Here is a 288,358-nt window from a genome sequence, read left to right on the forward strand (position 1 = left end):
TCTTGTCTGGAAGCTCCCTTTGCTTTCTGGTAACCCCTCTTAATGCTATGATTACTGTAACCTCTCGAAACAAATCTCTCCTGCATGTCCGCCGCACACACATCGAAATCCACCTCATCAGAGCAAATGCGTCTAAGACGTAGAAATTGTCCTGTGGGTACTGCGCTCATTGTAGATCTTGTGTGCGCAGACGAGGCATGCAGGAGAGAATTGACCGAGGTCTCCTTCCTGAATATGGTCGTGCTCACCTCCCCATCCTCACGAATTGAAATCTTGATGTCCAAGAAATCAATGCTTTGTAAGTGATGTTTATAGGTGAGGTTGATGTTATAGTCATTCACGTTCAAGGAGGAGATAAATTCCTCTAGCTCGGGGACCGACCCATCCCAGATAATCAGGATGTCGTCGATATAACGAAGCCAGCACTGCGCATGGGCTGCGGATGGGCTGCACCCTCCAATACAAGCCCATCTACCAACCGCAGGACGTTCGAAGTGTCTCTGACATAGGAGGGTAACGTCTCAACTAGTGGATGTAAATAGTATTCAATAAACTTACATGTCATATTGCACAGCCCTCCAATGCCAGAGACAATCGGACGACCCGGCGGAGTCAGTGGGTTTTTATGAATTTTCGGTAATAAATAGAAGGTGGGGATAACCGGTGCCTTGACGAGGAGGCCCTCCAACACCTTTTTGGTAATGACACCCCTATATCAAGGGCATCCTCGAGAACACCGGCAAGTTCGATTGAAAAAGAGGTCATGGGGTTAGAGTGGAGTCGCTCATAGTATGATTTATTGCGCAATTGGTGCATCACCTCTTTTTCATACATATCCGATGGCCAAATAACGACGTTTCCCCCCTTATCAGCCGGCTTGATAACAACCCCCTTTAAATCCCGCAACTCCCGAAGGGCCTCCCTTTGTTTAAAGGAGAGGTTAAATCTGGAATTGTGGGTATTCAGTTTCTCAAGGTCTCTAAGGACCAGTGTATTGAAGATTTCTACTTGGGGACATATCGATAAGGGGGAAAATATCGCTGACCTCGGGTATACATGCTGTGGGAATTTACCTTTGCTACTAGAGTTCGACTCTTCTTCCAATTCCTCCAAAGTCAGCAATGCCTCTGCCTCAATCTGGGAAGAAGATGTAGGGGTAGAGGTAGAAATAGTCGGACGTCTAGTATGCAGCTTGTGTAGTATCAGTTTCCGAAGGAACAGGCTTAGATCCTTGGCTATAGTAAAAGAGTCAAAGTTAGAGCTAGGAACAAAGGTTAGGCCAAGTATCAGTACCTCAATCTGAGGTCTAGTTAGAATCAAATTTGACAAATTAATTACCTCCAACTGATTCGCCTTCTGTTTAGGACGAGGTGACAATTGGCCTTTTCTAGATGTATCTCTAAATCCCTTGCTCTTAATTGACCTAGCTCTGGTCAAGGGTCTGTTTCCACCTTCTTCACTGCCTGATGGATCTTCATCAAGGGAGGATAATGATGATGCTGGGGGACCTAATGGTACCAGTTCAGCAGGTAAAGTTTTTCTCTTTTTTCCAACATTACCTCTCCATCAATATACTTGTCCATTCCTAAAATCAGCAATGTCCCTCTGATATTTTTTAGTTTTAGTTTCAACTATCTCCTTCTCCCATTTGGCAAATTCTCGATCCAACATCTCTGTCATCTTAGTCTGTTCCTCTTGCGAGAGCTGTGAGGAGAGCGTTTCTTGAATCTTTCCGATCTCAGATTCAATATCAATAATCGACTTCTCATTATGATTAGTGTTGAGCGAGCACTAAAATGCTCGGGTGCTCGAAGCTCAGGCCGAGTTCGCCGTGATACTCGGGTGCTCGACCCGAGCAACGAGCCCAATGTTAGTCTATGGGAGACTCGAGCATTTTTGCGGTGGCACCCCCGGCAGTCTTTTAAAAGCCTAACAAGTGCCCAAAACGATAGTGACAGTGCTCAAATGACATGGGGACAGCATGGGGATCGCCCCAGGAAGCATTTCTGACCCCCAGGTCACTGCTGTCAACAACGTGGTCAGAGGTATTAAGCCACTTTTACAGGCTCACAATAAAACGAAAGTGAAACTTTTTTCCTGTGAAATATGTTAAGGAACATCCTTTCCAGGGAAAAGACTTGTGTATAAGTTAAAATAAATGACCAAAAACAAAAATACTCCTCCACACCTTCGACTATTTTCACAAGTAGCATTTTTTATGCGTTTTTGCACTTTTGTATTGCTTTCAACTATGACAAATGCATTCACCGGGAAATGTCATTTTAACATTTTACAACCTTATCTGGCCATGTGCTGTGTGACACATGCATAAAGTGCTGAAAAGACATGGGAACAGCATGGGGAAGACCCCTGGAAGCATCTCTGACTCCCAGGTCACTGTCTAAAAGTGTGCCCATCATAAGTGATCCTTGCTGCATCAGAAGATGCAGACTTGCAACTATCCCCATGCAAGTTCTAGTCCCAGGGCAGTGTTCAATTGTACCTCCCCCATTCCTTGCAATACAAGCGCAAGTATGCAGCCTGCCACCCACCCACCCCCAGGCTGCAATACCATACTGCTTGCTTGCTTGAACTTGAAATTGGGCCTTTTAGGCATGTGGAGGCGGAATCTGGCCACCACGTCATGGCTGTGTTGGCGGCCTGGAATCCATACTCAGTCCCCAGCTGCCCAGCAGCCGGGTGTCCATACTCAGTCCCCAGCCGCCCCGCGGCCGAGTGTCCACAGGGTCCCCAGCCGCCTGGGGGCAGTCGGGTGTCCATAAACGGTCCCCAGCCGCCCCCATTTCTCCTTGGAACATCCCCCCACACACTTTTCTTAGCCCGGCCTGCTTTAGGCAGCATTGGACGAGCCCACCAGAGAACCAGACTCCTCCGGTGGGCCCTGACTTCTCCATCGGTGGAGTTGAGAGTGCCAAGGTGAGGAGCATGATGATGATGACAGAAGTTAGCATCTGCTATGTTTTCTTTTAATGCAAGTGTAAGTGTGCAGCCTGCCACCCACCCACCCCCAGACTGCAATTCATACTGCTAGCTTGCACTTGAAATGGGGCCTTTTAGTTTAGAGGAGGCCGAAGCTGGCCACTACCTCATGGCTGTTTCGGCAGCGAGGTATCCATACTCAGTCCCCAGCCGCCCCTATTTGTCCTGGTGTGCCTTATACATAAGATTAAGCGCGTATACCAAAACATTACCTGTGCCCTCCCCAGTGCATTTAGTGGGAAGGAGAGCCTATTCCGCTGTAGTGTGTGCATGCCAAACCCCTGTTCATGGTACATGCGAAGATGCCTCCCACCTTGCACCTGTCGTTGCAGACTTGCAACTATCCCCATTCAAGTCCTTGTCCCAGGGCAGTGTTCAATTGTACCTCTCCCATTCCTTGCAATGCAAGCGCAAGTATGCAGCCTGCCACCCACCCACCCCCAGGCTGCAATACCATACTGCTTGCTTGCTTGCACTTTAAATTGGGCCTTTTAGGCATGTGGAGGCGGAATCTGGCCACCACGCCATGGCTGTGTCGGCGGCCTGGTATCCATACTCAGTCCCCAGCCGCCTGGTGGCCGGGTGTCCCCGCTTGCTCCCCAGCCTCCAGGGGGTGGCCGGGTGTCCATACTCGGTCCCCAGCCACCCCTATTTGTACCGGTAACCTTTCCCACACTTTTCTTAGCCTGGCCTGCTTTAGGGCAGCATTGGCCGAGCCCACCGGACTATCAGACTCCTCCGGTGGGCCCTGGCTTCTCCATCAGGGGAGTTGAGAGTGCCAAGGTGAGGAGCATGATGAGGATGATAGAAGTTAGCATCTGCTTTGTTTTGTTGTAATGCAAGCGCATGTATGTAGTAGCGGCTAGGCCTGAGGTGGTCAGCGTTTTGGCGCATATCCTACCTCCTCCGAGGATTGCTGGATGTTTTCCTGCTACTATCCAAGTTCTATGACTCCCGTTAAAACAAAGCTTCAGGTGATAAATGATGGATGAGGTAGTGGCAAAGGAGAAAGAGCAGGAGGAACAGGGACCATTCACATCAATATCAGGCCAGTCAACCAGATATGTCTTGTAGGATATGTTTCTGTAACAAAAGGAGCGGTTCGGCTACACAGTTATAGGGCATACAGTGAGTGCAATGCCTACCAAAAATTTCGAGGCACTCCAATGCCCCTTGGAAATTACATGGAGGTCAGAGGGCGTTAACTAAACCTTTTTTTCCATTTATAGCAACTGGGTCTCCTGTGCACTGTTGGCCTAAGCAGTGAATGGAATGCTTACCAAAAATTATGAGGTATTGCAATGCCCCTTACAAGAGCCATGTGTGGCACCCCAGGGGTCTGGTCACCACAGTAATAGAGATTACGTCGGAGAGCAAGTGGGAGGTTTCCTGGTCAGGATCCCTTAAACATGCAACATCCTCCTGCCCCAGTCCTGGGAGGGGAGAATTCTGCCCTTATAAACTGGATCTGGGGTGGGGTTCAGTGAGTCAGAGAACAGTCAGAGTCAGAGTGAGAGCAAGGGAAAGTAACAGCAAGGAGCTCTGTAGGAGCTAGGAGCTAAAGACGAGGGGCTGGAAGCTGAGCAGAGCTCGCCCTAGCAGAAGACAATAGGAACCGGACACAGGAGTCCGAAGCTGTGAGGACTTATATATCCAGCAGCAGAAACCAGCCGGCAGGGGATTTCAGGTCCTCTGGCCATAGAAGCCCGGAGGCTCAGTCACAAGCAAGGGACCAGCACCGCCGTCGTGGAGCGGAGGCTAACAGTGTGGAAGTGAGGTTCAAAGGACCCCAACCCTTTGCTTATCCCTTGCCAAATTAACTTATTCAAGTGTATACGTGAAGCTTTGATATCGGACAGACAGAGTCAGATACTGAACTTCTCTTGAAGAGAAATGGCGCAGGAAAGATGTGTTTATTATTCCAGCATAACATATATATGTTCAGTATGGAGGAAGGGCCCAATAGGGTGTCACCCTGAGGCAATTGAGCAATCACAGTGGTCTCTGGCCCATGGTATAGATAAGTCTCATTATGTTGTCCTATTGGGTTAAATGTTTCCTCCCCAGATATTCTCCTCATTCCTCAGGATATTCTCTTGGGTGGTGTCATGTTGAATCCTTTGTCTCGTCTCCTTCTTGTAAACAATTTGAAAGTCCACCTCTATAACCAGCTCCAACTAATCCTTTCAGGATATTTATATAGTGACACACGAGTACAGATATCTGATATATATATATCAAGGTTTTAATAATATATATTAAAGTGAGGGTATATATGACTAAATGATATCCAATATAACAGATATATGCAAAACAAGATTCATAACATATAACAGAATATAAGTATAGATATTTAGTATACATCAGAGTTTCATATAATGTTTTTTAGTAGATTTTAGAATCTTATCTTTAACAGTCCCCCCTAAAAACATTTTTGAAACCCTTCATCAGACCCCCTCTCTGCTTAGCACTTGTAGAAATACATAGCAAAAATGTCACACAAAAGAATCTAGAGGTTACATTTAATAATATAAATTCTAGATATAAGTAAATGAATACTGCTTTCACACCTCCCTTCTCCTCTGGCAGTGGGTGAACGCTCCAGCCGAAGTGCAAACACACAGACCTGACCACGTACTTCTCCGCCCCTAGTGGGAGGAGCCAGCCGAGGCCGGATTCCCCAGACAAGCCTATCCGCTACACTGCCGGATGGACACCAACACACAAACTACCACAAACAAGGGAACTATACAGCTGCCACAATCAAGTGTTAAGGCCCCTTCACACACAACAAGATTGCCATCGAAATCGCTACTGCGTGACGGGGCCTTTAGACTTATTACTTAAGACTGACTGTTTAATCTGGATTGTTGTCAAAGATTCTTCCGTCCAGTTATTAGTTTCCTCATCAGTCATTACCATTATAGGATCCACAGTTTTTATATTAATTTCCGTATACAAGGAACAACACAACATGCCATCATCGCTAATATAATCATTATTACAAAAATTGCCATCCCCACCTGAACTAACCTGCCAGCCACTCATCCATGAGAAATACTGGTCCCATGGATCCTTGATCCCTGAATTTTCTTTAAGTTCTTCTGATAAACTAGTAAGTTTCTTTAGAGCAATTGTTACTTTGCCTGTAGGGTCAACATTATCTGGAATATAGGTACAACAAGAGTCCCCGAACATCTTACATACGCCCCCTTCTTTCCTGAGTAATTGTTACCTGGGACTCGGGATTCTGAACGCTCACAAAAACAATGCAGTAAAGGATATACAGTCTGATGGCTGTGCTGGTGCTGGGGTCCTCTTTCAATGTGAAGCGTGGATCCAAGTGGCCTTCCCTTCGACTTTGACTGATGTAGGTGTCACCAAGATCACTTGGAATGGGCCCTCGTATCTGAGAGGACTTCCGGACGTGCTTTTTAACGACCACCCAGTCTCCAGGTTTGATTGAGTGAGTATGCTCGTCACTGTCAGGATCTGGGATGGAAGACAAGACTGCAGCATGTGTTATTGCAAGTTCTTTGGACAATTGTATTACATAGTTAACAATAGTATCACTACCTGCAACCATCTCTTGGGGGAAATACCCTCCCAACCTTGGGGCTCCTCCAAACAAAATCTCATAGGGAGTCAGTTTGTGTTGGCCTGTCAGGGTGTTTCTGATTGAGTACAGGGCAATGGGAAGACCGTCTGGCCAGGGAATTTGTGTCTCCTGATTAATCTTCAACAATTTGGACTTTAAAGTACCATTCAGTCTCTCAACCATCCCACTACTTTTGGGATTGTAAGGCGTATGAAAACCTAAGCTAGTTCCTACCATACTCCACAGATCCCTGTAGAGTTGGGCCGTGAATGCTGGTCCCTGGTCACTTTCTACTACTTCTGGTACCTCAGATCTACACACAACCTCTGTCATCAGTTTCTTAGCTAGCTGTGGTGCAGGTTGTCATTTTAGTGACTGGGTAGGCTTCAGGCCAGCCTGAAAACATATCCACTATTACCAGAACATATTCATATTTCCCTACTTTGGGCATCTGAATATGGTCAACTTGGATTCTCTGAAATGGGTATAGTGGTTTTGCCAGATGTTTTGGTGGAGTCTTCTCTGTTTTTCCTGGATTGCAAGTTGCACAGATCAAGCAGGCCTTTGTGTATCGCAGAATGGGTGTTGATATTCCAGGTGCCAAGTATAATTTGTTTATCTTTTGGAACATCTGATCTTTTCCCAAGTATGTGGCTCCATGAGCCCATGAGATTGCCGCTGAGTATAGTGTTCGTGGAAGGCATACTCTTGGACCTAACATCCATAGGCCATACTTGTCCTGCTTGGCTCCCGACTTCTTCCACTCTTCTTTTTCTTCTGCTCCAGCTTCTGCCTGATGTTTGTATAGTAAGGTCCATGGTGGTGTTATATGTTCATTCTCATTCTGATCTTGGATTTGTCTGACTTCTTGTCATAACCATTGGTTGGGCTTGGATTTGTTGTTCCTGCCGTGACACTTCTGCTGTCTCTTTCCCTAGGCACCACTGAAGGGCCGTGTCCTTGGCTGCTTCATCCTCATAATGATTACCCAGGGCTTCTTCTGTATCCAAGCGTCTGGGTGCTCGGACTTTGATTACAGCTACTTCTTCTGGCAACTTCAATGCCTCCAAAAGGTCTTTTACAAGACTTGCGTGTTTGATGGGTGTCCCGGTGGCTGTAAGAAATCCTCTGTTCTTCCACAGATAACAGAAATCATGTGCCACACCAAAGGATAGTTCGAATCCGTATAGATATTAATCTTCTTGCCCTCCCCTGCCTTGCAAGCCTCTGTGAGTGCAACTAGCTCCACCTCCTAAGCTGACATGGACGGGGGCAATGGGCCTATTGAGACAGGCTGGTCCATTGTGACTACTGCGTAGCCCGTGTGGAATCTTCCTGCTTATCAGCAAACCTAGAGCCATCCGTCCACATCTGGAGGTCTGGATTGGGGAGGGGCTCTTCTTGGATCTTCAAATTATGTTGTACTTCTGACATCATCTGTTCAAAGCAATCATGCTCAAGAAGATCTATATTCGGGCCGTCTGGGTCAAAATCATGGGGCCTGAGATTAACGGGAGGAGAATTGTCCACATCATCCCCCCTGGAAAGAGGCAGCAGAGTGGCAGGGTGAGTACTGTACATCTGTGGAGAGTGATGTTCTCAGGAAGCAAAAGGGAACACTCAAGACGGACATGTCTTTGCGCAGATAGGAATCTTGGCTGTGTCTGAGCAAGGATAGCCTTGAGGTCGTGAGGAGCCATAACACGGGTTTCATGTCCAAGGATCACATCAGCCGTCTTGTCAAGAAGCAAGTGTGCAGACTGAACAGCTCTAAGACATGAGGGGCGGCTCTGGCAACAGGATCAAGCCTTGCTGAGTAGTAGGCAACGGGTCTCATGCTGCCTCCATGTTTCTGGGCGAGAACTCCAGAGGCATGTCCCTTGACTTTGCGTACAAACAGGTAGAAGGGCTTGATATAAACAGGTATGCCCAAGGCTGGGGCAGATACGATGGCTTCTTTTAGCATCTCAAAGGAGTCATACATCTGGCTGGGTATGTTATGACCATAGGCGATAAGATTACCTTCTCTTAAGACATCATGGGATAATCTTCTTCATCTGTAGTTAACATGGCAGTGACTGCTTTCTTCTGCTTTAATAGACACAAGAGAAGACAAATCTTGCCACGTAGCTGAGTATGTCTTCTGAAAAGCCAAAACTGCACGGTAGAAAGGCATGAGTTGTTTCTCAGGGTCTGGCAATTGGTTGCAGAGTGTCATGGCCTGAGTCGGTGTGAATTTTACATACATGATAGGTTCTGGTTTGCCAAGAGCAGGTGGTGGCGTGATAGGCTTAAGGGTTAAATTAGATGGTGGTCTAGGTAGGCCTGGCAGCAACTTTTCTTCATCCACATCATTTTTAATTGGTACTGGTGTGATGGGAGTCACATGTGTTTGACAAGCATCTTTCATTGCCCTTGTAGTGTCAATCTGTTTACTGACTAGACATATCTCGGTTAGATGGCAGGAAGGCTTAGAGGCCTCTTCTATCACTGTCTGTACTAGCTCCCTTGCACATGCTCTGACTGGGTATCCAAAGATACCGGAGCTAATTAAAGGAAGTGCTATAGTCTTAATGCCAGCAGTCTTGTTTGCAATGTCTAATGCTGCGTGTACAGTCTGGCACAAGATCCGTGCACTATTATCAGGATAGGAAGGGTCATAGATGGGCCCCACTGCATGAATAATAGTGTTACAGGGTAAATCGCCTGATTCTGTAACTGTGACCATTGCTGGCTGGAAAGGACCATGTCGTCATACAATATTATCACTTTCCCTTTGAATACTGTCTCCCCCTGCCATGACAATATCTCTAGCCAGGCCACCCCTGTGCTGCAGGTGGCTATTGGTAGCATTCACTATAGCATCCACCCGCTGAGTGACCATGTTCCCTACACCCACAGAGATTAGTACCCCAGCCCCTGTCTGACACTGGGTAATCATTTTCTCAAAAATAGGATCCCAGTCCTCTAGGGGGCCTGACACAAAGCTGCCATTATCTACATGTTGATATGATGGGGCAACAGATGGAGCCCCTTCACCTGACTGAGGGACAGGTGATGTAAGCGCTGGGAACAGGTGGGGTGTAATATTGTCCTTGCATAGTCACAACCGGATATATAGAAACTGGTGGAGAAACAAATTGGGCATTAGGCTTTGGAATATCTGTCATCTCATTGTTATCAGGCCTTCCGGGTGGAGTTAGATGGCCGCCACAGGAAGTACCTGTGGGTGGGACTTCCTTTGAGTCACGCATTCCAAAGGTGGGAGGGCACCTGGGTGGCGTGTCTGTCTGGGAGCAGTCAAGAGAAGGCGCTGTGGCTACAAAGTCAGTGGGGAGGGGGGATGGTCTATGAACTCCACAATGTAAACCATTGTCCCCAGAGTCTAAAGTTTGCACATCACTCCTAGAACATGTCCACCCCCTGAGGCCAGTTTTCAAAGCAACATTAAAAACATGGCGCTTAACATGCATGTAATATACATCATCATTATCATCTGTTCTCTCTTCCTCTTCCCATCCCTCTTTTGCTAAGTCATTTGCCATAGCCGCAGATAATAAACCTGTTTCCTCTAGTTTACCCCCTTTTTTTTTTTCTCTTTAAAGCTATTTTCCACAGCCCCTGCTGAAGCCTTCCCCTCCTATTCATTCCTACAATGTCCATTAACTGTTTAACCCTAGCAACATGCTTAATCCCTTCCCTGTTGGCCGGCCACCAGTGTGTGAGCCGTATAGCTGTTATTCGACACCAACTTTCTTTGTAAACAGTCTCAAGAATTTCTGCATGGCTGACGAACGTTGACACAATACAAACAGAAAGACGGACCAGACAAAGTGAATTCTTGTGTCAGTATGACTCAATGAAACAGAATAATCTCCTTATAATAACCGCAGATACTAGCTGGCCAGCCTAGCTTCTGTTTCCTACCCTCGTACGTTCTATCTTCCAAGAACAGAACGTTTTTTTTAGGGAGCGATACAGAACTGCAAAAATTCTTTTTTTTTTTTTTTTTTTAAACCTTCCTCACATCATCCCCCCTACGTTCTCTCAAGAACAGGAGGTATATGGAGATGCAATGTGGGATTACATCCAGGAGAATACTCCGTTCACAAGTCACACACGACAGCCCATCCACTAAGTCAGTCTCAAACACAAACAAATTAGAATAAGCAAAGGTTACAGTGGATTGGAATGTGAGTGGGTTTTGATAACACCAGCAGGATCACACCTACCCCCACTTAAGGATTACCACAACAGACCGACTCGTGCCCTCTGCTAATCTATGAACGACTGGAAACACAAGCAAGTCTGTAATTACAGTGTAATTAACTAGACTTACCGTGTAAGCGGGGTGATCAAGCCCATCCAGTCATCCACGATCCACAGCTGGACACCTTCATTCGGTCTGCCCTGGTGTGGTGCCCCACGTTGGTTGCACCAATTGTGGAAGTGAGGTTCAAAGGACCCCAACCCTTTGCTTATCCCTTGCCAAATTAACTTATTCAAGTGTATACGTGAAGCTTTGATATCGGACAGACAGAGTCAGATACTGAACTTCTCTTGAAGAGAAATGGCGCAGGAAAGATGTGTTTATTATTCCAGCATAACATATATATGTTCAGTATGGAGGAAGGGCCCAATAGGGTGTCACCCTGAGGCAATTGAGCAATCACAGTGGTCTCTGGCCCGTGGTATAGATAAGTCTCATTATGTTGTCCTATTGGGTTAAATGTTTCCTCCCCAGATATTCTCCTCATTCCTCAGGATATTCTCTTGGGAGGTGTCATGTTGAATCCTTTGTCTCGTCTCCTTCTTGTAAACAATTTGAAAGTCCACCTCTATAACCAGCTCCAACTAATCCTTTCAGGATATTTATATAGTGACACACGAGTACAGATATCTGATATATATATATCAAGGTTTTAATAATATATATTAAAGTGAGGGTATATATGACTAAATGATATCCAATATAACAGATATATGCAAAACAAGATTCATAACATATAACAGAATATAAGTATAGATATTTAGTATACATCAGAGTTTCATATAATGTTTTTTAGTAGATTTTAGAATCTTATCTTTAACAACAGAAGGCCCCAAGTCACCAGCCATACGGGTGAGCACTACACGGTACACTCAGGGACGTGGGCTACTTCTACCCGCTTACAGCAAGGTAGCCAGGAAGAGTGCAGACAGACGGGGAGGCCTACAACTCCACCTGGCCAGGGGACCTCCTGCTTGCTCACAGACTGACCAGGCCTCTTATGCTAGCCAGTACTCCCGGGAGGGTCTACCTTATAATCATCAGTAAAGACCCTGAACTGCACTGCAAAGACTCTGAGTCATTCCTGCTGCGCTCGTGCACCATCACCCCCATCATCCACACTCACTGCCCTGAGGCTATACTCCTCCCGAGGGGAGTTATCCCATTTTATGCTGCGCACACAACACCAGCCTCAGCGGTCTGCCTCGCAGCGGTGGTACTCCCTGACCGCAATCCATGGGTGGCGCAGTCGGACAATTAACCTCAAAACCTAAGAAAGATTGCCACTGGTTTGACCAGCCTGAGCCACGGGATCGGGTCACCGCCACGGAGACTACACACCCCAGAGACCCGGCACCGGGTATCCCACACACGTGTACACACGGCCCAGGGGGCGCGTCACATGCAGTACAGCATATTACAAACATAAGTCCCATTATTGGGGAGTGGGTGTCCCATAGTATTTGCTTATGCCTTGCAAGCAAAAGCTGCCAAAAATTAGGACGGAGCAACTTGCAATGCCCCTTACAAGAGCCATGCAGTACAGCATATTACAAACATAAGTCCCATTATTGGGGAGTAGGTCTCCCATAGTATTTGCTTATGCTTTCCCAGCAAAAGCTGCCAAAAATTAGGACGGAGCAACTTGCAATGCCCCTTACAAGAGCCATGCAGTACAGCATATTACAAACATAAGTCCCATTATTGGGGAGTGGGTCTCCCATAGTATTTGCTTATGCTTTCCCAGCAAAAGCTGCCAAAAATTAGGATGGAGCAACTTGCAATGCCCCTTACAAGAGCCATGCAGTACAGCATATTACAAACATAAGTCCCATTATTGGGGAGTGGGTGTCCCATGGTATTTGCTTATGCTTTCCCAGCAAAAGCTGCCAAAAATTAGGACGGAGGAACTTGCAATGCTGGCACCCTGGTGGTATAGTGGTGGTGGAGGCTGAGGATAAGGAGAAGAAGATTAAACAGCCGAAACGAGGAAGCGTATACCCATGTGTGGGTGTGAAGCGGTGCATGTGAATACACCTCCCGAAATAACACAGTGGATTTGACTTTATGTTACTCTGCTGTCATTTGGTGGTGATGAGAAGTCTGGCCCAATCCAGCCCTTGTTCATTTTGATAAGGGTCAGCATGTCAGCATTGTCAGTTGACAGGCGAGTGCGCTTATCAGTTATAATTCCCCCAGCGGCACTAAAAACACGCTCCGATAACACGCTAGCGGCAGGGCAGGCCAGGACCTCCAAGGCGTACAGAGCGAGTTCATTCCAAGTGTCCAGCTTGGATACCCAATAATTAAAAGACACAGAGGAATCACGGAGGACGCTGGTACGATCGGCAAGGTACTCCCTCACCATCTTTTGAAACTTTCCACTCCTTGTGAGAGTACCCCGCGCCTCAGGGCCTGTAAGCTGGGCGGGTGTCAGAAAACTGTCCCAGAACGTTGACAGTGTTCCCCTGCCTCTGCTGGATTGGAGTTGCATCTCTCTCGCCTGTACGCCTTGGTTGGGCAACGAACTGTGACCTCTGCCGCTAGCGTGTTCAGATGGGAATTTTTTTAAGAGTTCTGCAGCAAGGGCCTTCTGGTATTACCCCATTTTTGTAGACCTCTCCACCTCAGGAATAAGAGAGTGAAAGTTCTCCTTGTAGCGGGGGTCTACAAGTATCACCAACCAGTAATGACTGTCACCCAACATTTTGACAACGCGAGGGTCACGGTTAAGGCAGCGTAACATAAAGTCAGCCATGCGTGCCAGACTGGTAACGGGCAAGATTTCCGTGTCCTCACCAAGATGACGACTGACCATGCTCTCCTCCTCCTCCTCCTCTTCCTCCTCCCCCCTGTCCTCAGGCCACCCACGCTGAACCGACGGTATGACACTTGTACAGGTACTACCATCTACAACGCATGATAGCAGCTCCTGTTCTTCCTCCTCCTCCTCTCCCTCATTGTCCCCCAATGCACGTTGGGATGAGATGAGGCTGGGCTGTGTGTAATCGCCCGCTATGGCTTCTTGATCCATCTCATCATACTCTGGCTACAATGCCTCCTCTTTAATTCTCTGCAGAGAGCGTTGCAAAAGACAGACAAGTGGGATGCTGACACTAATGATGGCGTCTTCGCCACTCACCATCTTGGTGGCCTCCTCAAAGTTTGTCAGGATGGTACATATGTCAGACATCCAGGTCCACTCCTGAGGTCTTATGTGTGGAGTCTGACCTGAATATCGACGGCCTTGTTGCAGCTGGTACTCCACAACTGCTCTCTTCTGCTCACAATTCCTTTGCAACATGTGGAGGGTAGAGTTCCAACGTGTGGGGACATCACACACCAGTCGGTGTGCCGGAAACTGCAAACGCTGCTGCAACACAGCAAGGGCGGCGGAAGCTGTAGCCGACTTGCGAAAATGAGCTGACAGGCGGCGTACTTTCACGAGCAGATCTGGCAACTCGGGGTACGATTTAAGAAACCGCTGAACCACAAGGTTAAGCACATGAGCCAGGCATGGTACGTGTGTGATCTCACCTCGCCTCAGAGCCGCCACCAGGTTACGGCCATTGTCACACACGACCATGCCGGGATGTAGGTTCAGCGGTCTCAGCCACAGATCTGCCTGCTCTTTCACAGCTGTCCACAACTCACAAGCAGTGTGAGGTTTATCACCTAAGCTTATGAGTTTCAGCACAGCCTGTTGCCGCTTGGTGGAGGCAGTACTGCAATGCTTCCAGCTTGTAACTGATGTGGTGATATCTGAGATGGAGGCTGAACATGAGGAGGAGGAGGAGGATGCGCAGGAGCTGTACACTGTGGGGGCAACTCTGACTGACATAGGACCCGCAATCCTCGGTGTGGGGAGGATGTGTTCCGTCCCAAGGTCCGACTGGGTCCCGGCTTCCACTATGTTTACCCAGTGTGCCGTCAGAGAGATGTACCGTCCCTGGCCACAAGCACTTGTCCACGTGTCCGTTGTCAGGTGGACTCTCCCAGTAACTGCGTTGTTGATGGCACGGCAGATGCTTTGGGACACGTGCTTGTGTAGTGCGGGGATGGCACACCGGGCAAAATAGTGTCGGCTGGGGACCGAGTACCGAGGGACGGCCACCGCCATAAGATTGCGGAAGGATTCCGTCTCCACCAGCCTAAAAGGCAGCATTTCCAATGCAAGCAGTCGTGAAATGTGCGAATTTAGGACTGTGGCCTGTGGGGCGTTAGCTGCGAATTTCCGCTTTCGTTCAAAGGTCTGGGATATGGACAATTGAACGCTGCGGTGGGACGTGGACGTGGACGTTGATGCTGTTTCTTGAGAAACTGCCATAACAAGTGAAGACTGAGAGGAGGGGGCATCTTTACATGCAGTATGGACAGGGGATTGCCTTGCACACACAACAGGGGGTTCTATTGCACGCACAACAGCGGAAGAAGCAGTGGTGACACCCGCTGACACTGGTCGTGGACCCTGGGTTTCGCCCCACAAAGTCGGGTGCTTTGCTGCCATGTGCCTGATCATACTGGTGGTGGTCAGGCTGGTAGTTTTGTCACCCCTGCTGATGCTGGCATGGCAGGTGGAACATATGGCCTTTTTGGGGTTATCAGCAGAGTCTTTAAAAAAATTCCAGACTCTGGAAGACCTACCGCTTGTACTGGCAACGTCCCTCGTGTTGGTGTTACGGGGAACGGTTGCCTGCCTTCTGTCTGCGGCCACCACACTGCTTCTTCCTGCCTGTTGGGGTACTCTGCCTCCCTCCCCCTGTGTGCTGCTGGCCTCACTCTGCATGTCCTCCTTCCACGTTGGGTCAGTTACTAGATCATCCACCACCTCCTCCTCTTCCACTTGCGCACCACGATCCTCCTCCTCACTTCCTGGCAATTGTGTCCCGTCATCGTCCACCTCTTGTGACAGATTGCCAACGTCGACTTCCTGTGGCCGTGGCTGTTCAAATATTTGGGCATCGCAACATGGGATCTCCTCTTCCACCACTTCAAGCGTATCAGGCGAGGGGCCCAAATATGGAAATGGATCAGTGAACAGCTTTTCAGAGTGTCCAAGTGTGGGATCACTTGCTGTCTGACGACACTCGGCATGGTGGGAGGAAGGAGCATCAGGGTGAGGAGGAGTATGCGGTCGAGACTCACGGCTACTAAGAGTTGACCGTGTGGAAGACAGACCGGAGGTGGTGGTGCCCAGGTAACTGGAAGTATTGTCTGCTATCCAATTAATAACCTGTTCACACTGATCAGTTCTCAATACTGGTGTTGTTCTGTGCTTCCCTAGTAATTCGGTCAAGAAGTGGGAGCGAGAAGATGTGGCTGTTGGTTGTGGCACATTTTCACCTTGGCCATGGCCCCGTCCTCTGCACGAACCATCACCAGAACGTCCACTTCCACGTCCCTTGCCACGCGCCTTGCCCATTGTAAATGAAGTAAAATAGCTTACACTTGCACTATCAATGGAAAAAGGGTAATAAAGAGTAGATTAGAACCGTGGAAGAGGAAAACCACAGTTATTGTTTACTGGGGTATACCACACTTTTTTAAATAGAGATATTTGCGGCTGAACAGTGAGCGACACACTCAAACTGCTTTTTTTTTAGATACCAAAGGCCCAAAACTGGATAGTACAGCGATTTGACCCGTGGAACTGCGAAACCACACTGGGATGTCGGGCCTACACAAAACTATTTTCAACAGATATATTTTTGTGTCACAACAGTCAGGAGACACTACTGTTTTTCTTTACAGAAAAAACGACCAAAACCTGAATAATAGAGATTTTTTACCGTGGAACAGCAAAAGCACACTTCTGTCTCTCTGGCCTACACCAGACTATTTTCAACAGATATATTTGTGTCTGAAAAATCAGGGAGACACTATTATTATTTTTATACAGCAAAAAATGCCAAAAACAGGATAATAGAGATGTTTTACCGTGGAACATCAAAACCACAGTAATAATTTACTGGTGTATACCAGGCTTTTTAAAATATATATATATTTGCGGCTGAACAGTGAGCGACACACTCAAACTGTTTTTTTTTAGATACAAATGGCCCAAAAGTGGATAATACAGAGGTTTGTACCGTGGAACTGCAAAACCACACTTGTATTTCTCGGGCCTACACCAGACTATTTTCAACAGATATATTTGTGTCTGAAAAATCAGGGAGACACTATTTTTTTTTTTTTTACAGCAAAAAATGCAAAAAGCAGGAGAATAGAGATTTTTTACAGTGGAACAGCAAAAGCACACTTCTGTCTCTCTGGCCTACACCAGACTATTTTCAACAGTTATATTTGTGTCTGAAAAATCAGGGAGACACTATTATTATTTTTATACAGCAAAAAATGCCAAAAACAGGATAATAGAGATGTTTTACTGTGGAACATCAAAACCACAGTAATAATTTACTGGTGTATACCAGGCTTTTTAAAATATATATATATTTGCGACTGAACAGTGAGCGACACACTTAAACTGTTTTTTTTAGATACAAATGGCCCAAAAGTGGATAATACAGAGGTTTGTACCGTGGAACTGCAAAACCACACTTGTATTTCTCGGGCCTACACCAGACTATTTTCAACAGATATATTTGTGTCTGAAAAATCAGGGAGACACTATTTTTTTTTTTTTTACAGCAAAAAATGCAAAAAGCAGGATAATAGAGATTTTTTACCGTGGAACAGCAAAAGCACACTTCTGTCTCTCTGGCCTACACCAGACTATTTTCAACAGATATATTTGTGTCTGAAAAATCAGGGAGACACTTATTATTTTTATACAGCAAAAAATGCCAAAAACAGGATAATAGAGATGTTTTACCGTGGAACATCAAAACCACAGTAATAATTTACTGGTGTACACCAGGCTTTTTAAAATATATATATATTTGCGGCTGAACAGTGAGCGACACACTCAAACTTTTTTTTTAGATACAAATGGCCCATAGAACTGCAAAACCACACTTCTATTTCTCTGGCCTACACCAGACTATTTTCAACAGATATATTTGTGTCTGAAAAATCAGAGGCACACTTTTTTTTTGGGGGGGGGGGTGGGGGGGGGCACCAAAAGGTTAATAAGATGGGTATTTGTACATTGTGAAGGAGGTAAAAAAAAAGAGCATTTAGATAAAAAAAAAGGATTTTTCCTGGCCCCCGGGACCTGGAGCTAAGTCCAGCAATTTCAGCAACAGGAGCAGCACACAGGACTGTAATGCAGCGTTTGCTGGTATAACCACTGCGTCTCCTATACAGCCTGCCTGCCTGATATACCTGGGATGGATATTAGTCCTGAGAAGGACTGTTTGTTTGATCTGGCAGCCTTTACAGACCCTACACTAACTATTTTGCAGGATATATCTCTCCCTAAATCAGCAGCGCTGTCCCTACACTGTCTGATCCGGAGCAACTGTGTCCAAGATGGCGGCGCCCGGTTTTAAATACTCGAGGTGACGCTGTGCGGCCAGCCAATCACTGTAATGCCCACAAACAACATGGCTGTGGCATTACAGTGACTGGCTGGCAATCCCTGCATGTTCATTGGCTCTGTAAAGAGCGCCAAACATGCAGGGCGGAGACCCGAGCTCCCGCCCGAGTAACCCGGAAATGCTCGGTGCTCGCCGAACACTAATTATGATCAATTAGAAGACCCATAAAGCTAAGGGAGCAGGTAAGCGCCACTGTTTCCCAAGCTAATTTAAAATCCTCCTCCACAACATTGAATGAAGGAAATACCTGGATGCGTAACCCCCGGGTTACTAACCCCCTTTCGATATATCTCTGCATGAAGGCCTTATTCCACCACAACCGCATCTTTTGGTGTAGCAGGGCTTTCATATTGTCAATCTGTTCTGCCGCCATCCTCTTATCAGCTGTCGAAATGTTGTGGCAACCAAAAAAATGTAATTCTGGCGTTGCGATTTTTTTCTCATTACGCCGTTTACCGATAGTATTAATCCTTTTTATGTATTAATAGATGGGGCAATTCTGAATGCGGTGATATCAAATATGTGTATATTTGATTTTTTTTTTGTTTTAGTTTGAATGGGGCGAAAGGGGGGTGATTTAAACTTAATTTTTTTTAACTTTTTTAATATATATATATTTTTTTTTAAATTCACTTTTTACATGCTTCAATAATCTCAATGGAAGACTAGAAGCTGCGATCATCAGATCAGCAAAAATGCTCACTGGCTACAAGAGCCGACCGCTGGGCGGCAATGACAACTGCAGGGGTCTCCTGCAGACCCCAGGTTGTCATGCCAACCCATCGGTGACCCACGATAATGTGACACGGGCGCCAATGGGCGAGACTTATGATGTTCTTCTGCCGCGGCCATGTTAAATGCTGCTGTCAGAGATTCACAGCGGCATTTAACATGTTAACAGCCGCGGGTTTATAGCGATTCCTCCCGCGGCAGTTAGGGGCACATGACATCTGTACAGATCAGCTATCATGTTCCGGGTGCGGGCTCAGCGCTGGAGCCCGGATCAAAAGGGAGAGACCTGACCTGTGCCGTATAGGTACAGCACATATCGGAAAGGGGTTAAGGGTAGGTTTACACCTGCATATAAAAAAAAATCTTTCAGCATTTCCTCTAGAAAAGTGGGACAATTTTTTTTTTATCGCTTCATTGGGGGACACAGGACCATGGGGTGTATGCTGTTATCGCTAGAAGGTTGACACTAGGCAAAAAAAGAAAATAGCCCCTCCTCCGCAGTATACACCCGCCTACAGGCACCAACCTCACCAGTTTAAGCTTAGTGTCTGTAGGATGTAGACCTGGATCCTAACAGATCCAACCCTGTTGTGTGTTATTAACCCTTGTTCTTTATTTTTCAAATACAGCTCTTCAGGGTTAACAGGGAACACAGCATCCCCTGTTATCCCCATTCTCAAGCGACCGATAGAGCAGTGTGGCATCCCCCACATCGCCCACTCTCGGACCCGCTGGGCAGGACCTATCCCCTGTCACCTTCAGGTGTCTCAGGGTGATTCCCTGTGGCCAGTCCTTGCCTATTCCCCACCCCAGCCCCCTCCTCGAAGCGGCCTGGGAGGGAGACGGTGGTCCCTGTGGGTGACCTTCCCCCAGATTCTGGGGTCGACACCGTCTCCTGCACTGTACAGTACCGGTCAGTGCGGGAAGAAGGAAGAGCCAGGATCCCCCCTATCCAGGAGGACCTCCTGTGACCATCCTCAGAAGGGAAGAGGAAGAAGAGGTATCGGAACCTCAAACAAAGGTACAATCACTCCCACTCCTGCTGCCTTACAACTGCAGCCCCCAGGCCCAGAACACTGGATATGGACACACAACGCTTACTTACAGCAGCGCTTCCCTGGACATGCCCCCTCTCCTCGCATCTTCATGGCGTTCCCCGCAACATGGTGTTCCCCACAGGCTCCCCCCCTTCCTCCTTCTCTTTTTTGAGTGGCAATTCTGCCCGCGCTTTCTCCGTCGGGGGACGTCTCAGGTGGGGCGTTCCTCTTACCGGTGGGTATAAGCCCCCTCCGACAATCGGCCAATCAGGGCCAAGGAGCAATGTGATGCGTCCGCCACGCCCACAGTTCTCCCGGGGACCTATCAGCAGCTGGGTTCTTAAGCCCGCCCGCATTCCTTCCACCTATCAGAGCCTCGGCTCCCCTAAGTCACTCAGGATAGCACACTCTGCTCCTGCCCCGCCCCTCTATGCTGTTCTCTGTTCCTGGCTCCGGCGGCACCTCTCTGCCTGCCAGCTTCAGCACCGCACCTCCTACAGCTGCTCCCTTCAGCCTCAGCTCCGGAGTTTCCGACGGGGCATACTGGACTGTGGATATTCCTAGACTGGGTAGGCTCTGCCCTGGCACCGACACACACCTGTCCTACCCACAGGCTCCTCTGCAGTATTCCTGGTTAGGCACATATGCCCAAACCCAGGGTGCTTCCTGTCCGTCCCGCTCACACAGTCACATACTACGCCTGTGCTCTTTGCAGTACTAAGTGGCCCATGGGTCTGACAATGGCTTTCTGCTCGACCTGCAAGCCTCCCACCATGCTGGCTCCCCAAGACCCCCCTGCCGCCCAGAACGAAGTAACTCTCCCTCCTCCGGAGTGGGCTGTTGCTATGACCTCACCAAGGTATCTCAATCTCTGGTGCAGGTCCTAGAACGCTTGCCTATATTATCCACGGCCACCAGTGCTCCGAACGTTCCAACGGACGATTCGCAGGCACCTCTGCCCTCTCCAAGGGCAGACTGAGAGCACGTTCTCAGAAACAGACTCACACAAGTTCGTCTTCCAGCTCTCCAGACTCCAAAATGCTCCATGCATCTCACACTTCTTCCCCAGAGGTCACTCCGGGATCTGACACGGCATCAGATTCTGACTCTGGATCCGACACGGACCAATATTCTAAGATCCAGGACATGGTTGACAGCCTTATATCGGCCGTCAATAAGTCCCTGCATGTTAAAGAGGACGAGAGCCCTTCTCAGGACTACTCTGTTTCCTTCAAGAGAATTAATCGCCCGGCTCGCACCTTTTCTAACCATACAGTATTCGACGGTGTCTTTCAGAAACAGTGAGAGCATCCAGAAAAGCGCTTCACTGGAAAGAAACAGTTAGACATGCTATACCCGTTTAACCACGATCTTGTCAGCAAATGGACGGAGTCCCCATCTGTGGATCCTCCTGTCTCTTGTCTCTCGGCCAAGACGGTGCTGTCTCTCTCAGACGGTTCCTCCCTCAAGGACACTACGGATAGACAGGTTGAGGCCTTTGCTAAGTCAGCCTTCAAGGCTGCTGGCACCTCCCTTTGTCCTTCCTTCGCCTCAACTTGGGTATCAAAAGCAGTCTCCGCATGGGCCAAACAGCTTAGGCAGGGCATCCTAACGGGGGCTTCCCCGGATGATCTGGCTGACCTAGCGGATCAGATCGCCCACGCAGGGAAATATCTGCTCACGGCGTCCCTTGACGCCGCTGCCTGTTCAGCCCGCATCTCTAGCAATATCATAGCTATACGTAGAATTCTTTGGCTGAAGGCTTGGAACGCCGACCCGGCCTCCAAACAATCACTAACAAATCTCCCTTTTCAAGGCTCCAGGCTGTTTGGGTCTAAGTTAGACCAGACCATTTCTGATGCCACTGGGGGCAATAGCACCTCCCTTTCCCAGCCGAGTCCTAAACGCCCCTTTCCTAAGAGACGTTCCTTTCAGTTCCGGTCCTTTCGTCAGTTCGCTCAACCGGGCCCCTCCTCTCAAAGGGATCGTACCCCAGCACAGCGAGAGAGACGTAAGCCTACCTTTAGGCCCACTCCCAACTGTCGCCCAAAGAGTCTCTCTTCCAAGCCCTCTGGATTCCAATCACAATCTAACAGATTTTCCTCAGCATGACGGGTCAATCCCACATGGGACTTCTCCCAGGGTGGGCGGTCGTCTACTTCTGTTCCGAGGCTCTTGGGTATCGGCAATAGAAGACGCCTGGGTCAAGGAGATTGTGACCTCCAGCTACAAGATAGAATTCAACGCCATGCCAGGAACGCTATTTCTCAGGTCCCGCCCCCCACATCCATCTCTGCTTCCCGGTTTCCTTCAGGCCATTGCCTCCCTTCTGCGCTCAGGAGTCATAGTTCCAGTCCCCCTTCAGGAAAGGTTTTCCATTTTTTACTCCAATCTTTTCGTTGTTCCAAAAAAGGATGGCTCACTACGTCCGATTCTGGACCTCAAACAACTAAACCGACAGGTACGCGTACAGCACTTCAGAATGGAGTCCCTCAGGTCCGTAATCGCCTCGATGGAAGCCGAGGAATATCTATGTTCAGTGGACATTCAGGATCCGTATCTTCACATCCCAATCCGCGCACCACATCAGAAGTTCCTTCGATTTGCCTTCCAGAACGCACATTACCAGTTCACTTCTCTCCCCTTCGGGCTTGCCTCCGCCCCGAGGGTTTTCACGAAGGTAATGGCAACGGTCATGGCCATTCTACGAGCCAGGGGGATTGTAATTATCCCCTACCTTCACGACCTATTAATCAAGGGTCCCACGTTCAGGGACTGTCTCCACAGTCTCCAGATCACCTTGAACATGCTCTCTCGGTTAGGCTGGCTGATCAACACAGACAAATCCTCCCTGGTCCCATCTCAACGCATAACCTTTCTAGGGATGCAGTTCGACAGGACCCATGCCCGGGTCCTTATCCCGAAGGAAAAGATAAACTCTCTCCGTCGGGGATCCACCTTCTTTCCGACCCAAGTCCACACTCTCTTCGCCTATGCATGAGTGTCTTAGGAAAAATGGTGGCAGCTATGGAAGCAGTGCCGTTTGCCCAGTTCCATACCCGGCCTCTTCAACTGGCCCTTCTGTCGGTATGGGACAAGAACCCGTCGTCTCTAGATCGACGCATCAGGTTACCTCTTCATGTGAGGTCATTAACATGGTGGACTCGCCCCTCTTCCTTCAGACCCGGGAGGTCATTGCTACCGCTTCGCTGGTAGGTGGTCACGACCGATGCCAGCCTCATTGGCTGGGGGGCAGTCTTCCTTCACCACATGGTGCAGGGCCGCTGGAGTCCTCACGAAGTCTCCCTACTGATCAATATCTTGGAGATAAGGGCAATTTACCTGGTGTTGCGTCACTGGCAGGATATTCTTGCAGGGTTCCCAGTCCGCGTACAATCGGACAACGCCACGGCTGTGGCATACATGAACCATCAGGGAGGAACGCGCAGCAAGTCCGTCTTGAAAGAGGTGGCAAGAGTGCTAGTTTGGGCCGAGAATACAGTTCTGGCAATCTCAGCAGTCCACATTCCGGGGGTCGACAATTGGGCGGCCGACTTCCTCAGTCGACAGGGCCTTGCCTCAGGAGAATGGTCTCTCCATCCTGAGGTGTTCCATCAGATTTGCTTACGATGGGGCATGCCGGACATCGACCTCATGGCGTCTCGGTTAAACCACAAGGTTCCATCCTTTGTAGCCCGGTCCCGCGTTCCCCTTGCGATCACTCAAGACGCACTAGTCATATCATGGTCTCAGTTTCAGCTGCCCTATCTTTTTCCCCCTCTACCATTGATCCCTCGAGTCGTAAAAAAGATCAAGACAGAAGGAGTACCGGTAATTCTAGTAGCCCCGGATTGGCCGAGACGCGTCTGGTACGCAGATCTAGTAAACCTGCTCGTCAACTCCCCCTGGAGAATACCAGACCGTCCGGACCTCCTCTCTCAGGGCCTATTCTTCATCAGAGTTCTCTGAATTTAATGGCATGGCCATTGAGGCCGCAGTGTTGAGGAAGGCGGGTTTTGCGGACAACGTCATTCAGACCCTAATTAGTGCCAGAAAACCCCCAACCTCGCGCATATACCACAGAACCTGGAGAGCCTTTTTTTGTCACTGCGAGACAGATCTGCTAGCTCCCATGTCCTTTTCGTTACCGGTCATTTTGGCCTTTCTTCAGTCTGGTCTGGAAGCAGGACTCTCTCTAAGCACTCTCAAAGGCCAAGTTTCGGCCTTGTCCATTCTATTCCAACGTAATTTGGCTTTCCGTCCTCAGGTCGAGTCGTTTCTACAAGGGGTGGCTCACCTGGCGCCGTCTTATCGCCCCCCGGTGGATCCATGGGATCTTAATATGGTCCTAAGCGTCCTCCAACAGACCCCATTTGAACCCATTCAGGACATCTCAGCCTCTCTTCTCTCCTGGAAGGTGGCTTTTCTGGTGGCTGTTACCTCTATTAGGAGTGTTGCAGAGCTCGCAGCCCTCTCATGTCGGTCATCCTTTCTGGTCTTCCATCAAGACAAGGTAGTGCTCAGGCCGGTACCTTCCTTTCTGCCGAAAGTAGTCTCCTCTTTCCACATTAATGAGGACATTGTTTTGCCTTCCTTCTGCCCAGCCCCAGTGCACCCACGGGAGAAATCCCTGCAGAAACTGGATCTGGTCAGAGCTTTACGTGTGTACCTTTCTAGAACGGCTTCCCTTCGGCATTCGGACGCCGTGTTTGTCATCCCTGAAGGGCGTTGCAAGGGCCTTCCTGCTTCCAAGTCAACCATCACCGGTTGGATACACTCGACCATTTTGGAGTTATATCGCGTCTCGGACAAACCTCCCCCTCCGGGGGTAAGGGCTCACTCCACCCAGGTAGTGGGTGCCTCGTGGGCTGTTCGCCATCAGGCTTCAGCTTCTCATATCTGTAAGGTCGCAACCTGGTCTTCACTCCACACCTTTTCAAGGTTTTACAGGGTCCACGCTTATTCCTCGGCTGATGCCAGTCTTGGATGGAAGGTTCTGCAGGTGGCGGTTGCCCGCAGTCAGACCTAATCTGTGGCTATCTTTTGTTCTCCCACCCTAGGGACTGCTTTTGGACGTCCCATGGTCCTGTGTCCCCCAATGAAGCGATAAAGATAGAGGGATTTTTGGTACTTACCGTAAAATCTCTTTCTTGGAGCCTTCATTGGGGGGACACAGCACCCACCCTGATTTTGGGCATATGTCCAGTTGGCCCTGTTGGGCATCTAATTTAGTTTTCACGGTTGTGCCCCTTTGGGCATTTCATAGTTAATTATTTTATGTTCCTCCTACTGCTTTAGCCATTAACTAGTGAGCTTGGTGCCTGTAGGCGGGTGTATACTGCGGAGGAGGAGCGATTTTCTTTTGCCTAGTGTCAACCTCCTAGCGACAACAGCATACACCATGGTCCTGTGTCCCCCAATGAAGGCTCCAAGAGATTTTACGGTGAGTACCAAAAATCCCTCTTTTTCTCACTTGTCATCCATATAGAATGTTTTTTCCAGCAGCTATTAAATCATTTACAGGACCATATAGTGTCCTATGAGACAGAATTGGAATGTATCCGTAAAAATCGAAATGCTGGACTGTGGCTCTGTATGGAATCTGATTTTTTTTTTTTCTCTCACCCCTACACTTGGATGGGTGAATTTCATCCATACATTTATTTTTTTTCACTTACGGAAGCAAAGCTGCAATATTTTAATAATGAAAAATAACATTTTATAGGTTTTCTAGAATCCACAAAGCCGAATTAATGCAGCCGAGAGATAAGCGTCCTCTCAATTCAGTGACTAATGCTCTTCAGGAACAATTTTGTCTGGAAGGATCCGGTGACAGGTGAACACGCCGCCATATAATGGAGATGAATGAGTAATAGATGAGACCCCACCAGCAATGCGCTTCATTCAGACATGGATTTTCTCTTTCTTATTTCCATCTGAATCCAATGTCACATAGGCAATAAGGATTAGGTAAAGTGCAAAAACTTGTACAAAAAATGTAAAAAAAAAAAAATCTGCTTCATCATCTGCAGTCCAATGGCGCTCAGCTAATCCATTGCCATTAGTTTGTGAGGATCTTGCTCTACAGAAATGTAAGACGACCATGGTCTCCAACACTGATAAACCCATGTGATGGCAGAACTTGTTTAACCCCTGTGTGATGTCATTGCAACGTGTCGATGGGCTTTTATGACAGCTGAGACCTGGCCTTTATAGAAGATACTCAGTTTACTAATATAGTGCAATACAAGCAAGCAATCACAAGTTTAATTAGTCCCTACTGGGAAAAAATATATTTTTAAAAATAGAAAAATATATATAATAGTATCACACTTTTTTTCCTGCAAACCTAAAATAATGATATAGAAAAAAAAGAACATTTATTATTGTAGCATACATAATCCAAATAAAATATAAAAATATTTATTCCATACGTTGAACCCCAATAAAGGGGGAAAAAAAGGAGATTTTTGTGTACTCACCGTAAAATCTCTTTCTCTTAGCCTCTAATTGGGGGACACAGGACCATGGGTGTTATGCTGCTGTCCACTAGGAGGCGACACTATGCATAATCTGAAAAAGAGTAACATTGGCTCCTCCTCTGCAGTATACACCCCTGGACGGCATCTGCCATCTTCAGTTTTGTGCAAAAGCAGTAGGAGGAACGTAACATGGATAACATAATCATGCCTATAAGAAGGCAACTATGTACGAGCTCAAGAAAAAATCAATATGAGAACTCAACGTAACAACGGCCCGGAACGGGCAACAGGGTGGGAGTTGTGTCCCCCAATTAGAGGCTAAGAGAAAGAAATTTTACGGTGAGTACACAAAAATCTCCTTTACTCTGTCGCCTCATTGGGGGGCACAGGACCATGGGACGTCCCAAAGCAGTCCCTGGGTGGGAAGCAATGGACGAATATTGTGTAGACAGGCCCCTATAATTGAGCACTGCTGCCTGCATGATACGTCTACCCAGGCTCGCATCTGCCGAGGACTGGGTATGAACCCTGTAGTGCTTGGTAAACGTGCGTAGACTAGTCCAGGTGGCTGCCTTACACACTTGTTGCACCGAGGCCTGGTGCCGAAGGGCCCAGGAGGCCCCTACCGCACATGTAGAGTGTGCCGTAATACCTGCTGGAAGAGGAGAATTTTTGAGGTAGTAGGCCTCTTGTATGGTGGATTTGATCCACCTGGCAAGGGTAGCTTTGGAAGCTGGTAGACCCTTGCGGCCGCCTTCCAGAAGAAGGAAAAGAGAATGAGACTTACGGAAGGGCGCAGTCCTAGACACAAGGATACGTAATGCCCTGACAAGGTCAAGCGTATGCAGAGCCTTTTCCACTCTATGAACCGGGGCCGGACAGAGGGATGGCAGTGAAATTTCCTCATTGAGGTGGAAGTTGGACACAACCTTCGGAAGGAAGGATGGAACCGTATGGAGAACTACCTTGTCCTGGTAAAAAGCCAGGAAGGGTTGTCTGCAGGAGAGTGCTGTGAGTTCAGACACCCTGCATAGCGAGGTGATTGCCACTAGGAAAAAACACTTTCTGGGATAGAAGGCGGAGTGAGACTTCCCTAGGGGGTTCAAAAGGTGTTTCCTGCAATGCTGTCAGCACCAGGTTGAGATCCCACGTTTCTAGTAGTCGTCTGTAGGGGGGAACCAATCAGGAAACCCCCTGAAGAAATGTCTTTACTTGCGGCTTGTTAGCAATGCGCGTCTGAAAAAGCACAGAGAGAGCTGACACCTGGCTCTTAAGGGAGGCCAGGGATAGTCTGGCCTCCAGACCTGATTTGAGAAACCCAAGTACTCTGGGGAGAGAATAAGGGAATAGGGTCTGGTCACGAGAATCGCATCAGGTAAAGAAAGCTTTCCAGGTACGGTAATAAATCTTTGCAGAGTTTGGCTTTCGTGCTCTGATCATGGTTGCAATGACGTCAGGCGAGAACCCTGACTGGGTTAAAACCCAGATCTCAATGGCCATGCCGTCAAATTGAGGGCCCCTGAGTTCTGGTTGAAGAACGGGCCTTGTGACAGAAGATCTGGGCGGTCGGGGAGACGCCAGGGGACGTCTGCTGTAAGCTGCACGATGTCGGCGTACCACGTACGTCTGGGCCAGTCTGGTGCGATGAGGATGGTTGGAACTCCCTCTTGCTTGATCTTCCTCACCACTCTGGATATCAGGGGAAGAGGTGGAAAGATGTACAGGAGCTGGAACTGAGTCCAGTCTTGAACCAGGGCGTCCGCTCCCAGCGACCGCGGGTCGTGTGTTCTAGCCATGAAGTTGGAGACTTTGGCATTGAAGTGGGATGCCATTAGGTCCACGTCCGGAGTCCCCCAGCGATGGCAGATCTGGTGAAGAACTTCGGGATGGAGAGACCACTCTCCCAAGTCCATTCCTTGCCGGCTGAGGAAGTCTGCTTCCTAGTTGTCCACACCTGGAATGTGGACCGCAGAGAGAACCGAACCTGTGTCTTCCGCCCAGTGGAGAATATGTGTCACTTCTCGCATCGCATGGGCACTGCGGGTCCCCCCTTGGTGATTTACATATGCCACAGCCGTGGCATTGTCTGACTGTACTCTGATGTGAGAGGCTGTCAGTAAGTGATGGAAGGCTCTCAACGACAGGAGAATGGCACGAATTTCCAAGATGTTGATGGGCATGATCGCTTCTGTTGGGGACCACTTGCCCTTTGTTAGTGAGGTTGGCTTGAGCCACCAGTGCAGGGACCTCCTGGTTGACGACGTCAACTGAAACTCCCTGTCAAGAGAAAAAGGATTCCTGTCCCATGACTTGAGGATGGCTGGGACCGCTTCTATTGCCGCCACCATTCTGCCAAGGACTCTCATGGCAAACCGGAGGGCCGAGGGGGTTTGCGAAGTAGGGTGCGGACTCCTATGCAGAGAAGCAGTGCTTTGTCCTTGGGGAGGAGTACTAGACCCTTGAGGGTGTTGAATAACATTCCCAAGAAGGTCAGAGACTGACTCAGTGTTGGTGATGACTTTTTTAAGTTGACTAACCAGCCTAGGCAACTCAGAATGTCGATTGTGATGGAGACGCTGATTTCGCAGTCCTTGAAGGTGGGAGCCTTGATGAGGAGATCGTCCAGATATGGAATGACTATTATGCCTCTGGAGTGCAGGACGTCCATGGTGACTGCCATGACTTTGGTAAAACACTCTGGGAGCCGTGGTGAGTCCGAACGGGAGAGCCACGAACTGGTAGTGTTCCTGGTCGATTGCGAACCTGAGAAATCTCTGATGAGCGGGCGCAATTGGTATATGTAGGTATGCGTCTTGAATGTCTATGGAAGCGAGAAATTCTACCTTCTCCATGGACGCAATGATGGACCGAAGGGGCTCCATGCGGAAGTGACGTACCCGTACATATTTGTTGAGCTGTTTTAGGTCCAATATGGGCTGTACGCTGCCTCCTTTTTTTGGGGACTACGAATAAATTTGAGTAGAACCCTTGGAAGCGCTCGGCCGTGGGGACCGAGACTATGACTCCTGCTTGAAGAAGCGAGGAGACCGCGTGGTGGAAGGCAAGTGCCTTGGCTGGCGGTTTTGGGGGGAACAGACAAAGAATCCGTTTGGCGGGTTGGAAGTGAACTCTATCTTGTATCCTGAAGACACTAGTTCCCTGACCCACCTGTCCTCTGTAATAGGCAGCCAGACTTGGTGAAAGAGTGAAAGACGGCCGCCTATAGGTGGGGTGTCTTCCGGAGTTCGTGAGTCATGATGAGGAGGAAATGCGAGATTTTCCTCCTTTAAATTTTGACTGGCCTGCCCTTGATTGCCAGGTCTTGTCCGACTTTTGCGTCGACCTCGAATTGTCCCTGCGTGGAGCACGGTTGTTATTCTGTGCTGGTCACGAGATGGACCAGCCGGAAGAGTTCCGAAAGGATCGGAATCGTGCTTGATTGCGCTTTTTGTAAGTGTGTTTGGGCTTCAGTTGGGGGAGAGAGGTACTCTTACCCCCGATGGCGTTGGATATCATTGTGTCCAACTGTTCACCGAAAAGCCGACCACTGAGGTACGGGAGGTGTGTGAGGGACTTCTTTGAAGCTGCATTTGCTTTCCATTCCCGCAGCCAGAGGATACGCCGAATCGTGACGGCGTTTGATGCTATTCCCGCTGCACTCCTTGCAGAATCCAGAGCTGCATGGAGCATGTAATCTGCCACAACTGCTATTTGGGCCGCTTGGTCCGACAGTTCAGGAGTAGATGCTTGTAGGCCAGTTTGTAAATTTTGGGCTCAGGCCAAGATTGCCTTGGCAGCCCAAACTGAGGCGAACGCGGGAGCTAGGGAGGCCCCTGCGGCCTCGAAAATTGGACGAGCCATGCGTTCCACCTGCCGGTCTGCTGTGTCCCTGAGGGTTGAGCTATCTGGCAGTGAAAGGAGTGTCTGTGCTGCTAGTCTGGAGACTGGGGGATCCACTTCAGGTGCATCTGTCCACTGTTTGGTGACCTCCTGTGGAAAGGGGTACCGCGCCTCCAGATATTTGCTTTTCTCAGGTTGTGAGAACTGCTTTTCAAGGATCGCATTAAACTCTGGGTGGTCAAAGAAGACCTTAGGCGGTTTCAGGACTCCTTCAAAGGAAATCTTATGTCCTGGTGTCTCCAGGGGTGGATCGGAGATGTCCAGCACCCGATGAATGGATGAGATTAGATCATCAACTAGCACTGTATTGGCAGGGGGAATAGGGATTAGGGACCCTTCGGTTTCCTTGTCTGAATCACAGATGTCTTCCGAATCCTGTGCATCACTAAGGCGTCTCCTGCTGGGAGAACCGGAGCGGAGGCCTTCTCTGGTCAGGGATGGCTGTGGGGATCTACATTGTCTGTCCCTGTCAGGGGACGGTCTAGATGAGCTGGGAGTACAGTGTCTCTCACTGGAAGGGGACGACCGTGTGGTATGGGATGACGCAGATGAACGTGACCTGTGGGTCCGCTTGCGTCCTGATCTAGACATGGATGTGCCCGTGCCATCATGTCCCCGAGTGGAACTCTCCCTTTGCTGAGTAGTGTTCATAGCCGAGGCATGAGTCTGCAGAGCCTGAAGCAATGTGGATGTGAGGTTATCTATAGACTGCGTCATAGATTGCGACATCTGAGTGACCCATTCCGGTGTGGTATTAGGCACGAAGTATTGGCAAGGGCTTTATGGGGCTCTGGCACAGCAGTCTGCATGCAGTCCTGGCAGTGTGGATTCGTGCTGCCACTAGGGAGAGTATTACTGCAGGCTGTACAGATTGCATAATAGCAATCCTGCCTGGTTCTCTTGGACTTTGAGCCCGGCATAGTATACAGGGGTGGCTATGCAGAGGGGGCCAGCAATGCATAGAAGCTTATAGGATTCACAGCCGAGTGAGAGACTCCAGCTGTGATCTTACCCCACCCTTGTGCCTTTTAAGTCCAGCGCCGTAGATCCACGATCCTGTGCCCCCCGGAGACTAGCTGCCGACCGGTAACTGAAGGGTTAACGATCCTTCAGCAGATAATGGACGCCAGAGTGCGGAGAAGAAGGTGGGCGGAGCGCTGAAAAGGGCGGCAGTATGCTGGAAAGCGCGCCCTTTCAGTTCGTCTCCGCCCCTTCTATGACACTGTATAGTGTCATATTTGTCATCTGGGGGGCGGAGAATGGGTGGCGGCTTCAGCTAGGCCAGAGCCGCAGTGTAAATTTATGGCCTATGAACCAGACCCCCCCCCCCCCCGGTTTTAACGGCAGGGAAGGCGGTGGGGGTATCAGCGTAAGGGGGGGCCCTTAAAGGGTCCCCCTGAGGCACCATAGCGCTAGTGCCAGCAGAGACAGGGCAGGGAAGGCCTGTGTCTCTGTATGCCTTGTCTGCCTGCACTGGCCCCTGGCCCCAACAGGAGTCTGCAGCAGGGCTGGGATTCCTGGAAGTTGGTGCAGAGCATCAGCTACTAGGAGCTGCAGATTGCTGCCTGCACAGGCCCTACCTGAGGTGTCTCAAACTAAACCCCCTGAGGGGGATTAGGGAGGGTGCTGCTGTCACCATTAGGGGGCTGTAATCCTCGCCTCGACCTCAACCCAGAGACCAAAAGGAATTGGGGAAGGAGGGGGTCTCGACTTTGGACCAACACCCGAGGGGTTGGGGAAGGAGCGACATGGTAAGGAGACGTCTCAACCTCAACTGTGCACCCCTAAAAGGGGGCAGAGGAAGGAGCCATGCCGGGAGTCTCGCCGGAGACCCACTTATCTTCGTCTGTAATTCCGTCGGAAAAAAAAAAAAAAAAAAAAAAAAAAAAAAAAAAAAAAAAAAAAATCGGGAAAAAATGGGAGTAAAAATCTTTAGGTGTGCCTCCTTGCTACACTAAGCAAAAATTGAAGATGGCTGACGCCATCCAGGGGTGTATACTGCAGAGGAGGAGCCACCGTTAATCTTTTTCAGATTAAGCATAGTGTCGCCTCCTAGTGGACAGCAGCATAACACCCATGGTCCTGTGTCCCCCAATGAGACGACAGAGTAAAATGTAAACCTCAAAATGTTAATTAAAAACGATAGTCTGTACTAAAAAAACAAGTCCTGATACAACAAAAAATAAAAGAAGTTATGAGAATATGGTAACTAAAGTCAATTTTTTTTTGCTTGCAATTTTTTCAATAAAAAAAAAAAAATAGAAATATGTCCAGAATGTAACAATGTTAGATTTTTTTTTTTTTTTTTATCCCTACCGGTTAAGCTAGCGTAACTAGATAATCTCTCTAAAATCAGCCCACCCTCCCAAACAAAAACACCAAAACAATAATTGTCTAGTATAACAAGCCATAGGATGATGACCTGGGCCAAGTTGCAATATCAATTTGTGGATAAGAGCTTCACTGTTTCTGGTGGTAGCAAAGGTGGGATTTGGGGTGAAACCCTTTAAGTGCCTTCATTTCAGATATCCCCTTTAAACAGGAGCTGCATAAAACAATACAACAGTCCCTTGTCTGGAAAAGCATATGGCCACTGCCAGCTCTTCCACCTTCCAGTGCCTCATTCTTCTGCCCTTTCCGGGCTCAGCAGTTTTCAGACATTCTGTCTCCTCCTGATGAGTTTTCTAATACAATGATCTGGCAACATGATTCCTCAGGTCAGTACAATTACATTACTATTTTTTTTTTGGGGGGGGCATATGACATTTTTATATCTTTTTTAGTGGAGGGGAGCTGCAGTGACAAAACATCGGCAATTCTGAAGTTTCAATTTTTTTTCTTTATGTCATTCACCATATAGGTTATATCATTTTATATCATCATAGATCAGATGTTTACAGACACGGTGATACCAAAAATTATTTTGGATTGAGAAAAGGGGGTGGTGGGCGATTTAAATCCGCTTCAGTTTCAATTTTTAAAAAACTTTTTACTTTCTTCCTCTAGAGGACTTGAACTTGTGATCATTTGATTCCTTATACTAAATATTGCAATATACAACAAAAATCTCCTATGAAAATCAGGCTGTGTTTCATGGGAAAACAAACACGACGACAGGATCCTTCAACCCATAAGCAAGTCCACCGGTGCCGTACCACTTAAATCCCGCTGCTAGCTCCAATTGCTTCTGTGGCAGATGCCAGCTGTATAACACAGCTGGTACCTACCTTCTATGGTGCAGGTTCATCTCCTGGCGCTAACCTGAATCCCCTTCATTTTTAGGAAGACTCAGTCTACAAAAACAGAGGGGCAATAGCTCAGGTCACCTATACATTACTGGATAGATTTGCAGTTATGGTTCCATTTCAGAACACAACATACATTTTCCAAGGTTTTATTCAATACAACAAACATCAAGTCTGGTTAAATACAATAAAACGCATCCCATGAAAATAACGATGCAAGGATCTTCTCTTCTCATAGTTCTTAAACCAGTCTCCCTGCTCCTCATGAGAGGGATGACGATGCTTCTTATATTTTCCTGAATAGTTATCACCACTCAGTCTGATAAACTCTAACATAAATGGTCTGTCCATGGGCAGAAGGTGGGCACACAGGGCACCGGATCTGCCATTACAGGCAGTAGACGGCACAGTCCATGTAGCGCTGTGAAGATGATGGGTGCGGTGATCTCACGCTCTCCTGGAGTTTTTCTTTTTCTTCCCGCTCATGGCTCCTCTCTGTGCAGCTTTCACCAGACCTTTGAATTGTCCTTGCATCTTCGCCTTTTTCCTGCAGAAGACAAAACAGTGTTACAGCGCCTCGTACATTATAGTAACTGCTTCCAACGCAGCTATAAATCCGGCCGCGCAGCGCAGCCGAGCAGGAAACCGGCCGCGCAGCGCAGCCGAGCAGGAAACCGGCCGCGCAGCGCAGCCGAGCAGGAAACCGGCCGCGCAGCGCAGCCGAGCAGGAAACCGGCCGCGCAGCGCAGCCGAGCAGGAAACCGGCCGCGCAGCGCAGTCAGGAGGCTGGATTTGCCCTGCAACTGGCTCATATACCAGCTCAAGGTAAAGGTAAAATCATATTTAAAAGAAATGTATTTAATTGTTGGTATAGACTAAGAAGATCTGTACATTTGGTTCATTTATAGCTTCCAGCGCTACTCTGCTGGTATTGCATAGGTTTTACTGAGCCATCGATGGGCTCACACGGCAGGCCAGCCACTGAGGAGAACATGAACATTACAAGAATACCCTAGAAATGGCAGTGCCATTATATTGTAACACGTGTCTTACCTGCGGTTGAGCTTGGACTTGTTTAGGGGTATGTAGGCATATGGGTCGTGTTTGCCTTTCTGTGTTATGTCACCTTTTCCTTTCTGGAAAGAGAAAAACAAGGTGAGAACTACTACTCTCAACCTGCACACTAAAGCAATGATCAGAGAACTATAAAAGTTACAGTCAACCACTGAGGGTCGCTTATAAAAGGGCCCATGCGTTTACATCCATCAGCAGCTTTGTGTTAATGTTTTACCTTGGACTTGTAAGGCACGCCGAACTCAGGTCTTTTGGAAACAGGTCTATGTATTCCTTTGCCTCCAGCTGTCAAAAGAAAATAAAACAGACAATTTATTACAATGGCTGACAATGTAATAAGATTGAATGACAACACGCGACAAGCCATAATGGCTGATAATTGCATTAGCTGCACCCGCTAAACCATAAACCTGTAATGCAATGAAGGTCCGGGACGAGAATGTTAAATCTCGCAGAACGTGTCTGCAGCATGACTTGTGTTATCAATGGGTTCTGCAGAGCATGAAATTCAATGTTTCCTGCAGTAAACGTATCCCGTCTAATACCCACGATGTCTTCCACATAACTGACCGGTGATGTAGGTCTGCAGGGATCTCCCAAGAGAAAATGGGAAAACTTAACCACCGATAGAGAAGAAATGAAGGCAATGGTGTCTATAACCGTAGTCTGCAACCTGCAACCGTCTGCACATTGTGAAACTTCGTCCATGTAATGTTAGGAGCAGAGTTGAGCAAAACTATTCGGGAAAACTCTGATCCATCAGTCACATTGATAGTCTGTGGCTGCCACTCCAGACCTCCTACCTGTTGCATCCTTGGACTGACTTATGAGACGAGGCTCTGGGGTTTCGCCAGTTAGGAGGAGGTTTCCAGGGCTCTGGCCTTGCAGCCACGGACTACAGACGTGGCCACTGGACCAGGGCCCGGCAACATTTTTTGCTCAATTCTAGTATAGTTTTGCAACAGCAGCAGAACCACAGGTTGCAAACCAAGATGGTGGAAAGTAATGGAGGCCAGTCTATGATCATATTCAAGGAAAAAATGGACATTGCAAAGGTCAACTGGTCACTGGCCCCTATTAATAAGACAACGGTCACAAGTGTGACTAGCTGGTACACATCTGCAGCTCATTAATTAATTTTCAATCCCAACGAACTGCACTTTGCCGTACAGAGGGCCACTACTAAACCATATATTACATTTTTATTTTTGCAATGAGTCTCTACGGTGGAAGAATGTAAGCCATCCCTTGACCCATCCTCTCTGACTAGCTATCACCCAATATCACTCCTCCCCTTTGCCTCAAAACTTCCAGAACAACATGTCCACTTTCAACTGTCCTCCCACCTCTCCTCCTGCTCTCTCTTTGACCACCTCCAATCTGGCTTCCGACCGCACCAGTCTACAGAAACTGCCCTGACTAAAGTCACCAACGACATACTAACTGCCAAATCCAAGCGACACTACTCTGTCCTCCTCCTCCTGGACCTGTCATCTGCCTTTGACACAGTGGACCATTCCCTCTAACTACAGACTCTTCTCTTGGCATCACAGACTTGGCCCCATCTTGGATCTCCTCATAGCTGATACACAGGACATTCAGCGTCTCCCACTCACGCACCACCTCCTCATCTCGCCCCCTATCTGTCGGTGTCCCCCAAGGCTCAGTTCTAGGACCCCTGCTCTTCTCCATCTACACTTTCAGCCTGGGACAGCTCATAGAGTCTCACGGTTTTCATTATCACCTTTATGCTGATGACACACAGATCTACCTCTCTGGACCGGATATCACCTCCTTACTAACCAAAATCCCACAATGTCGGTCCGCTATCTCATCCTTCTTCTCTGACAGATTTCTAAAACTAAAACATGGATAAAACAGAACTCATCGTCTTTCCGCCATCTCATTCACCACCCCCCCCCCCCCCCCCCCCACACACACACACACACACACACTTGACCTATCTATTAACGTCAATGGCTGCCCACTCTCCCCAGTCCCACAAGCTCGCTGCCTTGGGGTAACCCTGGACTCTGATCTCTCCTTCAAACCACATATCCAAGCCCTTTCCACTTCCTGCCGACTCCAACTCAAAAATATCTCCCGGATCCGCACATTCCTCAACCACAAATCTGCAAAAACACAAGTGCACGCCCTCATCATCTCCCGCCTCGACTACTGCAACCTCCTGCTCTGTGGCCTCCCTTTCATCACTCTCACAGCCCTCCAATCTATCCTAAACTCTGCTGCCCGACTAATCCACCTGTCCCCCCGCTATTCCCCGGCCTCTCCTCTCTGTCAATCCCTTCACTGGCCCCCATTGCCCAGAGATTCCAGTTCAAAGCCCTAACCCTGGCATACAAAGCCATCCAAAACCTGTCTCCCCCATACATCTGTGACCTAGTCTCCCGGTACATACCTACACGCAACCTCCGATCCTCACAAGATCTCCTGCTCTACTCCCCTCTTATCTCCTCCTCCCACAATCGCATATAAGATTTCTCCCATGCATCCCCCCCTACTCTGGAACTCTCTACCCCAACACATCAGACTCTTGCTGACCGTGGAAACCTTCAAAAGGAACCTGAAGACCCACCTCTTCCGACAAGCCTACAACCTGCAGTAACCACCGCTCCACCATACCGCTGCACGACCAGCTCTGCCCTCACCTACTGTATCCTCACCCATCCCTCGTAGACTGTGAGCCCTCGCGGGCAGGGTCCTCGCTCCTCCTGTACCAGTCGCCGTCACGTTTTATTCAAGATCATTATAATTGTTCTTGTATGTATACCCCCTTTCTCACATGTAAAGCGCCATGGAATAAATGGTGCTATAATAATAAATAATAACAGCATCCATTCAGACTATGGCCTCTGCCAGTGTTCAGATGCTCTCTGTGCACTTAGCCTCTCATGTGCTGATACATTGTAACAAAACCGTACATAAAAGAACAAAAGTATGATGCATTTATATTGTGCTTACAATGTGTTGTCTAGACTGGAGAGAAATGTAGCAAGCCCCCAGCTGTGAGAAGCATTAGGTCTAAGACTTCAAGCACAGATTTTGGAACTGGCAAGAAGCAGGAATATTGATCTCATCGGTCGGTGCAGTGGAAGACAATCTTCTGATTAGAATTTTTCAACACCAAAAAATGACAAAGCCCATGATCCTAGAGTTTTAGAAAAACGAATGCTTTTTTCTAGAAACCACTTCACCCCGAACCATGGGTTGTGTTTGGTATTACAACTAAGCCTTATGGCTCATGCACAGACTGGTCATGGGTCTCCCGACCCCAGCATGACAACTTCATATTTCTAAGAGGCTGTCACACTCGGGTCGGGAGACTCACGGGCCGTCCGTGCATTGCGGTCCGTGATCGGAGCGAGATTTACCCATGTCTGCATGAGCCTTTACTGCAGCCAACGGTGCTGAGCTGCAATTCCACAAGCCACGGTCAATAGTGGCACTGCTTCCGAAAGAAAGTAGCCATGTTCGTCTAATCCCGGAACAATCTCTTTAATGTCATTTCCTCAGTCCTAAGAGCACCCTGATGCATTTACACCCGTGTACCAGGAGCGAGCAGAGATCTTCTAGGTCCGTGCACTTATTACTAGCAGCGTCTTACCTTTATATTGTGACGTCTTCTCTCCAGCCTCGTCGTCGTCATCATCGTTACCTTGCCGGAATCTCCTCTTCTGGGCTTTTTTCTGTGAAACAGACAGAAGTCAACGAGCATTCCAGTATCTCCGGGGTATAATGAATGTCTATTGCAATGTAAACATAACAAGCGATCAAAACATCGTATCTACACTAAAATGGTATCCGTAAAAACGCCAACTCACAATGCAGAAAACAATCCTGCACAGCTTCATTGCTGGAAAAATGAAAAAAGTCATGGTTCTCAGAAAATGGCAAACTTTTTTTTTTTAGCAAAGTACTATTTTGTTTTAACCATAGTTTCATCTTGCCACAATCGTACGGACATGGAGAATCATATTGCCAGGTAATTTTTACCATACACTGCATGCTAAAAATGAATAATGGTGCATTTTTTTACCATGTTATCTCACTTGGAATCCCACCCCCCCCCCATTTTTCAGTACATATTATAGTAAAATTAATAGTGCTATTAGAAAGTACAACTCATTCTGCAAAAAAAAAAAAAAAAAAAAGCCCTTGTACGGCTGGGTCAACAACAGGCGAATAACCATTTTACGGCTTTTGGAAGAAAGGGAGTAAAAAAAAAAGTGCAAGAAAAAAACAAAACTAAAATTGCCAGGTCTTGAAGGGGTTAATAATACCCCTATTAGGGCATAAAGAAACTCCCAAGAACCCCCCTGCCCTTTGCAACGTCTGGGAGTTTAGTTCTGCATTCGTTGGCGTTCACTGCACAATACTATCTTTCTATTTTTACATGGATCATATAAAGTAGGACGCCTCATGGACTGGCACAAGGACATACTACTATGTACGGCCATACAAACTTACAGTGCGTAGTCCGACTTCTTGCATTAGATCTGCCATCTCTTCATCCACACCTGTCACAATTAAGACAAAAGACTTTTTGAGACATGGAGGGAGGAGGGGGACGCAGCTGCAGGATCTCTCCCAGGGTTTGATACTCTGTGCTGTGACAAAGCAGGAGGTATCTAACGGCACAGGTCTGACATCTCAGCAGAAATGGGAGAGAAAATGAACATGTGCATATACAAGGGTCGCCAGAGTAAAGGGAAAAAGACCCCTAATATGCAGAATATTCAGCACATTTATGGATGAGTTACATTTAATATCTGCTGTGTACTAAATTAACCTCAATTAGTTAATTACAAAGTCGACCCCCAAAAAAAACACATTTTTTTTAGTATTGCAATGTGACCAGCTTGGGGAGACATCTGCTTGGCAGCTCAGCTTACAGACCATTTGCCCGTTCTGATCTGTAGATGACTAAGCGTCCATATACTTTCATAGGTCGTATGGGTACGGGTTCATATGCATGGGACAATGCCCCTTACAGCTAGGACACAGGATCACTGCTTATCCTTGAAGAAACAAGTGGATCTTGTGATTGCTGCATCTTATAAAAGTCCATTTTTCTATTCACTGCATAGCCCTCACGGAGTACTATGTAATCGGCGAAATAGAAGACAGATGTGGTAATTAACCACTTCTGTCTTCTTCCCCTGGTTCTCTAGCTGTATCTGACAGCCGTGGACCGGTCTTGCTAGTTTACAGTAGCTTTTTAACCCAGTGTCGTAAATTAACAATGAGGTTAATTAGTAAGATCCCTGCCCCCTCCCTCCGAATCATTATCTTTATTAGCGGTGTAGACATTTTGTAATCCACTGTCTAGTCTAGAAATGTCTCTTTTACTCTTGTATGTATCTGAATAACACAAGTGCAGCACTTACCTTTAGGCTTCTCCTCTTCAGCGTCGTCGTCTTTGATAATGAGGCGGCCATCTGCAGTCACTTTGAAGTCGTGGCTCTTCTTCGAGCTCTTCAGCCCGGGTTTGGTGGCTGTGATGTGAAAAGATGAGACAATACATAAAGTATTCTGTGCACAGGAGTTCAGAAAGGTTAACGCAGTTCAAGACTTTCATACAGGATGGATCGGTAAGTGATAAATCATTCGGTGTAGTTACATGGCTACACAACTTTTTAACTACATTACATCCATTGGTAAAAAATGAACCTCTTCCAGACATCTGCCTTAAATTTATGGGGAGACTACGTAGCTAACCAAGCCCACTCCATGTGCACAGTACAGACCAAAAGTTTGGACACACCTTCTCATTTAAAGAAATTTCTGTATTTTCATGACTATGAAAATTGTACATTCACACTGAAGGCATCAAAACTATGAATTAACACATGTGGAATTATATACTTAACAAAAAAGTGTCAAACAACTGAAAATATGTCTTATATTCTAGGTTCTTCAAAGTAGCCACCTTTTGCTTTGATGACTGTTTTGCACACTCTTGGCATTCTCTTGATGAGCTTCTAGAGGTAGTCACCGAAAATGGTCTTCCAACAATCTTGAAGGAGTTCCCAGAGATGCTTAGCACTTGTTGGCCCTTTTGCCTTCACTCTGCGGTCCAGCTCACCCCAAACCATCTCGATTGGGTTCAGGTCTGGTGACTGTGGAGGCCAGGTCATATGGCGTAGCACCCCATCATTCTCCTTCTTGGTCAAATAGCCCTTACACAGCCTGGAGGTGTGTTTGGGGTCATTGTCCTGTTGAAAAATAAATGATGGTCCAACTAAACGCATACTGGATGGAATAGCATGCCGCTGCAAGATGCTGTGGTAGCCATGCTGGTTCAGTATGCCTTCAATTTTGCATAAATCCCCAACAGTGTAGCCAGCAAAGCCCCCCCACACCATCACACCTCCTCCTCCATGCTTCACGGTGGGAACCAGGCATGTAGAGTCCATCCGTTCACCTTTTCTGCGTCGCACAAAGACACGGTGGGTGGAACCAAAGATCTCAAATTTGGACTCATCAGACCAAAGCACAGATTTCCACTGGTCTAATGTCCATTCCTTGTGTTCTTTAGCCCAAACAAGTCTCTTCTGCTTGTTGCCTGTCCTTAGCAGTGGTTTCCTAGCAGCTATTTTACCATGAAGGCCTGCTGCACAAAGTCTCCTCTTAACAGTTGTTGTAGAGATGTGTCTGCTGCTAGAACTCTGTGTGGCATTGACCTGGTCTCTAATCTTAGCTGCTGTTAACCTGCGATTTCTGAGGCTGGTGACTCGGATAAACTTATCCTCAGAAGCAGAGGTGACTCTTGGTCTTCCTTTCCTGGGGCGGTCCTTATGTAAGCCAGTTTCTTTGCACACTCTTGGCATTCTCTTGATGAGCTTCAAGAGGTAGTCACCGGAAATGGTTTTCACTTCACAGGTGTGCCCTGTCAGGTTTAATAAGTGGGATTTCTTGCCTTATAAATGGGGTTGGGACCATCAGTTGTGTTGTGCAGAAGTCTGGTGGATACACAGATGATAGTCCTACTGAATAGACTGTTAGAATTTGTATCATGGCAAGAAAAAAGCAGCCAAGTAAAGAAAAACGTGTGGCCATCATTACTTTAAGAAATGAAGGTCAATCAGTCCGAAAAATTGGGCAAACTTTGAAAGTGTCCCCAAGTGCAGTTGCAAAAAACATCAAGCGCTACAAAGAAACTGGCTCACATGAGAACCGCCCCAGGAAAGGAAAACTAAGAGTCACCTCTGCTTCTGAGGATAAGTTTATCCGAGTCACCAGCCTCAGAAATCGCAGGTTAACAGCAGCTCAGATTAGAGACCAGGTCAATGCCACACAGAGTTCTAGCAGCAGACACATCTCTACAACAACTGTTAAGAGGAGACTTTGTGCAGCAGGCCTTCATGGTAAAATAGCTGCTAGGAAACCACTGCTAAGGACAGGGAACAAGCAGAAGAGACTTGTTTGGGCTAAAGAACACAAGGAATGGACATTAGACCAGTGGAAATCTGTGCTTTGGTCTGATGAGTCCAAATTTGAGATCTTTGGTTCCAATCACCGTGTCTTTGTGCGACACAGAAAAGGTGAACGGATGGACTCTACATGCCTGGTTCCCACCGTGAAGCATGGAGGAGGAGGTGTGATGGTGTGGGGGTGCTTTGCTGGTGACACTGTTGGGGATTTATTCAAAATTGAAGGCATACTGAACCAGCATGGCTACCACAGCATCTTGCAGCGGCATGCTATTCCATCCGGTTTCCGTTTAGTTGGAACATCATTTATTTTTCAACAGGACAATGACCCCAAACACACCTCCAGGCTGTGTAAGGGCTATTTGACCAAGAAGGAGAGTGATGGGGGGCTACGCCAGATGACCTGGCCTCCACAGTCACCAGACCTGAACCCAATCGAGATGGTTTGGGGTGAGCTGGACCACAGAGTGAAGGCAAAAGGGCCAACAAGTGCTAAGCATCTCTGGGAACTCCTTCAAGATTGTTGGAAGACCATTTTCGGTGACTACCTCTTGAAGCTCATCAAGAGAATGCCAAGAGTGTGCAAAGCAGTCATCAAAGCAAAAGGTGGCTACTTTGAAGAACCTAGAATATAAGACATATTTTCAGTTGTTTCACACTTTTTTGTTATGTATATAATTCCACATGTGTTAATTCATAGTTTTGATGCCTTTAGTGTGAATGTACAAGGTTGAGATGTGCTGGTTGTTCACACACTTAGTTGGGCATAGTCTCATTTCGCAGGTACAGACCGCAGCGACAACCACCCCACAGGTTATTCCCAATATGTAACGCACCTAGCACTCGCTGAGCAGCGTTCGGATCAAGGAAATTCAGCGGCTCGTCTCTTTCTCCTTCCTTCAGCCAGGCTTGGCTCATCTGCCGGACTTGTTTCTTCTGCTTCCTTGTTGGCTTCTCATCCTCTTCTCCTTCCTCCTCATCTGTATCTGCCAAGACGTCTTCTATGCTGAAAATAAAAATCCCAGAAGAAAAGTTACAGCCTCCTAAGTTGCGGCGTAAAATATACAATTTATTTTTTTGAATGCAAATATTTTGACATTTGCTTCCGCTCATCGCTCCTCCGTGATGGCCAGAGAGCTGTACAGATCTGCACTGGATCTCTATGGAAATGCCTGCAGTCCCCACTATAGGGAGCCTAGGAGAGCATATTAAACAAGAGTCAGTCATCTCCAAATTCTAACTAAGTCACGTACACAGGTATGTAGGAGAGCAAACCCTATAAAAATAAGTGGTTTAAAAATGGTTCAATATACCAAGATACCTCCTCAGTTTGCATACTGAGCACTTAGTCATATCCTAATTGACAGTGACTCATAGCCTGAAATCTGCAGCTGCGATCACACGGTGTTATCTTCGGCTCCTGTCTGCAGCACAATAAAAGAGCAGAAGCTGCAGACAGGAACCAGCAATTTAAGCATGAATCGACACTGCAGAAACCCAGCCGCGTGCTGCTCACATAGGGTTACTGGTTGCTATCGCTGGCTCCTGTCCACGGCTGCTACTTGGTACTGTACTACAGACAGGAGCCAAAGATTAGAGGCTCCTGTCTACGGCTGCCACTTGGTACTATACTGCAGACAGGAGCCAAAGATTAGAGTCAGCAATGACAATGCTCAGCATGCAGATTGAGGCAACGCAAATGTACATTAAGCCTTTGCGCATGCCAAGTGTGCGATGAAGTATTCATGATGTCGCAGAGGCTTTGTAAAGGCCAGAAGCACCCAGGATGCTTGGGTTTGAGTGCCGGTAGAGGAAGTTCGCAAGACCTTTGCTTGGTAGCCACAGAGAACAGAATTGGAAGCCAGGATCAGAGTCCTGTGAATCTTAATGCTCATTAAACCTTTTATTACTCACTCGTCTCCCTTGTGCTTTGTACCCTCCTCGTCATCCTCATCACCCTCTGATGCTGCCTGTTTTAGGGATTTTCGCTTCTTGTTTTTAGCCTCAGCCTTCCGGATGTTGACCAGAACTTTGTGATAATCCACAGGAAGCATGTCCTTCACTAAATCAAACCTGGAAGTACAAAAAAAAATGATCGTGAATGCACCAAAAATAACCAAAGGCCTAACATACCAGAAAACAACCAAAGACTCAATAGAAAGTTGATCTTTATAAGCCTTCTCTCCCGTTCTAGGTCTTCAGTCTCGGAGAAAAGCAAAGCCTGACTGATCATGTGTCCCGTTGTTTCAGCTGTGGGGACTTCAGTGTCTGAACCCCCACGATCAAAACTTGTCGAAAATCTTCTAAAAGTGCAGTTACACTTTCAGCCTATTCCTTACCATACACAGCCTCATGACCTCAGCTTACCCAAATTTGCGGATGAACTTTGTGAAGATGTTCTTCAGCTTCACACGGAAATGACGCCGCACGTCCTGGTTTATACTGCCGATGGCTTCCATCTACAGGTTTAAATAAAATAAATGATTAGTTAATAAACATTTATCGGAGGGCGACATATCAGGGCCGAGCACCAGTATTACAGGTGTAGTACCACCACTGTACAGAATGTGAAATCAGTTTATCTACTTATTGAAATCGTCCAATAACTCCCTACACAAGATCTGAAAGATGAAGAAGGTCCACGCTGCGGGTCCCTTTTAGTCTCAGGTGGGAATCAAGTGATTCACTTAAGTAGAAAGATTTCTCGCTTTCAAAAGGGAATAAGCGTGGGTGGGACTTATCTTACCTAGTTCTTCTGGTGGACATGTTTTTGACTAATCTGTCAGAAGAATGTAAGCACGGGTGGGGCTTAAATAGCCTTGTTCTTGTAGTAGAGGTAGGCGAGGCTCTTCTGTCAGGAGGATATAAGCATGGGTGGGGCTTAGCCTAGTTCTTCAGGTGGTTAGAGGTGTGGATTATCACTATCAGGGGGAAATAAGCATGGGGGGCTTAGTTCTTCAGGTGGTTAGAGGTGTGGATTATCACTGTCAGGAGGATATAAGCATGAGTGGGGCTTAGCTTAGTTCTTTGGGTTGATAGGTGTGGATTATCACTGAAAGAAGGGTATAAGCATGTGTGGGGCTTTGCTTGCTTAGTTCTTCAGGAGTATATATCTGTGACTTATCTGTGAGAAGGTTATACACATGGATGGGACTTAGTTCTTTTGGTGGATAAGTGTCGATTATCACTGTCAGGAGGATATAAGCATGGGTGGGGCTTAGCCTAGTTCTTCGGTAGAGGTGAGGCTCATCACTGTCAGGAGGATATAAGCATGGGTGGGGCTTAGCCTAGTTCTTCGGTAGAGGTGAGGCTCATCACAGTCAGGAGGATATAAGCATGGGTGGGGCTTAGCCTAGTTCTTCAGGTAGAGGTGAGGCTTATCACAGTCAGGAGGATATAAGCATGGGTGGGGCTTAGCCTAGTTCTTCAGGTAGAGGTGAGGCTTATCACAGTCAGGAGGATATAAACATGGGTGGGGCTTAGCCTAGTTCTTCAGGTAGAGGTGAGGCTTATCACAGTCAGGAGGATATAAGCATGGGTGGGGCTTAGCCTAGTTCTTCAGGTAGAGGTGAGGCTTATCACAGTCAGGAGGATATAAGCATGGGTGGGGCTTAGCCTAGTTCTTCAGGTAGAGGTGAGGCTTATCACAGTCAGGAGGATATAAGCATGGGTGGGGCTTAGCCTAGTTCTTCAGGTAGAGGTGAGGCTTATCACTGTCAGGAGGATATAAGCATGGGTGGGGCTTAGCCTAGTTCTTCGGTAGAGGTGAGGCTTATCACTGTCAGGAGGATATAAGCATGGGTGGGGCTTAGCCTAGTTCTTCAGGTAGAGGTGAGGCTTATCACTGTCAGGAGGATATAAGCATGGGTGGGGCTTAGCCTAGTTCTTCAGGTAGAGGTGAGGCTTATCACTGTCAGGAGGATATAAGCATGGGTGGGGCTTAGCCTAGTTCTTCGGTAGAGGTGTGGCTTATCACTGTCAGGAGGATATAAGCATGGGTGGGGCTTAACCTAGTTCTTCAGGTAGAGGTGCGGCTTATCACTGTCAGGAGCATATAAGCATGGGTGGGGCTTAGCCTAGTTCTTCAGGTGGTTGCAGGTGTGGATTATCACGGTCAGGAGGATATAAGCATGGGTGGGGCTTAGCCTAGTTCTTCGGTAGAGGTGAGGCTTATCACTGTCAGGAGGATATAAGCATGGGTGGGGCTTAGCCTAGTTCTTCGGTAGAGGTGAGGCTTATCACTGTCAGGAGGATATAAGCATGGGTGGGGCTTAGCCTAGTTCTTCGGTAGAGGTGAGGCTTATCACTGTCAGGAGGATATAAGCATGGGTGGAGCTTAGCCTAGTTCTTCAGGTAGAGGTGCGGCTTATCACGGTCAGGAGGATATAAGCATGGGTGGGGCTTAGCCTAGTTCTTCAGGTAGGAGGTGAGGCTTATCACGGTCAGGAGGATATAAGCATGGGTGGGGCTTAGCCTAGTTCTTCAGGTAGGAGGTGAGGCTTATCACGGTCAGGAGGATATAAGCATAGGTGGGGCTTAGCCTAGTTCTTCAGGTAGAGGTGTGGATTATCACTGTCAGAAGGATATAAGCATGGGTGGAGCTTAGCTTAGTTCTTCAGGTAGAGGTGTGGATTATCACTGTCAGAAGGATATAAGCATGGGTGGGGCTTAGCCTAGTTCTTCAGGTAGAGGTGCGGCTTATCACTGTCAGGAGGATATAAGCATGGGTGGGGCTTAGCCTAGTTCTTCAGGTAGAGGTGTGGCTTATCACTGTTAGGAGGATATAAGCATGGGTGGGGCTTAGCCTAGTTCTTCAGGTAGAGGTGTGGCTTATCACTGTCAGGAGGATATAAGCATGGGTGGGGCTTAGCCTAGTTCTTCAGGTAGAGGTGTGGCTTATCACTGTCAGGAGGATATAAGCATGGGTGGGGCTTAGCCTAGTTCTTCAGGTAGAGGTGCGGCTTATCACTGTCAGGAGGATATAAGCATGGGTGGGGCTTAGCCTAGTTCTTCGGTAGAGGTGCGGCTTATCACTGTCAGGAGGATATAAGCATGGGTGGGGCTTAGCCTAGTTCTTCGGTAGAGGTGAGGCTCATCACTGTCAGGAGGATATAAGCATGGGTGGGGCTTAGCCTAGTTCTTCGTTAGAGGTGAGGCTCATCACTGTCAGGAGGATATAAGCATGGGTGGGGCTTAGCCTAGTTCTTCGGTAGAGGTGAGGCTCATCACTGTCAGGAGGATATAAGCATGGGTGGGGCTTAGCTCGCCTATTTCTTGTTCCTAGTGGAGACAGGAGTAACTTATCACGGTGAAAAGGTGCTTACACTGCTTTGTTCTACATTATAAACGTCTCTGGGGGTAAAAAGTAGAAGATGTAGCCGGCTAAGAGGCTGTCACTTATTACAAGTTTTGAATATTGTTTATTTTTTTTTAATTCTTTTATAAAAAGGTCAGATTTTTTATTTTTTTTTGCTTAGAATGAAAATTACCAGAGCAAGTTATTTTCATATAAGATTGCAGCTTTGAAGCATGAATAATTGTGACTAACTCTAGACTAAAATACAGACTGTAATTCAAGAGTAGGGCACACACCTTTACCTTTTCACAGTGATTGGAATGGGGTCATACATGAAAAGAAGAAAAAAAAGGTGGTTGTTTTTTCCTAGAACGACTGCCACATCTGTCCTGGTGTTGCAACTTATCCCCATTCAAGTGAGTATAACTGAATTGTAATACCAGACATGTCCATGGACAAGAGTGGCGCTGTTTCTGGGTGAACAGCAGACACTTCACCTAATGCTGGACATCCCCTTTAAATATCATGTCACGTTCTGCACTACAATATGACTTACCATCATCTGCAGGTGTCTGGAGAGAACCTTCAGGTCCATGACAAAGATGATGACTTTAATAAAGCCCAGAGCCGCCTTCACGACCTCCCTCGTTTTAGAGCTTAACAAGAGGCAGACGTTCTGCAGCAACTGCTCAATCACCTCCAGCCCCATGTGATCTGTAAAAATGAGGTGCAAATTCATTGACTTATTCAGGGGGTTCTCTCCGCCCACCCACCTCCATTCTCTCAGCGCTAGAGCTTGCAGGAGGGAGGAGAAGGGGTGTTGTAGGCAGATGTGCAGTGGAGAGGGGGGGAATTATTTACAGTCTCAAGGAGGGCAGAGAAAGACGACATATGAAAAAGTGAAGACAGCAGCACCCTGGATACACAGAGCTCATATCCAGCCTATATTACAGAGAGGGATACTCCCACAAGAACAAAAAGACTGAAATCTAGATCAAGTATGCAAACTCAAGGGGTCTGAAAGTGAATGGAGGAATGAAGATTGCAGACAATTTTATAAAGGGGCTTGCTTCTGTTTAATTTGATGTGATATAGTTTGTTTGTTTTTTATAATGTACACTACACGGGTAAAAATGTTAGATGTACAGCACAGATCAGTCCAATTTCAGCAATACTAGTTATGTGCACTCCATTTTTTTGATATAATGAAGCATTATATCAAGGGGCATGCAATCACTTGATCACTGATAGTTTTACTCTTACACTGTAACGTAGAATAACAGACAGGGGCCTATCTGTACGCTTCATTTGTATTGCAAGATACACAGAGGGGAGGCAGAGGGAGCAGGGTCCCCAGTAGGGGAGGCAGAGGGAGCAGGGTCCCCAGTAGGGGAGGCAGAGGGAGCAGGGTCCCCAGTAGGGGAGGCAGAGGGAGCAGGGTCCCCAGTAGGGGAGGCAGAGGGAGCAGGGTCCCCAGTAGGGGAGGCAGAGGGAGCAGGGTCCCCAGTAGGGGAGGCAGAGGGAGCAGGGTCCCCAGTAGGGGAGGCAGAGGGAGCAGGGTCCCCAGTAGGGGAGGCAGAGGGAGCAGGGTCCCCAGTAGGGGAGGCAGAGGGAGCAGGGTCCCCAGTAGGGGAGGCAGAGGGAGCTGTCTCCCTCTGTCCAACTGTTCAGCTGCCAGGGTCACTATTGTGCAGAGCATCAGAGGGATTAAACACCTGGGATCAGAGTCACCTCTGATCCCAGCTATTGAAGAAGAATCTCAGCTGTAATAAAACATCTACCTCTGAATTCAAACAGCAGTCTTGTGAGTGTGAGGACTGTGCAGGTAATCATGGTGACTGAACCAGTCAGCCCAGCATAGACGACCGTTAGGTACTGGTCCAGGGCCCCTGCAAGAAGAAAGCAAGATGTAAATAAGAAAATCCACACTCAGTGCCCCATAATAATCTGCCAGGTTTAGATGAGGATCCTGATGTTACATTATAAACTCTGTGTCGTGAGATGTCCATTCGAATATCACATCTCCTCCGTTACAACAAACTGCAAAATAAGCAGCATTTTTGCTGAAAACTGCAAGCTACTAACGCTCTAGTGATTAGCTAGGTGTAGTCATACATGGCCATAAGAGATCGCTTACCTGAGGGATCACTGACGAAGCGCAGGAAGGCGTGCCCTATCTCCGCCAGGAGGGTATAAGCGTTCTTCCTTGCTCCCACAGAGGCTTCCTTAGTACAAATCATCACCTTATGTAAAAAATAATTAAAATGCATTAGATCCATGGTTTATTTATTGTAAAGCCCAACCTCTATAATAATGCACGGGCCGTCATTTACTGGTCTGCATAAAGGAAGGAAGGAAGGAAGGAAGGAAATGGCAGTGGATGCATCGCTGCATAAGCAGACAGTCACAACCAGTATAGGCGTTGTAATGGCAAACAATATATCAGTCATTGCAATAGCAAAGCCAGCCCCCTTCTGTGTCATCGCTGATGCATAGATAGACATGGGGACTGGCTTAGCCATTGACATTAGCGGCCAGTCTCCTTCACACAATGCAAGAATGATGTGCTGATAAGAAAAGAGCACAGGGTTGGAAAAAAAATATTCTAAATGTATTAAAACACATCTTAAGGTATTTTTTGTAACAACAAAAAAAATCCCTTTTAACAATTTTGTGGAGGAGAATGACAAAAGAGCACGTCAGAGTCAATTTATGCATTACTGCATTTCAAGGAAGAATGAAAGAGGAACGGGCCCCAATGCAGAATTCTAAGAAAAGATGCTTCAGAATTCATGTATTTACTAAAACAGAAAAAAAAAAAGTCAACTGATGCTCTTTATGGATCTTTTCCAAGAAAGCAGGAAACTCAATGCCAGCCAATTAAGTCAAACGGACACTTCTACAGGACCACGACCCGCGATAAAGACAGCAGAAAAGTCTTATGATGTGGTCGACCCTGTGGGTACGATGTACAATAAAGCTGCTGCAATAATACAAGTAGCGTGACCCCCTACCTCCGGGATAATAGATGTCATGAACTCTTCATGGTCGGCCGTGAGCTGCTTGACAATGTGTATCAGGCACTTCAGACGCGGCTGCAAAACAAGAGGGGGAAAAAAAAAAGCAAAAGTTAAAAGAAGAGTCACATTCCCTGCTGGGTTGATCTCCATTATTAACTCTCGTTTTAAGTATACAGGACCAAAGCTGAGCGCTGCAAACATTCAACTCCTGACAGGAATCAGAAATAATTGCAACTGGTTCTTATATTCCGGTAGTAAACGTTCTCAATTATTGCATCGCGAGTGACAGCCGTAATAAGCCGCCGGCAAGAAATGGCTGTCAAGGAGCCGCAGACCGAAGGATAAAAGACTAATTTACATCCCATTCTTCTCAAATTAAGTCCCGAAGTTTAAAAAGGAAAAAACTAAGACAAGTGTAGTCATAGAAGTGATGCGAGGATCAGAAGAGGTCCACGTCCCCATCACCGGCCACAGATGTGAGTGGATGATCGGCAGCGAAAAATTCTCCAGGTCCAGCACTGTGGCGCAGCGCAGGATAAGTGTTTTGCACCCCGCGACCCGAGTCCCCTCCCCTGGTCCGGTGTTAACCCTTATCCCCCCTGGCACATATGTTGTGATTTAAGAAAATACTGATGTAATTAGTTTGCCCTCTAGTTTTTCCTGCTTCTTGTTGAATATACCTATATTGCTATTATACATTGTTCTAGTTCTCTTTTATTACAATGTTGCGCTTTTTTTATTTTAATAACCTTTAACTCCTTCACAACCGATGACCCATATTTACATCGGCCGTGTCCCTGTCTTTGATTCGGGCTCACACGCATTTTTTTCCCAGCACTTGATGGCTGATTTAATCAGCCATCATGTGCCTCTAACAGCGGTGGGTGGATTTGAGATCCACCCGCGGCTGTTGACAAGTTAAATCTCGCTGTCAATCACTGACAACAGCATTTAAAACACGCAGATAGGACGCCATCGATCATCGGCGCCCCCACAAGATCGTGGGGCGCCGATGGGTTGTCATGACATCCGGGGATCCGTTGAAGACCCCCATGCCTGTCATCACAATCCTAATATGAATGCCATAGGAGACCATTATTTTTGTCATACGTAGAAGAGCTGATGCACGTGTGATCAATCACAGCTTCAAGGGAATCAATATAAAGTAAAAAAAAAAAAAAAAAAAAAAAAAAAAGTTTTAAAAAATATTAACAAAGTGAAAAAAAAAAAGACAAAAGTTCACATCACCACTCTTTTGCCCAATAAAAAAAAAAAAAAAAACATTTGGTTTTGCAGAGTTCAGAAATGTCCGATCTATAAAAATATTAATCGGCAAACTGCGTAACGAGAAAAAAAAAAATCAAAGCGTCAAAATTATTTGGTCACAGCAACATTGCAATAAAATAAAAAATGAACATAAACTAACCCAATATGGTATCCGTAAAAATGTCAGCTCAGGGTGCAAAAAATAAGCCCTCACCCAGTGCCTGAAAAATTAAAATGCTATGTGTCTCGGAAAATGGGCACATAAGAGGAAAAAATTTGGGGGGCAAATTTCAGATTTTTTTGACCTGGAGAATCATATTACCAGTTTTACCATATATTAAACATGGTAGATAAAAAAAAAATTGTGGAATTGCACATTTTTTTGCAATTTCACCGCACTTGGAATTTTTTTCCCTGTTTTCCAGTACACTATGTGGTAAAATCAATGGTGTCATTCAAAAGTACAACTCGTCTCGCAAAAAACAAGCCCTCACACGGCCATATTGATGAAAAAAAAAAAATATGGAACCATGACCGCTGCAGACGATCAGTGCCGTCAATAGGCTGCAGTGTTCACGTTATAAATGTTTGCGTTTTGTGTGTAAGCGGCAGAGTAAGGGCCGCTGCAGACGGCCATATTATTGGTCCGAATGCGATCCGACAAAACATCGGATTGCACCCGGACCAATGTTATTCTATGGGGCCGTGCACATGTTTAATTATTTCCTCAGACAATTTGTCCAAGGGAAAAAAAAAAATGCTGCATGTCCGAGTTTGATCCGATGGGCTCCACGACTACAGTCTGTCTCTCTCACCCTTTTGGCCGGGGATGAGGCACTTTTCAGTGATCCCAAGAGAGTTTTCTTCAGCTCCTCCAAGTTGTTATTCACAAAGGCCACACACGGAGGCCTCTCCCCTCCGCAGATCTCCTCCAGGATACGGTACGCCTTCTTCTGCACACTGTGGTTTTTCTCCTGATGAAATAAAATGAAAAATGAGCGTTGTTTTTTTTTGTTTGTTTTTTTTGCAATCCTAATTTACTTCTAAATGTTAAAAACTTTTTGCTGCTCAATTAAAGTTTACAAATCGCTGATGGCAAGTAGAGATAAAAATGGTAAGGACCTAAAAGCAAGGGATAATAAAATGAAAAAGTTGCCAACTTCTAATTATACACTACTCAAAAAAAAATAAAGGGAACACTTAAACAACAGAATATAACTCCAAGTAAATCAAACTTCTGTGAAATCAAACTGTCCACTTAGGAAGCAACACTGATTGACAATCAATTTCACATGCTGTTGTGCAAATTGAATAGACAATAGATGGAAATTATTGTCAATTATCAAGACACCCTCAATAAAGGAGTGGTTCTGCAGGTGGGGACCACAGACCACATCTCAGTACCAATGCTTTCTGGCTGATGTTTTGGTCACTTTTGAATGTTGGTTGTGCTTTCACACTCGTGGTAGCATGAGACGGACTCCACAACCCACAGAAGTTGCTCAGGTAGTACAGCTCATCAAGGATGGCACATCAATGCGAGCTGTGGCAAGAAGGTTTGCTGTGTCTGTCAGCGTAGTGTCCAGGGGCTGGAGGCGCTACCAGGAAACAGGCCAGTACACCAGGAGACGAGGAGGGGGCCGTAGGAGGGTAACAACCCAGCAGCAGGACCGCTACCTCCACCTTTGTGCAAGGAGGAACAGGAGGAGCACAGCCAGAGCCCTGCAAAATGACCTCCAGCAGGCCACAAATGTGCATGTATCTGCACAAATGGTTAGAAACCGACTCCATGAGGGTGGTATGAGGGCCCGACATCCACAGACGGGAGTTGTGCTCACAGCCCAACACCGTGCAGGACGCTTGGCATTTGCCACAGAACACCAGGATTGGCAAAGTCGCCACTGGTGCCCTGTGCTCTTCACAGATGAAAGCAGGTTCACACTGAGCACATGTGACAGAGGTGACAGAGTCTGGAGACGCCGTGGAGAGCGATCTGCTGCCTGCAACATCCTTCAGCATGACCGGTTTGGCAGTGGGTCAGTAATGGTGTGGGGTGGCATTTCTTTGGAGGGCCGCACAGCCCTCCATGTGCTCGCCAGAGGTAGCCTGACTGCCATTAGGTACCGAGATGAGATCCTCAGACCCCTTGTGAGACCATATGCTGGTGCGGTTGGCCCTGGGTTCCTCCTAATGCAGGACAATGCCAGACCTCATGTGGCTGGAGTGTGTCAGCAGTTCCTGCAAGATGAAGGCATTGAAGCTATGGACTGGCCCGCCCGTTCCCCAGGCCTGAATCCGATTGAGCACATCTGGGACATCATGTCTCGCTCCATCCACCAACGTCACATTGCACCACAGACTGTCCAGGAGTTGGCGGATGCTTTAGTCCAGGTCTGGGAGGAGATCCCACAGGAGACCATCCGCAACCTCATCAGGAGCATGCCCAGGCGTTGTAGGGAGGTCATACAGGCACGTAGAATAAATTTGATGATTTGTGTGTGATTTTGTTGTCAGCACATTCAACTTTGTACAGAACAAAGTATTCAATGAGAATATTTCATTCATTCAGATCTAGGATGTGTTATTTCAGTGTTCCCTTTATTTTTTTGAGCAGTGTATAATTTGCTTTAGTTAAAATTAGAAAATATCTTTTAACCCTTTCCCAAGATACGACATACATGCAATTAACACGTCGTCAGGTGCGGGTGTATGGAGCGGACCCAGGTGCTGAGCCTGCAAGCACATACGGCAGGCGATGCCTGTGCTATACAGTCGCCACCTGCCTATAATAATAGTAGCGATTAGAGCTGTTCAATCACTGAAGAAATAGCTGTCAAAATAAATCATGAGGCCATCAGCACGACGGTACGCTGCTGTGTGCACGGAGACAAATACATAGCAGGGTGTCTGCCCAACAGGACAGCATAAACCAAGTGCGACTCCCCCCCTAAATACATAATGACGTCTCACTGACCTCAAGAAATGGTAAGATAGTCTGATACACCCTGGTCATGGATGGCTCATCGGCATACGGCGCCATTGCAGTAATGAGATCCAGCACATAGAGCCTGGAAAAAAAACAAAGGAAGACAAAAAGTTCTCAAAGAAGTATCAGCAAAATTTTATTTCCACTCTTTCGGAGTGGCTCCCCGAAATCGCCGTTTGCCTATAATAAAGGGTATAATACCCCCATAATCCCAATAACTCACTTCTCGTTGTCCGCCTTCTCTGACACCTTGGCGCTGGCTTTTGATAATAAATCGCAGACGAGCTGTAAATGAAGAAAATAAATTAAAAAAAATAGAAAAATATGCGAGCGAAAAAAAATCCCTTGTGCAACTGGTATGGCAGAAGATAGACCGAGCAATGAATGAATGAATGAATGAATACTTTACCTGTTGGTCTGTTAAAGTCAGATAAGCCCGGATAGTTTCCATCACAGGAAACTTCTGCGCGGCGCCCTCTCCTGGCTCAGGCGCTTTCATGTAGACGTTGAACAATATAGGAAGGTAATTCTTGGCTAATCGGCTCACTTCTGCTTTATCGGCCTCTGCGCAAAGAGTAAAAATTAATATTAACTCAAGCAGCGGTTTGTTATTCTGTTGCCTTAATCCCGGGGGATTAGTCGGGGGGCGATTACAGCTTATTCGGTTCTGCTCTACATGACAATATGGATCAGGCAGCGGAGGAGTCGATTGTGGAGCTCTTCCATTCATTTCATGTAAAGATGAAGTCGGCTGTGACAATGCAGGAAAAATAAGAGGGAAGGAGGACGGTTTTTGGCGAGGTTGGTGATGATGCGCTTGAACTTTATAAATTTTCCAGATCTGGACACAAAAACCTTTCTTACAATCCCATGCATACGGCAGGCCAGCATTACAGAAAGCTCGTGATGGGATTTAACCCCTTGCAGAAATTTTCTTTTTTGCCTTCCCCTTCTTTCAAACAAAAAAGCAATTCACCAGCTTGTTGGTTTTTTTTTTTTTGGGGGGGGGGGGGGGGGGTCTATTTTTACAAAGCTTGTTTTGCTGTGTAACTTTGTTCAGAACACTTAATATATTATATTATATAGTTTTTACTACGGAAACAAATTATATATAGAGAGATATATCTATGTAGAGGGGGGGACGAGCGAGGGGGGGGGACGAGCGAGAGAGAGCGAGGGGGGGGGACGAGCGATAGAGAGCGAGGGGGGGGACGAGCGAGAGAGAGCGAGGGGGGGGGACGAGCGAGAGAGAGCGAGGGGGGGGGACGAGCGAGAGAGAGCGAGGGGGGGGGGACGAGCGAGAGAGAGCGAGGGGGGGGGGGACGAGCGAGAGAGAGCGAGGGGGGGGACGAGCGAGAGAGAGCGAGGGGGGGGGACGAGCGAGAGAGAGCGAGGGGGGGGGACGAGCGAGAGAGAGCGAGGGGGGGGGACGAGCGAGAGAGAGCGAGGGGGGGGGACGAGCGAGAGAGAGCGAGGGGGGGGGGACGAGCGAGAGAGAGCGAGGGGGGGGGACGAGCGAGAGAGAGCGAGGGGGGGGGGGACGAGCGAGAGAGAGCGAGGGGGGGGGACGAGCGAGAGAGAGCGAGGGGGGGGGACGAGCGAGGGGGGGGACGAGCGAGAGAGAGCGAGGGGGGGGGACGAGCGAGAGAGAGCGAGGGGGGGGGACGAGCGAGAGAGAGCGAGGGGGGGGACGAGCGAGAGAGAGCGAGGGGGGGGGGGACGAGCGAGAGAGAGCGAGGGGGGGGGACGAGCGAGAGAGAGCGAGGGGGGGGGACGAGCGAGAGAGAGCGAGGGGGGGGACGAGCGAGAGAGAGCGAGGGGGGGGACGAGCGAGAGAGAGCGAGGGGGGGGGGACGAGCGAGAGAGAGCGAGGGGGGGGACGAGCGAGAGAGAGCGAGGGGGGGGGACGAGCGAGAGAGAGCGAGGGGGGGGGACGAGCGAGAGAGAGCGAGGGGGGGGGGACGAGCGAGAGAGAGCGAGGGGGGGGGGGACGAGCGAGAGGGGGGGGGACGAGCGAGAGAGAGCGAGGGGGGGGGGACGAGCGAGAGAGAGCGAGGGGGGGGGACGAGCGAGAGAGAGCGAGGGGGGGGGGACGAGCGAGAGAGAGCGAGGGGGGGGGGGACGAGCGAGAGAGAGCGAGGGGGGGGACGAGCGAGAGGGGGGGGACGAGCGAGAGAGAGCGAGGGGGGGGGGACGAGCGAGAGAGAGCGAGGGGGGGGGACGAGCGAGAGAGAGCGAGGGAGGGAGGGACGAGCGAGAGAGAGCGAGGGAGAGCGAGGGAGGGACGAGCGAGAGAGAGCGAGGGAGGGAGGGACGAGCGAGAGAGAGCGAGGGAGGGAGGGACGAGCGAGAGAGAGCGAGGGAGGGAGGGACGAGCGAGAGAGAGCGAGGGAGGGAGGGACGAGCGAGAGAGAGCGAGGGAGGGAGGGACGAGCGAGAGAGAGCGAGGGAGGGACGAGCGAGAGAGAGCGAGGGGGGGGGACGAGCGAGAGAGAGCGAGGGGGGGGGACGAGCGAGAGAGAGCGAGGGGGGGGACGAGCGAGAGAGAGCGAGGGGGGGGGGACGAGCGAGAGAGAGCGAGGGGGGGGGCGATCGAGAGAGAGCGAGGGGGGGGGACGAGCGAGAGAGAGCGAGGGAGGGAGGGACGAGCGAGAGAGAGCGAGGGAGAGCGAGGGAGGGAGGGACGAGCGAGAGAGAGCGAGGGAGGGAGGGACGAGCGAGAGAGAGCGAGGGAGGGAGGGACGAGCGAGAGAGAGCGAGGGAGGGAGGGACGAGCGAGAGAGAGCGAGGGAGGGAGGGACGAGCGAGAGAGAGCGAGGGAGGGAGGGACGAGCGAGAGAGAGCGAGGGAGGGAGGGACGAGCGAGAGAGAGCGAGGGAGGGAGGGACGAGCGAGAGAGAGCGAGGGAGGGAGGGACGAGCGAGAGAGAGCGAGGGAGGGAGGGACGAGCGAGAGAGAGCGAGGGAGGGAGGGACGAGCGAGAGAGAGCGAGGGAGGGAGGGACGAGCGAGAGAGAGCGAGGGGGGGGGACGAGCGAGAGAGAGCGAGGGGGGGGGGGACGAGCGAGAGAGAGCGAGGGGGGGGGACGAGCGAGAGAGAGCGAGGGGGGGGGACGAGCGAGAGGGAGCGAGGGGGGGGGGACGAGCGAGAGGGGGGGGGACGAGCGAGAGAGAGCGAGGGGGGGGGACGAGCGAGAGAGAGCGAGGGGGGGGGGACGAGCGAGAGAGAGCGAGGGGGGGGGACGAGCGAGAGAGAGCGAGGGGGGGGGGACGAGCGAGAGAGAGCGAGGGGGGGGGGACGAGCGAGAGAGAGCGAGGGGGGGGGACGAGCGAGAGAGAGCGAGGGGGGGGGGGACGAGCGAGGGGGGGGGGGGACGAGCGAGAGAGAGCGAGGGGGGGGGACGAGCGAGAGAGAGCGAGGGGGGGGGACGAGCGAGAGAGAGCGAGGGAGGGAGGGACGAGCGAGAGAGAGCGAGGGAGAGCGAGGGAGGGAGGGACGAGCGAGAGAGAGCGAGGGAGGGAGGGACGAGCGAGAGAGAGCGAGGGAGGGAGGGACGAGCGAGAGAGAGCGAGGGAGGGAGGGACGAGCGAGAGAGAGCGAGGGAGGGAGGGACGAGCGAGAGAGAGCGAGGGAGGGAGGGACGAGCGAGAGAGAGCGAGGGAGGGAGGGACGAGCGAGCGAGAGCGAGGGAGGGAGGGACGAGCGAGCGAGAGCGAGGGAGGGAGGGACGAGCGAGCGAGAGCGAGGGAGGGAGGGACGAGCGAGCGAGAGCGAGGGAGGGAGGGACGAGCGAGCGAGAGCGAGGGAGGGAGGGACGAGCGAGCGAGAGCGAGGGAGGGAGGGACGAGCGAGCGAGAGCGAGGGAGGGAGGGACGAGCGAGCGAGAGCGAGGGAGGGAGGGACGAGCGAGCGAGAGCGAGGGAGGGAGGGACGAGCGAGAGCGAGGGAGGGAGGGACGAGCGAGAGCGAGGGAGGGAGGGACGAGCGAGCGCGAGCGAGGGAGGGAGGGACGAGCGAGCGCGAGCGAGGGAGGGAGGGACGAGCGAGCGAGAGCGAGGGAGGGAGGGACGAGCGAGCGAGAGCGAGGGAGGGAGGGACGAGCGAGCGAGAGCGAGGGAGGGAGGGACGAGCGAGCGAGAGCGAGGGAGGGAGGGACGAGCGAGCGAGAGCGAGGGAGGGAGGGACGAGCGAGCGAGAGCGAGGGAGGGAGGGACGAGCGAGCGAGAGCGAGGGAGGGAGGGACGAGCGAGCGAGAGCGAGGGAGGGAGGGACGAGCGAGCGAGAGCGAGGGAGGGAGGGACGAGCGAGCGAGAGCGAGGGAGGGAGGGACGAGCGAGCGAGAGCGAGGGAGGGAGGGACGAGCGAGCGAGAGCGAGGGAGGGAGGGACGAGCGAGCGCGAGCGAGGGAGGGAGGGACGAGCGAGAGCGAGCGAGGGAGGGACGAGCGAGAGCGAGCGAGGGAGGGAGGGACGAGCGAGAGCGAGCGAGGGAGGGAGGGACGAGCGAGAGCGAGCGAGGGAGGGAGGGACGAGCGAGAGCGAGCGAGGGAGGGAGGGACGAGCGAGAGCGAGCGAGGGAGGGAGGGACGAGCGAGAGCGAGCGAGGGAGGGAGGGACGAGCGAGGGAGAGCGAGGGAGGGACGAGCGAGAGAGAGCGAGGGAGGGACGAGCGAGAGAGAGCGAGGGAGGGACGAGCGAGAGAGAGCGAGGGAGGGACGAGCGAGAGAGAGCGAGGGAGGGACGAGCGAGAGAGAGCGAGGGAGGGACGAGCGAGAGAGAGCGAGGGAGGGACGAGCGAGAGAGGGACGAGCGAGAGAGGGACGAGCGAGAGAGGGACGAGCGAGAGAGGGACGAGCGAGAGAGGGACGAGCGAGAGAGGGACGAGCGAGAGAGGGACGAGCGAGAGAGGGACGAGCGAGAGAGGGACGAGCGAGAGAGGGACGAGCGAGAGAGGGACGAGCGAGAGAGGGACGAGCGAGAGAGGGACGAGCGAGAGAGGGACGAGCGAGAGAGGGACGAGCGAGAGAGGGACGAGCGAGAGAGGGACGAGCGAGAGCGAGGGAGGGACGAGCGAGAGCGAGGGAGGGACGAGCGAGAGCGAGGGAGGGACGAGCGAGAGCGAGGGAGGGACGAGCGAGAGCGAGGGAGGGACGAGCGAGAGCGAGGGAGGGACGAGCGAGAGCGAGGGAGGGACGAGCGAGAGCGAGGGAGGGACGAGCGAGAGCGAGACGAGCGAGAGCGAGGGAGGGACGAGCGAGAGCGAGACGAGCGAGAGCGAGGGAGGGACGAGCGAGAGCGAGGGAGGGACGAGCGAGAGCGAGGGAGGGACGAGCGAGAGCGAGGGAGGGACGAGCGAGAGCGAGGGAGGGACGAGCGAGAGCGAGGGAGGGACGAGCGAGAGCGAGGGAGGGACGAGCGAGAGCGAGGGAGGGACGAGCGAGAGCGAGGGAGGGAACGTAGACTCACCGCAAACTAAAAGCAAGGAGTAATACGGGGTGAGCGAGAATGGCGATAGAACAAATAGTCGCCATGATGGAAACTTATTGAATGCCAGTCATGCTTGACAGTCATTTAGGAAATTAAACTGTTGCGATCAAAGCTAAATGCCCCACCAACCGGTCCATTGCAAAAGCTCCGGTGGTCCCACCTGCTTCACATCCTTTGTTAATTAGCGTGCGAAGAGCTTGACAGGCGGTGAGACGGAGGTCCGGCCGGTCTAAGATGATCATTCCCAAAGTCTTTGCAATGTTCTTGAAACAAGCGGCCACATCGGTGGGTTTGGTGCAGAAACCAGGCAACATGGTCCAGATCTGAAATATACAGACATGCTCCAATGTTAACGTTACGTTAGCAAAGTCTGGTAGTGCAGGTCTCACCCATGAGATGGGGCCACACCTTGCTCGCATTAGAGATGCAGCCGTGCATGAATGGTAATCAATTAACTTCTATGGGAATTACAAAAATAGCCAATCAAAGGTGTCAAATGTCAGATGGCGACAGCACTTTACACCCTCAAAAACATTTAGGAGGCTGGGAGAGGGAGGGGGCTCCCTCTCCCTTCGTGTCGGCGCCACTGCGACGTCATCGCGAGGGCCCGATCATTGCAATCATGACGACCTCCGTGTCTGCCAGCTACAGCAAGCCTGTTAGACCATGCTGAGAGCATGGTCTAAGAGGCTTCTGTCAGTAAAGCACTAGACAGGTATAAAGCATTGCAGTGCCAATGCATTATACCAGCGATCAGAGTGATTTATGTTAAAGTTCCATAGTGTGACTCAGTAAAAAACTAAAGAAAAGTTTTTAAAAAAATTGTAAAAATATATTTAAAAAAATAAAACCAAAATATACAAAATGAAAAACATTACAACCAATAAATAGGTATATTTATGTAAAAAGACACTAAAATAAGCTTTAATCGTCTGTAGGTTAAAAATGCTCATTACACCCCTAGATGAATTTTTCAAAAGGTCTAGTTTCCAAAATGGTGCCACTTGTGGGGTGTTTCCACTGTTTAGGCACATTAGGGGCTCTGCAAATGCGACATGACATCTGCTATCTATTCCAGCCAATTTTGTATCCCAAAAGTCAAATGGTGCTCCTTCCCTTCCGAGCCCTGCTGTGCGCTCAAACTGTAGTTTTCCCCCACATATGGGGTATCAGGAGAAATTGCACAACAAATTTTGGCATCCATTTTCTCCACTTACCTTCAAGAAAATGCTACATTTTGGGCAAAAGCAACAACATTTTTGTGGGAAAAAGTAAAATGTTAATTTTTTCCTTCCACATTGCTTCAGTTCTTGTGAAGCACGTGAAGGGTTAATAAACTTCTTGAATGTGGTTTTGAGAACCTTGAGGGGTGCAGTTTTTAGAATTGTGTCACTTTTGGGTATTTTTTGCCATAGAGACCCCCCTCAAAGTCACTTCAAGTGTGATGTGGTCCCTAAAAAAAAAATGGTTTTGTAAATTTTGTTGAAAAAATGAGACTCTGCTTATAACTTCCTAACCAAAAAAAAAATGTTTAAAAAATGATGCAGATGTAAAGTAAACATGTAAGAAATGTTATTTGTTATTATGGTTTAAGGGCATAAAAATGAAGCTTGAAAATTGGGAAATTTTCAACATTTTTGCCAAATTTCTAATCGTAAATTTAGATATTTTGCGTTTATTTGTGAAAATTAACACGAAGTACAATATGTTACGAAAATACAAGCACCTCATAAATTGAAAAATTTGGCCTGGTCAGGAAGGTGAAAACTGGTTCGGGAGGGGGGGGCGGGTTTATTATGTGGGAAAAGTAATTCTAAAGCGATACCAAACCTGCATGGCTTTTTTGTGTGAGACATTTAGCACCCACATTCAGTGTATGGGCATTGAGTGACCCAGGATATAACTTACTTGCCACTGAAGTGTCTCATAGATCTTGGCCTCCAGACTTCTCCCGGCCTCAGCGAAGTCACTGGCTATGAAAAGAAAAAAGAAAAAAAAAAGTTCAACAGTGAACGCGCATCAGGGTAGGTCCCCAATTTTATAACTTTATGAAAAATATTTTAATATAAATATATACTATTAATATAATATATTAATGATATTAAATTATATTAATAGAATATATACATATTTTAATAGATAAATAGTTTAAAATATAAATATTTATATATGTCACATTCACACAGGATGCTGAACCTCTACAATGCAACACCTGTATTTCGGCTCCCTCCTCCAAGCATTACCTGATTAAAAAGGCTGAAGTGGAGACTTCACATCTTTCCATTGCATGCAGGGAGGAGAGGCGCTGCGAATATCTGGGATATATTTGATACGACATGTTCACAATTCTTGCAAGCCTTGTTCAAGACCTTGCGGGCAGCCATTGACCTCATCGGCAGCGCTGCCTACTAGTGATGAGCGAGCGTGCTCATTTAACCCTTTCACTGAGCACACACGGGTGCTTGCCGAGTATCTTCGGAGTGTTCGTATATTATGTTCGAGTCCCCACGTCTGCATGATTTACAGCTTTAAGACAGCCTGAACACGTGTGAGGATTCCCTAACAAACAGGCAATCCCTACATGTGTTAAGCCTTTCTTACAGCTGTAAATATTGCAGACGCAGGGACTGGAATATAATATACGAGCACGACGAAGGTACTCGGCAAGTACCCGAGCATGCTTGGCGAAAGAGTTAAACGAGCACGCTCGCTTATCACTACTGCCTACCTCTTATGCAGAAGTGCAGCATAGCCCCCCTCCTTTAAGTATTTTCCACACATTTTCTTAATTTCCACTGACTTTTTATTAATTACTCCAAGTAAGGACGCTGGACATCCATACTCTTACCAGTCACTGACAGCAAGCGGAGGGCTTAAATATAGGAATTGCTTGACATAAAATATATTAGAGAGATGCAAAACTTCTCCCTATTCATTGATTATATACACATAAAAAATAGGAGGTAAAGACATTAGAGTCACCTCGCTTCTTTAGCTTTTCAGCCAGGGGCAAGAAATATCTGGTGAAGAAATCCAGCTCTGTGTTCTTCACGTAGTCCCGGATGACGGGCACCAGCCAACTGCGCGGGAAGTCGGAGATGTCCCTGAAAGAAGAAGACGCCAATAAACACCAGGATCCCTCAGCAGACAACGCGCCCCAGACCATATCCGACGCTTACTCTGTGCCGTCAATCTGCAGCGGGACGGCTCTCAGCACCACCTCGGGGCCCATGTTCTCCACCGCCGCTCCCACGGCACGGTCCAGCTCTGCGGTGTGAAGGAAGTGAGCCGATATCCGCAGGTCAGCAAGCGTCTGCAGACACTGCAATGGACGAGGGTCCGAGGATCACAGAGAGCACAGGAGAAGCCACATCGCACCGCCGCCATCATCCACTCCATATATACATTACCTTCTTCATAATGGGGTGGCAGAAGTTCCCCGCGGCCTCAAAAAAGCTCTGTAAGACCTGGAGGACGAAGACCCAGGAGGCATGGAACTTGTAGGAGAGGCCTTCTTCTACAAACCTGCAAAGAGGAGCATAAAACATGAGACTAGTAACATACGCTGGTACCGGAGGATACAGTCATGGCTACGGTTATCCTACAAGTAATGACCAGCCTCGTATCAAAGGAGAACTGCAGCACAGAGGGAGTAAGGAAAGTCACTTATTTAAGCTGCAAGTGGGGAATCCTGGCAATAAACTGAGGGGCCTTGGCCGGCAATTAGCGGACGTTGTGACTCGTGCTGAAAGGATTAGTTGGCCTTTAGATTGCAGCGGTTCCTTACGCTGGGGGGTATGGGGTCTGGCAGTATCCCCCCCCATTAGACCCACCACCTTTATCAGGTAGTTGCTGCCACAGCCAATCCCCCCTGAAGCGGTGCCAATCCAGTGCAGCGTGTAACGAGGGTCGGCCAGCGAGTAATAAGCAGTCGGGCCGTCCTCTTCACTCACTGCTCTAGTCACGCACCAACATGGAAACACTGACCGGAAAGCTCAGCGGCAACGACCCAAAGATGGAGCAGAGGATTATGGAACTGGGGCTAATGACAGGTAGTAACACTGGAGCTATAATCATCTTCCACAGTTCACGACAAGGCAGATTTTCTTAGTTTTTTTTTTTCATACGTGCCGTCTTACAACTCTGAATTGTTTTCTCCTTCAGTATATTCAAATAATTTTTCCCTCTTTTCATGATACCTGGTTTGTTTTTTAAAGACTGAAAAATTGTGTTTCCTTTTCAGAAGCAATTAATTTTATTTGATATATTTAGATTTTTTTTTTTGTTGGGTGCAGAGCTAGAAACAGCTATTCAGACTGGTGTTAGCTTAACCATTGGGGGGGGGGGGCGCATTTCAATATAAAGAAAAGAAAAAATATATAACATATATATTATATTTAGTAGATATATATATTATATTTAGTAGATATATATATATATATATATATATATATATATATAGATTTTTTTTTTTTACTGCGGATTTTCCCTGTTACTGGGTTCTGGTACATTGTCCACAGTTACAGGGTAAATTCAGTCTCATGGCTGCACAGCAGAGCTGATCAGGGTCTGCTAAGACACAGCAGCTCCTCCTCCTCTCTCTCAGCACCCAGCAATCACACGATCATTGGGTCTGTAGAAAGACGACTAATACTAATCTGTATACACAGCGCTCGTGTAGTGCTGTGTATACAGCTATGGTAATTGCCCTGCTCTGGCGGCTCGCCTGCTCAGCAATGACTTTTTAAAACATCCTTGTGTAGTCATATGTGGACTCGCCCGATATTTTACAACATTAGGAGGTCCGTAAGTAGTTAAAGATCATTTAGTCCCCCATCTATGACTTCTGTCAATGAACTGCAGCATTGTTTATTCACATTCAGAAAATGAAAGAGGTGCGTGGTCACCTGGCTCGGCGCTCTCCCTTGCAACAAGCCATACACCAGCATTACAATAGCTTTCTGGGGTGACTCACTTAAACATTTTACAGATGTGACCAGCAGGTCCGGTGACTGAAGCGGGAGGGACGGTCCCAATCTCTGCAATGTGGGGCGCGACACATTCTGTAAGAAGAGACTGGGGAAAAAGGCAGAGAAGTCCGATAAAAAGCAAAAATCATTAAGATTTGCAATTAAACAGTTAACACAATCCGGCCTGTAGCATCCCGGAGTAACGGATCAGTGCAAACCTTTAATGTGCGAGCGGCTGCAGAGACCACCTGTGTGTGCGGGGACAGGAGGCAAGTCATGGATGTAGAGAAGAGCCGAGGGAGGTGACCAAGGCACAAGTCACTCTGCAATCTGCAAGCACAAATACTATGTCACTGCAGAGTAAGAGACCAGCAGGGCGGACACAGATTAACGGCCAATAGTCGTTTCTGTTCTATTTTTTTTTTCAGGTGCAATAACTTATTTTTCCATGGTAATAGCCGTATAGGAGCTTGTTTTTCGCATTTTTTTAAAAAATGTACAGAAAAACAGAGGAAAAAAGTGCAATAAAATAGTGGGGATTAAAAGACAACTGTGAGGGTCGTGATGACATTCCACTCGTCCTCCAGTCACTCCAAATTCAAACTATGAGCATGGGTCAACCATTCAAAGAATGAGTCAGACAACAAGCTGGCTCAAACTCAGAGCACGCTCAAAAGACTACTACAGACAACGTTCTCAGCAATGTTCTGTGTTTATTCCTACATACACAAACCTAAATACACTACATAATGGGGAGGGGAAAGGGGTTGTCCGGGGCGGGGTAAGCCATGAAAGTCCAGTGTCTGGCCACTCCTGATTGGTCCACATCTCCTTATCTCAGTCTCTGGGCAGATATTGCAGCCGTCAGCTTATAATCTTGTTTCGTTTCTCTGAAATAAGTCTTGGCAACACTGGAACTGTCTTAGTTTAAGTTTCGATTTGAGTAATACGTAGCAAGGAAAGCTTATTGTTATAAGACACAAAATGGTGGTTAGTACATTAGCAAAAAAGCGTATAAAAGTTACAAAAGTATAAAAGTTACAAAAATATATATTCTCTTTTACCCCGACACAACAACACAATTCTGTCATTTATACTTTGGGTTTCATTCCTACACCGTTCATTGTGCTGTAAAATGACCTGGATTCTTCAGGAAAAATACAAATAAACCACATTGCAGGATGGGTGTAACTTGCATGCGACTCGTCTCCTTTTTTCACAGCCGTCTCACATCTCTGCAATAGTCACACACTGCCTGCACCAGTGTTTTAGGCCGTGCAGTTTTCCGGGGTTGCTGTCGAGGGACCGAGGTCGAACGTGTCGGCTCTTTTGGTATCCACTTATGATCACAGCCGTATCAAAAGCACGAGGCCTGAGAAATAAGACGTGTCCGCCATCTACTGGTGAAATACTGTGCTGCAGGACATCAGTGCTCATATAGCCATAGGAATAAAACTTTTTTTTTAATGTGTTCCTTACCGGGACAAATTTATGTGAGCTTGTTCCATGACAGCAAACCAGGCCAGCATGGGCTGCAGGTCGTTCTCATTAGGAAGATAGTCGTACAGCGCCTGTCAGAAAAGTAGCAAGACTATACCAAGGCTGCAGGAAAATGACAAATGGGAGGAGAGATGGTGGATTTATACTCACAGTGATGATCTGGGCATTGAGCTCCACAGTCAGAGCTTGAGTATTTGGGTTGCAGTTGAAGAGGGCATGAAAGGCTTGCATGGCACAGGCAGTGATCATCTGCAGAGGGGAGGAAGTACATCTGCAGTTTAGAGACCATTCATTACAGTAGGAGAAAGATGACAGCGCCATCTAGTGGTGGCCGCACTGTGAGCAGAGTACATCCCATTAACAAGCAAGGAGCTGCAGTAATGGGTAGTCGCCTGATGAACGGGCTGACCAGGGTTTACAAGGGTTTACCAATCATAAAGTGATGACATATTGGTAGGACATAGCAATAGGGTCCATACTCTGGTATGGTCACGAATCCTAAGAATAAAGGGGACTCAGCACAGGTGTAGTACCAAGTCCTCTCCTAACTTTTCTCTACACCCTTGTGTGGCCATGTCACAGTGCAGGAGAAGCAGCGCTCTATCAGGATATAGATATATATATATTTTTATTATTTTTTTTGCAATATTTACATAGGTGTATAGAGGCCCATTTCCAACAACCACAATTCCAGTGTTTTAATGGTACATTGTGTTTGCTAACTGTGTAAGAAGCTAATGGATGTTTAGAAAACCCTAGAAAACTCTTGCAAAAGTATGTTAGCCCAACGTAAAACGGTTTGGCTGATTTGAGAAGCTATAACATTGACCTTCCTTTGAGCTAGTTGAGAATCTGGATCATTACATTTGTTTGTTGTATGAAACTCTCAAAATGGCCAGAAAAAGAGAACTTTCATGTGAAACTCGACAGTCTATTCTTGTTCTTAGAAATTAAGGCTATTCCATGCGAGAAATTGCCAAGAAACTGAAGATTTCCTACAACGGTGTGTACTACTCTCTTCAGAGGAGAGCACAAACAGGCTCTAACCAGAGTAGAAAGAGAAGTGGGAGCCCCGCTGCACAACTGAGCAACAAGACAAGTACATTAGAGTCTCTAGTCTGAGAAATCGACTCCTCACAGCTCCTCAATTGGCAGCTTCATTAAATAGTACATGCAAAACGCCAGTGTCAACGTCTACAGTGAAGAGGCGACTCCGGGATGCTGGCCTTCAGGGCAAAGTGGCAAAGAAAAAGCCATATCTGATCTGAGACTGGCTAATAAAAGGAAAAGATTAATATGGGCAAAAGATCACGGACATTGGACAGAGGAAGATTGGGAAAAAGTTTTATGGACAGACGAATCAAAGTTTGAGGTGTTTGGATCACACAAAAGAACATTTGTGAGACGCCGAACAACTGAAAAGATGCTGGAAGAGTGCCTGACGCCATCTGTCAAGCATGGTGGAGGTAATGTGAGGGTCTGGGGTTGCTTTGGCGCTGGTAAAGTGGGAGATTTGTACAAGGTAAATGGGATTTTGAATAAGGAAGGCTATCACTCCATATTGCAGCGCCATGTCATACCATGTGGACAGCGCTTGATTGGAGCCAATTTCATCCTACAACAGGACAATGACCCAAAGCACACCTCCAAATTATGCATGAACTATTTAGGGAAGAAGCAAGCAGCTGGTATTCTATCTGTAATGGAGTGGCCAGCGCCGTCTCCAGATCTCAACCCCATTGAGCTGTTGCGGGAGCAGTTGGACCATATGGTACGCAAAAAGTGCCCATCAAGCCAATCCAACTTGTGCAGGGGCTTCAGGAAGAATGGGGGGAAATGTCTCAAGATTACCTCAGCAACGTTTGAAGGAGAAAATTATTCTAATAAAAATCATTATTTATAACCTTGTCAATGTCTGGACTATATTTTCTAATCTTGCAACTCATTTGATAAATAAAAGTATGAGTTTTCATGGAAAACACAAAATTGTCTGGGTGACCCCAAACTTTTGAACGGTAGTGTAGATATCGATATCGAGATATATTATATATACACCCTTATTATCAGTGCCAGGCACCCACAATAACATATCTTGCAACGAAATCTCCAGAGGAATGGTATCACCCAGTTGTCATTTCACTCATGCATTTCCAGGAGGAATAATAGAGCAATTGCTCCACAGTGGCCATTTCATAGGTAATGCAAGTATACAACAACAACAAAAAAAAAAACTAGAAAGTGGATAAGCTCCTCTTCATAATCTCCCTACCAAGAATAAAAAAATAAAAAAATAAAAAGACTCCTAGTTTCTCGTGGCTGACACCTCCATATTATACATACTCACCACGTGGCTTAAGGTCATGACTTTCAGCAAAGTCTCACAACAGGACTTCACCAAACCGACAGGAAAACATGGCAGCACTTCCTTCAGCAGTGACAGCATGTGCAGGGTGGTGGTGGCTTCTTTGCTGCCTATGCACAGCATGGAAATAAGAGGAAATAAAAATGGGTTAGGATTTATTCAGTAATGAGAGTCAGGAGGGCGGCGTCCCCCCGTCCCCCCCCAGAGTCAGGAGGGCGGCGCCCCCCCCCCCCCCCCCAGAGTCAGGAGGGCGGCGCGCCCATCCCCCCCCAGAGTCAGGAGGGCGGTGTCCCCCCCCTCCCCCCATCCCCAGAGTCAGGAGGGCGGCGTCCCCCCCCTCCCCCCATCCCCAGAGTCAGGAGGGCGGCATCCCCCCCCCCCCCCCGTCCCCAGAGTCAGGAGGGCGGTGTGTCCCCCCGTTCCCAGAGTCAGGAGGGCGGTGTCCCCCCCATCCCCAGAGTCAGGAGGGCGGTGTCCCCCCCATCCCCAGAGTCAGGAGGGCGGTGTCCCCCCCCCCCCCCCGTCCCCAGAGTCAGGAGGGCGGCATCCCCCCCGTCCCCAGAGTCAGGAGGGCGGTGTGTCCCCCCGTTCCCAGAGTCAGGAGGGCGGTGTCCCCCCCATCCCCAGAGTCAGGAGGGCGGCGTCCCCCTCCAGATCTCTTACCTCCAGACTTCTCAATTTCCTGAATACAGAATTTAGCTGTGGACGGTGCAGCTGGATGGTGAGTGGGGGGTGAATCAGAAAACATGAACTCGCTGCCTTTTAAGATGGAGCACACAGCGAGCTGCGCTGCCTTGCGAATCTAATAAATGGAAGTAAAACAAGAACTTAGTACATTTCTGAATCCCCCTCTCCCAATATAGTAGAGCTCCGTGTATGGATCCATTATCTTACCTTCGGTTTTGCATGGACAGTGAAGCTTAATATCCCGTGGTAAACCTGCAGGGTGGATGGGTAACTCCACACGGAGAGGTCCTGTTTGCGCAGCAGTACCGCCAGGCAGGAGATAATCTGCAATAAAGACATTACATTTCTAGGAGGCTTTGCAGCAAATGGAGAAATTATTTTAAAGATACAATAATTAAAAAAAAAAAAAAAAACGTTAGCGTCAGAAATCGATAGCGCACATAATCGTCACGGTGTGCTGAACGGCACTGCGCCACCTGCAACAAGGGAGAGCGCACTGATTTTTAACCCCTACCTGCGGTATGATGAACTATTAAAAGTCCAATCAAAATATAAAATGATTTAACCCATAAGTTAAACACCGTGAAGTAAAACAAAAAAAAAAACAATGCCAGAATTACAAATTATCCATCATTGCATTTTCTTAAAAATTACAAAAAAAAATTAGCTTGTCATGCAAAAAAAAAAACAGGCTACAGAAAAGAGATCACAGTAAGGAGCGCTCACCCATCTAACAGCAGAGACGCTGCCTTTATTTGCTTGTGACGCCAAGATGTCCATAAGGGCCTTCGAAGTACAGGACCTGGCACCCTATAAAAAAACAAAAAAAAAAACAAGACCAATGTAATATTATTACATATATTTTTTATTTTTATTAATAAAATAAAAATGTATCTATGCATATATCCATCTATCTATATAGTAATAATGAGGTGCAATGCATTAGCCGACCCCATAGATTTAAGGATAAACCCACTGACCTCTTCATAACCAGATTGAGCAGGTAGGCGACTGCGGCCAAAGACTCGGAGGACTCCACTGCCTCGAGGGTCGTCATCTAGGAGCAAACAGCGGCTTAAATGTTAATTATTTGCATTACAGAATCCACAACAGAATAAATCATCAGCAAGATGTGGGAAAGAGACTCCTTTTAGCCCCTAAAAATATAATAAGGGCAATAATGAGTTAAGCTGAAAAGTAGTTGGAGGGACAGAGGTCACAGATGTTGGTGGTCTCTGCCTTCACAAGGTACAGTACAGACCAAAAGTTTGGACACATCTTCTCATTTAAAGATTTTTCTGTATTTTCATGACTATGAAAATTGTACATTCACACTGAAGGCATCAAAACTATGAATTAACACATGTGGAATTATATACTTAACAAAAAAGTGTGAAACAACTGAAAATATGTCTTATATTCTAGGTTCTTCAAAGTAGCCACCTTTTGCTTTGATGACTGCTTTGCACACTCTTGGCATTCTCTTGATGAGCTTCAAGAGGTAGTCACCGGAAATAGTCTTCCAACAATCTTGAAGGAGTTCCCAGAGATGCTTAGCACTTGTTGGCCCTTTTGCCTTCACTCTGCGGTCCAGCTCACCCCAAACCATCTCGATTGGGTTCAGGTCTGGTGACTGTGGAGGCCAGGTCATCTGGTGTAGCACCCCATCACTCTCCTTCTTGGTCAAATAGCCCTTACACAGCCTGGAGGTGTGTTTGGGGTCATTGTCCTGTTGAAAAATAAATGATGGTCCAACTAAACGCAAACCGGATGGAATAGCATGCCGCTGCAAGATGCTGTGGTAGCCATGCTGGTTCAGTATGCCTTCAATTTTGAATAAATCCCCAACAGTGTCACCAGCAAAGCACCCCCACACCATCACACCTCCTCCTCCATGCTTCACGGTGGGAACCAGGCATGTAGAGTCCATCCGTTCACCTTTTCTGTGTCGCACAAAGACACGGTGGTTGGAACCAAAGATCTCAAATTTGGACTCATCAGACCAAAGCACAGATTTCCACTGGTCTAATGTCCATTCCTTGTGTTCTTTAGCCCAAACAAGTCTCTTCTGCTTGTTGCCTGTCCTTAGCAGTGGTTTCAAACAAGTCTCTTCTGCTTGTTGCCTGTCCTTAGCAGTGGTTTCCTAGCAGCTATTTTACCATGAAGGCCTGCTGCACAAAGTCTCCTCTTAACAGTTGTTGAAGAGATGTGTTTGCTGCTAGAACTCTGTGTGGCATTGATCTGGTCTCTAATCTGAGCTGCTGTTAACCTGCGATTTCTGAGGCTGGTGACTCGGATAAACTTATCCTCAGAAGCAGAGGTGACTCTTGGTCTTCCTTTCCTGGGGCGGTCTTCATGTGAGTCAGTTTCTTTGTAGCGCTTGATGTTTTTTGCAACTGCACTTGGGGACACTTTCAAAGTTTTCCCAAGTTTTCGCACTGACTGACCTTCATTTCTTAAAGTAATGATGGCCACTCGTTTTTCTCTACTTAGCTGTTTTTTTCTTGCCATAATACAAATTCTAACAGTCTATTCAGTAGGACTATCAGCTGTGTATCCACCTGACTTCTGCACAACACAACTGATGGTCCCAACCCCATTTATAAGGCAAGAAATCCCACTTATTAAACCAGACAGGGCACACCTGTGAAGTGAAAACCATTTCCGGTGACTACCTCTTGAAGCTCATCAAGAGAATGCCAAGAGTGTGCAAAGCAGTCATCAAAGCAAAAGGTGGCTACTTTGAAGAACCTAGAATATAAGACATATTTTCAGTTGTTTCACACTTTTTTGTTAAGTATATAATTCCACATGTGTTAATTCATAGTTTTGATGCCTTCAGTGTGAATGTACAATTTTCATAGTCATTAAAATACAGAAAAATCTTTAAATGAGAAGGTGTGTCCAAACTTTTGGTCTGTACTGTATATACTAAATTTGAGCCAAAAGATTTGGAGACCCCCGGTCCTTCCTTTCTCCAGAGGAAAGATTCAGTCTTGCGCAACCCTGGAATTTAGTCTTGGATGATTATGAAGATGCATTAGACCAGAGGTCCCCAACCGCCGGTCCGCGGACCAGGACCGGGCCCGTTGGGGTTTTTCAGCCGGTCCGCGGGGAGAGGGGGCCCCTCCAGCCTCCAGCAGGGCCGCCATCAGGGCATGACTGCCCTGACTCCAGTATGGGGCCCGGCCGGTAGGAGCCCCCTCGGAGCCCCCCTCTTGTGCGTCTCTCTCCTCATGGGGCCCCCGGCCGCATGCTAAGCGCCGGGTCCGGGACATCTTAGCGCTGCGCTGCTGCGGCAGCACCTTCATGATTCCCCCGACTTCCGGTCATGTGACGGCGCCGTCACATGGCCGGAAGTCAGGAGAACCTGGTGTCAGCGATTTGGACGAGCGCCAGGATTCTGCAGGGATCGCATGGGGGTAAGTATAACAAGTTTTATTTTTTTTTAAATACAATTAACTAGGAGTGGGGGGAATGGGAGATGCACATGGGGGGAGGGGAGAGATGAGAGATGCACATGGGGGGAGGGGAGAGATGAGAGATGCACATGGGGGGAGGGGAGAGATGAGAGATGCACATGGGGGGAGGGGAGAGATGAGAGATGCACATGGGGGGAGGGGAGAGATGAGAGATGCACATGGGGGGAGGGGAGAGATGAGAGATGCACATGGGGGGGAGGGGAGAGATGAGAGATGCACATGGGAGGGAGGGGAGAGATGAGAGATGCACATGGGAGGGAGGGGAGAGATGAGAGATGCACATGGGGGGAGGGGAGAGATGAGAGATGCACGGGGGGGTGAGAGATGCACGGGGGGTGAGAGATGCACGGGGGGTGGATGAGAGATGCACGGGGGGTGGATGAGAGATGCACGGGGGGTGGATGAGAGATGCACGGGGGGTGGATGAGAGATGCACGGGGGGTGGATGAGAGATGCACGGGGGGTGGATGAGAGATGCACGGGGGGTGGATGAGAGATGCACGGGGGGTGGATGAGAGATGCACGGGGGGTGGATGAGAGATGCACGGGGGGTGGATGAGAGATGCACGGGGGGTGGATGAGAGATGCACGGGGGGTGGATGAGAGATGCACGGGGGGTGGATGAGAGATGCACGGGGGGTGGATGAGAGATGCACGGGGGGTGGATGAGAGATGCACGGGGGGTGGATGAGAGATGCACGGGGGGTGGATGAGAGATGCACGGGGGGTGGATGAGAGATGCACGGGGGGTGGATGAGAGATGCACGGGGGGTGGATGAGAGATGCACGGGGGGTGGATGAGAGATGCACGGGGGGTGGATGAGAGATGCACGGGGGGTGGATGAGAGATGCACGGGGGGTGGATGAGAGATGCACGGGGGGTGGATGAGAGATGCACGGGGGGTGGATGAGAGATGCACGGGGGGTGGATGAGAGATGCACGGGGGGTGGATGAGAGATGCACGGGGGGTGGATGAGAGATGCACGGGGGGTGGATGAGAGATGCACGGGGGGTGGATGAGAGATGCACGGGGGGTGGATGAGAGATGCACGGGGGGTGGATGAGAGATGCACGGGGGGTGGATGAGAGATGCACGGGGGGTGGATGAGAGATGCACGGGGGGTGGATGAGAGATGCACGGGGGGTGGATGAGAGATGCACGGGGGGTGGATGAGAGATGCACGGGGGGTGGATGAGAGATGCACGGGGGGTGGATGAGAGATGCACGGGGGGTGGATGAGAGATGCACGGGGGGTGGATGAGAGATGCACGGGGGGTGGATGAGAGATGCACGGGGGGTGGATGAGAGATGCACGGGGGGTGGATGAGAGATGCACGGGGGGGGGATGAGAGATGCACGGGGGGGGGATGAGAGATGCACGGGGGGGGGATGAGAGATGCACGGGGGGGGATGAGAGATGCACGGGGGGGGATGAGAGATGCACGGGGGGGGATGAGAGATGCACGGGGGGGGATGAGAGATGCACGGGGGGTGGATGAGAGATGCACGGGGGGTGGATGAGAGATGCACGGGGGGTGGATGAGAGATGCACGGGGGGTGGATGAGAGATGCACGGGGGGTGGATGAGAGATGCACGGGGGGTGGATGAGAGATGCACGGGGGGTGGATGAGAGATGCACGGGGGGTGGATGAGAGATGCACGGGGGGTGGATGAGAGATGCACGGGGGGTGGATGAGAGATGCACGGGGGGTGGATGAGAGATGCACGGGGGGTGGATGAGAGATGCACGGGGGGTGGATGAGAGATGCACGGGGGGTGGATGAGAGATGCACGGGGGGTGGATGAGAGATGCACGGGGGGTGGATGAGAGATGCACGGGGGGTGGATGAGAGATGCACGGGGGGTGGATGAGAGATGCACGGGGGGTGGATGAGAGATGCACGGGGGGTGGATGAGAGATGCACGGGGGGTGGATGAGAGATGCACGGGGGGTGGATGAGAGATGCACGGGGGGTGGATGAGAGATGCACGGGGGGTGGATGAGAGATGCACGGGGGGTGGATGAGAGATGCACGGGGGGTGGATGAGAGATGCACGGGGGGTGGATGAGAGATGCACGGGGGGTGGATGAGAGATGCACGGGGGGTGGATGAGAGATGCACGGGGGGTGGATGAGAGATGCACGGGGGGTGGATGAGAGATGCACGGGGGGTGGATGAGAGATGCACGGGGGGTGGATGAGAGATGCACGGGGGGTGGATGAGAGATGCACGGGGGGTGGATGAGAGATGCACGGAGGGGGATGAGAGATGCACGGGGGTGAGCTGCACATGGGGGGGTGAGAGATGCACATGGGGGGGGTTATGTTTACATAACTTTGTTGCCTTATGAAGGGCGGGGGTGGCCCCCAAAAATTTCTTGCACAGGGGCCCACTACAGTCTGTGTCCGCCCCTGGGATGAAGTAAATGCAGCTGAACAGCAGCTGTCAGGACAGCTGCCCTGTCCTGCTGCAGGGCGTGATGGGGCCTCAGTGATGCGGCTCCTGGCACAGCACATTATGTGGGGCTCCTGGCGGGGACCTGGTCTACACTATATGATAAGTATGCACTAAACTCCAAATCCCTCCATTACCCCGCCCCCATATGACCAAAGCCCCGCCCACCCCACCCCCTCCTTGCTGGGCCATGGAAAAATGATCTTGCTTCAAGCCGGTCCCTGGTGCAAAAAAGGTTGGGGACCACTGCATTAGACGACAGCAGAGGATCGGTTACAAGTCCTCATTGCAGAGCTGCACCTTTCCACCCTACAGACGAAGGAGAAACGCTCACCAGGGCTGCAAAGTATTCTGTCTCCGTCTCATTTCCTCCCTGGGATCGGATCACTTCAGTCACAGCCGCCAGCACAGCGCAGATCTGAAAAATATAAAAAAAAATAAGAAATTAATAAAAATTCATCCTTAGAAGCTTCAGATGTCTGCACACAAGTTTTATAGATAATTTTCTTCTTAAAACAAAGAAACGTTCTAGATAGTCTTCATGAGACAAGTCCTGGCTGTGATGTTGTACCTCCTTCATACAGCTGGCTGTTCTGCTGACTGACAGCGGATGGCACCTGGCTGCATCTTCCCTGAATCATCATGGGTGTAGTATCTTACATATTGCTCTATACAAGGCATAATAAAGACACCCATGTGTTTAAGGCCTTAAAGGATAAAGACACTTTCAGAAGCTTTTTTTTCACTTTTTAATTCAATGCATGACCTTTTTGGCTTGCAGTAATATTTTGCAATTTGGTTTTATCAAAACTTTTGCACCGTTCGCCTTTTGTACACTCTGTTTTCACAAGGAATTAACTGAGAATCTGTCAGTGAGCTCATTCTGATAGCAGAATCTCTCATCTGTAAACAGTTATCTTCCTTCTTCTGAGCTCCTGCCCATTTATATCTGCATAAAAGCTGCACACTTTCCTGCACTGTGACACTGTAACAAACCGGACACAGCTCAGGCCGACAGAGAAGGGTCTAGACTGCATGCAAGTGTTGCAGACCCTCAGACGTATTAGGCTTTTGGTTGGGCTCAGAGCCTGGTCTTGGGTGCCACCCCAACCTCTAATATATAGGAAAATGAGAAGAGCTGTCCTAGAGGAGACAATCAGCATTTCCAAATCCATCTGTCCCCCAATCTGGCTCAGTAATAAAGTGATCCGCCAGGAATCTAGTGGGACTCGCTCACCTCTTTATGAGCCGCTGAGTTGGACTCCCAGTATCTCTGCACTTTGCCAAAGGTGACATTGGTGCAGTCGGACAAGCCGCTGAGGAAGGTGGCCCCCGACTTTTCAGTCACCGCCATGTCAGCGTCCTCCTCCATCTCTTCTTCAGGCTTTTTCTGTACGGTGAGTGACCCGGACTGGAGATCATTGTGGAGCTTCAGGGCGTCTACAGTCAGGTCACTTTTACCTGGAGCACGGGGAGGAAAGAAGGACAGGGTGAGGCCATATATATTATACTACTATAGAGCAGGACAGGGTGAGGCCAATATTATAATATTATATATATATATATATATATATATATATATATATATATATATATATATATATATATATATATCTGTGAAAAAGTGTTTGCCCCCTTACTGATTTCTTATTCTTTTGCATGTTTGTCACTTAAATGTTTCAGATCACAAAATAAATGTAAATATTAGACAAAAATAACACAAGTAAACACAAAATGCAGTTTTTAAATGAAGGTCTTTATTATTAAGGGAAAAAGAAATCCAAACCTACAGGGCCCTGTGTGAAAAAGTGATTGTCCCCTAAACCTAATAACTAGTTGGGCCGCACTTAGCAGCTACAACTGCAATCAAGCGTTTGCGATAACTGGCAATGAGTCTTCTACAACGCTCTGGAGCAATTTTGGACGCTCATCTTTGCAGAATTGTTGTAATTCAGTTACATTAGAGGGTTTACAAGCATGAACCGCCTTTGTAAGGTCCTGCCACAGCATCTCAATCAGATTAAGGTCAGGACATTGACCAGGCCACTCAATTTTGTTTTTCTTAAGCCATTCAGAGGTGGACTTGCATTTTCACACAGGGCCCTGTAGGTTTGGATTTCTTTTTCCCTTAATAAAAACCTTCATTTAAAAACTGGATTTTGTGATTACTTTTGTTATCTTTATCTAATATTTACATTTGTTTTGTGATCTGAAACATTTAAGTGTGACAAACATGCAAAAGAATAAGAAATCAGGAAAGGGGCAAACACTTTTTCACACCACTTTATTACACTACTACACAGCCAGGGGCATTTATGTAAAAGCTAGCTTATTGCTCTAAAAATATATAGATAAAAAAATTGGTCGGATCTTTCCTTCAGCGCCTCCGCAGACCCATGTGTCTCCATGATCGCAGACTATAAAGACGCTTCTCTACTAGTGTTAAATACATTTGTATCAGCGCAAACAGATCAGCAGCAGAAATGTCTGGTAGTTTGCTACAATGTATCAGTCTGGAGTCCACGCTATCTCAGCTCACAGAGCATTGTCTGTGTGCCTGAAACGCGTCGGCTTTTTTCATGGCTGTTGGAATCTCAATTTATTTTGGCCATTACAATTTTTAAGTAACTTTTTTTTTTAAGGATTCACTTGCTGGATTTTTTTGTTTTCTCGGTTTGGCACTACAAGTATTCCGTGCAGTCCGAATCCTTATCTCCCGGATGACCCGACCTTGCTCTTTTTCTTGCTACTTGAACACCATCCCACCACAAAACGGAACGAGTGCAGGTGTATGCAATGGGCTCTTGAGCTGACCGGCTGCACACACGGCAGGGTCCGCCTGACGACTCAAAGATGGAACGAATAAAAACTGCAGCTCGCTATTAAAAAAAAAGAAAAAAAAAACACAAGCCCTCACACAGCTCCATCGATGGAAAAATAAAAAATTATGAGTCTTGGATAAAGGTTGACACAAACCAACATTTATTTTTTAGTTTAGTATTAGAATATTTAAAAATAAAATTCTAATCACCTTCTTTTCTCCCATTTGAAAAGCCAAACATATGACATTGCAGGGAACGTAAAAGTATGATCCACTGAGATATAAAATCCACATCCCCCTATAAGGTTAATGTCGTAAAAAAAAACAAAAACTACACCCGAGGAAGCCACAGAGTGGCCACGATACACATGGGGATCACTCATGCTCTCCCCACGTTTCCGTGGGTTTCCTCCGGGTTCTCAGGTTTCTTCCCACACTCCAAAGACATGCTGATAGGGAATGTAGATTGTGAGCCCCAATGGGGACAGTGATGATAATGTCTGTAAAGTGCGGTGGAATTAGTGGCGCTATATAAGTGAGCAAAATACATTCTCATTAACCCTTTAACGGTCTATGTACGTACTTGCTTGATCCCAACGTTAGTGATGCCCTCAGTTACATGTTGCACATACCCCAAAATAAATGCTGCCAATCAAAAGGTACAACAAAAAAATCCTGGCACTGAACTCAGCGAAAACACAAAGTGAGATAACGCCAGGATTGTATCATTTTTACCTCACTTTGACTTTCTTATCCATTTTCTAGGATCCAATTAAAAACTACAGCTCATCCCACAAAAACAAGCCCCGATACGGCTGCATTATAGGGGGGAAAAGATGTCCGCTTATTTAAAGAGGCTGTCAACTCTTTTAACATGGAAATATAGAAGTAGACAGCGCCCATTGGAGAGAATAACAGTGCAGAGGATCAACGTCACAGAGACCCCGGATAATACAGGGGTGGTCCTGAGTCAGATGCCCCCCGCACACACCGGAGAGCCTTATAGCGTGCCGATCACCAGGAGTGGATAGCAGTGCATGTATACAGGGGTGGTCCTGAGTCAGAGGCCCCCCGCACATACCGGAGAGCCTTATAGAGTGCCGATCACCAGGAGTGGATAGCAGTGCATGTATACAGGGGTGGTCCTGAGTCAGAGGCCCCGCGCACACACCGGAGAGCCTTATAGAGTGCCGATCACCAGGAGTAGACAGCAATGCATGTAGACAGCAGTGGTCCTGAGTCAGATGCCCCCCGCACACACCGGAGAGCCTTATAGAGTGCCAATCACCAGGAGTGGACAGCAGTGCATGTATACAAGGGTGGTCATGAGTCAGATGACCCCCGCACACACCGGAGAGCCTTATAGAGTGCCGGTCACCAGGAGTAGACAGCAGTGCATGTATACAGGGGTGGTCCTGAGTCAGAGGCCCCCCGCACACACCGGAGAGCCTTATAGAGAAATGATCACCAGGAGTAGACAGCAGGCATGTATACAGGGGTGGTCCTGAGTCAGAAGCCCCCCGCACACACTGGAGAGCCTTACAGAGTGCAGATCACCAGGAGTAGACAGCAGTGCATGTATGTATACAGGGGTGGTCCTGAGTCAGAGGCCCCCCGGACACACTGGAGAGCCTTACAGAGTGCAGATCACCAGGAGTAGACAGCAGGGCATGTATACAGGGGTTGTCCTGAGTCAGAGGCCCCCCGCACACACCGGAGAGCCTTATAGAGTGCCGGTCACCAGGAGTGGACAGCAGGGCATGTATACAGGGATGGTCCTGAGTCAGAGGCCCCCCGCACACACCGGAGAGCCTTATAGAGTGCCGGTCACCAGGAGTGGACAGCAGTGCATGTATACAGGGGTTGTCCTGAGTCAGAGGCCCCCCGCACACACCGGCGGGCCTTATAGAGTGCGGGTCACCAGGAGTGGACAGCAGTGCATGTATACAGGGGTTGTCCTGAGTCAGAGGCCCCCCGCACACACCGGCGGGCCTTATAGAGTGCGGGTCACCAGGAGTGGACAGCAGTGCATGTATACAGGGGTGGTCCTGAGTCAGAGGCCCCCCGCACACACTGGAGAGCCTTATAGAGTGCCGATCACCAGGAGTAGACAGCAGGGCATGTATACAGGGGTGGTCCTGAGTCAGAGGCCCCCCGCACACACCGGAGAGCCTTATAGAGTGCCGGTCACCAGGAGTGGACAGCAGGGCATGTATACAGGGGTGGTCCTGAGTCAGAGGCCCCCCGCACACACCAGCAGGCCTTATAGAGTGCCGGTCAGCAGGAGTAGACAGCAGTGCATGTATACAGGGGTGGTCCTGAGTCAGAGGCCCCCCGCACACACTGGAGAGCCTTACAGAGTGCAGATCACCAGGAGTAGACAGCAGGGCATGTATACAGGGGTGGTCCTGAGTCAGAGGCCCCCCGCACATACTGGAGAGCCTTATAGAGTGCCGGTCACCAGGAGTGGACAGCAGGGCATGTATACAGGGGTGGTCCTGAGTCAGAGGCCCCCCGCACACACTGGAGAGCCTTATAGAGTGCCGGTCACCAGGAGTGGACAGCAGGGCATGTATACAGGGGTGGTCCTGAGTCAGAGGCCCCCCGCACACACCGGAGAGCCTTATAGAGTGCCGGTCACCAGGAGTGGACAGCAGGGCATGTATACAGGGGTGGTCCTGAGTCAGAGGCCCCCCGCACACACCGGAGAGCCTTATAGAGTGCCGGTCACCAGGAGTGGACAGCAGGGCATGTATACAGGGGTGGTCCTGAGTCAGAGGCCCCCCGCACACACCGGAGAGCCTTATAGAGTGCCGGTCACCAGGAGTGGACAGCAGGGCATGTATACACGGGTGGTCCTGAGTCAGAGGCCCCCCGCACACACCGGAGAGCCTTATAGAGTGCCGGTCACCAGGAGTGGACAGCAGGGCATGTATACAGGGGTGGTCCTGAGTCAGAGGCCCCCCGCACACACCGGAGAGCCTTATAGAGTGCCGGTCACCAGGAGTGGACAGCAGGGCATGTATACAGGGGTGGTCCTGAGTCAGAGGCCCCCCCGCACACACCGGAGAGCCTTATAGAGTGCCGGTCACCAGGAGTGGACAGCAGTGCATGTATACAGGGGTTGTCCTGAGTCAGAGGCCCCCCGCACACACCGGCGGGCCTTATAGAGTGCGGGTCACCAGGAGTGGACAGCAGTGCATGTATACAGGGGTGGTCCTGAGTCAGAGGCCCCCCGCACACACCGGAGAGCCTTATAGAGTGCCGGTCACCAGGAGTGGACAGCAGTGCATGTATACAGGGGTGGTCCTGAGTCAGAGGCCCCCCGCACACACCGGAGAGCCTTATAGAGTGCCGGTCACCAGGAGTGGACAGCAGGGCATGTATACAGGGGTTGTCCTGAGTCAGAGGCCCCCCGCACACACCGGAGAGCCTTATAGAGTGCCGGTCACCAGGAGTGGACAGCATGGCATGTATACAGGGATGGTCCTGAGTCAGAGGCCCCCCCGCACACACCGGAGAGCCTTATAGAGTGCGGGTCACCAGGAGTGGACAGCAGTGCATGTATACAGGGGTTGTCCTGAGTCAGAGGCCCCCCGCACACACCGGCGGGCCTTATAGAGTGCGGGTCACCAGGAGTGGACAGCAGTGCATGTATACAGGGGTGGTCCTGAGTCAGAGGCCCCCCGCACACACTGGAGAGCCTTATAGAGTGCCGGTCACCAGGAGTGGACAGCAGGGCATGTATACAGGGGTTGTCCTGAGTCAGAGGCCCCCCGCACACACCGGCGGGCCTTATAGAGTGCCGGTCACCAGGAGTGGACAGCAGTGCATGTATACAGGGGTTGTCCTGAGTCAGAGGCCCCCCGCACACACTGGAGAGCCTTATAGAGTGCCGGTCACCAGGAGTGGACAGCAGGGCATGTATACAGGGGTGGTCCTGAGTCAGAGGCCCCCCGCACACACTGGAGAGCCTTATAGAGTGCCGGTCACCAGGAGTGGACAGCAGTGCATGTATACAGGGGTGGTCCTGAGTCAGAGGCCCCCCGCACACACTGGAGAGCCTTACAGAGTGCAGATCACCAGGAGTGGACAGCAGGGCATGTATACAGGGGTTGTCCTGAGTCAGAGGCCCCCCGCACACACTGGAGAGCCTTATAGAGTGCCGGTCACCAGGAGTGGACAGCAGGGCATGTATACAGGGGTGGTCCTGAGTCAGAGGCCCCCCGCACACACTGGAGAGCCTTATAGAGTGCCGGTCACCAGGAGTGGACAGCAGTGCATGTATACAGGGGTGGTCCTGAGTCAGAGGCCCCCCGCACACACCGGAGAGCCTTATAGAGTGCCGGTCACCAGGAGTGGACAGCAGGGCATGTTTCCAGTCGCTGACAGCGAGCAGAGAACTTGGGATCAATGGAAAGATTGAAACCAGTAAAGAGAAACACAACTTCCTGTAAAGTTTTGGTAAATCCATTTAAGGAACCCTTTAAGTCAGGTGATGAGCGCCAGAGCTCGCCGACCCCCCCAGCACTGCAGCCGCTCACCTGAGGGCCGGCTGAAGAACCTGCTCCTCGCCGCCTCCCGGTGCCGCTTGGCCTGAGGGTTGGAGTCGCTGCTGTGTCCCTTCTTCCAGCGCTTCACCTTCCCGGCGGTCCCGGAGCGGAGCTTCCCCGACTTCCCCATGATCCGTGATGTCTTCGCTTCCACGCTGAATCCACGTGCGGCCTCCAACACACGCCGGCCACTTCCGCCCACAGCTGCGAGCACAGCGCTCTATGGTGCGGCCGCTTCCGGTTGAGCAGATTACCGCGCACTGCCCTCTGGTGGCGAGTGCGATACTGCAGGCAGGAGACATCCCGAGAGATTCTGCAAGAACCAGGAGTGGGATGGATCAATTATTTTTTTCAATTTTAATTTTCTTTACTTTTTTTCTTTGCACTTTTTCCAATAGTCTTTTTATTTTTCCATCCATATAGCCATACAAGGACTTAAGTTTTGTGTTTTTTTTTTGGCAGGAGTTTACCATATCATGTAATAAAAATGGGAAAAAAAATCCAAGTGGATTGAAATGGTGAAAAAACTCCTTGGCTTTTTGTTGGTGGTTTGTTTTTACAGATCCGCTTTAAAGAAACTAACTCATATTGACTGTGCACCGAGGCTTTGTTCACATTGAGAGTTTTTTTTATTGACATTTTGGAGCAGACTCTGAGCTGAAACTTTTCAGATCTCAAAACTCTTCCAAAACTTTGAGTTTCTGCTTAGTTTCTACTCCAAAAAAACTTTAAAAAAAAATCCATATGCACATGGCCAGTTTCTACTCCAAATACTTGGTAAGGCCTTGTTCACACATTGCGTTTTTTAAATGCAAATTTTAAGCTGCGTTTTACAGTAACAGCAAAGGCTTTGAGATCCCAGAAATCTCCTGCACACACGTAGATTTTTCTTCCTGACTGTTTTGTAGACTGCAGCATGTCACTTCTTTCAGCATTTTTCACCCATAGAAAGCAATGAGTGAGTGCAAAAATGCAGCAAAAAAACGCAGGTATCAGGTGTCGCTGCTTTATTGGTGCAAAAACCTGAGTAAGCTGAATCATGTTTTTTTTATGCACTAAACTTTATCAGCAAGCACAAGAGACAAATATAGCCTGACAAAAATGCAGCAAAAACTCATCAAAACCTTCTTTTTTGGAAGCAACTTCTTTGCTGCCAAAAGAGCTGTTTTTTCCTGCAGAAAAAAAAAAAACACAACTTGTGAACATAGCCTAAAAAGACTCCTTGTGCCTGATGTTTTTGTGCCCTTATTAAAAAAATGCATTTTACCCAAACATTTATACTGGTATTTTTCACACATTTTATACCTGCATTTTTTTTTCCAGACCTTTTTTTTTTTTTTTTTTTTACTTATCTAGATATCTATGGAAAAATTGCATAAAAAGATCCCTCAGTGTCACCTGAAAAAATGCTGCATGTGTATAGCTTTCTATTTTAAGTTCCAGTATAAAAAAAAAAAAGAACAAACAAGCTGTGTGCAAATACATATTTTGGCCTAAAAAGTGCAGTGAAAACAGCAGCGGATTTGGTGTTTTTTTTTTGTTGCTGTAGAATTTTAATATTACCAGTCATGTGATTCCTAGATCCTGGAATTCCATGATTCTTCTTACAACGACAGGATTTGTAATGTCAAAATTGCTACAAAAAATTGCACCAAGAAAGGAAAGATAGGGCGCGTTCAGACGTCAGAGCAAATCCGTCAGAGATTGGATCGCGATGCACGGACTGGCCGCGGGTTTCCCGATCCGAGCGTGACAGCTTCATGTGTTTCTATGAGGCTGACACACTCAGGTCAGGAGACGCATGACCAGTTTTGCATTGTGTTCCAATCTCGGACTGATTGGCATGGACGTCTGAACGCACCCTGACAGTAAAGGGTTATTCTCGTGTTATTTTATGGGTAAAATTGCAAAGTGTTTGTAAAAATAAGCAACTTTGTGATTTCCTTGTCATTAGAAATCATTGACGTTCTCAAGAATGGAAGGATTTTAAGTTGTAATGTGTACTGGTTATTGTCTAGGTTACCGGCCACCTCTGCAGCCTATCAGCGGTGGCCAAACAATCTTTTCTATTGAGCTTGTAAGCACTACCCTGATGCTGGCAGAGATCGCCGGAGCATGCTGTTAGCTACCATTTCTGCCAGCTTTGGCGCCCCTGCGCTTCTTCGATGGCAGCATCAGGGATCACACAACTTGGGCCGGTTGCTAAACAATGTCAGTGGTCTGAACTGTCAATCAAGCAGGAGGCTGGGAGCAGTGAGCTGCTCAACAAGATGCTGGGACGACCCCTTCAATTCATGAATTTTGCAACAATGGAGGTCTGGGGAAAACGAAATAAATAAAAGATAAATAAATAATAAATAATGGCACAATCAGCCACTTGCAAACAATTACACTTAAAGAATGCTGCAACATGGGGTGAAAAAAACACAAGAAAAAAAAGCAAAAAGGTCAGTTTTTCATGCTTTTTTTTTAGAACAATGTGCGCAGAAATGGTAAAACCTCTTCTTACAGTTTTGCTATTTTAAAGCGCTGTTCTCACTTGTCATCTTCAGCAGCGCACTGTTCCTCTGCCTCTCGGCTTCTTGCATGCAATGGTTACTGCGCTCCTGATGATTGACAGTTCAGACCAGTCGCATGGTTACGCCGCTGACCTGAACCATGCGATCTCCTAAGCTGCAGCAGCATCGGAGAAGCAGAGTTACACTAAAGTTGGATCATGCTCTCTAGTGATGAGCCTGGCTTTAGATCAGTGCTCTATTGCAAAAAGCCTGCAAGCACTGAGCATGCTCGGCCACTGCTGCTAAACTACTAAGGTGGCCGGTAACCTACACAACAGAAATTCCTTCATTCCTGAGAACAGAGAGGATTTTTGCAAAACTAATGTGGCAAAGATACTCGTTTTTACAAACACTTTACAATTGTAACCATTATTGATGTCGACAAGATCCCTTTATGTGTAAAGTTACTTTGAAATAAAACTTAAAAGGATTCCACATTCATTATGAGATCTGACACGAGGCGCGAATGTGGGGCTAATGTAACAGTTTGTTTTGTCAATAACATTTTATTTATTTTCTTTTATTTATTCAATGCGTCATAATATTTATTAGGACTTTTCAACTTTTTCATTTAATATTTTCTAGTTTAAAAAGTGTCCACGCTGGCGCCTCCGGCAAACATCACTGGCAACAGAGGGATTTATAGTTGTGTACAGTCTATTCATGAAAGTCTCCAGAAAGCAAACACGGAGGAATTACAGAACCTTACCTCTCTCGCTTTGTGCTTTTTTTCCGTTCGCATCCATTTTTGAAGTGGGAAACAATAGCGCTTTTGCTTCTGACTTTGGAGATGTATGCAAAAAAAAAATGCTCAAAGTCTAAAGTTGCATGTTTTGGACTCTGTTTAATAACTGGCACCTGTGGCTCTATCAGGTGAACGTCCGAATCCTATCTTTTAGTGGGAAACCCTGACAAAATTGCAAACATTTGGATGAAACAGGGTGTGAACGTACCCTCAAAAAGAGTCACCCCAAAGCTTAAATTGAATTATAGGGACTGGCGGACACAGACAGGAGAGGCCCCTGTGCAAGAACAATATATGGGCCCTTTGCCATCCAGTAGCTCAGAATAATGCACAATTCCACCTGCTTTGGAGGTACTAACCTCCTGGACCTCTGTGCGGCTGCACCAACAGTTTGTCCGTTCCTGCATATAGTGCACTTAGCACCTATAAAAATCATATTTGTTGTGTAGATTTTTAGTTATTTACTTTTATACAAAAACAGTTTTATTAGATATATACACGAGAGGGCTCCGGTGTACCCTTGGTGTGGCAAAGGGCTCAGTGTACCATCCTCCTCCCCTTCCCTTCTGGTGATTGACAGCGCTCGCTTTGGAGCGCTGCATGATCTAAATCCTTAGCCCTGGATGCACTGACACTGTAGGGACCAAGAACAGACACAGTGTCAGTGTGTGTAGGAGAGTAATTATCCCTCTCCTGTGTGTAGCGGGCACTCTCTGCACAAAGAATCTTCAAAGCAATGGGCTTTCAATCAATTAACTGCAGCAATGGAGTCCTGGGTTCATATCCGACAAAGGGCAACATCTGCAAGGAGTTTGTATGTTCTCCCCGTGTTTGTGTGGGTTTTCTCCGGGTTCTCCGGTTTCCTTCCACATTCCAAAGACATAGTGATAGGGAATGTAGATTGTGAACCCCAATGGGGACAGTGATGACAATATCTGTAAAGACGCTGAACTAATGGCGCTATAAAAGCAAAGCATAATAAATAAATAGCACTATACATACAATATCTGAATTATCATACTACTGTGTAGGATTATTATTTTTTACTTAAATGCATGTATTTGTGGCTATATATCATTCTTTCTACTGCTACATCTTATGTGGGTTGTGTATGGAAGGAGCGGGCTCAGGAGATGAGCCTGCACAGCACCCATTAGTTACACAGCCGGCATCTGCCTCTAACAGCAGTGATTGGAGCTAAGCTAAGCCCTGATCGCTGCTGTTAACCCCTTTAATGCCGCAGTCAATCTCTGACACTGGCATTGAAGGTACGCATGCGGGGGGGTGGGGGGGGCACCGTTCCATGCACCCATTGCCCCTCTACATGATTGCTGGGTGCTGATGTGTTGCCACTTCCGTGATAGTCTGGGCTTCATAAGTAAAAATATTTTTTACCCCTTCATGACATGGCAATTTTTTCCCTTTTTTTCAATTTCCGTTTTTCCTCCCCTTCTGCTAAGAGCCATAACTTTTTTATTTTTCTGTCAATATGGCCGCATGAAAGCTTGTGCGGGACGAGTTGTACTTTTGAACGACATCATTCATTCTGCCACATAGTGTACTGGAAAAAGAGAAAAGAATTCCAAGTGCGTTGAAATTGCAAACAAAAAAAAAATTGTTTTTGAAACCATCTTCCAAGACCCGAAATGTTTTCATTTTTTGGAATACGGGGGCTTATTTTTTGCTTACTGATCTGACAATTTTAATCATATCATTTTGAGTTAGATATGATGCAATTGCATTTTATTGCAAATAAAAATGTACGTTATTAGTCGTGAAAGGGTTAAAGATAAAACAAATCGAATCCCCCCCCCCCCCCTGTTTTCTCTTTTTATTAATAAAGAAAAAATTAAACATATTTGGTATCGCTACGTCCATAAAAGCCATAAAGCAAAAAAAAATCAAAGTGCCAGAATTTGGGGGTTTTGGTCGCCTTACCTCGACCCAAAAATACAATAAAAAGTTATCACAATGTCCTATATGCTCCAAAATGGTTTCAATACAAACTACATCGTGCAAAAACAAACCCCATCACCAGAAAAGTAAAAGCGCTTACTGGTCTCAGAAAACGGCGACACAAACCAATTTTTTTTTTTACAAATTTCTAAACTTTTTTTTCACTACTTAGGTAAATAAAAAATATCCAAGTTTGTTATCACCGTCCTTGTAGTGACCTGGAGAATTACGCTGCCATTGTTACGGTGAAAGAAATGATGGAAAAACAAAACCCCCTAAAAAAAACCAATGTCCAGCACATGGTAATATGAATAGAGTCATTCAAAACTACAACTCATCCTGCAAAAAAAAAAAAAAACCCTCGTACGGCTATCTCGATGGAATAAAAAAATAGATTGTTTTCATGTGCATTTGTTTTGTTTTTCTGCGTTTTTTTATGCAAATTAAAAGCTGCATTTTACAATTCCAGCAAAAGAGTTTCCGCCTTGTTTTTTTTTTTTCACCCAGAGAAAGCAATGAAAAATTAGCAAAAAAAAAAAAAAATATGCAATGGCCTTTTTGAAGCCTTTTTGGTGAATAAAACTGACTTTATTAAACATGTACTGTAGAAAAATCACACATGTAATCCTCACCCGGAAAAAAAAAATCATTGCAAAAAAACAAAAACAAAGTGACAAAAACACAGCAAAAAAGCAAGTTTTGGCTGCAGAAATAATAATAATAATAATAATAATAATAATAATAAAAAAAATAGAAAAAAAAACGTAGCAAAAAACGTTCATAGCCTGAGATGTGAGACCTGATGAGGCAGGTATGCTTTCTTTGAAAATCCATTTAAGATAATCCTAAAATTAAAGTGAGCATTATACTACAATAATATAATTATATATATATATGTACTGTATATATACCTTTATATATATATATATATATATATATATATATATATATACATATATACAGTATTTATATATATGTATATACTGTATATATATATATATATATATATATATATATATATATATATATACATATATATATATTATAATGCTCACTTTAATTTTAGGGTTATGCAGCCATTCTGATGAAGATTTTTTTTTCATAGTAAGTACACCAGCCTAATCAGGTATAACATGCCTATAGTAATGTATGCAGTTTGTATTGTGAAATCTGGTGACGGGTCCGATCTAAGTCTTAGGTTATCTCTATAAAAATGTAGGTAAATCACATTATAATATTATAGCGCTCACTTTAATTTTAGGGTTATGCAGCCATTCTGATGAAGATTTGTTCATAGTAAGTACACCAGCCTCATCAGGTGTAACATGCCTATAGTAATGTATGCAGTTTGTATTGTGAAATCTGGTGACGGGTCCGATCTAAGCCTTAGATTATCTCTATAAAAATGTAGGTTTTATGTATGAAATCCGCCGTGCAAGAAATATTTCTAATGGTTGGTAACCGGATTATTACAGACTCTTAAAGGCAAAGCTTCTGGAGACGTCTGGACCAGCCCACAAACAAGACCTGGGTAACACTTGGCTTCTCAAAGCCTCCTGAGGACTAGTCAGCTGTTCTGCCCTCTGCTTGTTGTAGCTACCATCTCCAGGAGCCATTCATTATGCTGTGACAGAGATGAAGCCTTTGTTATAGCAGGGACCTAAACATAAACAGCAACCTGCATCCAATGTCGCCTGCACAGAGCAACATCCCACCATCATCCATATAGGAGCAGCCTGCAATGTCCTACGTGCTGGAGGTGGAGGTCCTACAAGGGGTCCGCAATGGCCGTGACCCTGGCAGCTGTGACAGCAGCTTAGATGAGGGTCTCAGCTTCTCTCCAGATCTGGGGCTGTCCCCCATAACCTGCCTCTCTGGAAACATGGGGCATCTGCACTGTGAGGACAGGTAACACTGATACAACATTGTAATGTAATATGTTGTATTATTATGTAACGGATGATTGTGTTTTGTTTTGTTTTTATTTATCTGATTTTACATAAACATTGTAATATTTAATAAAATAACAAAAAAATATATAATTTTTCAAATTAAATCAATGATGCTATTTACTGACTCTGCCGTCCTGGTATGGGGGGCGCTCTAACCCTGGGGAAATTGCATCTTATATTTATTTATTTTATTATTTAACAGCCTTCTGCTTGATCTCGAGCCAATGGCGACTTGATGGATGAACGATCTGTAGGAAGATCGCTCTTGTGCAGCCTAGATAGGTCCACCAGGGTCTTCTCCGACGTAGTTAGGTTGCTGGTCTTCCTCTTCGCCTTGTTCCTTCTATTCTTCAGACCATGATGTCCTTCTCACTATTAATCCGGTGACAGACCTTTTTGTCTGAGGAATCCATTGATTTAAATGTGATCCACTTGCAACCCCTCCCCCCTTCCTCTAAAATAGGCAGGAGTTGTCTTCTTCTTAGTGGGAAAGTTGGGTGACTTTCAACCAATCCCCTTGCAACAATTTCGGTTATTACCTAACTTGAAAAATCTATGACCAAAACCGTTCTGGGATATATCCTGCAAACCCATTACTACTGGATAGTAAATCAGATTTTATATTCAGGGCTCAAGGAAAGTTGGGTGACAACCAGTATGGTGGCCAGCAGACCTCCTAATCTGGTTGTCACCCAGTTTTCCTTCCCCATAATGAAGTGATATATCTCATATTTCCTTATCGCAGTATAACTAATCATTTTGACCATTCAGGACTTAAGAAAAGATGTCACCCAGCTTTCCTAGACTCCTGAATAATTTATCTTCCTAGCTAAAAAGCAATTTAGCACACAGTCCCTTATTGCTGTCATTATTACTATTTAGGACTTAAGGACAGATGGCTGACAACCAATATGGTCGCCATCAGAACTCCTAATTTGGTTGTCACCCAGCTTTCCTAGACCCCTGAAAGACATATTTTCCTGTTATGATGCAATATAGCACACAGTCCTTTGTTACTGTCCTTTTTATTATTCAGGGCATAAGGAAAGATGGCTGACAACCAATATGGTCGCCATCAGAACTCCTAATTTGGTTGTCACCCAGCTTTCCTACACTCCTGAATGACATATCTTCCTAGATATGAACTAATATAGAACATATTCCCACATTATTGTCATTGTTATTTTACTATTCAGGATATAAAGAAAGTTGGGTGACAACCAATATGATCAGCAGCAGAATTAATCTGGTTGACCCCAGTTTTTCTTATTACAGAATAACTAATAATTTTGACCATTTAGGACTGAAGTAAAGATGTCACCCAGCTTTACTAGACACCTGAAATAATTATCTTCCTAGTTATGAATCAATGTAGCACACATTTCTTTATTACTGTCATTTTTAATGTTTAGGATATATGGATAGATGGCTGACAACCAATATGGTCGCCATCAGAACTCCTAATCTGGTTGTCACCCAGCTTTCCTAGACTCCTGAATGACATCTTTTCCTGTTATGATGCAATATAGCACACAGTCCTTTGTTACTGTCATTTTTATTAGGGCATAAGAAAAGATGTCTGACAACCAATATGGTCGCCATCAGAACTCCTAATCCGGTTGTCACCCAGCTTTTCTTCTGAATGACATATTAGCCTGGATATTAAGGGAAACATTCACATTCCCTTATTACTGTATATCTTATCTTTTTTTTATGTTCGCGACTTAAGAAAAAGATGGTTGACAGCCAATATGGTCGGAATTGGAACTCCTGATAGTGTTGCCACACAGCTTTCCTAGTATCCTGAATGGCCTGGTTATACAGTAATATATCCTGATATATCCCACATTCCTTTATTATTGTAAAAATATTTTTTTTTTAGTTTCAGACTCAAAAAAAAGAATAAGGTCACCATTAGAACTCTTAATGTGGCTGTCACTCAGCTTTCCCAGGCTCCTGAATGGCAAATATGTCAGACCCTTTATTAATGCATAACTAAGGGGAAAGGAAAACTGAATGACACCCCTCTGTGAGCCGCAGTGATATGTATTGGCTGCCACCAAACTTTTCCAGAAGAATTGAGGATGACTTCAAAACTTTTATTTACTTCTATTTTCTTTTTCTATTACTTTGGTGGAATGTTTCCAGCATGTTGCTTTTGATTTACAATGAATTCTGTCCGGATACATCTTGTGGTTTCACGCCTGAGTTACCTGCTGTAGGAATGGTTGTCACTCGGTTTGGGTCTAACCCACAACAATACTCTGGTAATTTCCTTTGTTATCTTTTCTCAGTCTGACACCAAGGAGAAAGCTGAAATTATCCCCGGACTCCCAAGATGCAAGCCCCATGGCGACACCAAGCTTACGAGAGCCTGCCATGGGAACTGCTGGACTCTCAGGTCAGCCGCATCACTCCCACACAAAGCCGGCTGATGAAACCCCAGTGACTGCCGCCACACACTGTCACCAGGCACCGCGGAGCCCAGCAACAGCCGAAAACACAAATCCAGTACCAGGGCTATGGGGAAATCAGCATGCACTGCTCTGCCCTTCACTAACATAGTCATAAATATTAACCTAAATCCATGTATTTGGTGCTAAAAATCATTTTTACAATTGGGTTTCATTAAAAATGTTGCACCGTTTGGCTTTTACAGGCTCTTGGTTTCCCGGCACATTCAACTTTGATGTGGTCAGTGGTCATATATCAGCTAGAGGAGCTCAGAATAAGACTGATAAAAGAGTGACAAACTCTCCAGTCATAACAAGCTCACTGAAGGATTCTCAGTTAACTCATTCTAAAAATTGTGCACCATTTTGCTTTTACAGGCTCTTTGTTTCTATTGCACATTCAACTTTTATGTGGTCAGGGAGCTCAGAAAAAGACAGATGCTGTCTTTCAGTCTTTTGAGTGTGGGAGGAAACTGGAGAACCTGGAGAAAGCCCATGCAAACATGGGGAGAACATACAAACTGCTTGCAGATGTTGTCCTTGGTGGGATTTGAACCCAGGACCCCAGTGCTGCAAGGCTGCAGTGCTAACCACTGAGCCACTGTGCTGCCCTTAAAACAGAGGGGATAAAAGAGTAATAAACTCTCCAATCTTAACAAGCTCTCTGATGGATCCTCAGTTAACTCATTCTGCAGCCAGCAATAGATGTTACAACACAGAAACTATGGAAGGGAAATTATGCAATAAGGACGTAATGCCAAAAATGATTTTTAGCCCCAAATACACATGGATTTAAGCAAAGAAAGAAGATTGTCCCCAAAGATGAACACCCCCTTTAATATTTCCTTGCTATACATTCTTCATGGAATCTTGTTTACTTGTTTTCTACCCTTTTTTGTCAGCATGGTTGTACATGGGCAGGCAAGATAAATGTCGGCCATACCTGTCGATTTCAGCAGGATCAGAGGACCACGTCCATCTGTATTGCCGTCTGCACTGTCTATTTGTGGCTGTAGAATGAGTTATCTAGGAATCTGTCAGTGAGCTCATTCTGACAGAGAGTTTGTAACACTTTTTTCTGTCCCATCTCAGCTAATTTATGATCACATAAAAGTTCCGCTCAACTTTGATGTGGTCTGTGGAGCTAAATAAAAAGAGAGGAGCTCAAGAAAAAGACAAATAAAAGAGTTACAAACTTTCTGTCAAAAAAAAGAGCTCACTGACAGATTCTGCAGAAATGTGCAGGGAAAAAAAACAACCTAAACTGTAAAAGCCAAACAGTGCAAACATTTTGAATGAAATTCAATTGCAAAAATAATTTTTAGCCCAAAGTATAAATGTATTTAATAATAATAAAAAAAAAAATGCCCCCAAATCACCGGCATTTGAAAACCACTGATAGCACTCATATGCAAAAAAAATGGATGTGTGAATGAGCCCTAATGTAAATAATTAACTGTATAACGAAATGTTATGTAACTTTCTAATTAACTTTCATTTGTTCGGAGATCTCTGCTTGCTGTGAGAAGCAATAGTTGTATCTGTTTAGAGTTGCAGAATCCACACAGAACTAGTGCTTGTTGTATCCAGTCCAGAGGATCCTCAGTAATATAATACATCAGCAGCGCAAATCCCTAAACTGCTTAGGGGAGTTTTTCATTTCTTGAAGCTTTCCTTGAAAAGTTTTTGAAGTCTTTTGGAAGAGTTTTCGTTTCCTGAACTTTTTTTTTTGATTGGACAGTGCCTAGTTCGGAGCAGATCTATTAGGATCCGCTTCTAAGCAATGACATGCACTTTCTTTTTTTTTTTTCTTCATCAGGTTTTACCAAATCTCTTTAGGAAAAAAAAAAAAACGCTCAAAAAAAATCCTCATCTGAACAGCAAAGTGGATTTTCCATAGAAATGATTAGAAGAGTTTTCCAAGCTGGATTTGGGAAAGGATCCGCTCAGAAAAAGTCTTCCGAAAACTTCATGTGAACATAGCCTTAGAGAACTATTTGTGGGCTCTGTGTAATGCTTAACTTCCCCTGTGGTGGCGCTGTGGGACAAATGAACGGTTGATGTCAGGTTTTCTTAAAGACTTTTGCATTATTTTTTTTTTTTTTTTACTGCGCAGGAAAACCCAGCATCACTTTTCAGCAGGTCTCCAAAAATGTCTATCCTGCCACCGTATAATGATCGATACCTTTATGTGTCTATAAAATCCCATTAATGATCATCATAACGTCCGTATCCAACAGTTTCAGGTCTCATCCTCTATAAACTGCCATGTTGTTGTCGTGCACTGTTACTAAGTTGTAGGTAAACTGCATTAACTTCTATGGAGGTGCTTGGACTTTAGTAACAGCCGACAGCCGGACGCTAGTGATGGCGCGATCTGTGGTCCCATGGGTTATAATCTCATGCAGGAAACATCAATAAGGTCAGGATTAAATCTGGTGAGACATTATATGGCATTATATAAGGGATTTTTGAGTCATAGCATAAGACTCTCTTCGAGCACTGCAAATATTTTCATCTAAGGCCGGTCGGACCGAGATCGGAACGCAGGGCACGGACTGGCTGGCGGCTCTCGCAACAACTGCATAGAAATACATGAAGCTGTCACGCTCGGACCGAGAGAGCCGCCAGCCAGTCCGATTTATACGGCGGTCTGACTGCGCCCTAAACAATGTCCTCCCCCATCAGGAGCAGCTTCAGATGTACATAAAGCATTGCTGCCCCCTTGGCATCGCGCCATCATCATGTAGGGACTATTTCCAGGGTTACATATATTTTATGACATATTTCAATATAATTAGCACAAATGCATAATATATATAATTTTTAATATTATGTTGCAGATTTATCAAGTGAATTAACTCCGGTGTTAAAACCACGAGTCTGTAATACAAGGTGAGAGAGAGAGCGAGACACCCGCTGTATGTGGAGATACCAGGATTTAATGGGAACCGCAACTTTTTTAGCCTATTTTTTCTTAAAAGGTGCTGGAATAAAAACATCAGCTGAAGACTGCTCGTCTTAATGAAGTTTCAGTTGGCATAAGATACCCCAGATTCATTAGGAGGTGTTTGCCTCTCGATAAATTTGGCGTAGCTTTAGGTGTTCAGCGTCAGGGACTGGAGCTGATTTCTGTCGACCACGCTCAGAAACGTTCCCTTTTGGCTAAGACCCACCTAGTTTTCAAGAAGCTGGCGGAGCTGGCCAAACGTTGCAACTGTGAGAATTTTGGGGAAAACTGATGAATCGGGGCCATCGTGTAACAAACAGATATCTAGAAAACGTGATTCTGCTATAACAGCACGAAGACGACACCATCTGCTGATCTGATCCTTGTGCTCGCCTCCTATAGCAGAATAAGCTCAGAAATGCAGCACTCAACTTGTTTCCACCGGACAACCCCCTTATCACCTATCTAAATTGATCGTGGGACCAACTGCTGGTCCGACCACTGGGACCAGTACCAATGGACAGAACGAGGAACTTTTCTCCCCATTAGAATGGAGGAGGAGTACATTCTCGACCTGTGCTCCATTCATTCTGCATGGGGCCGCCGGGTGCTGCATTCAGCATTTTAGTCAGCCCCAAAGAGAAAGAATGGAGCTGCAGTCGGGCGTCTGAATTCCCGCTCCAATCTAACTAGAAAAAAAAGTGCTCCGTAGGGGAGTTAATCGGTGCGAGTCCTAGACATCGTACACCCACCAATCAATAAGTTATCACCAATCCTTTGGATAGGTGATAACTTGTTTTCAACGGAGAACCCCTTTAAATTAAATATAGTCCATGCCGTAATTTCTCACGAAAGCCACAATATGTTTGATGATATAATGTTGCGATCAGAGACGAAATGAACACTATTTTGGCCTCCATTGGGTAAATAAGCTTGGAGTGTATGCCAGGAGCTTTCCAGAGTAAAGTGATATGAACAGGGTCTAAAGCCCCCCAAACACATTTTACTAATATCCTTCGAAGCCGCTGATATTGACAGGATCAGCCGATGGTCTAATTTGTATGAAGCCCCCGACTGTTGATTATTGGAGGAAGATAAGGATCCGGTGTTTCTGATTTTGGACTGCTGATCCTTTTGCTATCCGAGAGATAAGCTGAAGCTCCCCCCATAGAGAACACTGGAGCGATTGGTCGATCGAGTGCTCCTGTGGATGGGAGAGTTGATCGAGTTAGCTCCCGGTTGAACAGTCGGACCGCTATATAAAGTGTATGGGGGCTTAACTCTCCGATAAAGGGAGACAGCAAGATATTCCTGAATCAGAAAGTCAGATTTTGCCAGTAGTCTACCATGTAGGTCAATATATTTGTATTTTATTATAATTCCCCATTTTTTATTTTGCAGTCATTCTTCTTCTCCATCGAGCATCTACAAGCCAGTGAGTGTCCTAGGTCCAGTTTCTGTGTATCGGCGCCTTGTGTTTCATAGCACAGGAGGACTCATCAATGTTATCTTCAAGTTTCTTTATCAAATAATTTTTATCTTTTTTTCATATCTAGAAAAAGGCGTCAAGAAAAGTGAATGTAAGAGAACAGGAGAACGCACGTCGTAAAGACACTAGAAAGGTACAGACTGCCCTTCAATCATCAGGATCGGTCAGTGCGTGGCCAAGATCGGTGGGGTCAGACCTTCACGGATTATTTTTTTCCCTTCTGTTTATCCAGAAAAGATCTCGCCTGAAGCTTTTAGACTTGTTCCAAAGCCCAGAACTTCTGAGTGGTCACCAGGGTCAGAGACTGGAAACAGACAAGAAACAAGAAGACGGAGAAAGGGAGACAGAGAATATACAATGCTCTGAGAGCAAGAGGGGATCGGTAACATAACAGTGTATTAGTATTGGTCTGAGCCCTCTCTGATGGCCAAAGTTACTTTACACTTTATTGCAAATTCGGTTTATTGACAAACTTTTACATACTTTCTGCTTTTTGCAGAAAACTTTGTGATCCCGGGAAAGAAAACTTTATTGTTTCCGATAACATGTGAACCTTTTCTGTACTTTTCTCTTTAGATGGCTGACGTCAGTCCGACGTTTAAGGATGCCGAAGAGGAAAGCGACGACCTCATAGGAGATTTCTCCAAAGTACGTGATAAACTCTTCGGTGTCGTCAATTGTGAAAAAAATGCTAAATAATTGGGAAGTATTGCAGGATATATCGGAGAGCTGTATCATCATATATTCAGTATTTAGTAAGTCATCAAAATAACAGAAAATATTCCCATTGTAGGCATTTATGCCATAGCGTGTATATACGGTACACGATAGGAGCGGGTCCCGGGAGTGGAGCATTGGGCGCCCTGCGACCCTCATCTGCCAATTCACAGCCTTTTATGGTACAGTAAAATGGTTTCCAAGGGATAGGTGATAACTTGCCGATTGCTGGGGATTTAACAGCTGAGACCCCCACAGATCCCAAGAGCATGAATGCCCCGAGTGGTGGCCACATGTGTGCACAGGCGCGTCATTCATTGTCTATGGATGTGCAGGAGACAGTGATCATCAATGTCCGGAAGCCCCAAGGAATAGAGCAGTGACTGCGCTCTTGGCATCAGTAGGGGATCCAGTAAAACCCCTTTAACTGGAAATCCAATAACTGTCTGAACAATGAGGTGTCCACTCCTACCACCAATCCTTAGAATGGTCCTCCTCCTCCATTTCTCTTCATATTCACAGTCGCTGACTAGTCGGTTGTACAGAGGCACTCCATACACCGCCATATAGTGTTTCCGTACAGAAATATTATCCCCTAGTAGCATTTCCATTTTTCTGCAAGGTCATCAATGAAAATAATGGAAGTGCCAGACCCCTTACATGCTGGACCCACGCAGAGCTCGAAGGGACAGATTGTCTATAATGGGGGTCCATCATTTTATGTAAAGTAACAATGAACAGTCAGAAACGATCATCTTGTAAATGGCTCTTATAAAAGTTACTAAACACAAGTGAATGTATCTTTCGCAGCCTCACATCCTACCGGTAGAAAGGGGCAATCACCAGGACCTGAAATATATCACTTGTAACACAGTAAGTAGCTGCAATAAAGTATCAAATCTTTTTAAAAGGGAGTTATTCACATTCACTGCTATGGCTAGAAGGGAAAAAAAAATTGGACCTGCCGACCATAGTCGGTGTGAATCGGTTTGTACGACCCGGTTCATTGCCCGTGACGGCAATCAGTGGCGGGAGAAGAGAAATGCCTTTACCTGACGGCATTGTGACTTCTCCTATGATCAACCGGATTGGTGCGATGTAATTTTTACGGCATGATGCACAAGTCGCACCAAAAGAAGATTTAGGTACAAGGCGGCTCTCCCGCTCCAGTCCAGTGTCGTGATCAATGGTCCGGGCTGTGCAAATCGATTTGCTCCAATACTGCCACTAAGCCTTTTAGTTTGACAACCTATGGAATAGTATACCGCCATATAGTCCCTGAATGCTGGTGCTGTAAAGTGTCCAAATAAGTAATACACCCAATACCCTGATAGTGCCCTGCGTACAGCATCCATAAGTTTCATCCGGTCCACAGACACTACGTACATTGTCCTGGCGTGCCATTCCCCATGTAGTGGAAAATAACGCTGCACTTTACCCACATAAATGTGACATACATACATTGGCACAGTGACGCTATAAAGGTGGCAAAACTAGTATTGTCTTATTGACATTACTAGCGCTACAAAAGTAATAGTTCATGTCTCCAGCAGGTCCGACTAGTTGTTGGCTTCTTTGGGAATTGGGTACGGAACATTGTTATTATGTACCAGGTTGTAGTTGCGAGGGAAAAGCTGCCAACTAACCCCACATAAAAGGCTAAAACTGGCAGATTTTTCTCACATTTGCAATATTAATTTTTGTTGTTTTTCTCGAGCAAAAACAGAACAACAAAAATGATGGAAGTGCTGGATCCTTCACATGACGGACATTGCAGCACAATTGTGCAAAAAATGTTGTGAAGTTTAAAAAAGTTACAGATGATGAATTATACAGAAATATCAGGATAATGAAATCCAAAAGAAAAGGAAAACAGTCGAAACAAATACAATTAGCTTAAAAAGGAACAAATAGGAGCAAATTAAGAAAAAAGTAATTATTTTAGGACCATTTTGCAGTGCAGAAGCAATGATGAATCTGCCCCTTAAAATATCTTCATATTCTGTATTCCCGGGGATTTATCTATCTCCTGATGCTTTATACTCAGCTAGCGCACCTGCTCGGCGGAGGATATCAGGGCGATGTACAGACGTACCTTCTAGTGGACTGCCGCTATCCATATGAATACACTGGAGGACACATCAAGGTATGACGCTCTATGGACCCACTGACATTGTGTATGTACCATGTGTTTAAAGAGGTATTCCCAAAAAATTAAGTTATCCCTTATCCATTGATTACTTGCTAATCGTTGGGGGTCTGACCACTGGGACCTTCACCGATCCCAAAAAGGCGGCTTTGGAACCACAAGAATGAGGCTCCGCAACCCCATGGTGTTTGGAGCAGAGGTCTCTGCTCCATTGCTTATAGGACTGACAGAAAGAACCGAGCGCAGTGCTCAGCAGATCCGAGCATGCACATCTCCGCTACATTCACAATGGGGCTAAGGAGCCTCGTTCTCAGGGTGCCACAGCCCCATTTCTCATGATGGCTGAGGGTCCTTCAAATGCACAAAGCCTAAGAATGAAGGAGCTGCAGTGCTGCAACTGTGCAGAGAATTGCATGTAGCCCAATTTAACGGACTGCTGTGACCACCTTCATTCTTATGATCAACGGTGGTCCTGCAGATCACACCCCAGTGATCGTTAAGCTACGACATATCCTAGCGATATTCTATCACTTACTGACGTGGGTAAAGCCACTTTATGTTGGGTCAATAATGGAGGCGCAAGTGGAATGTCCACTGTGGTCTGCTTGTGTCTTAGTAATAGTCATTCACTCGGATCTTTGTGAATATTACCACATTTTATAGTGAAGCTGATCATACACGGAAGGAAAGAATAACTTCTCTTTGCTTTTAACAGGGGGCCCTGAACTTCTATAGAGAAGACCAAATTTCAGAGCATTTTCTTCAGAGCCCATCCTTTGCCCCTGGCCGAAGAGTAGTCATCTTCCACTGCGAATTCTCCTCTGAAAGAGCTCCAAAACTGTGCGTAGAAACGATTTATGCATTTATCATCCGTATCATTTAAGAAAACATACACTATGGTGAAGTGCAGCCGGGGAGGAAGGATTAACAAGCTTCTCCGTCCTTATCCACTTCCCACCATGGCAAATTTTCTATTTTTATACTTTCGTCTTTTCCTCTTCTTCTTCCAAAAACTTTTTTTTTTATATTTCCGTTGACGCAGCCGTATAAGAGCTTGTATTTTTACAGTTTTGAGTAATGTTCATTTTATCGTTGTAACAAAAGAAAAACAACGCTAAAGAAAAAAAACAATCGATACACCAGAATTGCAATTTTTTTTATCAACGTGCCTCCCCTAAAAAAAGTAATAAAAAGGTATCTGGTCAATGTATGTCCTCAAAATGGAACAAATAAAAAAATCAACTTGCCAAGCAACAAGCAAACTCCATTACCGCTCCATTGATGGAAAAATAAAAAAGTTATGAGTCTCAGAAAATGGCAACAATTTTTGTTTTTGCAAAGTTCTACATTTTTTAAAACCACTGAAATAATAACAATAAAATATATATTTTTAGTATCACCGTAATCGTACCAACTGGAAGATTTCATGTTGCTGGATAATTTTTAACGCACATTGAATGACGTAAACACTAAATCGGAAAAACTACAGTGCAATTTCTGTTTTTCGTCATTTCAAACCACTTTGAAATTATTCCTGAAAAGTACAGTATATGGGAAAATGAATGGTGTCAGCCAAAGCAATAACAAAATCTCATAAAAAAAAAGTTTTGGAAGAAGGAAAGGAAAACACGAAAGCACAAAAAAAAAAAAAATTTGGCTCAAATGAGAAGGGGCTAAAGTGCTTGTCTAGGGGGTACATTAGCAAAATATTCTGAATTGTTAACTTGTATTTTGAAAACTTTTCTTTTCTTTCAATCAAGATGTCGGATTTTCAGAAACCTGGACAGAAAAGCGAACCGGTATCCTCACCTGTACTACCCCGAACTCTATCTGTTACAGGGAGGATATAAGGAATTCTACGAAACATTCAAAGTGAGTATTTCATTTTATTTAGAGAAAAAGTTAGCATATAGTTAGCTTTATTCACCAAAAATGCATTGTTTGCGGGGGTTTTTTTCAGCGTTTTTCCACTTTCTCGTTGTTTTTGATGGTGAAAAAAATGCTGCAAAAACGCTGAAAGAATTAACATTCAGCAGATTTAAAAAAGCAGCAGTTTTCCAAATCAGTCAGGAAAAACAGTAATCGTGTGCATGAGATTTCTGAAATTTCCAGCTTTTGCTGGTTCTGTAAAAATTGTAATAAAAGCAAATTTTAATTTGCATTTAAAAAATGCAGCAAAAATGCAAGTGTGAACATAGCCTAAGACGCAGTGGGTTTTCTGCAAGCAAATCCGCAGATTTAAATCCACAGCATTTATGCCATGTGTGGAACTTAAGTTTAACCTTTTAAGGACCCTGGGGTTTTTCCGTTTTTGTATTTTCGTTTTTTGCTCCCCTTGTTCCCAGAGCCATAGCGTTTTTATTTCTTGGTCAATATGACCATGTGAGGGTTTATTTTTTGCGGGATGAGTTGTACTTTTGAACGACATTGCTTGTTTTACCATATCGTGTACGGAAAACAGGAAAAAAAATCCAAGTGCGGAGAAATTGCAAAAAAAGTGCAATACCACTACACAGATGTTTTTTTTTTATTTTCTTTTACCAAAGTCACTGAATGCTAAAACTGACCTGCCATTATTATTCTCCAGGTCCTTCCGAGTTCGTAGATACCAAACATGTATAGGTTCTTTTTTATTTAAGTGGTGAAAAAAAAAAAAAAAGGTGCCATTTTCCAAGACCCGTAGCGTCTCCATTTTTCGGGATCTGGGGCCTAGTGAGTGCTTATTTTTTGCGCACCGAGCTGAAGTTTTTATTGATACTATTTTGGGGTAGATCCGATGTTTTGATCGCCCGTTATTGCATTTTATTGCAATGTTGCGGCGACCAAAAAACGTAATTCTGGAGTTTAGAATTTTTTTCTTGTTGCGCCGTTTACCGATCGGATTAATTCTTTTATTATATTGATAGATCGGACGATTCTGAACGTGGCAATACCAAATATGTGTATGTGGGTTTTTTTTTTATTACTTTATTTTGAATGGGGCGAAAGGGGGTGATTTAAATGTTTATATTTATTTTTTTTTTTATATTTTTAAAAACTTTTTTTTACACTTTTTGCTTGGTTCTATAGTCTCCATAGGAGACTAGAAGCCACACTTGTCTGATCAGCTCTGCTACATAGAGATGATGAGCAGATCACCTCTATGTAGCAGAAATGCTCCTGTGCTATGAGCGCCGACCACTAGGTCATCCATCCCCCCGGTAAGCTACCTTCAGATTATAAAATGCACCCCCATTTTCCTCCAAAATTTTTTTGGGAAAAAAGTGCATCTTAAATATCGTATTTTTTTAATTATATCAGTAATTTATGCTTTTTTTTTTTTTCTTCCAGTGCCTGTGTGAGCCTCAAGGTTACGTCAAAATGGTTCACAAGGATTTCCGAGACCAATTAAAAAAATATCAAAAAAAGAAAAAGAATTTATCCGGACAAAGGATCCGAAAAGAACTTTTTAAGCCGCTGACCTCGAGTAAAAGCTTCAGTCCTGTTACGACACAAAGTGCTGAAATTGTAGAGCTCTAACTCTAAAACGACTGAACGGACGTCCAGCAACAGAAATCATGGCCACCTACCAACCAAGGAAAACAAGGCAATACCATGAGACTGTAAATGGTGAGGTCACTAGTCCTAGAGACAGGTCAAAAAATACAGGAGGGGGATGGGCACAGATACCCCCACAATAACTGGAACAAAAAAGCCATAGTGACCACCACCTTCCATGAACCATTCGCGGCGTCCTTCAGAAGAGGCATCGTAAAACCATTTTAATCTGTTCTTCACCAGTTCTGAAAAATTTCTCATACCATAGAAATAATTTATTGGCTCCTATTGGACTCCCTTGGCTTCAATAAGAAAAGATGAAGAAATCAGGCCATTACAAAGTCGAGCAGAACTCGGCAGTCCCTTTCTTCCAGTCTTCGGTGGAGGCAAAACCAAACTGCTCAAAGCCACCACTGATAAGAAGCTCGGACTCGTCTGCGTAACCTAAAGCCTTTGCAGCGTCCATGGTCATCTTTCATGTATTCGCTCAAGATCAATATACAGATAATAAAGTTCAACGTTTCGCCATCTTCTCAAAACTGAGACTTTTTCAGGTGCTTTTCTGATGGAAAAGACTCAGCTGTGACCCGGAGTCAAAACATTGCACTTTATGTTCTGTATGCTGCGGGTGAGCTAATACATCCAAGAAGATGATCCTTGGTACAGTGTAGGATTTATGGGATTATATGGGATTGAGGACACAACATTTTTCACTTTCATCCGTTGGGAGTTAGTGCCCTCCTGCGCATAATTAAATAAATCTCTGTAACCTGTAATTTGTTTATTACATTGGGACAGCAGAGAATAAAGGACGAGATGCTCAGCTCAGAGATATAAAGTTATCAGTGATCTCCTTCAGTGTTTTCATGTATTAAGTTGTGTTTCCCATGTCAGGACTTCTAGAGAAAGCCTGAGAGTCCTGCTTCCTTCCCCACTCATAGAGAAAGCCTGTGAGTCCTGCTTCCTCCCCCACTCATAGAGAAAGCCTGTGAGTCCTGCTTCCTCCCCCCACTCAGAGAAAGCCTGTGAGTCCTGCTTCTTACATCCACTCATATAGAAAGCATGTGAGTCCTGCTTCTACATCCACTTATCAAGCCTGTGAGTCCTGCTTCTCCCACCCACTCATAGAGAAAGCCTGTGAGTCCTGCTTCTTACATCCACTCATAGAGAAAGCTAATAAGTCCTGCTTCCTCCCCCCACTCCTAGAGAAAGCCTGCGAGTCCTGCTTCTTACATCCACTCATATAGAAAGCATGCGAGTCCTGCTGCCTCCACCCACTCATAGAGAAAGCCTGTGAGTCCTGCTTCCAGCACCCACTCATATAGAAAGCCTGTGAGTCCTGCTGCCTCCAAGCACTCATAGAGAAAGCCTGTAAGTCCTGCTTACTCGACCCACTCATAAAGAAAGCCTGTGAGTCCTGCTTACTCCACCCACTCATATAGAAAGCCTATGTGAGTCCTGCTTCCTGCACCCACTCATAGAGAAAGCCTGTGAATAATGCTTCCCCCACTCATTCATAGAGAAAGCCTGTGAGTCCTCCTTCTCCATCCACTCAGAGAAATCCTGTGAGTCCTGCTTCCCCCACCCACTCATATTGAAAGCCTGTGAGTCCTGGTTCCCCCACCCACTCATATAGAAAGCCTGTGAGTCCTGCTTCCCCCACCCATTGATAGAGAAAGCCTGTGAGTCCTGCTTCTCCATCCACTCATAGAGAAAGCCTGTGAGTCCTGCTTCTCGATCCACTCATATAGAAAGCCTGTGAGTCCTGGTTCCCCCACCCACCCATATAGAAAGCCTGTTAGTCCTGGTTCCCCCACCCACTCATAGGGAAGGCCTGTGAGTCCTGCTTCTTACATCTACTCATAGAGAAAGCCTGTGAGTCCTGCTTCTCCATCCATTCATAGAGAAAGCCGGAGTCCAGCTTCCTGCACCCACTCATAGAGAAAGCCTGTGAGTCCTGCTTCTCCATCCACTCATAGAGAAAGCCTGAGTCCTGCTTCTCCGTCCACTCATATAGAAAGCCTGTGAGTCCTGCTGCCTCCACCCACTCATAGAGAAAGCCTGTAAGTCCTGCTTCCTGCACCCACTCATATAGAAAGCCTGTAAGTCCTGCTTCCTGCACCCACTCATATAGAAAGCCTGTGAGTCCTGCTTCCCCCACCCATTCATAGAGAAAGCCTGAGCCTGTGAGTCCTGCTGCCTCCACCCACTAATAAAGAAAGCCTGTGAGTCCTGGTTCCCCCACCCACTCATAGAAAGCCTGTTAGTCCTGCTTCTCCCACCCACTCATAGAGAAAGCCTGTGAGTCCTGCTTCTTACATCCACTCATAGAGAAAGCCTGTGAGTCCTGTTTCCTGCACCCACTCATAGAGAAAGCCTGTGAGTCCTGCTTCTCCATCCACTCATAGAGAAAGCCTGTGAGTCTTGCTTCTCCATCCTCTCATATAGAAAGCCTGTGAGACCTGCTGCCTCCACCCACTCATAGAGAAAGCCTGTGAGTCCTGGTTCCTGCATCCACTCATATAGAAAGCCTGTGAGTCCTGCTTCCCCCACCCATTCATAGAGAAAGCCTGTGAGTCCTGCTTCTCCATCCACTCATAGAGAAAGCCTGTGAGTCCTGGTTCCCCCACCCACTCATATAGAAAGCCTGTGAGTCCTGCTGCCTCCACCCACTCATATAGAAAGCCTGTGAGTCCTGCTGCCTCCATCCACTAATAGAGAAAGCCTGTGAGTCCTGGTTCCCCCACCCATTCATAGAGAAAGCCTGTTAGTCCTGCTTCCCCAACCCACTCATAGAGAAAGCCTGTGAGTCCTGGTTCCCCCACCCACGCATAGAGAAAGCCTGTGAGTCCTGCTTCTTACATTCACTCATAGAGAAAGCCTGAGTCCTGCTTATCCATCCATTCATAGAAAAAGCCTGTGAGTCCTGCTTCCTGCACCCACTCATAGAGAAAGCCTGTGAGTCCTGCTTTTCCATCCACTCATAAAGCCGGTGAGTCCTGCTTCTCCGTCCACTCCTATAGAAAGCCTGTGAGTCCTGCTGCCTCCACCCACTCATAGAGAAAGCTTGTAAGTCCTGCTTCCTGCACCCACTCATATAGAAAGCCTGTGAGTCCTGCTTCCCCCCCACCCACTCATAGAGAAAGCCTGTGAGTCCTGCTTCCCCCACCCACTCATATAGAAAGCCTGTGAGTCCTGCTGCCTCCACCCACTAATAGAGAAAGCCTGTGAGTCCTGGTTCCCCCACCCACTCATATACAAAGCCTGTTAGTCCTGCTTCCCCCACCCACTCATATAGAAAGCCTGTGAGTCCTGCTTCCCCCACCCACTCATAGAGAAAGCCTGTGAGTCCTGCTTCTTACATCCACTCATAGAGAAAGCCTGTGAGTCCTGCTTCTCCATCCACTCATAGAGAAAGCCTGTGAGTCCTGCTTCCTGCACCCACTCATAGAGAAAGCCTGTGAGTCCTGCTTCCCCTACCCATTCATAGAGAAAGCCTGTGAGTCCTGCTTCTCCGTCCACTCATAGAGAAAGCCTGTGAGTCCTGCTTCTCCGCCCACTCATAGAGAAAGCCTGTGAGTCCTGCTTCCCCCACCCATTCATAGAGAAAGCCTGTGAGTCCTGCTTCTCCATCCACTCATAGAGAAAGCCTGTGAGTCCTGGTTCCCCCACCCACTCATATAGAAAGCCTGTGAGTCCTGCTGCCTCCACCCACTAATAGAGAAAGTCTGTGAGTCCTGCTTCCCCCATCCACTCATAGAGAAAGCCTGTGAGTCCTGCTTCTTACATCCACTCATAGAGAAAGCCTGTGAGTCCTGCTTCTCCATCCACTCATAGAGAAAGCCTGTGAGTCCTGCTTCCTGCACCCACTCATAGAGAAAGCATGTGAGTCCTGCTTCCCCCATCCATTCATAGAGAAAGCCTGTGAGTACTGCTTCTCCGTCCACTCATAGAGAAAGCCTGTGAGTCCTGCTTCTCCGCCCACTCATAGAGAAAGCCTGTGAGTCCTGCTCCCCCCACCCATTCATAGAGAAAGCCTGTGAGTCCTGCTTCTCCATCCACTCATAGAGAAAGCCTGTGAGTCCTGGTTCCCCCACCCACTCATATAGAAAGCCTGTGAGTCCTGCTGCCTCCACCCACTAATAGAGAAAGCCTGTGAGTCCTGGTTCCCCCACCCACTCATAGAGAAAGCCTGTTAGTCCTGCTTCCCCTACCCACTCATAGAGAAAGCCTGTGAGTCCTGGTTCCCCCACCCACTCATAGAGAAAGCCTGTGAGTCCTGCTTCTTACATCCACTCATAGAGAAAGCCTGTGAGTCCTGCTTCTCCATCCACTCATAGAGAAAGCCTGTGAGTCCTGCATCCACACATATAGAAAGCCTGTCAGTCCTGCTTCTCCATCCACTCATAGAGAAAGCCTGTGAGTTCTGCTTCTCCATCCACTCATAGAGAAAGCCTGTGAGTCCTGCTGCCTCCACGCACTCATAGAGAAAGCCTGTAAGTCCTGCTTCCTGCACCCACTCATATAGAAAGCCTGTGAGTCCTGCTTCCCCCACCCATTCATAGAGAAAGCCTGTAAGTCCTGCTTCTCCATCCACTCATAGAGAAAGCCTGAGTCCTGCTTCCCCCACCAATTCATAGAGAAAGCCTGTGAGTCCTGCTTCTCCATCCACTCATAGAGAAAGCCTGTGAGTCCTGCTTCTCCATCCACTCATAAAGAAAGCCTGTGAGTCCTGCTTCTCCACCCCCTCATAGAGAAAGCTTGAGTCCTGGTTCCCCCACCCACTCATAGAGAAAGCCTGTGAGTCCTGCTTCTCCATCCACTCATAGAGAAAGCCTGTGAGTCCTGCTGCCTCCACTCACTCATATAGAAAGCCTGTGAGTCCTGCTGCCTCCTCCCACTCATAAAGTCTGAGAAAATTATCTTTTTTTGCATATGATTAATTAATATAGCTAGAGATTAATATATTCAAGTGGAATTTAATACAACTCAGATTTTACAAAAATCCACATTTGCCAAGGAGACCTCAGAGAATAATAAGGGGAATTAAATTTGCAGAGAATAACTTCTTCGCAAATCAAGTTTCCTGGGAAAACCAGCACGAACAGACAAATGTGAATTGTGTCTGATCCACTCAGATCTAATCATAACATCGCCATGGAAATCCAGTCTTCGTCCATCCCGTCCTCACTAACTCCCCCCGGCAACCTATTCACGTCTCCCCTCCAGCATCTGCACAACATGAATCCTTTGGTCACATAATCTCCCTCTGACTGAACCAACCCCATTGCTGAAGGTCACGTCGCCTCGCTGCTGAGACGTGCTTTACGTGCAGACAGCACAAGCTCGGACAACGCCCAGCAGCGTCGAAGTCACTACCTGATGCCACGGCGGCCATCTTTACTAAGGGCAACCTTCCCAACTTTGTACCCCTTATGGTCACTTAATTCTATTCGCCCTCATATAACCATCATAAAAATTATTATTCGGCGTTCGTTAAACAGAGCGGTCAACACAACTCTAACTTCTTTTCTACTCATCTTATAATCACTTTCCCAAAATAAATATGGTCAATAAGGTATTGTGCCCGGTTATAGTCTGGCATCGAATACTACGCATGTGTACAAACACACGCAGGCGCACTTGAGTCTGAGAAAGCACGAACGTGCTGGGGAGGTTCTCGAATGACGTCACTTTTCCACGCCCACTTCTTCTCCGGCTGTGAATGCGCAGGCGCAGTTAGCACTAAGTTCCGCAGTCTGACAGCAGCCGGCAAGAAGAGAAAGAAATGGCAGCTTATAAAATCGTCCTTATCCGTCATGGTGAGAGCACCTGGAACCAGGAGAACAGATTCTCCGGCTGGTATGATGCTGACCTCAGCGAGACAGGAGTGGAAGAGGCCAAGAGGGGCGGCCAAGCTCTGCGAGGTACTGTCCCTTTAAGTGGGTGTACGTGCAGATGAATGGGGCACATGTAATAAAGCATTAGGGCAGTTTTTTTCCATACAGTTATGGGTTAATTTCACATTGTTTACTAAATGACAGGATAATTATAGACAATTAGATGTTTATTATGGCTGCAACAATTTTTTGGGTGCTTAATATAAAAAAAAATATTATAAATATATATTAATAATAATAATATTTTTGCATGGCAGAATATTGCCTCCCCATGTATTGGTGCACCCTGCCTGCACCCTGTGTATCTGCAGTCTCCATGGTGCCCTGATCTCCTCTGTAATGTGACCCTGCAGTCTGCACTCACTGAATGGCCTCCAATATATCAGTCACCTATAGCTATAGAGGAGGCATCAGAGAGCAGCCATACTGCCAAGGACGCGGAGCACGGTCACAGTGATGCAGCCAGCAGTGTCATAGAGGGGGGGGGGCGTTATTATGGCATCCCCTTTAATTAAGGTGCAGGACCCTCCCTTTGTTATGTAGTGCTGGATGCTGGGGGAAAAAGCCCACTGAATGATGGATGGCAATGGAATATAAATCACCCATAGAGGCCGCAGCCACATAGTGCAGAGCACATTACCCTATAGGCGGTGAGCCTAGAATACAGGTCACCTATGGGTTTTTGAAGCTGGATGCACTCTCATTTGGGTGATGAAAAATATATATATCTGTACTATAGCATAATAATATTCTTATATATATTAAAAATATATTATATTTTTCTAAATCTCCATCTTTCCGGTTCTCAGTGCTTGATGGTGGCTACCACTGTTTTCAATTTCCTTATATTTATGATGAAAACATAGTGTTGGTGTGTGTGGTTTTTTTTTTTTTTTTTTTTTTAAAAAGGTGATCTTCACACAGGCCAGATACGCTGCAGATCTTCTTTGGTGCAATTGTTAGTTTAGGCCCTGTGTCGCTGCCACGTCGCAGTGTAATGCATAATGGGGTCATTTTGTTGCCCACAAGATTCCTGCAAGAAAATAAGTCCAAACCAGTTGGCTTTGTGTTTGTTGCGGATCACCGTGCAGCACATTCACCTGCGATGCGGCAGCGACACGGAGCCACATGATCCCTGTGGAGGTGAGCGTGGCCGTGCAGCCTCAGGCTGGGTGTTTGAGGACCAGGAACAGTGCCTGTAAGGACTGTCAGTCTGCTAACAGATGGCCGGACCCCCTCCGCTCCAGCATTGGTGGGCTGCTATGGATGGACCATTCTGGAAGAAGCCTTTCATCCGTCCCTGTGATGAACGGTGATGGAGGAGGTCTGGCTCCGTGCATTGATAGTGATGCCTCGTGATCGGGGGTCCATACAGACCCAGGATTTCTATCTTGCTCATTTCCTGGCAGTGCAACCTCGTTATTACGTCTCCTTCCTATTTCCTATGAGTGGTGAAATGCTCCATCCTCCGTATGAAGGGGGCGAAGAAGAAGATGATTCATTTTCCTTCCCGGCATCGCTCGCTCTCGATCTTCCGGCCCGTGTGCGGGGAATGAATCATCAGATGCTGAGTCTCAGGGAGAGGAGTAAATGGTGCGATCACGAGGGAGCGCAGCGCCAAGTCTGACCGGGGCCAAATGAATATTGATTAATCATAAATACAAGTTATATAATTCTTTTCAGCTGGTTGTGGCCCCCTATTACCTCCCAGCGCTCATCCAGACCCCATAACAACATCTGCACTGGGGCTCATTCACACCACTCTACAGCAGCCAAATTCTCATCTGTATTGTGTCCGACTGCAGCTCTACGGACCGGATGGAATAGCCTTGTCCTCTATGCCTTTTAATGCTCTCTGTTCAGGTCACAAGGCCCATAGTTGCATTGGGGCTTGTTTACACGTTGCATTTTTGATGCCTTTTCTTTTTTTTTTCCAGAAAACTCCAGTGTAAGTTTTGAATATCTTTGGTACAATTATTATTTTTTTTTTTGTGCTGAGTCATTTTGATCTCACTTGAGGCAGAACTTCAGTAAAAAAAAACACTGAAAGAAGCAACATGCTACGGTTTAAAAAATTAAAAAAGGGAAGAAATGCAACGTGTGAATGAGATGTTAGAAATCTCACTCTGGGCCTCTGAACGCCAAATCTATCCAGTTATGGAGCTGTATATCCCCCTCATACAGATCACTGGGTAGGGAAAGCTGGATGACGCCCCCCTTTGGTAGCAGCCGTGTTGATTGACCTCCAGTTTTTCCAGAAACTGATATAACGAAGAGGACTACTATTAATATAACATCTGGGCCGCAACTTATGATCCTGACATGCAGCATCTGACAGCTCAGATAAGAGCGGCCGCTGCGCTAAAAATAGTACGCTGCTCGGCTCTGCTGCGTCCCCGCACCTCTCGTCTGCGCTGCTCGGCTCTGCTGCGTCCCCGCACCTCTCGTCTGCGCTGCTCGGCTCTGCTGCGTCCCCGCACCTCTCGTCTGCGCTGCTCGGCTCTGCTGCGTCCCCGCACCTCTCGTCTGCGCTGCTCGGCTCTGCTGCGTCCCCGCTCCTCTCGTCTGCGCTCCTCGGCTCTGCTGCGTCCCCGCTCCTCTCGTCTGCGCTCCTCGGCTCTGCTGCGTCCCCGCTCCTCTCGTCTGCGCTCCTCGGCTCTGCTGCGTCCCCGCTCCTCTCGTCTGCGCTCCTCGGCTCTGCTGCGTCCCCGCTCCGCTGTCTGCCCTGCCGCTCAGGATGTTTGACCTTTGTCTTGTTTTCAACCCTTTGCTCTGTAGGAATGAAAAATGCCATCCGGGACTGAATGTGGGTGAACCTGTAAGGGGGGGAATAATCTGTAATTATAGAAATGTGGACTTGTAGCATCACAGGGAATTATTCAAAATATAGCATCGCTTTCACCTTGCAGCAACTATTCCTTTAAGCATTATGTAAATTGAGTCTATGGGCCCCACTGATCATTTACAGCTTCTTTTTTTTGTCTTTGTCTTATGGTACTTTTTCTTTTTTGCACCAAATTCTTTAAAATAAAATAAAAATACTAAATAAATTAAAAAAAAATTAAAAAAACGAGGAAAAATGTCAATGCAAACGATTTAGCCTTGAAATTTATGAAACTTGCAAGTGATCATCACATTTTTTTAATTTTTTTTTTTTTATTTGCAGTCATGTAAAGTTGCGTGCAATTTCATGTAACGTTCCCTAAATATGAATTCATTATGTAATATAAGACTTCATGCTACTTTATGTGCACGTCCCATTTCATCGGCCATGACAGCGGTCTGTGGCCCCTGGATGGGAGCTCTGAGATCCGCTCCTCACCTGGCGGAGTCCGCGGCTCTTCTTTTGATTAGCGAGCCTGGAGTGCCTTCACATCTGCGTCACACCCCAACGATGACGTCGCGCCAGGCCGGCTAATCAAAGGAAAAGCCGCGGAGGCCGTGATGCAAGAGGTGGACGCAGATTACCGCCGTGGCCGGTGGAATGGGACGACCGAATCAATTCGCACCAACTTGAACTGCAATCTAAGTTGTCGGCGTTTGTGAAGTTCTTCTCTTTGCGCTGCAGAAAAATTGGAAGCATAAATTGACCTGGAACGCAAATTTTCTTCTTAAAATGCAGGCAGCCCCCGCTTCTGCTGAGCACAGAATGACCACTAATGAACGATCATCGTTCTCGGCAGCACAGGTCCTGTTTACACAGAACGATGTGCTGCCGAGAGCCATGATTTTTTTAAGCATGCAGAAAAAATTTTCACCCAATAAACCAATGTTTTGCTTGTCCGTCACTGAAGCAGCACCCCTTAGTTATAAATCTATTAAATGTCTCCTCCTCGCTCTGGTGCTTGACAGATGCCGGCTATCAGTTCGATATCTGCTTCACGTCTGTGCAGAAGAGGGCCATCCGCACCTTGTGGCACGCACTGGACTGCACCGACCAGATGTGGGTGAAGGTGGTGAGGACCTGGCGGCTCAACGAGAGGCACTACGGCGGCCTGACCGGACTCAACAAAGCCGAGACGGCGGCCAAACACGGAGAGGAGCAAGTGAAGATCTGGAGACGGTCATATGATATCCCTCCACCACCCATGAATCCGGACCACGATTTCTATAATGTCATAAGCAAGGTAAGAGGTGGGGGGGGGATGTAGCCAGAATGATAAGTGCCATTAATGTCTCCGGGATCAACCTTGCATACGGCGGCTCAGGCTGGACCGCAGACCGCCTTGTGTTTGTTACCACTCTCAATACTAATTATATTCTTTCTTTTTTTTTTTTTTTTTTCTTTTTTTCCTTTTCACCTCAGGATCGTCGCTATGCTGACTTGACAGAAGACCAACTACCGAAGTGTGAGAGTCTAAAGGACACCATCGCCAGAGCTCTGCCATTCTGGAATGATGAAATCGTCCCAACCATCAAGGAAGGGAAAAGGGTCCTGATCGTAGCTCATGGGAACAGCCTTAGAGGAATCGTCAAGCACCTTGAAGGTACGAGTATAGAAACTCAGAAATGGTGGATGTATTCCAGAAATCCTGTTCTGTGTAGAAGGTTCATCAGAGACAGGATTACAATGACAGATCCAGCATTCACAAAAGATGTCACAGCTCACCTCCTCCTCCTCCTGTACAATGACTGATAACACCTCTATATAGAGTAGATAACAGGATCCACCATTCACAATAGGTGATATCACAGCTCACCTCCTCCCTCTCTGCACAGATCAGAGCATGCTTAGTGAATCTCTCCTGCAGAGGACAATGGTTTCCTATATTCATGAGGCTGCTGAAGAGAATATAAAGTATTAGTCTAGTGCGAAACCCTGTGGCCACGGGGAATTCCAGGATTTTTTTTTTTACTAATCTGCAAAATAAAAATATCACAATTGTTTAAAAAAATGCATTCAACCTAAGAATCTGATTTAAGCAATGTGATATGGTGACATCTCAGTCACTATAGTGTGTATTAGAAATAGTGATGCTTCGGACCCCTCCCTCCCCCTTTAGACATGTGACGACCTATGTAACTGATGAGTCCTCCACATCTTTGGTGGGAAAAGCCCTTTTTATTGAACCTGTGAGTCGTCGTCGTTCTGCTTCCGGCGAACATCAAACCTATAGATGCAGTGTTAGTTGTTTCTAGCAAATCCGCCAGAGTTGCTGAGCTCAGAGCTTTCCCAGCATCAGCGAGAGGTAAATGGGGCCGACTCAGACCTATAGCACCAGGGGTTTGTTTAGCGTTTTTTCTGCTGTGTGCACACAGACACGGAGTGGTATAGGTGGAGTGTTATAGTGTCTCCTTTTATTTAGATAGGAGAATATGGGGATTCTGCGTGTTCTCGGCCACAGCTCCTTCATGCACTAGGAGACACAGCCCGTGTCTGCGCCACCTAGTAGCACCGCCTCCTAGTGCACATGTATGAGCCGCCTGCAGCATGGATCATGACCTCTCCGTGCTGCCATATACAAGCAAAACCTGCTATAGTAGGTACTTGGGAGAAAAAATTATTATTGCGTGCTCACCTCTATAGTCACTTGTGCAATCCATTGAACGCACATGTCTAGTCTGGGGAGAAATAGCTAAGCTGCATTTTCCAATTCTCTTGTCTTCAGAGCTGTAATTTCCCAGCATTGCTTGCCTTGTTCAGTGCAAGAATTGTGCTTTACATGAAGTGCTGTTAAGTGATCACATATTGGAAAGACTCACAGGACCCGAATCATTGTATTTTTCATTTTTTACATTTTTTTTTTTTGTGCGATTTACTCTCCAATTCATGGGTTTTTGATTTGCGACAAATTCAGCAAAGGATCTGCTCCTTTTTTAAAGTCGTAATTTTTTTTTGTTCAGTTGATTCTCCGTTTGTCAATAGGGCTCTTCCATAATAAAAAATTTTATATACACATACACACTACTCAAAAAATAAAGGGAACACTCAAATAACACATCCTAGATCTGAATGAATGAAATATTCTCATTGAATTCTTTGTTCTGTACAAAGTTGAATGTGCTGACAACAAAATCACACAAAAATCATCAATGGAAATCAAATTTATTAACCAATGGAGGCCTGGATTTGGAGTCACCCCCAAAATTAAAGTGGTAAAGCACACTACAGGATGATCCAACTTTGATGTAATGTCCTTAAAACAAGTCAAAATGAGGCTGAGTATTGTGTGTGGCCTCCACGTGCCTGTATGACCTCCTTACAACGCCTGGGCATGCTCCTGATGAGGCTGAGTATTGTGTGTGGCCTCCACGTGCCTGTATGACCTCCCTACAACGCCTGGGCATGCTCCTGATGAGGCTGAGTATTGTGTGTGGCCTCCACGTGCCTATATGACCTCCCTACAACGCCTGGGCATGCTCCTGATGAGGTTGTGGATGGTCTCCTGTGGGATCTCCTCCCAGACCTGGACTAAAGCATCCGGCAACTCCTGGACAGTCTGTGGTGCAACGTGACGTTGGTGGATGGAGCGAGACATGATGTCCCAGATGTGCTCAATCGGATTCCGGTCTGGGGAACGGGCGGCCAGTCCATAGCTTCAATGCCTTCATCTTGCAGGACCTGCTGACACACTCCAGCCACATGAGGTCTGGCATTGTCCTGTATTAGGAGGAACCCAGGGCCAACCGCACCAGCATATGGTCTCACAAGGGGTCTGAGGATCGCATCTCGGTACCTAATGGCAGTCAGGCTACCTCTGGCGAGCACATGGAGGGCTGTGCGGCCCTCCAAAGAAATGCCACCCCACGCCATTACTGACCCACTGCCAAACCGGTCATGCTGAAGGATGTTGCAGGCAGCAGATCGCTCTCCACGGCGTCTCCAGACTCTGTCACGTCTGTCACATGTGCTCAGTGTGAACCTGCTTTCATCTGTGAAGAGCACAGGGCACCAGTGGCGACTTTGCCAATCCTGGTGTTCTGTGACAAATATCTTAACTAAACCTCCGGCACTAATGAATGAAGAAACAACTGTATATCATATTAAAAAAATGTTTGTTTAATTCCAAAGAGTGACCATAATGAGATAATAACCAAGGAACATTTTGTTTCGGCTAATAACCTTGATAAAGGCAATCTGTGTCAATAAAAAATATAAATACTACATTTAATATGGTCACACAAATAATAAAGCCATACATATATAATTTTGTAACATACATAAAGCTCACATGCAAGGTTGTCAAGTAGTAGGTCACTTGTTTCAAATATAGGTGGTCATATTCAAGCGCAAATTGTATCTATAATCGTAATGTTGCTCAATAAGAAAAACATCCAATGCCATATAAAAAAAAAAAGGGGGGGTGGGGGAGAAGGCAAACCCAGAATTCCAAAGGTATTCATTCCAGAACGGCCAAGAGATAGAATACATAGTGAAATATATAAGAGGTCATACATATGCCCCAAAGGTAAAAGGAAAAAGAGAAACTGGAATCCTCAGAGATTATCAGACAGAGTGTAAAACTATGTAACTTACTTAGTAGAATCCAAAAACCAGGCAATGTGAACTGAGGTCTAAGATGGTAGACATGCAAGAAATAGGAGCATGTTCACACTAGCAAAAAAGAAACAAAACCTACAAAAGACAAAAATATATCTCATACCCTACCATCATTATATATAAATGTAAAGCAAAGTTGCATAATAAATATAGGGTACTTAGTGAACTATTTTTGATCAAAAAAAGTATACAGGCCGTCCCACCAGCGGCAAGGTGACCCTAATTGGGACGGTACCTATACTGCCTATATTAAAAACCTTACTGTATATCAAAGTTGAAGCAATGCATATAAAAGGGTAGACAAATAGGACCGGGTCCCAACTCCAGACCACCCAGGCCCGTAGTAAGCTACATATATACCAGTCAGCTCAACAAAGGGAATGCCACACCCTTAAATTGCACAGAATGCAAACAAGACAAAAAAACAGGCAATGTGAACTGAGGTCTAAGATGGTAGACATGCAAGAAATAGGAGCATGTTCACACTAGCAAAAAAGAAACAAAACCTACAAAAGACAAAAGACAAAAATATATCTCATACCCTACCATCATTATATATAAATGTAAAGCAAAGTTGCATAATAAATATAGGGTACTTAGTGAACTATTTTTGATCAAAAAAAGTATACAAGCCGTCCCACCAGCGGCAAGGTGACCCTAAATTGGGACGGTACCTATACTGCCTATATTAAAAACCTTACTGTATATCAAAGTTGAAGCAATGCATATAAAAGGGTAGACAAATAGGACCGGGTCCCAACTCCAGACCACCCAGGCCCGTGGTAAGCTACATATATACCAATGTGAACTGAGGTCTAAGATGGTACCCTATATTTATTATGCAACTTTGCTTTACATTTATATATAATGATGGTAGGGTATGAGATATATTTTTGTCTTTTGTAGGTTTAGTAGAATCCAGTAGTCCCACCCGGGTATGTCCATGTGGCATAACAAAGTGTCAGTGCGCCGGTGTAAGCACATGGGCGAGATGTCCCATTATATATGCGTCAGAACAGGAAGAGGTACCGCCGTGGATGAAGGATGCGGTGCAGTCTGCGTTCCACCGCCGACCGGATGTGACGTGCTGGTATCATACTGGAAAAGAGGGGTGAGTTGCGTTCCACCGTGCGCATGCGCAGTAACCCCAAAGTTTGCTATGTGCAAACTGAGACTTGGGACAGGGAGACTACATGCATAGATATATAAAGAGGTAAGTAAGGTGAAAATAAACTGTCCAGGAGCATCCATCAGCCAGAAAGCATTGGTACTGAGATGTGGTCTGTGGTCCCCACCTGCAGAACCACTCCTTTATTGAGGGTGTCTTGATAATTGCCAATAATTTCCATCTATTGTCTATTCCATTTGCACAACAGCATGTGAAATTGATTGTCAATCAGTGTTGCTTCCTAAGTGGACAGTTTGATTTCACAGCAGTTTGATTTACTTGGAGTTATATTCTGTTGTTTAAATGTTCCCTTTATTTTTTTGAGCAGTGTGTGTATGTGTGTGTAAACTCCCCATTGACATAAACGTCAGAGAATGTAATAATATATTATATTATTAAAAAATATATATAATTTTTTTTTTTTTTGCAATATTTGCAACATTTTGTAGAATATAAGACTTTTCGCTTTACAAAGATGCAAAAAAAAGCCATTGGGCAAAATTCATGAAATGCATGCACCATACCATAGAGTTTGGCACAACAAAACCGCAACAGGTACAAGAAGATCAATAAAATAAAGTGACTATAAAAAAACAAAACAAAGGTAATTTATGAATCAGGGTCATTGTTTGTCCCCCCCCCACCCCTATCACAACGAGTGCTATTTCAGCGGCACTTGATGGGTTCACATTACAACCCATTGAGCACCGGTTGTGTCCGATGTGCATCAAAGCCATCACTGCTTCAAAAGGAAACCATAAGTAAGCCGAGAGCTGAGCTTAATGTGGCTCTGCACAGAAAAAGAAAATCTGCATCAAATAGAGAAAACAGCCGCACAACGGAGCTCATTAGTTACAGGGACTGAAGCGCGTCGTCACGTGTAGTATCGGGGAGTTGGGGTTGTGCTTGCTGACTGTTTCCATTTCTAGCCACCACTATAAATCTACTATTGTGTAGAATATACCCAATAAATATATTTCCTGTTTATACTTTTTTTATTCCCCTTACTTTTGTTCCCAGGGATGTCAGAGGAAGCCATCATGGAGCTGAATCTTCCCACCGGGATTCCCATCGTGTACGAGCTTGATAAGAACCTGAAGCCTATAAAAGCCATGCAGTTTCTAGGAGATGAAGAAACGGTGCGCAAAGCCATGGAGGCCGTCGCCGCCCAGGGAAAAGCCAAGAAATAATTTGTCCTTCGCTGCCGACTGCGTCATCCATCCCATTTTTTTTTTTCTTTTTTTAAGTTTACTTTTAAAGCCGACACTTGACAGATTCAACAATACGTCTGTTGTGTAACTGTGCACCTCCCCTAACAAACCCGTTCACTTCTCCAGCACCAACGGTCGTGCAGCTGGAGTAGACTTTAGTGCATTCCACATTCTGTACAATAGCAGCGTTATCTGAATAGTTAGGATGTTCGGGGGCCGCACGTCGGCCCGTAGTCCGGTCGCACACCTCCAGGTAGTCGTTCCTCCCTGTAGTCATCTGTTTACGGCACTTATTGTCCTGCGCTCTCATGTATGTGTTCGTTAATTTTCCAGGTTTCTATCACTTCTTATTCCAGTGCACGTCCAATATTCCTTCATGAAGCCATTACTGTCCGTAGCGTCATTTCCAAACCTCTTGAGACATTTGCGCCAAAATGCAGGAGCTCGTCTCTGTCCTTGTCATTCCAACGTCAGCATGTGTGGTGCAAATCGGTAGATAGAAGCTTGTGAGTCGCCCTCTGCTTCCTTTGCAGTACTTTCTTGTTCTTAAGGGGATATCCTCATCGTACAATATTACGGTATAACGCTATAATGTTATGTAGGGGGTCCGACCCCTTGGAACGTACCGATCCCGAGAACCAGGATGCAAATGCTAACTCTACCACACTTCCATTCCAGTGATCCTTCACAACTCCAGTGCTGCAGCTCCTTTATTTTTAGGGTCGTGGGGGTCAGATTATCTTTAAGGGGTTGCCCATCTTTTTTAGGGGTACCCCCCTCATACTTAAATTCATCTCTTGGTGGCAAAAAATCATTTTTGAATTTCATTAAAAATTTGCACCATTTGCCTTCTACAATGTCTGTGTTGCACTGACTATTACTGGCTGCAGAAGGAGTTGCCTGAGAAACGGTTAGTAAGCTCAGTCTAACGAGAGTTTGTTACTCTTTATATGTCTTTGAGCTGATTTTATGATCACAAGTCTCATCAAAGTTGAAAAGTGACGGAAGCTAAGAACCTGTAAAAGCAAAATGGTGCAAAATTGTTAATGACTTTTGGGCCCAAATACATGAATTTAAGTAAAAGTAAAAAATTGTTAACAGAGATGGACAACCCCTTTTTAAGTCACGGCTATTACTGTCATGCCATTTTAACTATTTCTAGGCAAGATGGCGGCAGTTAAAAGTTGCCCAATTTTTCCAGGTTCCTGAATGGTGGAGCTGCCATATTATGTAGCGATACATGCCCAGCTCCCATGTTCCTACACAGGTAAGTAGATTTGCTGTTCAGGACCCTAGAAAAGCTGAGTGACTATGTAGTGGGATGATATTTGCTGTGTATACCCACTGAGAATTGGCGGAAAGGAGCATTAACGGTTAGGGCTTTCACTTCTGCTTATAGCGGACCAGTCCTCTGCTGCTGCACATCCCAGATGGTAATGATGTCGGCCATTGTTGGACACGTGGCCCGTATTTTAGGTTTCCTGTGCCCCCCTGCATTAGCGGTATCGTGCATCCCTATACTGTGGCGATGTAGTGTGCATTAGGGTAGAGATCAGTGCTCTCTACCCTACAGTGCAGCCGGGTACCTGTACTTGTTTTACGGTCACTTTTCCTCCTTTTTTTTGTAGAGATATCTATTATTTAAACCATTACAATAAAGGAGTGATGTGCAATGAGACCGGCCTCGTCGTCGTGCTTTTATCCTTGCCTTTTTTTTTCTTTTTTTTACATTTTTGGCATGTCAAAGAATTAGAGAGTTCCGTGCAGTGATGCGGTCTGCTGTCCTGTTTATAGCTCCAGCTGTTCTTTGCTATGCTAGGAACTGTCTGTCAGCACATAAAATGACTGATCAAACCAAGCACAGGTGCTTGTTGCACCCTTGTGGTGGCCAAACCTTTCACTGCACCTTCTCTTACTTTTCCATCTATCCTCCCTCCTTCTCCTACTCTTGTAAAATTAGAGCTGTCAATCAAAGAAGAGGAGGGCGGAGATAGATGCAAAACAAGCAGGTGCGAGGTTGCACTGAACTGTCTGGCCACGACAAGGGTGCAGCGAGCACCTGTGCTTGGTTTGTAAAGTCATTCTATAACGGAGTTTTATGGCTCTGCTCATATCCACCTCAGGAGGTGGATAAAATGTCATTTACTCATAACTTCAAGGGCATATACATGGTACATGCCGCCCGCTCCCGCATCCTGAGATCTACGTGTAAAGATGACTTCCTCCGCGATATGGATGGGAGCGGCGCAGGACGGCCCATTTAAACCCGGATCAATGGTGGAAGCAAAGCTCCACTGAAAGATGCCGCTAGGCACAGATATAGGGGGCTTCAAAAGTAGCTGAGAGACTACCTTATATTTGAGTTAAAAGGGTAATTTCTTCTTTTTCCATTCATTTCTGAGAAAGCAAGGTGGGGCACATATCTACGTTCCCACATCCATGGGGAAAAATATTCCCTGCTGTGAGCTTCCCAGACAAAAGCTGATTAAATTATTTAAAGGGGATATTTGACCATTAGATGATAAAATGGCAGCAAATGCAGTGATCATGTGCTGCTGGTGGTCTGTGAACGATCCAGGCCCTTAGCCGTACAACATACAATATCCATAACTTTAAATTGCAACTGTCATTTTAGAAGAATGTGCAATGGAATGTCCGTGTGTTCCGCTAGCTCCTCCCCCTCCACTCTCCATAGAATGTTATAAGCACAGTAATGGAAAGGTCTGTCTCCACTGCATACAGATTTTACCCATGACTTGAGAAAGGTCGATCAGTCCAAGCGGATAAAGAAGTAGATTTCTCTGATAAGATATATGACAAAGTTTCTTATTTTCACGTGTACTATTAATTTATGAAATAAAAATGACCCTTAATGTTTAATCTAAAATTGGTGTTACTGTTAAGTGAAAGCCTGCTGACGGCTCATAAAAGGATTCCCATCTGTTTTGTAAGGAACTAGGATAATGGAGAACCCAATAAATACAGTAAATAATCCACTACAGGATCTGCAGTTCTGGGAGTACTACACTGATGAATTATGTAAATCCCCAGACATTTTTATTATTATTATACATATTCCCTATACAGTAACTAAGTTGCAATACACCAAATTTGTAATAAAAAAAAAAAAAAAAAAAATCTATGGGTAGCATACTGGTCTTTTTTCCCTCACTAAAGATGGCTGCCGTCGGTCTACAGAACTCTCACAGGTGATTGGCTCGTCCACTTTCTAAGACGTCCAATCGCCAGCAGGCATGTTACGACACCACGCGATATTGTATCGTCCAATCAGAGCCTGAGTTCCTCCTGCGTGTCAAATACCACGTGGTTCTGATGGCGCCGGCTCGGTGCTGTGTTCCCGGTGAGTACAGGAGAGGAAAACAGCTGGTAATGAGCGGAGGCTTCTGTCACCGGCCCCCTGCAGCGTCATGTGCGGTGAGGGGGTGAGAAGGCTCCTAATGGACGGCGCTTGTATAATATACGGCTCTGTGTTGTAATTACATTGCTTAGACGTTTAGTTCCACATGGATTTTTTTTATCTTGCTATTATGTGGGCTAAATACTTGGGATGTGTTCACACGGTGCAGATACGCTGCAGGTTTTGAGTTCTCCATTCTCCAGGGGTGGAATTTGCACAGAAATTTGACCCAGCGCAAGAGAAACACGAACGAGGACCCCAGTAGCTGTGACCGGCGGAGCTCTGCAGTCCTGTGCATCATACTTTCTTTTTTTTTTTCACCATTTTATCGCATTTTTTTTTTCTGTTTTTTTTCACTACGTTATATAGTAAAATGAACGATGTTATTAAAAACTGCATCTCATTCTGCAAAAAAAAAAACAAGCCCCTTTTACTGCTGTCAGTGGGGGGGGGGGGGGAGTTCTGGCTCTAGGAAAAGTAGGAGAAAAAATATACATTTGAAAAAAGAAATTGTGAGGGGGTTGTCAGCGTTGCATTTTTATTTTTTTTCTATCATAAAATAATGGAGGTATACGCAGCAGTGGTTGCCGCTGTGCAGGTGTCACGGAACTGATTGTTCAGGTGACAAGAATGGCCCGTCATTAAAAATAAAATATCTAGATCAGTCACAGGACCACTGCCGCCAGTCACAAGCTTAAAGAAGCACTCCTCCTCCCATCAAAGTTTTTATCCTCTTAATATAATAGTCATGTTATATAGCACTGTGTACTTACAAGTGCTCATTTTGTCTTTCTACACAGTTAATTCTTCTCTTTTCTCTGCTCTATGTAGAAACAGGAAGTCTCCTGTCCCTGCATTTATCATCCCCCTCTTCACCTCCTGACCCAGCTGCTCCCTCCTCCTCCTGCCAGGGACTTCTGCAGTGACTCATGACTCCTACAGGGAAAATTGACCTCCTGTTTCTACATATAGCTTAGAAGGATTCAGCTAGTCACGTGATATCATAGACCTAATGGAAAAGAGAAGAATTCGCTGGGTAGAAGGACAAAATCAGCAATTGTAAGCGCACAGTGCTGTATAATATGATGACTGCAAGATATTAAGAGGATAAAAGCTTTGATGGGAGGAGGAGGAGTGCTTCTTTAAGTGGCATTTTGCCATCCTGACAGTGCAGTCTGCTCTGGATCCACGCAAGTGACAGGAGCCATTTGTGCCGCCTGACGTCTCAGTATTAAATATCAAAAGCTGAACCTATAAGATCCTCACTTTGGTCTTGTGAAATCTGTGCCAGTCCCCACTATGGCAGCGTTCTATATCCACATGTACTGATCTTGTATGTGCTCACGTTCCAGGGGAGCGTCTGTGCAGCTTGGAGGAATGTACTCCTGGATACGGGACTTACTGCAAACACGGCTATGTCTTCTCCTCGCTGTCCGGATATGTGGTGAAGAAGAGCGACAACGGTCTGGTGAGGAGCGTTCACACCTTTTAGTTTATTGACCTACGAGATGTAATGCCGGCGACGTGAAGACAAACCGCGTGTCCTCTGCACGTCAAAGCATTCTGCTTTGCTCTTTTCTATATTGCTTTGATGTAAAGCTAAAGTTTTCTAGAACTTTGCAGACTATAATTATGAGAAGAATTGTTACAGGGTTACAATATCGATGGCCAATCCTCATCATCATAGTATTTGCAATGAATAAAAACACAACCAACTTTGCAGTTTTTCCTTTTATTAAAATTCCGCACTTTTCCTAAGAATAAAAATCCCTCCAATCTTAAAGTTTCCAGCTCGTTGCCACCTCTGCAGTCTTATCAGAGGTGGCCGGTTTCCTGGGCAAGGACAGCGACCCTTGCAAGCTGTTTGCTATACAGCTCACAAATTCTGATCTGGACCCTGCCCTCTGCCGATGCTGTGGAGCTTGCGCTACCATGCTGGTGGTCCGGATTGTCGGTCATCTATAACTGGCATATAAAGTCGTTCCCCCACCAGTGATGTGTGTTCTCTTTGTGTAGATGCCGGTGATCTCTGTCGTGAGGGACACAGACTCCCATCTTCTGCCTGATGTGTGCTCCATAGTGACTTGTAAGGTGAGTAATTCTTCCCCTCTGCCATGTTATGTGTATAAAGACCACTCCTGATCGTGTTGCTCTTAGGGCGTATGGTTGTGGACCCCCCACTCTCCAGAGATCCTCGAGCAAAAACTGGCTCTCATTTTTGGACCTGGCCCATCCATGCATTTCAGTAGCTTTTATATACACTGCTCAAAAAAATAAAGGGAACACTTAAACAACAGAATATAACTCCAAGTAAATCAAACTGCTGTGAAATCAAACTGTCCACTTAGGAAGTAACACTGATTGACAATCAATTTCACATGCTGTTGTGCAAATGGAATAGACAATAGATGGAAATTATTGGCAATTATCAAGACACCCTCAATAAAGGAGTGGTTCTGCAGGTGGGGACCACGGACCACATCTCAGTACCAATGCTTTCTGGCTGATGTTTTGGTCACTTTTGAATGTTGGTTGTGCTTTCACACTCGTGGTAGCATGAGATGGACTCTACAACCCACAGAAGATGCTCAGGTAGTGCAGCTCATCCAGGATGGCACATCAATGCGAGCTGTGGCAAGAAGGTTTGCTGTGTCTGTCAGCGTAGTGTCCAGAGCATGGAGCAGATACCAGGAGACATGGAGGGGGCCGTAGGAGGGCAACAACCCAGCAGCAGGACCGCTACCTCCGACTTTGTGCAAGGAGGTACAGGAGGAGCACTGCAAAATGACCTCCAGCAGGCCACAAATGTGCACGTGTCTGCACAAACGGTTAGAAACCGACTCCATGAGGGTGGTATGAGGGCCTGACGTCCACAGATGGGGTTTGTGCTCACAGCCCAACACCGTGCAGGACGCTTGGCATTTGCCACAGAACACCAGGATTGGCAAAGTTGCCACTGGCGCCCTGTGCTCTTCACAGATGAAAGCAGGTTCACACTGAGCACATGTGACAGACGTGACAGAGTCTGGAGACGCCGTGGAGAGCGATCTGCTGCCTGCAACATCCTTCAGCATGACCGGTTTGGCAGTGGGTCAGTAATGGCGTGGGGTGGCATTTCTTTGGAGGGCCGCACAGCCCTCCATGTGCTCGCCAGAGGTAGCCTGACTGCCATTAGGTACCGAGATGAGATCCTCAGACCCCTTGTGAGACCATATGCTGGTGCGGTTGGCCCTGGGTTCCTCCTAATGCAGGACAATGCCAGACCTCATGTGGCTGGAGTGTGTCAGCAGTTCCTGCAAGATGAAGGCATTGAAGCTATGGACTGGCCCGCCCGTTCCCCAGACCTGAATTCGATTGAGCACATCTGGGACATCATATCTAGCTCCATCCACCAACGTCACGTTGCACCACAGACTGTCCAGGAGTTGGCGGATGCTTTAGTCCAGGTTTGGGAGGAGATCCCACAGGAGACCATCCGCCACCTCATCAGGAGCATGCCCAGGCGTTGTAGGGAGGTCATACAGGCACGTGGAGGCCACACACAACACTGAGCCTCATTTTGACTCGTTTTAAGGATATTACATCAAAGTTGGATCAGCCTGTAGTGTGTTTTTCCTCTTTAATTTTGGGGGTGACTCCAAATCCAGGCCTCCATTGGTTAATAAATTTGATTTCCATTGATGATTTTTGTGTGATTTTGTTGTCAGCACATTCAACTTTGTACAGAACAAAGTATTCAAGGAGAATATTTCATTCATTCAAATCTAGGATGTGTTATCTGAGCGTTCCCGTTATTTTTTTGAGCAGTGTATATACCGTAAATAGATTTCAATTTTTCTCACCTTACAGTATTCTTTCTTCAGGGTGGTCCACCCCATAGCCTTAGTTTTTTTTAAAACAACCTGCTTTACCCACCCTCCCTGTTTCCATTGCTGAGTCTCCACCACTGCTCCCTTTTATTGTCTGCAGAGCTGACGTCACTTTGACAGCACTGCAGCCAATCAGTGATATCATCAACTTTTCCTGAATCGCTGGCATAAGCAGATGCACTCAGTGATTGGCTGCAGTGCTGTCAACAAGGTTTTTATGAAACTGGAAAACTCCTTTAATCGTCCGGCTTAACCTATTCTGCTGCGGTCAGACAGGCTGAGAGAGGTGGGCGCATGGCTGCAACTTGTGGGGGCTCGGGAGACAGGAGTCCTGGCGCCGCTGTGAACCGCGTTGCTGGCTGGAGGAAGAGACTGAGCAGAGGGCGAGAATCCCCCCTTTCTGCTTTAATAAAATTGCTGGATCTGGTCTTGGGGGGGGGGGGGGGATGACACGGTTGGAAACTTTTTGTCACTAGGGGGCACTTGGTTTGAAACTCTGTCATTCATTATTTTTCTGCTTATAATTGCAGGTGATGAGTATTAATCCAAGGTTTGCTAAGGTCCAGATTATGTACATCGGCGCGGCAGCCCTCAAAAACACATTTAGAGGCACGATCAGGTAAGACATACTTGCGTATAAGCCACCATAGGGGTCCTGAAAACGATGGACCCCCCCCCCCACACACACATTGATTGCTGTTGTTGCTAAATTGGTGTGACACAAAGTGGGTAAATGACCACTTACCTTATACCCCATGTTCCATGATATTATTACCTGGGGCTTCTGGTAGTCAGTGACTGAGACATCTAGTGACTCGGGGATTAGGGGCTCCACAATATGAGAGAGGTTTGGATGCAAGATGATTCCACCAATCATGTAAGCTTGTGGGGTTTCATTGTTTTAATTCTTTATATAGGAAAGAAGACATCAGAGCAACCGAGAAAGATAAGGTAATGCACAAACCTAGTCTTCACTGACGCACATTGGGATTAGCTACCGAAAACGATTTATGATTAGGAGTCTCGGAAATATGACCGGCGTCCATTGTTTTCCCTTTGACGCAGTCGCCGAAGGTCATGGAAGCAGAGTCTGAAGGCGCTCATCGCTGGCACCTCGCTCCTCCTATGGAGCTGATCCCGATGCTTCATAAGACAACGGAATTTTCACTTTACACTGCGATACTAAAGTATAAAGTACAAGCGATCAGACGGAACTGAAAAAAAAAAAAAATATAGAAGTTTAAGACCCCCCCCCCCCCCCTCCACCTTCCTTTCCCAATTTAAAAATACATTTTTCAATTAAATATATTTTTGGATGTCTTTTCTGATCTATCAAGATATAAAATGATTTAACTTGTATATTACAAATGAAAAAAATGCCAGAATTTTTTTATTTATTTTCTTTTGGTCCGTGGACTTCACTCAGAAATTAAGGGAATAGCTATTAAAGCTTCTTGCAGACCCCAAAATTATATCAATAAAAACTACAACTCAGCGCAGAAGAAACAATCTGTCACACAGCTCCATCACTGGAAAAATAAAAAAGTTCTGGACTTGCGAAAATGACGGCACAAATCAAATTTGTACAACATAAAACACACAGGATTCCACCATTTTTTTATTTTTTTTTTATCATTTTAGCCCATCTGCTTTTTTTTGTTTGTTTTCTTTTTTTTTTTATGCTTTTATTCTTTTTTTTTATTGGGGGATTCTGTTCTGTTTTTTCCTGCTATTTTTTTCTGGGAGATGGGGAGGAGGGGTTCTGTTTTTTTTTTTGTTTGTTTGTTTTTTTTGTACATTATTCGGTGAAATGAATGTCTTTCAAAACTATAACTTGTGCTTCAATAAAAAAAAAACAGCCCTCATTTGACTGTACAGATAAAAGCGTAAAAAGGGGAGTTTTAAAAATGGAAGCAGAAAAATGAAAAATTGCCTTTTTGGGAAGGAATTGAGTATTGATGAGATGTTCTGTGGGTTACATTAGAACATGAATTGTTACCTGGTGATAAAAACTTTCCTTTCTATATTCTTTGTTTTTAACTTTTTGCTTTTCTTTTGCAGGTTGAAGTGTACAAAAGTTTTCGTCCAGGAGACATAGTTGTAGCAAGAGTTGTATCCTTTTTTATAGAAATATATAAAATTGACAGCATCTCCTTAGTTCTCCCCATGAGTATGAGAAAGGTGCTGGTCCCCAATAATTATTATTTTTATTCTTTTAGCACAGCTTTGTTACTGGTCACGTCCGATCACCCGACTGACAAGTTTGTTGAGTGTGATGTGTTTTGTATACCGGTTTAGAAATCCGTGTTCTTGGAAGCACATTACTGCGTGCTGCCGAGAGCACTGATATTCCATCCATCGGATTGGCAATCATTCAGTGCACTTGGGATGTTCGTCGGACGATCGGCTTGGCGTGTCTGTGATTGGCAGTCGTGCCGTGTAATGCAGCATTTGCCGGCGCTTCCTTACATCACACCCAGATATCTCTAGGAGACGCCCAGTCCAATTATCTGCTGACGACGGCGGAGAATGAGTTAGGAGTGGTGGTTGCACATAGTGAAGCCGGTGAGTGGAAATATGTCATGGACATCCTTGCACCAGCATGCGCTGTGTATTCACCCTGCCCGCCCATGTACAGAGGAAAGCGGCAGCTAAGATCCTATGCGAAATGTACCACAGGGATTGTCCACCTTTTGGTGATACATTTCTTTTTTTTTTTTGCTTAAATGCAGATTTATTGGGGGTTAAAAATCTTTTTTTTTAGAATTGAGTCCCTTTAAAAAATGTTGCACCGTTTGCCTTCTATAGCCTCCGCGCTTCACTGTACTGCTGGCTGCAGAAGGAGTTAACTGAGGAACCATAAGTGAGCTCAGAGTTTCTAACTATGTTGCATTTTTCTTTCTGAGCCCCTCTCAGTTGATTTACAACCACATCTAATATGCAGGGAAGCAAAGAGCCTGTAAAAGTCAAACGATGCAGAATTTTTTATGAAAACCCAATTGCAAAAAAAAATGTATTTCAGGCTACAAAAAAATATATTTTTTTGTAGCCTGAAATACATGCATTTAAGTGAGAAGTAAAAAAAAAAAAAACGTTTTAAACGCACTGTTTTGAGGCTTTTTTTCCCACTTGTAGCTGTCATGGGTGTGTCGCCACGAAGATCGTCGCGACTACACAGCCTGACTTCTCGCAGCTGAGTTTTTGGTGCTTTGTGTTTTTTGGTTGTGAGGGAGTTAATTCTCTCTCTCTGTGCTTGAGGAGGCTCAGCCTCGCCCAGCTGCAGTTAATGCTGCAGTATTGGGATTCCTTCAAATACCTGCTGGTCTGTTAGGGAAGTTGTCGGTGAAAGCATTTCTTGCAGACCTTCAGAGTGGATCGTTGTTTGGTGGAGTTCGGAGCGAGGAGTATGCGGTGTGGTTTGTTCCCATCCTCCCTTTATCATTTATCTCCTAACCTGTTGTTGTTCCCTCTGTAATTGTGGTGTTAGTTTTTGTATGCAAGGTGGTTTTTGGTTTTCCCCTTGTACTGTCTCGTTTGTCTAGTACTGTGTTTTGGGCATTTTCTATCCTGTTCCCCATTGTTGTGATCGGGGTCCTTCTCAGGACTAGATTACTTAGGTTCAGGGATATTCAGGAGTTTAGGGTTACGCTGGTGGCCTGGACCTCTGTACCATTAACAGTACCTCCAGGTTGAGGGATTAGTCAGGGCCCCGTCTAGGGTCAGCTCAGGCCCCTGACCCCCCTGTACGCTGAGACAGCGTGACAGTAGCATATTTTAAGCATGAGGTTTTCTCATAGACTTTTCTACAGAAAAAATACACGTGCCAATTAAAAGAAAGGGAAAAAATGCTTAAAATTCTGTTTACAAGTTGCAAAAACAATGTGTATGAATAAGACCAGTTTTTAAAATGTAAATTCCTTACTTTTCCAGGGGCGACCATGGTGCCGATCAGCTGGTGTGAGATGCAATGTCCGAAGACTCACATGAAGGAGCCTCGGAAAGTGGCCCGAGTGCAGCCCGAGTTTCTCCAGACATAATAAAATTACTGTGTGCTTGTGTCTCACTGATTGGTCAGTTACAATATATTTACCACCATGTGGTTACATTAAAGAGGCGAGTCACTTTTTTTTTTTAACTTTTAATTTTCTTAAATTTTTTATTTCATCGCCTGTAGAATTTCCTACTTTTCGTATACACATTAAATTGTTTTATGCCTTTTTAACCTCGTTTTCCTTTTGTACTTTTATAGAGTTGGCAATTAAACAGTGTTATACGGCCTCCATTATCTGATCAATGTGAACACTGCCAATCACAAAAATCTACGGCGAGCAGAGCTCGGGAGGCCGTTTCGGCTGCGCGCTTGTTTTTCAACAAGGCAAGCGCAGTCTTCAAGTTTAGTCATGGCCGACTTCTTGTTCTTTTACAATCTTTTCAGTAGTTTCCTTTTTACATTTTGCTAAAAGGTACGAACCCATATATAAAGGGATGGGGTTTTCCTATTGAAAATTTTACTAAAAAAAAATGCATTCAGCATGCAGAATCTGCAATGTAGTATTTGTGCAGCAGTTACAATTATAATACTTTGGGAAGAATGGTGTAAAGTAAGAAGAATGCTTTCATAAATAAAAGTTTAATAGTTTGCATTTTGTTAATTGATAAAAGTGAATGAAATATAAATCCCATCAATATATGGCGCCACCCGTCGCCTTGATCACTTCTAGTCACTTGTACACAGTTTTTGAAAGAATTTAGCAGTAGGTTGTTCCAAACATCTTGGAGGACTGACCCCAGATCTCCTGTGTATAAGGCTTGTGCGGATCCTTCTGTCTCTCCATGTGATCCCAGATTGACTGGATGATGTGAGATCAGGACAACATGGGGCCGGATCATCACTTCCAGGACTCCTCGTTCTCAATGACATTGGCTGGATGTTTGGAGTAGTTGTCCAGCTGCAAAATAAATTTGGAGCCAATCAAACGCCTCTCTGATGATATTACATGATGGATGAGTATCTGCCTGTATTTCTCAGGACCATAGTCACAGTGATCGTACCTCTATGTAGTGTGACTATTTATGACACTGCATTGTAGGTAAAAGCCTGTATAGACGGAGTCAACTTATAAAATTTGAACTGCCGGCAGCTACCACTAGAGGGAGCTCATTACACACTTATTAGAGTTAAAAGTGCACCTAAACTTTGTGGTCCCTTTAATTCTCTGCAGATCAGTGGGGGTCTGGATTTTGAGATCCCCATGATTGCTCATGAGGCAGAAGAGCCTGAGCAGAGTACAGATGCAGTGTGCAGGCAGGAGGAGAGCTTGTTGACTGCTGGGGTCCGTCTGATCAGCGTAACGGGGGGGCTTTTATCCCTGTTAGAATGAAGCAGTAGTGTGCATGCTCAAGTTCCCCTCCGTTTTTTTTTTGTTCATTCCTATGGAGCTTCCTAATAGAGAATGAATGGAGAATTGGTCAGGCATCTATATGCCCACTCCATTCTGGTGGGCATAAAGGTGTCCCATCGATGATAACAATTCCTTGTTCTGCCGATCAGTGTGCAGCCCAGTGGTCAGACCGCCACCAATGTGTAAGTGATCGCCTCTCTGGTGGATAGCCGATAAAGGGGTTGTCCAGTAAAAACAAGTTAAGGGCTTAAAAGATGTAAAATAATGCACCAAAGTTTGTAAAGTAGCAAGTTGTGTGCGGCTCGCTTTTTAGGTCATCATTTTTGCAGCACAGTGGCTCAGTGGTTAGCACTGGATGGTGGCTCGGTGGTTATCACTGCAGCTTTGCAGCACTGGGGTCCTGGGTTCAAATTCCACCAAGGACAACATCTGTAAGGAGTTTGTGTGGTTCCCCTTATTTGCTTGGGTTTCCTCCCACTCTCCAAAGACTGATAGGGAATGTAGATTGTGAGCCCCAATGGGGACAGTGATGATAATGTCTGTTAAGTGCTGTGGAATGGCGCTATATAAGTAAAATAAATATTTGTGGTTATTACTATGGCAATCGAGAAATTTCCAGCGACCGACAAACATTCCATAAGGGGTTTTTGTACTTCTCGGTCAACTTATGGATCAAGGAGCCAAATTGCAATAAAGGCCAGTGTGGGTGGGTGCAGGAGCTGCCCTGACATTGAATATATTCTGGTCCATAGAATAATGGTGCTAACTCGGCCATGTCTGCTGGCTGTAATGGGTCGATGGCACACACAGACCGAATACATGTAAGAATCCCTATCGGATCTGCAGGATTGACTCCTAATATGTTTTATATCACATAGTCCTGTAAATGTTTACACCGACCGATTAACCGGACCCCCTAATGTGCCCACTGCAACTGCAGATTCTCAATGACATCCTCCATTAAGTCCGGGGAGAACAAAAGGATCGACGGCTGAAATTCCAATAGTCGGATCCTCTCCCCTGACATAATCGAGAGGACCCCATATGCATTAAAGGGTCGACTTTAGACTCTTCCGTCCAGGTAGAGACCGACCCTAGAATAGTCTAAAACTGACATGTAAGGGTCTCGCGTCTACGCGTTTCAGGCTATGGAGCTCTTAGTCCTGACTGCTCCACAGCTTGAGACATGTAGACCCGTGTCCTTTTTATCTCCCTCCTCTATGTCACCCCTTCTTCCACTTTATTGATATGTTTTTGCAAAAAAAGTTTTTGAATAGTTTTTCATTAAAAGTCATGTTTTAAACTTCTAATCCTTGGTGGATGCAGGAACCCTCTGGGTTTCTTTTTTCTCTGCTACTGCCCAGCTGCCGGTCTGGAGTCCGTGCACCGCACTCTTCATATGGAGGCCTCCAACCATCTGCACTTGGTGAGCTGAATATTTCCTTTTCACCCATAAGAGAAGACCAATACAACTAAAGGCCTGTGGTCGCTCGGGGTACTGTTTTTTTTGCACCTTTTGGGTGCATTTTTTTTTTATATTATATGCATGCATTTTAGGTGAAAAATAATTTTTGCAATTTGGTTTAATTAAAAATGTTGCACCGTTTAACCTTGTTTCCTGACACACTCAGCACTGATGTAGTCTATGGTCATAAATCAGCTCAGAAAAGGACATAAAAGAGTGACAAACATCCCTGTCATGGCAAGCTCACTGACCGATTCTCAGTCAACTCTTAAGTCCGTAGCCAACAATAGATCGTGAAGCACAGAGGTTACGGAAGACGAACAATGCAAATTTTCTAATGAAACCATATTGCAAAAATGAATTTTAGCCCCAAATACATGGATTTAAGTGAAGAAAAAAAAAAGTTCCCAAAAGTCCCCAATCCCTATAATAAGTTATGGCTCTTGGGAGTTGGTTATTTATATACCACCTATTTTATATAGGTTTCTGGGTCAGCAAACGTAAACTACCCAAATTTGATTCCCATATAATGCTATAGTCAGTAATCAGCTTCTGTTCTCTGGTAGCAGCAGCCTTCTGAAAGGTTTCCATTCTGCGCATGCGTACTATAGATCATAAGCCATGAAGCGCATGCGTTGCCTATAGCGACTTAATACCGGCTTTCACTGGGCATGCGTAGTAATGTCACCGAGTTGCCGGGTTGTTGTGCGCATGCTCGGTAGGCATGGCTCCGGCCGATGTCGGGTAAAATCGCTGTGACATCCGGTTCTTGTAGGTGCCCGGGAGTCAGAATGACGGGAGCGAGGTGGAGACCATGAGCAGCCGGGCAGGTGAGGAGCGGGCACCGGGGAAAACATGGAGGAGGCGACTCTGCGTCACCGGCAACATTCTACCATTCTCCCACACAATGTAACCGCGGAGGCCGGTAACTCCTGCACTGCCGGACGGATTTATATTGGTTTCTCTTTCGTTTTTTTTTCCTCTCTTTCTTTCAACAAAGAGACAAAACTTTTATATATATATATTTTCACTTTGCCATATGAGGTTTTTTTTATTTTTTTTTACAGCTTGTTTTGTTTTACACCGTTCATATCACTATAATGTGCTGGAAAAAAAAAATTCTAATTGTGGAGAAATGGTTAAAAACAATGATGTAATTCCGCCATTTTTTTGTGGGTTTTTAAGCCGCTCATTGTGCAGGTAAAAGTGACCCAATTCTCCACTTGTATATTTTATTATTTTAGTTGTTAAAAGTTTAGAAATTTTTAAATAAATCAATGAATAATTTTCTCCTTCACACTTTGCTTTGGTCACAGAATGCTCCTTTGCAGCAATTCCAGCATTGCAGACCTTTGGCTTCTAGCTGGTAATTTGCTGAGGTAATCTTGAGACTTTTCCCCCCATGCTTCCTGAAGCCCCTCCACAACTTGGATTGGCTTGATGGGCACTTTTTGTGCACCATACGGTCATGCTGCTCCCACAACAGCTCAATGGGGTTGAGATCTGGTGACGGCGCTGGCCACTCCATTACAGATAGAATACCAGCTGCCTGCTTCTTCCCTAAATAGTTCATGCATAATTTGGAGGTGTGCTTTGGATCATTGTCCTGTTGTAGGATGAAATTGGCTCCAATCAAGCGCTGTCCACAGGGTATGGCATGGCGCTGCAATATGGAGTGATAGCCTTCCTTATTCAAAATCCCATTTACCTTGTACAAATCTCCCACTTTACCAGCACCAAAGCAACCCCAGACCATCACATTACCTCCACCATGCTTGACAGATGGCGTCAGGCACTCTTCCAGCATCTTTTCAGTTGTTCTGCGTCTCTGTAATCCAAACACCTCAAACTTTGATTAATCTGTCCATAAAAGTTTTTCCCAATCTTCCTCTGTCCAATGTCTGTGTTCTTTTGCCCATATTAATCTTTTCCTTTTATTAGTCAGTCTCAGATATGGCTTTTTCTTTGCCACTTTTCCCTGAAGGTCAGCATCCCGGAGTCGCCTCTTCACTGTAGACGTTGACACTGGCGTTTTGCGTGTACTATTTAATGAAGCTGCCAGTTGAGGAGCTGTGAGGCGTCGATTTCTCAGACTAGAGACTCTAATGTACTTGTCTTGTTGCTCAGTTGTGCAGCGCGGCCTCCCACTTCTCTTTCTACTCTGGTTAGAGCCTGTTTGTGCTCTCCTCTGAAGAGAGTAGTACACACCGTTGTAGGAAATCTTCAGTTTCTTGGCAATCTCTCGCATGGAATAGCCTTAATTTCTAAGAACAAGAATAGACTGTCGAGTTTCACATGAAAGTTCTCTTTTTCTGGCCATTTTGAGAGTTTCGTAGAATAAACAAATGTAATGCTCCAGATTCTCAACTAGCTCAAAGGAAGGTCAATTTTATAGCTTCACTAATCAGCCAAACCATTTTCAGCTGGGCTAACATACTTGTGCAAGGGTTTTCTAGGGTTTTCTAAACATCCATTAGTCTTCTTACACAGTTAGCAAACACAATGTACCATTAAAACACTGGAGTGGTGGTTGTTGGAAATGGGCCTCTATACACCTATGTAGATATTGCAATAAAAACAAGACGTTTGCAGCTAGAATAGTCATTTACCACGTTATCAATGTATAGAGTGTATTTCTGATTCATTTAATGTTAGCTTCATTGGAAAAAAATGTGCTTTTCTTTCAAAAACTAATGAAATTTCTAAATGACCCCAAACTTTTGAACGGTAGTGTATATATTTATTTCTTTTTTTTAATTACTGTTTCATGTTGATTTGATGTCCCCAGGTAATGAACAGTGGGAATGAGAAACATCCGGCGCCTTTTCTTGAGGTGCCTTCGCCTGGGACACAGAAGGAAATTCACGTATGTGAACCTGCTGACGGACTCTCTGCGTTACAGCCGCCTCTGCCTCGTGTCCTTGGCCTATAACTCCTTCACAAACAGCGATGTCGTCATAGAGTCTCTCTTTGAGCCAATTTATTGGTTGGTGGATCATGTGACGAGATGGTTTGGCATCGTAAGTGTTTCTTTCCCGTATACCTCCAAACACCTTTTTGTTTTATTTATTTTCCATTATTTTTTTCTCTCGTTTTTATTATTATTATTTATTATATTTTTTTTTAGGTATTTGTGGCTCTGGTGATCTTACTGACCAGCTCCATTGTACTGATCGTGTACATCTGCCTCCTTCCTCTTATACTCCAAACATACTCCATCGCCTGGATCTGCTGGCACGTCGCCTATGGCCACTGGAATCTCATCCTGATAGTGTTTCACTATTACAAGGCGATCACCACCCCCCCTGGATATCCTCCGCAGGTAGCCTTCTTTTGCAAGATACACATGCGCGTCTGCTGCTTCATTCAGGCTGGTCACAAGTTCCCTGTACTAGCAATCAATTGGGGTCTCAGTGGTGGGACCCCCAATGATCTAGTAGTTATCACTTGTTCTCATTGGACTACCCCTATATTAAAGGGTTTGTATCAATGGGATAGGGGATAACTTATTGATCTCTAGGGGTCTGACCATTGAGACCCCCATGAATCGGCAGACGTCAAGCATGTGTCCCTCTGCTCCATTCATTCTCTGCCAATTTTTTTTTTCAGTTCTGTAAAAAACTAATGGGGTGGAGGTGTACATGCTCAACCTCCGCTCCATTCAGACAAGTCTCTGAACATCGGTGGGGGTCCCAGAAGTCGGACCCCAGGAATTAGAGATGAGTATATAAATTTGCAGGAACCTCGTCCTAGCTGCTGGTATCCCCGGCTCCTCTTCTGATTAATGGGCTGCACAACATCACATCTGGCTCACAAGTCAGAGGAGGTATCGGGGATTCCTGCAGATGGAGGAGGTTCATAGGGATCCCATCCGGTGACCACGGACTGCGAACATGACTCCTGGACTTGGAATTCGCTCATCTATACTTGGGATCAATAGGTAATAGAAGAAAACTAAATATAACTCACCTATGGTATCCTGAGGACGTTTCTAGATGTAGAAGAGTCCAGCTCAATGAACCGTGAATATTTTATTCACATGAAGTTCTCAAAGAGTTACATGACGCGCGGCATCGACGCGTTTCAGGTGACTGCGCACCTTTAATCATTCGTTGAGCTGGACTCTCCTACTTTGTAATCAATAAGTTATCCCTGATCTTATCTACAGGGAATAACTTACACTTGGAACAGCTCCCATTAACTATTGTCAATTGCAGGTTTCCCATTTTTTTTTTTTCACTTTTATTTTATGCAACTTGTTCTTGCCATGAGGAATGTATGAAACAATGGCAAAATAATAGATTTTATCCTGTGCCCCGTTTCATTTTTCATAGAATCAATGTATTTCCTTCATTTTGAGGGATTTAAAATTCCTGCTGTTTGTGTTCATCAGGCTCAGAAGAATATCCCATCGGTGTCGGTTTGCCGGAAATGCATCGCTCCAAAACCCGCTCGGACGCATCACTGTAGCATTTGTAATAAGTATGTAATAAGGGGTTGTTGTTTTTTTTTTGTTTTTTTTTGTGGGTTGATGGAAATTTTGGGTACAACAATCCTTTTTAAAAGATAAAGGAGTCATCCAGTGTTATAAATTAGGGCCCCCCTTCTATTGGCCAAAAACTAAGTCTGAGTGTATCGACAAGGCCGTGCATTTCATGGTCTTCCATTTCTTTAAATATATAGGTGGCCACTTTTTTTTCTTTTTTAAATCTGCATTTCTGGTCGCAGTGATCGGACTAAGCTGCACTGAAAGCTAGTCAGGTGGTCCTTAGTATTGATTACACTGATCCCCTACATGTGCATTGATTGGGATCAAAGTGCCAGGTCTCTGATACAAGGGTATTCCAACCACAGGCAGTTATTGCATATACAATGTGTAGGCTACTTGATACATGTTTATTGTTTTTTTTTTTTTTTTTTTTCTGGCCCTCATAATATCCCAGAACCGTCGGTCAGTGCAAAAAGTTACTCCATAAGTGTCTATGGTTGGAGTTCCCCTTTGTGAAGTCTTTTTGCAACAGAAGCCAATTCTGTCCACACTTTACATCACTATTGAGGTTCCTATATGATTTCCCTACATTAGGTTTACCACTGCACACATCTGTATTCATTTTACTTTGCACAACGACTTTTAAGAGTTATTCCAAATATAGAAAGTTATGTCCTATATATAGGATAGGGGATAACTAGCAGACTGCTGGGGGTCTGATAGTTGGGATCCTCAGGGGTGGGGGTAGAGGGGGCTTTCGAAAGCTGGGAACCCCTGGGGGAAGGGGTCCTTGTAGGGTCTGATATCTATTTGGGATCCTCAGCAATCTGGAGAAATGTACTTGTCTCGCCTCGGCAGTCCCATAAACAATGAATGGAGCGGAGGTTGAGCATTTGCACCTACTGCGTTCAGGACGAGGCTTCAGAGCCCCTTTCTTGGGAACACTGGGGTCCGATCAGTCAGCAAGTTATTCCCTATCCTATGGAATAATGGGAATAACCCTTTGACACTGAATTCCCCATATGTGACATGTAAGCTGTGTCTCCTCTATATAATTACTCGGTCAGTCCTCTTCAGTCCCTCTTCTGCCCCATAAACATTTTTTAGATCGGAGAGAAGTGTCGTCCTCCATAAATAGTTATTATGGCGTCCTAGTAATAGCGCACTATGGGATCTTTCACTAGAAATTCTTTTTACTTGGCTGCGAAATAGAATAACCTCATTTTTATGTTCGGTCATCAGTAAATGTGATCTACGTTCAGCTTGTCCATGATGGTAAATCATCATTTAATCACCTTTTCTTCACAGATGCATTTTGAAAATGGATCACCATTGCCGTATCCTTTGTGAATAATTTGAGTGGGTTGTTATTTGCAAAAGGTAAATCACAGTGTGGTATAAAGACCCCCATGGATCACTAAGCTGCACTGCCCAGGGCTCTCTCCCCTCCATGCATGAAAATCTTCAGTTTTGGAGGAGCGCAGCGCTCGACTGAGCATGTCTGTGTCTTGGGTGGAGGTCTCTGCACCCGGACCCCCTCCGAGCAAACATCTAACACATCACCATAACATGTCAAAGTGCAGTTACTCTTTAATCCATGTAGAAGTGAAAAGTTCTAAAACTTTTTAATTTTACTATTCAATTTTGCACCATTTTCAAGATCTCTGCTTACTGGGGGTGAATCAATACTCTTATGTGTTCTGACATATGATAAGCATTCTGTATTTCTGATTGTTTTTTTTACTCTGGAATCCTTGAAGAAGTTGCATTGGCACTGTAGGTATGTCATGCAAACACTGCAGCCAAACGGCAGTCGTTGATCAGCTGCAGCGCTCACATGACATAATGTCAATTAGTGGACAACCCCTTTAAAAAAACAAAGGAGTGTCGTCTTATGCTTTGGATATATTGTTCTTTAACATGATCCTGTTGTAGCCTGGCTCAATAACTGTGTGGGGCACCACAACCATCGCTACTTCTTCTCCTTCTGCCTCTTTATGACCTTGGGTTGTATCTACTGTAGTATCAGCAGCCGCGTCATGTTCCGGGAAGCCTACGCCGCCATAGAGGTGAGAACTGCTCTCTCTTTCCCATAATTGACTTAAATATGAGCGTCTCTATGGGATAATATATGCCCTGGTATCTGATATAGTGTTTGATGTGGAGGCTACTCTTCCCAGAATGCAAAAAACAAAAGCATCCTGTGTAGACACTGAAAAAGCAGGGGGTGCTGGTGATAATGCTGATCTGATGAGAACGATCTGTATGCTTAAGATCGTTACAGGTAGTTACTTGTCAACCCCCGCTGACTAGTTTGCAGGTGATTCAGTGGGTGTTCTTACTCTATAAGAAAATCTTGTAAACTCTTCATAAAGTGGTTGCACGCGGTGTCTGATCTCATAATTGGAGAAGATGATAAGAAAAAAAAGATGCTGAGGTTGAGGCGATGATTTCCTGCACTATTTTAGTGTAAAAAAAAGTTTCTTAACTAATATTAGGACTCACAGGAAAAACTACACATAAAAGGAGCAAGTCGTCCTCCACGCCCCTACCCAGTTTTGAGAGCCTGTGGGTAGTCTTCCACACCCCTGTCCAGTCTCCAGAGCTTGTGGGTCATCCTCCATGCCGCTGCCCAGTTTTTTTTTCTAGCGCCTGTGGGTGATCGCCTTCCATCCCCCTGCTCTGTTTTGAGCGCCCACAGGTTTCCCTCCACACCCCTGCCCACTTTTTTCGCGTCTGCGGGTCGTCTTCCATGCCCCTGCCCACTTTTTTGTGTATGCAGGTAGTCTTCCACGCCCGTCCACTCTTTTTGCGTATGCGGGTCGTCTTCTATGCCCCTGCCCAGTTTTGCGCGTCTGCAGGGTCTTCTTCCACGCCCCTGCCCAGTTGTTTTGCGCATATGCGGGTCGTCTTCCATGCCCCTGCCCAGTTGATTTGCGGGTCGTCTTCCACGCCCCTACCCAGTTGTTTTGCGCGTCTGTGGGTTGTCTTCCCCGCCCCTGCCCAGTTGTTTTGCGCGTCTGCGGGTCGTCTTCCACGCCCCTGCCCAGTTGTTTTGCGCGTCTGCGGGTCGTTTTCCCCGCCCCTGCCCAGTTGTTTTGCGCGTCTGCGGGTCGTCCTTCGTGCCCTGCCCACTTTTGAGCTCTACATCCCCGTTATATACCCATTTCCAACCCCCCTCCTTCCGTTAAGAGAGAGCCTGTGAGTCCTCCTCCACCCTCACACCCACTTTGAGAGCCTGTGAGTCCTATTCTTTCCACCATTGCTGTGTGTATTGAGGCTGTTGGTCACTCTAGGCAGGATAAAGGACTCTCAAGCTGTCAAGAGTTTCTTTTTAATCAGTAGCCTCTTGTGTCTCTTAGGGGTATCCTTTATTCCCTCCTCTTCCTCTCTGTCCTTCCTCGTATTTCCGTTGTTCTGGGGTTCTGCAGAGCGTTGCTCAGTCCACTGGGCGGTAATTGTGGTCCTGTTTCCCTCCTATTAGACAATGAAGCACCAGGAGGCGGAGAGGCTCCAGCTTGCAGGCAATGAGGTGGGCTAAGTGGCTACCTATGTGTGTGACTAACGCGGCCTCACGTCCTGCTGATCACGCACGACTCCACTGTTCTCTGTTTCCATAACCACGCGGCTCGTGGGAACGTCCTGTTTGTGTATTGTCCGTCTCTGCTCTTCTGGTGTGGAAAGCCATAATGTGACTAACCAGTGTACGGTGTCAGATATTGCTGCAGGAGTCTGTACTATACAAGGACACGGGACGTGAATCTGTCACTAGACTAACAATACAGGCTGCATACAGTATATCATAGACCTGATGAAGCGGTTGTACTTACTTTGTTTTTCAATGTCAGAATGGCTGTGTAATCCTGATGTTATGATGAGCATTTTGTAAGTGCGCGATCTCACGAATCCAAGTTTATTCAGTCTCCATTCACCCAGCCTGACTGCTGTAGGTTGTACTGAGCAGTCTGAGATCTCAGCAGGGAGGAGGGACACTAAGCAGCTTTCAGACTAGATGGATAGAGATGAAATAGGGAAGAGGGACACGGGAGCTGCCTAGATGATCAAACATTGATGAGTGTGAACTTATAAAAAGGATTATACAGCCACTCTTGCATGGATTGTCACAGTAAGTTCACCTGCCCCATCAAACTTTAAATATCTATTTAATATTGCATACAGTTTAATAATTGCATTTGTATAGATTTTTCAACATATGCATATTCACAGATAGGTGAAGATATTCCCTACATTCACACTTTGCGCTTTTCCAATGTCACGTTAAAAGCACATTGGGCCCAATTCATCATTTACGTCACTTTTCTTTTCTTTTTTTTGCCATCTGGTGTTCGTTGTTGTTTTTTGTGCCAAATTCCTCAAAACGGTGCATGTGGTTCATGAGTTTAGTGTAAAATTAAAAATGCACTTTCTTTCTATCAATCGTATTTGCGTGTTTTTTTTTTTTTTTTTTTTTTAATTTGACAAAAATGTAGCAACTTTTTTTTAAAGTTGCAATTGATGAATCCGCCCAAAAACATTGGGGAAACCCCATCCGCAAGGAGAATGATCCCCCCCCCCCCAAAAAAAAAATAAAACCGAAAAAGAAACACACAAAGGGTGAACGCATATAAAATAGACTTTAAAAAAGGCAGAAATAAAAAGCATAAGGCACAAACTGAAAAAGAGGTGAAAAGCACCCAAAACTAGGTGAAAAAGACACAAGTACAGTAATGAATCCCAGCCATTGTCTTTGCAGTTGAAGTTTCTGCAAAAAAAAAACAAAACAATTTGGCTTTTACAATTTTTAAATACAGTGAAAGAAAAATTGCACCATGAGCGCAGCTGTAGGATGAGTTAGAAGTTCACTAAACACAGAATATGCACAAAAAAAAACTGTAAAAAATATCCCCGCACTTTATCTCTTATTAGGTCTCATATTGCAATTAAAATTGAGAAATCTATAAATCTTCAGGAGCTCGGGGTCCGGCAGCCGGAGCCCCCCTCCTCTGCTCTGTTTGCAGGAGATAGATTGCTAAACCTCACTTAGTGCCGGGCCAGCAGATTAACCCCTGCATTCTCTGCGGGGTTTCTACAAAACTGATCTTATTCAGTAAAATTCTGGGACGACTAGAATTTAGGTTTATTTGCACATTTATTTTTAGGTTTCATGTTCCTCTAATAGAGAGAAGTTCTTCATTTCAGACCCTCCACAATTGGCTATAGCAGATACGAAAATGACATCTCTTGTACTGGTGGACCCAGCATGTCCGTGCATTAAGCAGAGAGCCGACTCATTTCAGTTAGTCCTGTGTAATATATTTTTTCTCCAGTGGAGGCACTGCAGGAGCATTAAACACTTACTACAAGGTGTCATTACAGATTACTGGTGATCAGCTGCAGAACAGCTTGTGAGAAGCTTATAGTTAGCCGTCCCTTATGCCAAAAAAAAGAATGTTCAAAGCGGAAAACCCCGATTTTTAAAGGTTCTGTCTTTGGATTGAACCCCTTTAAATAATTGTATAGGCATAGTTCCAGCCTGTCTAAAATGCAGTGAAACTATGTATGTGTATTTTTATGTTTTTATCATTTCTTTCTTTCAGACGTACAGTGAGACGCCACCTCCAGCCTTCACTTTCCGGGAGAGAGTTTTTCACAAGTGCATCATATACCTCTGGGTGCTTTGCAGGTACGATGTTTGCAGCCTCCCTCCTGATTTTCAATACTTGGCCCTGTTGTCACTGGATGTATAGAGCGGGCGCCGGGCTGTGCTGGGGGTCCACCGGGCTGTGCTGCGGAGCTGGGGGGCCGCCGGGCTGTGCTGCGGAGCTGGGGGGCCGCCGGGCTGTGCTGCGGAGCTGGGGGGCCGCCGGGCTGTGCTGCGGAGCTGGGGGGCCGCCGGGCTGTGCTGCGGAGCTGGGGGGCCGCCGGGCTGTGCTGCGGAGCTGGGGGGCCGCCGGGCTGTGCCGCTGGGCATCTAACTGCTGAGAATGGATTTAGGATTGCAACAGTTGAACCCCTTGGATGTCACTATCAATTAGACCCTGGGGGACCTAAGAAAATGATAAATAAAATAATTAAAAAATATATATAAAAGTTCGAATTATCCTCCCACTTTTTTTGCCAGAATTGTAACTAAATCCCCCCCCCCCCCCCCCAAAAGAAAAAAATATATTACAGATTGTGTATCTCCACATGTCACTGTCCAAACTAATAGATATTGTAATATTTATCCCAACCATGAAACGCCAAAATGAGGGAAAAAAAGCAGAATTGCTGTTTTTTTTTGGTAACTTTCTCCAAAAAAAGAATAAAAAGTGATCAAAAAGCCACATGGACCTCAGAATGGTAATGATACAAGCTGTAGTTTTTATCACATAAAAAAACAAAACTGTTTGTAAAATACGATCGACTGAAAGATATTAAAGTTACAGCTCTTGGAAGGGAAAGAGGAAAAATGTAAACCAAAAAGTGGCCCACTGGGACTCTGTCGCCCTACGGCCTGCATTAACCTGGAGCCGTCCCTGGTATAAGCTCTTCGTGTAACACTGGTGGGCTTGTGCTTATACAAAGTAACCAGTCTGAACAAGCAGAGCTGCAGTGTAAATCATAGGGGTGAGAAGGAGGTGGATTTCAGACCGCAGTAGCCAGTGCAGATAAACTGTTAGCGGATCTGTCCAGTCTCCTAACTCTTTTTTAGTTATACTAAATGTGTTTACTGATACTAGTTTACTTTTTGCAGTTCCTCTGTTATTCCTCCTGGCAATGCAAAAAATGTACTCCCCCCCCCCCCCCCCCCCCCCCCCTGATTAGAAAAAGTGTCTGTTTGGACGAGCCCAAAGACAAGGGGAAATGGACGATCTGTAGGAGATTGGATTAATTCCTGCTATTGGCATTTTGCAGCTCTGTTGCGGTGGCACTCGGTGCCCTCACGCTCTGGCACGCCATGCTCATCACCCGAGGAGAGACCAGCATAGAGAGACACATTAACAAGAAGGAGAGAAAGAGACTGCTGGATAAAGGGAAGGTACGTGACATCCACATTGACATTTTGTTATCTACACTATATGATTAAATAAAGACTGCAGGCAATTAGTGCGGGGTCTACAGTGGCGACTGTGGGGGTCTGCAGCGGTGGGTGCATACACAACATCTCAAGGAACGACCCCATATGCACAAAAAATCTCAAACAAAAAATATATATATTTTCCTGCACTGGTTACAACTAATGTTTTATTTCCTTTTGCAGATATTTCACAATCCGTACAGCTACGGCCGCTTCAGCAACTGGAGACTTTTCTTTGGGGTTGAATCTCAATTGTAAGTTCTCATCAGATCTAATAACCAAAGCGAAGCCATTTTTTTTTTTCCTTAAAGGCATGCATTTAAGGTTATATAATCGTTTTGCAATTGGGTTCCATTCATTTTGGACAGTTTAGCTTTTTACAGGTCTTTATGCTTCAGTTTACTTTCCTAGCGGCAAAATGAGCTAACTGAGAATCTGTCAGTGAACTCATTCTAGGGTTTATAGCTTTTATCTTCTCATGGGATCTTGTATGCTGATTTCTGGTCACACCACAGATGAGCTGTGGTCACAAATCAGCTTAGGAGAGATAAGAGCTATAAACCTCCCTGCAGTGAGCTCACTGATGGATCCCAGTTAACTCATTCTGCAACCAGCAGTGTAAAGTGAAGCATAGAGCCCTGGATAAGCTAAAATTCCCAAAGCTTTTATTAAAACTCAAATGCAGAAATGTTTTTAACCCAAAATACATGCGTTTAAATAAAGTATATGGTCGTCATTGGTGGGTTGTTTTTTTTTTTTTGTTTTTTTTTTGTAAAAAAAACAAACAGCAAAAATACATTGTTCTCTTGATATAACAAGTATATAATGCAATATCTGGACATTTTTATTTATTTTTTTTATCTCAGGCAATGGATCACTCGTGTTCTCCTCCCGTCTGCTCACCCGGCTTACGGAGACGGTTTGACATGGAGCGCTCCACATTGGATCCCCATGAAACACACATCTGTCCTTGCAATCTAGAGAGAAAACGTTTCCCCCGGGGGGACGGTGCAATGCATCACCGGACACTTTGTAATGTCGATACGATTGTGTTTGTGTTACACCAGCAAAAAAAAAAAAGTAACATGACCGACAGGAGGAGGCTTCATCACCCGTCCTGTACTGCGTAGACCAGGTCATCACCCGATAATGTCATTAGAAAGGGAAAAAAATAAGAAAAAAAAATCTTATTCCAGTAGGAGGTTAAAAAAAATGGCTATTTTTGTTCCACAAACAGCACCCCCTGATGGCTGTGCCTGGTATTGCACTATTATAATGAATAGGGCTGAGCTGCAATGCTAGACGCAGCCTGTGAATAAAAGTGGCGCTGTTTGTGAAAGAAAGCTGTTATGGCTGTCTAATCTTAAAACAACCTGACAAGATGCCGTCTCTGACCCTGTGATATCTGACAGAGATAGCTGAAAGTGCCACTAACCTTAAAGGGCTTGTCCAGTTCTGCTCACTTACACGTCAGGGCATGAGTGGCATTAATGACAACCTGTTTAAGGCTTTAGACAATTTTTCTTTGTTGAAACAGTTCCTCAGCGTCGTCATGCTTCACTTTATTCAGCAGCAGAATTTAGCAGCAAGTGTTCTATTTGGCTACAGCTCCCCCCGCAGGTGAAATGAAGCATTACACATTGCAATACACATTGCAATTAATGAGCTGTGCCTATGGGGCACAAATGTGCTGGGTCCTCCAGCATGAAGAGTTTATAGCAGAGCACTGACCCTATATTACTGAAGGATTTCTTAATTGGGTTTTCTGACTCATTGACTCCCCTTAAAGGGGTTGTCTAGAATTAGAGAAATATGTCCACCTTCTTCTGAGGTTGTGTGTGGCATTGCAGCTAAGGTCAATTAAATAATGCAATACCAGACACAACCTGTAGGGCGGCGCTGTGTTTTTTTGAAAGAAGGTAGACATGTTTTTCTCATTCTGGGGAATCCCTTTAAAAATGCTAGTGCAACTTTGAACAGTCTTGAGACTCCTGCATTTGCTGGAATTTTGTAATAGTGAGTACCTGATTATTAGTAAAAGAGGATTCATTAACCATCCACCGTTCATTGCAAGTCAATAATTTAGTTTGGAGCGATCAAGGTTTGTTAAAGGGATTATAAGATTTAAGTAAACAGCGCCACTTTTGTGCATAGGCTGGGTCTGTTATTGCAGTTTATATGAACAGGGTACAGCTTCAATGCAATGCCAGGCAGAACCTATGAATAACAGTGGCGCTGTTTCTGTAAAATACCTTTTTTCTTTTTAAATATTTAAGGACAAGATTATGGTGCTATGGACGTCACTCATCATTCTCTTAGTTGTAAAATCCCCGTCACTAATGGTTAGTAATCAAACTGAAGTATTAGACCTGACACTAAAATTACTGCCATAGTTTTAATTTTTTTTTTTTTTTTTTTTTTTTTTAGATGATTATGTAGATTTTAATGTAACACTTTTCATAATAATTCCCCACCTGTGGAAAATCTGAATATTCTGTCCCAGTCTGCACAGCAAAGCTGAGCTAAACAAATCCGGAGACGTCAGGTCATTGTATGAGCGCTCTAGTAACCAGTGAGACAAACACGATTCGTTATTTTTCTAACCTTCGCAGTAACGTTGATATATTTTTAATGTTACTATGTATTTTTTATATATATACATTCCTGAAAATATGGCACATGCCGTTAAAATCTGCTGCCATCTTTAGTGTATTAAGGTTGACTGTCTGGATTATTTTGGTGACAAAGTGTGAACAATTAGCCATCCCAGATTATCAGATTGCTCTCAGAACATGCTTCGGCTAGTAGTGCTGAGCGCCGCTCTCTGAGTGTGACCCCCGGCCGCTCTCTGAGTGTGACCCCCGGCCGCTCTCTGAGTGTGACCCCCGGCCGCTCTCAGGAATCCTTCTATTTTACTTTGCTCTCATTAATCACGAGCAGATCTTGGTAACTTCTTCCACCATTACTGTTTGGTATGGATCTCTGGGTGTGCCGATTGTGGAATACTGATATGATTTATTTATTAAAAATCTTCTATAAAACTCCTCAGAATGTGTGTTTTCTCTAATAACCCCCCACGACAGCACACAGGAGGATGTAACCCCACCCTAATAGGGACAGGAAATACGAAGAGGTTTAAATAGCCCGTCCCACATCCTCCCTCCAGTGTTATTTCCTGTCCCTATCAGGGATGAAGAGATCATCCCCGGTGTGCTGGGCCGGCGACAGGCACTGGGGGAAAGCTACTAGCCGGGCAGCGAAGGATCGAGCGGTTTTACCTCTCCTCCTCAGGGCGCTGCTCCCGTCTCCTCCGGATTCGGGACCCCCGCCTGCAGTCCGCGCTCTCGGGCAAGGTCTGCAGGATCTTCTGACCGGAGGCCTCTCTCTCCCATAAAAGGAGCCCTGGACAGGAAGACATCTACAGGTAGGACAAAACCATGTCTGTTGAAGCTTCTCGCTCTGCGTCTGTAGAGCCCAGCGCCGGTCCGGTCCCAGTAAGTATGGCACTGGTAGTCCATCTCCCAGATGCAGGAAATAGTGATTATAGCTCCCCTCCCCTTCTCCCTTCTTGTAGGAGGACAAGGAACCTGCATCTGGAGAAAAAGTTAAACCGTCCCGCAGATGTCCCATCTGTACAAAAAAACTATCGTCCTCCCATAGAAAGCCCCTATGCAAGGACTGTACGGAGAAGATTATCAGGCAGGAACAACCTTCCTTAATGGAGGAGATAAAGGGGATTGTACGTCAGGAGATCAAATCCTCCTTAGCCTCGGTCACTCTCCCTACGCCCTCACCTAGTCATGGTTCTACATCTACTCCTTCAGCAGCCAAAAAGAGGAAGATTAGCCCACCAGAGGGAGGGGAGGAAGACTCTCAAGAGGAGATGTATATCTCAGAAGATCTTCTAGAGGAAGGTGAACTAAGTCCAACTCCTGATAACTCCCAACCAGAGAGACATTACTTTCCATCAGATAGCTTGGAGGAACTCCTCAGGGCTGTAAGGAGAACTATGGAGGTCGAGGAAGAAAAAGTTCCCCAAACAGTACAGGATCAGATGTTTGGGGGGCTACATTCCAGGAAAAAATTTGTTTCCTATACACCAGAGTATTAGGGACTTTAGTCTTAGAGGAGTGGGCACCTCCAGAAAAGAGATTAAATACCCCTACGGAGTTAAGGGATAGATTTCCTGTAGACAATGATACGGCAGAATGCTGGTCTGAAATCCCAAGAGTGGATATCCAAATTTCACTAGTAGCAAAGAAAACCACACTGCCCTTTGAAGATTCCTCTCAATTAAAAGACCCCTTGGAACGCAAAATGGAGGGACTACTCAGAAAATCCTGGGAGACCTCGGCAACACTATTAAGCACCAACGCAGTCTCTACGGGCGTAGCTCGATCAATGGCTAGTTGGCTAGATCAACTGGAGGAACACCTAGTTTCGGGCACCCCCAGAGAAGACATCTTGGCATCCCCTACCGCTTCTACAGAAAGCTACGGGGTTTTTAGCAGACGCCTCTGCAGAATCCGTGAGAGTGGCGGCAAGAGCATCTGGGCTATCAAACTCTGTAAGAAGGGCCCTATGGTTGACATCCTGGAACGGCGACGTGGCATCTGACGCGCCCCCTGGGCTGTTGGGTACCCGGTGCCGGGCGGTAGATGCTGGGGGAATGTCACAGTGGCGGTGACCCGGTCCGTGACCCAGGGCGGTCAATAAAAGGGGTTATGTATAGGGGATTTATAGAGTTCGTGACGCCACCTGTGGAATGCGGCTAAAGGGAGCCGCCGCTGCGGAGCAGTCCTCTGAAGCTGGTGTTACCGCAGCAGGGATGGTGTGGCTCTCCACAGGAAGAGCTAGCTCCAGGGCAGTGTAGATGATGTTGCAGGTTGTGCTGGGCGTTGTAGTGCAGGGGTTGATGGCGCAGCAAGAAACACAGAGACAAGGAAGTGCAGTCCCAGGGTCTTTACTGGTGCTGATTAAACAAGCCAGGGCTAGAGTACTGGCTAGAAGTGGAAGTCCGGGCAGCCTGGAAGCAAGTAAAGAAGTTGGAGGCCTTCCCTTTCCACTAAACTCTTTGGCCCTGCTGCTTGTAGCGGTGCGGTGACCCTCGTCCCCCGAGTGGGCGTTTCTGTGCTCACCCGTATGGCAGGCAGCTCGGGCCTTGCTGGCGCGTCACTCCCTCGTGGCGGTGCTGGACCCTGCGGTGCTGCTGAGCCTCCGGGCGTCTGATGGGGCCAGGAGACCGGCCGTCTCCTGCCCTCCAGTTTCTACTGCTGGGCCTTTCGGTGCCCCACAGCCTCGGACTCCGGTGTCCGGTTCTTCTGTGCTGTACTTCTGGGGTGAGCTGCCGCGCTGCTCCAGTCCCCAGCTCCTCTCTTCAACTCCTCACAATAAGACTAACCCCACCCCCAGATCCCAGTTGCCAAGGGGAGGAGCTCCCCTTGCTGGTCTGGAGCCAGGAAAGTGTTGCTTGTTTAGTATACCTGACTAGGGGATCCCTGCTTGCTTCCAGGCATGGCATTACCTCTTTTGAGGGAGGCAATGCCACTGTGGCAACCGGACCCCTGGGGCGCCACACATCAAAAATTAAGTTGTGTTCCATCCCCTTTAAGGGGAAATACATGTTCGGGCTAGCCCTAGATGATCTTCTAGAGAAGGCCTCAGACAAGAAGGTCCTCCCGGAACCTAGGAATTTGAGGAAAAGGCCTTTTCGTCCCTCCCAAGAGCAGACCCCTCAATATAGGGGTAAAGGGAAAACAGGACGATGGAGCTACCCAAAAGGTAGAGGAAGCAAAAGTCTTTTTCTCTCCCAAAATCAACGTCCGAACAGACCATGACGTCAGGACAGATTTTCTCAATCGGTGGAAAGAAATTTGCTCAGAACCATGGGTCCTGAGGGTTGTCGAGTTCGGAGTAAAAATAAATTTCTCCTCCTATCCTCCAGAGAGGATAAAGTTAACACCGCTCGCTTCTCAGAGTCATCAGGCCACCCTGATGTCCGGTCTTACAGACCTATTGTCCTCAGGGGTGATATCCCTGGTTCCTACAAGAGAGATAGGCACAGGGCATTATTCCAGACTCTTCCTAATAAAAAAACCAATGGCTCACACAGAGTTATAATCAATCTAAGGCCACTGAATCAGTATAGCCACTACCAACGATTCAAGATGGAATCAATCAGGTCGACGGTCCCCCTGGTAGGACAGGACCATGTCATGGCCACAATCGACCTCCAGGATGCATATTACCACATCCCCATACATCCACTTTAGAGGAGGTTCCTAAGATTCGCAGTGGCTCAAGGGGAACAAATAGTGGACTATCAATTCATTGTTCTCACATTTGGAATTTCACCAGCCCCGCAAATATTTACAAATTCATGGCAGAAGTCATGGCTTATATCACGGGTCAGAACATTTCAGTAGCACCGTACCTCAACGACCTGCTATTAATCGGGCCCTCAGCACCAATACTCCGAGAACATCTACAGTTGACCACTCAGATCCTAACGTCTTTGGGCTGGTTAGTGAACCACAAAAAATCGGATATGGTTCCCTCCATGACAAAAACATTTCTAGGAGTACTATTGGATTCCCACAGCCAGATGTCATTCCTGCCCAAACAAAAACAGGTCATGATAAAAGCAAAGGTCAGTATCCTAAGGAGCAGAAGATCAGTATCATTAAGAGATGCCATGTCGGTCCTCGGGTCTATGACATCCTGTATTCAGATGGTGGCCTGGGCTCAGGCACATAGCCGAACATTACAGACCAACATCCTTACGAATTGGGACGGATCCCCACGGTCTCTGAACAGGAGAATCCCTATACCACCACGTGTAAGGACATCTCTATTCTGGTGGCTGAACGTAAAGAATCTGAACAGAGGAGTGCCATGGATCCAGAATCCGCTGGTTAACAATAAAGGTGGATGCCAGCGAGAAGGGATGGGGAGCCATGGTCTCCCAAGAGCTATTCCAGGGTATATGGACCAAAGAGGTGAGCCAGCGCTCATCAAATTTCAGAGAACTAAAAGCCGTAGAGGAAGTCCTCAGAGCAGCAGAGCCTCTGGTCCAGAAATCTCACATTCAGATATTTTCAGACAATATCACCACGGTAGCCCACCTTCGTCATCAAGGGGGCACAAGATACGAAAGCTTAAAAGCAATCTCAGAGAGAATAGTTTCCTGGGCTGAAGAACATCTTCTATCCTTGTCGGCTCTTCATATCAAAGGTTCAGTCAATGTCCAGGCCAACTTCTTAAGCAGAACAAAGATTCATCCAGGAGAGTGGAGCCTAAACCCAGACGTCTTCCAGATGTTAGTCGAGAGATGGGGCTATCCAGAGGAAGATCTCTTCGCCGGACACTAGAACGCGAAAGTACCTCAATATTTCTCCCTGGATCCAAACGTCCCTTGCCTACACCTAACTGCCTGGCTTCTTAATTCCTGATATTAAAAACAAGAGGCCTTTCAGAGAAGGTCATCAAAACTCTCCAGAAGAGCAGGAAACCTGTAACGAACACCATTAACCATAAGATCTGGAAAACCTTCTTAAGGTGGTGTGCACCCACTCGCCCAGACCCTCATAGGGCTGATGTGGCTCAGATTCTAGATTTTTTTACAAGAAGGTCTGGACAAAGGTCTCAGACCTAGTACTCTTAAGGTCCAGGTAGCGGCGTTAAGTTCATACTTCGATCAAAGACTAGCGGAACATCAGTTGGTGAGAAGATTTATGACAGTAGCCACCCGCATCCACCCTAGAGTAACAGACTTGGTTCCCCCCTGGGACCTTAACATTGTTCTGAAAGGGTTAACCCTTCCACGAGCCCTTATCAGCCATAAGACTGGACCTTCTGACCTGGAAAACGGCTTTCCTGGTGGCAATAACTACAGCCAGAGAGTGTGTGAACTACAGGTCCTTTTGGTCAACGAACCCTACCTGAGAATCCTGGAAGATCGTCCAAATTGACCCTTCATTTCTACCTAAGGTGGTCTCAAATCTTTTTGTGACAACCCAAAAGACAAAAAAGAAATGGAATTCCACACTCTGGATGTTCGGAGAATAGTACTGCACTATCTTCAGAAAACAGAAGAAGGAAGGAAAGACAAGAACCTATTTGTCCATACACAAGGTCCAAACAGAGGAAAGAAAGCAGCAAAATCCACAATAGCCAACTGGATGAAGAGGGCGATTACGGAGGCTTACCAGATCCAGGATCTACCTCCTCCAGCAAAGCTCAAGGCCCATTCTACAAGGACGTTATCTGTCTCCTGGGCTGAAAAAGCCAGTGCATCCATCGAACAGATTTGAAGAGTTGCTACATGGTCCTCAATTCATACTTTCTCCAAACACTACAGACTAGACCTAATGTCTGTTGGAGATTTAGCCTTCGGAAGGAAGGTCCTTCAGACTATTGTCCCTCCCTAGTATATCTTTGGTATAGCTCCTGTGTGCTGTCGTGGAGGGTTATTAGAGAAAATAGAATTAGACTTACAGGTAATTCGGTTTCTAATAACCCACCACGACAGCACGGGTAATTCCCTCCCCCTCGCTTATTGTTTCTATGACAGCTGGATCAGTAGAAATATAAAAATTAATTTGAAGCATCTATACTCTTGTGGTCCTCTGTAATAACACCGGAGGGAGGATGTGGGGGGGCTATTTAAACCTCTTCGTATTTCCTGTGCCTGGGGGGGGGGTTACATCCTCCAGTGTGCTGTCGTGGTGGGTTATTAGAAATCGAATTACCGGTAAGTCTAATTCTATTTTTTTTCTGACTGATTTATCTGTTGGGTTAATAAGTATTCAGTGTAGGCTTTCCCTTAACTACCGATGTTATATTCAATAAGTTGGTAAGTCCCATAGCAATGGTTCCCGTTAATCAGATGCTGGAATAGTCCTATTTGGTAAGTGCAAGTTCAGCCTCTAGTGTGGCAACTTGGACTAGCAATTAAGAAATTAAATAGTGCAATACTCTGTGGAGTCGCTAGATCTGTTCTGTAGGTCAGAAATACCAGATCCATAATGGAAATAGAATACCCTATAGAGATGAGTGAACCCAAACTTTCCATAACAGACAGTTATTGTCCGGTGCGAAAACTTCTCCTGGAATTCAAGTGCAAAGTTTGAAGTTCCGAGGGAAGTCCGTTGCAGAGAGAGAGAATGTTTTTTATTTTCCAGCTCCAAAGTTTCAGTGTGGTTCGGGCTCTGGTACCCGAACCGAACTTTAGAGTAAAGTTCAGGTCGGGAACCAGAACCCGAACTTCCACGAGTCCACTCATCTCTTATACCCTACAGACTGCCATGTTACCTTTTGATTTGGAGCTGGCACCATTGCATTTAGCTACTTATTAAAAAATAAATGTGATCTACAATATAGATGTCTGGCATCAATCTCGGCTGTCCAAACAGGGGCATATCCTATAAGGTTGTGGGACTATACGGTGGCTTTGGCTCTGGTTCCTATTATACAACCAAAGTATGCTATATTATAGTGTAATACAAGTGAACGTTGTTACATTGCACCTCCCGAGGGTACTGCAACCGCGACAGGCAAATCGGAAAAAATCCAACGGGGTCAGATATTTTACAGTCCCCTCTACAACCCCATTCAATTGTATTGTGCTGCAATGTAGCAGCAACACCTAGCAAACTCTGGTCATGCAACAAGAGGATTTTTGGTACTAACCGTAAAATCTTTCTTGTAACCTTCATTGGGGGGGGGGGGGGACACTGCTGCCCATAAGGAGACTGACACTAAGGAATATATTCTTTTAAGAAAGATTTTGGCTTCTCTCCACAGCAGGCAACATCCACCTACTGGCACTAAGGTACTTAGTGAGAAAACAGTAGGATAAGCCACATCAGAGAAAAACAAAACCATGTCCAAACGAGGACACCTACAAGGGTGAATGCTGTGCCCCCAAAGAAGGGTAATAAAAAGATATTACAGCCCCAAAAATCCTCTTATTCTTGGGTGCCTCGATGGGCAACAGAAGAAACCATGAGTGGTCCTAAAGCAGTCCCAGGGGTGGGAAACAAAAGAACACCAGAACAAAAGGTAAAAGGTTGGGAAAACCGATCCCACGGGCTGCAACCTGGACGACCACCAATGCACCGGTGTTCTACCCGGACTCGCGGCAGCCGACATGAAGGAATGTGTAACGGGTCTGGGAGGCGGAACCTCTGAGCTACTATACAAGGGGGCGGTCCTTGTAAGGGAGCGGGTGGCAATCAGGGATGACGGGCAGGCAGTCACAGCAGGTGACCGGGACAGTCTCTGAGTGGACGGGCTGGAGGTCACGGCAAGTGACCGGGGCAGTCTCTGGAAGAACGGGCAGGAGGTCACGGCAAGTGACCGGGGCAGTCTCTGGAAGAACGGGCAGGGAGTTACGGCAAGTGACCGGGGCAGTCTCTGGATGAACGGGCAGGGAGTTACGGCAAGTGACCGGGGCAGTCTCTGGGTAAAGGGTAGGTACGACCTGTGATGGCAGAGCCTCCGGGTAGGCTAGCAGGCAGATGGTAGATGTGTGCTCCCAGGTGAGCAAGCGAGAGTCTCTGGAATGGTAGGTGGTCACAGCACGTGACGGCGAAGCCTCCAGGTAGGCTAGCAGGCAGGTAACAGGTGGGCGCTCCCAGGTGAGCGGGCAGGAGTCTCTGGAAAGGCAGATGGTCACAGCACGTGACGGCGGAGCCTCCAGGTAGGCTAGCAGGCAGGTAACAGGTGTGCGCTCCCAGGTGAGCGGGCAGGAGTCTCTGAAAAGGCAGATGGTCACAGCACGTGACGGCGGAGCCTCCAGGTAGGCTAGCAGGCAGGTAACAGGTGTGCGCTCCCAGGTGAGCGGGCAAGCTGGTCCATAGACAGACTGACAGGAGTTGGAAGGCAGACCGTCGGACCTCAGGCTAGCAGGCAGGTGACTGGATATCAGGCAGGACAAAGGCAGCAAGCTGGCAGGAATCTGGCAGGTAACTGGCAACGGGACCTGAGGGCTGAAGCACAGGTGAGACACAGGTGCAAACAACATTGCTCGGGCACCTCCATTTTGGAGGAGGTGCCCTTTATATGGGAGGTCCTCCGGCAATTGGCCGGGGACTCCTTAGGACGGCGCGTGCGGTCCCTTTAAGAGAGGGGGAGCACGCGCGCGCGCGCCCTAAGCACACTGCCGGGGAAGGAGCGCGCGCCGGAAGCAGCGGGGAGAGCAGCGCTGGAGGACGCCGCGCCAGGAGCGGGGAGGTGAGAGGGACGGCGTCTCTGCCTAGAACGGGGCAGAGACGCCGATGCTATAGTACCCCCCCCTTTAGGCCCCCTCTTTTTTAGGCCAGAAAGAAATTTTTCAAGGAGAAGCGGGGCGTTGATGTTCTCCCTGGGTTCCCAAGTTCTCTCCTCAGGACCAACCCCTTCCAATCTACCAGAAAAAAGGTTTTTCCTCTTACCCTCTTGGAGGCCAGAATACTCTCTACCTCAAAGATGTCATCAGCGGAAACCGGAGCAGAAGGGGCACCTGGATTTTTGGAAAAAGAGTTAGACAACGGGTTTGAGGAGAGATACGTGGAAGGAGTTGGGGATCCGTAGGGTGGCCGGGAGTTTTAATTTGTAGGCCACAGGGTTAATTTGCCTGAGGACTTCGAAGGGGCCGATGAATCGAGGACCCAACTTGTAGGAGGGTATTTTGAGCCGCACATGTTTGGATGAGAGCCAAACCTTGTCTCCCGGACGGAATTGGGGCGGATCCAGACGTCTCTTATCAGCATATCTCTTCATCCGCTCAGAGGAGAGAAGAAGAGCGGACCTGGTGCTCTCCCAAATAGTAGAAAATTCGCTGACAAGAGACTCCGCAGCAGGGTTGTCCACAGAAACGGAGACAGGAAGTGGAATCCGGGGATGTTGGCCACCAACTATAAAGAACGGGGATTTGGAAGAGGACTCGCTCTCATGGTTGTTATAAGAGAACTCGGCCCACGGTAGAAGATCCACCCAGTCCGAGTGGTGAGCATCCACGAAGTGCCGGAGGTAGCTGGACAAGATCTGATTGATCCGCTCCACTTGACCATTGGACTGAGGGTGGTAAGCGGAGGAGAAATCCAGGGTAATGTCCAGCAGCTTACAAGTGGCTCTCCAGAAACGAGAGGTGAACTGAACCCCACGATCCGACACGATGTGGAGGGGCAGACCATGGAGACGGAAGATGTGGCGGATAAAGTCTTTAGCCAACTCGGGTGCAGACGGAAGACCAGGCAGGGGAATGAAGTGGGCCATCTTAGAAAAACGGTCAGCGACAACCCAAATGACGGTACAACCGGCAGAAACTGGAAGGTCGGTGATAAAGTCCATAGCGATGTGTTGCCAAGGAGCAGCAGGTACGGGAAGGGGCAGGAGATGGCCGGCAGGTAGATGTCGGGGAACTTTGTTACGAGCACAGGATGAACAGGCCGCGACGAAGTCTACCACGTCCTTACGTAGGGTAGGCCACCAGTAATGCCGGGCAATAAGTTGAAAGGTCTTTTTTTGGCCAGCATGGCCAGCTAGTTTAGAAGAATGTCCCCAGCGAAGAACCCTCTCCCGATCTGGCACAGCTATGAACGTCTTACCGGGTGGAAGACGAGTTAGATCCAAGGGAGCCACATTCATCACCTTGGAGGAGTCGATGATGTGCGTAGGTTCCTCCTCTTGATCGGAGGACAGGAAAGACCGAGACAAGGCATCAGCTTTGACGTTCTTGTCCGCCGGACGGAAATGAAGAGTGAAGTCGAAGCGGGCAAAAAACAACGACCACCGGGCCTGGCGAGGATTGAGCCTCTGGGCGTTTTGGAGATATGCCAGGTTTTTGTGATCCGTGTAGATAATTACCGGGTAGAGAGCCCCTTCAAGCAGATAGCGCCACTCTCCTAGTGCCAATTTGATGGCTAGCAATTCCCGGTCTCCAATGGAGTAGTTGCGCTCCGACGAGGAGAAGATTTTGGAGAAGAAGCCGCACGTTACCATTCTCCCGGTAGAAGACTTCTGGGTGAGCACCGCTCCGGCTCCGGAGGAGGAAGCATCAACCTCCAGGTAGAATTGTTTATTACAGTCCGGACGGTGCAGGACGGGAGCAGAGGCGAAGGCTTTCTTTAGGGAAAGGAAGGCCTCCTCGGCTTCAGGCGACCATATCCTGGGGTTAGCCCCCTTACGGGTAAGTGCAGATATGGGAGCAGTCCGAGACGAGAAGTGTGGGATGAAAAGACGATAATAATTAGCGAAGCCCAGGAATCGCTGTATCGCCTTCAAACCTTCAGGACGAGGCCATTTTAGAACGGAAGAGAGCTTCTCGGGATCCATTTGCAGACCTGTTTGGGAGATGACATAGCCCAAGAACGGAAGGGAGGTCTGATCGAAGAGGCACTTCTCGTATTTGGCGTAAAGGTGGTTCTGCCGAAGCCTAAGCAGGACCTGACGAACATCCCTCCGGTGTGTGGGGAGATCCGGAGAGAAGACCAAGATATCGTCCAGGTATACCACTACGCAGGAGTACAGGAGGTCACGGAAGATGTCATTGACTAGTTCCTGAAAGACCGCGGGAGCATTACAGAGACCGAAGGGCATCACAAGGTACTCGTAGTGACCGTCCCGGGTATTGAATGCCGTCTTCCACTCGTCTCCTTGACGGATACGGACCAGATTATACGCTCCTCGAAGATCCAGCTTGGAGAAGATCCTGGCGCCCTTGAGCCGGTCAAACAATTCGGAGATGAGTGGCAGGGGATATTTGTTTTTTACCGTAATGAGATTGAGTCCTCTGTAGTCAATACAGGGACGTAGCGAGCCGTCTTTCTTTTTGACAAAGAAGAATCCGGCTCCAGCCGGGGAGGTAGATTTTCGGATAAATCCCCTAGCCAGATTCTCTTCAATGTACTCAGACATGGCTCGGGTCTCGGCTGCAGATAACGGGTAGATACGCCCACTGGGAGGAGTGGTGCCAGGTACCAGGTCGATCGGGCAATCGTATGGCCTATGGGGCGGCAACGTCTCAGCTTCCTTCTTACCGAAGACGTCCGCATAGGGCCAGTAGGGAGCCGGGAGACCAGGTAAATTAGCTGGAGTAGGCTGAGGGCGAAGTGGACGGACCGGAACCAGGCAGGTCCTATGGCAGTCAGGACCCCATCGGAGTACTTCACCGGACCGCCAGTTCAATACGGGTTCATGTGTCTGGAGCCAAGGTAGACCTAGCAACAAGGAGTGAGAAAGTCCGGACAGCACATGGAATGAGATCTCCTCAGAGTGCAGCATTCCCACCTGTAGGGTTATAGGTTCGGTGACGAGCAGGATGGTCTCCGAGAGAAGTCTTCCATCCACGGAAGCAACTGACAATGGCTCCGCCAGGGACTTGGTGGGAATATGGTATCTCTCTACCAGAGACTGGGCGATGAGATTTCCAGCAGCTCCAGAATCCAGATGGGCGAGTTCGAAGAGACGGTTTTCTCCCCAAGCAATAGAGACCGGTAAGGTCAGAGACGGAGAGGACTTACTTTTGTCTAGGACGACCTCTCCGAGTGGTCCTAGACACTGGCGTTTCCCAGCTTTTCCGGGCAGGAACGGATGAAGTGCTTCTTACTGCCACAATAGAAACAGCTTCCCTCGGCTCGGCGAGATTCTTGGCGAGAACCGACCATCTTGGTCTGGTCGACCTGCATAGGCTCAGGAGAGACGGAGGGAGTGACGGGTTGCTGAAAAGTAGGAGCTAGGCGTGGAAACCTCCTCTCACGGGTGACCTCTTTGGCACGCTCCTGGAACCGCAGGTCAATCCGGGTGGCAAGAGCTATCAGGTCATCGAGGGTGGTAGGAATGTCCCGACCGGCAAGTTCATCTTTAATACGGCCGGACAGACCCTCCCAGAAGACTGAAACCAGAGCGTCATTATCCCAGGCCAGCTCCGAGGCAAGGGTACGGAACCTTATGGCATATTGGCCCACGGTGAGGCTTCCCTGACGGAGGCGTAGCAGTGACGATGCGGATGAGGTCTTCCGTCCGGGTTCGTCGAAGACTTTCCGGAAGGCCGTGAGAAAGGCAGGCAAGTTGGACACCAGGGGGTCTCCTCTCTCCCATAGAGGATTTAGCCAGGCCAGAGCCTCTCCGGTGAGATGGGACATGATGAAGGCAATTTTGGCCCGGTCGGAGTTAAACTGGTGGGACAGGAGTTCAAAGTGCAGGGTGCACTGATTTATGAAGCCCCGAGCCTGAGCGGAGTCGCCTCCGAAGCGAGGAGGTGCAGAAAGCCGGGGTCCGGGGTAGGATACCATAGTGTTGGACAGTGGAGCTGTCGGATTGCGAATCATGGCGCTGGCGGAGGTTGCTGGCGGAGCAGTCAGAGTGTCCAGGCGAGAATTGACATTCCGCAGGTGACCCAGGATGGACTCCTGTTGGGACCTCTGGCGGGACAGTTCATGACACAGGTCCGAGAGCGAGGGAGCTTGGGTGCCACCGGGTTCCATGGCCCGAGCAAACTGTAACGGGTCTGGGAGGCGGAACCTCTGAGCTACTATACAAGGGGGCGGTCCTTGTAAGGGAGCGGGTGGCAATCAGGGATGACGGGCAGGCAGTCACAGCAGGTGACCGGGACAGTCTCTGAGTGGACGGGCTGGAGGTCACGGCAAGTGACCGGGGCAGTCTGTGGAAGAACGGGCAGGAGGTCACGGCAAGTGACCGGGGCAGTCTCTGGAAGAACGGGCAGGGAGTTACGGCAAGTGACCGGGGCAGTCTCTGGATGAACGGGCAGAGAGTTACGGCAAGTGACCGGGGCAGTCTCTGAGTAAAGGGTAGGTACGACCTGTGATGGCAGAGCCTCCGGGTAGGCTAGCAGGCAGATGGTAGATGTGTGCTCCCAGGTGAGCAAGCGAGAGTCTCTGGAATGGTAGGTGGTCACAGCACGTGACGGCGAAGCCTCCAGGTAGGCTAGCAGGCAGGTAACAGGTGGGCGCTCCCAGGTGAGCGGGCAGGAGTCTCTGGAAAGGCAGATGGTCACAGCACGTGACGGCGGAGCCTCCAGGTAGGCTAGCAGGCAGGTAACAGGTGTGCGCTCCCAGGTGAGCGGGCAGGAGTCTCTGAAAAGGCAGATGGTCACAGCACGTGACGGCGGAGCCTCCAGGTAGGCTAGCAGGCAGGTAACAGGTGTGCGCTCCCAGGTGAGCGGGCAAGCTGGTCCATAGACAGACTGACAGGAGTTGGAAGGCAGACCGTCGGACCTCAGGCTAGCAGGCAGGTGACTGGATATCAGGCAGGACAAAGGCAGCAAGCTGGCAGGAATCTGGCAGGTAACTGGCAACGGGACCTGAGGGCTGAAGCACAGGTGAGACACAGGTGCAAACAACATTGCTCGGGCACCTCCATTTTGGAGGAGGTGCCCTTTATATGGGAGGTCCTCCGGCAATTGGCCGGGGACTCCTTAGGACGGCGCGCGCGGTCCCTTTAAGAGAGGGGGAGCACGCGCGCGCGCGCCCTAAGCACACTGCCGGGGAAGGAGCGCGCGCCGGAAGCAGCGGGGAGAGCAGCGCTGGAGGACGCCGCGCCAGGAGCGGGGAGGTGAGAGGGACGGCGTCTCTGCCTAGAACGGGGCAGAGACGCCGATGCTACAGAATGAACTGTAAAATTTTGAGAACGTGTGAATGGATGACCAAGTTGCAGTCTTACAGAGCTACAGACTAGAAGATTCATATGGCGATCAGTCCAGAAAGCTGCCCCAACACTCTGTGGGGTGAGCCTTAACCCCCCCCCCCCCCCCTCCAGCAGAGGCACTCTGTCCTTAGCCCAATACGCTACTGAATGGCAGAACGTATCTGGCGAGCAATGGAAGCTTTAGAGGCAGAGAGAAGTCTACGAGTGACTATTGGGACACAATGAGGCTGTTACTGACAGGTGAACCACATCCTGAAGGAAGAACCTGATTTTAGGCCTGGAAGTCAGATTCTTTTGAAAAGGAATAGGCAGGGCTGAAAACTGACCACTGAGAGAACAGACTCCAAACTTGACTGCAAGAAGGTGAGGAGATCAAGGAGAGAGAATATCGGTGCGACACGGTTACATACCAATGAAAAAGGGGGCTTCCACGTACAAATACATGACGAGGAAGGTTTCTGTTCTCTAATCAAAGTCTGGATGACCTGATGAAGCCTGAAGTCCTCATAACTGTGGCTTCAGCAGCTATGCTGATAAAGTGTGCGCCGTGAATTTGGGGAGGATCTTGGAAATTAGATGTGGATGAACCAGCAGTCTCCTGGAGCAACGGCGACCGACGAGATTGATTACTTTTGTATATAGGATCCTCTGGGCCAGTCCAGTCCCACGAGGAAGATGGGAACACCTTTTGACTATGTAGCAAATGGGCAAAGGAAGGAACAGAAAAGGAAAAAAGAAGAGTTATTGGTGAGTGATCGTAGAAGGTCGCAAACATAGGACACAAACTGAGACGTCCATGATTCAGTCTGAATGCCATCAGGTCGATGCCTCGAGTGCTCAACCAGAGACAAATCTGATGGAAAACATCAAGCGGAGGGGAAAAAGAAAAGCAAAAGATAAAATAGACCATAGGCAGAGACAGGTCTGGGCCTCAGGCTCCTGTCTGCCTCCTACATGACACTAAGCTAAACGGAGTAGTCATACTTTGTTGGGGAGGAGCCGACTTCTTTAACCATATTTCTTGGTATCTGCAGCAAACAGCCATGGTCTCCTGCATCTCCCTCCCAACCCCCCAGGTGTTGCATGGGGTTTAGGTCCAGGCTCTGTGCGACCAATCACTTTCTTCCACCAAACTGTTCCCACAAAGCTGAAGCTACAATTGTCCACAATGTTTCGTGCTGAAGAATTAAGATTTCCCTTCACTGGAGCTGAGGGTCCGTGGCCGCCCCCTGATAACAGCCCATAGCATTATCCTCCTCCACCATCTGTACACTGCACAATGCAGTCAGTGGGTAACGTCCTCCTGGAATCACCAAACCCAGACTCCTCCATCAGACGCAGATAGAGAAGTGTGATCCGTCACTGCACAGAACACGTCTCCTCCAGAGTCCAGTGGTGGCGGCTTTACACCACTCCATTGGCACTCAGCATTGTGCTTGGTGATGTACAGCTGCACGCAGCTGCTCTGCTACGAAGCTCCTGGTGGGGGCGCAGTGTTTGTGCTGATACCAGAGGAGGTCTGGTGACTTTTCTGCCCTCTGCTCCTCAGCACTCGGCCCCCCACTCTGTAACATTATGGGGTCTCCACTTCGTGGCTGAATTGCTGTGGTTCTTTCCTCTTCCAAGTATTCTACCATTACCTATGAGTGGTATTATTGAAGATTGAAGAAATGTCATGTGAGCTTTTTACCCCCAACTATTCAGCCATGTTAGTGAAGGCAGACGGCATGGCGAGTGGCTGAAAGTTATACATTAGGGGCGAATGTTCTACACCGGGGAAATGAAACCGAATGAGCACCTGGACTGGATAAAATATGTGGCCCAGTACTTCTGTCCATATTGTGTGTGGGTAATGAGCATGCAGTGATTAGGGTAAGGTCATTGTACAGGAGGAGGAGGAGGTGAGCTGTAACATCACCTATTTTGAATGGTGGATCCTGTGTTATCTACTGTATATAGAGGTGTTATTAGTCATTGTAATTCTGTTTGATAAAAGTGAGACTGCTGAAAAGTCTTCTGTACAGAACAGGAAGTGTGAGTCTAGTATAAGGCTTAGTGGTTGGTGTGAAAATTACTTGTTTTTTTATATGGACTGGGATATATATATATTTTTTTTAAGATCATAGTTACTACAGTTGAAAAAAAACTGTCAATGTCAATGACTGCCTACTGGATATGTCAAGTCAGCAGTTTTCCTCATGACTGTGGAGCCTGACTAACAGAGCTTTTTAAATGCTTAGGAAGCCTTTGCAGGTGTGTTTTGTTATTATTCTAATTTACTGAGATAATGACTTTTGTGTTTTCATTGTCTGTAAGCCATAATCATCAACATTAACAGAAATAAACACTTGAATTAGATCACTGTCTGTAATGACTCTATATAATATAGGAGTTTCACTTTTTGGATTGAAGAAATGAAATAAATTAACTTTTTGATGATATTCTAATTTAGTGAGATGTGACTGTATAAAGAGATGAACAAATCGATTTTGTGGGACCCTGCTCAGTATTCCGTGGCCTCATAGTTGCCGGAATCCACGGTTCCACTTCTGATTATCCGGCCTGGCACAATGTGCACACGTCACGCTGCAATAATCACATTGCACCAGGCCGGCAAAGAGGAGCCGCAAATGCCGGCAGGTAGGAGGCGGTTATCAGGGCTCCCGTCCAGCGGACCCCATAATACCGACCTGACCGCTGCACCGAGGTCCTGTGAATCGATAAAGAAAAAACAATGGCAAAATTGGCGTTATTTTCCGGTCACTACACCTCCTCCAAAAATGCAACATGAAGCAATTAAAACTTTGTAGCCCAAAATGGTAGAATTTTTTTTCCACTACTAAAATTAATTTTTTTCTTTAAATTGCTCTGATCTGGAGAATAATGTTGTCGGCTCATTTTCACCGCTCAATGAACACTATAAAAATGAAACTCTTCCTCAAAAATTGTGGAATATTTTGTTATTTCTTCACGATTTTACTGCATTTGGAGTTTTACATTCCCAATTTTTCAGGGTAACATGAACGGTCTCATTAAAAAATACAACTTGTCCATCACCCGGCCGTCATCTCCTTACCGATGGGAGCTCCGTCATCAGGACTTGCTTTGGCAGACAGTTCAGCACGTGGGACAAGGCTTTCAGGCAATTGGGTTTGTCGTCTGTATGAAATAGAATTTGCAGAAAGTTAATCATCTGCCGCGACGTGTAATCTGAAGCACGGCGTGCAGACGTCACCTCCTCTAGCAGCATGGAAACCTTGCATCAGTTTGGGAACGTTCTCGGTGAAGAGTCTCTGGCCGAACATGATGCGGATGTCGGCATGACACGCTTTGTTAAGGATATCCGGGGAATCGGAGACCAGAAGAGAGAACATGTCTGCAGCCAGGGGTCCGAGATCTCTGTCCGACAGCAAGCCGATCATCTGCAAAGCAACCATGTTAATTTTACTCACTTATATAGCACCATTAATTCCACAGCACTTTACAGACATCAGCATCACTGTCTTCATGGGGGCTCGCACTCTAAATTCCCTATCCGTTTGTCTTTAGTGCACGGGAGAACGGGGACGACGGAGACGACAGGGGGACAACAGAGGGACGATAGCGGGACGACGGGAACGGCAGATGGATGATGGGGACGGCAGATGGATGACAGATGGACGACAGAGGGACGACAGATGGACGACGGGGACAACAGCGGGATGACAGAGGGATGACAGATGGATGAAAGAGGGATGACAGATGGATGAAAGAGGGATGACAGATGGACGACAGGGGGACAACAGCGGGATGACAGAGGGACGACAGATGGATGTGTGACACCCCAGGGGTCTGGTTGCCACAGTGATAGAGATATTACGTCTGAGAGCAGGTGGGAGGTCTCTTGGTCAGGGATCCTATGCATGCCACACCTCCTGCCCAGTCCTGGGAGGGGAAGAACTTCCCCTATATAAACCTAGGGCTGAGGCAGGGTTAGTGAGTAGAGAAGAAGTAGAGACAGAGAAAAGAAGCAAATATAGGAACAGAACATCAGGAGCTCTGTGGGAGCAGTGTTACAAGGAGTCAGGGGCTGGCAGCTGCAGAGCTCGCCCTGACTGAGAAGATTTCTTACCGGACCCGGAGTCCGAGGCTGTGGGGACTAATCTTTACCCAGCAGCAGAATCCGTCAGGCAGGGGATTCCAGGTCCTCTGGCCAAGAAACCCGAAGGCACGGTCACACGCATGGGACCAGCACCGCCGTCGTGGAGCGGAAGCTACTAGAAGGCCCCGAGTCACCGGCCATACGGGTGAGCACCACACGGTACACTGAGGGACGTGGGCTACTTATACCCGCCTCTAGCAAGGTAGCCAGAAGAGTACAGTTAGTTTGGGAGGCCTACAACTCCGCCTGGCCAGGGGAGATCCCATCTGCTCAAGGACTGACCAGGCCCCAATCGCTAGCCAGTACTCCGGGAGGGTCTATCTTTGTCACCAGTAAAGACCCTGAACTACACCGTACCGTCTCCGAGTGGTTCCTGCTACCCCCATCATCCACGTCGGCTGCCCTGAGGCCATACCCCTCCCGTTGGGGGTTATACTATCACGCTGCACAATCCTACCACCGGCCTCAGCGGTCTGCCCTGCAGCAGCAGCTCCTTAGCTGTACTCAACGGGTGGCGTAGTCGTCCAACATCTACCGCTGATACATCGCCGCTCAGTTTGACTCCCTGGGCACGGACCGGGTCACCGCCACGAGACTACAACCCTCAACAGATCCGGCTCCGGGTAAGCTCCCGCGTGCGCAACGCAGCGCGACACAGGCCCAGGGGCGCGTCAACTTTTGGCGTAGTCGGCAGGATTTCGTGCCCGCAACCACCGGGTACTGCGTGCCTGAAAAAGACTGTTCAAACTTACCTGTGGTGAAGATTCCCGCCATCCGGCGCCATCTTCAGCCTTCTTCCCGCCATCGGTGAAGATTCCCGCCATCCGGCGCCATTTTCAGCCTTCTTCCCGCCTTCCGTGGAGTTTTCCCGCCGTTGGACGCCATCTTGAAGACGTCGCGCGGGAAGAAGAGGGGCGTGGACTCCGAAAGCGCGCGAGAACTGAAGCCCCGCCTCACGTCCGGACGTCGCGTAAGGTCCTGGAAGGAGCCCAGCAGACGCCGACGTCACAGGAGCGCGACGGAAGGTCCTCAACCCTGACGATCTACTGCGGAGCCGCGGCCTACGGAAGAGGATCATCGCAAGGTAGGCCACGGTCCACTAGGGGGGAGAAGGATGTCGGATACGGAGGAGAGCTTCACTGCCTCAACCCCCGCCAGCGCCACCGCTGCTGCAGTCATGCCTTTCACCATGCCCTATATCCCGGGAGCGGCCTGGCTACCCCAGTACTCAGGGGAGTCACATACCCTAAATGACTTCAGAGAAAGGCTGGATAGCCTCTTCCAGGTGTACCCCCTCACAGAAGAGCAAAAAGTGAGCATCCTGGTGGCCCAATTAACTGGGGCAGCCCGAAGGGAGGTAAAGTCCTGGCCACCTGGGGGGAGGACTGTCGCAGGGATACTAACCCGGCTGAGGGACACCTTTGATACCCGCACCTCAGCCGAGATCAAGCTTAGATTCTACGGGTGCAAGCAGCGAGCATACGAGAGTATAAGGGACTATGCCCTGAACCTACAAGAGGCCCTGAGAGCCATTAAGCAGACCGACCCTGACGGCGTGGGAGACGAGGACAGGCTGTTGACTGAACAATTTATAGAGGGTTTATATTGCAATGCCCACCGAACCCAGTTGCGGGCAATGGCCTTACAGGACCCTCATCTGGGATTTGCACAGTTCAAGGACAGAGCCATCCGGGTGCTCCGAGAACCGGCACCAGGTGGCGTTGTGACCCACAGACACCCCACTACCACTTACCACCAGGAGGCGGCACCCTTGTCGGCAGGGCCTGTGGGAGCTGATGCGCAGGCTTTGAACAATGACCCGGCTCCAGACCTGCACCATCAGGTCCAAGAGCTAGCTAAAAGCGTTGCTGCGCTAACCCGAACTGTGCAGTCTTTACAGGTTTCCACTCCAGGGAAGATCCAGCTGGCATCCGGACCGGAGGACATCCCGTGGCGTCGACCAAGGAGGACCCCACCGGCCAGAGGGAGACCCAGCGACCGATACAACGAGGACGGACGACCCATCTGCCGCCGCTGCAATCAACCCGGACATATGGCAAGGTACTGTCCTTTAAACTGGCACAACCTGGGGTAGAGGGCCAACCCCCAGGAAAAAGATCACCAGGCCCATCGAACTGGCGCGACAAATATGTGGGAGGACGTCCAGTCTTACCCGTGGTACTGGATGGCATTCCTATGAGTGCCCTACTGGACACCGGGTCACAGGTCACCACCATCCCGTACGTGCTCTTCAAGCAGTACTGGAATGACTCGGATATTACCCGCTACCCTGACGACGACTTGAGTATCATCGCCAGCAATGGTCAGCCCGTGCCACAGATTGGATTTAAAGAGGTGACCATTAAAATCGGTAGAGTCGAACTGGCAGCACAGGGACTGATCATTGTAGACATTGACAAACACGAGAGTCACCCAAAGATAACTCTAGGAACTAATGTAATTGAAAATTGTCTTGCAGAGGTGATTTTCCTTTTACAGCAGGTTGCCAAGAACGCCAGCTCCGGCGAGCAGCGAGTGCTCCAAAAAGAGATCCGGGCACTGATGCGACGGCAACAGGTGGAACTCTCCGGCGGTGAGATTGGTAGCGTGAGAATGTGTGACCCTTTCCCTATTGCCATGCCCCCAAAAAGTGAAATGATGATTTGGTGCCGGGTAGCTATTGGTCTGAGAGGTAGAGATTACCAGGCAATGGTAGAACCAGTTTACTCAGACAGTAGGCCCACCATCTTGACAGCACGGGGGGTGGTTAATGTACGCCATGGGAGGGTGCCCGTTCGCATAATCAATATCGGGAAGAGGGAAGTGTACCTGCCCCGGTATGCCACGCTAGCCAAATTATATACCATTAACCAAAATGCTATACAATCTGTGGAACCCTTGCCTCCATCTCACCCGGAGGAAGGTAACGGCTCTAAGAAAACAATGGAGGACTGGTGTCAGCAACTACATTTGGGTACTGACTCCACTCCCTCACACCAGAAACAGGGAGTCTATCGGGTGGTTCAAGAGTACGAGAGAGTGTTTAGTAAACACCCGTTAGACTTCGGGCGAGTCAAGGGGGTAGAACACCACATCCCCACGGGAGACCATCCTCCCATAAAAGAGAGGTATCGACCCGTACCCCCTGCACACTACCAACACGCCAAGGGGATGCTTAGAGACATGAAGGAGGCTGGGGTGATCAGGGATAGCTGTAGCCCCTGGGCAGCTCCACTAGTCTTAGTCAAAAAGAAAGACAACACCATGAGGATGTGTGTAGATTACCGGAAAATCAACCGTATCACACACAAGGATGCGTACCCCTTACCAAGGATAGAGGAGTCTTTGGCTGCTTTAAGATCTGCTAACTTCTTCTCTACCTTGGATCTCACTAGTGGGTACTGGCAGGTTCCTGTAGCAGAGGCGGACCGGGAGAAGACCGCATTCACCACCCCGATGGGACTTAGCGAGTTTACCTGTATGCCGTTCGGACTCTGCAACGCACCAGGAACCTTCCAACGATTAATGGAGTGCTGTCTGGGCCACAGAAACTTCGAGACGGTCCTGTTGTACCTGGACGATGTCATCGTATATTCTAAGACTTATGAGGACCACCTGAAACACCTGGCGGAAGTGTTCGAAGCTCTGGCAAGCTACAGCCTAAAGGTGAAACCCTCCAAGTGTCACCTCCTGAAACCAAAGGTGCAGTACCTGGGACACGTGGTGAGCGCTGACGGAGTGGCTCCCGACCCTGATAAGATCACCGCAATTAAGGAATGGCCAAGTCCCTCCAGTGTAAAGGAAGTGCGGCAGTTCCTCGGGTTGGTAGGCTACTACCGCAGGTTCATCCCCGGTTTCACCAAAAAGGCAGCTCCTATGCAGGACCTCCTGATAGGCCAGTCCCGGAAGGCCAAGAACCAGAAGCCGCCCTTCAGATGGGAGAAGTTGGAAGAAGAGTCCTTCCGCCAGCTGAAGATGGCCCTCACGGGGGATGAAATCCTGGCGTACCCGGATTACAGCCAGCCCTTTATCCTCTACACCGACGCAAGTAACATCGGGCTAGGAGCCGTGCTGTCCCAGATCCAGCAGGGGAAAGAGCGAGTAATCGCTTACGCCAGCCGAAAACTGCGACCCACCGAAAGAAACCCTGAGAATTACAGCTCATTTAAGCTAGAGTTCCTGGCAGTGGTGTGGGCAGTCACCGAACGCTTTAAGCACTACCTCGCTTCTTCCCGGTTCATCGTGTACACGGATAACAACCCGTTGACACACCTGGACACGGCAAGACTCGGTGCCCTAGAGCAGAGATGGATGGCCCGCCTGTCCAACTACGAGTTCACCATCAAATACCGGGCAGGACGCTCCAATACCAACGCGGACGCCCTGTCCAGGATGCCAAACCTACCGGACGTAGGAGAAGATCCAGAGGGACTGGAAGAAGTCGAACTCCCCGCGTTTCACCGTCATGGGACTATCCAGTATTCCCATCGGGTAAGGAGTAAGCAAGGCGCTACGCTTAACCCCTTACCTCACTACAACTGGGCGGAAACGCAAGACAGTGACCCTGCCGTCCGGCTGGTGAAGGAGATGCTGACTCGGCCAGAGGCTCGCCTTGACCCAGACGCTCCGAAGGAAGCCAAGCAACTGTGGGCAGAAAAGAGTAGACTGTTCCTTTACAAGGGGAAGTTGTGCCGCAGGATGGTTAACTCCCGGACGCATGAACTAATCTGGCAAGTAGTGGTGCCACGACGAGACGCAGCCATGGTGATGGAGGCATACCACGATGGAGCTGGGCATTTCGGATGGAAGAAGCTGGAGTTCCTGCTGCGCGGGCGGTTCCATTGGGTAGGCATGAGGGGAACCATCGAGAGGTGGTGCAGAGACTGTGGCCCGTGCAACCTGAGGAGGAAGGACCGTGCCAGCCAGAAGACTCCCCTGCAGTCCATCGTCACCCGGCAGCCGTTGGAACTGGTAGCCTTGGATCATGTAAAACTGACCCCAAGCAGAAGTGGCTACGTCTACGCACTAACCATCGTGGATCACTACTCCCGGTTCTTGGTTGTCGTCCCCGTCAAGGACTTAACAGCTCGAACAGCAGCTAGAGCCTTCCAGCAGCATTTCTGCCGTCCACACGGGTACCCGGACCAAGTGTTGACAGACCAGGGACCTGCCTTTGAAGCGGAGGTCTTCCAAGAATTCTGCACTCTGTATGGCTGCCGGAAGATAAGGACGACACCCTATCATCCGCAAACTAATGGACTTTGTGAGAAAATGAACCAGGTGGTGATAGACCTTCTGAAAACATTGCCCCTGGAAGAACGCAGTCTGTGGCCTGAGAGGCTGCCCGACCTAGTGGACCTATACAACCACATCCCGGTAGGTTCCACCAACTGTACCCCGGCTTACCTGATGAGGGCAAGACCTGGGAAGCTACCTGTTTCATAGTTTATAAGGCCGAAAAAAGACAATCGTCCATCCAGTTCAGCCTATTTCTTGTGCACTGCAGCTATTCCGCAGCGTTGATCCAGGGGAAGGCAACAAAAAAACATGCGGTATAGGCCAATTTACATCATTGAGGAAAAATTCACTTCCCGACACCAATCTGGCAGTCAGATTAAATCCCTGGATTAATTAACTAAGCATAAGATGTAATTTTATTGTTCTCAAGAAAGGCGTCCAGGCCTCTCTTGAACTCGTTAAGTGAGTTGGACATCACCACTTCCTCTCCCAGAGAGTTCCAGAGTCTCACGGCTCTGACCGTAAAGAATCCCCTTCTATGCTGGTGCAGGAACCTCCTTTCCTCCAGACGCATAGTGTGCCCTCTCGTCTTTGTCACCATCCTTGGTATAAACAGGTCATGGGAGAGATCTCTGTACTGCCCCCTGATGTATTTATACATGTTTATGAGGTCTCCCCTAAGCCTTCTCTTTTCCAACGTAAATAGGCCTAATTTTGACAACCTCTCTGGGTATTCTAGTCCCTCCATTCCCTTTATTACCTTAGTCGCCCTCCTTTGTACCCTCTCTAGCTCCAATATGTCTTTCCTGAGCACCGGAGCCCAGAACTGTGCACAATATTCTAAGTGCGGCCTTACCAGCGCTTTATACAGAGGAAGAACAATGTTCTCATCACATGCTCCTATTCCTCTTCTGATGCATGCCATGACTCTATTTGCCTTCGCAGCTGCTGCCTGACACTGGGCACTCCAATTTAATTTGCTATTAACCAAGACGCCCAGGTCCTTCTCCATGTCAGATTTCCCCAACGGTTTCCCATTTAATATGTATGGGTGACTGCTGTTTTTCTTTCCCATGTGCATGACCTTACATTTATCGGCATTGAACCCCATTTGCCATTTTTTGGCCCAACTCCCCAATTTATCTAAATCCTCCTGTAGCTGTGCCCTATCCTCATCTGTATTAACTACTTTACAAAGTTTAGTATCTGTTATGTTCTGCTACCAGAGCTAAGGAAAGAGAGGAGATCTGTCCCTACTATAGGACTCAGCTGAATCCCTACGATGTAACAGGGAACCTGATCCTGCGATCAGACCTGCTAAAGTCCTAATCTAGTCTGTACGAAGACCTATAGATGTGGGGAGGGAATCCCTACAAGTACTAAGGACTGGGAGGAATATGGGACACCTCCTAACAGAAATAGTAGCAGAAAGACGAACAAACAAAATAGATTGAACATAGAGGTCCGTAGACCAAGCAAACTAACAGAGTTAGATACAGAGCACAGGCTAGCTAGAAAGTAGATATACAATGAAGTCCAGCAAAGCCAGAAGGGCGGAGCAGGATTAAATAGGCCAACAAGGTCATGTGACCAGCAAAGGAAAAAAAACCTAACAGCAAGGTTCTAACAGTACCCCCCCTTCTAAGAGGATCCTCCGGATCCCCTAGGACCAGGCTTATCAGGAAATCTCCTGTGAAACGCTCTGATAAGTCTGGACGCGGAAACATCATCTGACCTCACCCAAGAGTTATCCTCGGGTCCGAAACCTTTCCAGGCCACAAGATACTGCAAACTACCTCTATACCGTCTAGAGTCAAGGATGCGAGAAATTTCATATTCCCCGTCCTCCACCACCGGAGGAACAGAGGCAGAGGCGTCACCATCCGACACAACAGCTTTTTTTAACAGAGAGACATGAAAGACTGGATTAATTCTCCAGGAGGTAGGAACCTCCAACCTAACAGCAGATTGGTTGACAACCTGAAGCACCTTAAAGGGCCCTACAAACTTGGGACCCAATTTCTTAGAAGGAATCCTCAACCGCAGATTCCTAGAGGACAACCAAACCATGTCACCAACAGCGAACAAAACCTCCTGTCGTTTCCTATCAAAGTAGTCTTTAGATTTTCTGTTGGCCTCCTGAAGATTACCACACACATCCGTCCAAACTCTTTCCAAATCACCGGAAAAATTCTCCTCCTCAGGCACGGCAGATCCCAACTTGGAGAACGACCCAAACGACGGATGTCTCCCAGAACAACAAAAAAAAGGCGAACAACCAGCAGAAGAAGATGTATGATTGTTCAGAGCAAATTCGGCAAGTGGCAGAAACTCAGACCACCCCTCTTGATTGTCTGCCACAAAACAACGCAAGAACTGCTCAACATCCTGGTTTTTCCTTTCTGTCTGGCCATTAGATTCAGGATGATATCCGGACGAAAACGACAAATGAATTCCCAACCTGTCACAAAAGGCACGCCAAAAACGAGCCACGAACTGAGGACCCCTATCAGAAACAATGTCAGTAGGAACGCCATGAAGTCTGACAATTTCCTTGACAAAGGCCTTAGCGAGAGTTTTAGCGCAGGGCAGTTTGACGAAGGGAACCAAGTGACACATCTTGCTAAAACGGTCCACGACCACCCAGATGACAGAAAATCCCTCAGAGGGGGGAAGGTCAGTTATAAAGTCCATAGCCAAATGTGTCCAAGGAGCACTGGGGACCTCCAAAGGACAAAGCAACCCCGCAGCAGGAGTATGTGAGGACTTAGATCTAGCACATATAGTACATTGGCGCACCCACTTAATGACTTCCTTCTGCCATCCAGGCCACCAAAAACTGCGACCCACCAGTCTCTTGGTCTCAGAGATTCCGGGATGACCTGCCAACCGAGATTCGTGACACTCAACAAACAAATCTCTCCTAAAGGTCCCAGGCACAAACAACCTCCCATGAGGAGTGTTAGATGGGGCATTCTCCTGAGCTTTAAGAATCTCATCTTCCAAAACGGAGTCTAAAGCAGCTATCACAACACCTTCTTGTAAAATGTTTTCCTCTTTCTCAGCACCGACTATGGGAGAAAAACTGCGAGACAAGGCATCCGCCTTAACATTCTTAGTACCAGGGATGTAAGTAACGGAGAAATTAAACCGCGAGAAAAACAGTGCCCACCTAGCCTGACGGGCATTCAGGCGCTTGGCAGCGTCAAGATATATCAGATTTTTATGATCCGTAAGAACCTGAACAGGAAATTCCGCACCTTCCAAGAAGTGGCGCCAGTGTTCAAATGCGAGTTTAATAGCCAATAATTCCCGATTACCAATATCGTAATTCAATTCAGTCTCCGAAAATTTTTTTGAAAAAAAAGCACAGGGATGTAATCCATCCCCGTTATCCTGAGACAATACTGCGCCAACCCCCACAGAGGAAGCATCAACCTCAACCAAAAACGGCCTAGTAACATCAGGCTGCATAAGGATGGGAGCAGAGGTGAACCTCTCCTTGAGATACACAAAAGCTTCAATGGCCTCAGAAGACCACTGAACCGCATCAGCCCCTTTCCTGGTGAGATCAGTCAGAGGTTTGACAATACTAGAAAAATTTTTTATGAATTTTCTATAGTAATTGGCGAAACCCAAAAACCTCTGTATCGATTTCAAACCAATAGGCCTAGGCCATTCCTGCACAGCCTGAACCTTAACCGGATCCATCTCAAAACCTTTGCTGGAGATAATGTAGCCCAAAAAACTAATTCTCTGTACAGCGAACTCACATTTCTCCAGCTTAGCAAAAAGCGAATTGTCCATTAATAACTGTAATACCTCACGCACGCTCCGCCAATGAGACTCCAGATCTGGCGAATAAATCAAAATGTCATCCAAATACACAACCACATTTTTACCGATCAAAGGTCTAAGGATGTCATTAATCAGATTTTGAAAAAATGCAGGAGCATTAGTAAGACCAAAAGGCATAACCAGATTCTCAAAATGACCCACAGGAGTGTTAAAAGCAGTCTTCCATTCATCACCCTCCTTCATGCGCAACAGATTGTATGCCCCCTTAAGGTCAATTTTAGAGAACCACTTGGCCCCCAATAACTGGTTAAACAGATCAGGAATCAATGGCAGTGGGTAAGGATTGTGTACCGTAATTTTGTTAATCTCACGAAAATCCAGACAAGGACGTAAACCGCCGTCCTTTTTTTTTACAAAAAAAAATCCAACCGCCACAGGAGACTTAGAGGGCCTAATGTGACCGGCGGCCAAACTTGTTTGTATGTATTCCTCCAAAGCCTTCCTCTCAGGAATAGTAAGGTTAAATAAACGACTTTTAGGAAGAGTCGCTCCAGGGACAAATTCAATAGAACAATCATAGTCTCTATGGGGAGGCAAAACCTGCGATTCCTTCTCAGAAAAAACTCTCCAAAAATCCTGAATAGGAACAGGCAATTCTCCCCTATCCAAAGCTGCAATACGCCCGTTACAACACTTGTCATAACATTTATGGCTCCAGGATTTAATTTCACTGGTAGACCAATCCAGTACAGGATTGTGAAATTTTAACCAGGGCAAACCCAATATTACTGGAGAAGGCAAGTTATTCAACACTACCAAATCCAATTTCTCATGGTGAACACCATTAATAGTGAGAGGAAATTCACTGACCTTGAGAGTAATATTCTTCAAAGGGGAGCCATCCACAGAAACCACAGCAATGGGGGATGATAAAGGTTCAGGTTTTAAATTGAGTTTTTCCACGAATCCCCCATCAATTACATTCAGTGTAGACCCGCAATCAACAAACACCCGAAATTCCATCAATTTTTCCTGAGCAATCGTGGAAGCAGCTAAAAATATACCCTTGGAATTTAAACAGGCAATACGGGCGTGACTGACCATTTTTTTTTCTTTCTTCATACGAAGCTCACAGCCTTTAATCAAATGACCAGATTTTCCGCAATAGTAACACAAGCCTTCCGAAAAACGACGGTCTTTTTCTTGAGAGCGAGGTGCCCCCGATCCAATCTCCATCGGTTCACCACTGTTAGTACACACATTATCATAACCAGAAACTGACATAGCAGAGGATTTGCTCTCATTAACCCTAGCACGCAGTCTTCTATCCACCCGTATAGCTAATTGCATAGCCTGTTGCAAATCCTCAGGTGTAGGATAAGCAATTAGCAGGTCTTTAACCCTTTCACTGAGCCCAGCAAGAAATAGACTTTTCAGAGCAGAATCGTTCCACCCTGTTTGAGTGGACCAACGACGAAAATGTGTACAATATTTTTCAACATTACCCGATCCTTGTTTTAGACGTCTCAACTCAGTCTCAGCTGATGCCACACGGTCAGGATCATCATATAATAGTCCTAAAGCAGAAAAAAAAACTATCCACTGATCTGAAGCATGTATCACTAGGTTGCAAAGAAAAGGCCCACTCCTGAGGCTCTTTGCGCAAAAGTGACATTATGAACCCTACGCGCTGGGATTCATCCCCAGAGGACTTGGGTCTCAAACGAAAATACAATAAGCAAGCATTTTTAAATGAAAAAAATTCTCGATGTTCACCAAAAAATAAATCCGGCAAACATACCTTAGGCTCCAAGAAATATGCTCCAGGACAGTTACTCACGTGCTGACGGAGCTCGGCCACTTCCAGAGAGAGTCCCTGCAGGTGTTTAGCCAAATCCTGAACCGACACCATGATGGAACAAAAAAAATCTTTCCTTAGAGAATTTGCAGGCTGGACTTACTGTTATGTTCTGCTACCAGAGCTAAGGAAAGAGAGGAGATCTGTCCCTACTATAGGACTCAGCTGAATCCCTACGATGTAACAGGGAACCTGATCCTGCGATCAGACCTGCTAAAGTCCTAATCTAGTCTGTACGAAGACCTATAGATGTGGGGAGGGAATCCCTACAAGTACTAAGGACTGGGAGGAATATGGGACACCTCCTAACAGAAATAGTAGCAGAAAGACGAACAAACAAAATAGATTGAACATAGAGGTCCGTAGACCAAGCAAACTAACAGAGTTAGATACAGAGCACAGGCTAGCTAGAAAGTAGATATACAATGAAGTCCAGCAAAGCCAGAAGGGCGGAGCAGGATTAAATAGGCCAACAAGGTCATGTGACCAGCAAAGGAAAAAAAACCTAACAGCAAGGTTCTAACAGTATCATCTGCAAATATTGCTATTTTACTGTTGACCTGGAGATGGGAGTCCTGACACCCGAGGACACTTCACCAGAAGCAGACTGGGACACAGAGAGGCAGCAGCAGTACCGGAAAGTACAGGAGAGCGTGGAGCGAAGTCTCTGTCAAGCTAGGGAAAGACAAGAGAAAACTTACAACCAGTGTGCTCCCGCTGTTCCCCTGGTACCCGGAGAGCAGGTCTTGAAGAGGAAAAGGCGGCTCCACAAGTTGGACGACCAGTGGGAGAAGGACCCGTACATCGTACTGCCCTCAAGCCACGACAACCCAAAGGTCTGTACCATCAGTAAAGACGGAGGGGAAACCACAACCATTGTATCCCGGGATCACCTGAAGAAGTGTCCCGAACAGCTACGGAACCCTGAAGAGGAACAAGAAGACCCTCGACCCGTAGAGGAAAGGGAAGATATGGTTAGTACTGTGCTCGGAGACTTCCCTCGGTCTTGGACTCAAGTCAATGGCGCAGTTGTGGTACCCGTACTCACCTTCCTCCAACCAGCATCCCAAGCACCTACGGAGCAACAGCTAGAGCTGGAAGAACAGCCGGTCCAGGAGGCAGAAGACCCCACACCAGCAGACCAGGAGGATCAACCCTCTGCTTATAGTGAACCTGCCATGCCTCTAGTGAGCCAAAGGGCCCGTGGACAGCTGCCCAGTTTACCCTTGACAGTTCCTACACCCTGTAGTTCGGGGCTAGACAGTCAGCTCCGTAGGTCCACTAGGGCCACTAGAGGCCAGTTACCCGCACGATGGAGGATTTGAAGTGTATAAGTTGTTTTATTTATGGTTACCTGTTTTTCTTGTTGCTTGTAAATAATTATGTGTTTCTAGTTATTTTTAGGCGTCCTTGGTGGATTTACCGGGAATCCTTGTACAATTAGTTGGAGCGTAACCCAGGATGGACTAAAAGACTGATAAGGACTCGGGGCAGGACAGACCCCTACCTGGTTACGTCTCCCTGTTTTGGTGAAATGGACACCTTTGTTTTCTTCAAAACTGCACCCGGTTGCGGACACGCCGTAACCATCTTTATGTGTTTTTCTTATTGTATTATTATTGTTTATACCTTGTTATGTTTTTTCTAAAAATATGTTTAGTCCCGGAGTACTAAAGTTCACTAGGGGGGAATGTGACACCCCAGGGGTCTGGTTGCCACAGTGATAGAGATATTACGTCTGAGAGCAGGTGGGAGGTCTCTTGGTCAGGGATCCTATGCATGCCACACCTCCTGCCCAGTCCTGGGAGGGGAAGAACTTCCCCTATATAAACCTAGGGCTGAGGCAGGGTTAGGGAGTAGAGAAGAAGTAGAGACAGAGAAAAGAAGCAAATATAGGAACAGAACATCAGGAGCTCTGTGGGAGCAGTGTTACAAGGAGTCAGGGGCTGGCAGCTGCAGAGCTCGCCGTGACTGAGAAGATTTCTTACCGGACCCGGAGTCCGAGGCTGTGGGGACTAATCTTTACCCAGCAGCAGAATCCGTCAGGCAGGGGATTCCAGGTCCTCTGGCCAAGAAATCCGAAGGCACGGTCACACGCATGGGACCAGCACCGCCGTCGTGGAGCGGAAGCTACTAGAAGGCCCCGAGTCACCGGCCATACGGGTGAGCACCACACGGTACACTGAGGGACGTGGGCTACTTATACCCGCCTCTAGCAAGGTAGCCAGAAGAGTACAGTTAGTTTGGGAGGCCTACAACTCCGCCTGGCCAGGGGAGATCCCATCTGCTCAAGGACTGACCAGGCCCCAATCGCTAGCCAGTACTCCGGGAGGGTCTATCTTTGTCACCAGTAAAGACCCTGAACTACACCGTACCGTCTCCGAGTGGTTCCTGCTACCCCCATCATCCACGTCGGCTGCCCTGAGGCCATACCCCTCCCGTTGGGGGTTATACTATCACGCTGCATAATCCTACCACCGGCCTCAGCGGTCTGCCCTGCAGCAGCAGCTCCTTAGCTGTACTCAACGGGTGGCGTAGTCGTCCAACATCTACCGCTGATACATCGCCGCTCAGTTTGACTCCCTGGGCACGGACCGGGTCACCGCCACGAGACTACAACCCTCAACAGATCCGGCTCCGGGTAAGCTCCCGCGTGCGCAATGCAGCACGACACAGGCCCAGGGGCGCGTCAGATGAAAGAGGGATGACAGATGGACGACAGCGGGACGACGGGAACGGCAGATGGATGATGGGGACGGCAGAGGGATGACAGATGGACGACGGGGACAACAGAGGGACGACAGATGGATGAAAGAGGGATGGCAGATGGACGACGGGGACGGCAGATGGACGACAGGGGGACAACAGCGGGATGACAGAGGGACGACAGATGGACGGCAGATGGACGACGGGGACAACAGCGGGATGACAGAGGGACGACGGGGACAACAGCGGGATGACAGAGGGACGACAGATGGATGAAAGAGGGATGACAGATGGACGACGGGGACGACAGATGGATGACAGCGGGACGACAGAGGGACGACTGGGACGACAGATGGATGACAGCGGGACGCGACAGGGGGACGACAGAGGGACAACAGCAGGAGGACAGCGAGGAAACACGTTACAAGACAACGGGTCTTGTATAACGTCAAACAAATTACTTGATATGCAAATACAAGGACAAGTCTACCAGTATCCAGAGAGTTACAGTGAAGGTTTTTAGTAGTCGGTCAGAGATGCTTGAAAACACAAGATACATAGTATATAATTTTGATTATTCCCAACAGGGAAAGAGGTGTTAGAGATGGGGATCCTGCGTCACGCAGGTGGATTTAGGATTTGCATGAGATCTCAGAGGTGAAGTTTCAACTAGGACAGACTCACAGGTATGTCTCAATAGGATCCTAGTTTATTATTAGACATACTGGGTTTTTATAGGATCTTGTAAGGGATAAGGTTACGTAAAACAACATATGGTACTTGGCAGACACTTAGGTCAAACACAATTACTTGTCAAACTATTATCAGTTTACTATGATGGATGATGAAGGAGATGTCCGTTCTCACAAATAAAACTGTATGAAACTGTCAAACCTTGGCTAACCACTTGTCCTTGGGAGGAATCCTAAAATACCATTGATAGAACATTTAGGGAGTTTTTCCTTGAATTGATATTTCCAAGAAGGGAATGTGACTTGGACTTGGACACAGATGATAATTATAGGACAATTTTTAAGTATGTATAAAGGCAGTGGCGTACCGCCAATGGCCGTGACTGCTATGGGGCCCATGAGCTGGGAGACTCGATGTCAGTGCCTGCATCGGGCCCCCCCGCACAGCCAGCAGTGCCCCCCACCCACATTCAACTGTACCGGCAGACGCTGATAAAGATGAAGGCATCATTCCCCTTCTGTGTCTGACGCAGCGGCGCAATGACGTCACTTCATCACATCACACTGGGTCAGGCAGTGGAGCTGAGGAGACGCGCTGCAGAGACCGAAGCAGTGGGGGAACGAGGAGCGGTAAGTATTTATTTGTTTAAATGTGGTGCCCATATTACTGGAGGACTGTGGCTGCACTATGCCCTATGGGGGCCGCATTGTTCTGTATGTAGGACCATGGGGGTGCATTGTACATTTTATTGCATGGAGGACCATGGGGGGTACATTTTATTGCATGGAGGATCATGGGGGTACATTTTATTGCATGGAGGACCATTGGAGGTGCATTATACTATATGGAAGGCTATGTGGGGCCATTATAATAGTTGGAGGGTTATGTGGGACCATTATACTGTATGCAAGCAATTATACAGTGTAAAGGTTTGTGTGGTGTTAAAGGACGAGGTTTTCCCTCCAAAAATATCAGTAATTAATGGGGGAACTCTCCTACTCCTCTATTGAGGTCCGATAATAACTATTAACATCAAACTTGATTATTAATAATTAATATCCACTAACGTTATCTGTGCCTTATACTATACACCAACTGAGACAAAACCGTGTGCTAATAAAAGGTATTTATTACACAAAAGTCTGCAGTTAATATACTACTATTTATCCCACTAACACAGTACACAATAATAATAACAATATACAATTCCCAATTACCTATTTTCCACCTATGTTTCCTAATCACTCATGCAATATCAGCCCACCCAATTATACTAACTTTCCCTATATATATTGTGTATAGATACAAGGATAGTAAGGTTAGTACAATATATGTAGGGCTAGTAAGTAAAGAGTTACAGGGGAAGAGAGATACTCAGCCATGTGTTAGGTCCATCTCTCCATGTCTCCAACTCAGTCCAAAAAGCAAAAAAGGGCAGCACATGAGTGCTCTGGGGTTTTTTAGTCCTGCACAGGAAATGAGGTGGTATTCCCCGCCCACTGGCTAAGATCTTTGTACATGTCCAGCCATACTCGCAAAACCTGTTTTAGTACATGGCTGGACAGTTTGTTGATCCTGCCCCCAACAGCAGCAAACAGACTGAAACACATAAGGAGATGGGGGCCAATATATACATGTACACTTATCTGCAAGCATGGCTAGCATACAGATACATATATACATGTACAACCTAGGACACTTCCCTTTACAATCCCCCTGTTGTCGAGAACACGACAATGAAATTTGAGGGAAGTGTTGTACTGGGATATATTTGCCTACTCAAGCCCCATTTATAAGTTGTGACAGTTCAGGATGAAATGAAGTATAATACTGCACTTAGGTACCTAGACATCAGCCATTACGGCCATCAACTCTTCCCTGCCTTTCACCGTAATCCAACGCATCCCTCCACAGAATACACTCTGCTTCTTTCTTGGATCTTTAATCAAAGTCTTTTTGTTGTTAAAGTCTTTTTGCTGTGGTCCTGTCGTTGCCAGTCTTCAGGTATCTGCCTACCCCAAAGTCGTCTTGCTGGTCAGACTCTGGAATGGCTTTACCCTCAGTGTATAGGTTGGCCCGAGTCACTATCCTGTGTACACCCCTCACCCTGCCAGTCTTTCTAGTCCTCTCCCGCAGCTTGCTTCTGCAGGGTTATGAGTTCTCCTGGCGTGATGAGACTGCTGGGTGTCACAGTGTGTAGTTGGGCCTCACCACGTGGTTTCTTTGAGCACCTCCTTCTTTTTGGGGTACGGTCAATCGTGATCTTTCAGCAGAGGCACGACATCCCTCAGGCACGACTTTCGTCAGGCAATTTTCCTGTAGTCTTGATTGAAGATCGTTGATGAGTTTCTTCCATGGATAGATACGCAGATCTTTACTAGGCAGGTCAGAGTTTCTCGAGTAGGGATTGATGTCACAATACCTAAGTTGACTGCGGGAAGAAACACCGTCTGATACTAACAGACATTCAATCCATCCCTTACGAACTTCACAATAGCTAGGGTTGAAGTGGCAAATACCTTATAAAGTGAGGGGACCTGTCCCTAGAGAAACCTAACTCTATTCCCCCATTCACACAGAACACACATTACAATTCCATTCCAAAATAAGCTTTTGGTTTGAATGCATATAGAGACTTGAGCTAAAATAGCATGTATTCTAACTGATCCACAGAGCACATGCAGATCATTGACCCATGTGCAATTGGAGTAACTACTGGCTGCAAATGCATGAACACCGTCACATGAACACACTTAATGTGGACTGAGTATGTCCATGCACAGGTAGTTCTGCACTTACACCAAAAGTGTCTATATGCACACATATGGAATTTCAGTATACAGTAAAACTCATAAATTTACATTAAATTATATATATACACAATATATATTGGATTCGGGGTAAAGGACTGTGTTTGTCTTATGTCCTTAACCCCCCTCTCTGGCTGAGCTCATGGTGCTCAGCCTAACTTCTGTGCAGTTGGGCAGACAGTCTTTTGATCCTCCTGCAAATAAGAAACAGTCCAATATATAAGATCGCGACCAGGAGGCAATGACAGGAAGAGGCAGATTTGGGGCTTTATTACAGTCTCCTCATGGCTAAAATCAAAGTGGAGATGTTTCAGCTCTGTGACAAACACAAGAGGGGTCTTCTGGCATCTCTCAGGGGTATCTGGGTGAAGGTCAAGACTTCTCTCAGGAGTGATAGGTGTTCTTCAGCACTATGCTCTGCTACATCGATACCTAAAATGGGATTAAGGGAACAATACGCTCCTGGGAGTTCTCCCGGTGCAGTTATTCAACATCCTGGCACTGGATAACCTCCCTTATTTTGATCTTCCCTGTCCCATCAAACTCCCATTCCTTCAGGGTGACCTCCCCCTGTTAACCTTTCTTGAGCTGCCTAGCAAGTTCCTATTGCATAGGCAATGCCTTGACTCTCTTGAACCCCACAAAATGAATGCAATTTTTCTTTAGTATGCTCCTAGTCAATTGCCTCTGTTTCCTATACAGACACCCCTTCCAGTTTTTCACAATACAAAAGAGTAACACACAGCCCTCGCAGCTACTTATTCTCCTGTACATAGCTTCAAACAGACTACACAGAGACAAAGACTCATCGTGTATAGTTGGCTTGAACTAATTCAGGATTTCTGGAGTAACATCCCAGTTTGCCAGCCTCATGCCTCATCATGAAACTGCCCATCCCTGGGTTCGGTACTCCCCGTTGCCACATACTACCTATTAAGATATGTAGGCAACCACAACCAGCTGGAACTTCAAGGCCTAGGTGTACAATATATACCTATCCACACCACACCTATCTTAGTCCATGCCGAAAAACCAGCTCACTCGTGGATATGGCTCTATTATCAAAGGAAATATGTTCAAACTAAGGTTCACTGTTTTAAGTTGTATCCTGCATCAAGATTTAAACAAAACCAGGTTATCCGTCCAAACTTCAAGGTCTAAGCACGCAGTATAACACGACACTCCATCGTGTACGTCCGTTACCTGTCCATGCTTCTCTGCCTGTCTTAGCTCACGTAATACACCCTTTATTCAATCCAAAATGCACAGAAAACAAAAAAAAGCAGACCATTAACAAATTATCCGCCTGAACTTCAAGGCCTAGGTGCACAATGTATACCTGTCCGCACCTTTCTACCTATCTTAGTCCATGCCGAAAAAACAGCTCATCCACGCACGTGGCTCTATTACAAAATGAAAACAAAAAAAAATAAAATACACATTCCTGCGATCTGTGCTACTCTTAACCTTAATTCTATGGAAAAACTGGAGACTTGACAGGGGGTCCGATAGAAAACAGAAAACAACCAGCATACTAACAAATCCTGTTATACATTGCATACACATTGAGACTCCTATAAAGCCTTTCTGCCACCTGTCTGAGCCTCACAGGTCTAACGATATATTTAAACTGTAAAAGAACAAACCGAGTAAATTACAGAACAGTAAAATAAACTAATAAGACAAAACAACTGTATACATATAGAACAGTACAGGTCTGTTAGAAACTCTGCTAATTGAGTTTAAATCAAGGCATACTAGGGAGCAAAATTTACCCTTTCATCCCTTGCTTGCAGTCGGCCATTTTGACACATCTGCACATGGTAGGGCACATGAGACTGAGAGAAAATACTATTTTGTCTCTGTAAATGTCTGTTCTCCATGCTGGACTTCTCACAATTAATTGTGCAATGACAATTCCTTGCAATGTGCCCAAAGTGACCACATTTAAAACACTTAACAGAGCAATATTTCCTCTCTCTCCTTGTACCTGACAATTTGCAGTACCTGGCAATATGACCTGGGCCATCACAGGTATAACATCTAATGGATGCCATGCTTGATGTAGGGCCCCTAACAGAACATACTTCCTTTTGTCTGGATATTTTAAACTGTTCCATCACTAGGGATGCACTTTTAACAATTTTACGTTTGCATTTTCTCATTAATTTACACTTGTCGTTACATTTATTGATTGGATCAAAATTTGATGAAATATTTGATCCATCACTCCCCCCTTTTTGCCCTGCACAGGGCACAATTGGTAGAGAATCTGGCCTTGGTCTCAGAGACAAAGAGAAGGCCGGCACCATGTTTGAAAAATCATTGATGATATTTTGCAAATTTTTAATCAGTTGGGATCTAGTATCAAGATCAACACTCAACTGGTTGATTATGGCATCACTAGCTGCTGCCTTGTCCTTAAAAGCTTTGATCTCAGCCCCAGACCGAGACAGCTGTGCCTCAATATCAAGACAATGATTTTTCATCTCAAGCAGTTGCAATTCAAGCATGCAGATCTGCTTATCTCTATCCATATCACATTTACCATTCTCTGCCAGTTGTGTCTGTAAGGCACAAACTCTCTGCAAATTTGTTACACAACACTGGCAGTGAAACTTAGGGGGATCTTCCTTACACAGTGAGTCCTCATATACGCAAATCAATTTTGCTAGCATGTGGAGCCGTTTGCTTGTTTTATTCAAAACAGACTGTCTATACACATGCTATCATGAGCACATGCTTGCTCCAATAGAGCAGACCACAGCAATTCTGCAGATTTGGGTGTACTGGGGTGCACTGGGTTAAATTTACTGTGTTTTGCCAAGCATTTCAGGGTGGATAAATCCATACTCACTCTTCCTGGAGCCATCACGGTCATCCTCCTTGTCCCTTCTGTGCTGCTTGAAAAAGGTCCTTTTACCTCCGGAACGCCTTTTCCTGACCAGCTGGATTTTCCCTTGAGAACGACTATGCCTCTTTGGAAGAATGCCTTGGTATAGATCACCCCAAATGCTCAAAGATTGTAAAGCAAACAGAAAAACGTTAAAATTCAGAAGAAAACAAAAGATTGGGTTCTCTGTTATAGATTTTGTCCCGTGTACAGCTCATGCTGGAAAGCTGTGTCATTCGTCTGAACTTTCAGCGCTCTGAACACACAGAATTACACAACAGTTCACTCTGTATCAATGTAATCTGTCCATGTCCCCCTGGCCTGATCAGTTCACAAACAATAACGACAGATAATCACAGAGCAAAACACAAAAAACAAAATCACAACAGTTGGGCCTGGCTCGCCATTGTTAATGGGGGCCATTATACTGTATATAGGCCTATTATACTGTATGAAGAGCTGAGTGGGGGATCATACTGTGTTGGGGTCTCCATACTTTGCCTTGGGAGTTGAGGTGGGGTACAGTAGGGTCATAATACTGTGCATGTGGAGGAATTCACCATGGGAGTATCATACTGTGTTTGGGGGGAACACTTTTGTTGGCATTATAATTTTTATGGGGGCACTGAAAGTGGAATCTGGGACTTCAGGAGGAGGAAACTTACTATGTAAAGGCTGGAAAGTTGTGAGATCTGTTTCTCTGTGACCCCGACAATTATTTAATTTTTCTTTTTTTGGGGGGAGGGTGTTGTCAATTAGAACTTCTGATATGGGGCCCCATGATTTCTATGTACGCCCCTGTATAAAGGCCATTCTTTTGCAATATTCTAGAACAACTGAATATTGTATCTATCATATCACAAAAAATAGAAATTAACCATTCCTTTAACAGGGGTAAAAAATAAAATGTGCATGCAATTTATACATTTATATTTAGAAGTAAAGGGTTACCTGGTTTTCTGCAGTATTAACTTTGGTTATTGTTCTTTCAGGCTTTGGAGCTGGAGTGGCGTGGGGAGGAGTGAGGGGCTGAGGCTGAAATGACCTCGCAAAGGAAAAGTATTTTGATGACAACTGGATGTTTACCTAGAATAACAGTTCTGATTACACCATGGAATCAGACAGACGGTTGGCGGCTGAGCGTCTCCAGACTTCTCCAGGTGTCAGAACTACTCTGATCTGTATTTGTCTCGATTGACCATCTGCCTAGAGGAACTTTAACTTTATCAGTCACTTGGAGGCTCCTCTTGAGATACTCAATTGGACTGAACAGAACAAGAAGAGGTTCACCAGAGAAGGTAACGCAGACCCGGGTAAGTGACCCATTGACTCGCGACTTCTTCTTTGTTTGAGAGAGGCAGGAGAGGAAGAAAATAGAATCTCCAGGGAGATTGTTTAAACGATATGTGGGTTGGAATATTCAAAGCTTTCGATACTTAGGAGAGGTGTCTCTTTACTATTGAATAAAATCAATGAATCTCCTGTAAAAATGTCTCCCCAATTGGTTCTCCTTCTTCTGGAAGCAGATGACCTCCCTCAAAAAATTAGACAAGTTTCTTTACATATTTTTTCTGTTATTAAAACCTGTATTGAGTCAAAGTGGAAATCAATGGATATTCACTCTATTTCCGACATAATTGATATTATGTTCTCCCATAACACCTTTGAAATCTCCTTCGCTTTAAGGAATAACTCTACCTAAATATAATTCCAAATGGTCCTCTTGGAACGCAATTTTTCCTCCAAGCAAGAGAAGCCTCTTTATGTGATGTTTTATTACTTTGCCAGAATTCTCTTAATCTATACTTCATTCTATGTTGTTTTTGCACTTGGTAGGTTAACGTTGTGGTGCAACTATGTTAAGATGATCTTCATTTTTTTTTCCTCTCCTCTTCTTCCCTACCCCATTTTCTCTTTTCCTTTATTTGGTTGCCTTTCCTTTCCCTGCATCCCTTTCCTGACCCCTTATCCCCTATAGCAGGGGTCCTCAAACTTTTTAAACAGGGGGCCAGTTCACGGTCCCTCAGACCATTGGAAGGCCGGAATATAGTTTTTTAAAAAAAACTATGAACAAATTCCTATGCACACTGCACATGTCTTATTATGTAGTAAAAAAAACAATACAGGAACAAATACAATATTTAAAATGAAGAACAAGTAAAGTTAAATCAACCGGTATTTCAATAGGTAGGTAACTGTCCCCAATAGGCAGCATAGGTCCCCAATAGGCAGGTAAATGTACCCAATAGGCAGCATAGGTCCCCAATAGGCAGGTAAATGTACCCAATAGGCAGCATCGGTCCTCAATAGGCAGGTAAATGTACCCAATAGGCAGCATCGGTCCTCAATAGGCAGGTAAATGTCCCCAATAGGCAGCATCGGTCCCCAATAGGCAGGTACATATCCCCAATAGGCAGCATAGGTCCTCAATAGGCAGGTAAATATCCCCAATAGGCAGGTAAATGTCCCCAATAGGCAGGTAAATGTCCCCAATATGCATCATAGGTCCCCAATAGGCAGGTAAATGTCCCCAATAGGCAGCAAAGGTCCTCAATGGGCAGGTAAATGTTCCCAATAGGCAGGCTGTTTCCCCCTTATAATGCCATATGCAGGCTGTTCCCCCCTTATAATGCCCCATGCTGGATGCCACCCCCCATATAATGCCCCATGCTGGATGCCACCCCCCATATAATGCCCCATGCAGCATGTCACCCCCCCCATATAATGCCCCATGCAGCATGTCACCCCCCCATATTATGCCCCATGCAGCATGTCACCCCCCCATATTATGCCCCATGCAGCATGTCACCCCCCCATATTATGCCCCATGCAGCATGTCACCCCCCCCATATTATGCCCCATGCAGGATGTCCCTTTCCCCCCATATAATGCCCCATGCAGGATGTCCCTTTCCCCCCCATATAATGCCCCATGCAGGATGTCACCCCCCATATAATGCCCCATGTAGGATGTCACCCCCCCATATAATGCCCCATGCAGGATGTCACCCCCCCATATAATGCCCCATGCAGGATATCACTCCCCTGTCTTTATAATGCCCCATGCAGGATGTCACCCCCCCATATAATGCCCCATGCAGGATGTCACCCCCCCATATAATGCCCCATGCAGGATATCACTCCCCTGTCTTTATAATGCCCCATGCAGCATGTCACCGCCCCATATAATGCCCCATGCAGCATGTCACCCCCCCATATAATGCCCCATGCAGCATGTCACCCCCCATATAATGCCACATGCAGCATGTCACCCCCCCCCTTTATAATGCCCCATGCAGGATGTCACCCCTCCCATATTATACCCCTTGCAGGATGTCACCCCCCCATATAATGACCTATGCCTCCATACATTAAAAAAAAAAAAAATCCAATACTCACCTCACTCCTCCTCACCCGCTGCCGCTGCTCTACTCTGGTCTGGACTCCAGCGTCGCAGCGGCGTCGTCCCGCTCAGCGCTGCCTGTGACGGCACTCGGGAGGACGCGGTGTAAAGACGTCACCGCGCCCTCTGACCTGAGACGTCACAGGAAGTGCAGAGCAGGAAGACAGCGGATCTGCGGAGGCACGGGGAGAGGTAAGTATCCGCCTGCCGGGGCCCTGAGCAAGCGGCGGAGAAGGGCGGGCGCTGACACCGCTCTCCTCCACCCATAGCCCGGCGGGCCGGATAAAAGTCCTCCGCTGGCCGCATGTGGCCCGCGGGCCATAGTTTGAGGACCCCTGCCCTATAGTGTAAGAATCCCCTAATAAAAAGAATTTTGAAAAAGATATATGTGTTCACCGAGCTTCTAGGTTTGGTTGCTTATATTAATCTGCTTTTTGAAACAGGAAAGGCGTATACATGTGTGAGTGATCGCCGGTGAGGAATCGGACCTCAGGGTTTTCGGTTGAATCGATCGGACTTCTCATTGTGCCGGATCCTCGATGGTGGGAAGTGAAGACGTCAATCTACACGGTGACAAAGAGTGAGGATAGAACTTCTGTATTTCCTCAATTGCTGCCCCCAAAAAGGAGATGCCTTGGATCAGAAGTTAATTGCTAGCAAACTATCTAGAATTCTTGGCTGTGTAAATTCAGTGACATCAACGACTCCCATTATTTCCCACTCATCTCTCCGGTGTTGACCACTCCGCCAACAATCCTAGTGCCGGCACTGAATATATCATGCTCTCTGCAATGTCACATCAGGATATCCAGGTGGAACATCTTAAGGTTTCTCCTCCAGAATATACTCAAAAGTTCAGCTCTCCAGCATTTGACACTGCAAAGCCCCAACTAACAGGGCGTGATGAACCCAGGCCACCAGCTACAATCTTGAATCATCCATGGCCTCTATTTGAGCAGCTGACGATGGCAAGTTCTCTGCCGGACCCGTATAGTAGTCCGATCAAATTTTATAAAGAGGTGGAGAGCATATTCAAACTTTACGATGCCAATTGGAGTAACTTGGCTGCTTTGTGCACTGTAGCGGCTGGGAAACCATTTGTTGTGGAGGTTCAGAAAGTGGAGATGGGGGGAGAGCAGGTGCCAGATATAAAAGACCAAAAAAATCTGGCCAGCAGTTTATTAATCGCCTTTGGGCACTGGCTAGAAATCTTGTAGGTAAAGTGAACCCCGGACTATTTGAGGTTTATCAGAAAGATGGTGAGTCGGTCAGGCAATACTATGAGCGATGCAGGAGCCTAGCTAAGGATCAGGATTTTGATCTACATACTGCAAATAGCCAGGATGCTCGCATACTGAGAACCTGCTACCTCAATGGTTTGCAAGAAGATTTGAGAAGATGCGTCCAGAATGTAGATACGTGCCCATAGAGGAGATGCTGCCGTGCTGCGGTATTTAGAGGAGCAGAACAATAAAAGCTTAGAGGAAAAGATGAAGTAGCAGTCGTCTGTGCCGGTTATGTTGTTCATAACGACCTCTAATGGTGAAACTGTGGTGCCAGGAATAATAAGAACTATAGATACCGGAAGAGACAATACAGAAGAGTATAAACAGAAGGGATTGGGCTTTCGGTGTGGTGGCAAGGGTCACATGAAGAAAGATTTTACCTCTGGCTGGAAGGTCAAACCATAAGTACAAATTGGCAACACGGAGTCAGCCCTTCACGTCACAAATTTGGAACATTGGATTTTTGCACTTATTGATAAAGGGAGGTTGCCGCGATTTTTATTTTTGCATTAATAATTACTGATGTTACTACATGGGGCTGCATGTTGGAGGATTGCACATGGAAGAGGCTGTTGCTACTTGTATAAAGGCACTTATTGCGGGGCCTTTTACGGGAAAGGGGTAGATGTTATTTGTGTCGGGTTGCATACTGCGAGGCTGTGCAGGGATGGTGGTGATAATGCATGCTGGGGGGCTGTGCGGGGAAGGGGATGCTTTCTGGGGGGCTGCACGGTGAAAGGAGTGATATTCCTTGTGTGGGGCAGCATGTTGGGGGGCTGTATGGGGAAGGGGATGATGATGCTGGGGGGATGTTACTTCAGTGGGGTTGCATGCTGGGAGGCTGTGTGGGGATGGTGGTGATAATGCATATTGGGGGGGCTGTGCTGGGAAGGGGATGGTCATGCATGTTGGGGGATTGCACAGGAAAGGGAGTGATGTTTTAATTCTGAGGTCTGATTTGAAAAACTGAATTATATGTGGAGATGGGAAAATGATTTAAAAAATCATTTCCTCCTAGATGAATGGAAAATAGCGGTGGAACTAGCGTACAAATCTATTAGCGCGAACCTTCATGAACATTATTTTAAAATTTTATCTAGGTGGTTCTACACTCCCGCTAGACTTAAAAACACATTTCCTGATCAATCTGATTTGTGCTGGAGGAATTGTGGTCAAAGAGGCAATCTTCTTCACATATTCGGGAAATGTCCAAAATTTTGATACTTAGGAGAGATGCAGTGGCTTACTGCCAATGGCGGCAGGCCACGCGACTGCTATGGGGCCGTGACGTGAGGGGACCCCATAGCAGTCCAGGGGAGGACATACCGCCGCCGGTGCAGCTGCTCCCTGCACGCGGCGGGCATGGAGCGATCCCTGCAACTCTGCTGCTGACAGGAGGAAAGTGGCAGTGGAGCTGGAGGGATCCGTTCTCTGCTTCCTCCTTGATACAGACGCGCACAGCTTGATGACATCATCATGCCGCGCTCGCCTGGATCAGGAAGAAAGTTGCCAGCAACTAGGAGGATGCTGCAGGAGAGCGTGCTGAGAGGTACATTTTTTTTTTTTTTTTACTTAAAACGCTGGGGAGAGGAACAGGAACAGGAGAATGAGGGGAGGTGGGGGAGAGCAATGGTGGGGCTGGGGAGAGCAATGAGGGGGGTGGGGAGAGAAATGATGGGGCTGGGGAGAGCAATGATGGGGCTGATGGAGCTGGGGAGAGCAATGATGGGGCTGATGGAGCTGGGGAGAGCAATGATGGGGCTGATGGAGCTGGGGAGAGCAATGATGGGGCTAATGGAGCTGGGGAGAGCAATGATGGGGATGGTGGGACTGGGTAGAGCAATGATGATGATGGTGGCGATGGGGAGAGCAATTATGGGGCTGAGGAGATCAATAATGTGGATGGTGGAGATGGGGAGAGCAATGATGGGACTGAGGAGATCAATGATGTGGATAGTGGGGCTGGGGAGAGCAATGATGGGGCTGGGGAGAGCAATGATGGGGATGGTGGGGCTGGGGAGAGCAATGATGGGGCTGATGGAGCTGGGGAGAGCAATGATGGGGCTGATGGAGCTGGGGAGAGCAATTATGGGGATGGTGGGGCTGAGGAGAGAAATGATGGGGCAGATGGAGCTGAAGAGAGCAATGATGGGATGGTGGGGCTGGGGAAAGCAATGATGGGGATGGTGGGGCTAGGGAAAGCAATGATGGGGATGGTGGGGCTGGGGAGAGCAATGATGGGGCCTGAGGAAAACAATGATGGGGATGGTGAGGCTGGGGAGAGCAATAATGGGGATGGTGAGGCTGGGGAGAGCAATAATGGGGCTGATGGAGCTGGGGAGAGCAATGATGGGGATGGTGGGGCTGGGGAAAGCAATGATGGGGATGGTGGGACTGGGGAGAGCAATGATGGGGATGGTGGGGCTGGGGAAAGCAATGATGGGGATGGTGGGACTGGGGAGAGCAATGATGGGGATGGTGGGACTGGGGAGAGCAATGATGGGGGTGCTAGGAGAGAGCAATGATGGGGGTGCTAGGAGAGAGCAATGATGGGGGTTTCACTTTGCTTGTACTGCAAAGCCTTATATATTTTCCGTGTGCACATAGCCTTACAGTTAATTGGGGAGAGTCACAGAGACTGAATAATTTATATTATTGGGCAGCAGAGATTATAGTTAATGGGGGGCACAGTGCTGCTGATCACTTTGTATTTTGATTACTAAGTGGCAAATAGTATATTAATGGTGGGGTACATATCTGTGTTCAGGGGCGCAGTGTGGGGGAGACACAAGTATATATACAATATATGTGACCTTGTTATTTTTAGGGCTGTACTGATCATCTTGACAAGATGAGTCGTGGCTGGGAGATGTCGACATGAAGGTCTGACCAGATGGAGAAGAAGCAGCAGAAACCGACTCTGATCAGATGAGATGTCAGCGGTAAGTGCCTGGATGTAAATATTATTCTGTATCTGCACTGTGTGACTTGGAGTGATAATGTTATCTGTAAAATCCCTTAGGCTGCATTCTCACATTTGTGTGAAATGTCCGTGTGCTGCCAGATCTTTTTATCGGATGGTCCACGGACTCGTACAGTTTTATAGATCCATTCACACATGCATGAAAATCACGGATCTGAGAATGAGATCTGTGAGGGTCAGAGAATGTCCTGTTCTGATCCGATTTTGAGGATTAGAATAGGACATGCTCAATGCGTCTGTAAAACAGGGCAGCACACCGACACTGCACACGGATACACGAATGTAGCCCTATTATGTATAGCATACTCAGTATATAGTGTACTCACTTATTATGTATAGTGCCGTCCTTAGTTATATAGTTTCAACTTTTTTCATGTATAACACCCTCCCTTATTACGTCTCATCCTCTCTAGCTCTAAGGGGTTACAGTTGGGGGATCATACTGTGTTGGGATCACCATACTTTGCCCTGGGACTTGAAGTGGGGTACAGTAGGGACATTATACTGCGCATGTGGAGGAATTCACCATGGGGTTATCATACTGTGTTTGGGGGACACTTGTTGGCATGACACTTTATGGGGCAATGAAAGAGGGATCTAGGACTACAGCAGGGGGAAAATTACTATGTAACAGATGGAAAGTTGTGAGATCTGCTCGTGTGACCACGACAATTATTTACATTTGCTTTTTTTTTGGGGGGGAGGGGGTCAATTAGAACTTCTGCTATGGGGCCCCATAATTCCTATGTACGCCCCTGGAGAGATGTCTCTTTACTATTGAATAAAATCATTGAATCTCGAGTATAAGCCTAGGGTGGGAAATGCAGCAGGTACTGGTAAATTTCCCAATCCTGGTATGTATGGCACCCTCATCCCCCAATCCAAGTTTGCATGGCCCCCTCATCCCCCAATCCTGGTATGCATGGCCCCCTCATCCCCCATTCCTGGTATGCATGGCACCCCTCATCCCCCATTCCTGGTATGCATGGCACCCCTCATCCCCCATTCCTGGTATGCATGGCACCCCTCATCCCCCATTCCTGGTATGCATGGCACCCCTCATCCCCCATTCCTGGTATGCATGGCACCCCTCATCCCCCAATCCTGGTATGCATGGCCCCCCTCATCCCCAATCCTGGTATGTATGGCACCTTCAGACCCAATTCTGGCATGTATGGAACACTCAGACCTAATTATGGTATGTATGGCACCCTCATCCCCCAATCCTGGTACGCATGGCACCCCTCATCTCCCAATCATGGAACGCATGGCACCCCCAATCCTGGTATGTATCAATTCTGGTACGTATGGAACCCTCAGACCCAATTCTGGTACATATGGCACCCTCATCCCCCAATCCTGGTATGCATGGCACCCTCAGACCCAATTCTGGTATGTATGGCACCCTCATCCCCCAATCCTGATACACATGGCACCCCTCATCCCCCAATCCTAGAACGCATGGCATCCCCAATCCTGGTATGTATGGCACCCCTCCTTTCTAATCTTGGTATGTATTGCCCCCTCAGACCCAGTTCTGGTATGTGTTGCACCCTCATCCCCCAATCCTGCTATGTATGGCCCCCTCATCTCCCAATCCTGGTATGTATGGCCCCCTCATCCCCCAATCCTGGTATGTATGGCCCCCTCATCCCCCAATCCTGGTATGCATGACACCTACCTCACCTCTGCTCCAGTGCTGTGTTCTGTCTGCCAGCAGCTCATGTCAGCATCTGAGCAGAGCATGACGTCACAGCCATGCGCTCTCAGACTCTGATGTGAGCTGCCGGCATATTCACTCCTCTCCACGCCGGGACTATGTGCGCAGAGAAGAGTGAATATGCATTCTCTTTAGTAGCGGGCACTGTCAGCAGGAGCTGCGGCTCAGCAATACTCTGTGCCCACTACTAAAGAGAATGAATATTCCCTCTTCCCCACGTCCATGGGAGTGGAGAAGAGGGAATATTAATTTCTCTTTAGCAGCAAAAAATGTGTTGAAAAACTCTGCTTATAACACCTTTGAAATCTCCTTAACTTTAAGGAATAACTCTCTACCTAAATATAATTCCAAATGGTCCTCTTAGAACACAATTTTACCTCCAAGAAAGAGAAGCCTCTTTATATGATGTTTTATTACTTTGCCAGAATTCTCTTAATCTATACTTCATTCTATGTTGTTTTTGCACTTGTTAGGTTAACGTTGTGGTGCAACTATGTTAAGATGATCTTCATTTCCTTTTTTTTTTTTCTTCTCTCCTTTTCCTCCCTACTCCATTTTCTCTTTTCCTTTATTTGGTTACCTTACCTTTCCCTACATCCCTTTACTGACCCCTTGTCCCCTACACTGTAAAAATCCCCTAATCATTTTTTTTTTTTTTATAAGAAACATAAAAGTGTAAAAAAATAATTAATTCATGCACAATTTTTGATGTTTACCATATTAATAACTTTAGCAATAACCCAATAAAGCATTAAAAAGCCATGAAATCACTACTTTTATAAAGCTGGTTCATATATACAGAACTTGATTCCTAGTCAAGAAAAAACTCCTGTAATATCATTTATTCCTGCGCCTCATTATAACCCGGGACCCTCACTGCAGTAACTCCATTCTAGCCAGTTCAGCATAGAGGCGATTAGAATGGAGTCTATAGAGGGCCTCGCTCCTGTCGGGTCCTCGCCACTCCAATCTAGACACAGCCGTGACAGGAGGTCTGGGATGAGCAGTGAGTGGTGATCGCAGCCTGACATTAGTAGTAGTTTTTTTAATTGTTTTTTGAAGCATTTTTGTACATCAATGAATTCTTTTTGGAGCTAAATAAAGTTATTTGGTGGAACATTGCTTAAGCCCTTGGATTACTATAAGAACTGGGGTGAGTATATTGGTTCATTTAAATGATTAAAGAATGGGTCTGCTGTATTTCAAATAAAGTGTTTACTCTCTGTGTTTAACTCTTTACTTTAATTAAGTTTGGTCATGAAAAGGTCTGATTGACACCTTGTCATCACCAAACAAAAGAGCTAGGTGTCAGCTGATCCCATTCCCCCAATATTCGTTAGCATTTTTATTCATGTAATTTATGCGACTGCTACTGCTATGAGCTGCTAATTTTAGCCTAGGAAGGTGTCAGTAAGCAAACATTTTCCCTGGCCATAATTAACATCTCACAGCTGGTTCGTTAGCTATCGGGGGGGATGAGCACACAACAGCGCTTTGGACACAACGTATTTATGTTATGTCCAAAAAGTAATGCCACACTTTTGTTGTTGGTACATGTGAATCCACCACATATAATGACACTTCAATTGGTCAAAATCTGCAGTGGAGAAATTGACATGCTGCGGGTGAGTTTGGGTATGTGGCCACGGTCAGGAACTGCTGCAGGTTTGAAGCTGCGTGTTTATACAGCGTCAAACCCGCAGCGTCCAGATGTTACCGCATAGTGGATGGGATCTCTAGAAATCCCATGTCCACTATGCGTGCATTAGAGGCTGCGAATCACCCGTGGACACTGACATGCAGAGCGTCTTTCAGGACTGCAGCATGTCAATTTCTCTTGCGGAGTCGCTAGTCCCCGCAACAGAAATTTGACCACTAGAAAGTATTGAATGCGGTAAATCCGCATGGTTCAGTGAACACATGTGGATTTACCTGCGTTCAATAGAATGTAAGATCTTGGACGCAGCAAAAATTTGCGTCCAAAGTGCTGCTACATCTGAATCATGGGCACAGAGCCTAAAATAAAAAAAAATGGGACCACTGGGGGCTGATAGTAGTAGCTGGGGAAAGGGCCGTTAGCCAACAATGTTCCCTGGCTATTAATATCAGCCCACATCTGGTTACTGGCTACATTACAGGGGGACACCAGAAAAAAATTGATGTGAGGTTCCCCTATAAAATCTAACCAGCAAAAGCTAAACTAGACAGCTGTGGGCTGATATTAATAGCCAAGGAAGGGGCCATGGATACTAGTCCCCTCCGCAGCTATTAATATCACCCCTCAGCAGTCCCAGAAATGCGCATCCATAAGATGCGCCAAATCTGGCGCTTAGCCTCGCTCTTCCCACTGCCCTGTAGCGGTGGCGAGTGGGGTAATGGGGTTGGGGTTCACGTCAGCCTTGTATTGGCGTCTGACGTGAAGCCCAGGTTTGTAATGAAGGACGTCTATAAGACGCCCCCATTACTAACCGCGTGGTAAGGTAGTCGCAGCCTTTTCAAAAACACGACCAGAATAAAGTATTTTAATAAAATAAAAAACACTGATTTTTAATAAAAAATGTTATTGTACGGGTCCACGAAGCCCTCGATCTCCTGAAAAAAACGTAAAATAACAAATAACAATATTCCTCACCTGTCCGCCGTCAACAACGCAGTCCACGTACAGCCGAGTGTCCCGCGGCGATCTGGGTCACTTCTACAGCTGTGACATCAGCAATCACTGATGTCACAGATGTAGAATAGAGCAGTGTATACTGACAGGGGTGTAAAATCACCCCTGTCAGTATACATGCTGCAGGAGGTCACTGGGGTTCATCAGCTGATCAGCCCTGGTGGACTTACCACCCTGGAAACATTCTTGTTGTGATCGATCAGCTGATCGCTGATGTTTTGATGGTCATGCGACCATCAGCTGATCGCTGACATCTGCGCAGGTCCTGGCAGCACAGTACACTGCTGGGAGTGAGCACGCTCCTGCAGTGTAAAGCTGGCCGCCGGAGATCAGGAGGACACCGGTGGACCGCCGGACAGGTGAGTATAAGGTTTTTTTTTTTAATTTTTACTTTTTCTTTTCTTTTTTTCACTACCGCAGGCACGCTGGCTGGGAAGAACTGACTGCTGCTCCTCCCATCCACGCCGCTCTCGCTGTTATCAGCCAGAGTGGCGGTCGGATGAGAGGAGTAGTAGCCTCCTCTCCCGATCCAGGTACCACCCGCACCGCGTTTCCGGTGCGAGTTCACATCTATTGACTTATTGAAATGCAGCAAATCCGCATGTATAGATATTAGACCTGTGGGTTTGCTGCAATTCAAGGTAAGTCAATGGGTGCAAACTTGCGGCGGAAATGCCCGAACAATGGTCCTGCTGCGTTTTTTGTCGCAATGGTAACGGAGCGGAAATTTCCGCATCATGTGCACAGCACACCCAGATTACCATGGCTATACATGGCAGACCTATTAACAAGCGGTTTTAATGCGTTTCCGCGGTGGGAAAACGGCTGCGGAAATACATTAAAACTGCATTGTGTGCACATAGCCAAAATGTCCCTGAGATTGGAATGTACCAAAACTGAGTAGTCAGCCAAGATTGGCAGTTTCCCCAAGATTTTAAGTGTGTGAAAGGATGCATCCCACACCATTTATCATAATGACCTGACAATTGTCTGACAGAGAATTATTCCAACCCAAATGTCTGCCAAGTACCAATGCTCCCATGGAAGCGCACGGAGCGGTGCCCCACTGCTCCCATAGAGGCGGACAGAGCGGTGCCCCACTGCTCCCATAGAGGCGGACAGAGCGGTGCCCCACTGCTCCCATAGAAGCGGACAGAGCGGTGCCCCACTGCTCCCATAGAAGCGGACAGAGCGGTGCCCCACTGCTCCCATAGAAGCGGACAGAGCGGTGCCCCACTGCTCCCATAGAAGCGGACAGAGCGGTGCCCCACTGCTCCCATAGAAGCGGACAGAGCGGTGCCCCACTGCTCCCATAGAAGCGGACAGAGCGGTGCCCCACTGCTCCCATAGAAGCGGACAGAGCGGTGCCCCACTGCTCCCATAGAAGCGGACAGAGCGGTGCCCCACTGCTCCCATAGAAGCGGACAGAGCGGTGCCCCACTGCTCCCATAGAAGCGGACAGAGCGGTGCCCCACTGCTCCCATAGAAGCGGACAGAGCGGTGCCCCACTGCTCCCATAGAAGCGGACAGAGCGGTGCCCCACTGCTCCCATAGAAGCGGACAGAGCGGTGCCCCACTGCTCCCATAAAAGCGGACAGAGCGGTGCCCCACTGCTCCCATAAAAGCGGACAGAGCGGTGCCCCACTGCTCCCATAGAAGCGGACAGAGCGGTGCCCCACTGCTCCCATAGAAGCGGACAGAGCGGTGCCCCACTGCTCCCATAGAAACGGACAGAGCGGTGCCCCACTGCTCCCATAGAAGCGGACAGAGCGGTGCCCCACTGCTCCCATAGAAGCGGACAGAGCGGTGCCCCACTGCTCCCATAGAAGCGGACAGAGCGGTGCCCCACTGCTCCCATAGAAGCGGACAGAGCGGTGCCCCACTGCTCCCATAGAAGCGGACAGAGCGGTGCCCCACTGCTCCCATAGAAGCGGACAGAGCGGTGCCACACTGCTCCCATAGAAGTGGCACACTGCTCCCATAGAAGCGGACAGAGCGGTGCCACACTGCTCCCATAGAAGCGGACAGAGCGGTGCCACACTGCTCCCATAGAAGCGGACAGAGCGGTGGCACACTGCTCCCATAGAAGCGGACAGAGCGGTGGCACACTGCTCCCATAGAAGCGGACAGAGCGGTGGCACACTGCTCCCATAGAAGCGGACAGAGCGGTGGCACACTGCTCCCATAGAAGCGGACAGAGCGGTGGCACACTGCTCCCATAGAAGCGGACAGAGCGGTGGCACACTGCTCCCATAGAAGCGGACAGAGCGGTGGCACACTGCTCCCATAGAAGCGGACAGAGCGGTGGCACACTGCTCCCATAGAAGCGGACAGAGCGGTGGCACACTGCTCCCATAGAAGCGGACAGAGCGGTGGCACACTGCTCCCATAGAAGCGGACAGAGCGGTGGCACACTGCTCCCAAAGAAGCGGACAGAGCGGTGGCACACTGCTCCCAAAGAAGCGGACAGAGCGGTGTCACACTGCTCCCATAGAAGCGGACAGAGCGGTGTCACACTGCTCCCATAGAAGCTGACAGAGCGGTGGCACACTGCTCCCATAGAAGCTGACAGAGCGGTGCCACACTGCTCCCATAGAAGCTGACAGAGCGGTGCCACACTGCTCCCATAGAAGCTGACAGAGCGGTGCCACACTGCTCCCATAGAAGCTGACAGAGCGGTGCCACACTGCCCCACTGCTCCAATAGAAGAGGACAGAGCGGTGTCACGCTGCCCCACTGCTCCCATAGAAGCAGACAGAGCGGTGCCACACTGCTCCCATAGAAGAACGCGGAGAGTTGCCCCACTGCCCCCATAGAAGCGCACGGAGAGTTGCCCCACTGCTCCCATAGAAGCGGACAGAGCGGTGTCACACTGCCCCACTGCTCCCACAGAAGCGGACAGAGCGGTGTCAAACTGCCCCACTGCTCACACAGAAGCGGACAGAGCGGTGTCACACTGCCCCACTGCTCACACAGAAGCGGACAGAGCGGTGTCACACTGCCCCACTGCTCACACAGAAGAGGACAGAGCGGTGGCACACTGCTCCCATAGAAGCGGACAGAGCGGTGGCACACTGCTCCCATAGAAGCGGACAGAGCGGTGGCACACTGCTCCCATAGAAGCGGACAGAGCGGTGGCACACTGCTCCCATAGAAGCGGACAGAGCGGTGCCACACTGCTCCCATAGAAGCTGACAGAGCGGTGCCACACTGCTCCCATAGAAGCTGACAGAGCGGTGCCACACTGCTCCCATAGAAGCTGACAGAGCGGTGCCACACTGCCCCACTGCTCCAATAGAAGAGGACAGAGCGGTGTCACGCTGCCCCACTGCTCCCATACAAGCGGACAGAGCGGTGCCACACTGCTCCCATAGAAGCGCACGGAGAGTTGCCCCACTGCCCCCATAGAAGCGCATGGAAAGTTGCCCCACTGCCCCCATAGAAGCGCACGGAGAGTTGCCCCACTGCCCCCATAGAAGCGGACAGAGCGGTGTCACACTGCCCCACTGCTCACACAGAAGCGGACAGAGCGGTGTCACACTGCCCCACTGCTCCCACAGAAGCGGACAGAGCGGTGGCACACTGCTCCCATAGAAGCGGACAGAGCGGTGGCACACTGCTCCCATAGAAGCAGACAGAGCGGTGCCACACTGCCCCACTGCTCCCATAGAAGCGGACAGAGCGGTGCCCCACTGCTCCCATAGAAGCGCACGGAGCGGTGCCCCACTGCTCCCATAGAAGCGCACGGAGCGGTGCCCCACTGCCCCCATAGAAGCGCACGGAGCGGTGCCCCACTGCCCCCATAGAAGCGCACGGAGCGGTGCCCCCATAGAAGCGCACGGAGCGGTGCCCCACTGCCCCCATAGAAGCGCACGGAGCGGTGCCCCACTGCACCCATAGAAGCGCACGGAGCAGTGCCCCACTGCACCCATAGAAGCGCACGGAGCGGTGCCCCACTGCTCCCATAGAAGCGGACAGAGCGGTGTCACACTGCTCCCATAGAAGCGGACAGAGCGGTGTCACACTGCCCCACAGAAGCGGACAGAGCGGTGTCACACTGCCCCACTGCTCACACAGAAGCGGACAGAGCGGTGTCACACTGCCCCACTGCTCCCACAGAAGCGGACAGAGCGGTGGCACACTGCTCCCATAGAAGCGGACAGAGCGGTGGCACACTGCTCCCATAGAAGCAGACAGAGCGGTGCCACACTGCCCCACTGCTCCCATAGAAGCGGACAGAGCGGTGCCCCACTGCTCTCATAGAAGCGCACGGAGCGGTGCCCCACTGCCCCCATAGAAGCGCACGGAGCGGTGCCCCACTGCCCCCATAGAAGCGCACGGAGCGGTGCCCCACTGCCCCCATAGAAGCGCACAGAGCGGTGCCCCACTGCACCCATAGAAGCGCACGGAGCGGTGTCACACTGCCCCACTGCTCCCACAGAAGCGGACAGAGCGGTGTCACACTGCCCCACTGCACCCATAGAAGCGCACGGAGCGGTGTCACACTGCCCCACTGCTCACACAGAAGCGGACAGAGCGGTGTCACACTTCCCCACTGCTCCCATAGAAGCGGACAGAGCGGTGTCACACTTCCCCACTGCTCCCATAGAAGCGGACAGAGCGGTGTCACACTGCCCCCACAGAAGCGGACAGAGCGGTGGCACACTGCTCCCATAGAAGCGGACAGAGCAGTGGCACACTGCTCCCATAGAAGCAGACAGAGCGGTGCCACACTGCTCCCATAGAAGCTGACAGAGCGGTGCCCCACTGCTCCCATAGAAGCGGACAGAGCGGTGCCCCACTGCTCCCATAGAAGCGCACGGAGCGGTGCCCCACTGCCCCCATAGAAGCGCACGGAGCGGTGCCCCACTGCCCCCATAGAAGCGCACGGAGCGGTGCCCCACTGCCCCCATAGAAGCGCACGGAGCGGTGCCCCACTGCCCCCATAGAAGCGCACGGAGCGGTGCCCCACTGCCCCCATAGAAGCGCACGGAGCGGTGCCCCACTGCCCACAGAAGCGCACAGAGCGGTGCCACACTGGTCCCATAGAAGCGCACGGAGCGGTGCCCCACTGCTCCCATAGAAGCGCACGGAGCGGTGCCCCACTGCCCCCATAGAAGCGCACGGAGCAGTGCCCCACTGCCCCCATAGAAGCGCACGGAGCGGTGCCCCACTGCCCCCATAGAAGCGCACGGAGCGGTGCCCCACTGCTCCCATAGAAGCGCACAAAGCGGTGCCCCACTGCCCCCATAGAAGCGCACAGAGCGGTGCCACACTGCCCACAGAAGCGCACGGAGCGGTGCCACACTGCCCACAGAAGCGCACAGAGCGGTGCCACACTGCCCACAGAAGCGCACAGAGCGGTGCCACACTGCCCACAGAAGCGCACAGAGCGGTGCTACACTGGTCCCATAGAAGCGCACGGAGCGGTGCCCCACTGCTCCCATAGAAGCGCACGGAGCGGTGCCCCACTGCCCCATAGAAGCGCACGGAGCAGTGCCCCACTGCCCCCATAGAAGCGCACGGAGCGGTGCCCCACTGCCCTCATAGAAGCGCACGGAGCGGTGCCCCACTGCTCCCATAGAAGCGCACAGAGCGGTGCCACACTGCCCCCATAGAAGCGCACAGAGCGGTGCCACACTGCCCACAGAAGCGCACGGAGCGGTGCCACACTGCTCCCATAGAAGTGGATGGAGCGGTGCCATACTGCTCCCATAGAAGCAGACTGAGCGGTGCCACATTACATACATTATGCATTGCTTATATAGCGCTATCATTAGATTCTGCATTTCCAACGAACGATCGGTGCTGTCGGCCATCCTCGGTGACATGGTCTTATTGTCATGATCACTTTACAATCACCAACAAAATGTCTCCACCCTGTGATCCTAAACTTCATCCTTTACCCTTTTGCAAACACCCAGAAGGGGAGGAGAGGAGACCTCACACGTGTGAGCGTAATATGAGTTAGTTGTACACTAGGTTTTCATGGCAAATTTCAGCAGCTGCTCCCCCTAGTGTTTAAAAGTGGAAAATATCAAGACTTTTTAAATTATTTTTCATAGTTTACTCCATTAAAAACAACCATTAATACTACACATTTTTCAATTGTTGATTATTTTTTTTTTGCTGGATGTCACATTCTCTTTAAATACATTGGGGAACACAGGATAGCCATTAGGTGAAAAAAAAAAAAAGTGATGTCTCCACCTGGTGAGCTATACCCGCTCCTCAGACAAGACGGCGCTCAGTCTAGTGTCCGAACAAAAAGGAGAGTAACCCGAAGCAGAAAACAACGGGGAACCAAGATGACCTGAGAAGCGGCAAAAAGGCGAGTGTAATACAAAAAAGCAGCCAAAGTGTCTAAACAGGGAAGAAAGATGGACCAGGGGGAATAAAGAGGAGGGAGACCGCTAAGGGAATAGACCCTAATGTTTCTGAACACTGTCATCCCTTTCACTCACTGGCAGCAACCTTGGAAGACACAGGGTGAATGACATCCGCAGGGAGGTAGACTACTGTGACGTGCACGGTGAGTCCTCCCTGGATGGTGACCTAAGGTGAAGGACGTCCATTCCACCTGGGAAAACCACGTGCTGAAGATCTTATACAGGTCGTGTCTGCCTCCTCTGGGCACTAGGCTAAAACAGAGTACCTTAGTAACAGAGGAGCGGATATTGCTCACCAGGGAGTGGCAACACTTTATTTCACCCAGTGTCTAGCTTCACCCATGGTCCTGTCTCCCCCAATGCTACCAATGAGAAATACACGGCCCCCAGGACGATTCTGTAATTGTAGTCCCTTCTCAAAACCCAATTTCTCCACTCATGGTTATTGGTTGGGTGAAGCCATTTATAGTCAAACTACTGTGTTTTCTCTTTTTAAATCTTAATGACAACCAAAAACATCCAAATGACCCTGATCAATGACAGCTTGAAGTCTTTTGTGGTAGTTGTGGATGAGGTTCTTTATTTTCTCAGATGGTAAAGCTGCCCATTCTTCTTGGCAAAAAGCCTCCAGTTCCTGTAAATTCCAGGGCTGTCTAGCATGAACTGCGCGCTTGAGATCTCCCCAGAGTGGCTCAATGATATTGAGGTCAGGAGACTGAGATGGCCACTCCAGAACCTTTAGTTTTGTGTTTTGGATCGTTATGTTGGAACCTCCAAGTACGTCCCATGCGCAGCTTCCGGGCTGAAGAATGCAAATTTGCCTCCAGTATTTGCTGATAACGTGCTGCATTCATCTTTCCTTCAACTTTTACCAAGTTTCCTGTGCCTTTGTTGCTCACACATCCCCAAAACATCAGCGATCCACCTCCGTGTTTTATTGTAGGAATGGTGTTCCTTTCATCATAGGCCTTGTTGACCTCTCTCCAAATGTAACGTTTATGGTTGTGGCCAAAAAGTTCAATTTTGGTCTCATCACTCCAAATTATCTTGTTCCCGATGTTTTGAGGCTTGTCTCTGTGCTGTTTGGCGTATTGTAGGCGAGATACTTTGTGGCATTTGCGCAGTAATGGCTTTCTTCTGGCGACTCGACCATGCAGCCCATTTTTCTTCATGTGCCTCCTTATTGTGCATCTTGAAACAGCCACACCGCTAGTTTTCAGAGAGTCCTGAATTTCAGCTGATGTTATTTGGGGGTTTTTCTTTGCATCCTGAACAATTTTCCTGGCAGTTGTGGCCGAAATTTTTGTTGGTCTACCTGACCGTGGTTTTTGTTTTTACAGAGCCCCTGATTTTCCATTTGTTAATCACAGTTTGAACGCTGCTGACTTGCATTATCAATTCCTTGCATATCTTTTTGTATCCCTTTCCTGTGTTATACAGTTCAACTACCTTTTCCCGTAGATCCGTTGACAATTCTTTTGCTTTCCCCATGACTCACAATCCAGAAACATCAGTGGCTGGATTAAAGATGCAAGAGTCTGTCTGGATCCCAGAAACTCACTCAGCTTTTATGCACACACACTGATTACAAGCAAACTGGTCACAGGTGAGGATGTTACCTTTAGTAGCCATTCAAACCCATTTGTGTCAAATTCTGTACAGTACAAAACGTGAAACTCATTTTATAATAATATAATTTACTGAGTTAATGACTTTTGTGTTTTCATTGGCTGTAAGCAATAATCATCAACATTAACAGAAATAAACACTTGAAATAGATCACTCTGTTTGTAATGACTCTATATAATATATGATTTTCACTTTTTGCTTTGAAGAACTGAAATAAATCAACTTTTTGAGGATATTCTAATTTAGTGAGATGCACCTGTATGTAGAGAAGAACTAATTCCTCTGCCAAGTTTCATTGCTCTCAGTCCACAGGAAGTGGGCCAAGGGAAATCTTTAATGAAAAATTTAATGAACGCCCTTCGTATGATTCCTTCAGGTTATTACATCCAGATTCTTCTCTACAAGTGACTCTCCTAGTTTTACTCATATGATGTAAGCACATTATTAGTGCCCATGTGCATAATTTTATATTTCTCCTCATTGAACCTCATCTGCAGAGTGGATTCCCAAACACTCAGTTTGTTCAAGTCATCCGGTAACTTATGAACACCCTCCATAGACCGAACTGTAAGTAGTTTGATGTCATCTGCAAAATAGAAACCATGATAATCCTGTCTTCTATTATCACTAATAAGTTGAATAATAGTGGACCCTGCATTGAACTTCGGGGGTCAGCACTTATAACCGGAGACCATTCAGAGTAGCCGTCATTCACCACAACTCAGTCAGTTTTCGATCCAATTACAAACCTTATTTTCTAATCCTAAACATACAAATAATAGGCCATTTTCTGATGACACATTCCATTTAAATTCTATTAACAGGAGAATATACAGTGGACACCTTTCTAGAAAACCAGAACCCTTTTCTTTTTTTATTATGTCAAGAAGTAAAACTTCTGATGCGTAGATTGAACTTAGCGGCTTTTATTTTGTAAATGTAAACTTGGTGCAATTTTTTTTTTTAAATGGTCATAGATTTATTTTTTTTTCACCTAAAATTTTTGGGAACGTGTAAAAGTCTGTATTTCTCTACTTTGCTTATATTTCTCTTCATTTAGGAACACGTAACAGCTATATCATACTCTATGTTAAATTGCAAAAAAAAAAAAAAAAATCAATGTAAGTGCAAAATAATTTAGGAGCGAGCGACGGTGTCACTGCCGGCACACAAGTCATCACTGAACTAGGAGATTAGTGATGTCATCGGCGGCGTCCAGTGACCTCACTACTGCGAGGGCGCCATCAGCCGCTAAGACTATGGCCAAGCTTGAGACATTGTCCCTGTGAACGAGGAAAGAAGAGTCACTCAGCCCAAAACTTTCTTGCACTTCCGCCTTGTAAGACTGACAATGTATACATTTCATGGACTAGTCCTTCTTGACATGCCCGGGGCATTTTCTGGGCTGGTAATTGAACGCACTAAAATCCGGACACCTCCTGGAGCGAATATTGAGCGCAACGTAAATCAGGAATGCAAGAAAAGTTATTAAAAAAAAAAAAAATGTCTTCTGGCTGTCAGTCATGGCAGATGTGACTAAACAAGATGGCACCGGAGAGGCGACGGCGGTGATCTATAGGTCAGTAAATAAGTGGCATCCGGGTTAGATTGTCTCCGTGCATATATCTATCTACAGAAGGAGTCTCAGCTGCCGGGGCTTCCGATCAGGAACCTAGAACACGGGACAAAAACAAGACCGTAAAGATGACATACGTATACTCCTATGGATAGCATGCAAAAAAATAAATCACCAAACCGTGCAGAGAAAAAGTGCTAAAAAAAAACCCCACAGCATTTCTGGCCTTATGACTTTTTCTTTTCCCCCATTCGGGATTCACCAAATGGGATAAATTTAATAATTTATTAGTTTGGGCAATTTACTTAGTCCCCTTAATATTGTTCTCTATTGTATTGTTACCAATCACCTATCAGCCACAGGCCCCATAGATCTACCAACACAGTAGATGGGGTCCCCAGGCTGCCATAACAGTCCGTCAGCCCCCTGCGATCATGACGTGAGGGTAAGAGGGGTGATGTGCGCTGGAAAATAGGCAAAGAATAATAAATGTATAGTCATCTAAGGTCTTTACTCACCACTGGCACCGCGCCTCCACCGCCTCTTTCCGGACTAATCTCTTCCTATCATCCAGTGGTTTGGCTAAGGCACGGATCACTTGTTGCTTGTAAGGCAGGAGCTGTGAGGACAAGTCGGCGACATTTACTAAACGAGATGTTTGGAACATACACATTGCATTATAGGGGTCATCCAGCCATTCGCTGCGCTCTGTTTTTTGCATCGCTGATGAGAGTCATTGGGACAACAATACAATAACGAGCGCCACCGCAGAGAGTACGAGCCGCCCTGCGGCCAACATGAGCGCTGAAGATTTCGCACAGGCACAGCGACCCCTTTAATCCCTTTCCGACGTGGTGCGTATTAGTACGGACCACGTCGGTACCCCCGGTTCAGCGCGGACTCTGGGGCTGAGCCCGCACTGAACCAGGCACATGTCAGCTGATCTATACATCTGACATGTGCCCGCAACAGACGCAGTTGGAATCGCGATCCACCAGCGGCTGTTAGCCAGTTAAATGCCGCTGTCATTCTTCGAAAGTGGCATTTAACTGGCGCTTCTTGAAAGCGCGTCACTGACTCCACCCATCGGTGACCCCGTCAAATGATCGCGGGTCACCGACGGGTTGGCACGACAACCTGGGGTCTGCAGCAGACCCCTGTGGTTGTCAAGTCTAGATTGCTATGAGCGCCGCCCAGTGGTCGGCGCTCATAGAAAGTGAGCAAATCTGCTGCATACAGGCGATCTGCTAGTCGCCTGTATGCAGCAGAGACAATTACTGCTTCTAGTCTCCTATGGAGACTATTGAAGCAAGCAGAAAGTGTGAAAAAATTAAAAAAAAAAAAATATATAAAAAGTTTAAATAATCACTCCCCTTTTGCCCCATTCAAAATAAAACAATAAAAAAAAACAACACATATTTGGTATCGCCATGTTCATAATCGCCCGATCTATCAATATAAAAAAATAATGAATCCGATCGGTAAACGGCGTAACGAGAAAAAAATTCTAAACGCCAGAATTAAGTCTTTTAGGTCGCTGCAACATTGCAATAAAATGCAATAACGGGCGATCAAAACATCGGATCTGCCCCAAAATGATATCAATAAAAATGTCAGCTCAGCATGCAAAAAATAAGCCGCCACCCGGCCCAGATCCCGAAAAATGGAGACGCTACGGTTCTCGGAAAATGGCGACTTTTTTTTTTTTTTTTTTTTTAGCAAACTTTGGATTTTTTTTTCACTACTTAAATAAAAAAGAACCTATAGATGTTTGTTGTCTACGAACTCGTAATGACCTGGAGAATCATAATGGCAGGTCAGTTTTAGCATTCAGTAAACATGGTAAAAAAAAAAAAAAAAAACACAACTGTGGTATTGCACTTTTTTTTACAATTTCACAGCACTTAGGATTTTTTTTTCCTGCATTCCAAGAAAGAGTTTCCAGTTTGTCAGGGAGCGCTTCCAGGTGATTCATTACTTACTCCAAATCTTTCAGGAATAATCCAGTTTATTTTTCTACAAACAACGCGTTTCGGCTATACATCAAATTAGCCTTCATCAGGTAAAATCATAATTGTCTTTTAAGGATACATTTATATGGAATAAAAAGAGGCGGAGGAACTAATCCAACCCCTCAATCAATTTTCATCAATTTAAAACACATGTGCACTTCTAGAAGGTATTAAGCAGTTAATTAAAAGTGAACTCTATATTGATTTACAAAGGTAGTGATGTTTGTTTTTTTTTCCCCCCTTTCTAAATCAATATAGAGTTCACTTTTAATTAACTGCTTAATACCTTCTAGAAGTGCACATGTGTTTTAAATTGATGAAAATTGATTGAGGGGTTGGATTAGTTCCTCCGCCTCTTTTTATTCCATATAAATGTATCCTTAAAAGACAATTATGATTTTACCTGATGAAGGCTAATTTGATGTATAGCCGAAACGCGTTGTTTGTAGAAAAATAAACTGGATTATTCCTGAAAGATTTGGAGTAAGTAATGAATCACCTGGAAGCGCTCCCTGACAAACTGGAAACTCTTTCTTGCACTTTCTGACGAGTCTCCGGCAAGAGAGCTCGTTTTACCTGTTTTCTGAGCTGCAGGCGAGCAGATCCAGACGACTGCTCCACTCCCTAAAGACAGGGTTACATGCTGGATAACAAGACACCACAAAGGTGAGAGCAATTTTTAATTCTAATTCGATATTACTAAAATAATACACTTAGATCTGCGCCCCCCCTTCTTTTCTCCTTTATCTTTTTTTATTCATCCATTTCCCGTTTTCCCATACACGATATGGGAAAACCAGTGATGTCGTTCGAAAGTACAACTCGTCCCGCAAAAAATAAGCCCTCACACGGCCATATTGAATGAAAAATTAAAAAAGTTATGGCTCTGGGGGAGATTGTAAGCGAACTATTACTGATGACCTAAGTATACGCCGCCATTTTTGAAAGGTTGGATAAATCCCTTTAGGTCAGACAAAAAAAACAATCTAAAAAAAAAAAAAAAAAAAAAAAGTTACCATAGACAAAGGGAGCTTTGTAAGGGCCAGAATACACTTCAGAGCTGTAATCCTCACCGCCTGCCAAGACAAGAGCACACAAAGATAAAAATACATGAAGGATGAGGGGGCTTCTCTACATTGCTATACACTATACAATGAGTGATTATGGTGCAGGACAAGTGATACTATAAAGTGTAAAGGCCCCGTCACACATAACGAGATCGCTAGCGAGATCGCTGATGAGTCACGGTTTGGTGACGCAATAGCGATCTCGCTAGCGATCTCGTTATGTCTGACAGGTAGCAACGATCAGGCTCCTGCTGTGAGATCGCTGATCGTTACAAAGCTTCCTGGACCATCCCTGGGTCGTTGCGCTCCCGCTGGGCAGTGTGCATCGCTGTATTTGACACCTTGTCAACGACCTCGCTAGCGATTCAGAACTGAGACACATTGAGGTGCATAAATTGGACTTTTCTGCGTTCATCGTCCCTGATTGGTGGTCGCTACTGCGTCCTTGTTTTTTTCAGATCCCACCAGCGTTCTCCGGCTGTGACTCCACTTTGAACAAATCAGACATCTTTAGCGAAGTAGGTATTGTTTGGGGTCTCAAATGAGTTTCCATTTTTAATTCATTTATAGGACATCTACCAATTATCTGCTATCATTGCTCTTCAGGGAGGGAGGGCTTGGCTTCAATAGCGATCTCGTTAGCGATCTCGTTATGTGTGACGGGGCACCAGGACCGTTAAAATACTGGCAGCAGTTGTCGCGGCAGGTCTTCGCATCATGGGTGTTTCTGCCATGTCCCACTGGTTGAAGGCCTGCAATTGCAGGATCGTTTGCACGCTATTCACCGAGCTCCACTTCCCCATTGGCTCGGTCCACAGAGTCCACAAAGCCAGGCGGACAGTACGTAATTGCATCACGTCGACGAAGAAAGTTTTGAAGCGTGCAACAGTCCAAAAGAACAGAGTCTATTGATTTAAGCTTCATGTTAATTGGCGTATGAAAAACTCTGAAGCGGTTGGCCACGACAGCGTGTCAGAAAACGTGCTGTGTGGGTGTGTGTGCACGAGACCCCTAAAATATCTGCCCATGCAAAAGCATATATATACAGATAGAAGCCAAGCCCTCCCTCCCTCCCTGAAGAGCAATGATAGCAGATAATTGGTAGATGTCCTATAAATGAATTAAAAATGGAAACTCATTTGAGACCCCAAACAATACCTACTTCACTAAAGATGTCTGATTTGTTCAAAGTGGAGTCACAGCCGGAGAACGCTGGTGGGATCTGGAAAAACAAGGACGCAGTAGCGACCACCAATCAGGGACGATGAACGCAGAAAAGTCCAATTTATGCACCTCAATGTGTCTCAGTTCTGAATCGCTAGCGAGGTCGTTGACAAGGTGTCAAATACAGCGATGCACACTGCCCAGCGGGAGCGCAACGACCCAGGGATGGTCCAGGAAGCTTTGTAACGATCAGCGATCTCACAGCAGGGGCCTGATCGTTGCTACCTGTCAGACATAACGAGATCGCTAGCGAGATCGCTATTGCGTCACCAAACCGTGACTCATCAGCGATCTCGCTAGCGATCTCGTTATGTGTGACGGGGCCTTAAGGGCGAGAACGAATACAATGGAGGGCACACCTATGGTGCTAGAATATACTGTGTATTTATGGGTTGGCCAGCTTTTTATTTTTTACATAAGTGCATGTACTGAGGCTAAAAATCGTTTTTGCAATTGGGTTCCATTAAATATTTTGCACCGTTTTGCCTTCTGTAGCCTCCGCGTTGCATTATCTAATCCAGGCTGCAGATGGGAGTTCCCTGAGAATCCATCAGTGAGCTCTCTATGAAAGTATCTGTCTTTTTCTGAGCTGCATGGAAACTAAGGTTATAATGTACGGCATCGGTGAACCCGTCCTACCATGCTGGGGCTGGACGTCAAGCGCAGGAGCTTGGAGATGAGGGTGTCTATGTGGACTCTGAGGATTTCAGCAGCATCGAGCAGCAGCGGCTCCAGACAGGTCAGTGTGGACAGCTGGACGACGTCGTCAGGGCAGGATAAAGCCTCGAGCAGCAGCGAGATCAGCTACACGGGAGCCGGAGAAGAATGGAAAGCGGTGAGATTATTACAGAGATTTTGAGAAATTTTGCACTCTTTTTCTGTTCTTGGCATCGATGTATGATCATTGGGGATCGGTACAGAAGCTGAGTATGGCGGGCAGAGGAGCTGAGACCGCTCCATATACAGCACCAATCACTGGTCAATCTCTGACCGTGGCATTTAAGAGGTATAATTGCAATGAGGAGTCGGTTCCCGCTTCCATCACCCCCCAACGCAGCGCCAGGGTGCCAATGGATAAAGCGTCAATGCTTCGAGCAGCCTGGAGCCTAGTGGAAGCCCCTGTCCCTGCTATTCAGGTGTCCTGTGATAGTCACTCATACTATATACCGCCATACTGAAGTACTGCAGTTTATAGAAAGAAAGCAAATCAGAGATCCAAATCCTCTAGTGAAAAGTAATTTAACCTAAAAAAAAAGTTTTTAAAACTATGAAAATAATAAAAAAAAAAAAAAACATAAAAGTCAATTGAATCAGCCCAATTTTGCCCATCCGAAAAGAAGGAGATTAAAACTTAAAAAAAAAAAAATCTTTAAAGCCGCATCTGTAAAAAGTCCAATCTATCAAAATACATTATGTGGGAAATGAGAATCCATTTAGTCTTCTCAGCTCCCATTTTATGCTCTAAAATCTATCACGTAGAACTTTTACACAGAAACTTTCCCCCTACATATTCCAAGTCCCTGAGATTCGGGATCCAAGCGGACACCTAGACACAACTATCTCTGAATCCCACAAAACAGTTTCTTGCTTGTTGGCATAAAGCCCTTTCTAACCAGGGGGTGTGTATAAACCCCTCCCGCACTAAAAGTGGAATCTTATGCTGGACACTACGTGTTTGGGTGGACTGTACTGATTCTCCAAGCTCGTTCTTTCCACCTCTAATCCGGCCTCACACATCAACTCTGGTGAGCCCATTGCACCCACAGTAAATTTGGCGCCCAAGAAGAGGGACCGGATAACAACTATAGAGATGAACAAATCGATTTGTGGGACCCTGCTCAGTATTCCGTGGCCTCATAGTTGCCGGAATCCACGGTTCCACTTCTGATTATCCGGCCTGGCACAATGTGCACACGTCACGCTGCAATAATCACATTGCACCAGGCCGGCAAAGAGGAGCCGCGAATGCCAGCAGGTAGGAGGCGGTTATCAGGGCTCCCGTCCAGCGGACCCCATAATACCGACCTGACCGCTGCACCGAGGTCCTGTGAATCGATAAAGAAAAAACAATGGCAAAATTGGCGTTATTTTCCGGTCACTACACCTCCTCCAAAAATGCAACAGGAAGCAATTAAAACTTTGTAGTCCAAAATGGTAGAAATAAAAACAGAGGCTTATGAGCTGCAAAAACCGCTCTAGCAACAGAAAAATACTAAATATATATATAGTTTTTTTAATTGCTGTAATCAATGTGATCTGGAGAATCATGATGTCAGGTCATTTTTACTGAACACTATAAAAATGAAACTCACCCCAAAATTGGTGGAATAGTTTTTGTGTTTTCTCTTTTGTTTTTTCTAAACAATTTTACTGCATTTGGAGTTTTATATTCCCAGTATTAAAGGGTAACATGAACGGTCTGATTAAAAAATACAACTTGTCCATCACCCGGCCGTCATCTCCTTACCGATGGGAGCTCCGTCATCAGGACTTGCTTTGGCAGACAGTTCAGCACGTGGGACAAGGCTTTCAGGTAATTGGGTTTGTCGTCTGTATGAAATAGAATTTGCAGAAAGTTAACCCATTAATCGTGCGTCATCTGCCGCGACGTGTAATCTGAAGCACGGCGTGCAGACGTCACCTCCGCTAGCAGCATGGAAACCTTGCACCAGTTTGGGAACGTTCTCGGTGAAGAATCTCTGGCGGAACATGATGCGGATGTCGGCGTGACACGCTTTGTTAAGGATATCCGGGGAATCGGAGACCAGAAGAGAGAACATGTCTGCAGCCAGGGGTCCGAGATCTCTGTCCGACAGCAAGCCGATCATCTGCAAAGCAACCATGTTAATTTTGCTCACTTAAATAGCGCCATCATATTCCGCAGCTTTACAGACATTATCAGCACTGTCCTCATAGGGAATTTGGATTGTGAGCCCCAATCAGTTCGTCTATGGTGCACATGGGGATGGCGGGAGGACGAGGGGAGGACAACATGACGTTGAGGACGACGACGGAACAGCAGGAGGACGACAGGACGGCGGGGAGAACAGCGGGACGACAGGGGGCAGGACGGCGGGAGGACGACAACAGGATGACGGGGAGAACGGCGGGAGGACGACAACAGGATGACGGGGAGAACAGCGGGAGGACGACAACAGGATGACGGGGAGAACAGCGGGAGGACGACAACAGGATGACGGGGAGAACGGCGGGAGGACGACAACAGGATGACGGGGAGAACAGTGGGACGACAACAGGAGGACGGCGAGAGGATGGGTAGGACGGCGAGAGAACAGTGAGGAAACACGTTAGAAGGCAACGGGTCTTGTATAACATGTAACAAACTACTTTATAAGCAAATCTAAGGACAAGTCTACCAGTATCCAGAGAGTTACAGTGAAGGTTTTTAGCAGCCGGTCAGAGCTGCTTCAAAACACAAGATACATAGTATATAATTTTGATTTTTCCCAACGGGGAAAGGGGTAAGAAATAAAATGTGAATACAACTTCTACATTTATATTTCGAAGTAAAGGGTTAACTGTTTTTCTGCAGTATTAACTTTGGTTATTGTTCAGTCAGGTTTTGGGGAAGGTGGGTGTCATGGAGGAAGTGAGGGGCGGAGGCTGAAATGACCTTGAAAGTCTTTTAATGATACCAGATGTTCCTCTCTGCAAGCTGTAGAGCACATTTCTGATTACACCACTGAATAGGACAGACAGACGGGGGCTGAGCTGCTCTGATCTGTATTTGTCTCCGGCCGTAAAGGCATCGATTGATGATCTGCTTAGAAGAACTTTAAGTTATTTTGAAGTTCCCTTTTTATAAACTTAATATCTGCCTTAATTGGACTGAACAGAACAAGAAGACGTTCACCAGCGAAGGAAACAAAGACGCGGGTAAGTGACTCATTGACTTGCTGCTGCTTCTTTGTTGGGGAGGAAGATGGGGGAGGGGGGAATTTTTAAAAGATATATGTGTTCACTGAGCTTCTAGGTTTGGTTGCTTATATTAATCTGCTTTTTGAAACAGGAAAGGAGAATACATGTGTGAGTGATCGCCGATGGGGAATTGGATCTCAAGGTTTTCTGCCGAATTGGTCAAACTTTTCATTGTGCCGGATCCTCGATGGTGGGAAGTGAAGACGTCAATCTACACGGTGACAGAGTGAGGATAGAACTTCTACATTTCCTCAATTGCTGCCCCCAAAAGAAGGCACCTTGGATCAGAAGTTAATTGCTAGCAAACGACCTAGAATACTTGGCTGCGTAAGTTCAGTGACATCAGCGACTCCCGTTATTTCCCACTCATTGACCGGCACTGAATACATCACGCTTTCTGCAATGTCCTATCAGGTTCCTCCTCCAGAATATACTCAAGAGTTCAGCTCTCTAACACTGGACACTACAAAGCCCCAACTAACAGGGCGTGATAAACCCAGGCCACCAACTGCAATCTGGGATCATCCATGGAGTCAACGCGAGCATCTGGACAAGGCAAGTTCCCTGCCGGACCCGTATAGTAGTCCGATCAAATTTTATAGAGAGGTGGTGATGACATTCAAAATTTACAACGCCACCTGGAGTAACTTGGCTGCTTTGTGCACCGGAGCGGCTGGAGAATCATTTGTTCTGGAGGTTCAGAAAGTGGAAATGGGGGGAGAGCAGGTGCCAGATATAAAAGACCAAAAAACCAAGAAATCTGGCCAGCAGTTTATAAATCGCCTTCGGGCACTGGCTAGAAAGCTTGCGGGTGAGGTGTTCCCGGGGCTATTTGAGGTTTATCAGGAAGATGGTGAGTCGGTCAGTCAATACTATGAGCGATGCAGGAGCCTAGCTAAGGATCAGGATTTTGATGTATATACTCCAAATTGCCGGGATGCTCGCATACTGAGAACCTGCTACCTCAATGGTTTGCAAGAAGATTTGAGAAGAAAACTAATGAAGATGCGTCCAGAATGTAAGTGCATGAAGATAGAGGAGATGCTGCCGGTGCTGACGTATATAGAGAAGCAGAACGATAAAAGGATAGAGGAAAACATGAAGTAGCAGTCGTCTGTGCCGGCTAGGTTGTCCATGAGGACCTCTAATGGTGAAACTGTTGTGCCAAGAGTAATAGGAACTATAGAAGAGTATAAAAAGAAGTGATTGGGCTTTCGGTGTGGTGGCAATGGGACACATGAAGAAAGATTGTACTTTTGGATGGGAGGTCACACCATAAGTATAAGTTGGCAACACGGAGTCAGCCCTTCAGGTCACAAATTTGGAACATTGGATTTTTGCACTTATTGTTAAAGGGGTTTTACCATGAACAAAGTTGATTTTAATCAATCGATATTGAAATGATCAGAACTTCCACAATTGGATGTGTTTAAAAATTTTTTTTTCCTGTGCTGAGATAATCTTATAAATGTGCCCCTGCTGTGTACTGTGTAATGGCTGTGTCTGACCGTACAGGAACATGGTCTGATCATACCACATCTCCTGGGCAGGGGAGGAAGCAAAAGAGTATACAGACATTAAAGCAGGGGATCACAGCTGATTCATTTTGTGAGGCAATGCATTTCCCTGCCTGTTCATCCAAATTGTGGAAATTATTATTATTATTCCAAGATCTATTGACTAAAATGAACTTTGTTCATGGGGACAACCCCTTTAAGTCCCTTTCTCGTTAAAGGTAAGGTGACGCAATTTTTAGGTTTGTATTAATAAGTCTTGATTATACAATTGGTAAGGATATTAATCTGTACAATGAAGATATACAAAATGATGACTTTCTGCACCCCACCGGCGTTAGGATCTGAGTCCATACAAGATGCGTTTGCTCTGCTTTAGCTAATGACATTTATTGCATAGATACCAATAACTGAATAAATAAAAGACGCTGACCACCTTGATCGAAACTTGGATTATAAACGTAATAGTTGCAGCTGTCAGCAATAACCATGAAGATAAGCGCTCCTTTAAACATATTGCTATATAAGCCTGTGTAATTTGCTTAATAAACATGAATTATGCTTTGACTCCATACTGGCAGTCACGTGTTTTATTCCTCCGTGTACCTTATATCCAATTTGGCAGCAGACAATTAAGAGGATCTCACACCCATCGAGTGTGTCCCCCAAATCATAATCAATTATTTTCAATACAAAATTATATGTACTACTTTAACTGTTTGTGGTTTATTAATTTTTACTTCAGCCACTGGGGGCTGCCATTTGCATTTGGGGGGGTGTAAATGTCTGAGCGCAACACTTACTCACCTCAAATATGGCAGCCCCTGGGCATAAGAGTCTGGTCGATGTCCGACCGCATCTCCTGCATTATAGCTGCCTCCTGTTTCCTGGCCACGCCCCCTGGGCTGTCCAGGTCACAGCTGTGGGAGGAGATGGGCGCCTTTTTTTAGAAAGTCCGCAGCTATGCAGAAAGCGCCAGTTTCCCCTATCACTGTCAGTGCAAGGACTATGTGTGAGGGATCTGAGGATGGATTTTGGGGGTAAAGAAACATGGATGATGTTACTACATGGGGCTGCATTGTTGGAAGATTGCACATGGAAGGGGCTGTTGCTACTTTTATAATGCTGTTTATTTGGGGGCTTTCACAAGAAAGGAGTATATTTGCTGTGTGTGGGGCTGCATGAGGAATGATGATGATGCATGCTGGGGGGCTGCGCGGTAACAGGGGGATAGTACTTGAGTGGGGGTTGTTTGAAAGGCTGTGGGGGACAGTGATGATCATGCAAGATAATTCTAGTCAAGAAAAAAACTCCTGCAATCTCATTACTTCCTGCACCTCGTTATAACCCAGGACCCTCACTGCAGTAACTCCAGTCTAGCCAGTTCTGTAATGAGGCTACTAGAATGGAGTCTATAAGGAGCACCTGGAACAGCCTCCATTCTAGTTGTTTCAGACATGAGACATCTATAGTAGAGCGGCTCCCTCTCAGCGCCCTCCCCCTCGCTCTCCCTCAGCGCCCCCCCTCCCCCTCGCTCTCCCTCAGCGCCCCCCCTCCCCCTCGCTCTCCCTCAGCGCCCCCCCTCCCCCTCGCTCTCCCTCAGCGCCCCCCCTCCCCGCTCTCCCTCAGCGCCCCCCTCCCCGCTCTCCCTCAGCGCCCCCCCCTCCCCGCTCTCCCTCAGCGCCCCCCCTCCCCGCCCTCCTCGCTTCCTCTCAGCGCCCTCCCCGCTTCCTCTCAGCGCCCTCCCCGCTTCCTCTCAGCGCCCTCCCCGCTTCCTCTCAGAGCCCTCCTCGCTTCCTCTCAGAGCCCTCCTCGCTTCCTCTCAGCGCCCTCCCCGCTTCCTCTCAGCGCCCTCCCCGCTTCCTCTCAGCGCCCTCCCCGCTTCCTCTCAGCGCCCTCCTCGCTTCCTCTCAGCGCCCTCCTCGCTTCCTCTCAGCGCCCTCCTCGCTTCCTCTCAGCGCCCTCCCCGCTTCCTCTCAGCGCCCTCCCCGCTCCCCGTCAGCGCCCTCCTCGCTCCCCGTCAGCGCCCTCCTCGCTCCCCGTCAGCGCCCTCCTCGCTCCCCGTCAGCGCCCTCCTCGCTTCCTCTCAGCGCCCTCCTCGCTTCCTCTCAGCGCCCTCCTCGCTCCCCGTCAGCGCCCTCCTCGCTCCCCGTCAGCGCCCTCCTCGCTCCCCGTCAGCGCCCTCCCCGCTTCCTCTCAGCGCCCTCCCCGCTTCCTCTCAGCGCCCTCCCCGCTTCCTCTCAGAGCCCTCCCCGCTTCCTCTCAGAGCCCTCCTCGCTTCCTCTCAGAGCCCTCCTCGCTTCCTCTCAGCGCCCTCCTCGCTTCCTCTCAGCGCCCTCCTCGCTTCCTCTCAGCGCCCTCCTCGCTTCCTCTCAGCGCCCTCCTCGCTTCCTCTCAGCGCCCTCCTCGCTCCCCGTCAGCGCCCTCCTCGCTCCCCGTCAGCGCCCTCCTCGCTCCCCGTCAGCGCCCTCCTCGCTCCCCGTCAGCGCCCTCCTCGCTCCCCGTCAGCGCCCTCCTCGCTTCCTCTCAGCGCCCTCCTCGCTCCCCGTCAGCGCCCTCCTCGCTCCCCGTCAGCGCCCTCCTCGCTCCCCGTCAGCGCCCTCCTCGCTTCCTCTCAGCGCCCTCCTCGCTTCGCGTCAGCGCCCTCCTCGCTCCCCGTCAGCGCCCTCCTCGCTTCGCGTCAGCGCCCTCCTCGCTCCCCGTCAGCGCCCTCCTCGCTCCCCGTCAGCGCCCTCCTCGCTCCCCGTCAGCGCCCTCCTCGCTTCCTCTCAGCGCCCTCCTCGCTCCCCGTCAGCGCCCTCCTCGCTTCCTCTCAGCGCCCTCCTCGCTTCCTCTCAGCGCCCTCCCCGCTTCCTCTCAGCGCCCTCCCCGCTTCCTCTCAGCGCCCTCCTCGCTTCCTCTCAGCGCCCTCCTCGCTTCCTCTCAGCGCCCTCCTCGCTCCCCGTCAGCGCCCTCCTCGCTCCCCGTCAGCGCCCTCCTCGCTCCCCGTCAGCGCCCTCCTCGCTCCCCGTCAGCGCCCTCCTCGCTCCCCGTCAGCGCCCTCCTCGCTCCCCGTCAGCGCCCTCCTCGCTCCCCGTCAGCGCCCTCCTCGCTCCCCGTCAGCGCCCTCCTCGCTCCCCGTCAGCGCCCTCCTCGCTCCCCGTCAGCGCCCTCCTCGCTCCCCGTCAGCGCCCTCCTCGCTCCCCGTCAGCGCCCTCCTCGCTCCCCATCAGCGCCCTCCTCGCTTCCTCTCAGCGCCCTCCTCGCTCCCCGTCAGCGCCCTCCTCGCTTCCTCTCAGCGCCCTCCTCGCTTCCTCTCAGCGCCCTCCTCGCTCCCCGTCAGCGCCTCACTGTGAGATCCTTATAACAACAACTCCATTCTCGTCGCCGCACTGATGAGCCGTCTAGAATGGAGTGGCTGGAAGGAGTCATCACATGAGCCTCCAATCTAGACACAGCCGTGACAGGTGGTCTTGGATGAGCAGGGAGTGGTGAGCGCAGGCTGACATTAGTAGTATAACACCAGGCTGCTGATCACCGCTCCCCGCCGCCATGTTCAGAGCACAGCAGAGTAACAGTTCTCTCACACTGGTGTCTATTCTCTCATGTGAGATAATCGGGCTGATAATGCGAATGACACTTTGCTCAAACTCTGTCAGCTTAGTGTGATCTGATCCTCTCACATGAAATAATCGCATCACAGGTGCGAAGAAGATGGAGAACGCAATTTCCCCATTGTGTCGGTGTCCGCGGTAACGGAACTGCACTGGAATGCCATCCGAGTGCAGTCCAATGTTTTCACACGCACCAATAGACTTGTATGGGTGAGCATGGTCCGAATATCGGATGCACCCACAACATGCACTGACATATAGCACTCGGCCCAGTGTTATTCTATCAGCTAAAACATCAGATAGTACTAGGTCATGTTATACCGCAGTGTGAACGAGACCCAATACTCAGGCTGCTGTGCTCTGATCACTGACACAGCTCTGCTATATCAGTGTAAGTCTCTGATGGAAACATACACAGCCATAGCAGACCATGTATCTAATGTAGATCATGCATGATACGCCCCAGAGATGTGTATCTAAGGCCCATCAAATTACACCACTGCTCCCATAGAAGTGGACGGAGCGGAATCACACATTACACCACAGCTCCCATAGAAGTGGATGGAGCAGAGTCACACATTACACCACTGTTTCCATAGAACTGGATGGAGCAGGGTCACACATTACACCACTGCTCCCATAGAACTGGACAGAGCAGGATCACACATTACACCACTGCTCCCATAGAACTTGACGAAGCAGGGTCACACATTACACCACTGCTCCCCATAGAAGTGGACGTAGCAGAGTCACACATTACCCCACTGCTCCCATAGAACTGGACGGAGCAGGGTCACACATTACACCACTGCTCCCATAGAAGTGGATGGAGCAGAGTCACACATTACACCACTGTTTCCATAGAACTGGATGGAGCAGGGTCACACATTACACCACTGCTCCCATAGAACTGGACAGAGCAGGATCACACATTACACCACTGCTCCCATAGAACTTGACGAAGCAGGGTCACACATTACACCACTGCTCCCCATAGAAGTGGACGGAGCAGGGTCACACATTACCCCATTGCTCCCATAGAACTGGACCGAGCAGGATCACACATTACACCACTGCTCCCCATAGAAGTGGACGTAGCAGGGTCACACATTACCCCATTGCTCCCATAGAACTGGACGGAGCAGGGTCACACATTACACCACTGCTCCCACAGAAGTGGACGGAGCAGGGTCACACATTACACCACTGCTCCCCATAGAAGTGGACGGAGGGGGGTCACACATTACACCACTGCTCCCATAGAACTGGACCGAGCAGGATCACACATTACACCACTGCTCCCCATAGAAGTGGACGTAGCAGGGTCACACATTACCCCATTGCTCCCATAGAACTGGACGGAGCAGGGTCACACATTACACCACTGCTCCCATAGAAGTGGACGGAGCAGGGTCACACATTACACCACTGCTCCCATAGAACTGGACGGAGCAGGGTCACACATTACCCCACTGCTCCCATAGAACTGGACGGAGCGGAGTCACACATTACACCACTGCTCCCATAGAACTGGACGGAGCAGGGTCACACATTACACCACTGCTCCCATAGAACTAGACGGAGCGGAGTCACACATTACACCACTGCTCCCATAGAACTGGACGGAGGGGGGTCACACATTACACCACTGCTCCCATAGAACTGGACGGAGCAGGATCACACATTACACCACTGCTCCCATAGAACTGGACGGAGCAGGGGTCACACATTACACCACTGCTCCCATAGAACTGGACGGAGGGGGGTCACACATTACCCCACTGCTCCCATAGAACTGGACGGAGCGGAGTCACACATTACACCACTGCTCCCATAGAACTGGACGGAGGGGGGGTCACACATTACACCACTGCTCTCATAGAACTGGACGGAGCAGGGTCACACATTACACCACTGCTCCCATAGAACTGGACGGAGCAGGGTCACACATTACACCACTGCTCCCATAGAAGTGGACAGAGCAGGGTCACACATTACACTACTGCTCCCATAGAACTGGACGGAGCAGGGTCACACATTACACCACTGCTCCCATAGAACTGGACAGAGCAGGGGTCACACATTACACCACTGCTCCCATAGAACTGGACGGAGGGGGGTCACACATTACACCACTGCTCCCATAGAACTGGACGGAGCAGGGTCACACATTACACCACTGCTCCCATAGAACTGGACGGAGCGGAGTCACACATTACCCCACTGCTCCCATAGAACTGGACGGAGCAGGGTCACACATTACCCCACTGCTCCCATAGAACTGGACGGAGCAGGGTCACACATTACACCACTGCTCCCATAGAACTGGACGGAGCGGAGTCACACATTACACCACTGCTCCCATAGAACTGGACGGAGGGGGGTCACACATTACACCACTGCTCCCATAGAACTGGACGGAGCAGGGGTCACACATTACACCACTGCTCCCATAGAACTGGACGGAGCGGGGTCACACATTACACCACTGCTCCCATAGAACTGGACGGAGCGGGGTCACACATTACACCACAGCTCCCATAGAACTGGACGGAGTGGAGTCACACATTACACCACTGCTCCCATAGAACTGGACGGAGCGGGGTCACACATTACACCACAGCTCCCATAGACTTGCAGTCATGAACAAAATGTCTCCGCACTGTGATCCTAAACTTCATTCTTTCTTATCCTTCTTTCAAACACGCAAAAGGGGAGGAGAGGAGACCTCACAAGTGTGAGTGTAATATGAGTTAGGCCACGGCCCCACTATCAGTATTCGGTCAGTATTTTTTCTCAGGAGTGGGTGATAAATGCAGAATTGGTGACTTGTTTCTATTGTACCTTTTCTCTGATTGTTCTTCACCTGGTTTTGGCTCCCACTCCTGAGAAAAAATACTGACCGAATACTGACCAACTACTGATAATGGGGTCGTGGCCTTAGTTGTACACTAGGTTTTCATGGCAAATTTCAGCAGCTGCTCCTCTTAGGGTTTAAAAGTGCAAAATATCAAATGTTTTTAAATTATTTTTACTCCATTTTAAATTATATTTCATAGTTTACTCCATTAAAAACAACCATTAAATACTTCAGATTTTTCAATTGTTGATTTTTTTGGGGGGATGGCACTTTCCCTTTAAATACATTGGGGAACACAGCACCGTGGGTGGACGCCCTGCCATTAGGTGAAAAAAAAAGTGATGTCTCCACCTGGTGAGCTATACCCGCTCCTCAGACAAGACGGTGCTCAGTCTAGTGCCTGAAGAAAAAAAAAAGTGTAACCCGAAGCAGAAAACAACCGGGAACCAAGATGACCTGAGAAGCGGCAAAAAGGCGAGTGTAATACAAAAAAGCAGCCAAAGGGTCTAAACAGGGAAGAAAGATGGACCAGGGGGAATAAAGAGGAGGGAGACCGCTAAGGGAATAGACCCTAGCAGAGACAGCCCTCTCACTAGGATATTGCTCACCAGGGAGTGGCAACACAGACACACAGATATATACAGACACACAGATTATAATATATACTATATATACACATTGTGAAAACCAAAATTATGGCAGATGCAACTCTCTTAAGAACTTTATTATCTACACTTTACAGTATATCTATCTTCAGTGAATGATATGATTGCATACTGTATCTCTGTATCCATCCTTATTTGAAGCATTTACAGTACTTGTTTGAAACACATATAGGGACATTATAATGGAGATTATCCCTGAGCCTGTCTGGATGGATGCTGGACATCCCACAATCTACACGAGATAAGCTGTGTACTTAGTGTAAAGCCCCCGTCTCACATAGCGATATCGCTGCCGAGTCACGGTTTTGGTGACGCAACAGCGACCTCACCAGCGATGTCGCTATGTGTGACACTTTGCAGCGATCAGGCCCCTGCTGTGAGGTCGCTGATCACTGCAGAATGTCCTGGACCATTTTTTGGTCGTTGCCCTCCCGCTGGTCAGCACACATCGCTGTGTGTGACCAGCGGGAGCAGCGATCAGGCAGGTAACCATGGTAAACAGCGGGTTACTAGGGGCACACGCGCACTTAGTAACCCGCTGTTTATCATGGTTACCACTCTGCTACGCTGAGCGGTAACCTCCCGCTCACCGTAGCAGAGTGGTAACCATGATAAACAACGGGTTACTAGGTGCGCGTGTGCACCTAGTAACCAGATGTTTATCATGGTTACCAGCCTGCTCCTGCTTCAGCAGGCTGGCAACCAGGAGCAGGACATCGTGGAAAGACTCTTTCAACGATGTCGCTGCTCCCCTGATCACTGGTGAGCCTGCCTGTTTGACAGCTCACCAGCGACGCAGCAACAATCCCTGACAGGTCGTATCGTTGTCGGGATCGCTGTAGCGTCGCTATGTGTGACGGGGCCTTAAGGAGGATGTCTCAAGGTTCTCTGATAGATAGGGATATACAAAACGTACAGGCCAGAGTGAATTACAAAAAGTGGGTAAGTTGTGAAAAGACTTTTCACCAAAATTTTCACGTTGAACTGGACACAAAATATACAACCCCTGGCAAAAATTATGGAATCACCGGGCTCGGAGGATGTTCATTCAGTTGTTTAATGTTATTGAAAAAAAAGCAGATCACAGACATGGCCCAAAACTAAAGTCATTTCAAATGGCAACTTTAGGGCTTTAAGAAACACTAAAAGAAGTCAAGAAAAAAAATGTGGTACTCAGTAAGGGTAATTTTTTTCAGACCAAGCAGAGGGAAAAAATTATGGAATCATGAAAAACAAACACACAAAAGAACACTCCAATACATCACTAGTATTTTGTTGCACCACCTCTGGCTTTAATAACAGCTTGCAGTCTTTGAGGCATGGACTTAATTAGTGACAAACAGTACTCTTCATCAACCTGGCTCCAACTTTCTCTGATTGCTGTTGCCAGATCAGCTTTGCAGGTTGGAGCCTGGTCATGGACTATTTTCTTCAACTTCCACCAAAGATTTTCAATTGGATTGAGATCCGGACTATTTGCAGGCCATGACATTGACCTTATGTGTCTTCTTTCAAGGAATGTTTTCACAGTTTTTGCTCTATGGCAGGATGCATTATCATCTTGAAAAATGATGTCATCATCCCCAAACATCCTTTCAATTGATGGGATAAGAAAACAGTCCAAAATATCAATGTAAACTTGGGCAATTATTGAAGATGTAATGACAGCCATCTCCCCAGTGCCTTTACCTGACATGCAGCCCCATATCATCAATGACTGTGGAAATTTGCATGTTCTCTTCATGCCGTCATCTTTATAAATCTCATTGGAATGGCACCAAACAAAACTTCCAGCATCATCACCTTGCCCAATGCAGATTCAAAAATTCATCACCGAATATGACTTTCATCCAGTCATCCACAGTCAACGATTGCTTTTCCTTAGCCCATTGTAATCTTGTTTTTTTCTGTTTAGGTGTTAATGATGGCTTTTGTTTAGCTTTTCTGTATGTAAATCCCATTTCCTTTAGGCGGTTTCTTACAGTTCGGTCACAGACATTGACTACAGTTTGCTCTCATTCGTTCCTCATTTGTTTTGTTGTGCATTTCCTGTTTTGGAGACATATTGCTTTAAGTTTCCGGTCTTGACGCTTTGATGTCTTCCTTGGTCTACCAGTATGTTTGCCTTTAACAACCTTCTCATGTAGTTTGTATTTGGTCCAGATTTTAGACACAGCTGACTGAACCACCAACAACTTTTGCAACATTGCATGATGATTTACCTTCTTTTAAGAGTTTGATAATCCTCTCCTTTGTTTCACTTGACATCTTTCGTGTTGGAGCCATGATTCATGTCAGTCCACTTGGTGCAACAGCTCTCCAAGGTGTGATCACTCCTTTTTAGATGCAGACTAACGAGCAGATCTAATTTGATGCAGGTGTTAGTTTTGGAAATGAAAATTTACAGGGTGATTCCATAATAATTTTTTTCTCAGAATTGAGATTCCAAATTTTTTTCCCTCTGCTTGGTCTGAAAAAAATTACCCTTACTGAATACCACATTTTTTATCTTGATTTCTTTTAGTGTTTCTTAAAGCCCTAAAGTTGCCATTTGAAATGACTTTAGTTTTGTGCCATGTCTGTGATCTGCTTTTTTTCAACAACATTAAACAACTGAATGAACATCCTCCGAGCCCAGTGATTCCATAATTTTTGCCAGGGGTTGTAATAGTTGCTACAGAGCAAATTAAAATGTTTATGGGGGTCTTTTTTTTTGGTACCTAATGAGTTCATTCAGTCCAAGGGTGTTATCAAGATAGTTTTCACTGGGGGCGTGTTCTTCCTCTAACTTTATGACGCTGACCAATCATAAGCAGGCAACAATACAGAGAAGAAAAAGAACACTCCCCCACCATAGCTTAAAGCAGGTTTCTCAGTGTGTAAGAAGTAATGACACACCTCCCAACCGTTCCGGATCCAGTGGGACTGTGCCAAATTTGGGGAGCTGTCCCGGGAGGTCATGGATATGTGTGGAGAGCAGGCTGTCATTATATGTCTCCCCACATCGATCTCATCTGAAAGGTGTTAGTCATCTGTGCTCTTCTCCAGGCACTTTCTAATCATGCAGGTGGTTAGACCAGGAGATCAGGACTGTCTGTCATTACATCTCACACACCGAGAAACCTGCTGTAAGCTATTATAGGTGTGTTCTTATATTCTGCTGTATTGCTGCCTGCTTATGATTGGTCATCGTTATACAGGAAGAAGAACACGCCCCCAGTGAAAACTATCTGATAACATTCACTTGGAAGTAATTAAAGTTAACTCATTAGGTGCCAAATACTTTGATAGCTAATATCTCCACAATGTAGAGGCAAAATTAAGGGGAAAAAAACAAAACAAAAAAACAATGTTTTATTTTGTTCTGCAGCCACTATTGCATCATGTGTCCAGTTCAAAATAAAAAGGACGTTTCGCCAAATTTTTCAAGGGTTAACCATTTCCTCAATACAGATTATGGCTGCTATTCACTCAGGCCTTGGAATCAATGTGGCGTGGGAAAGTGAAGGGTGCATGCTAAAATGACCTTGGAAGGAAGGCATTTCTGAAATAGATGTTTTTTCTGAAATTATACTTACATAATTCTGCAATTTCTTTCATATCACGTGACTTTTATTTACATCATAGTAAACAATAAATGGTAGGAACTGAGTTTGTCCAGACGTCTACACACTTCAAAACTGCTCTGAAGGGCTTTTGTTTTTTTTGTTGTCACTGACAATTAATGCCTTTACAGTCAATCTACCTAGAGGAACTCCAACTTTAACATCATTAATTTTACACCGGATACAAGTTTTAACTTTCGCATAGTAAAAACGATTAGAAACCACATTTCTAAATCTCAAAATGGCGCCAATGGCAATTCATTGAGGGTCTCCAGGGGCCCAATTCATTATTGCATTTGAGCCTTTTTTAGTTTTTGGTTGTTTTCTTTTTGTGTTTTTCACTTGCACCTTATTTTCAAATCAATTTTAAAGATGTTTGCCTGTTTGTTTTTTGTTTTTTTTTAAAGTTAGTCATTGTAGGTGAGATTTGGGGTTACCAATTTTTTTCACCTGATTCATCAGTGACTTTCTAAAAAGTTTCAAAATTTCTGGTGCAAACGTACTCCCGAATCCCTTTAAAGTGATTTTGTTTGTTGAATTTTTTTTTTTTTTTTTGCATAATTTTTGCTACAATTTAGAGGTTAAAGGCAAAAGAAAAAGCATTTTCTCTATCGCTTCATTGGGGGACACAGATAACCATGGGTGTATGCAGCTGCCACAAGGCAATAAAAAGGTTAGCTCCTCCTCAGTAGTGCACACCCACTAACCGGAGCCAAGTCAACCAGTTTAGCTTAGTGTCAGTAGGAGGCAGACACGCATCTACCTCAGTTTTCGCCGTTTTTCACAAATTATTTCCGTTTTCTTTTTCAGAAAGTTCTTCTTCAATAACCTCTTGGGAGGGAAACAATGTGAACAGTCACTATGTTATCCCACGTAGAGACAGAGCACGGCGTGGCCTGACACCCCTTATCCTCATCTGTCTATCCAGCAGGACCCTAATCTCTAACGCACAAAATCTGTTCAGATGATCCAGAGGACGGTCCTGATTCCTCCACCCCTGCCCGCTAGCCTACCAGAGCCAGACGGCATAAGGAGGTTGTCAAGGCTCACACATATTCCTGCCACGTGCATCCCCCAGAGCCTGACCCTCTTGCCCCATCGTGCTGCAAAGATGGATGCCAGGGCCTTCAGGACAGGTATCCCCATCACGTTCCTCATGGTCGATGGCAGCAGCGGTTCATGTTTCCTGTCCACTATTCAGTGAGTCAGATATGCCCTCTACCACGTACCACATGGTCGATGGCAGCAGCAATGTAAGTGTCCTGTCCGCTATCCGGTAAGTCAGACACCATCTATCTGGTATCATATGAACGGTTGCAACAGCAGTCCAAATGTCCTGTCCGATATCTAGCAAGTCAGACCCAACTTCTATCATGCAACTCACCCTGAGTACAATTGCGTCCCAGGTGCTTTGCCACTATCCGGTGAATCAGACTTACCATGATCTATCCAATAAGCCAGGACCTCCATTGTGAACCACATTACTGTCTGCAGCGTGGTCTACCTACACTATCCACTACACTGTGACCCACCATATGATCCACAATGCACTATAGCACCAGCATTTCTAGAGCTCTGTCCACGGTCTAGTGAGTCAGATCCTACATCTACCATGATCCTCATGGCTGATCGTAATCAGGTTCAATGGGACTGCAGTGGTCTCACCACTTCAGCCCTTAGTCTATCAGTACTTACTTTTTCTTTTTTCTTTTTTAGAGAGATCGACTAACCCCTTGTTCTTCGCAAGCTACAGCCTAGAATACGAGGGCCTCTTCAGCCCTGGATCTGATTTCCAAACATCACGTAGACTAGTTTCCCCCTCAGACAAGAGTTGTATCCTTTCTTGGTATTTAGAGTTGTAATTCTGTCTTTTCATTCAGGGTGATTATGCTATGACTCATGTCCAGCGCTGTCTCTCATGCACAAACCATTCCAACTTACAGAATTTCGGGCTAAGTTTGACCCTGCGGTACTCACCAGCCGGTTGTGTCGGTAAGTTGGTCTTCGCCCTTCCAGTTATGAGCCAGACATTTCTCTGGGGTCCCGCCTACGAATAGTTGGACATCGTTGACCATAATGCCATTGTTGGTTCTTATTACAGATAACGACATTCTCTACCATCATCGTGATTATCTGTCGTGCTGTAGCTCATGTCAAGGTATCCACATACAAGGATCTTTGTGCCTCAGGTTTTCAATACCTGTCTCCACTCTAGTCCTCATCAGTTCCGGCTCTCGGCTTCGCACAGTTGTTCCTCAGCACTTGGGTTCTGATCTCATCAGGGACAACTCTTTGCGTGGCTTTATTCCAACCATTCAAAGTTTTTTTCAATTAAAACTATTCTGGTCCAGTGGTAGGACGATACCATTTTTTCCATTCGGGACCTCTAGCTTATGTGTCCTTTAACACGCTCCTGGATGGAATGTCCATTTCCATGTATATCCTCATGGAATCTATGGCTTTCATTGGCCCAATGCGCTTGATTTTGCCTCAGTTCATCTTCCCTTCGGGCCACCTAAGAACCATTCGCTTTAGCCTTTCTCCAGGGTACTTGCCAGGGACACATGATTCAAGGCTCCCCTTTTCCTACATGCTGGAAGATATCTTACACACTTCCTCTTCAGTTTCAACTTTTAAAATGTTCAAAATCGTATCTTACCTCAACCTAGTATCTAGTCTTTAGAGCATCTGTTGCGATCCACGCGAACAGCCTCTCTCCCAGCAGAAGGGGTCTCGACTCTTCTTGGAACTCCATTTCTCCAACCTTCCCTTATTCTCGGCCTATTAGCAATGTCCTACCCTCATTCTTCACAAAGGACCTTTGCAGATTGAAGTAAGTTCGTGTTGATGGTCGTCCTTCTTTAGCAGTAGGAATTTTATTCCAGGTCGCACCAGTCAGAATCATCTGTAGGCTAGGTAAGCCCCTCACTTTTCTTCATCTGGAGCCCAAAGTGGTAGGATTCTATTTTCCCTTCCATGGTGGAACTCTATTCTGGTCTACTCTGGCGGAGGTATCTGGTCATGAACTGACTAAGATCTACTGGTATTCTCAATAGTTCACTCATCCACAGTAAACTACAATCTACCAATCTCCTAACCTGCAAAAGGCCTTCGACAAGAGAGAGGTTGTCTCATCAGATGGCTTTCGTCCATAATCATTTATGGGAGAACATTCCCAACAGCGATCCGCAGACTTCCAGTGTGCTATACGGAGTCATTCACCCTGCCTCCTGCAACTCAGTGTTGTTCTCCAACATTTTTGTGGTCTCCTGGACTCAAAACCTTTCCCTTTTCTTCCGCTTTCTTCTAGCGCAGAGAGTAGTCTACCCTCTGACAGTCTCCTCCTAGAACCTTCCATTTCTATTTTCCGATTTTATTGTAATTTTCAGCTTCGCAACCTGCTGGTGAACCGATTCTCCTGTTTCTTGTCTTAATTGCAAATTAAGAGGAAACTTTCTGATCTCCCCTTCCCCTTATTCCTCCGGGCCTTCTGTTGGTCGAGCCCTGACTCTCTTCTGAAAATATTGGTCTCTAGGATTCACTGTAACTGGTCAGCGTGCATTTCAGGGTCCCATCGGCCGAGAACAGATTCCTCAGACGGTCAGGTTTCTGTTCAGCTCCGGAGAGTCTTCATAATGGTATTCTATTCTGGATCAGCTCTGCCATTCGGCACATATATTGGCAAGCACCATCTCCGTCCTTTCTGCTCTCTCCATCTGGGCCTTGGGTCAGCCTCTTAGTGGCATCAGCACACACCCATGGTTTTCTGTGTCCTTCAATGAAGGCTCCGAGAAAGATATTACGGCAAGTACCCAAAATCTTTTTAGTTTTTTTATTTACACAAAATTAATGTATGGCGTGATCCACTTTGAGGGATTTGGCATAAAAACGTCAATGAATTCCAATACAACCTGATAACAGCTGGGCACTAGCTTCATTAGACGCCATGAAGGCATTCGACTCAGTAGAAGGGCCATTCCTGGCGGCATGTTGTCAAAAGTTTGGATTTGTCCCAAAGCTCCATAAATGGATACATATCATATATAGCCCATAAGGCCAAAGTAGTAGCATATGGCCAGGGCTGTCCCCGCTCCCCTGCTTTATTTGCACTGGCCATTGAGGTGCTGGATATCCGAATATGTTCGGGACAATTAATTAAAGGCATATGCGGGCGACATGGTTATTTTCATGGATCAGGTCAGGGAATCTTTGCTCCGGGTTATATCTACTATAGAAAAATTTGGGAGCTTTTCTGACCTCACCATAAACTGGAACAAGTCCGCACTGTTGCCCCTCTCAGGTGGCCCTAATACCCAACATCATTCCTTGTCAAATCCTCCAGTGATTACATATTTTAAATACTTCGGGATCAATATTCATCGGCATAGTAAGATGGATTTTTTTTTATTAATATTCTGCCTCTATTAGATTATGCTAAATGGAAATTTAATCTATGGGGTAAGCAGCCTCTATTGGAGCCAGGCCGCATAAATCTAAGATGATATTGTCGCCAAAATTCAGTTATCATCTATGTTACAGCATAGTGCTTTACCAGTTCGCAAATCGTTTTTTTTTTTTTTTACAGCACAGAACTCGCTAATGTCCTCAATTGTATGTGGAAGCTCTCGTCCTAAATTTTAAATTATTCACGTTTCAAAGCCCCAAAAAGTTAGGGGGTATAACTCTACCAGATTTTCTCCTCTACTGCATAGCAGGTCAGCTAAAACCAATAAGTAGTTGGATGCCTGGCTCGCAACTACCAAATTCAGAGAGTCACCTGGCGGTAGTGGCAGACACTGGCTGTCTGCTAGGATTCTTAAACCTGATACCCCGATAATGTTGCCTATGCTCAAGACGGCCCAGTCTGGTGGGGAAACAGGCAAGACAAATGTCAAATTTCTCCCATATTCTGGCAGACATGCCTCTGTGGAAGAATCCCTATTTTCCACCTGTAGTATCTCATCCAGACCTCTTCGGAATGTTCACGATATCATGCTTTAAATGTGGATTCTTGGCACAAGATATGGTCGTGTCCAATTATTATCTCCTTTTGGCAAAGCATAGTCACATTTCTGTGTTTGAGATCAATTCCGATTCCCCTAGATCTGATGATATGTTTATTTGGGTTACTCGAGGAAGAAGAGTGGAACCACCACTTAGGGAAGCTATTTCTTGCCAGGAGATGAATGGGGAACTCTTCACCAACACTAAGATCATGGATTGAGTCAGTAAACACAACGATTACATATGAGAAAACAGCGCATTATAATAGAGGTTGCCCTCAGAAGTTCGACAAGGTATGGGACGTTTGGAAATCTTCGGTGGCTACAGTCTTTTACAATTGAGGCACATTATACGAATCATTAGCTACAGTTACAAACCGATAGGACATACAGATGAGAACTTTATAGATGGCAGCAAAAATGTTCTTTTTTTTTGTTTGTTTTTTTGCGTGATTGCAGGTTTACATGTTTTTTCAACTTGCGAACTTGTATTTTGGAAATACTGGAGCATAAAAATGTATACATGTTATCTCACTGCAGATATTATTATAGTAAGGCTATGTTCACACACGTTGGGTTTAGCTGCGTATTTTGCAGGTTTTTGTGCAAATTTTCAGCTGCGTCTAGCAGTACCAGCAAAGTGTATGAGAAAGCAGAAATCTCTGTTCACACACGTTGCTTTTTGTTTGCTGGGTATTTTCTGCCTTGCTTTCGTATTTGGAAAATAGAGCGTGTCACTTCTTTCAGCGTTTTTGCAGCAGAAAACGCACCCGCTTATTTGCAGCGATTTTTCACCCATAGGAAGTAATGGGTAGTCGAAAAAATGCAGCAAAAAACATCGCAAAAAACACACCAAAATCTGCATTTTTACAGCAGCTGTTTTCGTGCCAGAGAAGTTAGCAGCAGAAAAAAAAACACATGTGTGAACATAGCCTAAAACTATAAGTACACTATGTTTTGTGTATGAAGGAATTTCATATATCTGTACCTATTTGAAAAACGTTGTATATACATGTATATCGGATTTAAGCATATGCAAAGGTCTTGTGGATATGTTTGTAAAATTGCTGTATTTCAGTTTTCAATAAAATGAATAAAAAAAAAAAAGAATATCACAAGTCAATAAAAAAAAAAAAAAAGTGTCCCAAGGAAACAAAAAAAACAAACAGATAATACATTGGGCATGCCATACGGATCATCAGTTTGACATCTGATTTTTACGGATACATCACAATTCTGTAGCGTAGGAAGCGGTAAATGGTTCTGTAAATGATTAATAGCTGCACCCAGATGAGTAGGGAGAGAAAAAATCATCCCACTCTCCTGGATGAGAATAATCCGATTATTTATATGCAAGTGTGAGCGAGCCCTTAGTAAGAGTCGCGGGTCATGGACATCCTCGGATAGATCTCTAGGTCTCAGAAGTGGTCTAAAGCCGAACTATAAAACAGCATTACATGATGGTTCCCGTGCCTTATTTACCTTGTTAGTAAGTTGCCCGTTCATGGGATGGTACCGTAGTATCAAAGCTTTTGTTACCTGCATAAAAAACAAGACGTGACCTCAGCTATATGGTCTGTATGGAGGTTACATTTTCTCAGAATTAATTAAAAGGAAGCGATCATCAGAAAATGACCTACTGTATAAAATCAGGTTTTCTAATGATAGTACAACCGCTTTAAAGGGAAGCCAAGTATAAGTGTTATAGACTATCGATAGGATAGGGGATAGCTTATTGATTGTAGGGGTCCAACAGCAGGGCCCCCCATCGATCCTGAGATCAGGTCGACCATGCTCACCTCTGCCCCATTTATGGTCTATGATACCTGCGGAGACAGCTGAAGACTTCAATGTCCACCAGTCCGATAGAGAATGAATGGGGCAGAGGGGAGCATGGTCGTCCTCCACTCTGTTTAGAGCCCCCTTCTTGGGATCGGTGGGGCCCCCAGCAAACAATATATTGGCAATTGTGTATGGACAGAGCAGTATAAGCAATGGCTGGAGGAGTCCATACAGTCAGAGCAGTGCTCATCTTCATGCTCACCCAAGCCAGGAGCGTCACTGCCGGAGTTCTTCTGCTTTTGTCCTCCAGCCCTGACTCCATCTTTTCCGAGGCGCTCTGAAGTATTTCATCAAGCTGCTCCCCTAAAGTGTAAAAACCCACAAATGTTAACATTTTGCACCCGCATGCAACTTTACTTACCGAACTAATGCTCTGAGCCCAGCATCTCCTTAAAGGGGTTGTCCAAGTTCAAAAATTCAAGAGCACGGAGAGGGAGAGCACCCTTTTAATATCGCCATCTCCTGGATCAGAGAGGATAGCTATTACAAGTGCTCCCATGTTGTGCCCTGCATCGAGCTGAATGGGCACGGTATAATGTCCAGATGCCCCTGTGTGCTGCAGGGAAATTGGGCACTTACTGTCACAAATACCCGCTGATTAAACAGGATTTCTGGGGAAAACTTTTTGATCAAAAGGGGGTTGTCAAGAGAGGCGACCTTTAGGAAAACTGGATAAGAGTTTAGCAAAATCATTTGCAGGACCATAATCCAGCGGTCGCTGGAGTTGAGCAGATCCCTGCAAACCTCCTCCTAAATGCCGGCATCCCTGGCGGCTCTTCTGATCGGCCCGGTGAGATATATATTTGTGCTGCAATTATGTCGCTCTGGGCCCATCAATCAGGAACAGTGCCAAAAATGCCGGTAGGTAGGAGGAGGTTTGCAGGGCTCTGCTCCGGCGGCCACGAACCAGAGTCCGGAAAATCTGATAATAGTCCAGTCCTTTAATCTAGGAAACTATAGTATCGAAGCTGAAGATTAAGCTCCATAATTACTGACCTGCAGGACATTTATTTATCAGACCAGCAAAGCATTTAGCAGCCGACGTAAAGGCAAAAGCACAGCGTCCCGCCAGGCTCAGGGACAGCAAATCCTGCAATAAGCGGCTCCGGTGAGGAATCTCCACCTGCGGGGAAAAAAGAAAAAAAGTTTAGAATAAGAATTAATTGACATGAGCAAAGAAAAGCAAATCGGAAAACCTCCTTTAAGGCTCTTTAATGGGTTGAAGATGAACTTACAAGCGAGATTGCTCTCCTCCAGAAGGAGGAAAACTATCTTGCATACTGTTTCTTAAAGAAACCCCACCAGCTTTGTCTCCTCTGCATGGAGAAGTAGCACCTTCTCAGAGCGATAGCAGATACATAGGATGCAGCAGATATAGGGAGTAGCAGATAAGCCGCCATTATTATGAACGGCACATGGCAGTTGTGGGATCTGTTACACATCGTGCAGAAAGCTTCCACATGTCGCTGTTGTACTTACATTTTTTGGCAATGAGCATACAAATGCCATGAGCAGTGCAACGAGGCGGCTCTGAGGGGCTGCGGGACCATCCATCTGCAATCAGAAAAATGATACTGTAATTACTAACCGATAATTTGATTTTCCTGAAACCCATGAGAGAGAGTGAGATCTGCCAGATCACTGGACAGGAAGTCCAGAGCAAAAAAATAAAAAGGCAACTACCACTTGCTCCTTCAATGTGGTTTCGAAGAAGTCAAGTAGGACATGGTTGACATTTTCCATTGAAGTAATGCCCCCCACTAAGGCAAAGATCTGGACCATAAGAAACCCTCAGTGTCAATGATCACCGAATGGTTCAAAATATCTACCCAACTCCATGCTATCAAGTGTAGACTGAGCATCGCAGAAAGGGATCCACAAACCAGAAGAAAGATTTACTACTTACTTATAAATTCAACTTTAATCATCTCTTTTTTGGTGTGCCCCTTAGGACGTAACGTTACTCCAACCATGAAGATTGTTAGTTGAAAAACTGTTAAATGCAAAATAGTCTCTTTGCTTGAAAACTATATTGGTATCAGTCAAAGCTCAGAAGGTCTTAAGCCAAGATGTTAGCACTCCGTCCCCTCAACCATGTACCTTATGGACGTATCATCCTGTTCTTGAGTAATCAGAACAGTCTTACCTCAGTGTGAAGACATTGGACTTAACTATCGAAGATGCTTCTCCTTCGCCACAGGAGTCTCACAGGTACGGGGACATTAATCCCCCCATCAATTCCTTCCTTTATAGGTTTATTGCAGAGTTTCCGATTTATCTCTGCTAACGCGCACAGACTGGATATTTAACCAACTCGCCACTTAGTTCAATCTAACAGTTTTATGACTTCAATCCCAAAATACTTATTGGGTATAATGGCTCCTCCGGCTTAATTTCCAATGGGTTCACTTTCCAACTTCAACCAGGAGGATACACCGGTCTTGGAATATTTTCACCAGATCGGGTATAACTATGTCTGTTCTGCAACTCCAGTTAGGAGGATAGACTGGGATATTTATGGTTTATTAGCCCCCTCCCGGCAAGCACAGCTCGCACTTCCATTAGGAGGTCAGACCGGTTTAGTGCCGCCTGACTTGGCACAATCAAGTTCATCTTACCACTCCATACTAGTGGGGTAGATTGGGGCACAGAGTTTAATCATTTAGCATCCACGAGGCAATTTTGTGATACCAACTAGGTGCCTTAAAGCACACCTGTCTGCAGGATTGTGCTCATTAACCACACACACTGTCAGGTGGGCGCAGTTACACAGAGTGAAATGATACCTTGGTTGATGAAATCCATCCTGTGGTTCTTGTGTAATCTTTACTTTCAGTTTGGAGATAATGATATGCTCGTGCTCCGAGGCGGCTTGTGGGGGGGCGCTCTGCTTACATATTCAATTGTATACTCTTCAGACAGGTCACTGTGCCTTCACTGACCTGCCTCCTCTTTTACCTAGACCCGCACTTCGAGATGCATTATGTAAAATAGGAGGCAGGTCAGTGAAGGCACAGTGAGCTGTCATAAGAGCATACAGATGAATATGTAAGCAGAGCACCAGATAGAGCACCCACCACAGGGCCGCCCCAAAGCACGAGAATATCATTATCTCCAAACTGAAAGTGAACATTACACAAGAACCACAGGACGGATTTCATCAACCAAGGTATCATATTAATCAGTGTAATGTCTCTCATCTGACAATGTATGTAGTTTACTGAGCACAATCCTTCTGACAGGTGCGCTTTATCCGGACATCTGGTGGTTTTATTTAACTTAGGCCAGCCATGTCCATCTTGTACCTCCAACTAGGAGAGTAAACGGAAATGTAGACATTTATTAACTTAAATGCTTAGCAGTCCATCTTATGACACCAGACTGGGAGGCTCCACTGGATTTATACTGGTTTTATTCAGTTTAGCCATGCCCAAGCTACAAATCCTACTAGAAGGATAACCTGGAAGCCAAATGATGAACCAACCTCAATGCCAACCAGTCCAAATTATGACTCCAGACCCCAAAGATTAACTGGACTTAGAATTATGTAATTTGGCTTATGACCACCATGACCAAACTCCAACTAGAAGGATAACTGAGACGTAGATATTTTGCTAAGCTTAAAGTCGACCAGTCCGTTCTGAGACTCCACACACTGGACTTACAATGGTTTCATTCTGATTAGTGCAACCATTTATAGCTCCTACCAAGAGGACAAACTGGGACATAGATGTTAAATGCGGATCAGTTCAATATACTATCCAAGTGGGAGGGATTGACTGGAAATCTGCTCGACTCCCCAGCTATCCCCTCAGGACTGTAATTTATTAAGGCCCCTCCTTGTAGTTTAATAGAATCACCACATACTGATGAAATCATCCGGAAGCCATCATTACCGATATCAGCAGTATTGCTAGTAAAGGGTTAGTGAAGCTTTGAGACAGTGGTGAAAACAATCCTACAAGCCCCAAGTCGGCTGGCTAACCAGGCAAAAGCCATAGCCCCAAAAGCTGAACATCCCACTGAAAGTCATACTCGACTGAAGGCCCCATCAAGATATGCCGCGAGGCAGAGGCAGCCGAAGAAAACCCTAAACCTGAGGTGGCAAGCTTTTCAACAACTATGAAGCGGCCAGAAAACCTTCAGGCAGGCCGAACACGAGACCTGAGGTGGTATGGCAAACATGAGGCTATACCCAAGGCGACTGGCCCAACACACAAGACACGAGGCCAGACACTAGGCCAGACGTGAGGCGGCAGGCCCAACTCACAAGGCACGAGGCCAGAAGTGAGGCAGCAGGCCCAACTCACAAGACACGAGGCCAGACGTGAGGCAGCAGGCCCAACTCACAAGACATTAAGCCAGTCATGAGGCAGCAGGCCCAAAACACAAGCACAGACATGAAGCAGTGGCAGCCGGCCAAACAACCAAGACATGAGGCCATACCCAAGAAGGCAGGTCCAACACACGAGACACGGAATTAAGACTTTGGAATAGTCAAAGTCCTGACCTTAATCTAATTGAGATGCTGTGGTATCACCTTAAAAAGGCAGTTCAAATGTGGCTGAATTTCAACAATTTTGCAAAGATATGTGACCAAAGTTCCTTCAGAGCATTGTAGAAGACTCATTGCCAGTTATCGCAAACACTTGATTGCAATTGTTACTGCTAGGGGCCCAACCAGTCATTAGGTTTAGGGGGCAATCACTTTTTCCACACAGGGTCTTGTAGGTTTGGATTTCTTTTTCCATTAATAATAAAGACCCTCATTTAAAAACTGCATTTTGTGTTTACTTGTGTCATCTTTGTCTAATATTTACATTTGTTTTGTGATCTGAAACATTTAAGTGTGACAAACATGCAAAAGAATAAAAAATCAGTAAGGGGGCAAACACTTTCACACCACTGTAGGCAGGTACCGAAGCACTAAATGTATATTCTCCCAGACTGATAAGATTTCAGCGCCAAACTGCACCCCGGTACTCAGTGCCATTCTTACTAGAGGTTGCTACAGAACGTGCTACGGTGTGCTAGGTTTCTCGGCTGCTCAAGGCTGCTTCAACCAAAGGACAGGAAACCACATTGAAGGAGGAAGTGCGAGTTGCTTTTTTATTTTGTGCTCTTGTCTTCCTGTCCAGTGATCGGGTGGATCCCACTCTCTCTCTCAGGTGCTTGTCATGTGTGAGGGGAAAAAGGCAAATTAGTTTTACTGTCAGCAGAAAATACACTTCCTTTAGGCGCAGTCAGACGGCCGTATAACACGTACGACGATAACATCACAATGCTCGGACTTGCTGGCAGCTCTCCTGATCCGAGCATGATGGCTGCAAAGAAACACAAGATCGGGTCAGGAGAGCCGCTGGCCAGTCCGAGGATTGTGATGCGATCATCGTCCGTATTATATGGCCGTCCCTTAAACCATGATCTGATGAGTCTGTTAACAGAGAGAACCAATCAAATGGTGACTGCAGATTTCGTAATGGTACCGTCATTATTAAAAGTTTTCTGTGACATAGCAGAATATGGAAGAATTTCCCCACCATATTCAGGTGACGGCTGTCCAGTCCCTCTTTATATTCTCCCTAGTCACACCAAACTGCCCAATCTTTTTCCCTTTTCCATTAGGGGAAAATGTCCAATTTGGATCGGGTGAATAATAATCAACTTTATTTAATAATAATAATCTTTATTTTTATATCGCACTAACATATTCCGCAGCACTTTACATACATTATCATTGCTGTCCCCATTGGAGCTCACAATCTAAATTAATGAGTAGAAGGACAGAACTAGACATGTATATATGGACGGTTGGAGCTTAATCTACTGCAATTATTGATGTCAATGTCCATCTATCAAGCACCAGTCATTGGCCTTTGAGATCTGCATTGATATGTAGATTGTGGAGCACGCTGTGAAATAAGATTTTGCTAACCCATGTAGATGAAATATCTTCGGTTCGACCCCGCTGAGATTTGGCTTCTTCCAAGAAGCAGCTGTAAAAATGACTTTTACATACAGCAATTACATACATACTTGTCAAGGAACTCTCTTTATTCTGTAGGAACCACATCTTTCAAATTATACACAGAAAACCGGACACCATGCCCGAGGCTGAACGCCAGGCCTTCGGTATCGGCAGTCTTGGTGAGAAGGCGTGCACTTACGTTGACTTTTTCTTACAGCCATTGATTGCATCATTACCTTCTTTCGTCAGGGATTCTGCTCATTTCATTGAAATCAGCCGTAACATCGTTTTACCTGACCAGGACTTGATTGTGACCTGCGATGTGGAATCCCTCTACTCTAACACTGACCATAATGATGGCATTCGGGCGCTTACCTTCTTTTTCAACAAACTGGATGGCCAAAACCATACGCATAACTCATTCCTCATGGATCTCTTGGATTTCGTCCTCCCTCACAATTATTTCTTATTTGACAAAATTCTTTTGACATGTTTCGGGAGTAGCGATAAAGGCTAGTTGCGAGATAGCCTATGCAAACAATTTTTTGTTTTAGGATGGTGGGAAGAAACTGTGGTCTATTGGTCAAACCCCTTTCAAGCACGAGTGTCACATTGGCATCGATACATTGACGACATCTTTTTTTTATCTGGCTAGGTACGGAGGCTGAGTGCCTGCGATTCTCGGGTGAGCTAAATTGTAATTCTTTCAATATACTCCTCACGCACTCTCTCCCAGCTCGGCGACGTTGCTGGACTTGAAAGCCTCCGACTCTGGCAAACGCCTCCGACTCTGGCAAACGCCTCCGACTGTGGCAAACGCCTCCGACTGTGGCAAACGCCTCCGACTCTGGCAAACGCCTCCGACTCTGGCAAACGCCTCCGACTCTGGCAAACGCCTCATCACAAATATTCACCTAAAGCCCACCGGTACCAACAGCTTGCTGAAGTTTCACAGTTTTCACCCCACGCATAGTAAAAAAGGAGTTCCTGTTAGACAGTTTCTCCGTGTCCGGCAGAATTGCACCCGGAATGTGGATTTTCGTGCCCAGGCCAAAACCCTTACCAGCAGATTTGAAGAACAAGGCTACCCCAAAGGAATTGTATCGGCAGCCTTTCAAAGAGCCAGCAAGCACAGTCAGGACTCATTATTCCTACCTCGGGACAAGTTGCCCAGATTCATCACCGACTACAACACCAGATGGAACCAGGTGAGGGTCATTCTGCAATGGCATTGGCTCATTCTTATCACTGATGGTCAAACATCTCCCATTGTTAGTTCTTGGCCCTTAATGACAGCCAGGAGGGCCCCTAATCTGTAAGATAGTCTTACCACCAGCCATTTAAACCAGCCCACCATTACGCTAAACCGGGGCATTGTAGTCAGGGGCTCCTTCCTGTGCTAGGAATGAAACGTCTGTCCCTCCAACCAGAGACAGCTTTACTAACCCTCTAGATTCTCAGCAGTTTCCACTCAGGTCCTACATCAACTGTAAGACTAAAAATGTTATTTATGCTATTGTCTGCCCGTCACAAGGTTTACGTGGGTCCGACTTCCCAGGAGCTGAGAAAGGGAGCCCAAAAACACTTGTCCACCATACCCTTCTTTAGATCAGAAGCTGCTAAGTGTAAGACTCTTGCCCCTATTGCTGCTCACCTTCCTGGCCATGAATAATGGGAAATTTCATGGTGTTTTCTTTTTTGGTCTGCAGAGGACTTTCAGCAATGGTAGAGGTGGCAATTGCCACAAACAACTGCTAAGGACAGAATCCAGGTGGATATTCAACTTCCACACAGTCACCCCCTCAGGTCTCAATGAGGAGCTACTAACTATATAGCGTATTTCGGTGATAACCATCTTTACAGTATCTTCAGCACCAACAGCTGGGAAACATGGACCACCTTCATATGTTATGGGACATTTCAATTTTCTACGCTACATACATATGGGTCATCTTGTAATCCCACGTGGGGATCTTGGGCCTGAATTTTTCTTATCTTCTCCTTCTCTGCCATGCTTCCATTCCCTTGTGTCTGTTCTCGAGGTCTTCACATTAAAATTGGTATTCTGTATTTTCTAGCTACTAGTTGTTTTTTGTTCAGGCTTGTTCGGACTACCTCTAGAGCTGGCTACTTTTCTTCCAGCCCTATCATCTGGGGCTACTTGTACTCTCATTTCCCTATACAGGGCACCATGTTACTCTGGTTTTGCATTCACAGTTATTTTAGTTGAACAACCTGGCTCCGATGGCTCTCTCACCGACTCCCATTACATGATCATTCGTTTCTCTTGATTCTTCTAGGGCCCGTATCCATAATACCGCCGCTGGACACTATGCCCCCCATCCGATGTAGCGTACTCCCCGCACCACGGGGGCATGTGCATTCATGTGCACCTGGACAAACATGAATATAACTTCCCGATCGGTTGGGATCTCCAGCGATCCCGGGAACTGAAGCTCTGAAGAGGCTTGTGTGAAAGTAGAGGTGGTCGATTCTGCACACCTCTGCTCCATTCATTCCTATGAGGATGCTGAAGGCCAGCCGAGCGCTGCGCTCGGGGATCTCCAGCCGTCCCATAGAGAGTGGATGGAGCGGAGTTGTGCATGAGCCACCACTACTCCATTAACACGGGGCTTGTTGGAGCTCAGGTTCTTAGGATCGCTGGGAGTGCGACCATAATTGGGACATTATCCACTATCCCATGGGTATGGAGTTTCTCCGCTTTCATGAAAGAAGGTGAGATAGGGGCATCCTTGCAGCGCTGGGGTCCAGGGTTCAAATCCCACCAAGGACAACATCTGCAAGGAGTTTGTAGGTTCTCCTTGTGTTTGCGTGGGTTTCCTCCGGTACTCCGGTTTCCTCCCACACCCCAAAGACATACTGATAGGGAATGGAGATTGTGAACCCCAATGGGGACAGCGATTTTAATGTCTGTAAAGCACTGTGGAATTAATGGCGCTATATAAATGAGTAAAATAAATAAATGCCCCGAGTGGCTTACACCACCCACCCGCAACCAAATTAAATTTGATTTCCCCCTTTTCTTTTTTATTTTTAGATTTAATTTATTATTTAAAAAATATGTATATTTTTCATTTTCTGACATTACCGTCTATTCTGCCTACATGCTGGCAATCTTGGCCATGCATTATTATAGGTGTCTACTGCCCCCCTCAGGCCGGCTGGATTATTATATTCTCATCCCATGCATTTGACTGGTCATTGTTTGCGCTGTGATCAGATACCGATTCGCTCTTCTTCTTTTTTTTTTACCACAGCGCAATTGTCTCCTTTTGGTGGCGCACTCATGTGTCCTTAGCAACTCATATCTGTTTCCCCGGTCTCTGTGTTCATGCCGTCCGTCTGATGTGACGCACCCATGTGTACTCATCATGCGCCACTCATCACATGCCGGGTTATGTCCCGGACCCTCCATGGCCAGGATGTTGAGACTCACCCACTGTTAACTAATTATTTTGATTATCTATGTATACGCTCATTGATACTTCATGGCTCCTCTTCCCCTGATGAAGCTGTTTTGAGGTGAAACGCGTGGACCTCCTCCTGCGCCTTTATTATCCTCTTGTTTCCAGGATTATTGCAACACTCTGTTACATTAGTTGTCAATACATTGCCAGGGCAGGGGTATGGTTTTGTACTTTTGTATTTTTAAGTGATTTCATTACCTTGTGTGTGTTCCTTTTTGTATCAATAAAATCATATACTTATTTATACTTATTGCAGTAGCTGTGCACATCCTTATTGCATTGATTCTTTCCTATCCTCCTCTCCCTTCTATAGCAATTATATACAGCAGATTCCAGAGATGAATTAAATAAAAACCCAGTATTTCATATACAAAAAAAAAAATCCAACTTCATTACCTGGAAAGGAAGGAACTTCGTGGTGAGACTATTTTCACTAAGAATGGAAACATCTCCGTCCAGGAACAGGTTCACAATCTGAGATGCGCTCGAAGACAATAACCTGCGAGTGCAGAAGAGAAGGCGAGTGACAGATCGGTCACACGGAGGGCGATGACGGCCATTATATTATATAAATACTCACTCAGGACTGAGCCGTGTGCTGGACGCAGTGATTAATGACGCCATAGCTGTGAGGACACTGTCGTTAAGGAGGACGTGAAGATCTGCTGCATGCCCCCGTTCTGAGAGTGGAAACATTACAATTTAATTTCTTACGAGAGTTCGTTCGAATCGATTCGCAGAACTCGGCCCGTCGGCTCCGTCAGTGGATGGGAACCATGAGAACCGGCATCAGCAGATCTTCTTTTAACTAGCCTGGTGCGACATCCCACCGCAACGATGACGTTGCACCAGGCCAGGTAAATCGCGGCTGCTGGGAGGCAAGAGGAGATTTTTAAGCCACTTATCAACGTATGTGGCTCGATGAACCAGGTCCTGCAAATCTTTTGGCCCTCCGGTCTCCGTCACGTTTACCTTGCATTGCAGCTTGCACGGTGAGGGACAGCAGACAGGGCATCACTTTCTGGTGATAATAACAGAGAGACTCTGCGTTTTCTTGGCATAGTACCGCCACGTGATGAAGGCTCTTGCACACAGCGACCACGTCTTCCGCACTTGTTTCTCCTTCAGAGTTTGAGGGGAGAAAAAAAAATGTATAAAGTAAATAGAAATAGCTGGAGAGCACACAGGTCTCGGTGGAGTATATACAGTGCAAAGAATAGCATTTACGGGTTAACAGTAAAAAGCATATGGCGGTAACTACAGTCAGTATTACCATGTGAATAGCAGATACCTCTTTGTGTCTGACGGACGTAATCCAGTAGCATCGGCACAGTCTCTTGAACGATACTGTGATGTGTAGACACAGCAGCTAAAGCTTCAAGACAGCGCTGCCATAAAGTGTGCGGGGGTATAGCGCTCCCAGGGGTGTCCGTACCATCCATGGGCACTGTAAAAAAAACAAAAATGATGGCAATGAATGAAACACATATTGACTGTGTAGAGGATAAACATAGGGAGCAATTGACGATGGCTGGTTATAGTATCTCGGCTACTTATGTGCAATTCCAGACACATCCCACAAAGGTTACAGGGTGGTGGGGTGGGGGAAATAAAAACTTTTTTCCCTTTAAACATGGAAAACCCTGTAGAAATATCCATTGGTTGGACGTCCACATGCATTGGTCCATCTTGAATATATGGCGACGTCACTTGAACGTGATGTCATATTGCTAGGATTTGACTCTACTTAAGAGAAGCCGCAGCACTGCGGCCCTTTTTTTTTTTTTTTTTTTTTTCAATGTAGAGTAATGCTCCAGATCACTGGTTTATTTACTTGATACAAGTAGAGGGTCTGAACACCCACAATTTATTGACCTCCAAGTGAAATTGATGGATACCAAGTGGGATGTAAAAACCTCCAATTACAGGATTCTGCAAAAGGCGAAAGGAGCCGATAATGTTGCACCAACAGGGACGATGCATTGGAGGCATATGTCAATGCAACATCAGCGGAATCTCTCTTATATTTCGATGTGGACGTGAGAGGTGCCGCTTCAATCCTCATCTGTGGAACATGTCGAATTCACAGAAAGTCCATACGATCATTGGCTTACCTGTCTGTAGCCTTGCACAGAGCGGGGGAACCATACGACTAATAAACACGGTAGGATGAACGCTGGCCAATGATCCTGAAGATTCAATCGCAGCCTGGCTGCAACCAAAAAAGAAGGAGAGAGAAAATATTACATAAATATCACCCATATACAAAGTTAGGAACATGTCCGCAATCTCCGCTAGAGATCATTCATTTAAAGGCCTTTAGTGACTGTAATGACTATAGCCGGCAGGACACAGTATATAGGGGTGTTGTGTTTGCACAACCTCTTCCTGTGTAACAAGTCGGGACCCCCCATAAATCATAATAAGGAATAAGAAACACACAGCGTTGCAAAGGCAAGAAATAAAACTATCCCTCCCGATCCCTTACAGTAATGACAAGGACAGAAAAATACCAGCTCTGAGGATCTATTTCTTCTAGGATCAGCCGGGTCAAATGCTCAACAACCAGATCAATGTCACCAGACGACAAGAAACCTTTGGGGGAAGAAGCACAGAGATGTCAGAGCGCAAGCACCTGTACTACATAAAACAATTCACAATTATCAAGATCTCTGCTATTGTGTCAGTGAATAGAAACTCTCTTAAAGTCCATCCCGATCATTAAGAGGATAGAGACCTGCACTAGGACGTGATCAGAACGGGTCTGCGGCCTCTAGATGTAAATTAAAGGGTTTCATTTTCTGCAGCAGGAAGAGATTCAAGGTGTGTGTTCAAACACAAGGAAAGAAAAAGATAAAGAAAGTAACTCGAAAAGAAAGCCTGCGAGTCCTGCTCACCCCGCCGTCAGAGAGAAAGCATGGGAGTACTGCTCAACTGGCTGTCACAGAGAGAAAGCCTGCAAGTCCTGCTCATCCTGCCAGAGACAAAGCCTGCGAGTCCTGCTCACCTCAAAGTCACAGAGAGAAAGCCTGCGACTCCTGCTCATCCCGCCGTCACAGAGACAAAGCCTGCGAGTCCTGCTCACCTCAAAGTCACAGAGAGAAAGCCTGCGACTCCTGCTCACCCCGCCGTCACAGAGACAAAGCCTGCGCGTCCTGCTCACCCCGTCACAGAGACAAAGCCTGCGAGTCCTGCTCACCCCGCCGTCACAGAGACAAAGCCTGAAAGTCCTGCTCACCCCGCCGTCACAGAGACAAAGCCTGAGAGTCCTGCTCACCCCGCCGTCACAGAGACAAAGCCTGAGAGTCCTGCTCACCCCGCCGTCACAGAGACAAAGCCTGAGAGTCCTGCTCACCCCGCCGTCACAGAGACAAAGCCTGAGAGTCCTGCTCACCCCGCCGTCACAGAGACAAAGCCTGAGAGTCCTGCTCACCCCGCCGTCACAGAGACAAAGCCTGAGAGTCCTGCTCACCCCGCCGTCACAGAGACAAAGCCTGCGAGTCCTGCTCACCCCGCCGTCACAGAGACAAAGCCTGCGAGTCCTGCTCACCCCGCCGTCACAGAGACAAAGCCTGCGAGTCCTGCTCACCCCGCCGTCACAGAGACAAAGCCTGCGAGTCCTGCTCACCCCGCCGTCATATAGAGACAAAGCCTGCGAGTCCTGCTCACCCCGCCGTCACAGAGACAAAGCCTGCGAGTCCTGCTCACCCCGCCGTCACAGAGACAAAGCCTGCGAGTCCTGCTCACCCCGCCGTCACAGAGACAAAGCCTGCGAGTCCTGCTCACCCCGCCGTCACAGAGACAAAGCCTGCGAGTCCTGCTCACCCCGCCGTCACAGAGACAAAGCCTGCGAGTCCTGCTCACCCCGCCGTCACAGAGACAAAGCCTGCGAGTCCTGCTCACCCCGCCGTCACAGAGACAAAGCCTGCGAGTCCTGCTCACCCCGCCGTCACAGAGACAAAGCCTGCGAGTCCTGCTCACCCCGCCGTCAGAGAGAAAGCATGGGAGTACTGCTCAACTGGCTGTCACAGAGAGAAAGCCTGCAAGTCCTGCTCATCCTGCCAGAGACAAAGCCTGCGAGTCCTGCTCACCCCGCCGTCACAGAGACAAAGCCTGCGACTCCTGCTCATCCCGCCGTCACAGAGACAAAGCCTGCGAGTCCTGCTCAGCCCGCCGTCAGAGACAAAGCCTGCGAGTCCTGCTCAGCCCGCCGTCACAGAGACAAAGCCTGCGAGTCCTGCTCAGCCCGCCGTCACAGAGACAAAGCCTGCGAGTTCTGCTCAGCCCGCCGTCACAGAGACAAAGCCTGCGAGTCCTGCTCAGCCCGCCGTCACAGAGACAAAGCCTGCGAGTCCTGCTCAGCCCGCCGTCACAGAGACAAAGCCTGCGAGTCCTGCTCAGCCCGCCGTCACAGAGACAAAGCCTGCGAGTCCTGCTCAGCCCGCCGTCACAGAGACAAAGCCTGCGAGTCCTGCTCAGCCCGTCACAGAGACAAAGCCTGCGAGTCCTGCTCAGCCCGCCGTCAGAGACAAAGCCTGAGAGTCCTGCTCAGCCCGCCGTCACAGAGACAAAGCCTGCGAGTCCTGCTCACCCCGCCGTCACAGAGACAAAGCCTGCGAGTCCTGCTCAGCCCGCCGTCACAGAGACAAAGCCTGCGAGTCCTGCTCACCCCGCCGTCACAGAGACAAAGCCTGCGAGTCCTGCTCACCCCGCCGTCACAGAGACAAAGCCTGCGAGTCCTGCTCAGCCCGCCGTCAGAGACAAAGCCTGCGAGTCCTGCTCAGTCCGCCGTCACAGAGAAAAAGCCTGCGAGTCCTGCTCAGCCCGCCGTCACAGAAACAAAGCCTGCGAGTCCTGCTCACCCCGCCGTCACAGAGACAAAGCCTGCGAGTCCTGCTCACCCCGCCGTCACAGAGACAAAGCCTGCGAGTCCTGCTCACCCCGCCGTCACAGAGACAAAGCCTGCGAGTCCTGCTCACCCCGCCGTCACAGAGACAAAGCCTGCGAGTCCTGCTCACCCCGCCGTCACAGAGACAAAGCCTGCGAGTCCTGCTCACCCCGCCGTCACAGAGACAAAGCCTGCGAGTCCTGCTCACCCCGCCGTCACAGAGACAAAGCCTGCGAGTCCTGCTCACCCCGCCGTCACAGAGACAAAGCCTGCGAGTCCTGCTCACCCCGCCGTCACAGAGACAAAGCCTGCGAGTCCTGCTCACCCCGCCGTCACAGAGACAAAGCCTGCGAGTCCTGCTCACCCCGCCGTCATATAGAGAAAGCTTAGAAGTCCAGCTTTCCAGCCCACTTATACAGGACACCCTATAAGTCACCCACTCGTAAGAAAGCTAGCTTTTCTTGTATGCAGTGTCCCGTCATTCATTGTGCGCGAGGAGAGGGACGCAGGACTTCAATTTAACAGCACTAACGTTACGTTGAAGATGGCCTTAATGGATATAACGAGACTGTAGGACAGGTACCTTGGTGTGTGCCCAGCACGGTGAGGACTTTTACTGCTACCTGGTGGAGATGTGTGCTGGGATCAGTCACCGCAGAGAACACCATACTGCACAAGGGCTCCTTAAAACTAGCCAGGCCATTTCCATCTGCAAAAATAAAAATACAAAAAGGGAAGTTCTATTTAATTGCAAATCTGATCCTATCTGCTTATATGGCTCCATCATCACCGTCTCCAAATGAGGCTCACAATCTACATTTCCTATCAGTATGTTTTTGGAGTCACCGGCATCGGACTTTGCAAATCTATATTACACACATAAATCTATGAGGATCTGCAGTCAGGGATCGCTCCTGTGTCCTAACCCTGTAGGACGGACAAGGTACCTTCATCTTCAAGCCACTTGCTCTGCAGTTTTAGGAATCCCAGCGTCATCTCCAGTATCGTCCTACGATGGCTGCTCTGCAAGTAAAGCACATAAGGGGGTCAGCACAATCCTCTAATGGAGGGGCTTTGCAAACTGGGGAGCTCCTGCCTACAGACGACAACGTCTGATAAATCTCCCTAAAGGTCCAATAAAATAAATATTTTCCAATTATAGGAAGTGATAACCGATCAGGATATATCATCACTGGGTGGGGGGTCTGCCTACCAGGGGTTTTAAAAAATAAGGGGTTGCAGTGTGGTTTTTCCCTAACTTTCCCTGCACAGCGAGGCTCTCGGTCACCATTGTACGGAGAATGACAATGTAACCCTCGGATGCCTGCAGAGGGCACTCCTGTGCAGAAGAAAATGCTACTGAGATTCTCAGGGGTCCTGGAACCCCACCAATCTGATAGTAGAGGTAGATGGCATAGCGCTATAACACAGACGTTGTTATGGAGGGTGACAGAGTCTGTATACTGCTTCTTCACATCACCCTATTGAAGGGATATCAATGGGGATGTCCCCTTTAAAAGTAGTGGACAACCCCTTTAACAGTCCCCATACCTGTGCATGCTGATTATACTGGTCCAGAAGCAGGGGCAGGACATTAGCGGTCACTTTCAGACACGCCCGGGAGGAGGCGGCAGCAGCGGCCTGCAGCAGTTTAGCGCTGGGCCACACCAGCTTCATATCTGGCTCACACAGATGATGCTTGCAGTCTGAGAATAAATCAGTAATATTATCAGCGTCCATGGTAAATATAATTATATGGCTCACACAGAGTCCGGGGCTCTTACCCTGCAGGATATTAGTCAGGAAAGTGTCTAATAAATCTTCAGAGTCCGGGCCTAGGACAGAGCTGGACAGACAGGCGGACAGAGCATGGAGGGCGGCCAGGCCGGCGGCTTCAACCTTGTCACTCGCTGTCTGAAATACCTGCGAGAAAACAACAAACGTATCCTGAATACATTCATTTTTTAATTTAGGGGCTTTAAAAAGAAAAAAAAAAAAGTTTCCAAAACTTTTTAAAAATCAAATTTGGCTTGTGTCGCCATTATATGACACCTGTAACTTTATTTTTCAATCGATGGTGCTGTACAGAAGCTTTTTTTTACCCCCGGAGTTGTAATTTTTATTGATACTATTTTGGGGTCCATATAATGTGTTGATTGCTCTTGTATTACATTTTGGGGGAAGGTGGAAGAACAAAAATAACTATGGAGATTTTTTATTTTTTTATTTATGGCATAAAATATATTTATATATTGGTAAGCGTCAGAAAGAAGGAGTAGTAAACACCCTATAGTGAAATCTCTTTGGTAAGGCCCACTTGGGCATTTGTGCTTTTTTTTTTTTTTTTTTTTTTTTTTTTACCATTTAAGTGCCAAATACTTTGATCGCTAATATTTCTGCAGCGTTGCAGCCACTATTGCATCCTGTGTCCAGTTCACCATCAGAAATTTGAGATATCTACTATATAATTGTCTTATCCCGTCTGTCTGTCTGTCTGTCTTATCCCGTCTGTCTGTCTGTCTGTCTTATCCCGTCTGTCTGTCTGTCTGTCTTATCCCGTCTGTCTGTCTGTCTGTCTTATCCCGTCTGTCTGTCTGTCTGTCTTATCCCGTCTGTCTGTCTGTCTTATCCCGTCTGTCTGTCTGTCTGTCTGTCTGTCTGTCTTATCCCGTCTGTCTGTCTGTCTGTCTGTCTTATCCCGTCTGTCTGTCTGTCTTATCCCGTCTGTCTGTCTGTCTGTCTGTCTTATCCCGTCTGTCTGTCTGTCTGTCTGTCTTATCCCGTCTGTCTGTCTGTCTGTCTTATCCCGTCTGTCTGTCTGTCTGTCTTATCCCGTCTGTCTGTCTGTCTGTCTTATCCCGTCTGTCTGTCTGTCTGTCTTATCCCGTCTGTCTGTCTGTCTGTCTTATCCCGTCTGTCTGTCTGTCTGTCTTATCCCGTCTGTCTGTCTGTCTTATCCCGTCTGTCTGTCTGTCTGTCTTATCCCGTCTGTCTGTCTGTCTGTCTTATCCCGTCTGTCTGTCTGTCTGTCTGTCTTATCCCGTCTGTCTGTCTGTCTGTCTGTCTTATCCCGTCTGTCTGTCTGTCTGTCTGTCTGTCTTATCCCGTCTGTCTGTCTGTCTGTCTGTCTGTCTTATCCCGTCTGTCTGTCTGTCTTATCCCGTCTGTCTGTCTGTCTGTCTGTCTGTCTTATCCCGTCTGTCTGTCTGTCTGTCTGTCTGTCTTATCCCGTCTGTCTGTCTGTCTGTCTGTCTTATCCCGTCTGTCTGTCTGTCTTATCCCGTCTGTCTGTCTTATCCCGTCTGTCTGTCTGTCTGTCTGTCTTATCCCGTCTGTCTGTCTGTCTGTCTGTCTTATCCCGTCTGTCTGTCTGTCTGTCTGTCTTATCCCGTCTGTCTGTCTGTCTTATCCCGTCTGTCTGTCTTATCCCGTCTGTCTGTCTTATCCCGTCTGTCTGTCTTATCCCGTCTGTCTGTCTTATCCCGTCTGTCTGTCTTATCCCGTCTGTCTGTCTTATCCCGTCTGTCTGTCTTATCCCGTCTGTCTGTCTTATCCCGTCTGTCTGTCTTATCCCGTCTGTCTGTCTTATCCCGTCTGTCTGTCTTATCCCGTCTGTCTGTCTTATCCCGTCTGTCTGTCTGTCTGTCTTATCCCGTCTGTCTGTCTGTCTGTCTTATCCCGTCTGTCTGTCTGTCTGTCTTATCCCGTCTGTCTGTCTGTCTGTCTTATCCCGTCTGTCTGTCTGTCTGTCTTATCCCGTCTGTCTGTCTGTCTGTCTTATCCCGTCTGTCTGTCTTATCCCGTCTGTCTGTCTTATCCCGTCTGTCTGTCTTATCCCGTCTGTCTGTCTTATCCCGTCTGTCTGTCTTATCCCGTCTGTCTGTCTTATCCCGTCTGTCTGTCTTATCCCGTCTGTCTGTCTTATCCCGTCTGTCTGTCTTATCCCGTCTGTCTGTCTTATCCCGTCTGTCTGTCTTATCCCGTCTGTCTGTCTTATCCCGTCTGTCTGTCTTATCCCGTCTGTCTGTCTTATCCCGTCTGTCTGTCTTATCCCGTCTGTCTGTCTTATCCCGTCTGTCTGTCTTATCCCGTCTGTCTGTCTTATCCCGTCTGTCTGTCTTATCCCGTCTGTCTGTCTTATCCCGTCTGTCTGTCTTATCCCGTCTGTCTGTCTTATCCCGTCTGTCTGTCTTATCCCGTCTGTCTGTCTTATCCCGTCTGTCTGTCTTATCCCGTCTGTCTGTCTTATCCCGTCTGTCTGTCTGTCTGTCTTATCCCGTCTGTCTGTCTGTCTGTCTTATCCCGTCTGTCTGTCTGTCTGTCTGTCTTATCCCGTCTGTCTGTCTGTCTGTCTGTCTTATCCCGTCTGTCTGTCTGTCTTATCCCGTCTGTCTGTCTGTCTTATCCCGTCTGTCTGTCTGTCTTATCCCGTCTGTCTGTCTGTCTTATCCCGTCTGTCTGTCTGTCTTATCCCGTCTGTCTGTCTGTCTTATCCCGTCTGTCTGTCTGTCTTATCCCGTCTGTCTGTCTGTCTGTCTTATCCCGTCTGTCTGTCTGTCTGTCTTATCCCGTCTGTCTGTCTGTCTGTCTTATCCCGTCTGTCTGTCTGTCTTATCCCGTCTGTCTGTCTGTCTGTCTTATCCCGTCTGTCTGTCTGTCTGTCTTATCCCGTCTGTCTGTCTGTCTGTCTTATCCCGTCTGTCTGTCTGTCTTATCCCGTCTGTCTGTCTGTCTTATCCCGTCTGTCTGTCTGTCTTATCCCGTCTGTCTGTCTGTCTTATCCCGTCTGTCTGTCTGTCTGTCTTATCCCGTCTGTCTGTCTGTCTGTCTTATCCCGTCTGTCTGTCTGTCTGTCTTATCCCGTCTGTCTGTCTGTCTTATCCCGTCTGTCTGTCTGTCTGTCTTATCCCGTCTGTCTGTCTTATCCCGTCTGTCTGTCTGTCTTATCCCGTCTGTCTGTCTGTCTGTCTTATCCCGTCTGTCTGTCTGTCTGTCTTATCCCGTCTGTCTGTCTGTCTTATCCCGTCTGTCTGTCTGTCTGTCTTATCCCGTCTGTCTGTCTGTCTTATCCCGTCTGTCTGTCTTATCCCGTCTGTCTGTCTTATCCCGTCTGTCTGTCTTATCCCGTCTGTCTGTCTTATCCCGTCTGTCTGTCTGTCTTATCCCGTCTGTCTGTCTGTCTTATCCCGTCTGTCTGTCTGTCTTATCCCGTCTGTCTGTCTGTCTTATCCCGTCTGTCTGTCTGTCTGTCTTATCCCGTCTGTCTGTCTGTCTGTCTTATCCCGTCTGTCTGTCTGTCTGTCTTATCCCGTCTGTCTGTCTGTCTGTCTTATCCCGTCTGTCTGTCTGTCTTATCCCGTCTGTCTTATCCCGTCTGTCTGTCTGTCTGGGAAATCCCGCGTCGCTGATTGGTCCGGCAGCGGCCAATCAGCGCCATGGGATTTCTGAAAAAAGATGGCGGACGTTAGCGGCTCATTTGGCGGACGGAGGTCAGCGGCGATGCAGCGGGGAGATGAGCGGCGCTAGCAGCACAACTACCCCGACCGGCGCCGCTGACCTCCACGCGGCTAACGTCGGAAGATCAGCGGCTTGGCCCGCTGATCTACCGACAGCAAGTGTGAACGGAGGACCGGGGAGCGGCGCCGCCGGTCGGGATGCTTCTGCTGCGAGCAGCCGCTCATCTCCCGGCTTCTCGCAGCAGAAGGAGCCGCACAGGCAGCGCCGCTCCCCGGTCCTCGCTAATACGGAGCCGCACAAGCAGCGCCGCTCCCGGGCCCACACTAATACGACGCTGATTTGTCGCGGTGGCCGGCCGCGACCAATCAGCGAGATGGGCGGAAAATTTAAGCGCCGCTCTGCTCATTGGTCGCGATGGCCGGCCACGACCAGTCAGCGAGATTGGCGCCAAATTTAAACAACGCACTGCTGATTGGTTGCGGCCGGCCGCCGCAACCAATCAGCGATTTTGGTGCCAATTTGAAACACCGCTCTGCTGATTGGTCGCGGTCGCCGGCCGCAACCAATAAGCAGTATTGGCGCCAAATTTAATCCCCGCTCTGCTGATTAGTCGCGGTCTCCGGCCGTGACCAATCAGCGATATTGGCGCCAAATTTAAACACAGCTTCGCTGATTGGTCGTGGTGGCCGGCCGCGACCAATCAGCGATATTGGCGCCATATTTAAACACCGCTCTGCTGATTGCGCCCGGTCGGCCGCATACCTATTCTAGAATACCCGATGCATTAGAATCGGGCCACCATCTAGTATACACACACACACACACTATATAAAAAGAAAACAAACCTCTCTACGGATGGATGACCAAAGCCCCGACACAAACTCCTTCAGGTCTTTCTGCTCATACCCCGCACACGCAGCCGACTGTAATCAAAGGCAAATTCATGAAGGTAAGAGCGCGAGTCCGAGTGTCTATATACAGTCGCATACATTATTGCACAAGTTGCTGACTACGAATATTTTTTTTATCCATTTTACCATTAAACATTTGCAGTTATCGCTCGATCACTTTCCGTCATGAGTTTTCTGCTCTATGAACTGAATGCCATAAAGACTAGTGACGACTGGCACAAGAAAGCAATATAACTAATAAGAGAAGTGATATGCCTATGGAGCCCCGTGCACTGTATACCGCGCAGTATGGAGCCCCGTGCACTGTATACCACGCAGTTTGGAGCCCCGTGCACAATATAAAGCGCAGTTTGGAGCCCCGTGCACAATATACCGCGCAGTTTGGAGCCCCGTGCACTGTATACAGCGCAGTTTGGAGCCCCGTGCACTGTATACAGCGCAGTTTGGAGCCCCGTGCACTGTATACCGCGCAGTTTGCACATGTAAGTAATGGTTGTAGCATTATAGCCTGGACCTCGGCTTCCCGCTAAGGTTTACTCACCAATGTTTGCAATGCATCCACTTTAGCACTCTGCACGTCAGAATCCATTTTCTCAATCAGCAGTGGAAGCAGAAACTGTAAAACGGATATATCACATAATAATCTAAAGAAATATAATATATATATTATATATCACATATATACACACACAAGCTGGAAGCCGAATTCCTGCACAAAACTTGAATAGATCACAGAATAATCTGTCAGTGACATTGTTTTGCAAAACCACTGTGCCTGCCTTTACGGCTGCACTTCTGCCCTATAAAAGAACGAGGCCAAACTTGAGCATCCACTAAAAAACCCACAACATTGCCTAAAAATAATGCATGCAAAACACACATACTCCTAAAAGGAGGTCTCCGGAGACAGGGGTTGTCGTCTTGGGCCACACAGACCCGTCCCGTCCATGCAGTTCTATTCGGCCCAGAACAGCTGATTGCACGGGTTAGAAAAGTTAGCCCCATTTTAAAGGGGATGATCCAAAACCCCTTTAACCCCTTTAGTACGCACCACGTCGGAAAGGCCGGTTCAGCTGAGCCCGCACTGAACCGGGCACATGTCAGCTGATTATTACAGGTGACATGTGCCCGCAACAGCCGCGAGTGGATTCGCGATCCACCCGCGGCTGTTAACCAGTTAAATGCCGCTATCAATCTCTGGCATTTAACAGCGCTGGGCAGGAAGTGCGTCACTTACCCCGCCCATCGGTGACCCCGTCACTTGATAGCGGGTCACTGATGGGTGGGCATGACAACCCTGGGTCTGCAGCAGACCCCAGTGGTTGTCATGTAAAGATTGCTATGAGCGCCACCCAGTGGTCGGCGCCCATAGAACAGGAGCATTTCTGCTACATAGAGGTAATCTGCTCATAGCCTCTATGTAGCAGAGGCGATTGGACAGTAGCTACTTCTAGCCTCCTATGGAGACTATAGAAGCATGCAGAAAGTGTAAAAAAAATGTTTTTAAAAATATTAAAAATATATATATATATATATATATATATATATATATATATATATATATATATATATATATATATATATAAAAGTTTAAATCACCCCCCTTTTAACCCATTCAAAATAAAATAATAAAAAAAAACCCACATACACATATTTGGTATTGCCGCGTTCAGAATCGCCCGATCAATCAATATAAAAAAATAATTAATCTGATCGGTAAACGGCGTAATGAGAAAAAAATTGCAAACGCCAGAATTATGTTTTTTTGGTCGCCGCAACATTGCAATAAAATGCAATAACGGCCGATCAAAACATCAGGTCTACCCCAAAATTATATCAATAAAAACGTCAGTCCGGCGCGCAAAAAATAAGCCGCCACCCGGCCCCAGATCCCGAAAATTGGAGAAGCTACGGGTCTCGGAAAATGGCGCCGTTTGTTTTTAGCAAACTTTGGAAGTTTTTTTCACCACCTAAATAAAAAAGAACCTATAGATGTTTGGTGTCTACGAACTCATAATGACCTTGAGAATAATAATGGCAGGTCAGTTTTAGCATTCAGTGAACGTGGAAAGAAAAACAAACAAAAAAACACAACTGTGGAATTGCATTTTTTTTTTTTTGCAATTTCACTGCACTTGGATTTTTTTTTCCCATTTTCCACTACACGATATGGTAACACTAGTAATGGTGTTTAAAAGTACAACTCGTCCCGCCAAAAATAAGACCTCAAATGGCCATATTGACCAAAAAATAAAAAGGCTACGGCTCTGGGAACAAGGGGAGCAAAAAACGAACTCAAAACGGAAAATGCTCCGGTCATGAAGGGGTTAAACACCCATGGCCTCCTGTGTCCCCCAATGAAGCGACCGAGAAAGCAGATACATATAGCCGCACAAATGCTCTCATCAGTAAGTAATACCAAGACTAAAGAACTCGCCTCAGCAAACCGCGCAGTAGCGGCCAGCACGGCTCGCAGGCCCAGGATCAGGTCTTCCCTGGTGATCCCGTGCGGATCATTTGGCGGCTGCAGAAAAAGCAAATATGTGACGGGATAATTGCACAAAAAACATGGATATAAAAGGACTCCGCAGCGGAAACTTACAGGGGTGAAATCAATGGGGAAATAACAGGACGTCACTTCAAATAACTCTTCCACAAACGGACCTGGCGAAAGAAAATATATTTATATGCATTGAAGAACAAGATGAAAGAAAAATCATTAAAAAGGAGAACTCCATCTTGTTGCACTAGGGTTTGATTTTTAGCACGCCCCCTTGGCTATTAGCCATTATTATGGTGCATGAGCATTATGGGTGGGGGCTGTTTGCAATGATCCACTGCAAAACGTGTCTCCTAATATGGAGGGATCAGCCTCATCTCCTGCACTTAGTTCATAAATGGAGGGAACAGCCTAAAAAGGTGGTATTCCCATCTCCAAGATCCTATCCCAATATGTAACAGGTGTAATAATAATATTAGCAAATACCTTCAATTAGAAATGTTAGTATAGTTCTTCTGATTCGCTATTTCTCTTTTCTTATGTGCAAGCATTGCAGGACCTTAGGTATCCATGGTAACGACCACTAGTAACTAACTGTCATATCAGTGGTCATAACCATGGATACCTAAGGTCCTGTAATGCCCTGCATATGAGGAAAGAGACAAAGCTAATCAGAAGAACTATAGTACTGTACATTTCTAATTGGAAGTATTTTGTAATATTATTATTATACCTACATATTGGGATAGGATGACCTCCTTAAGTCAAGGGGGTTGAGTTAAAAATAGCACAAAGCCTCCTCAGGTCACTGTCCCATACTAGATGTTACCTTACCGAGGCTGTAGTTTTTTGTAATGATGTTCTGCACGATGTGGAAAGCCACCAGGAGATTCCTTGGATCCTTTTCTCCATCCATGACCTGAATGAAGCCAAATGTGAAATCGGCTCCAAGACCCTTGAGTTCTGTGAAGAAATAAGTGAACGATTTATCCTGACATCTGATGTGTATAGGTGGAGTGTTAGAAGATCGAAATTTACACCAACCAGTCCGTTTGTTTGATGTTGCATAGGTTCGTACCGCTATTATCTAAATGTACTCTCGTAAAATCGATACATTTTGTCTTGTCAACGGCGACCTAAAAGAGGTTGTCCTATGCTAAGATAGCGATAACCTAACCAGAAGATAGGGCCTCAATATCAGATCGATGAGAATCCAATAACCAACACCATCACTGATCAGAAGCTTGCACCTACGGCGGCGGCTGGTTGTACACAGTGTATACACATATATATTTAAATGTTTGGCCCGGCCGTGAAGCACCGAGTCCTTTAAGATACTGTGGGGGCGTGTCCTTTTTCTGCTGTGTTGCCGCCAGCTTATGATTGGTCACCATCAGACAGGGAGAAGAAGTACACGCCCCCAGTGAAAACTGTCTGATAACACCAACTTGGACTTTAATAAAAATGATATCTGGCCTGAGGATAAAAGAGAATACAGATTACTAATGTCAATACCTTCTTCCCGGTTGTTCATAAAATTGGTGATGATCATATAGACGGTATGACGGTCAAGCTGCAGTAAAGACTGGAAGGCAAAGGAGAAAGAGTTAAGCAGCGGTCAGATGCAAGATACCGTACAAGTAAATAGCGGATATTCACCTGAACGTGGACTTCCTGGAATATAGATTTCAGCACGGACACTGCTAGGCCGGGAGGGAAGACCACGGACATGCTCTACCAAAGAAAAAGAGACTGCTCTAAAGCGTTCCTCCAGCTATACAGAGAAACGACTGCTCGTTCAATGAGCAAAAGGCTTGTCCTTTGGTTTAACGCTCACGAGAGTCATTAAATCATCGCTGATGGCAGCCCCATGTAAGTTGGGGATAGAACCATCGCATTAATGATTGTATTGTTGTATTGTCCCCATGTGGCCGGGTCGTAAACAAGCGCAAATCAATGCTCATTCATGGTGGGAAATCTGGACGTCTAAATGGAGGATACTATGTATTTAACCAAAGTGCCAACTCCACTGTTGGCATGAAAAATAGATGGCCCAGGAGCAGACTTACCAGCGCCTTGAGTCCTTGGAGGACGTGCGGTGTGATGACGTGGTGATCCTTCAGTCTGTTTACATAAAACACAACCAGGACTTCCACTATTAAAAAGCACAGACAGAAAAGTCATCAAGAATAGAGTTGTACTCCAGCGTAACATTGACCTGCATAGCAGCTGTATACATCAAAAAGGTAGGAGATTTTTTAACCTCTTCAAGTTCCATGATGGATACATTTATCATGGAGCATGCAGGGTTGGGTGGTTCGGGCTCTAACCAGGTGCCAGGAGCCAAAAAAGATGAGGTTCGATTGCTGCTGTTAATCATTTATATGCTGCTGTTAATCTTTTATATGCTGCTGTCAAACAGTCAGCGCCATTTATACTGTGCGATCCTGCCTTTGCGGCGTCTGTTCTGGGCTTTATGGGAGACAGTGATTAGGATCTATTCACCGCAATACTGTAGTATTGCAATATACAATGCAGTTTCAATTCCCTAAAGTGGATAAAAGTTTTAAAAAAATACATTAAAATAAAAAAGTTTAACCCCTATATAGTAAACGGAAAAAAAAAAAAGTCAAAAATCCAATATTGCCATTTTTTTGGCTGTAACCCCTCAAACATGAAATATTAATGATGTCAATCACGACTACAACTCGTCCTGCAAAAAACAAGCCCTCGTATGGCTGCGTCGATACAAAGATAGAAAACATAGTTTTTGAAGAGCAAGAGGGATAAAAATGAAAAAAAAATAATAATTGGCCTACACTATTTGCAAAGTTGCACAAGTTCCTATGACTCATCCTTCGGATGATTTTATGGTATTATTGCTTTACATAGGACTGCAGCCAGATCGGTTCTGGTTGGATTTAACACTTGGCGCAGCGTCAGCGGTGCAATCTCTCCGTTTCTGTGACTCAGGCATATCTCAGAGATGTCCGCATCCTACAGACGTCTTATTAATTTCATATTCAGCTTTTCTCGTTATCCTTTTTTTGCTGCGCTCGCTCGGGTCTATTGCTCTGGTGCCAGTGCACACTGAGCAGAATCCGAACCGGCGATCCCAGAGCAGCCATTAAAAACATCTGGATGTGTCCATTAACAGCAGATTAGAGGAACGTAATGGCTTTTATATCAGTGCAAACATCTGCAGCAACACAGTGGAGTCATCCCGGCACACTATAATGTGTCCTCATGGAAGACTATAGTGTGAGCGATGCCCGGGAAGGGGGTGGAAGGAACGCTCTGTACCTTCTTTTTCTTTCAGGTTGGCATAACACTGGAGTAAGACCTGTGAAAGGAGCTGGACGCCTCGTCCTCTGGTCCTAGGCTCAGGATTTGCCAGACAGGACCTAGATAAAAGGGGAAAAAAATTCTAACTGATGAATCAACTTTATTATACTCCTAAGTACTGGAGACATGGCAATTACAAGTGCCGGAGAGAACTTAAAGGGGTTGTCTTGAGAGACACCTTCAGCAGCGTACCGCTCCCTTGCCTCTCGGCTTCCAGCTTGCACTCCTTATGATTGAAGGTTCGGGCAGGCGTCCCAAACCCCAAACTGTGCCCCCTCCAATGCGGCTATACGAGCCTCAGAGGAGCGCAGCTCCCCGACCCTGCTATATGAGCCTCAGAGGAGCGCAGCTCCCCGACCCTGCTATATGAGCCTCAGAGGAGCGCAGCTCCCCGACCCTGCTATATGAGCCTCAGAGGAGCGCAGCTCCCCGACCCTGCTATATGAGCCTCAGAGGAGCGCAGCTCCCCGACCCTGCTATATGAGCCTCAGAGGAGCGCAGCTCCCCGACCCTGCTATATGAGCCTCAGAGGAGAGCAGCTCCCCGACCCTGCTATATGAGCCTCAGAGGAGAGCAGCTCCCCGACCCTGCTATATGAGCCTCAGAGGAGAGCAGCTCCCCGACCCTGCTATATGAGCGTCAGAGGAGCGCAGCTCCCCGACCCTGCTATATGAGCGTCAGAGGAGCGCAGCTCCCCGACCCTGCTATATGAGCGTCAGAGGAGCGCAGCTCCCCGACCGTGCTACATGAGCCTCAGAGGAGCGCAGCTCCCCGACCCTGCTATATGAGCCTCAGAGGAGCGCAGCTCCCCGACCCTGCTATATGAGCCTCAGAGGAGCGCAGGAAACTTGAAGCCGGACAAATCCACCGATAAAAATATATCAACATTTTTATGAACTGGCATTTAGTTATGTTCATCCTAAGCCACCTGATTCATGAATAGAATACCAGAAATACTCTTCCATGCATAAAAGGTGGACCCGAAGAGAGGGAATTCATTATTATACGACCATTACTATTAACACAGAAGATGAACAATCGTGCCGACTTACCCGAGAGCTTCCACCACCTGTAACACAGTGAACGCCCCATCCTTCACACCTGCAAGAAAAACAAACAAACATCAAAAACAAGACTCCAGCATATAAACTTACATATATACAGTTAGTGCACACTGACAAACATGTGCATGCTGCAACTCATCACTGGCAGCAGCGGTGACATCGATTATTGCTGAGACCAGAGTTAGGCTGCAGCATGCACATGCCCATCATCTTCCCAATATAGAGGAGGATATGATGGGAGCAGAGATTTCTGTGCATCTATTGTACACATCAGAGGCCGGATATAGAGGCACCACGGGGCGCCCTCCACAGGCCAGGGCTTGTGTGCACGGTCTAAAGCAGCTTTTACTCTCCTTTTGCAATGAGCCATAATGATCGAAAATGCAGCCTCCATTTTTAGGTGCCTAATGTTATAAACAATGTCTTCTCATATCTCTTCCCAAGCAGTTTCAAAACTACAACTCCTAGCATTGCCTGGCAGTCACAACGATACTCACCTGCCCCGGCTCTTCTTCAAAGGCCTATATCCCTCTGCTAATGTTTGCACTGAGTTATGATAGTACCTTCAATATCACATTGATAGGCATCCCCTCCACTACCTCAACTCAGGTTCTGCCACTTTGCGCGCCGTCCGACACACGCAGCTCTGCCGCTCAGCGAGCAGTCCGACCCACCCAACTCTGCCGCTCAGCGCGCAGTCCGACCCACCCAGCTGCCACTCAGCGCGCCATCCGCCCCACTTACCCACCTCTGCCGTTCCACGCACCGTCCACCCCACCCAGCTCTTCCGCTCCGCGCGCCGTCCGACCCACTTACCCCACCCACCAATCCCTACCGTTTCACGCATTGTCCGTCCCACCCAGCTCTGTCACTCTGCCTGACCCACCCAGCTCTGCCGTTCCACACGCTGTCCGCCCCACCCAGCTCTGCGCGCCATCCGACCCACTTACCCACCCACCTCTGCCGTTCCACACACCGTCCGCCCCACCCAGCTCTACAATTGCCCGCTGTTGCACATACAGTCCAGCATTTCCAGCTATGCTATTCCTCCCAAAACCTGAAATCCATGCTGCACATCCAGTCCTATGGCCTAGAGCATCCAGCACAGGAGGTGAGCCGTATCACACAAGACATGCTGAGAGCTTTAGTTTTGTAATAGTGTAAGAAGGAAGACTTGCCTAGGGCCAGGTGCGGAGCTCCGGCGCCAGAACTGCCAGGGTCCTGCCCAGTGTGCCAGGGGACGGGATTAAGAGTGCACGGGGGACTTCCTGGACAGTGCTGGGGGACAGAGGAGAGGAGCGGAAGAGAGGAAGTAAGGTGTCTGGGCTCGCGCAAAAGAGACAGTTGGTTGTGGAGAGCAGACCGGCAGTTGGGGAGAAACGGTTGGACCTGCCGACAACGAGAGAGAGACGTGCTGACCTGTCTGCGGTGACGGACGAACGGGTGCCGCAAAAACAAAGGACGTGCGGTCGGTACCGGGCCTACAGAAAGTGATCGTTCAGTGACCTGCATCACCACAGTTTTCCAGACATCTGACGGTGACCTACGGGTGAGGACGCACCCGTGATTAGTGATCCTAACGCAGTTTGTTGTACGCCGGAGGAGCTTGCCATGGCTCTTAAAGGAGTCATGACCGCTGTCGTGTCGTCAAAGGACTGGGGGCCCAGTGGGTGAGACCCGAGACCGCCCACTGCCGCCAGAAGACGGACACCCTCCGGAGTGAGAGTGTCTGAAGACAGACGTAGTTATCACTAAAGGACAGATAAGTGCAAGCCTCCAGTAATCTACCTTCTCTTATTCAGCCTGAACTTTTGGGACCGCGCAGTATTGTTCATCCTTTCCGTGTTATAGTTAAACCACAATCGTTTATTGTCCGATTTTACGGTTTTATTGTTGTGTTACTTAAATTTACACGCCCTGCGTGGAGAAACTAGATCTTGAATGAAACCTCTGCCATACTCTCTGCGTGCGGCATCCGAGCCTTTTAACATTTGGCGTAGTTGGCAGAATGTCGTCCCCAGACGCAGTTGCAGGCATGGCAGACCAGGCCAGTGCGAGAGCTCCTACAGCTAGCCTACCCCTGGGCGCCATGTTGAATAATCTCCCATAGTTTACTGGAGACAACATGATGCTGTGGGATTGGGTAGAACAGGTTAAGAGCATGTTACGGATGCACCCAATGACCCCCGATTTGCAAGCAGAGATAGCTTTGCTGGCTTTAGAAGGAGAAGCTCGACAGTCAGTAATGTTTCGTTCCCCCACTGACCGAAATACGGTGGAAAAGGTGGTACGGATCCTAGAAGAAATGCATGGGGACCCTACTAATGTGGCAGAGTTAAGGATGCGACTGTTACAACAGGTACAAAGGGAGGGGGAGACTGTGACCCAATATGTCAACGCCCTACAGAGTGTGTACACTTACATCACTAGGAAAACGAACCTAGATGACGTGGGAGTGGGGCCCCCGGACCTAGTACTTAGGGACCAGTTCGTAGCCTCAGAGATGCGCAGCTGAGACAGGCCTTGCGAGAGCGTTTGCGCACCAACCCGCGTATGACATTTATGGAGGCAGGGGCAGAGGCCCGCGTGAGGGAACAGGAGCTGGGGGTAGTGACCCTGGCAGGGATGGTCTGGGGCAATGCAGTGCCCCCGTCGCCCACGGCCGAACCAGAATGGGCCCGAGAGATGCGGCGGGAGATCCAAGAAATGGGAGAAGAGTGGTACAATATTCGAGTGGCTCAATCAGTGAGAGCCGGAACAGTTGACCCGAGACCCCCGGGCAAAGTAAAGGACAAGCCCAGACCCCGGGTTGGAACAGAGCCCAATTGGGTGGCCCGACGACCCCCTAAAGACAGGGGACCAACGTGTTGGAATTGTGGGGGCATGAGGCATTACGCCAGGAGATGTGCCAGTCGAGGAAGGCCTCTGTCCCGGCAGCCGTTAAACTGACGGGCTCCAGGTGTGACGGACGCAACCTGGAGCGGAGGAAGGCAGGGAGTCCCGAAGACTTAATATCCATGAGCCCGACAGTGTGGGCCGAGCTTGGCGGACGGGCGGTTCACTGCTTGATCGACACGGGATCTCAATTGACCACCATGGGAGAAACTTATTTCCGTCAGCGGTACCCAGAGATGGCACGAAATGAAGGGGGTCCCTTGATAAAGCTCACAGCCGCTAACCAACTGCCCATTCCGGTCACAGGAGTAGTGTGGTTACGCATCCGGGTGTGCGGACAAGATGTGGGAAGAAAAGGAGTCGTCCTGACAGGCGGAGATGCCGGCCCAGGACCACCAGTGACCCTCGGTACGAACGTGCTGAAGGAAATCGGGCAGATCCTGATTAGGGAACCACGAGAGCTCACGCTAGGGCGGTGGAACGCTAGAGCCCATCAAAGGAAGGCCCTCCAGCAGCTGATTAGGGTTGCCCAGGCGCAAGAGACCTCGAGTGGGGGAAAAGTTCTTGCAAGGTGATAATACCCGCCACCAACACCCTCACCTTACCACCAGGACAGACAGTCCTCACTTTGCCCGTCCGAGCCTGCACCCCACTAGAAGGGATAGAGATTCAGATCGAGTCAACCACCGTGGCTACCGTCCATAAGGGAAACATGGTGGTACGATGCGTGAACCTGAATCCGAGTGAGCTCATTCTTCCCGCCAGGACCGAAATGGCCCAGATCCTGGGGATGCCAGAACAGCTGGAACCGCCAGATGCGATACAACTGTCAGCAGTAATGGGGGATCCCTGGACCCTGGCGATCACCGTACGATCGGGGTCTCCTCGACCTCAGACTAAGGACAGTCGAAGGATCCTAGAACAGATGCGTGCTGATTTGACAGGGCTCACGACGGCACAGGTGTACCAGGTCGAAGAGATGCTGGGACGGTACCAGGACGTCTTTGCCCGACATGAGGACGACTTTGGATGTACCGAGGCCATCACCCATGAGATCCCTACGGGAAATGCTGCTCCGGTACGGGAACGGTATAGACAGATACCCCCACAAATGTACCAGGAGGTGAATGAAATGCTGGCCCATATGATACAGAACGGGGTGATTCTGGAAAGCCAGAGCCCGTAGGCGGCTCCAATCGTCCTGGTCAGGAAAAAGGATGGAACCCTACGATTCTGTGTGGACTACAGGCGGCTAAATTCTTGCACCGCAAGACACTCGTACCCTTTACCCAGGATCGAGGAGTCTCCATCCGCCCTAGGCAAGGTGAAATACTTCTCCTTCCTGGATCTGGCCAGCGGATACTGGCAAGTGCTAGTGGCTGAACACGACCGCGCCAAGACAGCATTCGTGTTGCCCATGGGACTCTTCGAGTTTAATCGGATGCCTTTTGGCCTAACCAACACTCCCAGGACTTTTCAACGCTTGATGGAGAGATGTTTAGGCGATCTGAACTTTGAGGCCACACTGATCTACCTCGATGACATCGTCGTCTATGCGTCTCCCTTCCAGGAACATCTACGACAATTGGAGCAAGTCTTGAGTCGCCTTCAAAATCACGGCCTGAAGGTGAAGCCACAAAAATGTCATATATTCCGCAAGCAGATTGAGTACCTCGGGCACACGGTGTCCGGTGAAAGAGTCAGGCCCACTCTGGAGAAAGTGGCCGCCGTGCAAGAGTGGTCCACCCCGAAGACTGTAAAGGACGTGCGGGCCTTCCTAGGACTCGCAGGGTATTACCGCAGATTCGTGAAAAATTTCACGCACATCGCTAATCAGCTACTGGAGCTCCTTCAAGGGATACCTGCGGGCTCAAAAAAAATCGAACAGTGAAATGGGGAAGAGAACAGGAGGAGGCCTTCAGGGCCTTGAAGATGGCCCTGACGGAAGCTCCCATACTGGCCTACGCGGACTTTTCTCAGCCCTTCGTTCTTCATACTGATGGAAGTCTTCTTGGTCTAGGGGCCGTGCTGTCGCAGGAGGGGAGAGAGCAGGTGATAGCATATGCGAGTCGCTCCCTCCGAGTCTCGGAGAAGAACCAAGAACAATTACAGCTCCTTTAAACTGGAATTGTTGGCCCTAGTGTGGGCAATGACCGAAAAGTTTGCGGAGTACTTGTCGGGGTCTGAAGTGTTGGTGAAGACAGACAACAACCCGTTGGCTCATCTGGAGAACGCGAAGTTGGGAGCCCTGGAACAACGATGGGTGGCTCGCATGGCTCGGTACCGGTATAAGATCACCTACCGGCCTAGAGCTGAAAACACGCATGCTGATGCCCTCTCCAGGTTGATACATGAGCACCCCGACCGTGACCGAGACAAAGAACTGGAGGCCGAAGAGGTGCCCAGGTTCCGGAGGGTTGGCAGCCCGCTGTCCGCTACGCAGGGACAGATCGGGTAAGTGAAAGAAGGACACGTGTTGGGGCGGCCGAGGGACGAGTGGGTACGGATACAGCAAATGGATGGAGAGATTGCGCGGTTGCTACAGTGGGTGGCTTTGAAACAAGTCCCTAACCGCGAAGAAAGGGGGATCCCGAAGCCAGAGGGGCTGAAGATGCTGCGGCAGTGGGAGAGACTGAGCCTGCAGAACGGCTTGTTGTACAGACGGTTCCAGTTGGTACGGGAGTTCGGCCCCACTTGGCAAGTAGTGGTTCCAGAGAGTGTGATCGGGACACTGGCCAAGGAAGCACACGAGCGGGGAGCACACTTTGGACCTGAAAAGACCTTCCAGTGGCTGCAGAGACTGGTGTACCACCCCCAGCTAAGAGTTGCAGTGGAGAACGTTTGCCAGAAGTGCCGGAGTTGTGAGTTGGTGAAAACCCGAGAGCAGCGGGCCCCCGTCCAGACCATTGTGACGGCTGCGCCCTTAGAGGTGTTGATGATCGACTACCTGACCATCGGGCCGGCGCATCTCGGGTATGGACATTGCCTGGTCATGACTGACCACTTTACGAAATTCGCGGTGGTAACGCCGACGAGGTATCAGACAGCTGAATCTGCTGCCCAGGCTATCTGTCGGGACTTCATCAGGGTCTATGGCTGTCCGAAGAGAATTCACTCCGATCAAGGAGCCTGTTTCCAAGGACGAGTGATGGAGGAGCTACACCGGCTATACAAGATCGAGAAGTCTAGGACCACCCCTTACCATCTGCAAGGGAATGGGTCCTGTGAACGCTTCAACAGAACTTTGATCCAGATGCTTCGAACCTTGGAAGAAGATCGGAAGGTACACTGGCTGGAGTTTGTGGCCGAGCTGGTGTGGGTCTATAATAACCGGGTACATAGTGCCACAGGGTTCACCCCCTACACCCTGCTGTTCGGACAAAAGGGTAGGGAGATCACCGAGCTCGAACTAGATCACGTGGAGGACTGGCCCCAGACGGGCCCATCTACCTGGGTCCGGGAGCATCGGCACCGGTTGCAGACTCTTCGGAGGTTGGTGCAGCAGAAGTTTAAGGAACATAGGCACCATGAAACGCCACCTCTTCAGGGGACAGCCCTTAAGTCGGGAGAACGGGTGTTGGTATGGGACAAGAGACCCTGGGGCAAGCTGAGTAGACTGTGAGAGTCGACCCCGTATCGAGTCAAACGGAGAGTTAGTCCTGAAGGACCGGTGTATGAGGTTCAGCCTGAGGGAGAAGAAGCGGCTCCAACTAGAATCGTTCATCGAAGCATGTTACGGCCCTGTTTGTCTAGCGATGAGGAAAAGAAGGAAGAACTCAGCACAAGGACGAGAGATCCCACAACCAGTGCGCCCGTCTACGATGATGAGGAGGAAGAGACGATAGTGGCTGCGATCCCCAGTCTCACATCGCCCACAGCTTCCCACACGAGAGAGGAGGGCCCACCGCTCCGTCAGGCTGGGTGGGGCGAAGTTGGGAACTTCAGTGACTCTCAAGTACCCTGCGCTCCAACTGCGTTACGCCAGTCCGAACGATCCACGGCTGGTGTGTCGCCTATCCGCTACAATCAGGATCAGTTCATCTGGCAACGTATCATCCAAGAGGTCAGAGAGTGTGAGTGCCTGGTGAAAAAAATCTCACCCGTGGAATGGCGAGCTCAAAGGGAGCGGGAGTGTAAGAAGGAAGACTTGCCTAGGGCCAGGTGCGGAGCTACGGCGCCGGAACTGCCAGGGTCCTGCCCAGTGTGCCAGGGGACAGGATTAAGAGTGCAGGGACTTCCTGGACAGTGCTGGGGGACAGAGGAGAGGTACGGAAGAGAGGAAGTCAGGTGTCTGGGCTCGTGCGAAAGAGACAGTTGGTTGTGGAGAGCAGACCGGCAGTTGGGGAGAGACGTCCCTGTCCTCGGTGAAATAGAGACGTGCTGATCTGTCTGCGGTGACGGACAAACGGGTGGCACAGCTTGCCCCAAAAACAAAGGACGTGCGGTCTGTACCGGGCCTACAGAAAGTGATCGTTCAGTGACCTGCATCACCACAGTTTTCCAGACATCTGACGGTGACCTACGGGTGAGGACGCACCCGTGATTAGTGATCCTAACGCAGTTTGTTGTACGCCAGAGGAGCTTGCTACGGCTCTTAAAAGGAGTCGTGACCGCTGTCGTGTGGTCAAAGGACTGGGGGCCCAGTGGGTGAGACCTGAGACCGCCCACTGCCGCCAGAAGACAGACACCCTCCGGAGTGAGTGTCTGAAGACGGATGTAGTTATCGCTAAAGGACAGATAAGTGCAAGCCTCCAGTAATCTACCTTCGCTTATTCAGCCTGAACTTTTGGGACTGCGCCGTATTGTTCATCCTTTCCGTGTTATAGTTAAACCACAATCGTTTATTGTCCGATTTTATTGTTGTGTTACTTAAATTTACACTCCCTGCGTGGAGAAACCAAATCTTGAATTAAACCTCTGCCATACTCTCTGCGTGCTGTGTGCGGCATCCGAGCCTTTTAACAATAGCTATTCCAGTTTCCGGCCTCCATATGGCTTCCTGACCACAATTATATAAAATAACTTTAAACCAAGAACTTTTACATTATGTTCAGGTTTTCCTCATTTTTATATTGTGAAACACATTTTTGCATACTTTGTAATGGCGCAGTAATTAGCCCCAGGCTGGTAATGCAGGCTCAGGAGCCGAGCGGTGAGCAGCGTGCAGCAGCTTTATCATTAGCAATTAGCAGATTGTATTCCCGCCGCTCAGCGCTCCGTCGCTCGTCAGCCGCGGCGGTGTGGGTTACCTTTTGTTCAAGCAAATTAGCTGTTTGCAGAGAGGACTCAGACAGACGAGGAACCTGCTCCATTGCGTGTGAGCTGCCTGGGACATCACACGTGAGGCCATACTGGGTTTATAAAGGGGACAGGTACCGGATGTGCCGTTTTTTTCTGGGACAAGGTCATCTGCTCCTATAAATCGCCATTTTTTGAGTTTGCAAAACGAGCGGATGTTGCATGCTGGTTTATATGGAAATGCTCTTTTTTTTTCCCTTTTCTAACAAAGATGTTTAATTTCCTTCATGCCCTCCTCTGCGTCAGTCATCCCATGCAGGATAGGGGGTGTAGGGCCACATTCAGACTTGGCAGATTTGCAAGAGAAAAAGGACGAATCAACCGAAAAATCTGTGCGAAATTCTGAAAAAAAATGCTGTCAAATGCCTGAGGCCTCTACTATACCGTCACCAATTATATATAGAGGCAGATGGAGTGCTGTATATATGGACGCGTCAAACACTCGCTCCTTTCTATCAGGGAGACAACAGCTACAAAAGTTTTTCACAGAGATTCATATTTTCTAATATCCAACCTGCAGGGTGAGCGGTCCGAAATTTATGACGCCTCGCCCCATTTGATGCAAGTTTTGCTGCTTTAGTTCATGTTCTCATGTGCAAAAAAAAAACTAAACTACTTTGATTATTGCATTTTTTTGCTGCTGATTTGAAGCAGATAGTGCACTTTAAAAAAAAAAAAAAAAAAAAAAAATTATATATATACAGTACAGACCAAAAGTTTGGACACACCTTCTCATTTAAAGAAATTTCTGTATTTTCATGGCTATGAAAATTGTACATTCACACTGAAGGCATCAAAACTATGAATTAACACATGTGGAATTATATACTTAACAAAAAAGTGTGAAATAACTGAAAATATGTCTTATATTCTAGGTTCTTCAAAGTAGCCACCTTTTGCTTTGATGACTGCTTTGCACACTCTTGGCATTCACTTGATGAGCTTCAAGAGGTAGTCACCGCAAATGGTCTTCCAACAATCTTGAAGGAGTTCCCAGAGATGCTTAGCACTTGTTTGCCCTTTTGCCTTCACTCTGCGGTCCAGCTCACCCCAAACCATCTCGATTGGGATCAGTTCTGGTGACTGTGGAGGCCAGGTCATCTGGCGTAGCACCCCATCACTCTCTCCCTTGGTCAAATAGCCCTTACACAGCCTGGAGGTGTGTTTGGGGTCATTGTCCTGTTGAAAAATAAATGATGGTCCAACTAAACGCAAACCGGATGGAATAGCATGCCGCTGCAAGATGCTGTGGTAGCCATGCTGGTTCAGTATGCCTTCAATTTTGAATAAATCCCCAACAGTGTCACAAGAAAAGCACCCCCACACCATCACACCTCCTCTTCCATGCTTCACGGTGGGAACCAGGCATGTAGAGTCCATCCGTTCACCTTTTCTGCGTCGCACCAAGACACGGTGGTTGAAACCAAAGATCTCAAATTTGGACTCATCAGACCAAAGCACAGATTTCCACTGGTCTAATGTCCATTCCTTGTGTTCTTTAGCCCAAACAAGTCTCTTCTGCTTGTTGCCTGTCCTTAGCAGTGGTTTCCTAGCAGCTATTTTACCATGAAGGCCTGCTGCACAAAGTCTCCTCTTAACAGTTGTTGAAGAGATGTGTCTGCTGCTAGAACTCTGTGTGGCATTGACATGGTCTCTAATCTGAGCTGCTGTTAACCTGCGATTTCTAAGGCTGGTGACTCGGATAAACTTATTCTCAGAAGCAGAGGTGACTCTTGGTCTTCCTTTCCTGGGGCGGTCCTCATGTGAGCCAGTTTCTTTGTAGCGCTTGATGGTTTTGGCAACTGCACTTGGGGACACTTTCAAAGTTTTCCCAATTTTTCGCACTGACTGACCTTCATTTCTTAAAGTAATGATGGCCACTTGTTTTTCTTTACTTAGCTGCTTTTTTCTTGCCATAATACAAATTCTAACAGTCTATTCAGTAGGACTATCAGCTGTGTATCCACTTGACTTCTGCACAACACAACTGGACGGTCCCAACCCCATTTATAAGGCAAGAAATCCCACTTATTAAACCTGACAGGGCACACCTGTGAAGTGAAGACCATTTCCGGTGACTACCTCTTGAAGCTCATCAAGAGAATGCCAAGAGTATGCAAAGTAGTCATCAAAGCAAAAGGTGGCTACTTTGAAGAACCTAGAATATAAGACATACTTTCAGTTGTTTCACACTTTTTTGTTAAGAATATAATTCCACATGTGTTAATTCATAGTTTTGATGCCTTCAGTTTGAATGTACAATTTTCAAAGTCATGAAAATACAGAAAAATCTTTAAATGAGAAGGTGTGTCCAAACTTTTGGTCTGTACTGTATATATATATATAACGCAGTGAGGCCAAGTTTACATGACTGTATTTTTGATCCGAGCGCGGTCCATGAAAAAAAACGGACCAATGTTATCCAATGGGGCAGGTGCAGATGGGGGATTATATTTTCCATGGACCGAGTCTGCACGTGCGAGGAGAAAAAAAATAAATAAATTGCAGCCTGCATAAGCTCCTTCCATGTGGGAGATGAGAATACCCCATTCGAGTCTACGGATGAACAAAAAAAAAAAGAAAACGAATTCCATACAGTCTCCGTATAGCATTGGATTTTGACAAAATGCAATTTTTTAAAGTAGGAAACAATATCGAGTCTTGCAAACGTTTAATAACTGCTGCTGTATAAAAACAGATTGCACAGGGATGACAAGCGAGAAAAAAAATTGTCAGAGTTTTCTGGATGACATTGCAAACTATTTACCACGCGTTTCCGCTCACAAAAATCACAAACTAATCCTCATCTGACCAAATTACCTAAGTAGTAAAATAATTAGATTTTTGAGATATGATCCTTATTTATCAGACCTTATGACTTCCCTCCTGCACAGGACTCGGACAAGTGACACTCAATACGGCCGATTCCTGCTCGGAAGCCTGATACGACTCGTCTCCTTCCTTTGTAGTGACAGATCGGGCCGGATCAGATGACGGTGACATTTTAGTAACGTTACAGGGTCACGTGCGGCTGCGATGATGTCAGATGGCGGCTTCTGATGCAGTCCATATACAAGGAACAATGTCGCCCACCACGGTCATACGGCATCGTCAGAGCAGCACAACATGTGACGGGCTTCTTCACTCCGCCCGATCTCTTTGATTGACAGGTCTCTTCCTATACTCACAGGGAGACACTTGCCAGTCTAGGGGGATCAGAGCCCCCAATGACCGGCCTCAGACTTGTCCTCCAAGACACTGTCCCTAATTGGCTTTTCAAAGTACAGTGGAGACCAAAAGTTTTGCATTTTTTTTTAAAGTATGATTACTTCTGTCTGGTTGTTGTGATGCCTTTTTCATGGTGATTTTAGTAAACCAGAAGCAAATGGTTGTCAGCTATAAGGACGAAAATTGGGTTTGACACTGTTTTATCCCTTTACGTGTTCGGCCCAACAAAAGTTGAAAACCTAATGTTTTGCATATTTTGTCATAAGTAGTTGAATTTTGCCTACATTTTTTTTTTTTTTTTTAGGTTAAGACATAGCAAAGACTAAGCCAAATTTCTCACTAGATGACAGTAAGCTTATAATTCTGAGAGTGAAGTCAGGCAAAAGCCAAAAAGAGGAGCTATGGAATTCACCTGTTCTCAGAGTCAAGTGTCACATATATTAAAGAAAGAAAAAGGTTCTGGAACAGCTGATGAACCTAGAAGTGGACGACCACAGAGAACAACCTCCAGAGTTGATCACATTATTAAGAAAAAGTCAGTATCTGATGTCCATAAAAGTGCTGGTCAGATTGCTCACGAAATGAAGGAACAATATGGGGTCAAAGAGAGTCGCCAATCTGTGGGGCGACGGCTAAGAGCAAGAGGGTTGAATGCACGAGGTCCAGTCAAGAAGCCTTTTGCAAAGAACCTCAAGCTCCGATTTGAGTCAAAGAACAATAGAAAGAGACAGATTGGCCCAAGGTGTTGTGGTCGGATAAATCCAAGTGCAATCTGTTTGGTAGTGATGGCAGCACTAATATATTATCTATAACATAAATATATATATATATTTATGTTATATATATACACTGCCCAATTGGAAAACGTAATTATGTAAGGTACCAAACACCTACAGTGAAACATGGTGGAGGCAATGTCATGGTTTGGTGCTGCTTTTCTGCATCTGCCCTTGGCCCTCTGCATAGAATTGATGGAAATATGAATGCTACCATGTACAAGGATATACTGGAGAATGTAATGCTGCCACATGGTAAAACCAAAGTAGGCAGGGGATGGAAATTCCAGCAAGACAATGATCCTAAGCACACCTCCAATTTAGTCAAAAATTGGTTAGCAAAGAAAAATGTTTGCCTGTTGCAATGGCCGAGCGAATCACATGATTTACACCCTATAGAGCGCCTTTGGGATGAATTAGGGCGACGAGTTGGGGCCCGTACCCAGAGCAATAAAGATAAATTGTTTGCAGATTTGCGAATGGAGTGGAGCAAGATCCATCAAGATGTCTTGAATACCCGAGTGGCTTCAATGCCCCGTCGGTGCGGTGCAGTAATTAAAGCAAGAGGTTATGCTACAAAATACTAAGTTATGGCATTGTAAGCAATGAATTACTCTACACAGTGATCAATAAATAGTAGATGCAAAACTTTTGGCTGTCAGTTTTCTTCAATTAATTGACCAGACCTATATTCAAAAGCATTGTGGGTAAAATGAAGGTCTTGTATGATGACAACTTCATACACTATCAATTCATCACAACAACCAGACAGAAGTCATCATGCTTTTTTAAAAAAAATGCAAAACTTTTGGTCGCCGCTGTAGGTTTACTCTGCAAGAAGTAAATCAATCATAATCTACTGCAATAATGAAGCCGATTCCTGACGCCCGTGGATCAGACAGCAGCAATCCGATGACAGGTTCTCTCTACTAATGTGTCCAGGGATTTATATGACGCCGTATTCCGGCTGCGGCCACGAGCCCTCACATCTTACTGACCACTCAGTGACAGAAAATAGTTGTTTTTTTTAGTTGTGCAGGAAATGGATCATCACTTGTGTTACGGAGATAAGCAGCGACATAAAAGAAGTCCGGGCCGATGATACAGAACTAATACACTGCCGGCATCACTGATCTTATCTGTAATACAGGGATTACACATGTAATAAACGACCCGCCTGCCGTAATATGGGACCATAATGTCGTGTCATATTAAAAGGTAAACGTTAGCAGACAAGGATTTCTCCATAGTAACTATTCACTTAAAGAGAAGTCATGGTCAGGGTATGTGCACACGATGCAGAAATGAAGCAGAAAATTTCTGCATCTCCCTGGCAGAAAAAACGCATGCAGATTGTGCATGCGTTTTTCCTGCGGAATACATGCGGATTCACATGCGTTTCCACATGAGTTTCCACATGCAGATTGACAAGCGCTTTCCAGGCGATTTTAGCATCACCTGGAAAGTGCTTGACAACTAGGTCACACTGTATAAATCCATGCAAACAGCAACCGGCATGGATTTATATAGTGTGACCCGAGAGAGTGTATATACTTACCTCCGATGGCCCGCGCTGTCCTGCTCACTCCGTTCTCCCGGCAACTTTGAACTGAAAGACCTGCCGACGTCAGCGTCACGTGACCCGTCACATGACTCTGACGTCAGCGCAGGTCCTACAACTCACTGCAAGTGCCAGGAAGCAAGCAGGAGCGCTGCGCGGGCCGACAGATGGTAAGTATATATATATTTTTTTTATTTTATTCTTGTTTTACAGCTTTTTTAATGGTACCTGGGTGTGGATGAGACTGTCCTCTCCTCTACACCCGGGTACCATCCGCACATTAGAACGCGCCAATAACGCAAGTACAGATGCAGTCTTGCGGAATTGGCGCGTTCTAATGCAAGTCAATGGCGGTGAAAACGCCGCGTTTACGCAAGATTAAATGACATGCTGCGGAAAAATCCGCATCATGGGCACAGCACATGTGGATTTCCATTGGGGAATATTGCTTCCCTTCTACCATGCGTTTTTCATGCGTTTCCGCAACTGCAAAAACGCCGCGGAAACGCATGAAATACGCATCGTGTGAACTCAGCCTCAGAAAATTACCTATTATTTGAATGAAGTGTATGTGTTACAGGTATTTAAAAAAAAAATACTTTTCCATATGGCAAATTATATTATAATTGGGGGGCTACCTGGTTGATCCTGCCAGTAGCATATGCTTGTCTCAAAGATTAAGCCATGCACGTGTAAGTACACACGGACGGTACAGTGAAACTGCGAATGGCTCATTAAATCAGTTGATAATAATAAAAATAATAATTTTCAGCAGTCTCATTATCATCAGAGGCAAAATTACAATGACCGGTAATGCCTCTATACACATCTGATAACTCAAAATCCACCAATCACAAGAAGCAATATCACAGCTCACCCTCTCCTCCTCCCTTCACATTGACCAATACACAAACGTTAGAAACTTCATTACAAAAGAAAGGGTCGGAGTCTGACCATTGTGGCTAATGTACATGTGAATTTCCTGAAACTTTGAAAGCTAAAAAGAAAAAAATAAATTCCCAGTGGGCGGTATGAAAATTGCAAGATTTCCAATTTTTATTTTTAATAAATATTGTGATTTGCTGAAGAAAAAATTGCCAAACACTTGTCATTTTCTGGTGACACATTTACCAAAACCCTGGAACATTTCACACTGCCCTGTGCACGAATGCCAGGACCAAGGACGTACATAGAAATCATGGCGCCCCATAGCAGGAGTTCTAATTGCCCCCCCACAGTGCATTCCTCCACACACCAGTATGATGACCCTACTGTACCCCACCTCAACTTCCCCAGTAAAGTATGGTAACCCCAACACAGTATGATCCCCCAACTGTGACCCCCCACATATATCTCCATACAGTATAATTGCCCCACACCTCACCACACTATATAATGGCCCCAATATAGCGCTCCACAAACTATAAAGGCTCCTACATGGCACTTCAAATATTATAATAGTCCTCCATACAGTTTAATGCGCGCGACCCCCCAAGGTCCTCCATACAGTATAACGCGTGCCCCCCCCCCAATGTCCTCCATACAGTATAACGCGCGCCCCTCCATACAGTATAACGCGCGCCCCCCCCCCCCAGGGTCCTCCATACAGTATAACGCGCACACCCCCCCCCCCCCCAGGGTCCTCCATACAGTAGAACGCGCACGCTCCCCCCCCCCCCAGGGTCCTCCATACAGTAGAACGCGCACGCTCCCCCCCCCCAGGGTCCTCCATACAGTATAACGCACGCCCCCCCCCCCCCAGGGTCCTCCATACAGTATAACGCACGCCGCCCCCCCCCCCCAGGGTCCTCCATACAGTATAACGCACGCCGCCCCCCCCCCCAGGGTCCTCCATACAGTATAACGCACGCCGCCCCCCCCCCCAGGGTCCTCCATACAGTATAATGCACGCCCCCCCCCCCCCAGGGTCCTCCATACAGTATAATGCACGCCCCCCCCCCCAGGGTCCTCCATACAGTATAATGCACGCCCCCCCCCCCCAGGGTCCTCCATACAGTATAATGCACGCCCTCCCTCCCCAGGGTCCTCCATACAGTATAATGCACGCCCTCCCTCCCCAGGGTCCTCCATACAGTATAATGCACGCCCTCCCTCCCCAGGGTCCTCCATACAGTATAATGCACGCCCTCCCTCCCCAGGGTCCTCCATACAGTATAATGCACGCCCTCCCTCCCCAGGGTCCTCCATACAGTATAATGCACGCCCTCCCTCCCCAGGGTCCTCCATACAGTATAATGCACGCCCTCCCCCCCAGGGTCCTCCATACAGCATAATGCATGCCCTCCCCCCCCAGGGTCCTCCATACAGTATAATGCACGCCCCCCCCCAGGGTCCTCCATACAGTATAATGCACGCCCCCCCCCCCAGGGTCCTTCATACAGTATAATGCACGCCCCCCCCCAGGGTCCTCCATATAGTATAATGCACGCCCTGACCCCAGGGTCCTCCATACAGTATAAAGCACGTCCCCCCCCCCATGGTCCTCCATACAGTATAATGCAGGTTCCCCCCCCCAGGGTCCTCCATACAGTATAATGCACGTCCACCCCCCAGGGTCCTCCATACAGTATAATGCACGTCCACCCCCCAGGGTCCTCCATACAGTATAATGCACGCCCCCCCAGGGTTCTCCATACAGTATAATGCACGCCCCCCCCCAGGGTCCTCCATACAGTATAATGCACGCCCCCCACCCCCCCAGGGTCCTTCATACAGTATAATGCACGCCCCCCCCCCCAGGGTACTCCATACATTATAATGCGCGCATTATGAACTTTAACCAGAACCCCATAGAAGTTAATGAGGACCCGAACTTTGGTTCTCTCTCTCTAAACGGACTTTGGGGAGAGTTCTGTGTTCGGAGTTCAGCACCGAACACTTGCTGTCAGGGAAAAACCCCAAACTTTACAGTTCGAGTTTGCTGATCTCTAGTTAGCAGTGGTCAGGTGACCAGAACAGTGCACAAGTAAAATAAACCATTGCATGGTGCGCTGCAGCCAGTCACCTGCTTCAAAGCTCCTGTGACATCAAACTGAGGCAGTTTTCATTTCTGGAGTCAGCAGCAAACAATGGAGTGGCCCGCACTGGATCTATGGGGCAGCAAGCGAGTTTGCCTCAGTTTTTTTTTTTTTTAGGATGATGATCCACATGCAAGAATTATTTTTTTTATGTTGCAAAAATTCTTCAAGTTTATAAAAGGGACTCTGTAATAAAATATATATATATATATATATATATATATATATATATATATATATATATATATATATATATATATATATATATATATATTTATAGAAGAAAGAGAGAAGAGAAGAAAGAGAGAAGAGAAGAAAGAGAGAAGAGAAGAAAGAGAGAAGAGAAGAAAGAGAGAAGAGAGAGAAGAAGGAGAGAGAAGTATTATACACTGTGTTCCAAATTATTATGCAAAAAGTGTTTAGGAGTGATAAGGGAAGAATTTTTTTGTCAGTTAAACTCATTGATGGTGATGTGTGTCAGGGCTCTTTATATCACTGTAAGCAATTGCAGACACCTGTGCTAATTAGTTTGGCAGGTGTGTCCAATGAAAGGCAAGACTACTTAAGAAGGCTCTCTCACATTAATAAGCAGCCTACATTTTCTGCCAAAATGGGAAAGAAAAAGGATGTGTCGGCTGCTGAGAAGCAACAAATTGTGGAGTGTTTAGGTCAAGGCATGACTACAATCAACATTGCCAAGACACTTCATCCTGATCATCGCACAATCAAGAAGTATGTAGCTGATTCACAGCACACACGTGTGCGTGCTGATAAGGGAAAATTGAGGACTCTTTCCTACAGGCAATTACGTCAGGTTAAAAGAGCAGCGGCAAAAAAAGCCTTGTCATAGCAGCAGACAAGTTTTTGAAGCTCCTGGTGCCTCCAACGTCCCCCGAACAACAAGATGCAGGGTCCTTCAGAGGTTTGCAGCTGTGCGTAAGCCATCCTGTCGACCTCCTCTATCCACTGCACACAAGCAGAAATGGCTCCAGTGGGCCAAACAATACATGAAGACTGACTTCAAAACTGTTTTGTTCCCCGATGAGTGCCGTGCAACACTCGATGGTCCAGATGGATGGAGTGGAGGATGGCTGGTTGATGGACACCCCATGCAAACACGGCTACGGCGCCAACAAGGAGGAGGTGGAGTAATGTTTTGGGCTGGAATCATGGGGAGAGAGATTGTCGGCCCCTTTAGGATCCCTGAAGGGGTAAAGATGAACTCCATAATGTATGTTGAGTTTCTCAAACAACACTTCCTGCCATGGTTCAAGACGAAGAACCGTGCATTCCGCAGCAAGATCATTTTCATGCATGATAATGCACCGTCTCATGCTGCACATAACACATCTGCATCTCTGGCTGCTATGGACATAAAAGGGGACAAACTTATGGTGTGACCCCCATGCTCGCCTGACCTCAACCCCATTGAGAACCTCTGGAGCATCATCAAAAGGAGTGTCTATGATGGCGGGAGGCAGTTCACATCTAAGCAACAGCTCTGGGAGGGTATTCTGTCCTCATGCAAAACAATTGAAGCAGAAACCATCCAAAACCTGACAAATTCAATGGACGAGAGAGTTCAGAAGCTCCTTTCGAACAAGCGGTCCTATGTGCAAATGTAACATCACCTAGAATAAAGTTTTGAGTTGAAAACTGTTTGATTTCAGCTTGTAATAACCTGCTAATGCTTATAATGTCAAAAATGACAATTTTTTTGTTCTTTATTCAAATGAAAAGGTTGAAAACTCTGCTGTGCATAATAATTTGGAACATGCATTTTGAGTGCAGTTTGAGTGTTTTATTTTTTTAAAAATATCCTGTTATCATAGGCAGTTTGTACAAAAACCTTTCAATTGTACTCTAATAGTTATTTGACTGGAAAATTACAATGACTGCAATTTATATAGGTAATTTGGGAAAATCTGAGAAAATATTATTTGCATAATAATTTGGAACACAGTATACATAAATAGTAAAAATTATGATTATTATTCTTAAGAATATTTGATGTTAAAGCAAAATTTCTGAAAACCACAAACCAGAAAAATAGCACCCGGTATGTCTTATGACCTCATGGACATATAAAGGATATTAGGGAGGTTGCATTATAATAAATATATGGAAAACATCTTGAAAAATGTAGCTACCTGGTTAAATACACTAGCCACAATAATCACTCTCCTTAGTTGGAGGTTTGCTACAATGTATCAGTGCAGGTAGAATATTTCAGTGTAGAGTCCAGGCTGTTGTGCATCCAGGGGACTGACTGGACTGGATGCAACGGTAGCAAATCTTCAGCTGTGAGAAGTTTGTTGCTCACCAGCTGTTACAAAAACTCCAGCACCCAGCATGTACCTGTTGCTATAGTTTACAATAATGAGCCACAGATAAAAGATCAATGCTGTAATCTGCAGCAGAACAACCCACACAGCAGTTTCCATTCACTGACAGCAAGCAGAGGTCTTGCAACTGGTTAAAAAAAAGGACAAAGTGTATGAAAAAGTTGAAGAACTTTACATTGTACAATAGTTAAACTTTATTTAGAAATAACACGGACATTTCATTTGCGTCAAGTTTGCACAGAGCACGAAGCAGTCACAGACCTGCAGCCCACCAAGTAGAGTCAAAGTGCTAAGATTCTTACCTGCCGCCACCTCAGCCGCCTTACTGTCCTGCTGCCCCGACACGAACTCTTCCAGCAGCCCCGACAGCGAGTCCTGCGCCCCAGCCATCACACTGCAGCCAGCTACCAAGGGGCAAAAGGCGGCCGCACCACTGCGCCTGCGCGAGCACCACGTATCACGTGACAGAACACGCCGCAGTCTGCAGTCACTAGAGAACAGAGGAATGCGCCACAGTTCTGTCTCTATTCCAGAACCTCCGGCCTCTAGGACTATAGCCCTAAAGTAGGCTACAGAAAAATGGCCGCCCGTGTGTAAGTCTATAGGGCGGAAGTGCGGACAATTGATTCAAAAGTGTAAACTTTATTGATCCTACTTATTTTTAACCTAATGACCAGTATTTGTGATGGGCTGTATATATATTTTTTAAGTTTTTGAGGTCTATTTACTTATTTAATTTTAATTTATTATTTTTGCAATGCTGGACCGTATACAGTACAGCCCTAAATCTTGGTTACATGTCTCAATTCTTAGGCGTTCCCTCCGGGTCGGGGTTGCCTCAAGGTGACTAGCCATCCATGGGTCACAAAGGGCAGGGGGCTACCTACTAACACTGCCTGCTCTCCTATATGCCACCCAGCCGCTTACAGGTGTACACTAGTCCTCGCGGTTGCTTAGCAACAACCTTCCAAAAAAAAACCTGGCTCCAAAGAGTGATTCCCTGCTGAGCGATAACATTTACCATTTAGGTCCACACGATTGGGGTATGTGCACGAGAAAAAGAAAACGACTAGTTTTGTAAGGGAAACCGCTTTAGGGAATTCTTCTTTGGGGAAATTTTGGAGAATTTTTTCGTTTCCTGAAAAGTTTTTTTGCAGCCTTGTGATTGGACAAGGTCTAGTTTGTAGCGTTTTCCCTCAGGAGACGCTTCATAAAAGTGACACACGTTTTCTTTTCTTCCACCAGGCACACAGTTGTTCCACAATTGAAATGAGCAGGAAGACGCTTTCAAGCTTCTTTGAGCGATTTTTCAGGCTTTTTTTTATGCGGACCCTCTCTAAAAAAAAACCTGCGTGAACATACTCCTGGGGTCCTGGAATTCAGCCATCCCTGAAACACTCTTCGTGCAGAGTTGCCGACTGTCCATAAATTCCAATAGGGCACTTTTTTCCCTATCCATGAGGAAAATTAGATTTTTTTGAAGTTGGAGAGACTAGAACAGATTTTTAGGACTGTATTTAGCACCCTTTTACAGTTCACAGTGAAGGCAGCTCATGCATTCATATAGGATTTACGCTCGATAATCATATATCACTTATAATCTTAAAGATTTATTATGGTCATCTAATGGGTCCGTAAAAAAAGTTGTCTGTGATTTTTTGAGAAGCTGTCCAGAAAAAAAATAAAAATAAAAAATAAAGTTGTCAACCCTGTATCTGACTACAAACCGCAATGTACAGACTGCCCACGGGTCTCTTGACATAAACTCAGCAGCCTTATAGACATATATGAGGCCGCTGCATCCAGGTAAAGGAGAGCCTATGGTCGGTCTGGATATCACAGGTCGTACTCGGACTGTGTCTCACGGATGTCTGAGTTTAGCATAATTATCCCACCAAGGACAACATCTGCAAGGAATTTGTATGTTCTCCCCGTGTTTGTGTGGGTTTCCTCCCACACTTTAAAAACATACTGATAGGGAATGTAGATTGTGAGCCCCAATGGGGACAGCGACGATAATGTCTGTAAAGCGCTGCGGAATATGTTGGCGCTATATAAAAATAAAGATTATTATTATTATATTATTATTATTATTATTATTATTAATTCCCATTGGCTAACACTCTTGGAGTGTCTAGAATGTCTCGGAGTGTCTCGTGGAAAAAAAAAAAGAGACCTTCTGGACTTCCAGAAGAGTTGGCAAATATTCCTAGCTCTACCAAAAGTCTCCAGAAATCTCACGGGAAGCAGAACTCCCAATACGCTTCTTTTACAAAGAATCACATATTATAGGGGGTGAAAAGAGACCACACAGACTAAAGGCCTCATTCAGGCATCTGGCTTTAAAAAAATAAATAAATAGACCATAGTGAGGTGTTTTTTGGGGTTTTTTTTTAGATGTACACATCCTTCTCTAGGGGATAATTGCACTGATTTACACCTATTGGTTGCAGAATGCAAAGGCTGCCACCTTACCATCGCACAGTAGTATACAGTACAGACCAAAAGTTTGGACACACCTTCTCATTTAAAGATTTTTCTGTATTTTCATGACTATGAAAATTGTACATTCACACTGAAGGTATCAAAACTATGAATTAACACATGTGGAATTATATACTTAACAAAAAAGTGTGAAACAACTGAAAATATGTCTTATATTCTAGGTTCTTCAAAGTAGTCACCTTTTGCTTTGATGACTGCTTTGCACACTCTTGGCATTCTCTTGATGAGCTTCAAGAGGTAGTCACCGGAAATGGTCTTCACTTCACAGGTCAGGTGAATAAGTGGGATTTCTTATCTTATAAATGGGGTTGGGACCATCATTTGTGTTGTGCAGAAGTCTGGTGGATACACAGCTGATATTCCTACTGAATAGACTGTTAGAATTTGTATTATGGCAAGAAAAAAGCAGCTAAGTAAAGAAAAATGAGTGGCCATCATTACTTTAAGAAATGAAGGTCAGTCAGTGCGAAAAATTGGGAAAACTTTGAAAGTGTCCCCAAGTGCAGTTGCAAAAACCATCAAGCGCTACAAAGAAACTGACTCACATGAGGACCGCCCCAGGAAAGGAAGACCAAGAGTCACCTCTGCTTCTGAGGATAAGTTTATCCGAGTCACCAGCCTCAGAAATCGCAGGTTAACCAGCAGCTCAGATTAGAGACCAGGTCAATGCCACACAGAGTTCTAGCAGCAGACACATCTCTACAACAACTGTTAAGAGGAGACTTTGTGCTGCAGGCCTTCATGGTAAAATAGCTGCTAGGACAGGCAACAAGCAGAAGAGACTTGTTTGGGCTAAAGAACACAAGGAATGGACATTAGACCAGTGGAAATCTGTTCTTTGGTCTGATGAGTCCAAATGTGAGATCTTTGGTTCCAACCACCGTGTCTTTGTGCGACGCAGAAAAGGTGAATGGATGGACTCTACATGCCTGGTTCCCACCGTGAAGCATGGAGGAGGAGGTGTGATGGTGTGGGGGTGCTTTGCTGGTGACACTGTTGGGGATTTATTCAAAATTGAAGGCATACTGAACCAGCATGGCTACCACAGCATCTTGCAGCGGCATGCTATTCCATCCGGTTTGCGTTTAGTTGGACCATCATTTATTTTTCAACAGGACAATGACCCCAAACACACCTCCAGGCTGTGTAAGGGCTATTTGACCAAGAGGGAGAGTAATGGGGTGCTACGCCAGATGACCTGGCCTCCACAGTCACCAGACCTGAACCCAATCGAGATGGTTTGGGGTGAGCTGGACCGCAGAGTGAAGGCAAAAGGGCCAACAAGTGCTAAGCATCTCTGGGAACTCCTTCAAGATTGTTGTGAGACCATTTCCGGTGACTACCTCTTGAAGCTCATCAAGAGAATGCCAAGAGTGTGCAAAGCAGTCATCAAAGCAAAAGGTGGCTACTTTGAAGAACCTAGAATATAAGACATATTTTCAGCTGTTTCACACTTTTTTGTTAAGTATATAATTCCACATGTGTCAATTCATAGTTTTAATGCCTTCAGTGTGAATGTACAATTTTCATAGTCATGAAAATACAGAAAAATCTTTAAATGAGAAGGTGTGTCCAAACTTTTGGTCTGTATTGTACCTCTCTACCATCTGGGACCCAGCAGGACCTTCCCGGATGTTGGAAACTGTCCCACTGTTCCGGGAAGTTTGTGGAATGTTCCATTTCCAACAATACCTGCATCAGCCCCCTTCTGCATCATGCAGCATTTGTGTGTATCCCTGCACCATCTGAGGAGACATCATAATGTATGAGAGACACTATGGGACATTATAACATATGAGAGGCACTGTGGGAGCTCCATAATGTATGAGGGGCAATATGGGGATATAATATATGAGAGACACTGTGTGGAAGGGCACTATCGAAGCTTTCTCATATATGAGAGGCACTGTGAGGACATTATGTGTGAGGGGCACTGTGGGGGCTTCATAATGTATGGGGGGCACTGTGTGGAAGGGGACTATGGGGGCTTCATAATATATGAGAGGAATTGTGGGGACATCATAATGTATGAGGGCACTGTGGGGGCTTTCTAATATATGAGGGGCACGGTGGGGGCTTTCTAATATATGAGGGGCATTGTGGAGGCTTCATAATGTATGAAGGGCACTATGGGGATATAATATATGAGATGCACTGTGTGGAAGGGCACTATGGGGGCTTTCTAATATATGAGAGGCACTTTGGGGAAATTATAATGTGTGAGGGGCACTGTGGGGGCTTCATAATGTATGGGAGGCACTGTGTGGAAGGGCACTGTGGGGGCTTTATAATATATGAGAGGAATTGTGGGGACATCGTAATGTACCAGGGGGACTGTGGGGGCTTTCTAATATATGAGGGGCACTTTGGGGGCTTTATAATATATGAGAAGAACTGTTTGGACATCCTAATGGATAAGGGGCACTGTAGGGGCTTTCTAATATATGAGGGGCACTCTGGATGCTTTATAATATATGAGAGGAACTGTGGGGACATCATAATGGATAAGGGGCACTGTGGGGGCTTTCTAACATATGAGGGGCACTGTGAGGGATTTATAATATATGAGAGGAACTGTGAAGACATCGTAATGTATTAGGGGCACCATTGGGGTTTCATAAAGGTTATTGGGCACTGTGGGGGCTTCATAATGTATGAGGTGCACTGTGGGAACTTTATAATATTTGAGGGGGCTTTTAAATATAGAGGGGTCACTGTGTGAAAAGACACTGTGGGGGCTTTATAATGTATGAGGGGCACTGTGGGGACTTTCTAATGTATAAGGGGCACTGTGGGGGCTTTGTAATATAGAAGGGGCACTATGTGGAAGGGCACTGTGGAGGCTTTATAATGTATGAGTGGGACTGTAAGGCATACTAATGTACTGTATGGAAGGACACTGAGGGCATCACAATATGTGGGGGCAATGTGAGGGCATTATAATATGCAAGGGAGTTATATTGGGTGAGGAGCCACCATACTATTGAGGTTTCATGAAAGAGGTTTTATAGTGGATGGGAACACTAAGGGCATGACAAGGGGCACTGGGTGTGGATGCACAAAAAAAAAGGACTGGGTGAGGTTAAGGCTATGTGCACACGGCGCGTTTTTTAATGCTTTTTTTTCCCTTGCAGAATTGGCCCCAAAAACCCATGTTAATCCTTATGCCATCATTGCCTATGAGAATTGTAAAGATCTGTGCACATGATCAGGAATTTTCCTGACAGGATTTCATGTGGATTTAAATCTGCAGCATGTCAATTCTCTGTGCGTTTTTGCCTGCGTTTTTCCTATGTAATGCATTGACAAAAACGCATGGAATTTCCGCAGCGTTTTTGCTGCCAAGAGGTGCAGAAACGCTGCAGAAATTTCTGCACAAAATACTGATCATGCGCACATAGCCTTAGGTTGTTGTCAGTAAACAAAAAAAAAAAAACGCAGTGAGTACTCTTTGTTTTTTGGAGCTCAGAGCTACAACAAGGGCTAGTCCACAGTGGACAACTCTGAGCACCAGCAATCAGCTGTAATATCTGGAAAGACTAAAATATCCTTTTCCAATACCCATGCAGCGCCGCCACAGGACAAATGATGCATTACATATTCCGTCTTGTGCAGTATATGGATGTGATGTTATTATACCTGCTCTCCACGCTGGTTAATAGATGCTGTCGGTCGAAAATTCTTCAATAGAACATTTTAGTGGCCTAAATTACAAAAGTAAAGATTAAATGAATCATTATACTCATTTCAGATTATTTTTTTCTCAAATAAATGGTGCTGTAAAGGGTATACATTAATTTGATGTTAGCAGGGTAGATTGCACGGAGATGATTAAAGAGGAAATCCACGTTACAAAATGTGTCAGAAAATCCCACTACAAAATCAATGACGCGTTCAGCTCTGCTACATCGGTACCAGTTAGCTGCTTGTTGCATGTAGATTCAGAGATCTCAGGCACAATTTCCATACACATTATCTTGTTTTGTACAACAGCACATTTACTCTAAAGGTTGCCATGAATAATACATTTAGAAAATAACCCGCTGAGCTACATTTGCACCATAAACTCATCCTGTATTTTATAGCCGTGATGGACAATTATAGAGAATGGAAAGTGCAATGATGTAATGTCCCCCTGGCTCCTCTAGCTGTCAGTCTC

At 47.1% G+C, this 288,358-nt stretch overlaps 7 protein-coding genes and 2 long non-coding RNA genes across 15 annotated transcripts in view; 5 read left to right on the forward strand and 4 right to left on the reverse strand.

Moving 5' to 3' along the window:
* LOC141271214 (uncharacterized) overlaps nt 1–2,198 on the reverse strand; it is a 4,023-nt gene extending 1,825 nt beyond the window's left edge. The window contains exons 1-2 of the long non-coding RNA XR_012321863.1: nt 1,339–2,198; nt 1,074–1,235 (exon numbers count right to left, since the gene is read on the reverse strand). This is a non-coding gene — a long non-coding RNA (uncharacterized lncRNA). The remainder of the gene's footprint in view (nt 1–1,073; nt 1,236–1,338) is intronic.
* A 31,738-nt stretch (nt 2,199–33,936) lies between these two features.
* RRP12 (ribosomal RNA processing 12 homolog) lies at nt 33,937–83,422 on the reverse strand. The gene is given in 35 exon segments (XM_073684954.1): nt 33,937–34,310; nt 34,817–34,899; nt 35,055–35,122; nt 38,463–38,544; nt 39,326–39,375; nt 40,246–40,353; nt 43,128–43,297; nt 44,206–44,364; nt 44,659–44,750; nt 48,144–48,301; nt 49,369–49,476; nt 49,725–49,830; nt 50,602–50,682; nt 52,689–52,847; nt 54,848–54,941; nt 55,083–55,144; nt 55,269–55,423; nt 60,506–60,668; nt 62,254–62,318; nt 63,328–63,449; nt 63,525–63,667; nt 63,756–63,870; nt 65,321–65,421; nt 65,534–65,645; nt 66,795–66,886; nt 66,966–67,064; nt 69,160–69,287; nt 69,841–69,979; nt 70,072–70,188; nt 70,591–70,658; nt 70,661–70,674; nt 70,845–70,921; nt 76,140–76,223; nt 77,043–77,266; nt 83,171–83,422. Coding segments are annotated over 35 exon segments (3,837 nt in total). The 5' UTR covers nt 83,310–83,422; the 3' UTR covers nt 33,937–34,210.
* Nucleotides 83,423–89,947: 6,525 nt separating this feature from the next.
* LOC141273309 (M-phase inducer phosphatase 3-like) lies at nt 89,948–104,508 on the forward strand. Of its 2 annotated transcripts, XM_073684956.1 has the most exons (13): nt 90,229–90,346; nt 90,593–90,702; nt 92,685–92,791; nt 95,687–95,738; nt 97,195–97,228; nt 97,350–97,415; nt 97,515–97,664; nt 97,859–97,930; nt 98,810–98,872; nt 100,047–100,145; nt 100,864–100,988; nt 101,909–102,020; nt 103,479–104,508. In XM_073684956.1, the coding sequence occupies exons 2-13, from the start codon at nt 90,626–90,628 to the stop codon at nt 103,665–103,667; spliced, it is 1,146 nt and encodes a 381-aa protein (XP_073541057.1). In that variant the 5' UTR covers nt 90,229–90,346; nt 90,593–90,625; the 3' UTR covers nt 103,668–104,508. The 2 variants fall into 2 exon arrangements, with proteins under 2 accessions (XP_073541056.1, XP_073541057.1); XM_073684955.1 differs by lacking the exon at nt 90,593–90,702 and having other exon boundaries at nt 89,948–90,346.
* A 4,862-nt stretch (nt 104,509–109,370) lies between these two features.
* On the forward strand, nt 109,371–121,143 carry PGAM1 (phosphoglycerate mutase 1). Its single transcript, XM_073684961.1, has 4 exons — nt 109,371–109,612; nt 113,438–113,712; nt 113,892–114,072; nt 119,275–121,143. Exons 1-4 carry the CDS (start codon nt 109,474–109,476, stop codon nt 119,442–119,444), a joined length of 765 nt encoding a protein of 254 aa, XP_073541062.1. The 5' UTR covers nt 109,371–109,473; the 3' UTR covers nt 119,445–121,143.
* Nucleotides 121,144–122,745: 1,602 nt separating this feature from the next.
* On the forward strand, nt 122,746–130,974 carry EXOSC1 (exosome component 1). 2 transcript variants are annotated; one of them, XM_073684962.1, is made up of 8 exons: nt 122,746–122,826; nt 124,236–124,351; nt 124,900–124,974; nt 127,283–127,371; nt 127,670–127,703; nt 128,814–128,864; nt 129,233–129,317; nt 130,683–130,974. In XM_073684962.1, the coding sequence occupies exons 1-8, from the start codon at nt 122,799–122,801 to the stop codon at nt 130,787–130,789; spliced, it is 585 nt and encodes a 194-aa protein (XP_073541063.1). In that variant the 5' UTR covers nt 122,746–122,798; the 3' UTR covers nt 130,790–130,974. The 2 variants fall into 2 exon arrangements, with proteins under 2 accessions (XP_073541063.1, XP_073541064.1); XM_073684963.1 differs by having other exon boundaries at nt 122,781–122,900.
* A 3,302-nt stretch (nt 130,975–134,276) lies between these two features.
* Nucleotides 134,277–148,209, forward strand: ZDHHC16 (zDHHC palmitoyltransferase 16). Of its 2 annotated transcripts, XM_073684958.1 has the most exons (11): nt 134,277–134,449; nt 136,408–136,639; nt 136,747–136,941; nt 138,013–138,101; nt 139,417–139,445; nt 140,044–140,177; nt 141,593–141,640; nt 143,706–143,791; nt 145,006–145,129; nt 145,352–145,422; nt 146,035–148,209. In XM_073684958.1, the coding sequence occupies exons 2-11, from the start codon at nt 136,424–136,426 to the stop codon at nt 146,147–146,149; spliced, it is 1,107 nt and encodes a 368-aa protein (XP_073541059.1). In that variant the 5' UTR covers nt 134,277–134,449; nt 136,408–136,423; the 3' UTR covers nt 146,150–148,209. The 2 variants fall into 2 exon arrangements, with proteins under 2 accessions (XP_073541059.1, XP_073541060.1); XM_073684959.1 differs by lacking the exon at nt 141,593–141,640.
* On the reverse strand, nt 142,351–181,743 carry LOC141273314 (MMS19 nucleotide excision repair protein homolog). 4 transcript variants are annotated; one of them, XM_073684966.1, is made up of 4 exons: nt 181,624–181,732; nt 165,051–165,237; nt 164,892–164,974; nt 142,351–144,155 (listed from the first exon to the last, which is right to left on the reverse strand). In XM_073684966.1, the coding sequence occupies exons 2-4, from the start codon at nt 165,235–165,237 to the stop codon at nt 144,099–144,101; spliced, it is 327 nt and encodes a 108-aa protein (XP_073541067.1). In that variant the 5' UTR covers nt 181,624–181,732; the 3' UTR covers nt 142,351–144,098. The 4 variants fall into 4 exon arrangements, with proteins under 4 accessions (XP_073541067.1, XP_073541068.1, XP_073541066.1 ...); XM_073684967.1 differs by having other exon boundaries at nt 181,576–181,687; XM_073684965.1 differs by having other exon boundaries at nt 142,352–144,155; nt 181,629–181,743.
* Nucleotides 181,744–206,152: 24,409 nt separating this feature from the next.
* On the reverse strand, nt 206,153–282,165 carry LOC141273310 (MMS19 nucleotide excision repair protein homolog). The gene is made up of 31 exons (XM_073684957.1): nt 281,997–282,165; nt 262,542–262,590; nt 261,448–261,548; nt 260,214–260,299; nt 259,804–259,878; nt 259,660–259,729; nt 258,979–259,107; nt 258,247–258,308; nt 258,082–258,168; nt 256,186–256,260; nt 255,579–255,656; nt 251,061–251,199; nt 250,828–250,982; nt 250,224–250,299; nt 249,860–249,985; nt 246,902–246,983; nt 246,503–246,600; nt 245,680–245,835; nt 245,361–245,510; nt 244,969–245,068; nt 244,785–244,887; nt 236,412–236,486; nt 235,929–236,055; nt 235,135–235,235; nt 234,573–234,629; nt 214,553–214,739; nt 214,379–214,461; nt 212,551–212,715; nt 210,637–210,696; nt 208,127–208,227; nt 206,153–207,704 (listed from the first exon to the last, which is right to left on the reverse strand). Exons 1-31 carry the CDS (start codon nt 282,082–282,084, stop codon nt 207,677–207,679), a joined length of 3,069 nt encoding a protein of 1,022 aa, XP_073541058.1. The 5' UTR covers nt 282,085–282,165; the 3' UTR covers nt 206,153–207,676.
* On the forward strand, nt 210,161–217,936 carry LOC141273315 (uncharacterized). Its single transcript, XR_012322085.1, has 4 exons — nt 210,161–210,286; nt 212,407–212,746; nt 214,308–215,808; nt 215,942–217,936. It is a non-coding gene; the product is annotated as an uncharacterized lncRNA (long non-coding RNA).
* Nucleotides 282,166–288,358: the final 6,193 nt, after the last annotated feature.

Source organism: Phyllobates terribilis, unplaced genomic scaffold (assembly GCF_046119375.1).
Source record: "Phyllobates terribilis strain yellow unplaced genomic scaffold, ASM4611937v1 Scaffold_5__5_contigs__length_657084704, whole genome shotgun sequence".
Taxonomy (NCBI): domain Eukaryota; kingdom Metazoa; phylum Chordata; class Amphibia; order Anura; family Dendrobatidae; genus Phyllobates; species Phyllobates terribilis.

Bases quoted from the DNA above. Each gene is read 5' to 3' on its own strand.
- LOC141273310 (XM_073684957.1), bottom strand. From the start codon at position 282,084: ATGGCTGGGGCGCAGGACTCGCTGTCGGGGCTGCTGGAAGAGTTCGTG. The intron at 250,300-250,827 runs GTATGGGGACTG...CTTTACTTGCAG, and splicing joins AGTATAATCAGCATGCACAG to AGCAGCCATCGTAGGACGAT. The intron at 236,487-244,784 runs GTAATGAAGTTG...TTCTGATTGCAG, and splicing joins CGAAGTTCCTTCCTTTCCAG to ATGGATGGTCCCGCAGCCCC.
- PGAM1 (XM_073684961.1), top strand. From the start codon at position 109,474: ATGGCAGCTTATAAAATCGTCCTTATCCGTCATGGTGAGAGCACCTGG. The intron at 109,613-113,437 runs GTACTGTCCCTT...GGTGCTTGACAG, and splicing joins GGGCGGCCAAGCTCTGCGAG to ATGCCGGCTATCAGTTCGAT. The intron at 114,073-119,274 runs GTACGAGTATAG...TTTTGTTCCCAG, and splicing joins AATCGTCAAGCACCTTGAAG to GGATGTCAGAGGAAGCCATC.
- EXOSC1 (XM_073684962.1), top strand. From the start codon at position 122,799: ATGGCGCCGGCTCGGTGCTGTGTTCCCG. The intron at 122,827-124,235 runs GTGAGTACAGGA...CTCACGTTCCAG, and splicing joins GGCTCGGTGCTGTGTTCCCG to GGGAGCGTCTGTGCAGCTTG. The intron at 124,975-127,282 runs GTGAGTAATTCT...TTATAATTGCAG, and splicing joins GCTCCATAGTGACTTGTAAG to GTGATGAGTATTAATCCAAG.
- LOC141273309 (XM_073684955.1), top strand. From the start codon at position 90,180: ATGTCCTACGTGCTGGAGGTGGAGGTCCTACAAGGGGTCCGCAATGGC. The intron at 100,989-101,908 runs GTGCGTAGAAAC...CTTTCAATCAAG, and splicing joins TCTGAAAGAGCTCCAAAACT to ATGTCGGATTTTCAGAAACC. The intron at 102,021-103,478 runs GTGAGTATTTCA...TTTTTCTTCCAG, and splicing joins AATTCTACGAAACATTCAAA to TGCCTGTGTGAGCCTCAAGG.
- ZDHHC16 (XM_073684958.1), top strand. From the start codon at position 136,424: ATGAGAAACATCCGGCGCCTTTTCTTGAGGTGCCTTCGCCTGGGACAC. The intron at 143,792-145,005 runs GTACGATGTTTG...GGCATTTTGCAG, and splicing joins TACCTCTGGGTGCTTTGCAG to CTCTGTTGCGGTGGCACTCG. The intron at 145,423-146,034 runs GTAAGTTCTCAT...TTTTTATCTCAG, and splicing joins TTTGGGGTTGAATCTCAATT to GCAATGGATCACTCGTGTTC.
- LOC141273314 (XM_073684964.1), bottom strand. From the start codon at position 181,631: ATGGCTGAGTATCTCTCTTCCCCT. The intron at 164,975-165,050 runs GTGACGTCTGCA...TATTTCATACAG, and splicing joins TTTCCATGCTGCTAGAGGAG to ACGACAAACCCAATTGCCTG. The intron at 144,156-164,891 runs GTAAGGAGATGA...TCATTTTCTTAG, and splicing joins TGATGACGGAGCTCCCATCG to GTCCCCCAGGGTCTAATTGA.